The sequence below is a fragment of the Triplophysa dalaica genome, chromosome 2 (genome assembly GCF_015846415.1).
Source record: "Triplophysa dalaica isolate WHDGS20190420 chromosome 2, ASM1584641v1, whole genome shotgun sequence".
Classification (NCBI taxonomy): Eukaryota; Metazoa; Chordata; class Actinopteri; order Cypriniformes; family Nemacheilidae; genus Triplophysa; species Triplophysa dalaica.
In genome coordinates this window covers 24883772-25145080 of record NC_079543.1, presented here as the reverse complement: position 1 = coordinate 25145080, position 261309 = coordinate 24883772, and the positions used below count along the sequence as shown (strand labels likewise).

The 261309-nt window shown below is 37.6% G+C and overlaps 18 protein-coding genes and 3 non-coding genes across 35 annotated transcripts; 8 read left to right on the top strand and 13 right to left on the bottom strand.

Moving 5' to 3' along the window:
- Positions 1-18097: 18097 nt before the first annotated feature.
- Positions 18098-85446, bottom strand: grin2ab (glutamate receptor, ionotropic, N-methyl D-aspartate 2A, b). 3 transcript variants are annotated; one of them, XM_056740190.1, is made up of 15 exons: positions 84918-85446; positions 84181-84364; positions 80659-80838; positions 80443-80577; positions 38047-38642; positions 29111-29225; positions 27150-27352; positions 26688-26853; positions 25604-25757; positions 25379-25504; positions 24965-25194; positions 24080-24240; positions 22983-23170; positions 22313-22551; positions 18098-21898 (listed from the first exon to the last, which is right to left on the bottom strand). In XM_056740190.1, the coding sequence occupies exons 3-15, from the start codon at positions 80821-80823 to the stop codon at positions 20123-20125; spliced, it is 4254 nt and encodes a 1417-aa protein (XP_056596168.1). In that variant the 5' UTR covers positions 80824-80838; positions 84181-84364; positions 84918-85446; the 3' UTR covers positions 18098-20122. The 3 variants fall into 3 exon arrangements, with proteins under 3 accessions (XP_056596168.1, XP_056596152.1, XP_056596161.1); XM_056740174.1 differs by having other exon boundaries at positions 80443-80838; XM_056740183.1 differs by lacking the exon at positions 84918-85446 and having other exon boundaries at positions 80443-80838; positions 84181-84391.
- Positions 85447-101466: 16020 nt separating this feature from the next.
- socs1b (suppressor of cytokine signaling 1b) lies at positions 101467-104674 on the bottom strand. 2 transcript variants are annotated; one of them, XM_056734642.1, is made up of 2 exons: positions 104436-104674; positions 101467-102564 (listed from the first exon to the last, which is right to left on the bottom strand). In XM_056734642.1, the coding sequence occupies exons 1-2, from the start codon at positions 104473-104475 to the stop codon at positions 101927-101929; spliced, it is 678 nt and encodes a 225-aa protein (XP_056590620.1). In that variant the 5' UTR covers positions 104476-104674; the 3' UTR covers positions 101467-101926. The 2 variants fall into 2 exon arrangements, with proteins under 2 accessions (XP_056590620.1, XP_056590631.1); XM_056734653.1 differs by lacking the exon at positions 104436-104674 and adding an exon at positions 103343-103786.
- A 727-nt stretch (positions 104675-105401) lies between these two features.
- LOC130410159 (ATP synthase membrane subunit K, mitochondrial-like) lies at positions 105402-106452 on the bottom strand. Of its 3 annotated transcripts, none has more exons than XM_056734677.1 (4): positions 106359-106452; positions 106189-106265; positions 105809-105901; positions 105402-105572 (listed from the first exon to the last, which is right to left on the bottom strand). In XM_056734677.1, the coding sequence occupies exons 2-4, from the start codon at positions 106255-106257 to the stop codon at positions 105471-105473; spliced, it is 264 nt and encodes an 87-aa protein (XP_056590655.1). In that variant the 5' UTR covers positions 106258-106265; positions 106359-106452; the 3' UTR covers positions 105402-105470. The 3 variants fall into 3 exon arrangements, with proteins under 3 accessions (XP_056590655.1, XP_056590643.1, XP_056590663.1); XM_056734665.1 differs by having other exon boundaries at positions 106348-106447; XM_056734685.1 differs by having other exon boundaries at positions 106189-106286; positions 106359-106383.
- A 1341-nt stretch (positions 106453-107793) lies between these two features.
- On the top strand, positions 107794-111523 carry tlr2 (toll-like receptor 2). Its single transcript, XM_056734629.1, has 2 exons — positions 107794-107974; positions 108267-111523. The coding sequence occupies exon 2, from the start codon at positions 108268-108270 to the stop codon at positions 110641-110643; it is 2376 nt and encodes a 791-aa protein (XP_056590607.1). The 5' UTR covers positions 107794-107974; position 108267; the 3' UTR covers positions 110644-111523.
- A 2386-nt stretch (positions 111524-113909) lies between these two features.
- Positions 113910-136355, top strand: prkcba (protein kinase C, beta a). Its single transcript, XM_056771534.1, has 17 exons — positions 113910-114277; positions 114788-114819; positions 123601-123683; positions 124902-125013; positions 126768-126896; positions 129064-129220; positions 129297-129431; positions 129512-129608; positions 129685-129831; positions 129918-130091; positions 130180-130271; positions 130397-130459; positions 132037-132175; positions 132273-132353; positions 132658-132765; positions 132842-132982; positions 135070-136355. The coding sequence occupies exons 1-17, from the start codon at positions 114111-114113 to the stop codon at positions 135223-135225; spliced, it is 2013 nt and encodes a 670-aa protein (XP_056627512.1). The 5' UTR covers positions 113910-114110; the 3' UTR covers positions 135226-136355.
- A 5563-nt stretch (positions 136356-141918) lies between these two features.
- Positions 141919-144630, top strand: cacng3a (calcium channel, voltage-dependent, gamma subunit 3a). The gene is made up of 4 exons (XM_056734461.1): positions 141919-142129; positions 143002-143085; positions 143384-143524; positions 143873-144630. The coding sequence occupies exons 1-4, from the start codon at positions 141919-141921 to the stop codon at positions 144628-144630; spliced, it is 1194 nt and encodes a 397-aa protein (XP_056590439.1).
- Positions 144631-145393: 763 nt separating this feature from the next.
- si:ch211-14k19.8 (mucin-2) lies at positions 145394-154891 on the bottom strand. 2 transcript variants are annotated; one of them, XM_056734474.1, is made up of 12 exons: positions 154807-154891; positions 154012-154097; positions 151859-152185; positions 149270-151471; positions 148866-148936; positions 148717-148775; positions 148144-148295; positions 147726-147885; positions 147466-147657; positions 147006-147227; positions 146234-146390; positions 145394-146153 (listed from the first exon to the last, which is right to left on the bottom strand). In XM_056734474.1, exons 2-12 carry the CDS (start codon positions 154094-154096, stop codon positions 146079-146081), a joined length of 3702 nt encoding a protein of 1233 aa, XP_056590452.1. In that variant the 5' UTR covers position 154097; positions 154807-154891; the 3' UTR covers positions 145394-146078. The 2 variants fall into 2 exon arrangements, with proteins under 2 accessions (XP_056590452.1, XP_056590463.1); XM_056734485.1 differs by lacking the exons at positions 154012-154097; positions 154807-154891 and adding an exon at positions 152401-153007.
- On the bottom strand, positions 154131-156698 carry ndufab1a (NADH:ubiquinone oxidoreductase subunit AB1a). 3 transcript variants are annotated; one of them, XM_056734508.1, is made up of 5 exons: positions 156514-156698; positions 155868-155996; positions 155679-155766; positions 155268-155374; positions 154131-154143 (listed from the first exon to the last, which is right to left on the bottom strand). In XM_056734508.1, the coding sequence occupies exons 1-4, from the start codon at positions 156670-156672 to the stop codon at positions 155283-155285; spliced, it is 468 nt and encodes a 155-aa protein (XP_056590486.1). In that variant the 5' UTR covers positions 156673-156698; the 3' UTR covers positions 154131-154143; positions 155268-155282. The 3 variants fall into 3 exon arrangements, with proteins under 3 accessions (XP_056590486.1, XP_056590477.1, XP_056590472.1); XM_056734499.1 differs by lacking the exon at positions 154131-154143 and adding an exon at positions 154783-154920; XM_056734494.1 differs by lacking the exon at positions 154131-154143 and having other exon boundaries at positions 154946-155374.
- Positions 156699-156874: 176 nt separating this feature from the next.
- Positions 156875-163102, bottom strand: palb2 (partner and localizer of BRCA2). 2 transcript variants are annotated; one of them, XM_056763470.1, is made up of 13 exons: positions 163007-163102; positions 162820-162861; positions 162341-162400; positions 162064-162214; positions 160598-161866; positions 159097-160499; positions 158850-159005; positions 158674-158756; positions 158343-158504; positions 158135-158251; positions 157634-157721; positions 157414-157562; positions 156875-157321 (listed from the first exon to the last, which is right to left on the bottom strand). In XM_056763470.1, exons 2-13 carry the CDS (start codon positions 162847-162849, stop codon positions 157114-157116), a joined length of 3876 nt encoding a protein of 1291 aa, XP_056619448.1. In that variant the 5' UTR covers positions 162850-162861; positions 163007-163102; the 3' UTR covers positions 156875-157113. The 2 variants fall into 2 exon arrangements, with proteins under 2 accessions (XP_056619448.1, XP_056619458.1); XM_056763480.1 differs by having other exon boundaries at positions 162820-162935; positions 163007-163081.
- A 1557-nt stretch (positions 163103-164659) lies between these two features.
- Positions 164660-166487, top strand: rasd3 (RASD family member 3). The gene has a single exon (XM_056735218.1). The coding sequence runs from the start codon at positions 165691-165693 to the stop codon at positions 166324-166326; it is 636 nt and encodes a 211-aa protein (XP_056591196.1). The 5' UTR covers positions 164660-165690; the 3' UTR covers positions 166327-166487.
- A 2316-nt stretch (positions 166488-168803) lies between these two features.
- plk1 (polo-like kinase 1 (Drosophila)) lies at positions 168804-173460 on the top strand. The gene is made up of 11 exons (XM_056734062.1): positions 168804-169477; positions 170043-170211; positions 170319-170463; positions 170547-170640; positions 170944-171166; positions 171333-171399; positions 171620-171720; positions 171857-171934; positions 172068-172222; positions 172549-172731; positions 172855-173460. The coding sequence occupies exons 1-11, from the start codon at positions 169115-169117 to the stop codon at positions 173059-173061; spliced, it is 1785 nt and encodes a 594-aa protein (XP_056590040.1). The 5' UTR covers positions 168804-169114; the 3' UTR covers positions 173062-173460.
- Positions 173461-174571: 1111 nt separating this feature from the next.
- ern2 (endoplasmic reticulum to nucleus signaling 2) lies at positions 174572-185240 on the bottom strand. Its single transcript, XM_056734050.1, has 22 exons — positions 184901-185240; positions 183097-183214; positions 182969-183002; positions 182603-182675; positions 182447-182519; positions 182246-182368; positions 182046-182150; positions 181694-181961; positions 180842-180920; positions 180606-180759; positions 179830-179954; positions 179512-179640; positions 179180-179390; positions 178938-179028; positions 178566-178755; positions 178097-178196; positions 177735-177934; positions 177494-177641; positions 176348-176475; positions 176148-176271; positions 175910-175977; positions 174572-175583 (listed from the first exon to the last, which is right to left on the bottom strand). The coding sequence occupies exons 1-22, from the start codon at positions 184967-184969 to the stop codon at positions 175413-175415; spliced, it is 2781 nt and encodes a 926-aa protein (XP_056590028.1). The 5' UTR covers positions 184970-185240; the 3' UTR covers positions 174572-175412.
- Positions 185241-186257: 1017 nt separating this feature from the next.
- Positions 186258-186365, bottom strand: LOC130414649 (U6 spliceosomal RNA). The gene has a single exon (XR_008905637.1). It is a non-coding gene; the product is annotated as a U6 spliceosomal RNA (small nuclear RNA).
- A 923-nt stretch (positions 186366-187288) lies between these two features.
- chtf18 (CTF18, chromosome transmission fidelity factor 18 homolog (S. cerevisiae)) lies at positions 187289-198410 on the top strand. 2 transcript variants are annotated; one of them, XM_056762870.1, is made up of 23 exons: positions 187289-187305; positions 188300-188426; positions 188921-189100; positions 189266-189386; positions 189463-189670; positions 189766-189858; positions 189943-189995; positions 190591-190732; positions 190817-191029; positions 191195-191292; positions 191397-191520; positions 191604-191743; positions 191869-191962; positions 192060-192158; positions 192236-192366; positions 192507-192630; positions 194027-194251; positions 194746-194895; positions 195024-195154; positions 196919-197063; positions 197311-197421; positions 197788-197851; positions 198266-198410. In XM_056762870.1, exons 2-23 carry the CDS (start codon positions 188339-188341, stop codon positions 198394-198396), a joined length of 2865 nt encoding a protein of 954 aa, XP_056618848.1. In that variant the 5' UTR covers positions 187289-187305; positions 188300-188338; the 3' UTR covers positions 198397-198410. The 2 variants fall into 2 exon arrangements, with proteins under 2 accessions (XP_056618848.1, XP_056618854.1); XM_056762876.1 differs by lacking the exon at positions 187289-187305 and adding an exon at positions 188164-188180.
- On the bottom strand, positions 187599-187702 carry LOC130414709 (U6 spliceosomal RNA). Its single transcript, XR_008905651.1, has one exon. It is a non-coding gene; the product is annotated as a U6 spliceosomal RNA (small nuclear RNA).
- Positions 198411-198720: 310 nt separating the features above from the next.
- On the bottom strand, positions 198721-200046 carry gng13a (guanine nucleotide binding protein (G protein), gamma 13a). The gene is made up of 3 exons (XM_056762884.1): positions 199831-200046; positions 199442-199539; positions 198721-198860 (listed from the first exon to the last, which is right to left on the bottom strand). Exons 2-3 carry the CDS (start codon positions 199537-199539, stop codon positions 198755-198757), a joined length of 204 nt encoding a protein of 67 aa, XP_056618862.1. The 5' UTR covers positions 199831-200046; the 3' UTR covers positions 198721-198754.
- Positions 200047-201308: 1262 nt separating this feature from the next.
- On the top strand, positions 201309-201423 carry LOC130414701 (U5 spliceosomal RNA). The gene has a single exon (XR_008905650.1). It is a non-coding gene; the product is annotated as a U5 spliceosomal RNA (small nuclear RNA).
- Positions 201424-203132: 1709 nt separating this feature from the next.
- LOC130407280 (uncharacterized) lies at positions 203133-204262 on the bottom strand. Its single transcript, XM_056730058.1, has one exon. The coding sequence runs from the start codon at positions 204260-204262 to the stop codon at positions 203390-203392; it is 873 nt and encodes a 290-aa protein (XP_056586036.1). The 3' UTR covers positions 203133-203389.
- Positions 204263-205075: 813 nt separating this feature from the next.
- On the bottom strand, positions 205076-209742 carry zgc:136472 (uncharacterized protein LOC678514 homolog). Its single transcript, XM_056733951.1, has 11 exons — positions 209257-209742; positions 208471-208677; positions 207951-208084; positions 207637-207774; positions 207376-207480; positions 207158-207283; positions 206881-207078; positions 206473-206593; positions 206127-206308; positions 205396-205485; positions 205076-205308 (listed from the first exon to the last, which is right to left on the bottom strand). The coding sequence occupies exons 1-11, from the start codon at positions 209414-209416 to the stop codon at positions 205246-205248; spliced, it is 1524 nt and encodes a 507-aa protein (XP_056589929.1). The 5' UTR covers positions 209417-209742; the 3' UTR covers positions 205076-205245.
- A 1170-nt stretch (positions 209743-210912) lies between these two features.
- On the bottom strand, positions 210913-225328 carry ubn1 (ubinuclein 1). 4 transcript variants are annotated; one of them, XM_056772655.1, is made up of 18 exons: positions 218851-225328; positions 218648-218746; positions 218354-218452; positions 218117-218257; positions 217795-217907; positions 217227-217659; positions 217047-217117; positions 216836-216965; positions 215875-215993; positions 215583-215702; positions 215118-215261; positions 214961-215011; positions 214631-214657; positions 214493-214532; positions 213876-214385; positions 213526-213748; positions 212162-212260; positions 210913-211701 (listed from the first exon to the last, which is right to left on the bottom strand). In XM_056772655.1, the coding sequence occupies exons 1-18, from the start codon at positions 219220-219222 to the stop codon at positions 211649-211651; spliced, it is 2844 nt and encodes a 947-aa protein (XP_056628633.1). In that variant the 5' UTR covers positions 219223-225328; the 3' UTR covers positions 210913-211648. The 4 variants fall into 4 exon arrangements, with proteins under 4 accessions (XP_056628633.1, XP_056628640.1, XP_056628657.1 ...); XM_056772662.1 differs by having other exon boundaries at positions 217795-217889; XM_056772679.1 differs by lacking the exon at positions 212162-212260.
- A 136-nt stretch (positions 225329-225464) lies between these two features.
- On the top strand, positions 225465-231508 carry uncx4.1 (Unc4.1 homeobox (C. elegans)). Of its 2 annotated transcripts, none has more exons than XM_056772704.1 (3): positions 225465-227953; positions 228645-228820; positions 230206-231508. In XM_056772704.1, the coding sequence occupies exons 1-3, from the start codon at positions 227695-227697 to the stop codon at positions 231175-231177; spliced, it is 1407 nt and encodes a 468-aa protein (XP_056628682.1). In that variant the 5' UTR covers positions 225465-227694; the 3' UTR covers positions 231178-231508. The 2 variants fall into 2 exon arrangements, with proteins under 2 accessions (XP_056628682.1, XP_056628674.1); XM_056772696.1 differs by having other exon boundaries at positions 228630-228820.
- Positions 231509-261309: the final 29801 nt, after the last annotated feature.

Sequence of the window (261309 nt, the reverse complement as noted above, 5' to 3'; positions counted from 1 at the left end):
GTTTTGTTGGGGGGGCAAAAATCTTCGTACTTTTAAAATAGTTTTTTAAACAATACAAGCTAAGCATTCTTCTTTTGCCCAAGCTTCCTTTAGAGAGCTCCTAAACAACCTGTAAACAATAATAAGAACTTACATTTTTAAAGAGACATGAATCACCAAAAAAGACATAATGCACTTAATTATTGTAAATAATTCATTCACAAAAAATTGTGTATCTTATTCCTTATATAGGTCCTTATATCTGAAGGACACCATAGGTTTATTTTTTACCACCTATAGGTATCCCACATCTCCCCAGCCCCCCCTCAATTTGAGAACTGGATTTATGTAAACTGCAAGCAAACTTATGATCCAACATTGTCTAAAACTGTAAAAATTGACCTGCACAAAAGATAACCGGTATTCCTGATTAGATGCAACGTAATGCCCAAGTTATCTTTAAACCAATACCTACAGTAATAACATATTTATTGGAAGATTTACACATTTAATCATGTTAGATGCAAAACTTTTTGGCATTCAGTCATTACTTTTATTATTGACTGTTAAGTGAATTTTCAAAGCAACTTTACACTTTGAAATTAAAATTACTGCATGCTAATTCACAGAATTGGCCAGGAGAAAACAAAGATACAAATGTTTTTTTGTAAATCTGACGTTACATCCTAAATTTGCATTTAAGTCTTAACCTTTGCTGCCAATAAAAATATATGCATTGAGCATATATATTCCCATATCTGGGAAATTTGTCTTGGCCTCGGTCATACATGTACATTTAGGCATTTGGCAGACGCTTTAATCCAAAGCAATTTACATTGCTTTATCCTGTACATTTTACATAGGTATTTGCAATCCCCTGGGATCGAACCCACAACCTTGCTCTTACCACTGAGCTACAGGAAAGCACAGATTTGAAAGAAAAACTAGACATCACACACTTGCAGACTTTTTGAACGTTTGCATACAAAACCATACATGATAAAATCTGCAGACTTTCTGCAACAACTCCACACTAAAAATCTGAGCAAAAGTCTTGAAGTGTATTACAGCCATTACTAACACAATAAAACATAAAACGTGACAACATAACCAAAAATGTGACTTTATCTCATTTTGGAACCAAACTCTTCATATAAACAAACTATAAATAAAATATTTGTGTGGTTGGCATGAATACGTATAAGTTAAAATATTTGAAATAGAATCCTTATCTCATTTTTTATTTTAAAACAATCATTTTTTATTAACCATTTAACCGTTTCTCCTCCACAAAGGTCTTTACATTCAGTCTCACTGCGTACCGCAACCTGTTGTTTCATTGATAAAATAACACTTCAAGTTGGTCGTGGGGGCGCATCAGGGATGCAACAATCCACTATCACTATGGTAACAGCCCGCCGCTCCGTACAATGTCGTCGGCTCTGCATTCCTCTACACCGCTGTCTTCTGAATCATCTTAGTTTCGCCGCGTTTCTGTAAAGATGATCGTGAGCCCGTCACCATAGCAACACGTTACATATCCAGAAGTAATATTTATCCTTCCCAGCAAAGATAAGCCGAGGCCGTTCTTATCTATAACGCCACGCAATGTCCGTCACGCCCCGCTAGGGGGCGGCAGTTAACCACATAAAGAAGCGTGACGACAAAAGCGTGAAAAATCAAGTGCGTAAAAACCTAAATTGCCCTTGCAGATCCCGTCTCGACGACATAGGTTGTGTGTAAATGAGCAAACGGGATCTATGTTGTGCAGTATGTGTAAAAAGGTGAATTAGAGGTGATGTTTCCGTCTCTTTGAAGAGAAATGTGAAGGGTGGGCTTAAAGAGAGATACATTTCTGTAAAGAAGATGAGCTCACTGGTGCTTTGCTGAATGAGAAAAATCACAAACAAAGCTTTATGAGTGGGTAGAAGGAGAGAGAGGGAGAGAGTAAAGGTAGTAAAATGGCATGGAAAGAGAGTAAGGATAGGTAAGCCTATAATGCACACCACGAAATGTCAATTCCGCCATCATTTACTCATCCTGACTTTCTTTCTCGTGTAGAATACAAAATGAGATTATAGGCAGGATGTCCTGTGTGCAATGAAATCGATGGGGACTGAAGCTGTCGAACTCCACAAATGAGTTGAAAGCACCACAAAATGTGTCAAGACAAGATTGACACCCCACTATGGGTGCAGTGCGCCGTGTATCTACTTGTACCTGAACATGAATGACATTTGAGGGCTATGGGACAATGAAAAAATGAGCAAATCATTTCAATTCAGAATGTACGTCACGTTAAGGTATCGTATGACTTCTGAAGACATGAAATATAGTGCATGGATTGTCGTATGGACTATGTTTGTGGTTATTTGTATTCACTTTCATTGTATGGAAAATAGCAAGGTTTGTTATTTTTAGATTTTAGCGTTTGAAGAATGAAAAGGTCAGACAGGTTTGGAACGAAATGAAGATGATTGTGACCTCACCTCATCTCTCCTCTTAAACGTTTCTGGCTCCATCTTTCACTGGCACCCGGGGTTCTCTCATCCATCTTTGCTTGCGTCCAGCTGCAAACACACGTGTAAATGCTTTTGCTATTCTCATGTATTGAATGGTCTACAACACCAAGCCCCGGAGCGCCTCCAAAATATTATTACGTCTGTCTAAGGGCAACTCTGTCTCTGACACTATCTTTGCCATACACACAAAGCAAGGCCCTAAGGCTGCTTCTGTGAAATTACTTGCATCTCAGAAAAACACGAGTGAACATAAGCCTATTTTTATCAACATCATCTTTGTACGTCTACAGGAAGGACACATATTTGATGTGCCCACAAAAATAAGATTTTTTAAATCAAAATCTTTCTTTTATACCTTTCTTGGTTTTTCTGTGCACAATTCATCAGTCCAGGTTATTCCAGAATAAAACGTTTGTTTTGTCAAAAAATATAACTTGCTCTGAAATTGTCTTTTTGGGGGGTGATGTCATGTGGGCCATGCATGTTCATTAATAGCAAAATACCTTATTTTACGTTCAAGAAATGCATTTTGAAATACATTCATAAGTCTTGCAAATAATAAAACAGTTTTATTTTTTGGCATGTTTCATAGCACTAAAAACACATAAAATAAAGGGAAAAAATAATAGCGATTTAAAGCTGGTTCAACCTAATATAATAAAAATGACCGCATTAATAAAATAAATGTTACCATAATCTCAAGGGTGAACTTGACCTTCAGACTCTAGGTCCAAGTCTCCTGAAAAGTACATGACAGCTGTGTTGCAGGAGGGGGTAGATTGCCACAACCCTCTGCAAATTCACATTCTGTCTTTATACTAGGATGAAACGACCACTAATCACCATCTAATGAATTCCTGATGAATAAATTCATCCTTCAGTTTTAGTTCATTCTTGTATGCTTTAACTATACAGCAATCGATAAAAACTTCTGTATAGGATTTGTCTGTGGCACACTTTGTTCTTTCATTAACAGACTTCAATTGAGGCATCAGCCGTTTTGATAAGCGGCCCTTCATTGATAAAAATTTATATTATGTTTAAAATTTAAAGCGTACCGCTTCACTAACGCTGGATTCAGGCCATTCAGCAATGTTCTAACCGAGACGAACTTCAACTTCAATCTGGGTAAGCCCATGCACACCAGCTGGCCAGAACACAAACACACACATACAAAGAGTGAGAGAGAGAGATAGATAGATAGATAGATAGAGAGAAAGAGAGAGAGAGCACTTATCAGAATGGACAGGAAATATTCTAACTTTAGTTTGAGTTTTACATTCCCCAGATGCACTCTCTCTCTCTTTCTCTCGTTCTCTCTCTTTCTTTTACTCTATCTTTCTCCCGTTATCTCCCGCAGGGTGTGCTGTCTGGGATGAGAGCTCTCACAGCCAGAACATTCTCTCTCTCTCTCTCTCTCTCTCTCTCTCTCTCTCTCTCGGTCACACACATACACACACACACACATATTCGCAGGACTCAGCATGGACCTATGCACTATATTTTGAATAATATATGGTGACCAGAGGAGCAGCCCAAGATGATCATCCTGCGTTTAGCAGAGAGGAGAAATGAGCAAGTCTGACCTCATATTGCTGCGGGGGCCATTGTAGGCTGGATGTGGAGTTTCAGATGCCATTATATTTAACCCCCAAAACACAATCTTAAATAAAGTGTAATCTTATACAAAGGAATGCATAAATAAAAGCATTCTTGATCACAACTGAAGTAAAAGAATTGCTTACTTATTTTGTTCGTTTGTATATTAAAAGGGTGTTTGTATACCCTTGTCAAATAAAATGCCATTAGATTTATATAAAACTGACAATGCATTTATTTGACGTATTGGTAGCAATGTTAAATGTAATATTTATGTTTTGATTGACATTTACAGTATACTTTAAATAACATTTGCACAAGGGCACAATATTTTATGCTCACGGATCACACAGGTCGTTGTCGCCACATTTCTTTACGCACTCCCAAAATACATTAAAGTTCAGAAGGCTGCAACTGTATTTGTTTACTTGTGTAACAAATAATAATGTAAACAATGATCTGGATACTGTTAAAATGACACTGCATTTATTCATATTGATTTCATATGTATATACTGTATATATATATATATATATATATATATATGTGTGTGTGTTTATATATATATATATATATATATACGGTATATATATTCATACATATATACACACACACATACTGTATGTATATATTATAGGCACTGTATTTCTTCCTAGGAAAATTAAAGATTAGACTTTCTTTAAAGGCTTATGATCCTGATGAAACACACATGATTAAAATGTCATATGGATTTTGTAGATGAGGACTTTCATGAAGTACATTGAAAATCCAACAAGTTAAACATATTTTTAAGAAATAAAATCTTTTGGTCTTAAATCTCCCCATACCGTCATTTATTTCCTTTATTCCTTTACTTATATAGAGTCCACTTGATGGAATGAATAAAAAACATTGAATGTATATTGAACACACTTGTTTTTGCACTGCATTTTGGGATTGAATGATGTGTGCACTTGATAATGACCAATATTTCAGACATGGCTGTTCCCTCAGTAGTGCACACCGGTATAGGGGCCTATTTTTCTAGAACTTTTCCTAGAACTTTTCTTTATAGCAATATATCAAACAGGTTTTCATTTATAAGCTGTTATAGACTTTTTACTTTACTTGCAACTAATAATACATTCATGAAGAGCTTGTCTGCAAAGACAGATATTACATGGAATGCACAATGACAACATGGCTTTTGTTGTCTAGTTATCTGTTTTTGCAAATAAACACTTCAAATAAATGTAGTTTGGTGAAACATGCCTTTTCTATGTGTATATATATATACTGCAATATATATATATTTATATATATATATATATATATATATATATTTATTTATTTACATATATTATATATATATAGACATTGTATTTCTTCGTGTGAAAATTAAACACTAAATGTACTTTAAAGGATAATGATCCTGATGTACATGGTTCCTGATTCCAGTAAATGTTAAAAAAAGTGATCTGCATGTTAAATGGCAAAGCAGCTCAACAAAACAAGAAACGACAGGACTTATAAAAATGCCAATAGCTGACGGCTGCTCAGGGTTTTGTATAATGAATGCCCGTGTGCAAATTCAGGTTTTCTTATTGAAGCCGGAATTTCATAGATTACCAGAAACCTCAAAGGCATTGGCACACATCGAAAGCTGCGTCCTCCCCTGTGATTTCTGATCCGTTTAAATCAAATTCTAATCTAACCCATCAAACGTGTTAAAATGAGGAATTCTGGTTAAGAAATAATTACAGCAGGAAGAGAAGGACAGCTGGTGATCCTACAAGCTCACCCAGTTGTCTGCTCTGACTTTCGCCTATTAACATTTCCTGGTCGGCCAGATTGAAAAGTATCATTTGAAAGGCGGAACAACAAAAGATAATTTCCCATAATGTTCAGACAATAAACATTGAAATCTTTCAATGTTCAACATGTCCCCTTCAGTAAAACTGATGGCTACGCTTCTGCCAAATGCTACAATCTGGAGGAAGCAGGAAAAAAAACGTACATTTTCCTGCAAGTATTTTATGCTAGCTGGGTGCTACATGGTGCATCTTTCTGGCGTTTATACATCTCATTTGGTATGAATGGGACTGATTGGAATGTTTTTGTAAAGGGGACTGGGAAATTCAGCCAAACAGCTGGTCTTGGGGAGATGCCGGTGATTCTGCCCCAGTGTGAACCCGCAAGGAAGGAAGACAACTTTTCAAATTATACTTCACTGTTGGTGTCGTGGCATACTGGGTAGTGCATGTGCTCGAGGGGAAGCAGGTTCAAGTTCGGTCCTTTTCCTCTCTCTCTCAGCTCATCCGTCTTGTTAAACAAACACACATGATTAAAATGTCATATGGATTTTGTAGATGAGGACTTTCATGAAGAACATTGAAAATCCAACAAGTTAAAACATAGTTTTAAGATACAAGATTTTTGGGTGTCTTAAATCTCCCCACACCATCATAAATATCCTTTATTCCTTCACTAATATAAAGTCCACTTGATGGAATGAATAAAAACATTTAATGTAGATTGGTTGGACACATAATGCAGTGCATTATGGGATTGAATGATGTGTGCACTTGATTATGTCCTATATTTTAGGCACAACTATTTCAGACATGGATGTTCCCTCAGTTTCTAATTTTTTTATTCCAAAACTTTTAATTTTATATTTTATTCCAAAACTTTTCTTCAAACAGATTGTCGTTTATGATCTGTTATAGAGATTTTATTTAACTTGACACAAAAAATAAATACATGAAGAGTGTATTTACAACACCAGATATTACTTGGAATGCACAATGAAAACATGTTTCTTTTTATCGCAAATGAACACTTCATATATAAATGTTGTTTGGTGAAACATGGTTTTTTCCATCACTGACTAGATCGACAAATCTCATTAATACCCCACCACACATGACTGAACATGTACTTTGGTGAATTTATGAAATTTGAGCCTGCACATAAAGCCAGATAAGGTTTCTCACCAATAAAACAGGAAGATTTAATTAAATGTATTGCAACATATAAACCTACAACATGCTTATTAGACACCATACCAACTATATTATTAAAAGAGTAACTACCTGATGCAATTGAGCCCATTTATAACATTATTCATTTGTCAATTAATCTAGGCCATGTCCCAGGACCCTTTAAACTGGTCATCCAGCCTCTAATCAAGAAACAAAGCTTAGACCCCAATCTACTAGGAAACTTTAGAACGATTTCAAATCTTAAATACTAGAAAAGTAGTGTCCAGTCAGTTGTGTTCTTTCTTACTAAATAATGACATATACGTAAAATTTCAGTCAGGCTTTAGACTGCATCATAGCACTGAAACGGCGCTTGTTAAATTTCCAAACAACCTGCTTATAGCATCTGATAAAGGTTACATCTAACTCATAGTCCTGCTTGACCTTTGTGTTGCGTTCGATACTGTAGAGTCGACAATAAAACACTTTTAGATTGCTTACACAATTATAACGGTATTCAGGGACACGCAGTACAATGGTTCAGATTTTACTTATCATACAGATATTAATTTGTCCGTTTAATTGGGGTATCATCAAATCTAATGCAGGTAAATTATGGATTACCTCAGGGATCGGTTTCAGGACCCTTGCTATTCTCCATATGCATGCTTCCCCTTGGCAGAATTATTAGATCACAATGTGCTAAATAAATAAAAATTAATTTTATTGAATGGTCAAATGTATGCTCATAACAGTGAACATGTGAGGCATAAATTGTAAACCTTTTTATAAATACATTTATAAATTTAAATCCTATAAGGAGGCAAGTAGGTGTGGGAATATGTGTGTGTCTTTCATAAATAAATAATAATAATATGTCAAAGTCTCATGTATGTGCAGAAGCAGAGAGTCTCTCATAAATATGTGAACATATGTCTAAAATGAGTTATGAATAATATACTTAGAGGGTGTCCGTCTGAGTAAATATCATTCTGTTGCCAGTTCAGGACCAGTGTGTGTGTGCTTTTTAAAGCGATAATGGATCAAAGTTCCATAAGTCAAAAGAGTAGCTCATGACACAGGATAGCGCTCGGTTAAGTTAGTGTGTGCGTGAACATTTTGCACATAGCAAGTGACGATGAGAGACCTGCATGGCTTACAGTAGAGAGAGAGAAATTGATTTTTAAGATTATAAATTAGTTTTTAGTTTTATTGTATTTTTCATAATTTTTATTTTGATGTTCATTTTAGATCAATTTGAGCAATTATATTATATGCTTTTGTCAATTTATAATTTACAATTTATAATCAAGTGTTGACAAGATGTTATGCTCTCCTATGTTTACGTTTATTTATTCTGTTTTATATGACTATATTGTTTATTTTATTATTATATTTACTATAAATGTTTAATAATTTTTTTAACATTTAGTTTATATATTTTTTGTTAATTACTTAAGTGCCTCAACTTATTTTAGTTTATTGCTATAAGGCAATACTTATAGCAAGGCCTACTTACAGCTGTCTCTGCATCCCATGCCATATGGACAGGACAGAATTGTGTTTCCTCTCCTTTTTCCCCCCTTGCTAAACTAGAAGAAACAAATGAGACAATGTAGAGATTTAATTTGTGAAATTTCTTTATCACAGGAAACAAACAATATACTAAGCTAAGACAATCCCACTTTATCTCTCCTCAGTCTCAAAGTCCACAGTCAATAAAACTTTAAAACAGGGTTTTACCTTTAATAACACTTGTCGGGACTCAAAATCCAGCTTTAAACTTTACAGAGCATGGCATTGTTCATTCTTTGTGAGATATCCGGCTCCATCTCCAGTGACGGAAAAAGCCTGCTGGTCTCCACACCTTCTAACTGCCGTCAAGTTGCCTAGCTCTCCCACGCATTCCCTCGGTTCTTCCCAGCCAAATGTCTCAAAAACCCCACAGTCATCCCAAACCCTCTTAATATATGTTTAATGAGTTAGCAAGACTGAAAAAAAACTCTAACTTTAGTACAGTAATTGCCCACTGCCAATTAAAAGAGGACAGGCTCCCCAAGGGTCCGATTCCTCGCTTGGTTTCTGCTCGCCGCGTCTCTCAATGGGAATCAGTCCTCCCACAGGTCGCTTAAAGGTACCCTACAGCATTCTCTGAGGGTTTCTGGCCCAACGTTCTGTGAAGTTGCTCCCTGACATGATCCATCTGAAGATGCATCGCAGTTGGAAGAAATTTAATAATGCATGCAGTCGAATTGTTGGAAACATCAGTGTGAGCTCTTGTATAGGGCAAGACATCCGACCAAGGAGGTGAAAGATGTACATCGGAGTCGAAAACCTATGTTAACAGTATCGTTTGCGCAAATATGTTGCATTAAATACTGTTCTCTCTCTTTTATTTGTGAAACACAAAAAGAGAATTAGTGAAGGCTGTGGTACTTTTCATGAAATTCCAATGAGCACCATAAAAGTTTTAAATCATAAATCCATTTGGCTACATTCCTGAAGAGTGAGAAAAAGTCCATAAAAAAGTGCCCTTCGCATGTTTAGCAAATGCTTTTAATAAAAACACATTCAGGGTGAAAAAAGTGTATTCAGGATTCAGTACAGGGCCGGACTGGCCATCTGGCATACCGGGACTTTTTCTAGTGGTCCGCAAACGCATGGGCCGAAGCGCAAACATCACCACCACCGCCGCCGGCACCCCCTCCCCTGCCAAAAATGCCAGAGCTGATTTTAAGTTCAAGCCCAGCCATGGTTCAGCACGTGTGGTCTTTGGGAATCAAACCCACAAAATTGACACGGATTATAGCATTTTCTACCATTTGAGATATGGAAACGTAATACAAATCCCCTATTTGCATTTACCTCTGATTCATTTCCAATTATATGGGGGTGTAAGTGAGATAGATGGAGTAGCACTATTCGGCAAGTCACGTGATCTTAACATGACGACCCCCATGAGGCGATCCGCTCCCATTTATATCAAACTACTGATTTAACATGATTCTTCATTTCATGAGAGAGTGTGTGATTTAAACTTATTTAAAAAAAACGTTTTCATTTGTGGGCAATATTCCATTCGAAATGTTTTGATGTGACCGAATTCATGTGCCATTTTTGTGAAGCTGTTTATTTCTTTAGGGGCAACACTTTTTAACAAGGAAAAATAAAGTGCACATTAAAAAAACACACGTCAGGGTCGAAAACACCTGCTAAACTCGACACTCTGTGTTTTCATTTGAAACTTTTTGTCAAGTAAGCGTGTGTGTTTTTTGGGCTAATATTACAGACCAACTGGAAACTTTAGTCCATCTGTTTCTAAAACGTGTTCTCTCCACAATTAGGTCTAATAGAGACTCCCTGGAAGAGAACTTCTAAGTGCCGACCTCGTCTCTGCCCTATTAAAACCTTCTACAACACACACACACACACCGGCAGAAGTAATTAGCTGTGACCAGTGCTTCACACTAGTCAAATTACTGATGGACTTTTATTTCGTGTCCTTTGCCCCAGGACTGGATCCGCTCTCAGTTGGTAAGCCTGACTAAGTGAACTCAAAGTGAAAATCACTCAAGGGTTTGATATTCTGTCCTCTGGAGAGCAATTAGCGAGACTTAAATGGTATTTAAAGTGGAAATCATAGGGAGGGTATTTGAGAAGCAAGTTCTCAGGATCAAAAGTGAAGTACCTGTTTGAATATTTCCAAATTACAGTAACGTTCTGGGAAGTTAGACAGTCACTTTATTGATGGAGCCGCGGCACACTAGAGGCTCCGGTGGGGATTCAGGATTGAGTCTGTCATAAGAAAAATCGCAAATGAGTTCTCTATAGTATCTCAATTATAATAGATGAATGAGATTAAATGGAGAGCATATGAAAGCATTTTCTTGCGTGTCTTGCGTGTCAAATATTTCTCCCGTTTCAGAAGAGATCTCAACAATGTCACAAACTCAGCTCAGATTTACAAGTTCTGTATATCAAACTTGAAAATTATTAACATTTTAATATACTCAGACATTTCGCACGCAATTTACCCAGATTATTTATTTCACACCTCCAGATTTTTTATGCATAGCCTATGAAAAAATTAAGAGAATTTTCATTTAAGCAGCATTTCTAGATGAATTGTGGCCATTCTAGTCCAGTGTCTGTTGAATTTGAACTAAATCAAACCTCAGGAGAGACACTGTCATCCAACAGCAATGTGAAAGACTGACAGAATGACAAGACACATGAAAACTCAAGGGTATCTCATGAATAAATAATTGTTGAACTTTTTTTTTAAATACAATATCCCTGTTGCATTGCTTGAATATGAACATGTTTGAGGTCTGAAAAAAATATTGCCCATCTTTTCTTGTTATTTCAGCTGTTTCTCCAGTTTTCATTTTCTGAAAATGAATGCTAATAGAAACATTGGGAGAAATACTGTTAGTTGTTCACAGAATGAAGCAAAAATGTGTAAAAGCGATCATAATTTTTCCGCGTCTTTATTGCAACATTATTTTCATTTCTTCAAATCATTTTTTTGGAGAAACATCTGAGAATCAGCTGATTTACAACCGAGAATCTCCTGAGCTATAAAAGAACAACCTCTAAGCAATAACATTTTCCTCTGGGTTGGCCTATTTTGTGCTCTGAACCATTTCCCCCTCTCAAATTCCCTCAAAGAAAGGCTCCATTATCACATAAATATATAAATATGAAACGGTGAATCCATGGCAGCTTTGTCCATGTTTTTTTTCCGTGGCATGTTCCTGGCATGTGTTGTTTCTGAAGTTGGCCTGCGTTTGTCAGAATGTCAAGATGACATCATCGCTACAGCCCACACTCGAGTCAACGCTCTAGAGATGCATATTAAATGTTAGGATATCACATTAAAAAATAAATGTAACGCTCGGCATGAATTAAACATGTAGGGGGGCACCTGCAGACACTTTCACCGTCTCATCAAGCCAGTCCACATCCTTTTTTTATTTCTTAACATGGGTTTATAAGAGGAAAATTAGGCTTTGGCATCTACTGACGATGCATGAAAAGCTCGTTTTCGCACAGGAGAATTATTGCTTATTTATCCCCACAAGGCACAAGCGAAAAGCCATAACAAGTGAGAGTAATGAAGTGTGAGATGAATTCTTTATATTTGAACATTTATACAGTATAGCGGCAGGAGCTTAAGCTATTTTTCTTGATCCAATATAGTTGTCAGATCTTCAAATAGTTTCATATTGCACACTACTATTCAAGCACACGTCCGCTTGAGGCAGCTTGTGCCCATCTGACCACTCCGGTGTATTAGTCTTTCATTGTATTGAAATGAAATTTCATCACGTTCTGCGTGACGGTGCGTCTAATGGCGCTATATTTAATCTAAACATTTTGATTTCTGCCTCCAACAGAGAACTCACCTAAAATAACGCTAATTTACATGTGCATTTGCATAAACAGTTCCCATTTGGTATGTTTTTTGTACGCATAATTAGAGTCGTGACTTTGCTGTTTGCCTCCCTAGTGACTTTATGAATGAGCATATTCACATGGACCGACACTCTGGGAGCATAACAGTGCTCGAGGTCTACACACTGTGAAATTTAAAGTTTTAATTTGCCTATTTAAAAAACTTTGAGGTTTAGTGTGAAATAAGGTAACTTTGTACTTGAAGCCTTTCTATAATGCATTACAAAGTTAGCTTTCAAACAGTATAATACAACCATAATGTCTTATGATACTGCTTATGATCTGTTCATAATAGCACTAGGACACATTTATGTCTCGCATCTCTCCCAGTAACTGGTATGTTGACAAAGTTATGGATTTTCTATAGTATACATGTCAGACAATATAGCGTAGACCTGAGCTTTTATTATATTTTCTTAATATTTAGCCTACATAAACACAACGTTGCAATTACTGTTACGGGTTAAAGTACGCATTACCAATATCATGTGTTCATATTTTAATATTACACCCTTTGTGATAATAGGTATTTTGAAATATTTGATATTCTTACTGTTTTGCGAGTCGGTACAGCCAATGTACTTGAATTTTGTAATATATACTATGTACTTCATACACCTTTTTATTAATTATTTTGCCTGTGCTTTATCTTTATTTACTATAAAGCCACTCTGATACAATGAAATATCAATATTTTATAGAAATATAATGAAATTATAATGTACACTTTTATTCTAAACCCTAAAACAATATTAGTTTGCTGAAACAATACGAAAGTAGTTATTGCCTAATGGCTTGCATTATCAGATGGCATGTTCGAAGGGTCCTTTTGGAGATAAAAATAAATATTGAAAACAAATAAACCGCTTGCAATGCATTTTGTAAGGTGCTTTTATGCAATGTGATTTACAGTGCAATCTACACATTTTTATCTGGACGTGTGTTCCCTGGGGATCAAACACATGACCTCTGTGATGCTCATGTTTTTGTACATCAGATCCAATATCCTCTACCCTGATCTGCCTCTTAATGTGAAGTCGGATTTTGGTCACATCACATTTTGAGGACCGAATTGAAAGTTTACACACATTTACCTGAAACACACATGCACAAGATGACAAAAGAAGGTTGTGACTGAGTGTGAAGACTACAGAAACAGAAGCCTCGCTTTGTGCGCCACGTGTGCGATGCTCTTCCTTTCTCTCTTCCTCTTCTGCCTCCAACTATCTCCTTCTGTATTTTTAGTGTTGGAGAGTAGGCGTCGCGCCCTTATGAATTTTCATGGCTTCTTCTCTGTGTAGGCAGAGCGCGCTCTTCTGGCAAAAACTCAGAAATACTCGATCGCAAACGCGTGCGCGCAAACAGGCACTATTCGTTCGAAGCACAACGCAGATCACTCATCTCCTTTTGTTTGGCACCAACACACACATACACCCACGCGACTTACAGTACACACCTAAACGATACGTGAACGTTCATCGTCTCACAGTACGTTAAGCCAATGAGAAATGACTTATCTAAAAATGGCTAGATCTGGGTCTCTCGCGCTCCCGTGTGCCACACACACGCACTCAGTACAAAGAGAAAATAATCACTTCGTAAGCATAGTGGCGTGATTGTAATCGGGTTTCAATGCACACTTCTGAGATTCACTGACCTCTCGTGCACGTTTAAGATCAAACGCGCCGTGCACTCGCACGGTTGCAGACGAGTTGATGCGCGAGTCTAAACTTCCGTTGCACTACTTGAACGCGATCCAGCGTTTGTGTGCATAAATCTGTCATTGTTATTTTGCTTAGGGCCACAACATGTCCACGCATGAACTCGTGCGCGCAGTAGTTACGCAAATTCCACACAGTTCGCAGCTCAGTTTGAACCGAATTGCATTAGGAGCGCAAAGTTCGTGGGTTCGAATCCCATGGAACGCGCATTAAAATGCATAGCTTGAATGAAATGTAAGTCACTTTGGATGATCGTGCGTGTGTGATATTAATATCTACAGTTCCCCTCAGAAAGAGCATCAATGTAAATGAGTTTATAACGCGCGCGCGCATTATTACTGTATCAGTTGTTGTGCATATGGATTATGCCACAGTTTACATTAGTTTAGGATGATTTGACTGGGCATTCACGCCTTTTTAGCTGTGCACGTTTATTTAAGACAGTACAAATGATGCAAACTTACTTGATGGACAGTCTTCAGTGCACGCATTTTATTCTTCATTGCACCGCCTCGACCGAGTCTCTCCACAAGACATCTGAACCTTTTAGTGCCCAGTGATGAGTAAAAGTAATGCTTTCACTTAACTAAACGCGCTCTGACAAGCGCACGCAGAGACCGAAAGACAAGACTCCAGTTTTTCTGAGTGGGAATGTTTGTATGGAGGCGTTTGGTCCTCGATATACATTAAAACATAACAGAGATAAAACTGTCAAAACAAATAAATAAGGAGGGGGAATGGAAAGAGGACGAAGGGAAAGAGAGTATATTAAATGGACAGTTCACCCAATAATAAAAGTTCTGTCATCATTTACTCACTTTTCCTACAATGGTAGTCAATGGTGGAAAGGACTGTTTGGTTAAGCATTACTCCAAAAAAATATCTGTGTTCATCACATATACATATTTGAAACAAATTGAGGGTGAATATATGAAGGACAGATATTTATTTTTTGGGTGAACTGTTCCATTAGCCCCCCAAAATACACACACTTTAAATACACCGGGGCAGGTTGTCACACGCTGATATTTATCAGGGTAAATTCATTTCTGCAGAACCTTTTCCACTACAAGGGACCTTTTGTGCAATAAAACAGCTCTGTGGATGTTAATGGTACATTACTGAACCATATAAAGTCCAGCAAGGAATCCATTTTTTTAGGAGTGTTGTCAATTTCTGTATAGGCACACACAAAAGGTCTTGACTAGAATAAAGCCATTCAACGTTTACACTGTTATTATCTCCCCCCCAAAAGATACATCTTATACACCTTTTATGATAACTTGTCCTTAATATGTTGTGAACTCATATGGGGTTAAAACAATTGTCGATTTCAGAGTTTGAAAAAGATGACTCATAATAACGATCTATATAAAGAGTTAAGACTAAGGTGTTTAAAATAAAATATACAGCTATAGCAGAGACAAGAATTTGTGCGAAATAAACATGTGCCTAAAACACATTAATGACCGTGACAACATGCCCCAGTTTGACCAGATTTAAAACTGAGTTTTAATCCTTAATGTAATGTAATGCAACTTTATCTGAGTATACAATCGCAAATGTGAATACATTAAAGAATATATAACTTATTATATCTATTTATGCAGTTTATATCCATTATACAGTTAGGCCTACTCATTTTCCACGTTTCATTAAACCATCTTGTTTCGAATCATTAGTTATATGGAATAAAATCCTATCATCCTTCAAAATGACCTATAATGTGTCAAACGACAAACCAACAACCATTATAAAATCATCTGAATTACAGTATTTAAAACCAAACAATTCTGTAGTGCACTTACTGCCTCCCATAGAGGTACTTTCATGAAGTCAATTCTCTGCCATTAAAGTGCTCTCAAGAAATAGTAGGTCACGTCTTGTTGAATTCTGAAAAGCATGCAAAGCGATCTTTAAAGCATCCATTAAAACAGTGACGAAATAATACTACCAATTGTAACGCTGCTTTATTTAGCTTTCCAAAAGGTCTCGATAAATAAACAAACAAAAAAGATCTCATGCTTGAAGACATTATGAAGGAAAATATCAATATTTCAGAGATATTTCACTGTTCAGATCATAATCTGGCAGGATTCAGTCAAAGGCAACAGAATGTTTATCCCACCATTCAAAAATTTCTAAAAACAAGTTGCCTTTCCTAGAATTTAAATTCATAAATTTATAAAATAATTAATTCATAATTCATTTAATATAAAAGAAAATGTATTTCGTCATGAATTCAACACTATATCTTTACTCAAACTAATGAGAAAAAAAAAATTCATGCAGGAAACAATTTCATATTTACCCAAAAGCCACACACACTCACACACGGTGAACACGTACTAGTCTTAGACATCTGATTTTAGGAAGTTGAGGCACGTACACAGTGAACCACATAAACAGCATCTGTCTACTGCCAGTGTTCATATACACAGTACAGTCTCTATACTCTAAGACACTAACCTATACTTAACCAGTATATACACCTTGCACATACATGTTTTTGTGTTGTGTAGTATAACAAATGTAGACATCTTTATTGAAATGCCTTTAAAAATGGACACAACAAAAATGAACATGCATGAGATGTGGGAATGTTTTTTTATGATATCTTCATTTTTTCATGTTAAATGGGTTTAATGTTATTATTCACAATCCAAAAGTCTTAAAAGTGCTGATAAAGTCACTGTTAAGGACAGGAGTATTTGTGTTGGAATCAAAGCGCTGCTTACTTTTCTGAGCCAATTGTTGTGCCACGGGATGCCAGATTTGTCAGGGGCTTTTGGCAACCGCAAATTACAGAATAAATTTCAGCGCAACGTTGTTTTGAAAGATCTGCCAGACCCCATCGTGTAGCTGTTTTCAAAATGATTTTGTTTAATTTAAAATGAATGGGTTGTTTGGAATCGTAGCAACTATGTATCAACACGACTGGGCTGATGACAGGATCATACAGGGAAATGCGTCAGAGCTACAACATTGTTAGTTTAGTACAGCACAGTTGATCAACAGAAAATGTCTATAAGTTATCAGAATATACCTGTAGACTGTATCAAAGCTATTCGTGGGACATTTTTGCAGTACTCTGATTTTTTCAAATGTTCTAGTATAGTACAAATGAACTCCAGTGTGATGTGCATGATTATGTAAAGCTGTGGTTTTGACAACTGACCTGATTTACTTGCATAATTCGATTTTATCTTCAAAAGCAAAACATTTGGAAATCTTACAAGAACTTGAATGCACAGTTCACCCAAACAAAATGTTATTATTAACTCATCCTTGTGTCGCTCTTAACATTCTTTCCGAGGAAAATAATTACTGTTATTTTGTCTGTACAATGAAATGTAATGAAACCACTCACTCACAACATATTGTTACTGTTCACAAAATAAAGGCATGCAAGTTGGGTATTTTTATTTTGGGGTGCATTATCCCTTTTATCGAAATCCCTAATGCGTTCAATTCCACATTTAGTATTTTTAGGTGCTTTTAATAAACATTAAATTTTCATTTGTAAAAAAAAGCTTTTGATTTTGAGAAAAATGATAATTCAACATGGGGACAACTTAAAAAATACAAAGCAATATTTGTGAGGAATGAAATTAAACATTACCATAATTGAACGTGACTAATACACAATTTTTTAATAACCTGTTGGTGTGCTACCTGGGGTTCAAATTCGTATCATGAAAGTGACGTAAATGATGTAAAACAGATCAATGTGCAAATAGATTTATTCTGATGAAAGTCAAATCTACCTGTATATACAAATTCATACAGGTTGCATAAATCACAACCACCTAGACACAACCCATCTACTCTTGACTTAAAATGTTCTACAGTGTCTTGGATCTGAATGGTGTCTACATTCAAGCGAGATGTTAATATACATCACAAAATGAACAGGTCTACTTGGCCTACCGCATGGAGGCTGATGTATAAAATAAGAAACATGAATATGACCGCATTTCATTTGTATTAATTCAATTAGTAACAACTGACTTGGATATTTTTTTGGAAGTGTAAATGCTGCCTGGCTAGATACAAAAGCTGTTATGATCTGGTACAGACAAGGCCTGAGCGATAGACGGACTATTCTAAAAATGCTTCTTCCGTGTCCACAACGTATACTTCTTTATTTATATCAAGCCACGTTTGTGTCGCGAGGAGGACCACTTGAGTTATAAACCCAGTATATATCCTGATAGATAAACCTCACTCATCTGTAGACCCAGTTTACTGAAAAAACTGCGCCATCCGGTTGACATTTTTCCATAAGACAGTTTTATGTTTGTATTCAAATGAGAATCAAAATCACATCTGAGATGAATTCATATTTTCACATTCACTGTAAACATATACTCCCATTCACATCAAAAATCGAAAAGAACAATTCTAAAAGTTTGACCATAGAGAAGATTGACATGCTGTTATCTTTTTTTATATATACGCAATTAAATCACATTTATAAATTAATTCCACACGTATAACAATTCATAAATTAAAGGAACTAATAATAAAACATAGTAAAACTAGGAAATTTCATAGATAAATATAATATTGCAACCTGATATTGTGCATATCGCTGGAACGACCATTTATATTTCAAATCAACCCAAATATTCGTGAAGTATGACTGCGTGGTTGGATTCTACAGGAAGTGATGTGCTTGTGTGTTCGAGGCAAACAGGTAAGATTTTATATATTTCTGTGGTTCTGCATTGACATCATTAGTTGGTGTGGGGTTTTACTTTTTTTTTTACTCCGGCGACAAGTCCCTTCCAACCACAAAAATATCTCTCTCTCTTCCGCTCGCATCTTTCATTACTAACTATTTTTTTTAACTCTACAAATATGCTTTGCCCACCCTGTCAAATACTCGGCAGTGTATAAAAGGGTGTAAAAATTGACTATCACTTCATCAATATTCTAGACAGCTATAGAAATGCGCTCGATGTGAGAAATTTTGGATGAATTAACATCGACACTACTACACGGTTGTGCTGTGAGCGGAGGCGTGCCGTCCCGCATTCACGCGCATGTAAGGTCGGATATAGGGGAAGTGAGGGACAAAAATCTTTTCCTCCGTTGACGTCCTCAAACATATAAACAAGTCCAAGCAATCGCAGGTCTGGTGTGCACCATAATTCCTTCCTGTGAAATTCTCTAGCGCACTCGATTTCAGAGATTTAACCCGAGGCTAATCATTCAGGCAGTGCATTTTGTCACAGTTCAGGCTGGAATGAAAATCTAATCTTTTAACTCTACGTAGTCTTTGTGATTCGTGCCTCAGTGCAGCTTGTTCCCCGAAATGTATTCATAACAGACGTTCTTCTGCCTCTCCAAAAACGTAATCATTCATTTCAGAACACATGACTGTGTTTTTTTGGTTGAGGGATTCTATTTTTATAACTTACTTTGTTCTTTCACAGATCTGACTTCATTTGTGCCTCATGTATGTGTGTGTGTGTGTGTGTTTGCGTGTAAAAGTGCAGAATGTGGATATTTATTTCAATTTACTTTTTGGTTGCTCGTGTTGCGTGAAAAAAGGTAACTCTTTGGAGCTGCCCATGTACTTCCAAGCAGCTTCTGCTGCTCTTCCTCGGCTCTGAGGCGCGAGAGCGTCCTGCCCACCATTTCAGATGTTTTCTGGAAGACACAGAGCTTCCGCTCGACTAGAGGGGAGGACCTGATGTAAAAGTTGAACTCTGACTTTTGTTCAGACAGATAAGTCCGTGAAGGGAAACAAAACATATTCCAAACTTTTTTGCCCTGCAGTCATAAAGCTTAACAAGTTCCGCTTTCGAGTGGTATCCCGGTGGAAGTATCCATGCATGTCTTTTCAGAGTTTTTCACACACGCCGTCTCGCATTTAGACATCGGACTCGATGCTCGGCATCCTCTTGTAGACACGGCGAGCGCCCCCAGCGCTCAACGCTCTGGGGGCGGTGTATGTACCGACAGGGGGAGGGGCTACATAAGGCATGACGTGCTCGGGGTAATAGAGGTCAGGGGTCGGCATCCCCATGCCGAGCACGTTGCCGTCAGCCTGGACTAATGTGAGCGGTACCAGCTGCTTATAAATGTCTGTGGAGCTGCGGCCATGAGCCAGACGCTGATCGTCACGGAGCGTCTGGAGAAACGGATTTTCCGTAGGGCGGGCCGGATACATCGACTTGCTGCGACGGCCGATCCCGAGTCCGCTTACGCCCAACCCCGCCAGCGTGTGGTTTAGGTGCGCAGACGGATTTTTGTGGGGCTTGTCTGGGATCAGTGTCGAGGAGGGAATGTTGACATACGGCGTGCTGTCTTGCAGGCTGACGCGACGTGATGAACTCTTCTGGGGCAGGTTCTCATAAGAGTGCTGGCGGTGGATGATCACGCCCTCGTTCTGGTAGTGGCTAATAAGACCGTCGCCTTCCTGGTCGCTCTGGGGAAGATAGGCTGTGAAGGAAGCATCAGGCTGGGGAAGATAAGGAGAGAAGGCTCTGTCAACACTTCCAGAACCAATACCCCTTCCATCTGGACGGAGGAATTGATCTTCGCTGATGTCATAGAGGTTTGCGGAGTGCATGCAGGCATCGCAGCGATACTGAGGGGATCGTACGGTGTAAAGCCCGGAGTAACTGGACACCTTTGACAGGCAACTACGGCAGTGTGTCTGGCGTGGGTCCTGAACGGGGCCACCGGCGTTGGACCCCGCTCCCCCGGGCTTTCCGTACGTGTTGTATTTTTTGTCTTTTGCAATTGCAGTTTGCATTACATCTGGTTCGTGGGCCTGGGTAAGCAGACTGCTGTTGAGCTGGATGATTGGCTGTTGCTCAGAGGACGAGGTTGGGCGGTGCATGTTGTCACGGTGATCGCTGAAGATATCTGGGTAGTGTAGTCCGTGCTCCTGGTCTATGGAGTCAATGGTGTATATTTGACTCCCCTGGCTGCTTTGAGAGTAGATCTTGGCGCTGTGGTTGCTCTGCTGGCTTGCCTGACTCCTAAGCGTCGACAGCTCCACGTCGCTCGGGTCTCGCGGCAGGCGGTTACGTTTTCGAAGCGTCTCTTTTAACTTCTGTTGCTTTTGCAGGTCCACTCGGCCAGAGCAATCTGACACATCCGAACGGGCGGGTGCATCCTCGGGAAGGTATCTCTGGCTTTTCATAGGCAGGGTCTCGGAGGCCGGCGCAGCAGATGGAGGGGAATCATCCCCCGGGCCTTGTGTCTGTCGTAGCGTCTCGACCGATTTCTTCCAGAGAGCGCGTGGTTTGGAAGCAGGAGGTCGGGCAGACTCGCCTCCGCCTCCCGAGCCACCGTTTCCAGCAACACCTGGTTGAGCATCCGTTATGCTCAGGGCACGTTGCCCTGGCAACAATGTGTTGTTAAGTGGCTCTTTGAGACGGTTGCTGAGCATGGTGCTGGTGTTGCTATAGGGTGCGTTTTTCTGGGACAGGTTGTTACCTTTTCCTCCACCCATCAAATCCAGCAGGCCAGATGTATTAGGGAGGATACTCATGGGCTGTTTGGGTGAGGTAACTCCCAGGGTGGTGATCTCTTTCGCGGATTTCAGCAGGTGCAACATGTTGGCCTGAGGGCTGAAGCCCAACTCTGGTGGTTTTTTCATCTCAATATGGACGCCGTGAATGCAGCTCCAAATCCCCTGTAGGCAGAATGGAGGAGGAGAGGTTAAACAAACAGGCTCAGTACATAAGAGGAATTTAACAACAAAAAAGATATATTAGCGCAATATTTCTCAATATAGTCTTGCAACATTTTTTCCTTGATCTCATAAGCCGAGTTCTGAAACACTATAACCAGACGGAATAAAATTATATATCCTGCTGTGACAAACAACCATGCCCTCTAACTTTATTCTAGTGGCTGGTGCTTTATTTTCTGTTATATGAGCTTGGTCTTATTTCGCTGCGGAAAACGTGTTTGTTAGCGCATTAACAGCGATCCCTACACTGATCGTTGGCAAACAGGCACCGTGACATGATAATATGTCAAGATAACGCTCGCCTTCGGGAACGAAACTTTTTAGTTAATTTACCGTAAAGCTAACGTCACGTACCCTGCTGATAGTGAAGAGCATTCCTGGTCGACCGGAACACAGGCCAGTGAAACAGTACCGTAGCCTCCAGTAGAAGAGGTGCTCCCAGACAAAAGTAATTAGCGACAGAGCCATGGCTGCCGCCAGCATATAGAACACACCAGCCATATTATCCACATCCAGCTGACTGCTCATCACTTCATTCTTCTCATTATGACAGATACCGGTGAGCCACTGGGCCTCCAGCTCCTCCATCTCACCTAGCGCACAACAGAAAATCACAGTTAATGCTCATTCGCACACACACGGATAAACACTGAGTGACGTGTTGGCTGTGCTCCAAACTCCGGTGAGCTGCCTGCGTTCCAGGCATTATATGTGCGCTTTTGATTCTTTGGCCGTTTGAAAATATTCTAGACTTATATATCTATTTAAGCTAAGGGAATACTGCATGCATTTATGGTTTATAATGCAATCCCACAATGCATTGTGACTGTGAACATTCTCTGTGTAAAGATAAATGCAACTGGATGACGCTAAAAAAGAACTGTTTCAGCTGAATTAATTTCAAATCGGTTACTAGAAACGCTACCCTTGAAGATCCCTATATAGACAGCATGTCATTATGCTACAGTAATAATGCATAATACACAGTAAAACAGAAGCCAACATAACAGGAAAACACGTATACCGTCTCCAATAATCCCAAGGATAGCGAGATCGACGTGGCGTTTCCAGTAGGATCCCTTCTGCAGGGCGATTCCATATCCCGTCGTGGCAAAGATGTAGCCGCTGCCAATAGTGACCAGCTTACAACCATCATCACGTCCCGCCATATAGTTGAGCACAGCAGCATCGTATATAAAAGCATCCAGTTTTCTGTATAAATCAATGAGTTGTGTTACCACACCACAGATCATCAACATGCTTTGTGGCTAAAACTTCACTTACATACCATTTATTTGAAATGTACAGTAGTGGCCAACTTTGGAAAATCGACATCTTTGCCCTTTATACAAATACAGTAATGAAGTTTAAAGTTATAGTTCACCCTTAAATAAAAATGATGTCAGTATTTCCTTATCCTCCTCCCATTTCAAACCTCTATGACTTTCTTTCTTCTGCATAACACAAAAGAAGATCATTTGAAGAATTTTGGTAACCAAACAACGGCGGGACCCATTCACTTCTATTGGATGGAAACAAAATGGGTACCACTATTGTTCAGCTACCAAGACTCTTTGAAATATCTTCTGTTGTGTTCTGCAGAAGAAACAAAGTCATAAAGGTTTGAAATGACTAGTGGGTGAGTAAATGATGACAAAATGTTCATTTTGGGGAGAAATAACAAATTTCCTGCAAGCTTTTTAAGATGTTTTCTTAATAATATAGTACAAGGAGTATGTTGAAAGAGAAAAAAAAGAAAATTAAATTAAACTAAAGAGAAAAATGTAAGATTCTGCACTATTCCAGTCTAAATCTTTGTTCAGATTTGGTATAATTTCTTTGTGTTCACTGGATGTTCTTAGGAACATTCCCGAAATTATATTTGGATAAGAAGGAGAATCAGGTTTTGACTGGACTCATGATGCCAGCTTAAACATATGATGTCAATAAAGTGAAAAGAGAACTAAAATGTTCAATATGCAATGAAATTACAAAAATGTCAAACATTTGTACTTGTTGAATCCCTCTGTATATGTGGCATGATGGCATCGTAAACAAGATCAAAATAATGAATTAAAAACCAAATAATGCAAACAAACTGCATTAAAATCTCAGTCATACCCAGTTTTAAGGCTGACCAGTGCATCCAGAACTCCATTCTGATGGTATTTGACCATGTACTGGTGCATGTCAGGATAGTTCTTCCTGATGTTTCGCTCTGTGCTCCCATTAGGCACCGTCCCAAAGCGAAACGGTGGTGAGTAGGAATAAGGACTTTGAAACTACAAACAAGATTAAGAAAATGCATAAATCGACTGTAATGACAACATTAAGAGAGCCAAAAAAAGAAATCTCAAACACCAATATATATTTGAAGACGTAAACCTCGAAACCAGATCAGGCACTCCATGTTGTAAATATATAATGACGTAAGGGCCCTGGTGAGCTGCCAATCTAGACAGCAGTGTAAAAATTGTTTTGTCAGGTAGCCTAAAAACTGTGCTTCTTGTGGTAACATCTAAGTGAACTGGTTATATTCAAGTCAGAGAAATAATTTATTACAACTGAATCAACATGAATACATTAGGTTACACAAACGGAAGTAATTTGTAAGGGTCAGGTTGGGTAGAAGTTAAATTCTTCGTTTTTACAAACGCCTCAAGCCTCAATTTCTAGGAAAGGAAAATACCTCGTAAATTTTAGGATTTGGGCTAAAAATTAACACTAAAGTATCAACAAAAAAAAGCATTGTGTCATTTGATATTTGTGCTTTTTACAGGTAATAATACTAAAAAGTATTTATGAAAAATAAAATATAAGATACATGAAGTATTTAAAATATTTGTATAAAAGAATGATCTACATTGTCATAAAAATAATTGTTAAAAAAACAAGAATAATACAATCCACATTTTCACATAAACATTAACAGGTGTGGCAAAAGAGTAATTTTAAACCTTGTATTTTTGGCACTAGAGGACCTACTGTACCCATTCCAAAAATTACCTTTCTGTCACTGAGGCCTGTGACTTGGTCCACAAATTCTTCTTGAATCATAAAGGCGGCCAAGTTGGCAGTGTAGCTAGCCAAGAAGATCACAGCGAAAAAGGCCCACACGGAAACGATGAATTTACTAGTGGTGCCTTTCGGGTTCTGTACCGGGACAGAGTTGTTGAACACCAGACCCCACAGCAGCCAGACGGCCTTACCGATGGTGAAGGAGGGCCCGTGTGGGTCTTAAAAAGACAAAAAAGTTAATGAGAAGCGAGTAGGAAGTGTTAAGAGTGCTGTGGTTTTACAGATAGTCACAGTGCTTGTCTCTTAAACGTGTAAAGTACACATTTTACAATTTAAAATGGTAACCACACTCCGGTTATGATCAAATCAGAGATTGGTTGATTTTGTGGTTGCGTATCATACCTTTGCCCTGTGCCAGATTTCTATTGAAACCGAGAGGACTGATGAATTCAAAGAGGAAAACGGCGATTGCCGTGACGATGAGCAACATGACAAACATCATAACCCACACCGAAGCACTGAAGGGTTCTGAAGAAAGAAGAGAGAGCAAAGAAGATTCATGGGGGAAGGCAGAAATAGAAAACACAGAATCCAGAGGGAATTCAGACGCGTTATTTTATCTATTACCTAGAAATGCGGAGGGCGACACCGTTCCGTTGCTACGGGACACCATCACACTGATGCCGGTCTCGACGAATGGGACGGAGAAGTCTATGGCCTCTGAACGCTCTTCATTTATGGTCAATGAGCCGACGGCCATTATGGCCTTTTTATAGACTACCTACAGAGCAGAGCATTGAAAACAACAAGACAGAAATGAGTCAAAGACATTGTACAAAGAGGAGATGGACAGTTGTTAGATATGGGTGGAGGAATGGATAAATGATTGATAGACGCTTAGAAAAGGATAGATAAACTCTTAAGTAATAATGGGGATAGCTAAATATACAGGGAGGGAGGGCTATATAGCTATACATGTAGAAAGACAGACAAAATGAGCAAGACAGATAGCTATATAGATATAGATAGACACACAGACATATAGAAGATATAGAGATGGACAAAAACAAAGACAGACAGAGATGGACAGACAGACATACGGACGTAAGGATGGACAGACAGGCAGACAGACAGACACAATAAGAAATACAGATAGCTATATAGCTAAAGAGACAGACATACAGGGATGGACGGACAAATAGACAGATAGAAAGAAAGAAAGAGAAAGACAGATAACTACATAGCTATAGACAGACAGAAAGACAGAGAGATAGATAAACACATAGCTCTACTGGTAGACAGACAGTCAGAACGAGATGGACGAATAGACAAACAGACAGACAGAAAAAGAAAGACAGATAGCTATATAGCGACAGACAGACAGATAGAGATGGATGAATAGACAAACAGACAGACAGATAGCTTTAGATAGACAGAAAGAGAAAGACAGACGGCTATATAGCTATAGATAGACAGAGAGACAGAGTTGGATGAACAATTAGCAAAATACAAAGTCAGGAAAAGAAAGACAGATGGCTATATAGCTATAGATAGACAGAGAGACAGACAAATACTCTAGATAGAGAGACAAATAATCACACAGCTAGACAGATACACATGACAGGGAAACAGAAGGGAAACACACACATACAAAATAAAATATTACATAAAAATGAGGATTTACTTTTTAACTCTCTTAAAAGTGACTAACCTCTCCCACCATGCCGTTCCAAACGTTATTGATCTTTTTACCGTGTTTACCGTTATTGACCAGGTAAAGATCGTAGGTAAATTTGACATTCCTTGCAATCTTCTTCAGGATGTCTATACAGAAGCCCTTGCAGCACTTCTTGATGTAGGAACCCTCGGTGGTGTTACTGCAGCACATATAGACAGAGTTATTGAAGCACAGTTGATGCTGGGAAACTTTAAAGATAAACATTTATTGTGTTTGGAAACCCAATCTAATAAGTTCCTAGTATAACATCCAAAGAGCAGAGCATTAACCAGATTAGAGACAGCACAATAATTCCTGTATTTCCGAGGCAAAGAAAGCTCTCTGGCTAAAGGTTAACAAAGACAGAATGCATAATGCCTGGGGTACAAGCTTGTTTATTCAAAACTGGTTTTATTTTTCAAATTTCTCCTCTAAAGTTGCTGTAATAAAACTCACTCTTTAATGTGCTTCCTGCACGGTACCGAGTTACGCATGCAGGTACCAGTGAGAATGTCCACGTCATCCACTATGACAAAGGGTCTTTCCTCAAGAGTCACTATGCTCAAGTGGTTCTCATCGGCATCCTGGTCCCCGAACGAGTTGTAACGTGGCCAGACTGGAAACTTCAACCTCAACGTCTGATTCTCCCATCGTCCCATCTGAGGACACAAGTACACAAGCATTGGCTCACAAACACACTTGGGAGGAAACACTGTCTGTTTGATTATGTTTGAAAAGTTTTGGGAAAAATGTGGTATTCTCTGCTCATCAAAGCTTGAAGCTCATCCATCTTTTTTATGAATGGTTGCAAAATTCCTATCAGATGTATATACAGTCACAGACCATTCCAAACTTTCATTTAATCAGCATTTCTAGATGTATTGTGGCCATTCCAGTCCAGTGTCTGTTGAATTTCAACAAAATCAAACATCAGGAGTAACATCAAGTCATTCAACAGCAATGTGAAACAACGACAGCATGACAAGACACATGAAAGGTTTTAACATAAAACTTTTTTTTTAAACTGGGTGAAATATTACTGTTGTATTGCTTACAAGTGAATATGAACTTGTTTCTTTGCAGTATTTGAGGTTTGAAAAAATACTAAGCATCTTTTCTGTTATTTTGATCCTTTTCTCTAGTTTTCATTATCTTCAAATGAATGCAAATAGAAACAATAATTATTTAAAAAATTTGGGAGAGATATTGTTCACAGAACGAAACAAAAATGATCCTTTAACCAAAACACATACCTATAAATATTAAATTCTAATTTTGAAATGGTTTCCACGGCTGTATATTTTGCCGATCTTGTTTCATGTGTTAAGCTGGAAAATCACACAATATCACGTTCATTTAGCATTAAGTATCCATGCAGTTCATATTTACATAAAAAAATGTTGAATAGGCCTCAGTGAAATATGAAATGAAATGAAATGGAAAAACAAAAAATATTACAAAGATTTTATCTGTATTCAAAAATACACGTATACAACTATAAGACTTTCACAATACTTTTCTATGTCTTGTCAAATATGCCAAATTTTAGAGAATTAAAACATATCACACTGTAGAACAAACCCATAAGCGCACTACCTATGTGTCAGCACAACATCAAGTTAGCCAGGTATGTTTAGCACATGTAAAAATGAACTCATGTGGCGTACGTTGTGTTCGATAGTCGTGCCTTCTGTCATGTGACAGGATCGTCTATAAGCTTGCGTCTTTTTCTAGCCCCGCTGCAGTGAGAAATGATTAGTGTCACACATTTCACACAATTACCGCAGGGTTTTAATGTGTGCACGTGTGTGTCTCTTCACACACACTGCAGGGCATTGTCAAAACAAAACGCATCTAACGCACCTCAGAAAAAAAACAACTCATTAAAAGAACGGGTGAGTGAGCGAACGAATAAGAGAACGAGTGTGTGAAGCTCTGAGATAAAGTTGGAGAACATATAAAGCTAATTAAAAGAAAGAGAGCAGAGGAAAAGATCAGTGTAAAGAAAACACAAGGGAATTGTTTATGTTAACAGACAAAACAGAAACGCACATTTCAATATGACAGAGACGAACTGCTGTGCACTGTGCTCCGGTTTATTATCGGAAATTATTTTGTAATCTGTTATGAAACCATTTCCCTAATAAGGGACATTTGACCGTTTTTCACTAAGTAAACAATGATTGAAGTCATAATGCATACAAGAAAAAACCTCAGGGTGTGAAAAGAAAAGTCGAAATGAAATGCTCTTTTTCCTCTAGTGAAGGCCACTGCATTTTCACTGACAGCCACAAAAAGGCTTTGAGCTAGAAAACAGATTATTGATTGCTCGTGGTCTCCGAAGCCCCTTACAGGCAAAGGTAATGGAGGAAAATTAAGATTCGGGGGATATAAAGATTAAATGCTCTTTATCTTACCTTCTCCCATTCCCTCTGTGTGTTCAGAACAACGACAACCAGTTTGGGGTTCATCTGGTAACCATCGTCCATGAATGAATGATCTCTACCCCCTAGACGGACGCCCATCATATATCTGTAACATACAAATTCCACAACAGATCAATATCAGCAGGCTTTAAGGTTTATGTGTAATATGGTTTCTGTTAACTTAATGAGATCTATATGAGGGCAGGATTTGTTTCAGGTTTAAGGCATTTTGGTTATTTAAGGTAATTCCTTCTAAAATTGTTAAATTAGTAAATTCCCAGCATGCATTGAGTAGAAAAGGTGATTTGAAATAAACTTCATAATTTCATGCTCACTTCCTTCTTCAAAGCTGAATACAAAGATGTTCCCAGAAAGCACTGCAACAAGTGGCATTTGAGGAGATTTTAAAAATGAACATTTTATCAGAATTTTTGTTCACTTGCTTTTAAAAATGCTAAATTGAACACATTTCCAGAATGCACTGCAAGAAACTGTGTACAAAGATGAAGAAATGTGGATAATAATCAAACTTCGAGCACAGATTTATGTTCAAAACCGTATAAAATGCTTCAAATCAATAATTTCTTTAATTGCGCAGAAATAAATTGCAGATGATGAAATGGTTATTAAATAAACTTTACTTTGTCAGAATTTTGTTAGTGCTCTCAAACACTCACGATAAATCACACAGCGAATAAAAGTTTGTGTTTACATAATATATGTCGGTGTTCTGTGCAATTTTGTACTTATAAAACATGCATATATTTAAGAAAAAATTAAATAAACATTTATTCATAGTTTCAACTATTTGTAAACATAAATAAATACATGTAAATATGGTATACATAACTGTGTTTGTGCTTATAAATACAAAAATAATATGCACAGTACACAGACATTTACTCATTTAGCAGACGCTTTTATCCAAAAAGAAGGAGAGCATATAAACATTTTGTCAAGACATTATCGTTAGTTTACAAGGCCATGCTACTAGGAGGATTAAAGCATGAGTAAGCAAAGGAAAGAATTTTTTTTTTTTATTATATTTATAATACATATACAATACATATATTTGTGTAAACACAAACTTTTATTCTGGACGCGTTTATTCGCAATTAATCGTAAAAAAAATTATGTTTACTTCCTTTAAAAAATGGAAAAATTACAAAATGCTAAATTGTGTACAAGGATGAAATGGTGATAATAAATAAACATTCTATCATATTCCATGTTAATTTGAAAAGTTTTTATTTTAAAAAGAGTATCTCGCCCTCAGTTTAGAATCATTCTAATGGTAAACTCTTATTAAAATCAATAGAGTTTTTGGAACTGTTCTCACACACAGAGTCGTTCATTTTCTAGAAGTGCTTTCAAGCAGTTGTGGGCCTGCATAAAAGCCGTTTAATGAAATCCAAGTGAAAAAAGCTCTAAGTGAGGTAGACAACCATCCAACATCAACTAAATAACAACTGATTTAACCCCATTAGATGCAATATCTATTTTCCCCGTTTTTCCATTAAAATGCCTTGGTGAGCGAAAATGACTAACACAAATCTATCTATTACAGAATTACAAGTGTTTGTACCCATAACAGAAATCTTTAATGAGGCAGGGAAAACATACGCAGTGGCGCGCACAGTGTCTTACAAAAGCATTAAGACCCGCGATTAATTCATCTGAATGGACAAATTCTGCATAATTTTTGAGCTCGGCTATCAATCAAGGAGTAAAACTCCAAACTTTTTTCAAGAGGAAAGTATTCTGCAAGACATTAAAAAGAACTCGGATAAGCTATTCAGATGAATATTCCACATCTGCATATTTTGATTTTTGGTACAGACCCCTATCAGTGGCACATTTTTCTTGGGAAGGGGAACAGAAGCCGCTTACAAATACTCTTCAGGTGTTATTTTGGCCTGTTTTTTTTCAGGAAGAGGTGCTCCGGAATGATCAGGTTGATAGGATGACGTAGTTTGCCATTTCAGAACCGCTGATCCTCACACTTGTTTATTTCACTTTGTGTTGCGCGATCAAAGTGTTACCGAAAAATGAACCTTCCATTTTTTTGTGTGTATTTCCTAAAGTATAACAATGTTAACTAGCGGTCAAATGTTTGGTGACTTCTTCAGACACCTCGGTACAATCTGGACATCATTATAATCAACTTCATATGGTTTCCACCTGTTTTGACAATGAGTTCCCATGAATCCAAGTGGTACTTCTTATAAATACATTTTAATTCATTTAATTGTCTGCCATTTAACATCTGCTTTACCTTCTGTCTTACAGTACTCTGCTCTACCTTCTGTGCTGCTCTTTTCCACTATTAAACGGGTGCCATCGCAGTATAGCAATTGCTTTTATATGGTAAATTGCCTGTGATGTTCCTCATAAAAGCACCGGCTAAATAACTAATTGTAAATGTTAAGTGGAAACAGGACCAGACTCATTAAATTCCTTGTGATTATAGCCCTGGTGATGTAAGCCTTAGGTGGGACGATATAAATTTTAATATTAGAAATCATTTAAATTTTAACTATCCCTCTTTTCAGCATTTATCAGGCACATTTTCCCAAGAACGAACCTGAGAGGTACCATCCCGATGTCCTTAGACAGCGCTTTTTGAATAGTGCTTCTTTCCACCTAATTCTCCCATACGGTGCTATGTAAAGCTCTTTACAATGGCGTTTTTTTCACCTTATAACTTCCCGACTCTGTGTCTGTTCCAAAGTGATCACTGGACTCCTCTGTGGCTACGCTCACAAATCTGCTTGTTTGTGCACGGTATTGAGGGATGACCTTTTCTAGACGCCGTCTGGGGGGTTTGCAGTAGTTTCCACTTCCTAATAATTGAACCAACACCGCTGGGACTAGCCAAGACTCGAACAATGTTCTGTAACCTTTTCCTAAAGCATTTGTTTAACATTATCTCTGACATATATAGAATGCTCTTTATTCTTCACTGTCCCAGCTGTCCTCTAGATTAACAACTCTAATAATTATTCCTCTGTATGAGCGGAAGCAATGCATCTCTAAGCAACCATTATCTAAGATAACTCCGTGCCGACCCACATTTTTAATTCCCGTAACTAGTTTGTGATGATGATACGCACAGAAAGACGCACAGAAAGACGAATAGCAATCGTGGCTCAACGTGAAACTATTAACACCTAATATGCACTTAACTACATTTAATCTCGGAATAGCAATTAACTGTTAATTGGGATCACGCAAAAAGAGGCTCTGTCTACAAAAAGTCATTTGAATCGCCACTTATGACATTTTACACACCGTGAACTTAATGAAACACAATTAGTATTAAGCTTTCAATTAATTCCAGAAGGTCACCCTTCGCAGTCTCTACAGCAGTATATCCTGGACTCCCTCCGCTGAGATGAGATATGCAGAATGATGTTATTTAAGACAGCTGTGTGGAAAAAAAATCAATTTTCGTTCCGTGGAAATCTTTAATACGTGAATGACACACTTACATCTGAAGTTGTATCCGAGGAGCAGGTGTAGCTCCGACCCCATTCTCTGGATTTCTGCTTGGAGCTAAATCCCATTTTCTGGTTTTGTTTCTGTTTCTTAATTAAATCCCGACGAGAGTTTGTGTGTGTTTGTGCCATCTGAGTGGTGCACAGCTGAGCTAATCTTCAGCGACGGCAGAGATACAGTATTGTACGCATGTTATTCTGCTGTGTGGTTCATTTGGACAGTGCGCCTTGAAGTGATATCCAAATCGTAAAATGTTTACTTAACTACATCCAGACCATCTGTGATGCTTTGATTTTTAAGTAGAGGAACACAAAATTAAGTTGTATGCTTTATAAAAGTGATAAGAGCTGAAACGTAACAACCTTTTGAAAGTTTATAGAGACGAAAAATGGAGCAGAGCAATGATCAGCTTATCTACAATGATTCATGAATAAAAGCCAGAATATATCTAATAAAGTACTTTTTGTAACGTCTAGTCAAAAAATCATCATCTTCATTTTGGATTTCTCAGCAAATATGTATGCACTCACAATTATTTTTAATCGGCATATCAAGCAGTGAACTCGATCAAAATTACTTGGCAGCCCGAAAAATGAATTGTCCACTCAAGGATACAATTAGTATACAATTAGATTCCCACTGCGAATCATTATAACTTTTTCCTGATTAAAAAAAGAAAGAAAACGCTTTAAGGGATTAGGGATTTGAATGCATAACTCATGAGGCACTGTTTGTGCTGTGGACATGAATCATACCTCACGAGGCCATAATTCATGCAGTTTGCTAAGGACAAGTCGGATGTAATATAACGTTTCCAGGTGATTAGACTACACCTAAAAATTACTAATTCGTCTCTTCAATGGAGAGCAAAAAGAGACATTGAGAAGATTTTTGCTCTGTGTTCCATGTTATTAAAGTGAACTGTCACTGGAGCTGTCAATCACTAACATTACATTTTTCATCTTGTCTATGGAAAAAGTCACATGGGGCTGGAACATGACAGCTTTCATTTTAGGATGAACTACCCCTTCAACACTGAGAGAAGCCCCTGTGGCTTCCAAAGAAACGTAATATCATAGTGACTTGGGGGTGGTTATTTTTCATCAATAGAAAACATTATCTCGAAATGCCTTAGCAACCACATGGCAACATGTTTAGGTACAAAAAACATCTTAGCATCCAACCACCCGATAATATACGAAAAGGATTTGTATTTAAAAACAGCTCTGTATTTATGAGAAGAAAAGACAATCGATATTGACACTTAGAGACTCTGTCAGATCACAAATGACCTGTTGTTAACTGAGTAACAGGAACCTTTAAATGGCATTTTGATAACACAAGACTTATGTGAACACAAATCTTTTGCCAATAACACCCAGGCTGACATATCCAACTTGACCAATAAGAACTGCCCCTGCAGTTATTATGTTGTTCTGAGTGCTGAAAGACAATAAATAGGAGGTCAACAACAAGAGATGGCTACAACATAATGCTTCAGAATCGATTCGCGGCAATCTTGACATGCCTACAAGCGAGGCAAGTAAACAAGGCTACAATCAAAGGACATGTAGCGAGCAGAAAAACGTCTGATGGAGAACAGATTTGCGTTCCCACAACACGGTGCTCGCAACGCTGGGGTGTTTAATGTTTTAAAAGCATATCAAACGTGGAAAATACCCTCAGATGAAGTCCTCCTAGAATCTGCATCACACTGTACAGTAAGAAATGCAGTATTTAATTGATATGTTCCCGGCTGTTCATGTGAGCTCAACTGGTAGAGCGTTGTGTTAGAGGCGTAAAGGTCACGGGTTTCATTCCCAAGGAACAAACAGGGAAAAAGCATCTGCTAAATACATAAATGTATGTAAATATGGTATGAATATTTGTCCTTGTTAAATGCATAAATCTTAGTATAGTTGAGTTGCGTATCGAAGTGAGCATCGCTATTCCGTATTCACACCGAAGGGCAAAGCACTTACAGTGAATAATCTGAAAGGAGCAAGGAATTACCGTCTCGCACGCACGCACCTGAAAGGCTATACGAATAAATCAGAATGTTACCTTGATAACATTGTTGTGGCAAATAAACCTTTCTGTGCGTTTAATTCAGACCATGTGACGTTTGGTAAAATCAAACAAGGAAACAAAGGAACAGTTCCCACTGTTAGTCCTCGGGTGTATGAGAGCAAACTAAAAAGTGTATTAAATCTCAATATTTCAATATTTAAAGGCACCATCTCCATAAATTTCAAATTAGATTTGAAAATGAATCATGAGGGTGCGCCACCCGGGACCACATTATTAAATGGCAAAATGACACGGACCTTCTCAACTGCTCACTTTCACCCTATGAGTAGAATCTTCTTCCTCCATCGCCTTCAGGGTCACAAAAGCGGCATTTAAAATTTGCCCCGTCTGCGACTACATTAAACCTGAGTGAGACAATAACAAAACACAATAACAGTCTCTCTGATAATACGATCTCGACGCTATTAACAGTTAATGTGTCAGACTGTGAATAATTTCGACTGAAGGAGTCACCACAGCTCTGGCATAACAAAAGGAAGCCTTAGGCTGCGAAATCAGTCGGGCGCTTAAAACACGATACATGTCGATGGCATGGGAGCGTATTCCTTATAAAGGTGATAATGTTGCAGGAAAAGCTCATGAAAGGAGCTGGTATGTTTGTGCTCCAACAGATACGGAAACTCCGGCTTGGGCTTTTAACATACAGCGAAAGGTCTCAGATAAAAATAGGCGCTGGCAGAGCTTACAAAAGTCTTCAAATAACTAGTTAACCCATCACAACCATACATACACGGATGACTATATTATATGTTTTTATCTAAATGATCAACATCTGTCTAATATTTAAAGTAAACAAGGAATGTGTTTGTAACTTTTTTTGAGCTTAGTTTGTGTACACAGCATGTTTAATTTACCACGGCCATGAGCAGTGTACAAACACTCGTCAAGCGCAAAATGTTTGTAATGGGCTTTTCGCCAGTTTGCCAGCAGCTTCATAAGAAACATAATACATAATTGAATCAAACTGTTAAGGCTGATAATCTGAACTTTAAAGGCTGATAATATGACCTTTCTTGATCAGAGCAATACACATTAAAGACACAAAAAGTAAATCGTTTAACAATGTTGACAGAAAATTTAATCTGACCTTTCCTTATGTAAATTATTTTGCAACACAAATTAAAAAGACACATTTTTTATAGTTTAACAACATTGATCGGAAATTTTATCTGACCTTTACTTGTTTAGGTAAACCTTATTAAATTACATTATGCTCTGTTGGTTAAGAATAAAAAAAAATGGTGTCTAATAAACTGCAAACAAACTTTTTTAACCTAGTCATTGCAAATCCGTAAAACATTTATCATAAAAGCTCACTTACATTTTTTCTGAATCATTAGAAGTGAGATTCTGGTACCTTTGAAGCATCAAATTTAAAGGGAAAGTTTGTCAATTTATTTGTAAAGATTTGTTTATTTTAAAATCTAATTTTTTTTCATTTGTTCACCTTCATGTCTTTAAAGCCTGCCTATGACTCTTCTGCAATACACAAAAGAAGATATTTTGAGAAATGTCTCTAAGTGGTATAGTGTCGATACAATGGAAGTCTATGGGGCCCCAATGTTGTGTGGTTACCAACACTCTTCAAAATATCTACTTTGGTGTTCTGCAGACAAAAAAGTCATACAGGTTTGGGATGAGATGATGAAAGCATTTTTATTTTGAGGTGAACTGTCCCTTTAAGTACTTTCAAAGTCTTTGTGCAACCACCAGTGATCCAACTCCTATACTCCTCTATGCCAGGTGACAAAAAGACTGAACAGTGATGTTAACACATCTTTCCTACTGTTCATTGAACATAACAGTGACTAAATGTTTGCAGGCAGCTGTTCAGTATGTATACAAACGTGTGTCTATTGGGGGGGACTAACGGACTTAATTAAGCTAAGAAATACATTTGTCAGAAATTGGGTTTTGCCCCTGGGAGAACAGAAGGAAAGCGCTCAAATCTACACCTGCTCCTCATAAACAGTCTTTGGGTTTATCCATGTACTGTATATATCTGCATGATTGCCTTCAGATGTATATCAGATATATAGCCAACTGTATATATGAATATAATAATGCTGCTTACAATACTATATTTTTGTCATCTGCTTTAGTAGCACAAAGCACAACGTTTTCGTGCATCAATCTCAGAAGGCATTTAGAACTAGCTCTTTGGATGGTGGCGTCATGCAAAATGTTCTCACATTGAAGAGTCTGCAGTGTCCCAGATACAGACAGCCTTAGCAACGAGGGAGAGATCAAAAGGAACACCTACTCGGAGCAGACGGATACCAACGCAGCAAACAGCTACTGATGGTAACCCATGGCAACTCCTGATAACTGTGCTTTCTGAAAAAAGCCACAGCAAGTGCTTTTACAACCCAAACTAACAGTAGCTTTGTTTCCCACGACCGTGCTGATATGGACGTCTTCCGGGCCACGTAGACGTCGCAATGTTACCCTCGCGGCTCGGAACGGAACTCAATCCAATAACCGAGATATAAAAGGAATTGGGCAGGAAGAATTACATGGGACAAAAATAGAAATCTTTGTGTCTCTTTAAATATCCAGCACATCTCAAAATGAAACAAGCAATCTGTTGCCTGAAAGCGCTCCTTGTTTGTCAGTGGTTAGGGCATTGAGATGCAAAGAGATTTGCAGAGATGCCAAAAAAAAAAGAGGAAAATGTAACTTTCATGAGACAATTTTCATAACGTCACATAAAAGTCATACAAGCGCAAAGGTTGTGGGTTTGATAACCAGGGAACACGCATACTGTTAAAAAATTTATACATTGAATGCACAGTAAGGTGCTTCAGATGAAAGCATCCGTCAAATGCTAAATGTAAATGTTTATTGAACTGCATAGTCATCTCAATATAAAGGCCACCATGAAAGTGGCATTCCTTTACCCCTTTCAAGGAAACTGCACTTTCTAGATTACTCATGTGACGGGAATCCTCACCCCATTTTAAACACATTTGTCAAAAGTACTATTCTCTTTTCCTTAAGTACTACTCTCATTTGTAAGTGCACCTTCAAAACAATGCACTCTAGAAAGATGAACTTCTTTGCTTAACTGAGTAACAAGAGTTACTGTTAGCCTGTGAAAAAGACTTGTAAAATCGACCGCTTGCCCAGAGAAGTAGGTGGCCAAGCTGTAGTACAGCTCGCAAAGCCAAAAGACACAGCATGCAGGCCCTGTATAACTATGTTGTGATCACAGAATCTAAAAATGATTGTCGTTCATCACGTCAGCACCTGTTGAAATCGCTAGAAGAGTACAAACAGTCAATGCATGGCATGTATAAAGGCATTCAAAAAAATGTCAAGTGCACATGTCAGCTAACCTTCGCAGAGCGCTGGGCGGCACCTCTGGCTTCTCTGATTGGTTGGAGCAACTTGCTGTACCATCGGGTATCCGACCTTCCTCCCGAAACATGGCAGCGGCTGCAGAACTGATAATTCCCACAGCGTCCTGCACGCGCGTCTCCAAGGGATAATCCCACTCATCGTACGCCACTGATATCATACCCATTGGAAAGGCATCTGGGGTATGTTCGAGATTTCCTGTTGTGAGACTTGGAACAATCCACACAAAACCAGCCCCAGTGAGCCCCAACGAATGGGCTTCATCAAAGACCAAAGCCGCTTCGGCTTTGGAGCAATAGAGTAGTATGACGGGCGACTGGATGCGTTTCAGCTGCACGTGGGCCCGGTCCTCAGGTTCGCCGACGCCGTCCAGCGTTACCACGCCCTGAAGGTCCCAACGAATAAAGCTGTGGTCCACTGTCACACGTACGGTAGCTATGAACTCCTGGTAACCTGGGAACTTAGTGGTGACCACAGAAAAGATGTGCCAGTCGTACTCCTCCATTATGGCGAGCATCAACAGTGCCTCCTGCTGGAGGGAGGCTCCGAACTGGAAAAATGAAGAACTGGAATCCTGGAAACAAAAAGGAGAGAGAGAGAGTGAGAGAGATTGAAAAAGACAGGGCGAGTCAGAAGTAACAGGTGGGAAAAGAGACAAAGAGAAATGTAAATAATAAAATAATAAATTTTATTATAGATTTTTATTTTATTTAAAAAAAAATTACCAAATCATACATTAAAGCATGACGCCCTAAACGCCAAGCTCTAACGGAGATGAGAACGTTGTCTGCTTCTAAAAGCAGTTTTAAAGTCTAAAATTACTAACAAAATATTAAACACAGAAATACAAAGGGCTTCAAAAAACTTGATCGCTTACCAACCTTTAAATCAAGTCTTAATCTGTGCTCGCAAGGTTTTCTGCAGACACCGCTATTACTTTCACCCAAAGATTTTGATGTGCTGTCTTTTCTCAACAAAAACATTGTAAACCATGTATAAACATAAAGATCAGACCCACATAAGTGTTTTTGTAATCTTTGTTATGTGCAGGCTGCTTTATGAATAGCTTTTTTACATGTCTGCTCTGAAATGGTTATAAAATCTAAATGATACTCTAAATGAACTCACATTTTTATACATCATATTAGTGGAAAATGCCCAGAATAATAGTGCCCAGGGCACATGCCCAGGGGCCCATTCGTGCTTGGGGCCCAAGCAAGGGAGAGAAAATTTCACATAACAATGCGCAAATCCATCAGTGTATGACATTTAAGTACCGCGATAGCGATTCATGTGCTGATTGCTCGGTACGCATTTGAATCGCTTTCGCGGTACTTTAATGCGATATGCCAAACAATCTGCGCAGCCCAAAATTAAGTCGACTGCGTATGTTCTTAAAGATGCTGATTAGCTTATTATTAGCTTAGAATCACAATTAAGAATAATATATTATATAATATATGTGACCCTGGACAACAAAACTTAATTATCATGGGAACATTTTTAGTAATCGCCAAAAATACAGCGTATGGGTAAAAATTTCAGATTTTTCTTTTATGCTAAAAATCATTAGGATATTAAGTAAAGATAATGTTCCATGAAGATATTTTATAAATTTCCTACAGGAAATGTATAAAAACTTTATTTTTGTGAGTGGATGGCCTGCTACAGTGCCTTAGCTTAAGAACATTAAAGGCTTTTTTGCACCCTCTGATTCCAGCTTTGTAAACAATAGTTGTTCCGTCTGATATTGTTCTATCCTTATAAACCATAATTTACTGTAACATATTTTTAAACCAACTTAATTAATAGGTAGCGTGGAGGCAGTGTGTGCTTGCAAATACCAGTGAGTTACACTATGATGGGAAATATCTTGATATTTTTGTTGCTGGTCCAGGAAAGCATTGTTGCAATCATGTGGTGTAAAACCTGTATGATAGAGAATGTGTACAGGTGTTGATATTGTCCTTCAGGTTGTGATCATTGTTTGTAACTTACCTGATAGTGCCTTACAGTTGCCAAAACACCATTTTCGCAAAAGAATTCCGTTATAATTTATATTAAGACTCTGTAAATTTGCAACAAACATTTTACTTTTTTAATTTATTTTCATATGATCATTTATATTTATTTTATATTTAGTGTAAGCTAGCGTATAACCTACATTTTGCGCATCATTGCCGTTTGTTGATCTGCATTTACAAATACATATATATAAAAAAAACATTTGATTGCATAATAAAAAAAAAATAGAGCTTATGTATTCCTATTTGGTACTTAATACAGAAGGAAGGTGGTAGTAGCCAAACCGTGTTATTGAACTGCCTAAAAACACCACAAGAGAATATCCTTCACCATGACAGCACTACATTCACGGCTTAAAAATGCACATAACATTAGAGTTCATTAAAAGTCATGTGTATTTACAGGATATGTCTGAACGCATGCACAGATTCCAGAAAATCACTGGGAGTGTGAATGAACCAAAATCAAACGATCCCGTGACAAATTCCGGAACAAGTATCTATGTATTTTCCGGGATTTCTGTGTGGAAAGGGCTTAGAAGAGAAGGCAGAAAAAAAGAAATACAAGGTAATTCAGATACACAATAGGGTTTATATATAGCACAAAAAATTGGTAAAAAAATAATTACAAACAAATAAAACCAGAGCGGTGCTTCCTACAAACTCTTCTTTCATTTTTTTAGCAATATTAAGTTTTTTTACTGTTATTTTACATTTTTCAATTTAATATTCTATTAATATAATATAATATAATTTATTTTATTGCATGTAATTGACTATGACTGCATCATTTTTTAGTTCACTGCTTACATAACCACAAAATAATTAACACTCCTAAAAGGATGGAAACCAACAGAATTGAAATAAAAAGCTGGTTTTAAAGCTACAGTTTGTCATTTTAACAGGGTGGAATATTTGCTGAATCCCATCCATTCTTCCCATGTTTGTACTTCAATTTCCCCCAAAAAATGATATCACTGCCTAAAGGAGGATATCATTAAACCCCTGGCTTGTTGTATAAAAGAACAATACAAAAAGAAATAAGATTAAAAACAAATTATAACAATACTCACATGCAAGAAATCATGTATTTCTTTTAAAATACTGAAGCCTTATGGTAAACAACTGCTTAAAATTCACATCATTTCAGTGCTGACTACCAGGCGTGTGTTACCTCACCCAATTAATATGCATGAGCCAAGCTGAAGGTTTATAATGTGCCCTCCCAACTCCTGCTTAAATGTTTTCATGGGTGTAATTTTGGAAAAATGGGTGGCGGATCAAGAAAGGCAGAGAACCCCTAAAAATAGAGGAAACAAAAAGAGCAGGAGCAAGCGAGATAGAAGGCAAGACGTACCAGGATCCGACAGGGCGCAGTTGAATACAGAGGAGAGGCAGAAATTACTGCACACTGTCACCGAGCAGTCACTGAGTGAGTTAAGAATAATGTCTGCTTCCTCACGGGCTGACAGCTTGATATCTCTGAATACACAATCACATAAACGGACGACAATGCTGCTTATGAATATCATAGTTCACGCGCTGTGCAAACACACAAGCGCTGATCTGTCCACCACTGCGCCTTGACGGATTCAAAACACTCAGCAAACAGTGGTACTCAAGTAACCAGGTGAGAAGGAGGTGCTTGACAAGGATTATCATCGCGCTTCTGCGGCATAAAAAAACAGGCCAAACGCAATTTAATTAGCATGGGGAAAAACTACGCTCATCTAGTTCAGCTAAACTGTAACTGTAACCGAACCTACGGAGCAAATTTAATCTACGGCGTGTAACTGAGTCACAAGGCAATCCATCTACGCAGATCCAAAACTGAGCGTGCACCAAACTTCACGTAAAGCAATTATTTCACGTTCTAAAAATACCTTGCGCAAACAATTCAAGAGACGTTAAAACTGTGTCCCAGATACACTTAGAAGTTAATAAATCAATGCAGATACACCATAATGCACTTAACAGTTTTATTTATTTATTTTACTTAATTTGATAGTACTAATCGTACAGTGAATGTGGCACTTTAAGGTCCAGGATGCAACCGGATTAGTTTTAGCACATGCACACACGAACGCCCACAGAAATTCTTGATGTCTCAGGTGTAAACCCAGAGATGCAGGTGCATATATAGAAACACACACACAATCATATCTAATCAAAATACTTGCTCTAAGACCAGATGTGGAAACTTAATCATACAGTCGCAAATAAAAATAATTCTTGGTCCCTGAAGTGCGAAAAGGTTTTCCTGTTTGTTAAGAAGTTGATAAGCAGGTGAAGAGGGACGGGATTTAGCCGGAGAGCTGGAGGCATGCGGGTAGACACACAAAAGATGTGCACACCTGGAAATAGCTTTAATCAGAGCAGGTGTGCTGTCAAAGCTCTGGAATATTTTTCCATTAAAGTGCATCTTCAATCCGATCGCCTGTTAATCGACGCACTCTGACCTTCAAACAGTCATCTTCTTGGGATTTCTGCATACGCATATCGCTTAATGAAAACAATCTTCGAGCGCCAATATAAACCACACTGTCCCCCTAACCTGCAATTGACATTTTTGGCTTTTATTGTTTGTTTGTTTTCCAGCTCTGGAATGGCATGCAAATATAAAAGTAGAACCATTTGAAAAATCTTATCAATAATTCAACAACCTTGTGGATCTTTTGAAGTAGTCTCAAATGGCATGGAAAGAAACCAAAGTTTATATTCATGATCACAGAACAACACATTAGTAATTATGCACATGTACGTAAATATTTGAAAATCAATGTTTAGATAACAGGTTTCAAATTTGCACTTCTGATGTTGTTCGTGTGTACGAAGCTCTTGGCTGCAACGAAAAGCCACTTGGAGAGCGGCATCTTATAATTCTTTTAGACGTAAGGGGGTGTGACAGTTTCTCTTACTGAACTGGTTGCTTTCCCATCATTCTTATTTAACAACTGGTACGGCTTTTATCCCTATACATTTGTCTTTTGTCTCTTACATTACATATGAGGTGTACTTTTTATCAGTTTGTGCGTTACCTGGGAATTGAACCTGTGACCTTGATGTTGCTTGAACAATGGGTACCAATTGAGCTACAGTCATTCCCTTTTGCTATCTTCGTAATTTAATATCTTTGAAGGGGCAATTCTCCTCTCAACCACCTCTCAGATCTGATTAAGAAGGGCAGCTGGAATAGATCGGTTGATAACCGTCTACACTCTGGTGGCCCTTTGAGTCTTGAACTTCAACCTACCCTTGAATATAAAGAGATGCATTAGAACCTTGGGGTCCCTTTGACGGAAACCAACCCTGGAAAAGTCTAGGTATGGAACGGTACAAAAAGAAGCCTTAAGCATCAAGGGGGATGTAATATCTGCAGGGCCAATGCCTTACCGTGATCAAGGTTTACACATTCAAACACTTCTTAGGGAAAACCAGTGCTTTGTTTTTCCAGGATGTATGCCATTCTGTCAGATGTGGGCAGCACCATGGCTCCCTTTCGTTTTCCTTTCCATCTGTTCTTCTGAAACAAGGTAGGCTTTCATGCATGCTTTGCAGCACCATGAATGGAAGCGAAACAAAGGGAGAAGTTCAGCAATTGGAAAGAAAATCTGACAGAATTTATTTTGTGTGTCCAAGTCCAGAAAGCCAAAGAAGGCGCCTCCAACGTTTCTTTATCTTTGAGGTAAAAAACACCATAATTCTACCCATCTGAGCCACCTGGCATCCCTTAACCTTCCAACCTGTGCTACCGCCCAAATCCTGGAAGCTTGTCACTATACGTTTAGAATTCTCAGCACAACCGCTTTGCTGCTCCAAGAACTTCACACATGAGTGACAAGTTGGCACGATCTGTAACAACCTGCAGGCTAAAATCCCACCTTCCCTTCGCAACTGCACTCAATAAACATCCGCTCCATGACACACAAAAAGCAGCTCGCTTCCTGTTACGAATACAGTATCGCATCCTACTTTTTGTTGTTGCATCTTGCCTCTTACATTTGCATTCGTCTGAAGCATTTTGAATTAGAAATTCTCAACTCGAGGTCCACAGAGAGCATCTGAAGTGGCCGTGATATTAAATCGACCCAAGTACACCGACCCAGGTTCTGCTATTTGAATTAGAATGTTATTATCCTGCACTGCCGTTTTGCATAAGTTCATTAGACGGGGCAATTAATTTCTTCTTCAAGCTAAAATCTTCATGGTAAATGTTGTGACAGTAACTGTGTCAGCTGGGAATTGAAATGCCCCATCTGCATTCACATTCATATGCAGATTTACGCTGTTCTTTTTACCGCAGTACACAGAAAAACAAACTAATATGAGCCTTTCCATTTGGTGATGGCATCCATGGGTCTGTCTTACTGCATTCAGGATAAAACTAATAAATCACAATGTAATGCAATACTTGTTATATTGCGGAATATAAACAATACTGAGATGTGCATGGTATTTTGACCCAACAACGGAGATAATATCGTGTCTCGGGATTTATTCTGATTCTCGCCTCTAGAAGAAAGACTTTCAGGCTGATGGCAGCCATGGAGAATTTTTGCATTATAACATTACTCTTGCATTCACAGGGTACAGCACATGATGAAATCTCAGGAGTAAGAGATAATGATCAGATAAAAACAGGCGTGAGGTGACAGTGAGAAAGCAAATCCGTATCCAAGCCAAACAATTATATAGGAGAATAATGGTCCAAAGATCAATGGTATATGGGCAAAACCGGTTGTGTTCCATGCATCATTGTCGATGATTTAACTGTTTGCTCTTATTCACTCCAATGACTTTCCGTAGGAGACTTCATTAGATAGCACGACTAAAAACAACTCTGCTTAGGCACCTAACAAATTTTTTTGTTTGTTTAAATCAATCGTTTAATCTGCATCCAAAAGAGGGTGTTTGATATGAAAATGAAAGCAAAAAAAAAGAGCTACACGATGCAACTATGGTTGTGGCAGAGCATCACAAAAAAGGAAGTTCAGTGTTGTGTTGTCTGATTGAGGCCATGATTAAAGACTAAACTACTATAGTGACACGTTTGCTTTTCATCATACTATTCATCCAACTATGTTTGAAATGGTTCAGGATTACCGTGTTATCATTAACATTTTTCCCACATTTCATTCTTTACTATAAATGGATAGTTCAACCAAAAATGAAAATGTACTCACCCTCATGTTGTTCCAAGCATGTCTTCTAAATTATTTATCTTTTGGATCACAAAAAGAGATATTATGCAGAACGTTAGTGACTGACTGTTTGTAACAATATAAAGGTGAGTAAATGGTAGAGTAAAATCCCCTCATGGTAGTCAATGGTGACCAATCACTGTTTGGTTACAAGCATTCTTCCAAATATCTTTCTCTGTGTTCATCAGAACAAATACATTTAAACAGATTTTGAACAACTTGAGGGTGAGTAAATGAAGACAGAATTTTCATTTTTGGGTGAACTGTTCCTTTAAGATGCTCCAACTAAAAACAACGCATGATTTGCTTGTAATTTTCATTTAATCTTGAAACCTTTGAAAAGCCGCTTTGGGTTTGTTGGATTAGGGACGGAGCTAAACTTTAACAAGGCTTCAAAACTATACTTGAAGAATTCATGAATTTCATTTCATAAAACATCAAAATATCAATCCAGTCATCTTTCAACCAACCAGTCTCAAGGTCATTTTTAATGGTGTGCATGTTCGCTTCCCTCAAGTTCATACAAGTGTACAGTTGTAAATCTTCTTACATTGATTTTTGTGTCACTTTTGCATTGGTCGAAGTACTACACAAATTTGTTTCGATTTTGTGCTGCAGACTTGTTGCATTTCTGGATTTTTGCAAGAACAAAAGGCAGCTCTTGGGTTTCAACTCTCGGCTCGCCAGAGTTAAATCCTTAAAAAAATCCTTTAAACCCATGTTTTTGGTCCGGTGTTCTGTAACATGCACTAAAAGGATCTCGGAGAGGAGCTTTCAGTGCTTCTTTATTAAACTTCAAAAATAAAAATACAGAAAAACAGTGCACAACATCAAGAGATGAACTGAGACTCACAAAGCTAACAGCCTAACAAGACCTGACAAACAACTATGAAATGTGAAAGCTAATTATACAAACAGCATTGACAAACAAGAAAGGAAACAGATAACCCAGACATGACAAAACCTCAAAACATGTTGCGAGAGAAGAGCATAACTACAGGTGGATCATCACATTAACTATACACAATTTCCCAAAAGAATAATTCTCCAAAAATAGTGTCACAAAACATTTGGATTCATTTTCAACAATTTATCTATTGTACTGTTTTAAAATCGAATAATTTTTTTGTGAAAAGCTTTACTTGAAAAGTGCAGATGTGATATCTCTCCTTAAAATAAATGTAACTAGGTTTGATATTCTGCATTTAACAGAATTGTATCCGTTTTGCCTTTCTTTAATGCAGGGGTCTTTACTGCCGGTCCCTTTACCACCGGCTGTCATTGGAGCTTTATTCGTTGTTAGTGTTTTATCCATTCAGATTCATTGAAAAGTAACTTAAGGTCTTTGAAAGTGCTTCACTGTTTTGCTGTCACTTTTAAAAGAACTTTATTTCTTAGCTCCTCAAATCTATTAACCAAACAATCTCTTTTTTCTTGTCATTCCGCTATCAAAACATCTATCAGAAGGCTCTAGTCGCTCTCCATCTGAGCATCTCTGAGCATCTCATGAATTCCTTCCACTGTTCTTCACAAACATCCTTTCATCACAACACTGCACTTGTTTATTCCAATCATCCATCATCCACCTAACCATCAGCCACCAAAATGTTCCTCACTTCACGCGCACACCTCCACCCTGACATCTCTCCACTCTCAAAGCCCTTTATCATAACATCCACTCATCCATCAAATATCTCCAAAAGACGCACACACAGAAAGAGAAAGATGGGGTTTATATTTTGTCATACGTGACACGACATACTATGTGTGTCCTTTCTTTAACAAAAAAGAGAGATAGGCCCATATAATATAATTTAGGATTCTATGTGTATGTATGTATGTACATAAGCATTCATTGCCATGCTTCTCTTTTAGAGCGGAAACACATTATTGTTTCTGCTTGCAGAACAATGCCTTTTTAATGTCTCGATTATTCTCCCCCTTAGGCCATTCAAAGCCCCAAATACTGAAAATCCCAGAATTCATTAGAACTTCATTACAGTGGAAAACTCATAGTCCAATAAACTTGTAAGACTTTGAGCATCATGCGACTTAAGCAAGACTGAGTTTATGCTTTGAGGTGCCATTCAACCAAAGTAAGCATTTCTTCAGATCCCTTCCTTTATTAGATGAGGAGTAATGAGAGCGCAATGGAAAAATCTAATTCAAATCTCATATTAGATAGCAATACCTGGGCACAAACTAAATCTGCTGTTTTTCCTCATATTTTCTCTACTAATTGTTGGGGGGAAATCTGTGGAATCGCGTGGAATGGATTTAGTCGACATGAAACTGCATTTGCAACCCATTTTACTTCTGTTACCGTTCGTTTGAGATTCAAAACTGAGGATATTCATAATAAGAAAATGTAGGGTAATGCTTGACTTTGCACTCTAGGAATCAGTTAAAAAGTTGGAAAAATTGTGTATCAATAAATAAGACAATTTGATGACATCAGCTGAAAAATAAAATTGTTTCAGTGGTGCAAAGAAATTATTGCATGTAGACAGACAAAGAGTAGTTTTTTTAGAATAATGCGCAAGACACATTCTCACTATAATTTATAGCTATTTAGCGAGATGGATGATTCGTATAACTCCTTTTGATCTCATTCATACCTTTTAGTATAATCTGCTTTCGCGAGGCACGACAAATTTACATTTACATTTATGCATTTGGCAGACGCTTTTATCCAAAGTGACTTACATTGCATTAGCCTATACATTTATACTTAGGTATGTGCAATCCCCTGGGATCGAACCCACAACCTTGCATTGTTAACGCAATGCTCTTACCAATGAGCTGCAGGAAAGCTGTATGACAAAGGGGGCGCTATTTTCCTGAAAATTTAACAATTAACCTTGTACGAACTAGCCACCTCGTAAAATTGTTACAAATCCCTGCGAGATGAGGCTGAATAAACCACACTGAAGAAAAGAAACGTATACTACAGATGGGAATGGGGTTAATTTTAATTTCATGTTGAATTCACAATGCTAATCAAAACTGAGACTGCTAAAATGTACGTTCATTTACACAATGATTAAATCACTGGGGCTTGCAATCACTATTGGAGCTAGTAGACGTTTCCACTCGACTGCTCAATCAAACTCTATCCTCCTCCTTTGAAGTGTAAAAACTCGAGCCAGTGGGCCTGTAACCGGGATACTTTGGGAATAGTAAAGAGTTCTGGGAGGGAAACAGACAAAAATGCAGCTCTGTACAATTTCTGTGACTGCGGCTGCTCTTTGCAATTTCTGTGACAGCCGCTTCTATGCCAGTTTAAAGTGTTTTTTATATGGCTGGCTGGAGGGGTCCGGTCAAAATGTATTTGGCTATTGGCCGACTTGACTTACATGGCTGACTTGCCCATTGGCTTTACATGTCAAAGAGACGTTACATCAAACGGCTTAGTCATTGTAATTTTATTAAATTATAATTTAATTAAAGGTTACTAACATACATATGAATTCAGCTTAAAGGTGAGTAGAGTGCAAAGTTGGTTTGGCCAGATATTATGTCCAGGTCTACATCAATGACCAGACCTGTTTCTGCTTTTAACCCCAGCCTGCATTCTGAACACCTTTTCTGGCTGACTGCACATGTGCTGTTGCTCTTTTTTGCTTTCTGTCAGCAGAGCATTGACATGCAGGTGATGTTCTCAGACAGGTTATCTACATCCAGTTCATGCAACTGATCCAGAACGCCTAACGAAAGAAAACAACGCTTCCAATACTACGATGCCAAACATGTTTTGTTGAGTATAATTTTATTTTTAATTCATGTTTTAATACATTATCGACTGCAAAAAACTGAACCTGTGACTAAATGACTATGTCACTTGCAGAGTACTGTAGGGTGTCCGAGCAAACTCTACAAATACAAAACTACTCTTGAGTGCATTTAAGTGTATTTGAACGTTCCTTTGCCATGATTTGTTAATCTAATATTGAATGTTTGCTTGGTTTGGATGCAAATAACATTCAATGTTCCAGTGATTTATCAACGTTAAATACAATTACCCAGTTTGAAACTGAAATGTAGATATTTACTTTGTGTGAAAACAACAACTAAAACTGAACCAGTGGAGCTACTAATTCAACTCCCTTAAACTAAAATTAAGTTTATTCGAATTACAATAGTATGACATGTAGTTAAAACATTTTTTTTAAACAGAACGTAGTGGGATAGTTCACCCAAAAATATATATTCTGTCATGATTTACTCACCCTCAAGTTCTTCCAAATCTGTATAAAATTCTTTGTTCATATGAACACAAAGATATTTGGAAGAATGTTATTTGGTTAAGAGTTTGAGTAACTAATGACTGAATTTTCATTTTTGGGTGAATTATCCCTTTAAAAGATAACGTGATCCTGCCGTCACACTAGACTTGTCGTTTTGTTGACTTCCATGTATACGCATACAAAGGGGTTAGTCTGGAAACGCCAGCAGCTGCAAAATAATTTGACCGAAGGTCAAGTTTGTTGACCTGTGATATTTAGCATCCTGTGTCTATGTGTGACCAATACAAGATCTATATACCAAGGTGTGACCTTTTGAAAAGAAGGAATGCTAATAACAATATCACACTATCCAATTCTGTCCAATACAGCTTTAAAACAACAAAAACAACAATAACAGTGCAACAGTGTGTGTAAATGTCCATGATGTGTAAATAAAACATTTTTTTTCTGGTTGCTGCCTATACATGTGAACAAATTTCACATTCAGTGTGAACATGGCACAATACGCTAAATACAAGCAAAGATAAACACACTTCACCGCTACACCCAAAACGTATGCTAAAATCAAATCACATTAGTTTGAGCAGTTTCATGTTTGTTTACCTTACCCAGAGTAATGTTCTGTCAACGTTCTGTCTAGAGATGTGACAACAAATCCCCATCCAGTTCACACAATACACAAACACAAACACAGACACGTCAACACAGTGGATAAACAGACTGAATAAAAGACTCTGGTCTAATCAAAATCATATATATCCCCACGCACGTTTAGTTATGACACAATTAGCAAACCTTTCATCACCCCTCCACCACACACAGACAATACGAAAAACTCGGCAATTAATTAATTGCACTCTTGCACAATGAATAAAAATGACCAGATGCTGAAAGAAGTGAAAACAGCAACAGCCTATCGGATTCCTAAAACACCTGTCGCATTATGTGAAACAACTAAACGTAACTAGATTCTAATGAATCACAGCAAGTGCTGCTGGTGGGATCGGGCATTAGAGTCTGAGCCAACAGCCTGCTTCAGCAATGTAATCAAAAAAATGTATATTAGGATATTATGCTTTCCTGTAGCTCAGTGGATAGACCATGGCGCTAACAACGCTGAGGTCATGGGTTCTATCCCAGGGATGGCGCATACTAACAAATGTATAGTAAAAAGCAATGTAAGTTGCTTTGGATAAAAGCGTCTGCCAAATGCACAAATGTTAGTTTGATTAAAAAAAGCCTGTTAGGAACCACTTCCACAAAACATCCAGATCCAATAACTGAACCACTAATGAGGGTGTATTTCTTTTTTTGGAATATATATACAAAATGTATAGAGAAATACTACCAAATGTGGCTTTAACAGTTAGGCTGAACAAATGTAGATACATGTTAACACATTTGCCATCTTGTTTATTTTGTGAAAGCCCAAATTCAAGCCATTTTTCACATTAAAACATCTGCCAAATGTCGTCACTTTCTTTCCAGAACCTCGGATGTCCAAATTCGCTGTTTTAAAAAATAACATTAAATACTGTGTTGTCAAGGTTAATAATGATTTTTTAATACTCTTTATATTTGCAAAACCAAGTAACAAACATAAAGGGTGACTTATAATAATGATTAATTGGAAAAATTTAAAATCACGTAATATGGAGAGACAAGGTTTTAGTTCGACAGCAGCGTTGTGTAAATGGCTAGTTGATAGGCACACATGGTACACATGTGCACTTTACTCGTCAACTACCGACATGTAAATATAATATAGGTTTGGTACCACAGAGTAAATATAAATCATTTAAGATAAAGTGTTACTTAAAACGGCCCTGCAACGATGTTTCATGCATTCTGACTTCTTTACAATGTTAAACGCGCTTCTTCGTCCTCTCATGCTTAACATGGTCTACTTGTCAAAAAAACAAGTTGGCCGTATTACGTAGCATTTCTGTGCTCGGTACACTCCCCCAGCGATCATACAGGTTTCGGAAAGTTACCAATGTACCAAAATGGAACGTGTTTACACACAGATCACTGATTGGACAGAGAGAATCATTACGGAGACCCTTAACACAATGCTAATTGCAAGATTAGCTTACCCTCGTGTGCAGTCGAGCAAACCAAATGATCGTTGTCTGCTCTTTGCTTCAAGATTTCCCCGAACTCTCTGGTATTTTAGTAGTATTTAGTTTTGCTCCCATCCACCATGGATATGCTCCATTACTCCTGTGTTGTGCGTTTGTTTGAGTCGTGTTTATGATGATGCTAGGGCAGTAGAGGCAGCGCAATTATGAGGACAAATGTATCATCTAACTTTGAAGCCGTACTAAACTGCAGTGGAAAAGCAAACTGAGCCGAAGTGAAGCAAGCTGTACCGAGCTGAGTCGTACTAAACTTGACGGTACAATGCAGAGGCACCATGTGTGAATGATGAACATCTGAATTCTGTGCAAATCTAAAGACCCCCATGAACCTTTTAGTGAATGAACTGAGTCAAGGACTAGCTGAAACCCTCTTATAATAAGAATGATTATCATTAGCCTCAATGTTTGCCTGGCAAGAACTGGTGCAAGTGTCATATTTAAAGAGAGAAAATTTGACTCAAAAGACTGACTCCGCTTTAATGACTCAATCTTGTGGCCAGAGTACCGTCCTGGGGGCCAGCAAGCACCCTCCAAGTAAAAAAAAAGATTCGGTCAACAGTGCACCGGGACGACCAACGAAACCGCTCATCACCAGTAATGCTTCACACTAGCTGGAATGAAAGGAAGGTAACAAAGATTGAGCAATGGAGTAGACGACTACTGCGATGATGAACCAGCTGGCTCAGTTTAGGCTGAATAAACCCATTAGAGAAGCAGGTGCATGAAATCGATCATGCTGATGTTTTGGAAAAATCTAAAAGGCTCAAGGATGCATGTTAGGAATTGGTCTCAATGGCTGAGTGGTGAACGAGTCGTCCAATAATTGACTGGATTAGTGACATTGATAGGTTTATCTTGTTCTTGTGTGCTGTGAAATTGTAAGAATGAGCATTATGCACAAAGTCAAGTGTTATATAAATTTCATTGCATCTTGGTTGGCACTGAAACTGTCCTTGCACATAAGTAAATGTTAGAATATTAATGTGAAAGGTCCAAGGTGTCATTTTTTGGAGGATCAATTGACAGAAATGCAATATCATACACAACTTTGTTTTGAAGTGTTATGTTTTTATTACCTTGAGCTTCTTTTATCTACACTTATTATCAACAGACAAACTGCTCTACAGAGTGCGTTTCGAGAATATGTTATCTCCTTCGGCAAAGAAGTAAAAGCGTGACAACATCTTAGTCCTGTGTCAGCCACCGTGGTATTTCAAAAGGGAGGGAGGAACAGTGGAGTGAGCCATTGATTGCAATTCGCAACCTCACCTCTAGATGTCGCTAAATTTCATACACTTGATCTTTAAGAATCAAATGTTTTTAAAACAACCACTATGGGAAAATGAGAAGCATATGGCAAGATTGGGTTGAAAAAGGTTCTGGAGCATATGGTGGGTCCTGAAAAATGTAAAAGTTATGCAAGTAATCTGTGACAGACGCTGACCCTAGAGGACAAAGTTTATAAATAAGTCTAAATGTTCGAACTAAAACCTACAGTTATTTACAATGTATTTATAAAGGTGGTGTGCCAAAAAAAACATTGTATCATTATGAAAAGCAAGACTTTTTCTTACCTAAAACTAACATATGGAGAAAACTTTGCAAGTCTTATGGATAAGGTTTTCCTGCATCACTGCGTTAATATATGAAATATCCACGTGGAAGAAAATTTATCACAAACAGCTAATATGGCAAAATTTTTACATCTAAATCCCTCTGATGATAAAGCGTCAGCCTTTGTAATACTTCAACCAAATTATTCGGTTTGTGGTTTTGCTGAAAGTCTTTTATCACTTTACTGTGAGTAATTACAATGCAATGCGGATCATTTGACTTATATTCGCCGACATAAGCCAAGATGCAAGGGAGGAAATAAAATGGGGTGGCTGTCCATTTTCCTTTTAAAAAATTATATATTTATGGCTTAAAACAGCCGGAGGATGGAGCCCTTTTTCATGTGTCCCATCATCGTCTTGTACCTTTTCTGTTTTGACGTGACCTCACCGTCTCCCCCTCCATCGCCTGTCTGTCAAGATTTTTGTGCTTTCCTGTCACTAAGGGCTAATCTAATGTCCTGCAGGACAAAATCTATGAAATCTGCTCGGCTGACTCAGCCTATTTTACTCCCACTGTGAATATCTATTTCTCTCACAACACAACCAGAGCTGAAATTCAAGCTTTACTAGGTAAGAAACACTTAATGTTACCATTAAACATGCCTTTTTTAACTACTGTACCTTGAAGGACTGCAGCACTTGTAATTTACCTCCGTTACGATTGGTTGAGCTCTGGATACTGAAGTGGGCTTCGAGTCCTCCGCAAGTACATTTGAGTGTGTCTTCGTAGTATTAAAAACGTGTTTTTCATGACATGGGCTTTGATGTTAAAGTGAACGTGAAATGGCTCTCGCAATCTATTTTATGCCTGTGGTGTGATGTATTTCTGAGTGAAACAGAATATTCAATAAGGGGAAAAAAAACATTTTGCTTGCATACTTTTGGGAATTGATTTGATCGTGAAAAGTAGCTGAATGTGTAATCGGTCAATTGTGGAAAAGTAATTTTATGAAACACAACGTGTATGTGCTTGTGAGCTGGCTTTCTGACATGGATGTGAACCAAGCTGAAGGTCAAGTTTATCCTCAAAAGCTTATCCTATAACCGTAAACACTAATTTTTGCTATTTTGCTATTACTGATATGTGTATATATAAATACACACGTACATGTGCATATAAAGAGTTTATTTGCCAAAAAGATAACTTATTCAGTGTTTCCCTCATATTCATTTTGTCATGGCCAGGCGTGGATAAACTCTTGTTTTCATTTAGTGGGAAAATGTCGTCAATACTGCCCCGCTGTCGCAAGGTCTCCTTTTCCCGGCGCAGGTAATGCCTCTCTCGGCATCTACAGTGTGTAATGAGTGGCAGAGAGAAACAGCACATTCAGTTCAACGTACGGTGTCCGGCTTGTGGATGAAAGAGTATGTAAGAGATTGACTGTTTGGATATACAAGCACGAACACAGTATTTGTAACCATGTGCTTATTTACAGACGAATTCTGCTCTTTAAGGTGTGTGTGGTGATTTTATCAGCCAAATGTGTCTTGGTAATAAAACAAAACTGACAACAGAAACAGAAAATATGTAAATGATGATTGGGCAAAAGCATAGACTGTTTAAAAGATGGACAGCGCGACACCGATTCGTTCCATTGTAAAATTGATTGTAAAATGCATGAAGTGGATGGTGGTATCATGGCCCTGCCCATATTAGCATTTGAGGTCATCCAGCGCCAAAGTTTAACAAAATTGTAGTGGAAACACTGCTTGTTACTTATTGTGCATTCCAAGAAATCTATTTTTAAGTATAATTTATATTTTATATAAATATATATTCCTTTCATTTTATTAATATAAACATCCATTTTCGTGTATTTATTTTTCAATATAAAAATACACGCCACACACTCATATATAATACAAACAAACATGAATTTTTGACTCGATCAATCGTGATTAATCGATCCGACAACAATATCCTGAACTAATAAAAAAACATAACTTTTCAGATTATGTGGTGTCAGTAATCTGTTTTAGAGGCAAAGCAAGTTATTATATCTTTATTACGAAAACCAGTAAAAGCATTGACTGAGTAGTGCTGTTCAAATTTGCAATGACAAAAATATTGCATAGAAGTAAACAAGGTACAATTGACTGGACTATTTATGAATGAAAAACAATAATCAATAAAATCCTACTGTTAACACATATTTTTTATTTGTGCCCTGTAATGATCAATTGGATATCATACCATGCATGTTACTACACAAAAGATCTAAAGATTCCTCCATTCTGTGAAGTAACAAATGTAATGTCTGTGCGAGTGAACACGGGCACGTTATTCTTAGAGCTTCAAGACCCTGCTGATGGAGAGAAATAGCTGCTTCAGGGAACTCATGAATAAAACACCAAAGTTTCTCAAGAGCATATCTATTCACACACACATGCACACATAGCCAATCTAATGGAATCTACATGACTTAATGCTTTGACATACTTTTCACACATGTACGCCCACAGAGAGCGAAGAAACACAAACTTGATGAAGAACCACAATGGACCAAAGATGCTTTGAAGAACAAACAACCCCCCCAAAAAAATGTCAGCAACTACTGCTGTAGTATTCATCTGCCTCATGTTGAATGTAAACATGAATTTACTACAAAGCATGATCTTTTGCTCTTTCTTTCAAAATTTCCTCAAGCTCCCCACAACGTAATGTCTGTCTGCAAAGACATTTCTCACTAAGTGACCCCACAGTTAATAAATAATTCACTCTGGGGTGCGCAGAATTGTTTTTCCAACTTGCCTGACGCTATTGCAGCTTCAAAGACAAACTGACACACTTCATTGTGGTGCACACACAAACTTTGAAGGTCAAAATTTGTGGTCACTCACTTGGGTCGGGAGAGGCAATCGTACAGATGGCACATCAAGGGACAGAACGAAAATCGGAAATGACATTTATCAGATACGACCCACAGACTTGAATGTTTGGAGGATTCCATAGAAATGGGTCTTTGCTCTGAAAATTATTTAGTTTATTCAGATTATTCAGAGCTCTTCAAGGTGCTCCAGAAATCCCTCCCACTGGGTAAACTCCAAACCAGATTAGACATTAAATCCATTATTCTGCTGCCATAACATCATACAGCATTGGAAAATGTAATCACTGTCGAGTATAAAATTGCAGCCTCCCGAACACTGCTAATTTAAGAAATTTCCACACCATACTCAATACATTAACCTACCTTACTCCAAATAAGCCTGGAGTGGATCAAATGTTTATTTGGCGTGTTTACTCCGTGTAAGTCAATGTTACTGTATAATGAATAGGGGTGTAACGATACATTCAGCTTACGATTCGGTACATATCTCAATATTTTAAACAAAAATAAAAAATAAACTGAAATTCAAATAACATTTATTTTCAAAATATTAAAAATTTCAACTTTTTTTGTTGCACATACAACTTAATGAAGAATTTTAACATTTTAAGACTTAACTGAAAATAGAATTAAGATCCGTGTTAATTTTGACAGCAAATTTTGATTTGGTCGAGTCATAGTCTTTTGACTAAAATGCAATTTAGTTTAAGTCATCTTTTTAAGTCCGACTCTTTTGGCTTACTTAATGTTGCATTTCACATTATGCAGCAGCTCACGTTAGAGGAGTATAAATTAACATTAGCATATAAAAACGTTTGTGCTTGCCTTTGTCACGCTTCAAGTTTGCTGTGTTTTAACAGCAAATGTGAAGGAAAATAAGATGCTTTGTAAACCACGTGGAGACACAGATTGTGTCTTGTGCTTCCCCTTCTCCCAGAGACTTCTCTCTACCATATATGTGAGATAAGCACACGTGACGTGCTGGCGCAGAGTAGGTAGCGTCTTGACCGCTCAACGAATAGAATTAACAGTCATATCGTAAAATATCCCCATCTCTCTACGATGTGCATAGTAACATTTTTGCATCGCGAAATATCGTACTACGAAGTATCGTTACACCCCTCATAATGAATTAGGACTTCAATTTTAATGCGTTTTAAACCCTGCATATGCCTATATCAAGACTATATAAGATTTAGAATTATATTTGACGAATAATAAAAAATCACTTCCAACAATTTGAGTTTCCAGTCCGGATTAAATGTACCAAGAAATGAAGATAAACTTTGTCATCAACGTACATGTTGGGTTTTCTAAAACATAGAATAGGTAAAAATTATTTTGTGCCTATTCGTATTGTTGCCTTCTAGGATAAATGACTTTGATGTTTTCCTCACCTTTGAAAGTTGCTTTGAATAACAGCATCTGCAAAATTCAAATCTATTCAATGTACACAAATAAGCTCCAAAATATCAAATATGCATTAAAAAACACTGGCCAAATAAATCATGAATTCAATCTCATTCTAATGGAACAATCAACAAGTCATTTTTAGGTCATACAGAGATACATTTTGTCAACTGGATAAACTGTTGACCAAATTGTCTGTTGACGTTAGTTTGTTTAAAAACGTCTCGTATATCAAATCGTTCTTCCGCGGGCTCAAGAAATCTGTCACAGCAAACAGCCACTCGTAGTAATGCGCTCAAGTTGTGTGTAAACTTGTCAATTACGACCTGGATTGTGCACGTCTGCGGAAAACATCAGTGACGCGAGTGAGCTGCGCAGTTGACTATCACACACAGCCTGCACTGGTGGCGGGTCACGTTCTACTCGTCTTTCCACATGAAATACCAACTAGTCTAGGAGAAATTCAGGTCGCACATGCACGAGTACTTGTAAAAAAATGCTCCTGCTGTCTCGAAAACTGGTCGCACAATGTGACCATTTATTCGCAGAAAGGAGCTCTGGGTAAGCAGGTTCTGCTTTGCTTTCATCCAATGCTACTAATGGCCCTATAGCTTTCATCTCCCACCTAACGACATATTGAAATTGGTTTGTGACTGTGGCACAAGACCTAAGTTCCTAGCTGACCAGGCAATAGCAGCACAAGATAAAAGAAAAAGCAGAGACCTGACAAATTTCTTGAGAATTATGATTCCCTTTTAATTCTATCAGACCATCTCTCAAAGTACCCCGTTGTGCGTTGGATTTTGAAGCTTATTATCTTCATTCCTTAGAGGCTAAAACTTTTTTAGAGAAACTCTCTTGAGATGAATAATTTCAATCAAGTTTGAAAAACAAATGTGAGTCTATTCAGAACACAAGAAATTTCATAATAATCATAAAGCATCTCTGACCAATGCATTAACTAAACATAACACATAACATTAAGGGTCCAGTCCTCCAGCATCCCTATATAGGTACATATCAATAGTATATACAGTATAATATAACATGTAATCAATGTTTACCATCAATAAGAATATAGTTCACTTTTGAAAATGATTTCAGAAAATGATGCTCGAGAAGTACATAATATATATGCGGTCATATAGCATATAATATATTCCCCAAAACTTCTACTTGAACGTAATTCAAATACATTTTTCAACAATTCCACCAATATAAACTAGAGAGACTGCCTTTCATATGACCTTCACATTTTCTTGCCCAGCGATCTCAGTTTTAAGTATATACAAGGCTTATATAACACAGTTCATTAGTAATTATATTTATCCGCAGTAATGTATTGTTAATCAGTCCTAACCAATTTACGCTGCGTAATAAACAGTTTAATCAAATGCCTTTGGACGAGTACGACTGACACGGCTGTGTGTGTGTGAGACTGGGGCTGCTGTGATCAATATTTCATTGGATTTGTGCGGTGACAGTAAGCATATCGCTCCGGCACATGCTGTTGCCTTTCAATGTATTTGTACGGCATTGATAAGCACAGTACGAGACCAGCCATTAGAACAAAGCCCTGCTGGTTATAAAACACACACTCCATTTTTTTCTTTTACTCATTTCTGCTTTTTCCCCCTCTTGTTTAACTCTATGTCTCTCGCTTTCTCGCTCTCTCTCACTCACAGATACACACTCTCCCGTGCCATTACTGCACTGTTGGTTGCTATATTATGCCTAAACACACTCAGCGGTGAACCAAAGGATTATTCAAACACAGTTAGAATTATCGTTCATGTTCATTTTGTGCGCTATATTTGTTTAAAAGGGCAATGTGTGGAGTGTGAACATTTCGTGAGCTCTCTTAAAAATCTCTGGTTAGAGGCGGCGCGCAAAATATCCTTTTTAAATTCATGCTCCTACAGCAAGAAAAAGTATCAGATGGTTTCCCCATTCACCGGCTGATGCAGAGACATGGCTACTGACCGCAGCTGTCAGACGGCAATCAAAAAATGAGTTGTGTCACCCTTCAGTGATTTCGAGGGTTTGGAATCTAAATGAATGTGAATCCAAATCGCATCACGGCCCACACCTGAGTTGAACGTACAGAGCTCTTTTGGAATTGAAAAGAATAATGCGTCAGAATATAACAACGGAAAGGAGAGAAAATATAACGAAACGTAAACAGAATCTTCGAATTTCCAGGGATGCTGCCGTGACAAATTATTGTAAATATTTTTCGTCAGTCGGAAGACTGTAGATACAGTAGATCTATAAATGTGTGGAAGTAAATTGTAAAGGTGACCTATCCGGATAGTCCAAAAGATTCCCCTCTAAGCCGGTTATGTAATGTAAAGAGCACGCTCACGTCGGTATGGTGCACTGCGCAGTGGAAGGAAGAGCGATACCGTAGAAGAAGTTACCATGATGCCATGTGTATTTGGTTTGCACCCATGGGAGCTTCATTAAAAGATCAAACTATCCAAACCAACAAACTTCCCTCTCACATTCTCCTACCGCTACATATCTTTCGTAATTTCTCTCCCGTGCTTGTTTCCCCGCTCTGAAACAAAGACGTCCGTACGGTTTGTTCTCTTTTGCAGCATAATAACTATAAAGCAGTATGAACCATAAGGAAGAGTGCACATCCTTTTTTGCATGCATCGCCTTGACGCGCTACGTTTGCAAGAATTTTGATCTCTCGTTTCTGCTGCATACAAGCCATTTAAGAGTAACCGTGTGTTCAAACCGTGTGATTGCGAGTGAACGCGTGTTAGGATGTGTGTGCACACGTAATCTCTTTCCTGGGTAAAATACGTCCGCAATCTTCACAGCAACAGCTGGGGTTACCGTGACAACACCCCATTACTGTTGTGCTAACCCTTTCGGTAGCCTTGGCAACACCGTAGTGACACCATGGCAACAAAGCCGTTTGACCGAGATAAGAGAGGTGGTTAACGCCGAAGCATTTAAATTCATCACCTCTCTTCTCGCCTCTCCCCTCTCAGTTTCCCAAATTGGATTCAATTCATTGCGTCGCAAATCAAAATGCCCTACTGTTGAGCAATTTGATCAGCTGGAAACGTGGCATTTGAGAGTCAATCCAAATGAGGGGCGATGTTATGAAGATGATGACTCCGCCATGCTGCGTCTGTGTTTGGAGATCTCCTAATATTCGTCTTCATCTATAGATATTCATCTGCATCCCTGCATCTCTCGTGCGGAGGAGCGCCGAACAGTCAAGCTTAGTTTGTCAGCCTGTAATTAGCTTTCAGATTCGATGACACCTCCTTTTGTTTATTCATCTTTTGCTGTGTCTTTTCTTTCATTGAAGCGTGATTTGTAGGAGTAACATCCTTTATATCAGATGAGAAATAAAACTCTGTCTCATATTCTCAGAGCACTTCAGAATTCTCCCATTTTCCCTCACGTTATTCTTCTCAAAGACTTTATCTCTAACGGCACAGTCGTGTTTCCTTCCTTTCATTCTTATCCCGCTGTCCCTGTTGTCTTGTTCTCAAATTCCCTCTCTCCCTCCTTCCGTCCATGAGTTTGTTGTGCCTTTCTTCTAAACTCTCGCTCAGATATTCCCTCTCATTCGCTGTCTTTTTTCTGATACTAATGTGCGTCTGCCGTTTTTGGAACCTCCAAAAACGGAAGAGAATCTTCTCCGCATATAGGAAGCTCAAGGAAATAAAGCTAACAATATAAATAGTAACTTGAACTAAAGAGAAAACGGTCAGTACGCTAATGCTGCATGCGGTGCTAAAAACAGAAAAATCTCCATTTGCATTTGACATTCCAATATTTTTTTAAAGCATATGGAAAAAGATACTTATTCAGAACGTTTGTCTGACCTAATTCACATAGAACCCCAAGACACGACGTACACTTACTTATTCTTTGCTTCTGTCTTCCATTATACGGTATATCTATCAGATAACTTTTTATCCCATCCTCATGCTCATAAACAAGTTTATAGCTGCTCCTCAATAAAACTCATCTTACAACTCTCCATTACTGCTAAAGTTAAAACTTAAGTAAAGTGCCTATAAAGTATTTTTCTAACACATCATTTTAAAACTCTTGCTCTTTTGGCAATACTACCTACTAAAAACCCAGACGATGATGTCTGGTAACATCTAGCATTCACGATGCAACGAGATTTCCAAAGACGAGTAATTTATCTGTCCTCAATGAAGGTGAAATTACTGAGTGACACGACAAAATCACAGCCAATCAGAACATACTGTTATGTGAAGCATAATTAGGGCATTACCCGGTAAAGGAGACAAACTACACATATACAAATAAAATGGCATCAATCAAAATGACGGCTTTAGAAACAGAAGTCCCACTGTAACGTGAGGGTGCCCAAGACTGCAGAGAAGAGGTAGATTGCAAAACGTTTTTAATAGATCCAACAAAGAAATCCATTGAGTTAACACACAACATAATATTTTCAAAACCAGACACAGAACATAGGAAAAGATTGAGTATATATAGTCCATGGGTGATGAGGCTTATGATGGGCAGGTGTGGGGATTACAGACACGAAACAGGTGCGGGAGCTTGGGGGGAAAAGGGGAAACAAGGAAAGAGACAGAGGGAACGGTGACGGGGTGGGCGTCGTGGACACTCACTGGAAACATGGACACACTGGACAGGAAGCCTCCAGGACGGTGCTACCCGCACAAGGGTTCAGGAGGTCCATGGAGGTGATGGTAGCTTGTGCGGCCACAGAGGTGCCGGCATGTCGGGCGCCCATGGGGGTGCCACAACCACGCTACCGCCAAGGTCAAGACGGCCACCGCAGTGGAGTAGAGGGGGAACTCTGGAACAGCGGGCTCGAGGCACTCTGTAGCAGGCTTGCGATCAGTGACCACATGGTGTTGGCCGAAGGGGTCTAAGTCCATAAATAGCCAGTCCACCTGGAAGAGTTCAAGAGCAGAGTCCAGGGGAATCTCGGGGGCCTATACAGAGGGCACTGGAAGCTTGGCAGTGGGCTCTGGAGACTTCGCAAAAGTCGCAAAACTCCACGTTAGGTCCCCTTTATCATCCGACGGGTCCCCTTTAAAAAATAGCGGGTCGAACTCTAGGAGCAGGTGAACCTCCAAGGCGAGCTAAGGTGTGTAGACCTTGTGGGGCTCAGAGGCGGAGATGCAGGCGGGTTTGTGAAGCTCGGGATCGGAGAGGCTGTGGAGCTCGGAAGCGGAGATGCCGTGATGCTAGGGTACAAAGAGGCTACTAGACTAGGGAAAGCTACGGCCTGCAAGTCTTTGTGGAGAGCTGGGTGGTGGAAGTGTGAGGCATGGTCTCGGTGGGATTCTGAGCAATACCCTTGCTAACGACCGCTACTGGACACTCATCGCTCAAGTCCCCATCAGCCACCCCAATGGAGAATTCGGAGCCATCTGCTTGGAGGATTCGATTGACTAAGTCCTCCAGAAGATACTCATCCGCATCTGGAAGCATGAAGAGGACGAGCAGATCAACATCCAGACTGGTCAAAATTACGCGGTTCAGGATGGGATCGCTCCAACTCACCAGATGACACAACCTGACAAACTCCTCCAAATTACTCTCCAGAGGCTGGCCAGAGAAGATATAGCTGTCCATCTTTTCCAGCTCTGGTATTCTGTCAATTCAGGGTGCCGCAGACAAGAGGAAGATTCCTAAACCCTTTTAATAGATCCAACAACCAACGGCAAATCCAACAAGTTAACACACAACCTAACACTTTCAATACCAGACAAAGAACAGAGGAACAGATTGAGTATATATAGTCCATGGGTGATGAGGCTGATGACGGGCAGGTGTGGGGATTACAGACATGAAATATGTGCGGGAGTATGGAGTAGCGTGTGTAATGAAGTCCGAGGGGAAAACACGGAAAGAGACGTAGGGAACGTAATGTAAATTAGCCAGACCAACCTGAACAAAAATATATATACCATTTTTTGTAAAACCGAGATTTAAGATAAAACTCTCAGCTTGTATGGCTGATTTGAATTGAAATGTTATTGAAATAGTTATGACAAATGTAGACCTTGGTTTTCCCCGTTCCAGTGGACAGGAGCAGCACTTTCATTTCAATTACCTTAAAAAAATACAGTTGCCTTGGGGCATTATTAAGATGCCCGCTCAGTGAACTGACTTGCCTTAAAGGGACTTTTTAGACAAATGAGACACTTTGGGCGGCACTACCCAGAAATAGAAAATATCCTGTGGCACAAATGGAAGAGGTTTTATTGCTTATCGCTTACTTCATTCAACCTGCTAAGGATGTAATATAAAGTCTCTTGGCACACAAACCTGTGTTTGTACCTTACATATAGATATAATGATGTAATAAACTACAATATATACACATAAATACATATAGTGTCATGTACAGTGTGTCTTTGTGTGTGTCCTAGTTTGGCCATTTTAGTGAGGGCCAAATTGTCCACAGTGAACAGTCATTACAACCCACTTGTGATTACATTTTACTGGTCCTCAGTAAATAATAAGGCTCATAATTCGGTCAAATACTGTTTTGCACATGTCAAATCTAATGTCTTGCACATGTTTGTGTGATTGTAAGGTTTAGGGTTAGCGGATGGCATATATCATAAGCCTGATATGAAAATCAATGGAATCTATGTCATATCCCGACTAGTCTGGTAAAACAAACCTGTGTGTGTGTGTATGCGTGTGTATATAAAATGAAATGTATGAAATAAAGCATGATGTAATTTAATAAAATTAAATGTCTGATTATCATTTTACGATGCAATTGTATTTGTATGTATTTATGTGTACTAACAACAGAAACGAAAAGCACAGTTTTTCTGCACTATAAAATGTTTAACAGCAACATCATTTTGGGTGGGTGTCAGGATCCCACGCATGAGAAGACAAGCACTAGAGCAAGCAGGTTTCTACACTGCGACCATTTCAGTTGCATTTGTGACTGGAAATTAGTTTGTGCGACCGTGAAGAAATATATAGGCGCACTGATGTGACTGACCTCATCTAAACTCATAACCCATTTAAATTAAGAAAGAACTACTCCCAAATGTGTCTCCATGTATATTACATGATATTATGCACTTCGATCGGCAGTTTTTGATGATACTCAACTGAGCTGCGTTTCCCGTTATGAAAAAGGAAAACACTCTTAAGCGCCATTTAGTGTTTTTTTTTAACTTTCGGTTCGGAGGTGATGTTAGTCTGTGGCTGTGCGAGTGTGGGTGAGTATTTTTTATCAGGTGTCGTTTGGAGGGTTGTGTGTCTGGCATAACTGACACTTGTTGGACGCAGAATAAGTGTTTCTGTGTGGCATTGCTTTGAGGGATCGCAAAGTTTTCGACAGCTGAGCCCAACACACTTTCTTAAGTTATGATGTTGCTTTTGGTGCTAACAAATAAATGGTTGCATATGCATAATTTGCGAGTGGCACATGTCCCCACCACAAATGAACAAATGCTTGCGGAAGGTGTGTATTTTCTAGGGGAGATCAGCATCTAAAACTCTAAGCCACTTTCTCACCATCTCCCGTTGCTCACACTGGTATCATCCGCGCCCGCATCGCTTGCTTGTGCATCCAGTGTGTTCAAGTCATAGGAATAAACAATTTTTAAGTGTAATGCACCGCAACAGCCAAGTGGTCATCCCCAAAACGACAGTTTGGGAAACACATACTTCGAGAGCTGTAGTGGCAAAGCTGAGTAGGCAATGGATGGACCGTGCACATGGCGTGACATTAACGCTTGTCCGCTTGTCCAGAACAAGTGAACGCTTTGTAAGGGCAAGTGAGAGAGAATTTTTTTTCCAAGACAAGTGACTTAAAAAAAAAATAGTGCAACATATATATTTACAAACGAAGACTCGTCAAAATAAAGTCAAATTAAATTGAACAAACTGTAATGTACTTGAGTATTTGCTATTGAAAATTGTAGTGCCCTTGTAGTAAATTGATAAATAAATAGGGCAGGGCTATTTTCTGAAACAGACGCTACCTGTAAATGGGTGACGCAAATAAATTTGCTATGGGGCCCCCATGGGGCTGTGGTGGTGTCCCGTACACTTCTGCAGTTTGCATGCACAGAATAGGAAAGCGAGATAAACTTATAAGCTTATAAAATAAAGTTTATAAAAAAACTTTTATAATTTTATTTACTATAGTATACAGTCTTTATCAATTTACTACAAGGGCACTGCAATTTTCAATAGCAAATACTCAGCAGGCTTTGAAGAAAAAGTGACAGAAAAAGCAATGGGGGACTGTTCCATAGTAGAGCTTTGTGTCTAGCAAAACCATCGCATCATTATAACAACACCAAAGAGCGAGCTCTTGCATTCTGCTGCCAACTTTGAATAACGTTCACAGAAACGCGCCTCCATTTCACCAAAAACATGATCCAAAGCACTCATAGACGGCCTGTATGTATTTCCATCCACTAAAAATATACTTTTGAACAACAAATGCAAGTACTGCATGCAAGTACACTGTTGTCTGTTGAGTCTGTCATTTCTTTAATCTCAGTTCATGTTGCTTCTTTAATTATTATTCACCAAATTCATTTTCAATTTTTTTTTAAATGATTTCGTTCATCATCATTTCAAAAAGAGGGTGCACTGAAATGGCCGTTCTTTGCTCCCTTGGGCCCGCTCGTGGCGGAGACACTGCCAATATTAAATTATGTGTTCTGGGTCACACCATAAAAAATTGGGAATTAAGCACCAAACACAATTGGACTGATTTAAAATAAAAAAGTAAATAAAATATGTTATCAAAATCTTGAAAAAAGGCTCAAACGCTGGAGGCTGACCGCAGTTGGTGCTGAAGCCACATTTTTCCCACTAAAAATGATAACCGGCCTCTCTCAAAATCGCGACAGATAAATTATGAAACCTATATAATGTTAATAATAATAACATTAAATACAATTTATACAAGGATAATTTACTGCTTGCAAAACCAGATATGTAGGCTTAGGCTTTGCCATTGCAGCATGTCCTTGACGTGACATCACTGCTGGTGGGAGGGCCCCTAACTCGTGCATTGCGGATTTGCAGTACGCCACTGTCAACACAGTGTCAAATTAGTGTTTCTTTTTACAAAACGTAAATTGTCTGTGCTCCTAAATTTTGGACTGTGCTCCTACATTTTTAAATAAAGAAGCACAAGTGCCCTGGCGAGCCAGTGGTCTGCCATTAAAAAGCCTTAAATGGGTGCAGTCTCTTGCGTAAAAACGTGCAACAAGTCTTGTAAATGGACTGGGGATCACTCACTACAGAACTGTGTAATACTGTTAATTCACCCTTCCATGAAACATCTGAGATTTACAGTGAATTCGATCTTTTTTATATAGGAAAAGGTTCACTCGTATAAGGTAGCATACTTCTGGGGCACAACTGGCTATCTTAAAATACATCAGGGAATCCTTTGACCCCAACATTCTTGCAAAACGTTCTATAATAGTTCTACGGAGCAAATTGATTTTTATTTTTAATCTAGAACCAATTTCACAATCAATTAAAGATTATGCTCTTGATATTAAATTCTGGGTTTGTGGAACAAAACAGTAGTTATTGAGGTATATTACTGAATTTCTCGGTGTACTATATGTAGATACCAATATCTCTGTAGAACATTCTCCTACGGTAACAGCTTATAAAAGCCCTTTTGGTTCTAATTTAGTCAGCATCAAAGTGTTAAAAAAGAGGTCTGTTTATCTCACTTCCTCTCTCTCCCTCTCTCTCGCTCTCTCTCTCTGTGTACTGTACAGTACGTGTTCAGAGGAGATCATGTCAAACCTACTGGATGACTGTAGGAGTGAAGGCCGCGAGTTTTTCTGTGAGTCACACACTCTTATATAGAATCAATACTGATTCATAACATTAACATTTTTACATTTTTCATATTCATGTCTATGTGGATCTACAAAAATGACCTTTCTAGCGAAATGTAAGCCTCAACAAAACCCCTCGCCCTTGGCCCTAAAGCGCGAAGTACGGTCCGCGTGTAACAGGACAACAGAAAAAGTGCACTAGTCCAGTAGGTCTCAATACACACACAGAAAGTTTGCAGTGTCTCATTGTCGAAGAAGAATGATACAAAATCAACACGCTGAAACCACGAACAGTAAGCTAGAAGCATATTCTTCTCCATAGTGTTTGGTTGTTGTTCTTGTTGTCTTGTTGTGTGCTCGGTTTGTTTGCAATGGCGAAAACACTTCCTCAATCTTAATTTGCAATGGGTCTGTGAATGACGCGACTCAGCACTCCCCTCTGACGGTCTGGTAGAGCACATATTCTCATTTGTATTGCAGATGTGATAAAAATGGTTTTGTGTGCGAGACGGACAGAGAAGCGGAAAGTCAAGTATAACCGGGCCGTAAGTGTTAAACATCAGGCGTGAATGATACCATTCTAAGTGATCTGGGCGAGAAAACATATACCTCATATAAGAAAAGAGATAACTTTTGTCTTAGGGCATTTCTAAGGACTCAGTATGATGGAGACTTGGGTTCTTTCAACTCGGCCCTAGCAACCATCCAGAACACATTAGCAACCGCATACTGTAGCAACACCTTGTCAATCACTCATGTATAAATCAAATCAAGCTGTTTTTATCTTCTCTTTTGGTCCCTGTTTTGAACATGGAAACTGAAGATTACGCAGGCAGGAGAGAAACAATTTTCTTACCGTGGCTGTTAGTTAAAAGATATATGCAAGACGTGTAAAATCCTAAATATATCAATTTACTAAGCACAAACAAGTCCGCTTACATTTTCCTTGGAAAAGGTCCACATTTCATTTAAGTTTTTTAAAGTTAACTTTAGAAGAGAACATAAGAGGCTTTTTAACAAACATCGTCATTCATGAAAAATCACCAGGGAATGCTTTCATTTCTTTAATGACAAAAAGATTTTCTCCAATAAAATACACCTCAGTTAGTCTACCTTTTAACGTGTTCATAAGCGCTACACAAATCATAAGTTTCTGCCAATCTTTCATTAATAGCCATTTACAACGTTTTCCGACAAAAAAATATCTCAGCAGGAATGCTGGTAAAATGGCATCTAACACAAATAAATGAAGAATCTTCTTGTTATGAAATGGAACCCTGATTTGTGTGTGCGTGTGTGTGTGTTTGTGTGTGTTTGTGTGTGTGTGTGTTTGTGTGTGTGTGTGTGTGTGTGTGTGTGTGTGTGTGTGTGTGTGCATGTGTGTTTATACTGCACACTTCCCACGCACAGTGAGCCTATGACTTGCATAAGAGGACCTCACCTCTTTAGCGTTCCCTCTCTCTCTCTCTCTCTCTCTCTCTCTCTCTTTCTCCCTCACACACATACACACACACACACAGATCTATTTATTCACTTATTACTAAACCAGACTGATATTTCATTTAAACAGATTAAAAGGCAATTTTTCATGTAAAAATATGTTGGACAACTAATTGCTGACTTTTCTCAACTGCATACAAGTAGTAAAGAGATATCATAACCAAAACATCAGCAAAGAAAAGTTGATATTTCATGTAACTACAGTATACAAAAGTAATCTTAACATGGAACAACACAGGATATAAGCCAGTGTTGGTACTTTTCTAGAGGTAACAGAATTATTAGTAAACCAATACGTTCATAGAACTGCCAGTTTTGATGCCATCAAAGAGCAGAAATATTTAATAATATTTAAATGAATCTTACAGGAACAGTTCAACATTTTGTTGTCATTTACTCACCCTAAAGTTGTTACCAACCTGTATAATATTTGATATTTTGCATAACACAAAAGAAGATATTTTAAAGAATGTGGGATACTAAACAGTCGTAGATAGTAGATTTGTCCTACTTTAGTAGTCAATAGTGCCCCACAACTGTTTGGTTAAAAACATTCTTCCAAATATATATTTTGTGTTATTTGTGCAGAATAGCTTGAGGCAAGGGTGATTTTATGATGACAGAATTTCCATTGTCGGGTAAACTATCCCTTTTCATGATTAAGTAGTATTCATTTTATTAAAATTGATTCCTGGTCCACTTTTTTTCTGGATCCTATGATGCCTAAAAAAAAGTAAAGATTCAAAATCTGATCTGGTTTAGTACAGTTTAATGAAGAATGATTTTAATTCTTTTTAACACGTTTAACTTTTTAGTCAACTAAAATGGCTCTTACACTTCAATCCTCTTTAAAGAAACCAAACTGAGAGGTGTGACTCTTTAATAGTCTCACAAACAACTGCAAACCAGAGCAAACAAATACTGCCATACAGAGAGGCACGAAAAGGCCAATCCCCTTCTCTAGCACACAAAAGCTTGGAGCAATACTTACTTAGAGGTAGGGGTGGGCGGAATGACCAAAAATCTATTTAAGGAATGAGTCATTTTATTTCACGGTAACAATCTCCCATTATAATTCTATATCTTATACATAATTTTATTTATTTATTTAAAAAAAAAATTGTATTTATTAATTACAGTTCATTTGAATGCTTACCATAGTTATAATGTAGGCAAGTTAGGAAATGTGCTAAAGATATCAAACTAAGTTCTCTGATAATGAGATTTATTATTTATTTATCTTCTGGCTAGTATGAATAAATGCACAAACAATGAGAGTACAGTAAGTACACTTACTGTACACTTACTCTCAGGTGACTCCACCAGCGTCTCCCAAAACTGGGGTTTGCGGCGTGTCACGTCAAAGCTCTCACAATGTGAGCATCATCGCGCATTTTCGATGCAAGTTTCGCCTCAGCTCGCCTAAAGTAGAACTTTATTAAAACTATTAACACTTCACAAAACAATCTGACTTCTGAAATACATGAGAATTAACTTTTTTAATATGGAAGCGCAGATCCCTGCACCCCTGCACGGGCACTAAGGGTAAGAGAGAAGGCACCGGACTGCAGCGAATCATGAAACTACAGACTGAAATAAGGTCAAAAGAGTATTTTATTCGTCATTTCGCTCAGCCCTACTCAGAAGCCATCCACATGGAGGCTGTATACAGACATAAAGATTTTGTATATCGTGCCGGTGTTTCGTCCCGATGAATCCGGCGTTTTGGGAGCCTGAAAACTGTTTATTTTTCAAACCGGAGCAATTTTTGTGTACAGCTGATCCGTATATTTTCTAAAACGATGATGTCATCATCACAAGTTTATGCGCATTCTCCACACCGTCTGTTTTTAGTGTATCACTGCGGCAGAATACAGCGCCACACACTGATTTGGTATGCTACATCGTTTTTAGTTGGTTTGGTTCGATACGCAGATATTTCTTGAGACGACTCGCAAAAAGGAAAAAACATATTGGATAGGGAGAGCTATGGCTTCGAGTGGATATGGCCTTAGTCAATGAAAATAAAAAAAACACCTTTATCTAATTGCATGTACTTCTTATTATAAAATGTTTGGCTTACTTAACTCTGTTCTGCTTGTGCCCAATCCCTTTTTTACTGTGTTTTCCCTCCAAGCAACTCAGGCCATAGACCATCCCTGTTTTCCGCCATTTTTCATTACCTGACAGCCCAAACATTAGAGATTGACAGCCTGCAATGAGCCCTGGCTAATGTCATACATATGTCAATGATGTGACAGACAACAAGTCAACAGCGGTAACACGGTACACATCAAACCAGAAATCAACTTCCAATACAAAACTGTGTTTAGCACTCAAAATAAAGCTGCCAACTTTCTATACTGCTGTTAAAAAAAAATCTCAATGGATTCATAATGCAGTCTGACATTTTTTCTAAATGCAATAGAACATTTTACCATTTGAATCTATTTGGTGTTGTAAAATCTCCAATTGTCAATAAACCCTACAATCCTGCCCAAGGCATTGGTTTTCCTCATGCGCTTAGGCGTATTTATATACCACCGGGTTCGAATGGACAGATGTAGCTGTATAGCTAGATAATGTAGAGTACACTGTTTACTCAACTGGTTATAGATTAATCATCTACACCTGGACTACACGCATCTATTACCATTTATTAAGTGTAGAACAGAATTGAGCAATTACAGTGTATAAAAAATGTACTGCAAATGTGTTCATATATGCATGCATACATTTATGCATGGATCCTTTGATGTTCTTTACATCGTGCAAGCAACACGCTAATACCGATTACATAATTATCAATTAATACTTGTTGACACTACCATGCTGCAACACATCTCATCTCTTATTGCTGGTATAATTAATAAAAATTACCTCCTGTTAAAAACGCAGCGATCAATGATTATAATGACTTGTCGTATGCATGAAATGTGTATGAAACGTTCTGGGAATCTTTGGCAGACGCACACATACACGGATAGAGCAATGGGATGAGGGACAAGGTCAGCCAAACCACAGTGTGCCTGGAGCAGATGAGGCTCAAGTGCTTTGCTCAAGGGCACAATTGTGGAAGGTTGTACAGTGCAGGGTTTTTCAGATAATCTAAAAAAAATAAGGTTTTTCAATGCTTCTATGCGGCACCTTGGATCCAGTAAGCAACCTTGTGCTGATCAGGAATCATTTTTCACTTGACTGGGTTATTGAGTTGGCTGTATGATTTTCTGAAGATCGGTCGAAGTGGTGTTAACATTAAAGGTTCTTTAGATCAGGACATTGGTCTAATGAACTCTTCAAAACACCAGTGCATGGATGGTTTTGTAACAAACTCAAAATAAGACATTTATTAAGATGAAGTGTGTTATGTTGCTTCACTTTCATCACCAAAATAATAATGAATCTGTATTTAAAGGTGCTGTGTGTAATTTTTTGGAGGATCTATTAAAAGAATTGCAATATAATATACATATACTGTCTTCAGAGGTCTATAAAGACCTTACATAATGAAGCGTTATGTTCTTATTAGCTTAGAATGAGCTATTTTTATCTATATACACCGCGGGTCCCCTTGCATGGAATTCGCCATTTTCTTGCTACAGTAGCCCTATATGGACAAACTTCTCTAGTCTTTTTACGAGTATGTTTCGTAAATACATTATCTTCTTCGGCAAAGAAGCGAAAATTTAACATCTTAGTTCTCTGTCAGCCGCTGTAGTGCTTCGAAAGGGAGGGGTGGATTGAGCCGTTGAATGCAGTTTGCAACCTCAACGCTAGGTGCCGGTAAATACCATACTCTGGACCTTTAAACAAACCTTTTTATTAGCTGGCCAAACCCCTATCTCTTTATGCTTTTGTACCCGCTGGTGTGGTTAATAAAATCCTACTGAACCTCAGCACAGATGCCGCACATTCTTGAGATCTCACTTCAATCTCAACAGGAGACATTATAAAAACACAAAGGACTTATTTTTGTTTCTAACAGCATAAGATCTCAATGTTTCCACTGTAATAATGAAATCTAAAAACAAAATAAAGCACGCACTGATATGCAGTTGGGAAAGAGAAAGTGAGAAATGCGATCCTGCCTGAACAGACAAGAGTACAGAAGTGATTCACTGGAAGCGATCAGTCCCACACACAGCTACCATGGCCCAGCGCTTTGAACAGCTACACATTTCCACATCTAATCCTACGCCAGGCAGTCTTTGATCATGCGATGACTGCAAGACCATTATGACCAAATATGGACATTATCTAAATTTATCACTGGTCTTATTAAACTGTATCTAAATCAAAGGCAGACCTGCAGCTGTTAACAAAAGGTGCATTCTTAGGGATACACACATCTTCATAAAAGACCTGCTACTAAGATCACTTTCAAGAGTTATGGTTAAACATTAGGCGATAAAAGCAGAATGTTTTGTGGTCAAATCACTTTAAATTGCAAGTCAAGCATGCTTCTTATGTTTAACCATCAAGCCATTTAAATGTGGGTGAATGATCATTATTATGAGCCTGAAGACGTTTATTTTGCAATAATGCATTAAGATTCCTTCCAAACCTAATCAATAAAGGCATATCTTTACAGCCTTCGCATTCAAACACATTCTATAACACGCTGAGCATGTGGGCAATGTGCTTAAAACCAATGTTTCATTTCCTGATACCGTTGGCCCCATATCTTCCTACCGAGCCACAGTATCATCTATCTGTGCAAGACCAAAACACTGCTACGGTGGCATTTACCTTACTTCAGAGGATTCTGTCAAGCCTAGACAATCTTCAGGTGTTATAACCTGTTTAAATAACGCAGCGCGATAGCAACATGCAGAGGTATTTTTAGCTACAATGCCGAGTGAATTACTCGCCCTTCTATGACAGAACATAGAATATATCATGTAATGTAAAAAAAAGCATAGCGTAATAACGTATATCAGTCATCAATGGTGATATATGATCATGATAGGCAGAGAAATGTTCAATGATGTGTTTTCATAAAAACCAAAGAAATCCAAGGCTTTATATAATCTAATGGAAATGGTAAAACTAAATCAATGAGACATTGAGTCATTGGAGTCAGTTCTGTACTCTATACTATACTATGAATACTGTTGGCAATGGGGATGCACCAAATGTTCCGCAAGCCGAATTACTGAAATGGCCGAATAAATTTTACGAACATGACGTTTGATGTGATCAAGCAGCAACCAGCGCAAAGAAGGAGAAAGAGAGAGAGACACAGAGAGAGCAACTCGCGTGCTTTATAAATGCGGTAAACGTGTCGGCAGTATGTTGAGCATTTTAAAGTGTCAGAGAAAAGACTCTGCAGAGAACTTGCCATGCCAGAGTAAATTTCTGAATGAAAGCATCTTTACCACTACACTACTTGTCAAAGTATGTTCTGTGCATCCCGGCCACGAGTACACCGCAGTCAGCTTTTGTGGGCAGAGTTTGCAGGAGGGACATGAACTGAAATAGTTGTCAGTCAGAATTGCTTGCATGGATGTATTTTTTTTCGTTAAATCATTTTGCAGTGTAGCCTATAATAATCCAACAGTTTTCGTTTTTACATATTTTTAGCTTGTTGAATGACACTTTCTAATGAAGTGTTTTGTTGTAGGCTTACAGAGTACAGTACATTCTTACAGCAGTCAGTTATAAGCCGAATATAGGCTATTCAAGAAGGGAGAGGGCTCCGTTTTTGTTTTTAATTTAGCCTATTTGTTTTGATTGTTACAGTCCTCCTTGAAGCTAGCAAGAAAGTGTTAAAGGAGTAGTCCACACACAAACAAAAATTCTATCATCATTTACCCACTGTGTCGATATTTTAAATTTGTAAAACACAAAAGAAGATATTTTGAAGAATGTTGGTAACCAAAAACCGCTGGTCCCGTTGACTTCTAATGTATGGACACAAAACCAATCAGTCAATGGGGAGCAATGGTTTGTGTTTTTGACTACAAGGGATGCACCGAAATGAAAACTCTTGGGCGAATGCGGAAGACCGAACATGGCTTTCGTATTTCTTCTATTTACTTATTTCTATTTTTTATTTTAGAGTGAACTTTTTTAAGGTAATGCTATGTTTCAGACTGGTTCTGTATGAATAAAATGCTCATGACATGAATCTTAACACCGCTGCTGTGTAAAGTCATGAAAATGAATAAATGAATGAAGAAAATATTACGTTGTAATTCAAATGTAAACAAGCGAACAAAATAAGCCAGATCACAATTTAGTATGCAACTGTTTCAATGACCATCACAGTGACTTTGAATTCTGAGCATATCAATGTCAATTAAGCATGAATCCTAAATTGGCAAATTATAAAGCTTGTACAATAAACACTAAAGACAGATAGCATGCCTAAGGCAGAAAGGATCAAATCAATGGAGGCTATATGTTAAACGACTCAAGCAGCATTCATTTAAGATGTTTAATACTAACGGTTAAGGAATTAAATCGAATCCCCAACCAGAATACTGCCTTGCAAGAAATAATAGACAAATCAATTTCCCACTGCTCATCTACAATATTAGACAAATCCTCTGCAATATAAATAAAACTATATTAAACCAACAACTCCCTGCAGTGTTGGGACATTGATCAGACATATAAGCCTTACACACAGAAGATATTTATCAGGAAGATTTGTTCCAAATTTGATCCATATATCAGTTTACGGCTGTAACATGTTTTCCAAGGAAAACAAGCTGCATATAAATGATCAGATTCAGCTGTTAATTGCTTCATAATCCATATTGCTTCATTATCCATATTCCACACACAAATATTCAGCAGTGACTCTTTTCCTAAGAAAACAAGCTGCAGAAATATGATCAGATTTAGCAAATTTTCGCAATAGCTCACATTCTCATTGTCTATCTAAACAATTCATTTTTTCACTCTTGCAAACACATGCACAATGGAAGCCTCTGGCCCACGACAAATCCGAGAAAACTATATATTATGAGGTTAACCCTTCTCTGTAAACGAATTAGCCTGTGTGTCTCCTGGACTATGCAATATTCATAAAGTTAGTGTCGCACAAAACGCAGAAGACCGCAGAACAGTGAATATAAACATAGCTCTTAAAAGCTCATGCTTTCAAAGGTTTTTCAAGTATTTTCTCTCATTCCTCTCACAAATAGACCGTCATCTCCTGTGAAGGCAGAACTAAGAGGGAAAATGACCTCATTCGGTCCTGAATGCAGCCACCAATCTCCATGTTACCCAATTGTCCTCTACAACCCGCGGGAAAGAAGCAGCGAGAGGAACAGCAAGAAAAATAAGTAAGGACGTGTTGGTGGTCTGGCAGGTTAAGGGATCTTTTGTGTAGACCCTCTATTCTGATAAACCCCGAAGGAAGTCAGAAAGAAGAAAATAAAAGGGAACCAGAGAGAGAGATATGGAAGGGGGAATAAAGGTTCACATATAGAGGGATTGCAGAGATTAAAAGAAAAGACAAAAAACCTCTGAAAGCTTTATCTTCTAAGAAAAGACCTGTAAAACAGTTTCTGATCCTATAGTTCAAAGCGCCACACGTAAAATAGGCATTTTCCGGTAAACCCACCCAAAGTGACATCTAGTCTGCGAGGGATTTGATCTCCTAATGATTCATACACCAACCGAAATCACAATCTGAGTCAATCTAGCGGACCGCTGTCAGTCATTGCGATTTATGTCTGTGATCAAAGTTATATTGTCTGGACTAGAATAAAATGTATAATATATTAATAAACCATTCCAAAGTCTTTGTAACCTCTCAAACCGTGTTAAAACTTTATTATGCTGCCTACTTCTAGAGTAGTGATATGTCTCACGTAAACTATGTTTATTCATGCTCATCCCAAAATAAATGCGAACACCAGGTGGCTAAAAACAAAGCCTTCTCATTAGTGAAGTGACCAATTAGAACAGACAATAAAATGATGCCGTATTGTTTGCATCCATCCAAAACGCAGCAAGAATTGGCAAGCAAAGGGAGGCAAAATAGCATGTACCTCCTTTGGCATAAATACCCAACCGTTATCAGCGGTGACCTTTCAAGCCAATTAACTTTTAGTATCACTTAATAGTGCCATTAAGTCTACATCTACTTAACCCAACAGGTGAACAGGGACTTTTTAGCCAAAATAACGATAAAATCAAAAGGAACCTCAGTTTATTGCTAAATGTTTTAAATTGGCCGTAGTATGTAGATGCCACTATGTTATTTGTTCCGCTTGTTTATTTGATTGACAGGTGTCAGGCTGGTCCTTGGAAAGATTGCAACACGTTGTGATACATCCTGATAAACCCTTTCCTTAATATTCTAATGTTCCTAAAGTAAAAAATGCTAAAAGCCGAGTAAGTTTTAATGTGCTTCTGCAAATACAGACTGAGAGATTGGAATGAATGAGGATTTGTAGTTTAAAATACAGTTTAATTAAATCAGGTTACAATACTCCACAATTTATTTGTAGCACGTCTTTAGCACACACAATCTTTATGCGCTTACCCATTTTGAGAATTTATTTGATCACTTACATAAAATTGGACCGAAATCTATTTGGTATGAAGTGATGATGCTGCTTGCATGTTTCAAATGAGTCACTGGACACAGCTTAAGGCCTCTTGGACAAAAATGCTTGTGGGCAACAGCCTAATGCTTCATTTTTGCCAGAACAGAACATTTCTATTCTATTTATTTTTCACAAAAATAAATGTACGGTCTTCTAACCAAGAAAGAACCAATCAGTTTTGTGTAGAACAGATGCAATGTCAAACAAATTGACAAAATTGTCCATACAATTGAAAAACACAGAAGGTCCAACAAAACACTCCTTTTTTACTTTTCACATAAATAGAGAAACATTTCATAAAAAATAAACATTTTTGAGAGACCTTCTTAGGTCTGATTGTATGTTTTTTCCTGCTTGAAAACTCTAACACAGTATGTGAATTTCACAGATCCAATGCACTAAAAGATTTATTATGGTTGACATCATCAAATTCTTGCTACCATGACATCATCAAATTGTCTCATAAGCACATGTCTCATGGTTCCCCATCAACTGGGTTGTACGTGCGTGACTGTGTGTGTTCATAAGCTTTTATTTGGCACAGTTGGTGACATCTTATGATCTAATCTGCCAATGTGAAGCTCAGTCTATTGTTCAAAGAACAAAAAGAAAATTTGAGGGCGAGTGAGAGATAAATAAGCGAAAGAGATAGGGAATGTGTGTGCGCATGCCAGTGTGTGAGCGCATGTTACATATTTAATTTATGTCAGTCCCTCTATTTTACTCGGTTCTCCCATAATGCCCCTCTCCAATACATATGGGATAAAAGCAGCTTCAAAGGGGCAGAAAACAGCTTTAGTGTTTAACTGTGCAGGCTTGACTCTCTTACTCTCTCATCTTTTCCTCCCTCTCAGTCCCTTCATATGCATCCTAAACACATTTACACATTTTCCCAGACCTCATTCCAGAAGTCGAGCATGCAAACCACATAAAGAAGTTCATCGACTATTCCGTCCGGCCCCCTCAGTGTATGTTAGTGCACACGTGCGAATCCTCTCTGCCCTTTTCTTCCATATGGCAGGAGGAAACATGGTAAAAAGACATGTCCCTGCTTGTCTATTTTTTATCATGTGAAAAGAAAAAATCTGTCCATACAGCAGAACGAAGCATCCTCCAGGACCCTCACACACATTTCCAAAACACTCTCTCGTCCCTCAGAGCTTATAGAAAAACATCATGCGGTGGAACTTGAACAAAGCAGGAGGAAAAGCACAGAGGTACATTTCATGAGAGAGTAAAAGAAAGAAAGTTTTACCTTAGTTTTACCTTACCCTATTTTCATTTCCTGTGCAAAGCTTAGTTTTTGCTATACTAAGAATTGTATTTACATTAAAGGGACAGTTCACCCAAAAATAATAATTCTGTCACCCTCAAGTTGTTCCATATCTGTATAAATGTCTCTGTTCTGATGAACACAGAGAAAGATATTTGGAAGAATGCTTGTGACCAAACAGTTCATAGCCACCATTGACTACTATCATAGGAAAAATACAATGGTAGTCAAAAGTGCCTCATAACGGTTTGCTTTCATACATTCTTCAAGATATCTTCTTTTGTGTTTAACAGAACAAAGTAATTTATAAAGTAATTTTTACTACTACGGTTGTCAATGGTGGCATTGACATACTCTTTGGTTACAAGAATATCTTTCTCTGTGTTCATCAGAACAAAGGAATCTATACAGATTTGGAAAAACTGGAGGGTGAGTAAATTATGAAAGAATTGTTATTTTAAGGTGAACTGTTCCTTTAAGAAACTCTTTAAAAAACGAGTAAGACAGGGAAATCCATTGCGCCTGAAATAGTGCACTTCCAATGCCTGTATCAGCTTGAGCATCGAAAATAACTCCAGGAGATGATTTAAAGAAGGGATGAGATGTGTTATGGGAAGCAGATAGCAGGGGGCCTCTCAATGTTTGAGTTTCATTCAAATCAGCCCCGGCATCTGACTTCCATCCACAAGAGCCTCTTCAATTATTACCCTACAAGTTCTCCAGTAACGTGTCAAAATGGAGGATGTCACAAAACAAAACGATAATTTGACAATTATTTTGACTATGTTTACCATTACCAACAACTCTGAACACTAAAGCGAAACTAATAATCACACCAAATAAAACGCATTGCAAGAAATAAATGAACGAACGAAAAACGATTTGTGCTTTAAGCCTGTCCTCAAGATTCACTCCTAATGAAGTGCTTTGACAGAACAGCACGATCCACTTTGAGGTTATTTCAACACAGCTTAAAATGATCAAATCAGTATTTGGAAGGGTAGTTTGAAGTGAACAGCCAGATGATGCAACGGGATGACATGGTTGCTAGCGAGAGGTTTCTGCGGTTAAGGGGATGAACGCTTTTAGAAACAGCCTAATAGTTAAATGTAGCTATTTGTTAACATAATGAACATCAAGTACACATCAGCGGCTTCACGTCTGAAATAAAGACAGCGCTGATGAATCCACACGCAATCATAAACTTTGCTGGCTTCTACACTAAACTCTCAGCGACAGGTCTGTCACTAATCCAGCCACAGGTATTCTGTCACACCCCCACATCTGTGACTACACGCACAGCTCCCTGCCAACTTTTCACAAAACAAATAGGCGAGGGACAGTGACAGAAAGACTGGCTACCCGTCAGGCTGTGTCTGATGCAGATGGCATCAGTAATAAAGACAATCTGCCAGGTATCTGAATCGTGTTTCGTTTTAACGCCACATCGTAGGACAATCCCAAACGTGGCACTAAATGTTTGATATCAAATTTTCTCTCGGGGATCACATCAGATTCATATCAGATGTTATAAAATATTCTAATGTGGTTTGCTGAAATGCGCAAGCGGTTTGTTTGTTTGTTTGTTTGTTTATAACACTATATCAGCTTCTGTTTATTTTTATGGCAAAAAAATCCAGTTGAAAATACAATAATATGCAAGAATAAACCCAAAACCAATATTAGAGTTCAAAAAACGCACGCTGCAAAGAAATGATGCAGCCTTACCTTCTCCGCCATGGTCATCGCAGCGCCACCGTGAATTCCCAGTATGGGCATTGCCGTCTGAGACGAAACAAAGTCAAGCATCTGCGCCACGGATTCCTGATCAGAGCCGTCTCCGTAAACCAGCCCGTGCAGTCTCTGACGGGACATAAGATCACACAGGTGCGTAAGCATGCTTCCCGGGTCCGTCTGGTTCACCTGGACGCTGAGCACAGTCACCTCCAGCGGCGCGCCTACCCCGCGCACCGGACGCATGGCCGATTCGGATACAGCGGGGGTTTGGCCTAGAATCACAGCCACGCTTAAGGATGGAGGCTTCTCTGCAGCCTGCGACCAACCCAGGAAAGCCCATAAGATTGTGAACCGGACTACAGCTCCCATCATTCCTGGCTTCAGCCCCTGTGTGGATGAAACATTTGAGAATAAGCTACCTTTGTACAATCATAGTGCCTCACAAATACCAACTGTGGCCTAAAGCTTCGGCAAATCTGGCTCGGGGCCGTAAATTAGATCAAATCGAACAATGTAATGACATACGTTTCATCCACCCCATTACTTTGCTCGCAAAGATTCAATAAGTGGACTGAGAAGAAATGGGAAGCGAAAGCGCAGGACAAGCTTTTAAAGGTTACGATGGCATGCCTCTCCATTCATCTTTACTCAATCACTTAAAGTCAATACTTTTCAATTAGTCTAAATAGTTTCATGGAACAGCAGTTCACTTATTACCAATTAACTCTGATGTACTGTCTTACCATCTTAAAATATATCAATGTGGTCGTATTTCAATGGCCTGCCTAAACGATAGGACTCCTCAATAGTTTATTACAGTTCTGGGCTACGTTTGAAGCTTGGATGACTCCAGATGGCTACTGTGGCTGTCTCTTAAATTTTAGTAATAATTGATGAAACCATGCACTAACTGAAATGCATTATAACTTCATGAGTGAGGAACAGCTTACACGTGGTTTAATGCGCTGACAACGGCACACTTAAAGATGGTTCAATCTCAAGAGATTGAATGTAAAAGTCGACCTCTGTATGGATGTAGCTGTGTTTTAACTATAGTGCTTCTTAATCCTGGTCCCGGGGACCCACAACACTGGACGTTTTGTAGGTCTCCCATATTTAACACATGTGATTCAAATCATCAGCTCATTAGTGGAGAGATTCATGAATTGAGCAGGACGTGTCAGATAAGGGAGACTTTCCAAAGACCACACCTATGTCACTGCTCTTTCTGAGATAATATAAAAAAGGGCACAGAATTACTTGTAAAGCTTTGGAATATGCATGGAATAAAACGGAAAAGGGTGTAGGTAAAGTATAGGTATAATTTGACTACAAGCTTTGATACAGAGATCAAATTCGCTTTTTCACAACTTCTCACTATCAGAAATGTCACTGGACACATGTCCTTCATTCCTAGAGTTTAGTCATCAGTCATATCTGTACCTCCATTTCATTCACCGACAAGCAGAGTTCTGGCCCTTAGCCACCGATGACAGATGATAAAGTACTCCGAAGTCTTGGAAAACTATGCAAACTAAAATATGAAAGGTCAACACTTGGAAAGTTAACTATATTCCAATATCATGCTGCTTATATACGTATGCCAACTCTGTTACCAAGAACTAAAACATTCTCAACCACTGACAAAATCTCAAAGTATAAAATGATAGCGTAAATGTGTATTAGTATATAGCATCGGTTTCCCAGGGCATGTAATTTTTCAGAATTTATCATGACACGGAAATCAATAAAAATGAAATAAACCCCACAGGCTTGCTTGAGTTTGTATGGGGTCCTCAGCACTAAATGATGTGATACGAATGTGCTATCATCAGCTGCAGCGAGCACTACCATTTTATATCACCAGTCCTCAAAAAATTGAGCTCATCACAAAACCTCATAAATACCCATCCTAATACAAGCCAATCTTACCCTGGGGTTTTACACTGAATGTGCTACAAATCCATACATTTACATACATATAGATAGCCGAAAAATAACACGGACGTGAATTTGGTTTTCTAGCAGCAGAGATTTTTTCTAATTTATATAAGGAAAGGTATATTTTGCAAGTCAATTGGGGACCAATGGTTTTCTGTTACAAACATTTTTTAAATATCTTATTTTTAAATCATGCAGGTTTGAAATGACAAGCAGCCCTGCAGTGTAACAAATTTGACTTAAGTCTTTATTTACTGAAATCTCTTTCTTAATATATGTTCAACAACAGCAAATATGATAAAGAATTAGAAAAGTGATATTTATAATGGTACAACTGATGCGGTATACTGTAGCATGTCGAACATGATAATACCTCACAATACTTAAGAAAGAATCATGATGTTTGTGTAAAAGATGATGAATGCTTACTGACGGTTTATTGCATAATCCTCCTAAACTGGAATATTTGCATAAATGAAGCAAGGACTTGTTCAACACCAAAAATGAACTGATGCGCTGCCAATTGTTGGCAAACAATAACAACAGACACTAAACGGGTTATCTTTTGACAGTTAAAAGTAAACTTTCAGATGCATTGTGAGTGTGTACTAATTAGTACCAATCACCTAGTTACCCTAATTGCTTTCTTGATGGTTGCACTGGTTGTTTGTGAGGGTCGAAAAGCAGTACATGCCTCAATGACCACATTAGAGATTCAGTAGACAGACAGTGCTCTGTTGCCCTGTAACTTTCTCATTTAGTAAACTCGCTACCGTCAATAATTGGCATACTCGCTGAGCTATCCCACCAAAACAGCCAAACCCTTAAGCCCAACCTGGAGTGGCACTTAGCATTTGCAAATGCAAGGCATCACTCTGCATCTCCTCCACTTATTCTTCATGCGCTTATACGGTTTGTTAGACAACTGTCATGTTTTCAAGCACATTAGAGATCAACCTATACCCATAACCCATATAGTTGAAAGGCAGCCAAATGTCAGTTAACTTTCAGAAAAACATGGCTTTTTACGCACCGAAATTTTAGCAAAGCTGCCAGAAACGTCTTGCCAATGAGTGTTTTCAAGCAAGATTTGGACGTTGCATCTAAGTATGTGCCCAAAAGTATACCAACCACAGTCCTGATGGTCTGTCACAGTCTATCTTTCACGATTCAAAACCACACCGTAAAGTGCCAGTCACAGACCGGCCCCTCTGTTAGCAGAACATTACCGCTGAAATGACTTCGCAAGCGAGTGTGTAGGCTGTGGGTGGATTTCTGAGTTTGACCGTGTGGATGGGTGAGGGGGTCAACAGTTATGAGTATATTCTTCAATATACGCACCTGTACCTCCTAACCCCCACCTATCCGTTATTCTTGACCAACCGTTTGCTTACTCACTAATCTTATGTTAAAGATATTACAGGAGTTGACAGCAAATGTAAAAATCTAACGTTATACGTGTCTGTACCCAAATAAGGTCAATGTTTGATTTGTCTACTATATGTCTGTGTCTCAATATGTGTCTGTGTGCATAGAGGAGGGCAGCTCTTCAATCCTTCAGCTTCTAAAATGATATCCTAATATGTAGGAAAGACTATTTCAGGTCTGGTCCTATAAGCAAGAGGAAAACATCAAAAATGTGTTTGGACAACGTGACTGCACCCAAATCTGCAAGTCCCTCATTCCCCGTGTCGGCGGAACACGCGAAGCAACGGCGCCCCCTGTCGCATCTCCCCTCAAGTCGCTTCGCACCTATTACCAACCTTAAATATTTAAAACGTATCTTACCTTGCGTGTCACGAGGTGTCAGTGAAGGAAACTCGGCCAGGTAGAAATGTGCCATCTGTGAAACTGAGCGACGTTTTGTGAATTTTATCCACGAAGATTTCCTCACTGCGAAGAAGGCGCGTTCCCGTGCGCATTTTCAGACCTTCGGTGAGACACCTTGACAGGAGCTTAAGTGTTTGGTGTTCTGAAAGAAAGTCGAACAAAATACTTAAACTAGGCTAAGATATATGTGACAATTCAGTGTATCCTTTTCTAACTTCTCCATCGTGTTCAGTGGAAAAATGAAAGAAATGGCACAACGACGAGTGGGCTCTCGGGCAAACTGATCTGCGTGGACGCGTAACGGTTCCCCCGCACAAAACCAATTATTTCACAAGTAACCTCGTAGACGGACAGCAACACTAAATAACGGGTCTTAAATGATCAGTGTCAGTTAGCTTTGAGAAGACAGTATGTGATAAGCAGGTAAGCGAGACACCCGGCATGACGGACGGTGTGGTATTCCCCTCACGCGCGCTGGATTTGTCTCTATGTAGGGCGCTCGCTCGCGCAGCAGGTGTTGCGCATCAAGGCGGCTAAAATAATGTCAACCCTCACAGAAAAAGCAGACGCTTTCGTCAACGTTAAGCTCCAACGACGTCCCTTTGAACACGAGGGAGCGAACACTCATTTGGTAAGCAATATAAACCGGGGATATCACATTTATCAACATTTTAATTCAAGTCAAAATAACTCACCTGATATCCTGGCTATACATTTCCAAGTAAAGAATTACGCCATGTCCCCACTCTTCAGTTTATAACCTTGATCTTTCTTTATAAACAAATCCGTCAAGTTCCGCGCTCTCAGCGGTGTAATTCCATCGGTGCCCTTGTGTTTACCGTGACCATTCCTTAAAGCGGTTCGCCAAAAAAGGAAAGGGAACAATGTTCAATGGTACGGTCGAAATACAACGATCCAAATGGATTTTTCCCCTTTTATTTTTTTCTCTATTTTTGAGTCTCGAGCGCTTTCCGCAATGGGGCTGGTGGAACAGGTCCTCGCGCGTCCTCTCGATGGGTTTCCGTAAATATCACATCCTTTTGGAGAAAACAACAATCGCAGGTTTATTCGTCGATAACGGTGCTGGGGTCTATTTTGGAGAGAGATTCCTTTGCGACACCGTCGACTGAACTCGAGACATCAGCGCAGTCAAAACTGTGTCGAGCGCGTATTCGCTCCTTAACATCTCAGCCTGGAATTGAGACTGTGCTTGCCAATGCCTCCCACGCGCTCCGCGCCAAATACAACACAATTCGCTTACCGAACTGGCTCTAATTAAACGTACACGTGTGTTTTATAGGGCTATGGATATTGTGTCATGTCTCTTTCATTATGCTGTTGCCCTGTCAATTTGAAGAAATGTTAAAAAGCATTTGGTTATGCACTTGAGGCGCGTCCAAATATGCACGCAACTTTTCAGGACATTGGTTTCAGATGCACTCTCCACGAATCGAGTGCACGTTACATAGACTCCCTCAAACCTTTTTTCCGCCACAAACTCTCTCTCCCACTCACATCCTCTCACACATTGCGTGTCACATGCATACAGTCGTAAATGATAATGAGAACCATTAACAGTGCCTGCGCTCAAAACTATGGAAAATTCTCAATCACTAGACGCCTCAGTAAACAAGTCATTTTCCCGCTCCATGTTGCAAAACCACGTCCCATCCACCGTCGCCTCCACGTGCTAAAGAGAGCAAGACAATTCAACGAACCGACTCCTGTCTTTTTGAATGAAAACAGTGATTTTGGGGCTTGCTCTATTTGTCCCAAAATTGGTGGTTCGTTATGAGTCAGACGCTCCCAGCTGTGTAATTTCCCTGTATGAACTCGACAAGAGCCTTTGGTGATCCCCAGCGCATGCAATTAAATCAAATGATTTTATGGCTTTTACTGCTGTGATCATTCACTCAATCACAAGAAAACGGTTTGATGCGATGCTATTTAAAGTAATTCAGACTTCACAACACATTAGGTGCAATTGGTGGCAGAGTGCAACGATACTGGTATATTCCTACTGCAAAGTAAACACGGATATGTGTAGATACATTTTGGGCTATTGCAAATGCAAATGTTATTTTCATTAGGAATTTGGAAGCACTTTGCACAGCTTTCATTCTTGTCCCTATATCTTCTAACTGATCGCCAGAAAAGTAAAGCAACACACGTAACATTTTACAATCAGGTGATATATTGGTTAACAGTAGTAAATGCAGGAAACAATTTAGTTTTTCAGCATTTAATAATGCTTGCATTGCAAGTTCATGTCAATACAGTTATTCATGTTAGTTCATGCATTTACTAATGTTAACAGTGACAACATTAGATTTTAATAATGTATTACTAAATTAAAATGAACATGAATTAATATTAATAAATGATGTAGAAGTATTGTTCATTGTTAGCTAATGCATAAACTAAATGTTAACGAATAGCACCTTATTGTGTTACACCTGATAACATAGAACAAACATTTAACATGTTATCATGCCTTGTAAATATTTTTATGTTTGCACATTACATCCCTCTAACGAAGCCCATCCCGGCATGTAAATAAACTATACATGTTCACAACCCACAGTCCTAACATGTTTTTTAAAGATGCACCTGAAAATATTTTGCATATGTAAACCACTAGGCAGTATTTTGATTTTCAGACGAAATTGATAAGCTGGAAAAGTGCTTTTTTCTTTTTACAGTCTAGTGACAACATTTTTAATGAGTCCAATAAACTTGAATGTCTATACTGGGTGTATTGGCAATCCATGTGTGTGTGCTTAAGTTTGGAAAAACATGCCTATTATCTGCTTGCTTGAGCAGATAACAAATCTGTGACTGAAGGTAAGCTATGATTCCTTTTGGCATGGCGAGTTTCGCATTTCGCATTATAATTTATTGGTAACTGTTTTTTATTATAGTATGCTTTGCTCTTTGAAAACAGGCTTGATATTTTTATGATGACCAAATGCCATTTTTTACAATTTGCATATATATATATATATAAACTTCACCACACACTACAAAATGGCTTTGTTTTTTTTCAAACATGGGCTGCAAAAGTTGCATCTTTTGGGTGTTTTATCCATGATGTCACAGGATGTAAGTGAAGGGTTCTAATTTTTGTGTCACTGCTTATAGTAGACTATCATTAATTTTCTCACACAGTTTAAAGAACATTGTCATTACGTATTAAAGATCTGTGGCAGGGGGGACATCTGAACCAAGAAAAATCAGTTCTGTAGTTGATATGAGTTCATTAGATCATTAACAGTTCTATTCATGTACTCCTATCAATAAAATATCAATACAAATGTGATTTTAGCACATTAGGTTGACATTCCACATCACATGACATTCTGGCTTTAAATATGTAACAGAACAGAACATAAAATATGTAACAAACAGAACGCAATTCCTAAATAAAGAACAGAAACATTTTATTCAGTATTACTTTAAGAAATGTACTGTATTTATGGTCTACTGTACTGTGTGGGCATGGAAACCCTATAAAACCTTTAGAGTATTTGAAACACACTTAAATGAATAAAAATATTGTATATTTATACAAATAAATTATGTTTTATTTATTATGTCACTCAAAAATACATGTATTTTCAATGTATTAAATCAGCCTTTTTGCAATTTAAAAAGGCTCAATTTAGGAGTTGTTTACTTATTACATGAGAGCCGAGAACTGACTCGATGAAAATCACAGGTAATTTTCTAAAATGACAATAATAAAAAAATTTACCACTGAGAACGGCTGTTACATTGCAGAAAGGTTTTTTTCCTTGGCAACTGAAAGAAACTTCATCAGTTACCACAAACCATTTTCTTGGACCGTTTTAACACGCGTCATTATTTACCCGCATCCAAAAATGAACAAGCTTAATTGTTTAATGACATTAAACATGTTTAGATTTATCGTCATCATACGTTGTAGTTCAAACTCAAAAACAGAAATCAGAACTATATTATTGCTACAAAGAACCAAACACGTGCAGAAGTAAATGAAGACAAAATTAACAAGTGAATGAGTGAAGAAGAAATGCAAGAGAGGTTTGCATGAGTCTGTCATGCACACGAAAAAAGTGGGAAAATTCTGTCTCCATGGTAACCCAATTTTCAGTGTCACCACTTTTGTTACCAAACAGACCATGCTACATTACATAAAACACACATTAACACCCCCCTTCACACACAGACAAATGTGCCCTCTCACACACATGTAGACACACACAAACATACATTAAGTTAATAGGGAAGCTGTGATTTGCAATTGCATTTGCATTGATGGTTTTGTCCAGATGATGCATCGAAACACAACACAACGTTGTCGTCTAACTTAATTATTGTATATTCAAAGCACTTCAACTGTATCCCACAGAGGTTGGAGTGTGAGAAGAGCACAATTAAGAACAAGACACTAAGGCGATGTTTACTTTAATTATGCAATTATGCAAATTGGCTTTATTAGTAATAATTATTCCTAAACTCACTTCTACGACATCCTTCTTCGTCTATCTTTATACACAACAACACTGTACATAAGCCCTCATGTACATGCATGACCTCTCACAACATGCACATACTGTACACGTAAAGAATCTGTTATAGCCTTACGCTTGAGAATAAAGTCTTTGATGAACAAAGTAATTTATTTATAGAAATTTCAGACCCTACATTCATTAAGACATTAAATTCTTATGTGATATCAGTCGTTTGTAATTTGCCAGTTAACAGATTTATCTATAACGTTCTTTTCTCAATACCCTTAATCATGCAGTCTTAAAGGAACAGTTCCCCAAAAATGTAAATTCTGTCATCATTTACTCGCCCTCAAGTTGTTACAAATCTGCATAAATGTCTTTGTTCTAATGAACACAATGAAAGATATTGAGAAGGATGCTTGTAACCAAACTGTTACAGGCCATCATGGACTACCATAGTAGGTAAAATTGTTTTGTAAATTTCTTTGTTCTGTTAAACACAAAAGAAGATATTTTGAAGAATGTAGGAAAGCAAACATTTCTTGACCACCATTGACTACCATAGAACATACATTTATAAAGCAATTTTTTATTTTATGATAGTCAATGGGGTCAAGAAGTGTTGGCTTTCCTACATTCTTCAAAATATCTTCTTTTGTGTTCAACAGTTATGTTGAATGCATGATGTAACAATATTTTTTCCAAATATCTTTCTCTGTGTTCATCAGAACAAAGAAATGTATACAGATTTGGATCAACTTTAGGGCGAGTAAATTATGATTTTTTTTCATTTTGGGTGAACTGTCCCTTTAAGATGGCATTGTGGGAATTAAGAAACAATGTAATGGATTTTTTTGTGGGGGGTGAACTGTCCCTTATAGTGTGGTAATGATGTTGACTAAGGGCTGCAATAATTTTATATGGAGGTTACAGAAAGTAAATCAGCAAAACCCAATTGAAAATTTGCTGTTAAAAATAACAAAATTATAAATGATTGTCAGTGTTTTCAATTTTCAGCACATGGCTACATTGAACTCCAAAATCTCTCACTTGCACAATCCTCTTCGATTAAAAAAAATGAGCTAGGGTTTGTTTTTTTAGCAAAATGCACAAATGACAAAATTCTAACAGGGTGTACTTCACGTTTAAGGGGACTTGGCATCCTATTTTTTCGAGAACAGAGACCCTTTTTTGCATGTTCTGGTTTGTTTGCAATATGTACTGGGTTGTACAACATCTGCTGTTCTAAAATACTACTGTTCTGGCAAAATGTGACTACCAGTCACCACACTAATAGCATAATTTCCCTTATGAAGGTGGTCATTTACATCAGATGATTCAATTAATGAGATGAATGGGGAGAGAATTTGAGAGCGCCTCTGAATACAAATGATCAAGGGCAAGCGCAGGGTGCCATACAGAAACTCAGAGAACACGGCATAACATCTGAAGCTCAGCAGGCATCTTCTGATCGGACAATTTCTGCCCTGAGCAAAACAGAAAAAGAACTGTCCATCACAGATTTGTCTGAAGGCGGACAATGCATTTACTGACATCTCTCAACGTACCACAAACTGGCAAAAAATAGGCTATACATACTAAACATATCAATTAAGAAATCAATTTAGGGCCATCACTGGTGGCATTCTTCTTTTTGTTTCTACGGCATGCTGTCTCCATTTTATGCTAAGTAAACTGCAAAGAGATATCATAATATCTCACATTTAATTCAAAATATGGAATATTTATCATATTACGCATGGCATGTTCTTTTAAATAATATTTGACACTGATTTTGTCCTTTAAAGTACCTTGAACAGTTGCCAGGTTTCAGAATACAGTCGTCAGTTTGTTAGTCTCTTGGACAAAGATCTTGTTATTCCTGCACCTTGTCTGCACTCTGTCATGTAGTATGCACGCTGCTAAGACAATGACATGACAGATGACAAGAAAGATTATTGTGCAGTGTGAGCAGTTCAGCGATTCCGGTAGCCTGACAGTCGTGCGGTGCGACAACGGCCTTGGCTGATCCTCCTTGAAACATATCAGACTCCGACATAAACTGAGAATCCATTGAAAGAGGATTTACTATGCAAATCAGTAAAGCAGCAATCCAATAATTATACTAATAAGGCAGCCAGAGTCAAGAACAGTAATCAGTCCAATCACACTGATAAAACACAAACAAGGCAGAGATAATGATCTGAATTGCAAATCAATTTTGCGCAATAACTGTGAAACCCATGGAGGTCTTATACCTGAAGTGAGCTATTAAAGGGATAGTTCAGCCAAACATAAAGTTCATGTCATTCAAAACCTGTTTATGACTTGCTTGTGTGGAACACAAAAGAAGATATTCTGTGATGTTTTGATAAGTCTAATTGGTTTTATGCCAATAAATCAATGTGGACTAATGTTGTTTGGTTACCAGCGTTCTTCAAAATATCTTCTTTTATGTTCAGCAGAAAAAATAAAGTCATATAGGTTTGAAATGACACGAGGGTGAGTATACGATAAAGTAATTTTCATATTTGGGTGAACTATCACTTAAACATTTTCATTCATGTCAATAGATGCCTGAACGCTTTCATCTTAAGTTAATGGGCTGTCGATTATGGAGGCAATGTGTTTTCAGCCAATCACCTGTGCCCTGAATTTCATGTGACTAATCAATATAACTCAATGCAAGTCTATTTCAGACCCTACGTGTGCAAAAATGACCTTAAAGAGTTCACAGAAAAATCTATTCATCCTCTTGTCATTTCAGACCTGTGTGACTTTCTGCTGCAGAACACAAAATAAGATATTTTGAAGAATGTTGGTAACCGAACAACGGCGGTACCCATTCACTTCTATTGTATGGACACAAAACCAATACAAGTCAATGGGTACTGCCATTGTTCGGTATCATCCGAACAATCTCTATAAGATAAGTAACAATTGACAGTTTATGGACCCTGTTTTAACGATCTAAGTGCATGGTCTAAAGCGCATGGTGGCCGTTTCCGAATCCGTTTTTGCTATAATTTAACAGTGGAAAAATGGTCGGCATACCAGGCGCATGGTGCAAAAGGGTTTTACCCAGAGTCGTTGAAAAACAGAGTGGAAGCAGCTGTATTTGCAATAAATTTCACTAAATAACAACACAATCTATGCACTGATTACAATGCTGATTGCATTTATTATAACATTCTGTATGATGAGTGTTAGAGAGACAGTATTAATCCATTTTGTGTGTTTAATTTGACTAGAAAGGATGCTTAATGTGCAACACATTAACAGTCTGCATGCATTCATCGACACCCTTTTTTTAAAGCCCAAAACTTTGTTGTTCACTCACCTTCGGATTAACAACTTGGCAGACTGCTTACTTTCGCACACATTGCACAAAATGTAATTTTCATGATCTCACGTTATGCACTCTTTAAATAACCAAAAAATATTGCAAGTTTTCAGCTGCCTCAAAAAAGCAACACAACAGCAGTGCGCCTAAACACACCACGTTTTTAGACCAGCATGCTCATGGTCGCACAAATGAGCGCGAGTGCATTTGCTATTTTAACAATGTGATGCAGGATGTGAAAATGATAAATGAGTCGGGTTGAAACTAGCAAAATACACTCATGTGTCGGAAAACTTAGTTTTGAATCACTGTTAATGTAAAAAGATGTTCCGCCCACATAACGTTGTATTTGAGGTATTTTCGGTACTGGCAGGGGCTAAGTGGACCATGTTAACCAGCCAAACTCTGATCTCTTGGTTAAATCAGCCTTATCAAACAAACAGGCAGAAAATGAATACAAGCAGCAACTGCACCGTCTGATGTTACAAACGCTTTGTTTAGGTCTCCCACATGTTGCCCACAAGATTTGCACCTGAAGCACCCCACACAAACTCGTGATTCACAAACGTTGCCTTTCACAACCACACAAAATGTACGAAAATTTGCTGTTAAGTATTAAAGGCAATTTTAAATCGCATTTGCTTTGCTGTTACACTCTCTGTTACTTTCTCTCTGACTAAATCTACAGTCCAATAAAATCTCAACAGGAATCGGTTTGGCTCCTATCCAGCCTTCCCCTTAAACTTTCCTTCCGTCTTCTTTAAAGACTGTCATCAAGGTCGGAGCAAGTCAATAGAACATATTTTAGCATGCCACAACACAAAAGTGGGTTCTTTAAAGCTTAATCCCACTCCCTCCACGGGTGTATATCATTGAGGTGCTCGACGCCAACTTGAATGATTTACAATGGTGCAACCCTGGTGTCAAAGCTCTTTAGCCATTAGGCCAGAGGATGTGTAGAAAGACATTTGTAAAAGTCAGCTAGCCATTAAGCTGAGGGAGGAGACGCATTGTACTGTCTGATAATGATTTATTACGAAACGTGGGGATCTAATGGGGGGTTTGCGTGAGGGCTCATGTGTGTGTGTGTTTTCAGGTTCGATCCACTAGTTTGGGGTCGTGCGGTTGGCTTCGTGAAGCTGAGGGGCTCATTGTAGCGAGCATTTGGTACAGTTTGTGTTCTGACGGTTATGGAGCCAGTATCTGGAGCGAGCGTGGGCCTAACACATACTCTGACGCAACGAACACATGGTGTCCTGGATACGCCACAGCTCCGACAACAGCCAGGAACAACACATATACACATTCAGAGAGACAGGTTTTATTTCAATTTTCATATTTTGTTAGTTCTGATTTGTCCATAGAGTGTATTAAATTCGCATTTGTGTGTGAAACAACTTTTCTGCATATCTACAGTGGGGTCCAAGTCAATTTAAATTTGTATATTATGTTCTATTTTAATACCAGTTAAATGTCAGATTTAAATGTACAATCTGAGTGAATTGTCTTTCTTTTTCGCATAAATGAGAGCTTGCAAAAGAGCTGGCATTGAAGTTTGTGCAAAACCTGATGGTCAGTGACATCCCAGCATGAGCTGTGAACGTTCCAAAGAGCTCATGTGCTTCAATGGATTTGGCATTTGGTAGAAAGGATTTACTACAGTTACTGACATGCATTTGCAAACTTGCATTTGCTTATTGATCTACATAACCAAAATTTTTTTCCTTTGTATTAAATATGTTAAAAACCCTTTCTCTTTATTTCCAGGTTTAAATGACAAACCAATAAAGTCTGAGCTTTCTAATGCGTCCTCCAGCTGTATTTTTGTGTGATGGATTTCAGCAGAGCTCTTCTTTGTGTGTCTTGATTATACTTTATAACCTACTTTATATCTGTGGGACAGTTTTTCCCCAAAGTGCTCGGCTGTGGACTTATCCAGCTCAAATATCTCCTGCACAGTATATGCAAATGTTGTGTTATCCATCCGCTTCTGGTCTGCTATAACATGTATGGAATGTACCAAAAATACACACAGCTATAGGCACACAATTACATTTCAGCACATAAGCGCCCCACAGTAATGTAATCATCGTATTCCTTGTGAGAGTCTTAAGAAAAATGTCAAGAATTTATGGAAAAATAAACTTGGCCTTACAACTAAATTACAGGATTTGAATAAACAAATAAAGTTCTTCGAGGCCTTGAAATCTTAGTGTCAATGTTAACAAATTTCACAGTGTCTAAGAGACTTCTTTCAGGTTGTTGTGGGCCACCTACAGTAGTAACACATTTTTAAAGGCTACACCAATTAAATAATAACCATATTGCAAAAGCAGAATTAATTCATTACATGGTGTCAAAATATAAAATATAAAAAAAGGAACAAACCCAACAGGTGGGTTGCAAAATAACCGATGCTGGGTTGTTTTAGCCGCGTTTTATGCACGCTTTTGTGCCCCAAACTTACTTATGATACACATCCGAACAGAATAGAGTTTGTGTAGATTATTTCTGATAACATGTAAAAATGTAAGTAAATCAGTGGTTCTCAAACTCTTGGGGGGCCCCAAGATGGATCCAGGGAGGCCAAAGATTTTGTGACATTTTAGGAAATCTATAAACGTATCATAGATTTTGTGCGACCAAACATCAGAAAAATAAGACCACCAACCTAAAGTATTGATGTTTCAGCATTGTATAACTGAATGGAGTTATTATTAAACCAAAAACATAAGTTCAAGATTATACGCAAAGCGATGCACTCTACACAAAGGGGGTCTTACATCAAAACAGTTTGAGAACCAATGAAGTAAATTACATCAGCTATGAATCTTCATTCATATTAAAAAAAGATACATTTATGTAGTTTGTGATTCCTGCTGCAAAGTTTTTGTGAGCTGCAAATTGTAGCAAAGTAAATGTGCAGCCTGTAGAGCAATGACTCACTATAAGTCGTCAGCTAAAGTCTGAGTCAAGTTACACAGTGAGTAAATTTGCAGAGTTATTGCATATATAAAAAAAACTTTTTGGCTTCTGAAGTCACAAGTTTGAGCCTTGTAGATTTGGCCTGTGAGACACAACATGACAAATATTGCTGGTTAGCATGGGCCTGTTATCACCTGCTGGTAGTTGAAGTCGAAACAACGCCATTTCCTCTGTTGACCACCATTCAAAGTGTGCAATTTAACAAAATAAATATATATATTGTATAAATTCTTTTGGTGCAATCAGCCAGTTTGCATTGCTTGAAACTCCATAGAGATAAAGTAAATTACTTTCATTCATATGCATTCAAAGCCTCTCTCTCTCCTTCTCTATCTCTCATCAGAATGACTTATGACAACTATATCTGCCTATACTACAGACTCCATTTGAAACTGTTGGAACTGGAGGGAAGGCGAGTGATAATATAAATAATGTTAAAGAGTATGAGCTACATGATGTTGTGACATTATAGGTCTACAACCTTTAGGTTTGTGCTCCTAAAACCCAGAAGAGATTAGCATGAGTCGTGTTTTTCCTCAAGAATCTCTAATGGGTTTTTAGAAAAGCGGTTTGTGATTTATGAGTAAATTAAAGTGTGTGTTTTGCTTTACTTGAACAGACTTTGTTCTTTGTTCTACAACAGAAATTTAGTGTAATTCTCGATCAGGTTGTTAATGTTCACCCAGTGCACCCAGGTTTATCCGTATATTGTAAATTTATAGATCGGTCCATCCTGGATGCAGAACTCTCATGAATTAATGAAAACCAAATGATCCAAATGAACCCTCAACCAGTTTCTCAACCATCCACCAGAGGGCATTGGAGCAAAATGTATTTCATTTGAATAGGACATTTTCCAGAGTTTAAGGAATACAGAATTGTTTATAAGATGATTCATCTGGATTTGTCTCAACAAATAAATAAATTCTTAGTTTCATTCCTCTAGAATATACACTTTTAAAGAAGTTCAAATTAAGAATGTGTAGATGACAAATAAACCGTAAATGGATGTGAAAGGAAAGAAATCTAACAATAAAGATACTGTAAATCTCTCTTACGATATCTATAATGTTAATAATCTAAAATAACATATGCGACCCTGGACAACAAAACCAGTCTTATGGGTCAATTTTTCGAAATTGAGGTTTTAAACATAATCTGAAAGTTGAATAAATAAGCTTTCTATTGACGTATGAGTTGTTGGAAAAGGACAATATCTGGCTGGGATACAAGTGTTTAAAACTCACGAATCTGAGGCTGCAAAAAAAATCTAAATATTGAGAAAATTGCCTCTGAAGTTGTCAATCAGGGGCACAGTGGCAGGCCATCCACTCACAAAAATAAAGTTTTTGTATATTTAAGGTAGGAAATTTACAAAATATCTTCATGGAAGATTATCTTTACTTAATATCCTAATGATTTGGGGCATAAAAGAAAAATCTATAATTTTGACCCAATGTTTTTTTGGCTTTTACTAAAAATGTTCCCTTGCTACTTAAGACTGGTTTTAAGGTCCAGGGTCACATATTATTAACAGTTTGTTTTCAAAATGTTTGCTGTCGCAACATAGGACACATGAACAGTAAATTTGTCAACCACCCAATTATTTTTATAAAGAACTGAAACTTATTCATTTTATTTAGTAACAGCTATAGTCTCAAGATCCTTAAAAAGATAAATCCCTTCATTTCTAAAGATTTGTCACAAGTGTTTTGGTAACTGCATGAAAGTGAAACACGTTTTAATCAACAAATCACTTTTATTATCAGCTCTTGGAAAGAATATATAGAAAAATCTAACCTTTGATGAGGTTTGACACTTTGACCGGTCGAGTTTTGAGGGATTTGAGAAAGTATGGCTTAAAATATGCATTATTTATAGAGACAAATCTTGTGTGATATTCATGCAAATGTCATGATGTAACATTGTCTGCTTTGTAATCACAGGAACAAGATCCAACAAGAAACACACAAACATTTACACGTTTACATACTGCATACACACCCCAAACCGTTAGGACAACTGGGAATGGCAATTACACACCCAATAACACACCCAAATATATCTATGTTAACATCAAGTTACATTTTACATGCTTAGACTTAGATCAACATAAAGGACCATACGACAGAATTATTTATCAGCTTTTGTCATCATTGCTGTTTTTCTCCTAATATAACTTTAAAAGTATAATAGAGTCCAAAACAGTGTTGGTCATTCTTTATATTGTTAAAAACACAAAGTGATAATTGATTGTTTTGACATATACCGCACATACATTAGCGTAAACTGTAGAGTAAACTGACAAATCAATACAAGGGATTTACCTCATCGGTCCATACACTTATAAAGACAACCTGTTTAAACAGTGACAATCCGAAATTCATAGACACACAAGCCCTACCTGATTTTATATTAACATGACAATGTAGTGGTTTTGTCAGATTGACAGTATGTCTTTACTACCAAGGCTGTTTGGTCATAAGTTTATATTTATGAATAGCGTTGAATGCCATCACATGTGCCCTGTGGACTTGTAAACTCACACTCTCTTTCTATGTAGTAGTCTGTAAATTGCTTATCTCTGTCACCTCCAAAGAGTGGAAAATCTAGGTACATTTAACTCATCGGGTCAATAGTTTATTAGGATGCACGGCCCCTTGTGGCAAATGCCCCGACTAAAAACATTCCCAAATACTTCTTCTGCTATTTTACTAACTATGGCATGTTATTTTGGCTGAACAAAATGTATAAAAAATGATTTGCATTGCAGGCAGATTAAAAATATAATTACTTATCAGTTTATATTTGTCTGTGGCAACAGTTGTGAGAAATAAAAACAACATCATTAATGATAGACACTTGCTAAATATGTAACTTTAGAGAAACGAAAGTAACGCCTGATGAGACAGTTTCCAGATCACAGTTCTTTTAAACTGCACATTTCTATGCAGACTTACTTTCACTTTGGCAAATACATTCCAACTAATGTGACTTAAATGTAGCATTGAGTAATAAATAAAGAAGTCATCCAATACTTCTCTGAAAAACTTCTTCTCTGAAATCTGTAATATGGTACTTTTCTAGCTCAACTGGGAAAGAATGGTGCTGGCAATGCTAAGATCATGGGTTTAATTTTGAGGGGCTGTCAAACGATTAATCACGATTATAAATTGCATCCAGAATAAACGTTTGTGTTTACATAATACATGTCTATGTTCTGTCCATGATAGTTTTGTATTTATAAACACAAAAATAACATACAAGTATATATTTAGGAAAAATTTAGATGTGTTTATCAAAATTAAATATATCCTTTACGTATATTAACTTTAATTCTATATTGTTCTTAAATATATTCATGTATGTGTTTTTTTTCTAAATTCCAAATTAATATGCACAGTACACAGACGTCATGTATACTGTGTAAGCAAAAACTTTTATTCTGGACACGATTAATCGTTTGACAGCCCTAGTTCATTTACAAGAAGTTCTTTGTCATGTAAAATGTTAAAAGCATCCGGCAAATGCTCACGGACACTAAAGATTACATGTGTCCATGCTAAAATGATGATCCAAATTTAGATTCATAAAAAAATATGATTAAAGGATCTTATAATACAAACTAGGGATGCAACGATATGCTAATTTAGGCTGATAAGGATAACCCATAATTCTTTAACATTGAAAGCCGTTTACCGATATATTGGCCGAGATTGGTTATTAGCATGCTTCTTATTGGCATATTGGGTGTTTATTAGAACTTATAAAGCACCTTTTCCGCATTACCATATTCTCCATCCCTAATCCTACCCAATACCTAAACCTTTAAACTACTTTATTAACTATTAATAAGCAACAAACTAAGAGTTTATTGGGGGAAAGGTCGTAGTTAATGGCTTGTTAATAGCTAGAATTGCCCCATATACTGAAGTGTGACCAAATGCTTTTATGTTCCTGTACTGTAGCAGGTTATTTTCAGTCATTCACCTGTTATAAATGCCATATGACTTTTATATATTAATTAAAGGCCCAGGGTATGAAATGTAGCGGCATCTAGCGGTGAGGTTGCAAACTACAACAAACCGATTACTCCCCCCTTCCTTTCGAAGCACTGAGCTGGCTGACACAGCATTATGATCTTTTAACGTTTTTGATTCTTTGCAGAAGGAGATAACGCATTTACGAAACATGCTATGCAGAGGAGTTTGTCCGTTTAGGTCTACTGGATTGTAGAAACAACGTTGCGAATTTCATGCAAGTGGACCCGCGGTGTATGTCAATAGAAAAAGCTTGTTCTTAGGTAAGAAAAACAAAACACTTAATTATGTAATTGTAAGGTCTTTAAACAACTCTTAAGACATAGTTTTGTTTATTATATTACATTTCTGTCAATAGCTCCCACAATAATTACACACTGGAACTTTAAATATTTGCATTTTGCATAGTTAACTTGGGCCATAAGTCTCCTGGCATCTCTATTCTGAACAACAAAATAACCTTTTAACTAGAATTAAGCAGTCGCTCCGCCTTCAATGAACCAAGGTTCTTTTGTCTCACTTCACTAACTGTTGCCCACAATAACTCCAAGACACTGATGCCTAGAAACAAAATAGTCACTGCATCTGTACCCACGTATTTACACTTCTGCAAATATGTTCCTTCCAGGAATCATGAACCTTTATATTCACTGAACATTGAAAGTGGAATTATAAGACGTAAGACGAAACTCTTTTATTAGAAACTGACTCATACACATCAGGCAAAAGAAGTGCGTGACTGAAATAACAAGAATCCAACAAAAGTCTAGTGCTTGTGAATGCCTCAATAAAAACCTAACAAGCTCATGGTTTATGAATGTGTATAAAGTTGTTTACTCTAGGCCAAATAACATGTACTCCACAGTCCACCCAATTCTATAAATACTTAGTGTAATAGTGATGTGACGTTTGACCCTCAGGCTTCGATGTGCTTTTTAGTTGACCTTTTAAGATAGCATTCCACCAAACCAGACATCCGTCTAGACGTGTATCTGCTATGTAAAGATTCGACCATTTATCCAGATGTTTTGACCGATATTTGAGATGTGTGCAATGTTCCTTACAGAAATTATTTTATATTTAGAAATTATTATTGACATGGATGCGTCTGTGTCGTTGCTTACAACTGGAACCACTAATTTTTCATATATTATATAAATATATTTTATATAATTTTATACATTTAGGCAGAACTCATTTAAATCATGCTGTTAATAGTTTTCTTTTTATTTGCATGCTCTTGGTGTTGGCTAATATAGGCTACAATCGACAATCACTTTCATGTAGTGATATTTAGATTAGCCAATGATTACATTTGTGACCCTGGATCACAAAACCAGTCTTAAGTAGCATCTTAACATTTTTAGTAAAAGACAAAAAAATATTGGGTCAAAATGATTAATTTTTCTGTTATGCAAAAAATCATTGGGATATTGAGTAAAGATCAAGTACCATGAAGAAAGTTAAATTTCCTACCTTAAATATATAAAAACTTTATTTTTGTGAGTGGATGGCCTGCCAAAATGCTTCTGATTAACAACTTCAATTGCAGATTTCTGAGTTTTAAACGGTTGCATCTCAGCCATATATTGTCCTATTCTAACAACTCATACATCAATAGAAATTAATATTTATTCATCTTTCAGATTATGTAAAAATCTCAATTTCGAAAAATTGACCCATAAAACTGGTGTTGTTGTCCAGGGTCACATTTTAGTAAGAAACATACTGCAATACATTTAAGTGACCCTACCACATTGTTTGTTTTCGACTTTTTGTATTATCCTCTTTTCAAGAGGGTGATATTTCTTGAAGTTACTTGGTGCAGAACAACCAAGAGTTTGTTTTTTCTTGTTTAACAAATGCGTATTATACAAGCTTTGTTAAAAATAGGGAATCCAACAATGTGAATTGAGTACAACTTTATTTTTTTGGAGTTTTGTAAAAAGTAAATGTGAATCTGAAACCAGTAAATCTTGACTATATTGCTTAATAGTCAGCCTAAAGATTCACAAATTGAATTCCTCGTTTTAAACCTTTCGAGACCATTATGTTTGCACAGAATGTGAATGAATGGCATAAGAAAATGCATGATAAAAAACAATGTGCCTGAATGTAAAAAATAAAACATCAAACATAACGTGCATCACACAAATCTACGATCAACAGAAAGTTCACTTGGGAACACATCAGAAAAATCTGACTGCCTGATACGCTTCCAAAGTTCCATGTATTTCCACTAGATGGGGCTATTTCTTTCAATCAAGACCGCTTTCTAGTCTTCCTAGTTGGGTCAGATTTACAATCAACGCCTTAGTGGTTAATGCTAAGTGAAAGAAAACAGAGATAGAGATTACAGTACATTAAATCAACAGCAACTGGAAATCGTTAAACCAATGTAATAAATAAAGTTTATTGTACAACCACAAAATATCACTAATGTACACCAAACTAGTGAAATGTCTTATATGTCTGCATGGCAGACATTGCCATTAAATGCAAACTACCGATGACATAAACTACCTCATGTAAATGTACCAAAAGTTTCATACTGATATCGGATAGTCTTGTGTGTTAAATAGTCTACATTCACATATAAAGACATACAACACTTCGTAAAAGTAACAAATTTAGCAATGAACCAGTAACTGCCAATCAGGAGGTTTTCTAATGCCGCATTTCAAATCAAAACGTTTTGTAGTGCATGTAGTCCAAACTATCTTCACAGACATAAATACACTATGTTCATTTAGCCAAACTTCAGAATCCAATGAAATGAGAAAAAACACGTTTTCTTAAAGACAATGTCAACATCCCCAACATTTCAACAGCACAAAGCCTACTCATATACTAAAAGGGTACTGCCATAGAAATTCTTTATGATTCCTGCTTAAAGGAAGCTGTTGAATGCATTCTTTCCCACAACAACGCATCACGGCCCTTCTAGCCAGTTCTTGCAGTCTCTGTGGCACGTCTCCGCGATAAGGCCTACTCAAACTCTTTTTGGAGGATGCAATGTAGTAGGCTAAAAGGGCAAAAAGGCACAGGAACGTGTGTTTACTTCCTGCTAAACTGAATGCCCCATCCTTAAGGAGCACTCGCACGCTAGTCGGGCCTTCTGGGGCCTGATAGCTCAGAGTGAAAAACACATTCGTCTGCATGCTGTCCCGTAGCAGAAATGTCCCTAGGGGGAGTTTAGCCAGTTGTGCGTGTGCCTCATCCACTTCCAGAGGACCCCAGTAAAATCCACTTTGGGTCAAGTAATGCATGGTCTCGGTGATGAGGTCACAGTCCTGCTGGTGGCGAAAGGCGCGGAAGTGTGTCGGTACGACTGGGCCGGGCGCGGGGAGCTCGGCTGCTTTGGATGGGCCATGTGGCTCAGCTGTGAGGTCAGTGTCATTGTGCTGGACCATTCTGGACTGGCTCCCACTCATCACATTCCTCCATTGTCTTGACGCATAAAAGATTGATTCTGTGCAGCCTGTCGAAGAAAAGCCAAAGTCATGCTTAGGCACATTAGAGAAAGTCAACAACATAAAATGTGACCTTTTATATAAGGATGATCCTCAAGTCCCCAATAGCAAAGGCGGAAAAGAAAACGTTATGTTATTACAGTCCTTGTTATCTAAGATTTGTTTGTTTTAAGGCAGATGTGTTTAACTGCATGAGGGAAATTAAACAAAATGTTCTCCAAACGCGTAACTTGAACTAGGAAACAAAAGACTTTATACCTGACGTTAAACAAAGTTACGAAGTTCACCGTTAATACATTATTTTAGTTGCACATTTACACAGACCACGGAACGATTGTAGGTATTCATTTTAGACAAAAAGTCACTTGGAAAAAACTCCAGAAAAATGTTCCTCAAAGAATTCTCAGAAAAAAATCTATACAATTGAATGGAATATTTGCAGATGTAAAAAATTGTTATATGTTGTTAATAATGTATTATCATCGTGTTAAACGCGGACAAAAAAACTGAAGTCTTTTTTGGATCTTGGCAAACCAGATGGTAGAAAGATCTCTCATTACATGTTCTCGTAAGCTTGAAGCAAATGACCCCATTTGAGACGTTTATTGTCAACTGGCAGACTTTTCTCAGATCGGATTGTCACCTTTACGTTTTAAGAAAACCATTACAGGCATACTGGATTTCTCACAAAAACGATGGCTACACAAAACATCCCCCTCGGATGAAGAGTGGACGAAGCGCATTGACACCGGCAATAGATCAAAAAACGCCAGACTTGTAACTTACCGCAATAATATTGTAGTGTGATGTTGACTACCCCAACTTCTCCACAACTGTGTGAAAACCTTCTGCGATTCTCCTATGTCACTGCATTCTTACAAAAGGCAGACCAAAGTATAACCGAAACCGAAAGATTTGCAGCAAAATACGTCGCGCCTCTGACACATCAGTTACTAGAATATTCTTTCCATACATTGTGTCGTATCTCTAAACATCCCGTATATAATCAGGATGACAAATCCTGATTTGCAAAACTGAATTCGAGGTTTAAGATTTTTTTTATGCTGCATTGGAAATACTGAGTATTGCCCCCCTCTCTCTCCCCTTATGTCTCATCCAAAAATGGCCAAGATATTGGAAATACGGGAAAATACCTGAATGTTGCATACAAAAACGCATGTTATAAGTCTACAGTTTATGTTAACCATTGATTAAACAAGTATGTATGCAAATTTATTATAAAATTGATCTTTGGCCCATATAGTGCGCGCTATGCTTTCACTTTCACTTTGCAAGACTTATTTTAAATCACGTGATCATTGAATGATCTCTTCTTACAATTGGTTAATGATTGACGGCTTTGTGTTAGACATACTTGTTTTCATTGTTTTGTGCTGTAAAACATGCAATGTGAAGTAAATTTAACAGCTTTCCATACGTTTGAGTTATAAACAAAAGCTACAAAAATAAATAAAAAATGGGTTTAGAAAAATTCCATCAAAGTTGGTATTTTATAGGCTAACATTTATTTCGTGGTATTGTTAATAGCCACGGATGCAATTAATTTATTCTTATACATTTTTTTTCTAACCAGACACTAAGCAAATTCAAAAATGGTTGCATTCACTTGGAACTAAGTACATTTTTACATATCTTTAAGATCTCCTGACTCATCTGGTTTTAACTCAAAACATCTGCTATGCATTGCGGACAGTAAAATGCCTTTTGTAAAATAAATCATAAATTCATAGTATGCTTTTTCATGTCTTGGCACACACTCTCAAATTCAATCCCTGATACAAAATTATAATTAGTTTTGCTTGCAACATTGTTTTTGCATTAGACTGATTGTTTTGCAGATTGCAGGGGATAGAAATACCTTGCACGGTACTCCAGATAAATCCAAAGACGGACACCATGAGTTATTCCTCTCCGAGAAGAACCCCAAAAATACAAGAAAAAAAAATGTGCAAACTTCCCAGTAGATCAGCTGCTATGCTAATGTTATCAACCTTTCTTACATATCTCACTACCTTCACATTTACCTGACAGAGAATTGCTTCTACAGATGGGTGTAATGCCCTGACTTTTAGAGTCAAATGCTCACCACATCCCATCAAAGACTTGAATAAAGGTGCTCTTCCATTTCAGTTTCACTTTGGCATAATTATATGGGGACTGTGGATCTTTCACAACAAGCAAATATTACAAAGACGTTGCGTAAACTGTATTTTTTAAATTCGAGAGAAATAACGTTTAAACGAGGGAAACAATGAAATAATTGCATCAGTCCAAACTGTTAAAAGGTTGAGGAAGTTTTTATTCACATGCTGAATCTTATAACTATAAAAACGCAATGGAACTTGAATGACACTTCACTTTCAATATGACTCCAAATCAAGATTCAAACAATTAATCATTCTGAAACAAAAAATTAGAAATATTATGTTAGCGATGCCATTTCTAGATCCTAAACTTTAAAGCGCACTTTATCAAACCGGAAAAAGGTGTGTTAAAGTCTAGGTATAAAATAATAATATACCATCGAGCATGATAGAAGGTTATTTATAGTTTTCATTCAGTCTATCTTTACCCATCTGCACTAGCAGTATCACTTATCTACGAGCAACAGCTGTAAAACAAAACCCAGTTTGTCTTTGTAAGAAATAACAAAGTACAGCGCCTCTAAAACCCGCACTTTTAGGCTTACACTGCACTCTGCTGGCAAATCGCGAAAACATTGAACAAGGCAGAGATTAGGACACTCAAATAAGAAAGCTTAAATAAGTGTGTGTGATAAAGAAATGAAACTTAGTGGCCAGTGACAACATTACTCATTGTTCCCTCATTTGGCAATCATAAATAATTTATTGTACTTTTTAACCCACCAAATCCCCAAACTTTCCATTGTTGTTCATGTGGCTGCAATTGTTGTTTCATGTTCCTCCTTCTTGTGTCGCCTCAGTGTGTAGATACCAGCTGCAAGTGCAAGAACTCCATATGTGGCTAGAACAAACTAGAACAGAAAACAAACCAAAAAAATATGTCATGTAAATGGGAGACAACAATAAAGACAGTCTCTGAGCTAGGACAATAGGTCAGCTAGGACCCTGTTTTTATTGTACTAAATTACTGTCTCTTGACGTTCTTACAAAATTCAAAAAATGCTGCTGTTGTCTCTTTAACAAAAGCACATTGTGACATACTTAAGCCATATATCTGTTTAGTAAGTAAAAAAGACACGGAGCTTACATTTCTCCGTCCTTTTAATGTGTAGCTGTTGAAATATGTTCTCCATCCTGTCAGTTCAGTTTGGGGTGGTGCATCAATTTTAAAGAGCTGTCTCTGTTAAGACACATACAGTACATACAAAAAACACACAATTTAATGTTAAAAACCAAACAACATGTGACATATGAACACATGCCAAAATATTTACAGAAAAGCACTACGAAGGGATCATGATACAATGGATGTGCACACACACGTTATAGAATTCAATATTCATATGCTTATTTGCATTCCCCTATATATATAAAGTACACTTTATTACGTATCTTCGTCAATTATGATGATAGAAAATCAATTTTACTAAATGCAAATTTTAAGATATTAGGGATTATGACATCTACCTTGACCTCGGTTATGAGATGACCGAAGCTTGTCAGCGGAATACGAGTCTTCACGGGGGAGGTCGGCATGTTTAAGCCTAAACATTAAAACACGTAAACTGCAGCAAATTTAATACAAACAATGAGACAAATAATGTGAGAGAACGTGAAATGACATACGCCAAACATACGTTGCGGTTCAGGACTTAAGTTACTGTATTACATGAACATCCTTGTGTGCAAGGACACGCTTCAGGTGTTTACTTCCGGAAGTTTTAACATGACAGCACAGCATCCAATTAAAACTTCATGACGTAAATGCTGATCCAATAGTATGTGAGCTGGAGGCGGGACTTAAATGTCTTTCGAGAAGGGGACGTCGCATAAAATATCGCTGCAAATAAAGAGAAAATTACGTTGTTTTCATTGTTCATTTTCAAACGTGAATTTTAAACGGAAACATTAAGATATACAATTGCGTTTTTCCCTCTAGAGTTTACACATCAATCAGTTTAACTCTTCGAAGTGTGTAGGGCTTAGGGACTATCTCCTCGGAATGAAACGCAAACTTGACCGTCAGCAGTATCACGTTGGAAGTTTAGAGGAAGCTATAAAGGCTGAATACAAATTTGATTCGTTTCCTCCGAAAGTAATTTTAGCTAAAGCAGTAAGTGGACAAAAATGACAACAAAATAAAAAAACCTTACACTTTTAACTGTGTTTCTCTTATTTAATGTGTCTACTAACAGTCCAACAGTGGCCAAGCATGTCACAAAATATTTCTATCATTTTCCCAGTATCTAAATTTTACAACAATTTCAGCTCATCTGAAATTATGTACATGTAGTATAATACAGACATAATAAGCTCCATTTCAAAAAAGATAAATTATTTCCAAAAACGAAAAAAAATCTGTTAATTAAGCTAAATATAGTTTGTAGTGTGATTATACATATTTGATAAAAATACATATTCAAATATAAATTAAAAAGATATTTTCTAACATTTAAATGATATAAACATGTTTTCACATTCAAGAGTGAAGTAAAAAGTAGTATAAAGACTGGAGCATTTGAAATAAAAAATGAAGGCATGGCAAGACCTTATGTGACCTTCATAATACAAAAAGAAAATGTAAATATTTTATTACAACGATATTAAAGTTTACTGTAAATCTGCATTATGTAAAACAATTATATTAAAAAAATTAAGCAACGGGAGAACACAGAGAAAAAATAATTAAGTTAGGGTTTTAGGCAACAAATGGCAATCAATATTTACTATCTATATCTCTACATGACCTCTATAATAAAACTGCCTATGTTTTTAATCTTATCAGTACTTTGCATGTTATGAATTGAAGGAGAGTGCAACCACAGAAGAGCTGAAGTGCAGCTTTGGTGTGGCAGAGTTGCTCTTATGGCTTGTCTGACATGCCATCTAGTTCCTCTTTTCAAATCCCTAATTCTGAAGCAGAGTTTAGTGAAGCAGAAGAAAAAATATGTCTAAAATAGATTTACAAAAATGTATTTGCATAAAACTTATGCAACACCTTAAATGCATCCTTAAAGGCATCTCCAAACTACATGTACAGTGCAAAACATATACACAGGGGAAACGTATTCATCGTTCATCTTTCGTGACGGTTCCTTAAAATCTAGGAAGCATATAAAAGTCATGATTTAGTGAGTTTCCATCAGGCAGTTTCTCTTACAACTCACGCTATATTTGTGGGTTCATTCTGTTGTCTACCATCATTTCCAAACTGTTTGGGTACTGAAGGGAGAAGTACGATAACGCCTGCCAGGTAACCCAGTTTCGATCGTTCTGTCCTGGAATAAGCAATACTGTGATAATACTGTAGCATTTTACATAAGTTTGGTATATTTACATTAAATTTAAACAATAGTGAACATTAATAATTAGACACAGAATTGATAAATTGTATAAAAACACAAATCTATAAAATGTATTATTAAATCTAAAGTATTTTTCTGATTTAAAAGAATTTTTATTAATGACAAATCAATATTTTATCATGTGTAGCTTTGTCAGTAAGATGTTCAAACAAATGTGAAGTTGTTTTTCTCTCTTTGCAGGATGAGACTCTTAAGAGAAAAAGAGATCATAATTCTACTATTTGCATTGATTCTGGTTCACGGTTTTGAATACTCCGAGATGAAATGTAATGACTGTGATGAGCAACATTTTTGCAACTGTTCCTTCAAACATCTACAACACGTCCCTGAAATTCCATTGAATGCTCGGGGCCTCGATCTGTCTTTCAATCAAATCGAGTCGATCGGCATGACAGACCTCAGGCAATATACTGAGCTAAAAACACTCAACTTACACAAGAACAAGCTTGAGTTTATTCACCAGGAGGCGTTCAACTCTCAAGCGAAGTTAGAAGTCCTCGATCTGTCTTTTAACAAGCTGGAAAAACTATCTTCATGTTGGTTCCAAGAGCTAAAATCTCTTCAACATCTAAACCTTTTAGGAAACCCATATACCACTCTGGGACCTTCCCCTCTCTTTCGGTTTCTGGTTAACCTGAGGACATTGCGAATTGGAAGTCCATCACTGAAGGAGGTATACAAGAATGGCTTGGGTGAGCTCACTCATCTAGATGAGATGACAGTCGTTGGCAGTAGCCTGAAGTCATATGAGAACGGAAGCTTTCAAGCGGACCGACCCATCGGTTTAGTCTCCTTGAGCCTTCAAAATCTATTCGAGAAGGACCCAGAACTTGTCTATAAAATCCTTCAAGACGTCTCTCATTCTGAAACTGAGTTGATGATTAGAGATAGCAATATTCGAACCAATACTTCGATGGAACCCTTCAAAGCATCGAAAGAAGGGGGGATTAGACGTCTGAAGTTTTTAAACACCACCACGACAGATGAAGCCATCACCAATCTACTGATGAATTTGGACGGTTCCCCTCTGTCTTACCTCGGTTTGGAAGATGTGCAACTTATTGGTCACGGGTGGTGGCAGAAAGCTAATAACACACATTACGAAAACTTGCATACGATCTACGTACACAATCTTGACATCCAAGGGTTTTTTAAATTTAGCAGCATGAGTCCATTGGAATTTCTTCTGATGTATTTACACAAGGTCTCTATAATAAACAGCATGCTTTTTGTGATTCCTCGGCTAACTACTTTAGCCTTGCTACATATAGAATACCTTGACTTCAGCCAAAATCTTCTGACAGACATGACAATTCAGGAGACCTTGTTTACTGGATTGGGTCAACTTCAAAATCTTAACACACTCAACGTAAGTCAGAACTCTTTAAAATCTTTCGAGGTGTTGTCAGGTCTCGTGGCTAATCTTAAGAAACTTATTAATTTAGACGCAAGTCACAATAGTTTCGTTTCCATGCCAGAGAAATGTCGTTGGCCAGTGACTCTCAGGTTTTTAAACCTTTCGAATACAAAGCTTCTTCGGTTGACCCCTTGCCTGCCTTCGAGCTTAAACGTACTGGATCTGAGTGAAAATGATCTAAAATCGTTCCACCAACGGTTTCCTAATCTCACAACGCTTATACTGACGGGCAACAGATTTTTTAATCTACCACAGGGGGGATTTTTTCCAAATTTAGAGACGTTGCTCATTCAGAGGAACGCCTTGAGGATGTTCACCAAGAAAGACTTGAGTAGGTTCAGAAACTTGCAATACTTGGAGGCGGGCACAAACAACTTTTTGTGCTCCTGCGAGTTTGTGTTTTTCTTCAGAAATAACGTTGACGATCTTGTCACTCTAAGGGACGGTCGTCGAAACTATATGTGTGACACCCCGTTTTCTCTCAGGGGTGATGCTATTGACAGCGTAAGATTGTCAGTGTTCGAATGTCATATGATTCTGGCTGTTTCGACCCTTTGTGCTGCGATTATGTTTGTCCTTATAGGTATTGCTGTCACCTGTCATAAGCTTCACATCATCTGGTACCTGCAGATGACTAAAGCATGGATACAAGCGAAACGAAAGCCAACCGTTAGTCGGTCCCCTGGAGAACTTCGCTATGATGCTTTTGTGTCGTACAGTCAACATGATGCTGAGTGGGTTGAGGAGATCCTAGTTCCAAATCTAGAGAACGCTCAGCCACCTTTTGCTCTATGTCTGCACCAACGGGACTTCCGGCCGGGTCGTTGGATCGTGGATAACATCATTGACTCGATCGAAAAGAGCCACCGGACTCTGTTTGTTCTGTCTGAGCACTTTGTGACCAGTGAATGGTGCCGCTACGAACTGGACTTCTCACATTTTCGTTTAGTTGATGAATACAACGATTCTGCCGTCCTGATACTGCTGGAGCCAATCGAGAAAGAGACCATACCCAAGCGTTTCTGCAAACTGAGGAAGTTTATGAACTCAAGAACATATCTGGAGTGGCCTGAGGATGAAGAGAAACGATCAGAGTTCTGGAGCAATCTGAAAGCTGCACTGAGTAGAGATCAATGTTAAAGTTTTGGTTTCGGGCTGGGTTTTAGAAACCCTCAAGTCATTTTAAACCTGTTTGAACTCAGATATGTTGGAAAACTTTATTAACTGGCACCCATTCAATTGCATTGGTTTTGTGTCTATACAATATAACTGAATGGCTGTGACTAATATTTGGCGTACATGTCTGTGACTGTTATGTGATTAAGGTATTAACAGCACAACAAATATTGACATTCAGGTCACGTGTTATTGTCAGATTGTGCGTGATTGCAAGACCTAACACTAGGCCATTATACTATCCAAAATATTATTCAATGTTTAAAAGCTTTATTGAGTTATAAATGACTAGAATTGTTTCAAAATATAGAACTAAAAGTTAATTAAAATCGCGTAGGCTAAGTAGAATGAAAGCTTTGAACCAGTGTTTCAATGATTTTACACATATTTACTGCGTTTTATAAAGATCCATATGTGTGTTTAGATAGTGACTGCTTTTAACTTACAACAGGGTGAAGGTGAACTTTTAAGCTGAACAGTATTTTATGCACTTGGCGCCATCTACTGGATATTTTTTAACTTCTTAAAATGTATTTTTCAAATACCGTGAAACTATTAGAAATCCTTCTTTGTAAGTCTCTTTGGCTAAAATCTGCTATAAATGCACATTTTTAGTTTTTGATTTATTGTAAATGACTTAATGAAGTGCCTTATGACATTGGTGAAGGTACAGTTTTTACAGAACATATAGTTCATCACATCTGTGGGCTCTTATGTTCATTTGTTTCCTGATAGTATAATTTTTTTTATAGATTTCATGTACATTTTGACTGTGCTGCAAAATATATAAATTAGACTGCTCCAGTGAATATATTTCAGTGTATGTTTTTTTTTCGAAAGTCATTTTCTATGAAGGCACATTCAAGCACATAATTAAAACATGGCAACTGAAAACCTGTCCCAACCTGAAATGTATAAAAGATAACCTTATCTTTAGAGCACTGTCTCTAATATCTGCCTCTAGTTGAACCTTGCCTTAACATGTGTGGTTTCGTTAAATTCATGCTGTTTAACCAACCAAGCAATATTTTTTATACTTTAAAGTAGGAGTTATAAATCCTGAAGGACCCCTAATGCGCATTTTGTATCTCTTCCTCGTCTCATATACCTGACCCAACTCACCAGCTCATTGGTAGAGACTGCAAGTCTTGCATTTGAAGTGTCAGATAATGGGGGCATACAAAATATGCAGTAGGGGTTTTCAGGACAGGTTTGAAAACCCTTTCTTTGGAGAACAGAATTCACCCAAGTTTATATAATGTTATACCCCCAGTTTTGAACTGGTGGTCTAAAACTTGCATGCAACACCACTGCTAGAATACAAACATGTATAAAGTTGACATAAAAACTTATACTGTTTAAACTGGTATAAAACTGTGGAAAGATCCCTGGTCTGCCTGGGTATTTGCTGATTTAGGTCCATGTGTGCTTCTGTGTCTTTCTGACATTCTTTGTTTCACTCTTGTCTCTATTGGATTATTTGCTTATGTTGTTGCATTCATCCTTTGTCTGAGGCTTCAAATATGAACGTCTGCCAAATGACTAAATTAATGTCACTTAGTAAGAGAAGGAATTGCCACATGGGATGAACCATTTGTTAAGGTCAAAAATGTTCCTCATATGGCCATTCTTTAAACTCTGTGTGGAACAAAACACTGCAAATTTGTGGCACGCGTATATTTTTGGCATACCAAATGCACAACAATACTTACTGACTATTTTGATGAATGTGCCATTTCCTTTATCAACTCAAATCACTTTTATTGTCACATTAACACATGTGGTGAGTGAAAGTCTTGGGTGCGTACTTTATACAAAGTAGAATGCCGTTGGACAGACAACTGTGTGAAAAACAACTGTATGACTTTATAGACTTAAGTGACAGTGTGTATGTAGTGCAGACGAACAGTGCAAAGTATAAATAGACAGACTGCACAAAAAATACAATGTAAATTATACACATATGGACAATATATACACAATATTCACAAAATGTACACATGACATAGACATTACTTTTAATAACAGCTTACTGAAGAAAACCTGTAATAAAGAGAAAACCTTATTGATATATGTACCTCAGATATCAATAAGAAGATTTCCAAGGTACTTGCGGCAACATTTTCAAAATAAAGGTGTTTCGAAAATACACATTCAATTTTAAACACACTTAATCGTATCTTCAAAAAGCAAAATTAATATTTTAGTACTTACCAGTCTTAAACTCTGTCCACCATCACATTGCACAACGGCACATAGCATCTGGAAAGTGTACATTGTACGAAACAATACATTAAACCTGCAAATAACACATCTGCACATTCATTTAAACAACTAAAAGTGTATTTGTATATATTTTTCACCTTTTTTTATCATTATTTTCCATCTTAATGTACATTTGCAATATGTTTGAACCATGTGTACACTTTCTTCTGCATTAAGGTCCTGTCTCCAAGTCAATTTCCTTGTCTGTGTTAAAATATTATTATAAATAATATAATAAAGCTCCGCCTGATCACACGGAAGCATCTTCCATGAAAATAGAACTACATAACACTCTCTTTCTGATTTGCATGTAATGCCACACACAGCTTAGGGCTATTTGAATTACTGCGAACCCATATTACTGGTTTCAAAGCCAAGGTTATGCTAAACGATTATCAATACATCAATAAGAAGATATCTGAGGTGCTTGCTGCAACAGTGCAGAACAAAATCTTTTCAAAAGCAAACTGCTTCGAATACCAGAGCTGTGGGGTGAAACTAAGTGATAAAAGACACCCTTGAGACTGTCAACAGTTTCTTCAGTAACCTGTTATTTAAAGGCAAAATATATTTTGCAAACATATTTGTTAAAAACTAATTATTGAGAACATGCGCTGTAATAAAATGCATTGAATGTCATATTTGAAAGTTTTTCGGTATCTCAAAGTTGGTTTCCCATCTTATCTGACACTCAAAGGTAAAACTAGCCACCACACATAATTGCATTTTCTTTGTAAATTAAGTTTATTTATATAGAACAATACATACTATACAATACTTTGAATGAATGCATATTTTTACAAGCTAAGTCATCCGTCACTTAAGCATTTATTTGTTCAGCTCTATGTAAACATGCGTTAAGACAGGTTTCACATAAAAGACATTGAATCAAAATATGCTTCTCAACCACGATACTTACAAGCATACAGTTATGCAAATGTTAGTATGTGACAGGGGGCGTGGCCTCTGTGTCGCTGGAAGCGCCACTGCCGCGCGTCAGCTGTGGAGAGGCAGGCGTATGCTCGCGCGTGCCTACCAACCGGGAAGCGAAGTGCAAACCGAGCAAGACACTGTACAACGGCGCAAACTAGGAGTCGACAACGAAACACGGATTTTTTCCCTCAGAACCGTTCGACGCACGGATTTCTAACACTTCCGTCCTCACCATGGCCGACCCAGCGAGCAACGCTGCGGATGGCGAGGGGGTAGCGCGAGGTTTCGCCAGGCAGGGCGCGTTGAGGCAGAAAAACGTGCACGAAGTGAAGAACCACAAGTTCACCGCGCGCTTCTTCAAGCAACCGACCTTCTGCAGCCACTGCACCGACTTCATCTGGTGAGTCAGCGGGCGTTCGCGCGCTCGCGTTGTCGGGCATTAATGCGGTGCTTCGTTGCGTATATAAGACGCAGGTTAACGTTGCACTCTTGATGTTCGTGACAGGAAAAGCCCCCCTGTCACAAACACACCGAAGCGTTTGAACGCACTCAAACATCCGCAGTGGTGTCAAACGCTAAACAAAGACGCCGAGCGCAGACGGAAACAGAAAGAGGCTCGCGCGACCAGCTGCTGCCCTGCAGTTCGTATCTTTAAGCAAAACACACATTCTTGCACCCCTGTCCTTTGGGTAAACTCCCCTATTTGTTTGTACGCGTAAACGTAATGTGTCTATTATGAGAAATAAGACTAAACCATCATCCCCTGAGGAAAAGATTTGGCGATTTTAGCGGAATATGTCGCGCGCCTGCGCGTGTCTCAGTACTGTGCGCAGAGGAATGCGTCTAGATTTGGTGTCTGCGCTGTTGTTTTATCGCTGTCATCTTACACACTGTGTTGCCTCTTTTGCAGGGGTTTCGGCAAACAAGGCTTTCAGTGTCAAGGTAAGACTGCGCTCCTCTGTTTCCACACGGAAAAATCAAGCTGCGACTTTTCTTTGGGAGAAACTGCATTTCTTTGGTTACGTTGCAACTGTGTCTTGCACAACGAGGGATTTTTTTGAGGGGGAAAGAGAAAGAAGACTTTGTTTTTTTGGTGGTGGGTTGATTACATTTATGCTGACAGTTCTTCTTCTGTGGCTGCACACAGACCCTGGCCTTTCACTTTAGCGCACTTTATGAACTACAGTGCACTGGAGTTATCAGATGAATTAAATGTAACAGTCATGCATTGTAGCACTGTGCTATATATTAAAAAAATCTTATTTTGGTGGCTTTTGTCAGTTTTGTTACACCCTTCTGAGGTATCATGCAACACCTCTGTCACTCTTGCTCAGTCAAGTTACAGTACAGTTGAACTCTTTAAGCATGCTCTTTATATATGAGAACACATCACTGTGATGTTTGCAATTTGAAAGTCAGTTAAAATATCTGCAATTGCAGTTAAATAATAACTCGGACGACTCAATGACTCAAATGACTTGTCGTAAAGCTGTCAGAGCCTGAACTGTCATCATACAAGTGGTTTGGCTACATGATTGTGGATGCATTTCCTACCATCCACTCAGACCCTTAATGGGGATTTCAAAGCAAATCATCATCTGCAATGATTGCGTCACACAATCACTAACACTGTACAAACTGTGTGTAACTTCTGATAAAAAAAATCTGCACTGCAGTCTCATAAAACATGCATTTGCTGTAGGATTTTATCAGGCAATCCAGGTTATATGGTGGTTGCTCCCCCATTCACCACCCTTTTATCTATTATCAATAGTGTACAGCTTTAAAAAATTGAGAACGTATCATACGTTATTTTATTATACAATAAGTGATGAATGATATGTCAATATGGACGTCAAAAGGAATAACTGTACCATAAAATTGAGGTTCGGCTAAAATGTACTCTCTGTCATGTTGTTGCAAACCCATGTTACTTTCTTCCAAGAACTCAAAAGATATTTAAGGTTCCCATTTTCGTGATGTATTGAAAGTGAACTGGGACCGCCATGCTCCAAATTTACCGCTTACGTATAATGAAAGTGAGCCAGATGACTTGTGTGTTACATTTGAAGTCATATGACCCATGTGCTTTCTTCCAAGAGCTCAAAAGGGATTTTAGGTTCCCATTTTTGTGATATTATGAAAGTGAATGTGAACTGGGACCGCCATGTTCAAAAATGACCATAAACGTATAAAGAAAGTGAGCCAGATGACTTGTGTGTACATTTGAAGTTACATGACAGCTTTTTGTGAGGGACTATTTAATCGAGCCAGTCTTCATTTATTAATCAAACGTCATTGATTCTTTCTTTAACTCTCATGAAGACATCATGAGAGCAGGGGAGGACATTAATGTTTTTAACAAATTGCATTTCGGTCCGTTCCAAATAACAAAACTTTTGAAAGGCTTCAAATCACTCAGAATTGTACTTAAACAAATTGACACTCAAATTCTTAATTACTTTAAGCCATTCGAGTTGGAAACAGCATGAACATTTAGACCTTTGGCTTCATGTTTTTTGTATCTTTTTTGGTTTACACAACGATCATCAGATTGAAGTATTCATCTGTGATAAAAGAAGTACATGATGAGTTCTGGACAAAAAGACCTGCTTGGTTTGTGTGCGGAAACTGTATTTACTGCCTCAACAAAGTCTCCCACAAATCCTGAATTTCTGGAATCGATAAGAACATTTTATCACTGTTGTAAAAGCATCTCTCTACAGCGTTCTCTCTAATATTGTTCAAGGGATCACAAACTGGCTTCCTTTTTTATGACAGTTTTAAGGTCTGATAATTCATCCATGTGACATCATGCATATTAACATTTATGCATTTGACAGACGCTTTTATCCAAAGCGACTTAAATCAAATTGTGCTATACATTTGTTTCTGTGTATGTGTAATCCTGGGATCGAACCCGTGACCTTGCTCTAACCACTGAGCTAGCAGCATAGCTATGACATTTTCCCAGTGATAATTCTGAATTGTAGATTTCTCATTTATTTTAAGCAATGAATCACAACGACATACTTACAGCGTTTACATTTAAGTAGAGAAGCAGGGGGACATACTGTTTTTATGTGTTTACTGTATGTTGAAAAGGCAAGTCAAAACAATTGCAGATGCTACAGTGCTACCATTCAGTGTTAATCATTAACTCTGTGAGCAAACACACACACCCAATTGTTTGCTTTCAAGATACATAGATAAATTAAACAGTGTAATTGTAGACCTCAGTCTTGTTAATATTTGTTTTTTCTTAAATGTTTATTATTGTTATCCACCACGGATCTCGTCTTGCTTATCCTAGCGTACCCTTAAAAGTTGACAAAAAGAAAAAATGTACATCAAGAAGATCCTCTCGCTAATCGGTCTTGAATTAGCAAGTAGCAAATATTTGTTCATGGTTGTAAATAAAACTAAGGTTAGTGGCTATTTTATAAAAGGGAGGAGCATTTCCATATGTGCCTCATAGGTATGTCCAAATCTCACTGCACGATAATGTGTGTATGAGTTATAGAATGAGATTTGCCAAGTGACCAAAAAGTTTGCACCAGAAGGACCTTGTCAAAGGCAACAACTATTAATTTTTCTAACATTCTCTATGTGAGGCCCGGAAGACCTATCGTTTCATACAGTATTGTGGCCACAATAATATTAAGACAATTTTGCTGTGAAGTTAACACGATATCGATAATATTGTTACATCCCTAGTTCCTCATTAAAAAAACGCATCAACAATGTAAAGCAATTGAATAGGGTCTTTAAATCAACTTGATAAGACTCACAATGAAGATCAATAAATCTAATTTGTCCAACATATATCTATAGTCTTCATTTTGTCCATCTTTTACTCTTGCTTGTTTGTTTTGTGAAAGGGTTTAAGTAGAAAAAAGTAGAGAAGATCAGAGCACTGGCCTGGTTAAGGTAACAAAGGGGTGTGTTTTATAAAGGGACAATAGCTATTTTTACCATTTCATTTTACTGTCAAATACTCGTAGGCCGAGACAGAGGTGGTGGTGAAATGGAGAGGGAAAGATGCAAACAAGAGGTTGAGGTGGAAGCCACTGTTTATTCAGAAATACTAGCGAACATACACACGGAGAACAATTTTTGTGATTGACACAAAACAATTTACTATGACAGCCAATCATAAGGCTTTTTCATTATGCCATATGTTTAAGTTCATCGAGTCTTATACATGTCAAAACATGAAACATATTCATATGAAAACTGAAAACATGTTCATCATTTGGTAAAAAGTAAAGCGTGCGCCTAACTGACTGCTTTTTAAATAAATGAACGATGAGCAAAATTGAGTTTAATCTTAGCTGAATCATGGTCAGCTATAGCTATATATATTATTTACACTCATACACTTACTTGAATAGAACTGTTCCCTTTAAATGTGGCAATAAAGCAAATAGTAATAAATAACTATAATAAATTAAGTGCTGCTTGGCTGTGCAGAACTCAGCGCCAAGATGCTAGTAGGCTGTGAGTGGTTGCCAAGACATTACTATGCGGTTACCAGGGTGTTCTGAGCAATGTTCAGTGTATTTCTTTCTAGTTGCTTACTGGCCCAAAAGGAAAATAGCCCCTCTTTGATTTCCTAGTCCTTAAATGTTGCTTGGGTCCCTTTTTAAGGCTACAGGGTTTTTCCATCTTGAGAGATGCAAGTGTTTGAAAAAAACTCATTTATTATATATCTGCATACGTAACTTCTAACAGTCATAATATTCTATCTTCATTTACTCGCCCTTAATTTCTTTGAAGAATGTTGGAAACCAAACCGTTTTGGGCCACTTTTGACTACCACTGCAATTTTTCCTACTGTGATAGTCAATGGTGGCCAAGAACTGTTTGGTTACAAGCATTCGTCCAAATAACTGTTTAACCTAACATAGAAATTTATACAGATTTGGAAAAACTCGAAGGTGAATAAATGATGACAGAATTTTTGTGTGAACTGTCACTTTAAGCGTTTATTTAGTGTACAGTAAAAGTAAACTGCTCTGGTAGTTTAATTGGTTAGATTAAGTATTTGGTCATTTTATGAGGTGTTTCTATAGTTTGAATGAGGTAACAGTGTCTTGGGGATCAAAACCCATCAGCAAGCATTTCCAATTTGCTTAAACTGGTTGCCAAAAGCATAAATGTAAAAACATTGAGGCTTCTTTTAGAGTTTTAACAGGGCAAAGTTAAACATCAGGCATGAACCAGTCCTCTGCAAGAACTTTATAGTCACACGTCTGTAAAATGCATAGGGCTATAATTAAATGGAATTATGTCATTTATGAGAAACTTGACTCTAATTAAGATGCATGTAGTCGAGGAATCTCAGACATTTCATAATGAAATAATAGCTTAATTTCCCATACATTGTAATTGCTTTTATTAGCCTGCTTGCAAAGACAAGCATTACATTATTTGCTCATGTGTGAGTCTGCATAGGCTTTTTATGTAAAAACTGCCCAAACTAGTTCCATTTGTTGTTTATGAACTCTAAGCACAGGTTCGGTCATGTTCCTCGAAATCATGAAAATTGGCAGCTCGTTCTAGCAGTTATCAGTAGGGTAGTATATGATGTTCTAGATAATTCTCACGCCCACCGCAGCTTTTCAATCTACGCTTTTAAAAAACCACTATAGGGTTTCCTTAATCTTTTTAAGTTAAGTTTTGCGAACTTAATTTACTTAAATAAATCTCACTATTTGTTTTATACAATGTATGCTGGATCATATTTCGTACGCGAGAGGTTGAACTTGGAAACAAACAGGTTCGAACTTGCTAAATGATGGAAGATGATCTTCTATGGAAACAATAAACATGCTTGTATGTTAACTGTAATGTTGTCGAGAGTTAATCTGAAGCCGACTAGTAAATTGACATTTAGCATATAGAACCGTTCCGGCTCTTTAACCCTTAGGTCTTGTTGCTAGGCAACAACCCACAGATTACGGAGGGAATGTCCTGGAATGTTTCTTTGGAAAAGGGGCAGGCTGAGCCGAATGGAAATGACTGTTTAAACAGAAAGGGAGATCCTTTTGCCTCAGCGTGACTCCTGTAACTCGAGCGTCTGCCACCTTTCTGTGCATTCTTGTGGCTGAAAATTTGTATTGCAATGTTTGGCTGTGTACTTTACTGTATGGGTTTGTGTGTGGTTACCTCCCTAGCCTCTGCTCTTGTCATTGTGTGTACCTTGCCTGTCAAGTCCTACAAGGTATTCAGAAAAGCAGAAGTTAAATATGTATATGCGAGATTGATCGATAGAAACAGATACCTGGATAAGGATGTGATTGCTCAAAGGTAACTCTCATAGCTTAGAAGACGATTTCTTGGCTCTGCTTTATTAGAATCAACATTTTCGAAGATTCTCCTTAACCTCCCCAAAAATAAACAAATTTTATTATTATTAATATGCAGTAAGAAAACAATGCAACCAAAATATTGTGAATTGTGCATCACAGATAATCTCGGAAGAATCAAACGGGAAATAATTGATCATGAAAATCATTAACTTTCGACCGTAGACTTGGCAAATCTGAGCACAATGTGAGACACTGTATTATTTCTCGAAAAGAAAAGAGTGAGAAGCTGGAGTATAGTCTCTGTTTGCTGTATATTTCTGTCTAGGATATTCTCCATTCTCATCTGCGATTTTTCTCCTCTTTGAATAGATACATAGAGCGCGTTCGAGTTGACATTAAACAGGCGTGCAGTAAAATCACAGATCGCATCAGTTGCCATCGAGTTGTCAACCTCATCAATAATTTGTCAAACAATGCATAATTAATAATCTGGTTAATAATGAATGTTTGAGAGCTCCTGTGATTAAAGTCTAAAGGTCTGTCATGTCTTGTACTGTATTGTGTGGATGTGTTTGGATTAGGCATGTGTGCTAAATTTGAAACGTTTCGTAACCGTGTTGTCGTCTAGTCTTAAACTAAGAATTGCCCAGAATGCGGTCCAAAAACTTTGCCTAGGGCCTATGTAATGCATTTTAGATGTAATACAAGACTAAAGAATGTAATCTATTAATCAAACTGTTCATATCCAATATCTAATGTAGCTAAAACAGGCATAGGTGTTCTCACTATCTCCCTTTATGCTGATTTGTCTAACATATATCAGACCTTGATAATAAATAAATCGCTCAAAAAACAATGTTTTTGTAATGTTCGTTTTCCCTATTTTAACATCTCCCAGTAAACCATGCAACTTTTGTTTTTGGTAAATAAAATGAATGCCTGTGAGAAAACAAGCTGAATAAATGAATGAATGGCTATGGCAGCAGTGCGCCTGGAAAAAGGTTTCCCCTTTTTCCGTACTCTGTCCCCATTTTGTGAAATGGGCGTATCGGCACAAAGGAAACCCATGCTAGATCCGCCCTAAAATTAAAACATTTTGTTCCTGTTATACTTTTAAAGAATATAATTTTTTCAAACATATTGTTTTAGTCCGTAATTTGAAAGGTTCCTAAATGAAACATTAAAATGGACGTCATTCAAATTATAACATTTTGTATCATTTTTTTCATGTAATCGACTGTGGTTTTCAATGTCGACTAGTAAGAGCTTACCGTTTAAACGACAAGTCGATAAGTCTAGTACACTGTTACATTTTGGACTTACTCTGTCGTCGAGGAGAATTCAAGTGGGACTTAAATATGCCTTGGAGTGATATATATAAACGATTTTAAAATAAATATGGTGGATTACAAATTTAATTTGGAAGGGAGGGTTTACAGATCACAATGCAAGCAAGAGAAGCATCCTGTTATGGTCCACACGATCAAGACAACATTTAGAATCAACTGTTCATGTACCGCAGGGTAAAATTGAATGAATTTACATATAACCAGTTTAATATGAAATGTAGACCTTCGTTTATGGCCTATAATGCACATTCTGTGAAAACAGGTAGCTATTAAGGTTTGTGTTAGAACGGTCTGACTTACTAACTTAAATGATACTTTACTACCAAATCAAAATTTCCACATGTTTTACTCTCCCTCAAGGCATTCTAACCGAGTATGTTTTTCTTCTTTAAGAAAAATGTCTTTTATCATTTACTCATCCTCTTGTCATTTCCAACCTATATGACTTTATTTCCTCTGCAAAACCCAACTCAACATTTTTTATACAGACAAGCATGCACACATACACACACACAGACAATCACGCACACAAAATAAGATATTTTGAAAAAATTGGTATATGAACTATGGCATTACCCATTTACTTGCTTTGGTTTTGTGTCTACAGTAGAAGTGAATGGATCACAAAATCAGGAAGTGTCAAGAGATAAAGTGCACCGAAACAATGTCGTTGTCACATTCACTAAAATGTGTTTAAGATCTTTTTTTGATCAACCTATGGGATTGTCTGTATGTCTGTCAAAGTGTCTCTTTAAATATATGGGTGTTGACATGTTTCCATTCACTTAAACACCACGGTACATGTCTTTGGTGAAAAAAAGTACTTTGGGGCATGATGACGGACTATGAGTAAACGAGTTTTGTAGTGTTTTCTGGAAGTTGAAAGCATGACCATGGGATTGTTGGTGCCATCAGTTCAGCTACAGGAACTACAGGGTGGCCGAGGGGAAGTGTAGTCCAATTTAGAAAAGTTCCACACAACTTAACATGTGTTTTTTAAAGCAAAAGGCAATTTGGGCATCTGGGCAATGAAGCAATACAGGACGGAAAAAAATCTATTTTTATCACTGGTAAACCACACTATAAAACATACATGCAATGATTTTAAAGTTTAGACATGTAAAAGATTGCATCTGAGTATTTATGACAGTATGGAGAGTTTTATGTTCCATGCAAAGCTTTTACAGAGTTCAACTGGTCAAAAACTGTTTGCTTGAGCTACACTTCAAAATGTCATGTTTGTAGTTTCTCATGTTTTTTATTACCGCATAATCTAACATAGTTGATTAAACTCATTAGTAAAAGACTAAATGGGTGCGTGAGATAAAGCACATATCTTAAGTGCAGCAAAAGGTCCATATTTGAACCTTAGAAATACATTTTATTGCATAGAAACAAAATATGAAACCAAGTGTCACCTTTAAACAAATGATGCGCATGCTTTATTCAGAAGTAACTTCACTTTTCCGAGCCATTTATTGACCTATTTTTAACCACCTGGCCCAGGGTGATATCTAGTGATGTATGATGTCAGTTCCTCTCCAGTTCTTGCAGGTGTTATAGCAGCAGGGTTGCCAGATCTGCATAATAAAACTAGCCCAATGACACAAATACCCAAATTCTAAATGTCACTCCATACCTCAAATACATATTTCAGTAAATCATTGAAATATGTTTGTTAATCATAAACACACTCACCTTTCATTTATAACTTCCTTTAAAGCTTAAGACTAGTCCAAGACTAAAATGAATGTCTCGCCTGTCTTAACTGAAAATAACTTGCCATGACATATTTTAAAGTAGATCAGTGCCAATGTTTTGGCTAAAAAAACTCCATGGAGAAACCACAGATCTGGCAACCCTGTAAAGCAGAAAAACCACAGACTGTATTTATATTTTATTTATAATTTAGTATCTCTTTACTGTTTTTGAAAATTGCTTCATTTCTTTACAATAAGCCAACTACTTTCTTCATTAATGTGGAAACTTTTGTGTTGAAATTGGTGAAATGGCCTCTTGTCTCTAACAGTTCTCTTAATGTCTTTCTCTTTCTCACCCAGTGTGTGCTTTTGTCGTCCACAAACGCTGCCATGAGTTTGTTACGTTCTCCTGCCCAGGGGCGGACAAAGGCCCTGCATCAGATGTAAGTAAACAATGCAAACTTGCCCGAAGACAAGCAAACATCTGCCACGTCCCTGTCTCACCCCGCCTCTCTCCTGCACTCTTGCGCCATCTTTTCCGATAGTGAAACACACTTCCTTTGACTTGATAAATCTTCCTGTGACTAAGCAGTACACACACTCACTCGTGCACAATTTTGCTTGGCGAGCAGTTTAAATATTTATTCTGTGGTAACCTATTGAGTAGCCTTTTAGTAAAGCTTGACATTAATCTTGTTCATTTACATGTCGTCCACCCAACATGCATGCAGTGATGTCGATTTTCTAATCTCTATTTTTAAAAGCGCGCTTCCTCCTAATATGTGTAAGAGCAGGCGCACACATGCACTTCCTGTGTGGCGCTTTATCTCTGCATTGCAGCCAATTATATTTCGCTTCAGTAAATTATTCACCAGGGGATCGGTTTAAAAGGTCAATCGGTTTAGATGAAAAGTTCACTTAATGGATTATGCATGTTATTGTAAAACCAAAGTAGCTTTAACAGTAATAACTGCTTTAATGGCGGTGTAGGGTACTGTAATGCTGAAGTAACAAGCTCTTACTCGACCCTTACGTTGGGTCAATTGCGTGAGGAAATCATTTTAAACAGTGCTAAAACAATACGGGAAGTGCAAATGAAAAGCAATATACTTTCGTTACACCTTGGCTATTGCTTAAGTCTAAAGTAACAACCCCTAGTGTCAGAAATGAAGATGATATTTCTGGCATTCCTTTATGCTACATCATATTATCAATGTCTTATTGTATTTAAGCCATGGTTCCTGTAGTGAGGCCACGATACATTTGTGGTTACTTAGGTTTTACTACCAATAAAAAACTACAGTTCAACCATAGCTTAGTTTTATAAGGGAAGTTCAGTAATTGGAAATATGAATCAATATTATTACTAAAATCTATCCCTATATACTCTAAAATGTTGTGGGGAACTCCGGCTGTAAATGTTTTGGATGTCTGCCTAGTCAAACACACTTGATGAATAAACACTTTGTAGAAGTGTCCAACACCTAAAATAGGCGTGTCAGATAAGAAGAGCAATGTTTTAGCTATAGCGTGCTTGCATTATATATGCTTTTGCTTTGTAGTTCTTAGGGCAAGCGATATTCAATATCATGTCCCTCCTGTAACTGACGTACAGTATCTGAAGGTGCCCTGGTAAGAAAGTGTTGTGTTTTGTGTCACAGGACCCCCGTAGTAAACATAAGTTTAAGGTACACACGTATTCCAGCCCCACGTTCTGTGACCACTGTGGATCTCTGCTGTACGGACTCTTACACCAAGGGATGAAATGTGACAGTAAGTATATAAACAGTCGTGTTTATACAGCATACCCCAGAGCTTTTGCATCCTACATTCTTACCTTTGTGGTCCGGTGTATGAAATCTAGCGGCTTCTAGCTGTATATAAATGAAAAGAGTTTTTATTTTTAGTAGTGGTGGGCCGTTAACGCCGTTAACGCAGTGAGACTATTATCGCGCGTTAAAAAAAATGTCGCCGTTAATCTATTCTCAAAGTTGGGTTGGCAGCTGGGTCTATACTACGCAAGCTATGATGACTTTCACCTTGATATTTTAGCGCGGATGTATACCAGCTTAACTGCACTGTACGCGGCGAGAACGATATTTTTCAACACGCGTCATCATCTCATAACCAGGGCTTCATTCGCGCGATTCGCGCAGCAAGTAGGTCTATCGCCTCTTTGCATTAACATATAAATCACTCGCGCTTGACACGCCATTCGCGTTTGGTCTGAACACAACATAACGTTACTGTGAAATTACCGCATCAAACGTGACGTGCAAACATGGATGCAGCTATGAAGCCGCCGGGTTTGCTTCAGGGAATATTAATTTTTAAGAATCTTCCCAATAGAAACATCGACAAGACTAAGGTTGTTTGCACCTTATGCAATGCGGAATTGGTTTAAAAAAAACACTTTCTCTCAACAGGTACTGGTCTAGCTTTAGTTGAAACCAGTAACTTTGTATTGAGATCTAATGTATTATGGCTCCTGTATGACATATCGCTTGTTGCTCCCTCACTCTTTGTAAGTCGCTTTGGATAAAAGCGTCTGCTAAATGACTAAATGTAAATGTACTGTAGGAGCTCTTCCAGTCTCAAGTACCACCTAAACGGAAATCATCCCTTAGCTAATGCGGAAGTAAACACAAGTTCATCTTATTGAACATAATTTAATTTTCATCACCAATTATCATAGTAGAACAGCTTTCTCAAGCAGTTCGTGATGCATTTTGGAAACAGGAGATGAGCCCCTGGTCTAATGCGCCACCTGGCTTGAGAAACCCGTTCTCAAAGACTTACATTTAGTCATTATTTGGGTAGCACACATATTCGGAATGCCTTCGGCAGAATTCAAATGAGCCATTTTAATCTAGATTAATCTAGATTAATTTTGGAATTAATCTAGATTAATCTAGATTAAAAAAAATAATCTATGCCCACCACTAATTTTTAGTGAACTATCCCTTTAAGAACGTCTTCATATACAGGTTTTAATTTTGGCACCAAAGTGAATTATAGCGGAGTAAACCCACACACACACACACACAAACACAGATCCAAAAGTGTAACTGCACAAGGCAAGCTCTCCTGCGATGCCCTCTACTGGTTATGTTGATGCATTACACAGTCTAACCCATGAAAAAGATGCATTTTTATTTCAAAATGATGTAATTGCAGCTTAAACCACAGAGTTGTGCAACAATACCTGTTGAAATTTCTTCTAGTAGCTAGTTAGAAAAACATATATAGATATATTGAAATAAATATCAGTTTATGTGTGTTATTAAATCATTCGATTGCATAAAATAATTTTTGTGTCTTATACATAAAGCTACTATAAACGCATCTATTTATTGTTCCAAGTGTGTTGTACATGGTTTGGCAAGTGTGGGTGTGTTTGTGTGTATGTAACACATTTATGTGTCTGTGGTGTTTGCGTCGGCGTGTCCTTGTACGACAGCAGAGAGCGCAAAGCAAACGCTGCATGTGTGATGCTGTCAATCTAACGCCGTGTGGTTATTCTGCAGACTGCATGATGAATATTCATAAGCGATGTGTGGAGAATGTTCCCAGTCTGTGTGGAACGGACCATACAGAGAGGAGAGGCCGTCTGCATCTCACTGCCATCATCAAAGATCTCGTACTCACCGTGACCAGTGAGTTCACACACAAACACCTACACATATTTTTTTTTCTGGTGAACTATCCCCTTATTTACCTAAAGTGAGTTTGCTGAAAGCAGAAACTAGCAACACTAGCGTTCGATTTCCAGAGACCGCAGGTACTGATAAATGCAAAGCCTCAATGCACTTTCAGACGGTTTGTATAAAAGCCTCAGACAAATGTAAACGTAACCCTGCAAATGAAGTTAAATCGTCTTCACGCTAGCGCTTTTAGTAGTGCGATTTAAAAAACAAACTGTTCTAAACGGGTCTGCTTTTCTCAGCTCTGTTTTGCCTCGGGCTGAAACAGCATCCTCTGGAAAGATGAGATCAATCCGCCAACGATCGGCCCACATCCCATTCGCGCACACGCGCTCGCCCATCAATCAGCTGTCCAGAGCCGCGTGTGGAGGCGCTGTGTGTAATGATAGTGGAAATGTTGTACACGTAACAGTTCATTTACAACATGACAGATTCTTTAGTGTGAAAATGAGCGCTGTAGATATCCATCAGCTTTTAACCAAAGCGCATTCAGTGTATACATTTCATCAGTATCTGCGTGAACCTTCAAACCATTTTGCTTTGTGCTGCTTTACCAAGTGAGATAAAGGAACAAAATGATGTAAGATCACCTAGCAACCACCCCCAAATTAGCTTAGTAGAGACTTGGCAACCACAAAGAAGGTCAGAAAAAACATAGATATAATAAATACCTACATACGGCTGCTGCGATACGTCAACAATGCCGAAATATTAGGGAGGGCAACAGTGCACTAAAAGGAACCCGTTGGGAGAGCTGCACTTTTTCGCCATTAAAAGCACAATCACGTTTACATTTCTAAACATATTCCAATGGTTTACGATGTACGGGGAGTACATCTTCAGTTGCATCATATCTTGATAGTTATAGCATACTTTAAAGTTCATAATGAAATGTGAAATACATTATTTGTACCTGTTATTCGTTAGAATCCACTAGATGGCATCATGTTCAGTGATATGTTATAGACAAGTCAAGCAACAGAATAAATAACCACGTTGCAGTTTTCGAGAATAAAACACAGACACCTAGAGATTGTTTCTGAGATTAATTTAAAGCATCGAACAAAACACCCGAGGTAAAATATAGTTTAATTTACGTATTATAAAAACTAATGTTTTTCATTAGTAAAATTTGTAATTTTTACATTTTCAAAGATAAAAGATGTTCTTTTATTAGTCTGGTAAAACCGTTACGGCGGAAAATTATGTGACACTGCCGTGCGTTATACGTGTGAAATAGCAGTATATAGTCATAAAGTAAAGACGCATTGTTTTGAAGTGAACGAGCTGTTCTGATCATGTGCATTTAATCTACATTTAATTATTTCACATTAGCGATGTGCAAACAATTAAGCCTTAATGATTGCTTCACAAGCCTGAGTTTTAACAGTTCCGTATGACAATAAATACATTTTCAAGTCTAACCATCATAACTGGAGCCAACACGTTTCTGTAGTCCATGTAAAAAGAAAAGTATTGAAATCAGTTGAGAAATGAAAATGATGTTGGGTTTTTATCCAGAAAACTGCAGGTCCACCATTCACTCGTATGTCTTTATAGTCGGCTTTTGCCCTTACCAATATAGCGGCGTCGACGTACGATCCAGCGGACAATGAGCTGTCTAGTTAATATATACATGGCTATGAGAAAAACACAGACAAAACCTTGGACATGGCTATTATGACCCTTGACAACCCGGCTAACAACGCAGAACACCTTGGCAATGCCCTCGTCCTAGCAAACGCCTAGCAACTACCCAGAATGCTTTGCGTAACTTGCGTTCAAACACGTCAAATATAAACATTATAAATTTTGTAACGTTTCGAAATAATCCACAATGTTGTACCAGAATGCTTTGCGTAACTTGCGTTCAAACACGTTAAATATAAACATTGCAAATTTTGTACCCGGCTAACAACCCAGAACACCTTGGCAATGCCCTCGTCCTAGCAAACGCCTAGCAACTACCCAGAATGCTTTGCGTAACTTGCATTCAAACACGTTAAATATAAACATTACAAATTTTGTAACGTTTCGAAATAATCCACAATGTTGTACCACGTACAAATACAGCAAAGTTTTAAACGTGTCACGTTTATGATTCTGTTTCTATTTACAGTCTCGGAGGCTCGTAATTTGGTCCCGATGGATCCCAATGGCCTGTCAGATCCATATGTGAAGCTCAAATTAATTCCAGACCCAAAGAATGAAAGTAAACAAAAGACCAAAACCATCAAGTGCTCCCTAAATCCCACATGGAACGAGAACTTTAGCTTGTAAGTATTCAAATCTGCAGTCAAATGAATACGTTGCATTTATGAGGTGGTGTAATAAATGCGTTTTCATTGTCAGTAAACTTAAAGAGACTGACGTAGACCGGCGTCTGTCGGTGGAAATCTGGGATTGGGATTTGACCAGCAGGAATGACTTCATGGGTTCCATGTCTTTCGGCATCTCTGAGCTGCAGAAGCAAGGTGCCATCGGATGGTAAGAGCTACTGTGAAGATATACGGCTTTGGACAAAACGCATGCACATTTTGAGCTCTGTGCACGGGTTTGGATTGTAGGTTTAAGATGCTGGGTCAAGAGGAAGGGGAATATTTTAATGTCCCAGTTCCACCAGAGGGAGAAGAAGGCAATGAAGAACTGAGGCAGAAGTTTGAGGTGCCATCTCATTTACCCTTTCTTACAGCTACATATTAGCATTTTATGACTGAAACGTGAGTATTTGTCACCTTAGAGAGCCAAGATCGGTCCGGGCACTAAGAACACAGACGGATCGTCGAAGAACGACATCTCGAAATATGATTCCAATGGCAACCAGGACCGCATGAAACTCTGCGACTTCAACTTCATCATGGTCCTGGGCAAAGGCAGCTTTGGCAAGGTAGCCCACACCATCTGTTCACTTTCTGAAACACATGCTGAGTTGTGTTTATTTGTATATTTATTTACTCCTCTTTTTCTATTCAGGTCATGCTGGCTGAACGTAAAGGCTCAGATGAGCTGTACGCTGTGAAGATATTAAAGAAGGATGTTGTGATTCAGGATGATGATGTCGAGTGCACTATGGTGGAGAAGAGAGTCCTGGCTCTCTCCGGCAAACCGCTCTTCCTCACTCAACTGCACTCCTGCTTCCAAACCCTGGTATGAATCACATTCGCACTCCGTAAAACGGATTCAAGAAACCCTTAAACCACCAGCTCTTATGTTGTGATGGTGCTTGTCTTTGTAGGACCGTCTTTACTTTGTGATGGAGTATATCAATGGTGGAGATTTGATGTATCAAATACAACAAGTTGGAAAATTCAAAGAGCCCCATGCAGTGTATGTATTGAATCGCTTAAATCTAAAAAGTGATGTTTGCAATTTTATATCTAGCTTTTAAGTATCGGTTTGTATAATAAAGTAAGCGACCGTTGCAGTGTTTTAACTCTTGTGTTTATCATCAGGTTTTATGCGGCGGAGATCGCCATTGGTCTGTTCTTCCTCCATTTGAAAGGCATTATTTACAGGTGAGCTGTTGGATTGTATTGTGGTATTCTCTGTACCGTTGTGTGTAAATAAACCCTGGGCTTCAGAGATTAAAGTTGTGTGAATGTAATTTAGTAATGCGTTGATTGCAATATTTGGTTTCAAAATATAGAACACAGCATCCGTTTATTTTGTCATCCTTTGTCTAGCGTTGAACTATATCATGTAAAGGCCTTTAAACCATTTAATCGTATACAGTATAGATAGACAGCTTCTAGCTGTGGGATGCAGCGCAACGCTAGAGAATGTCAGACAGCCCACCAGTATTAACTTCTCTTTCGTGCTTGAATGAACAAAAAACACACAAGATTATGCCAGAAAGCATGTTTTGTCTAGCATTTTCGTAAACACAGATTTCAATGTGTTAAATAAAATCCGAAATGAATGCAAGTGTGCATGAGTTGTGAAAATGGGAAAGGTCATAAGATCTGCGTAGAGACACAGCTCTTAAAGGGGCCGCGTTCTTAAACCTTCTGCTGTGACTCCTGTCACGAATGTTAATCAAAGAACAAAAGAGGAATTCAATGTGTTTTGTAGCTTTAATTTTGTATTTAATTTATAATTTTTCATAAAATACTGTAAGGTTTTTCAGAACTTCATTCAATTTTTTATATTTACTACCTGTTAGACATTAAAGCTCTCAATTATACTGTACTTCAATGATGAACGGCTATTATTAATGTTAAAATAAATAAAAAATAAAAAAATTAATGAAGACATCAGTTGCAGTGCTTATTTTAGAATGTTGGCTTTCATTCATGAAATGATGTTGCTAAAGAAATCTGTCGTTTCTACATTCATTTGGAGATTAAATGTGAAGTTATTAGAGTGAAAAAGTATAATATACTTTAACATATAATCACAATTAATCGCACATAAAATTATAAAAACATTAATGTCGTGTGCGATTAATCGTGATTATTCACCGATTGACAACACTAATTTTAATCTAAATTGTATTTAGATTAAAATGCTGTTTTATATATAAAGAATTTAGAACCTGGTTATAGTTCATTTTAGGGCTGTTCAACGATTAATCGCGATTAATCACGACGTTTTCATAATTTACGTGCATACTTTATGCATTTATAAACACATACACGTACATATACATGTATTTATTCAGGAAATATTTACATTTATATATTAATATTTAAATATAACTACAACTATTTATACATCATTTATTTTTCTAAAATATAGACATATATTATGTTAATACAAACTTTTAGTCTGGATTCGATTAATTGCGTTTAATTGTTGAACATCGATAGTTTATTTATTATCAAGATTCAATAACAGTGAACATTGTTCCTCATTTTTTTTCTAGCATATTACTTTTTTTTAATTATGAAGCATATCATAAATAATCTGTATAAAATAAAATAATCATTTTTCGATTAAATTGATGTTTATATAATGTTTAGATTTGTACTGTATCAATAAATATGCAATTATTTAATCTCATCGTCATTGAACCAGATGGTTATCTAAGCATAATGTTTACCAAAAATAATTTACATACATAACATGTTAAACATATTTTCTATTTCTGCAGAGATCTGAAGCTAGATAATGTGATGTTGGATGCTGAGGGCCACATAAAAATCGCAGATTTCGGCATGTGCAAAGAGAACATGTTTGATGGTTCCACAACTAAAACCTTCTGTGGCACTCCGGACTACATTGCGCCTGAGGTTGGTTTGCGTGTTGTGTGGATTTGTTTTTACTGTACAGGTCTACATGATTGGTGGACAATTCACACATGTCAAAAACTTTGGTCCCTTGTTACAGATCATTGCTTATCAACCGTATGGGAAGTCTGTGGATTGGTGGGCCTACGGAGTTCTCCTATATGAAATGCTCGCAGGGCAGGTAAGCTATAGAGCTACACTATACATTTATTTATAAAAAATATTAATTAAAGACAATTGTTCATTTAGTTTTGAGCAGTAAGCAGCTCGCATGTGTACCACTATTTTTAACCTTTGTTCTTGTAAGAACCTAACTTAAAACAACTGTAATGGTTATTACTTTTTAACACATAATTGAAAAGTAGCACAAACTCAGAATCATTGGACTGCACATGTGACCAGTTCAGGTTGATTGAAGTGTACTGATTTTAATGTGATTGTGATTAGATACAGTAGTGTCGACACATTTGCTTCTGTATCTTTAGCCGCCTTTTGATGGTGAGGACGAAGATGAGCTTTTCCAATCCATCATGGAGCATCACGTATCATACCCGAAATCCATGTCCAAAGAAGCAGTGGCCATATGCAAGGGGGTAGGTACATGTACACACAAACACCCCATACGTCCTATGTTTGTATACACTAACCGGCCCCGTTATGCACTTCTAGCTGATGACCAAACATCCTGGGAAACGCCTGGGCTGCGGACCAGAGGGAGAGAGAGATATCAAGGAGCATGCGTTCTTCCGCTACATGGATTGGGAAAAGTTGCAAAACAAGGAAGTTCAACCCCCATTCAAACCCAAAGCAGTAAGTAATGCAATAACAGAATGTGTGTTTCTTTTTACCGATGGCTGTATGTAAGTACGACAGTTTTCTTTCGTACGCTTCCTTTCTCCTGGGACGCTATGTCTTTTTTCACAATGCTGAAAGCTGCCTGTTAGAGAACTGAATGAGCTCGTGAGTGGAGCATTAGGGCTTAGTCTCCATTTATTTAAGTGCCTTGTGGTGATTTTCTGAGAACAAGGCTGATTTTGTGAATGCGGTTGAGTTACTGAGGCTCAAGTGTGTGTTCTACAGAGTCTTTAATTTCTGCTGTAAAGCCAGAAGGTTGGTGAAAATATCATGTGAGGTGAGGCATTGAGGGTTTGATCTTAAATGTGTAACTGAATTAGAAATTAAGAGTTGCGGTGGGGGAAAAGAATGGCGATTTCGAGCACTTTTACTATGTAGATTTTGCAATTTGCAGTTTTTTTAATGAATGAACCTCCATATAAAACACATACATAGTTTTTTTTGCAAGATAATCACATTTCAGGTTTCACATCATTGTTTTAACCTAATGTTTAAACTTTTATGACCAAACTGGCAAAGTGTCTGACGTTTAGTTCAATTTTTTATGTTATCTTGTATAAATGTATTCATGGCAAGAAGAAGTTTAAAACTGTCAGATTGCCAGAAGATGATTTTTATCATATATTTTAAAGTATGTTTATGTTTTAATATGTCTCCTAAACTCTCTCTGTTTTGTTTTGCATTAAAACAGCAAAGCAAAAAATAGTGACTTTACAAGGGTTGCATTTTCACATTTTCTATTTGTATTGACAGTATTATGTAATTTATAGTTTGTTTTGTATTCACACAAAAAACACAACAGTACAGGAAGCTTAAAAAACTAGGGTTTTGAATACTGTGTGATGTTGCATCATGCGTATAGATGCCATTGACCGCAAAATAGTCCTACCCAAGTCAAGTTACGGTTAGTTTGTCCTTTTGTTGTTGCTTGTTGGCCTAATTGGCCAGGGTCAGTAAGCCCCGCCCCCTGTATTATGTGTCACTGTAAGCTTAAATTGTAATGATTTCACCCATTTCCAGGTAAGTTTTTTGGATGTATATAATCCCTGTTATTTTCTCACAGTCGCTCCATTTCAATTTTTATTTCTCAATGCTGCACTTTAATCGCCTGATGTCCAAATGCTTCCCTAACATTTTGTAAAAATGTTTTATTTTAACATAAAATGCAGCATTGAAAAAATGTGCATGAAACACATCCCTCAAACCCTCAGATGGAAGCAGGATGTTTGTGATATTTGCTTACAAAGTACACCTTGTATATAGGCCTAATGTAGTTTCATATATTCTAGATTATGCAATGAAAATATGTTTATTGTTTTCTGTCGTTACACAATCATAATGTTTTGTTACTGTACAGCAATTGTACGCAGTTAAATTGCTAAAAAAGAAGCAGATAATTCATATTGATGAGTGGTTTGTAGGCTTTATGATTATGTACCTGAAAAATATTAAAGGAATGTTTTAGGTTCAATATACTAGGTATTGTTATATTTCACAGATAATATGGATCGAAAACTAGTCAAAATTGCATTTATTGTAATGAATGTGCAGTGGAGATATGACAAGCACTGAAACTAAAACTGAAATTTGAATCACATTTTTTTCAAAACCTATAGAAAAACCCGATGAAATAAATGTAACATGCTGCACGTATTGCAACAAAATCCAACCACACATTGTAAAAGCACCCTTAACATGCCTTTTTCCAAAGGTTTTAATAATAATGCAAGTGTATATTTTGTCCTGTTACGACTGACTTAATTTTAAATGTAATTCATTAGGATCTTTGGAGAATACCTAGAAAAATGAACCTTAAAATAGTTTTTTTATTTTCACCTCAAAAACAGTTTGACATATATAAAAACGTCAATTGAATCTGGAACATTTCTTTAATTTCTTTGAGATGACCCTTTATTCGATTCTTTATTATTCGTATTTATTTTGTACAATATTTTTTCACATTTAATTCATTTTTCTTTGTTTGCTCATTTCACATCACCATTTTCCCATCCCACACCTCTCTTCTCTCGTCTTCTCCACAGTGCGGTCGAGACGCAGAGAACTTTGATCGTTTTTTCACCCGTCATCCTCCTGTCCTGACCCCACCTGACCAGGAAGTGATTGAAAACCTGGACCAAGAAGAATTTCACGGGTTCTCTTTCATTAATACTCGCTTCTCATCTGTAAGATCCAAGTAGCCCAACTTAGCCAAGCACGTTGTAGGGACCAATCAGATTGCAGATACACCGAGGCCGGTGAAGCCAATGAGAGCAATCAGCCAGTTTAGTGAAAGAGGTCTTTCTATAAATATTGTTCCTTATACTTTCAATTCATTATGCCTAAACCGTCTTTTTTCGGGAAGTATGGAGGGAAATGATTTACTTCACTTTTTTAATGAGTTTATTAAAAGAGATAGCTTTGAGATATTTTACTATTCTCTAATGCTTGTTTATCTTAATGTTCTATAATCTTACACAATTAAATAACAAAAGTATCATGGTGGATTTCGCAAAATATGAACCAGTCCAAGTCACATTTCACCCCAAAAGTAAAAGAAAGAACGTAAATTATGTAGAAAATAAAATCTAATTCCATAAACAATCCTGAGAAAGAAAACACAGTATAATAGAATTTACACTTTGAAGTATTTAAGCATTACATTAAGTATTTGTTGTACTGTTATTTTTGTATGACAATATTTTACTGTATCACAGTAATTATAATAGAATATAATTCACTATTTAGGCTAATGGAAATTACAAATAATCTACAAAAGCATGCACATATTTCCCAATTTTTGGAGTGAAATATGAATTGAATACGTTCGTCGAGGTTTTGTGAGCCTCACTCATTTAAAAAACATATCCCTAAAATATAGCTGCCAAACCTGTTAGTGTCCCCAAACACAAACCACGCAGTTCAGCCAAAGCATTTAGCGCTCATTGATCGGGACGTTTTAGTGGGTCACCCCATTTTTAGTGCTTTTCAGATGGGTGTTTGTACACGTGTTTGTGTAAAACTGTGCCAAGTCCGAGATTCAAGTTTAGAAACTGATTATACGGTACAACTTGAAAGATGAAACAACTGGAAATATGATATATACAGAAACAACATTGCGACTTCATTACAGACATTTTATTGTTGTAACTACTTACTGAAGATAAAACATATCTTGTTGTTATCTTTTGTCATTATCCTGCCAAATGTGTGATGTATGATTCTTTTTGACTTGTTACCTGTGCCTGGCAGTGTTTGGATAAAATTACTGTGAAACTGTAGTTGGACTGTTTCTATAGAGGGAAATATATAAATATGTATTTGGAATATATTAATGGTCTCTGTCTGTATATTTTCCTAAATATTTTCCAGGCAAAGCGCCTTGAATGTTACACATTAGCAGTGGTATTTCGCACTTTTTGCAATGCTAAAAAAAAAAAAGGATTTATCCCAAACCATGTGCATGCTGGCTTGTTATACTGGAGAGAATGATTATACTGTATATTTGGAAAGTAATTTATGACTTCTCAAAAAAATTAATAATGCCTATTTTAAAAATAAAAAGACATACAAAACATAAGAAATGCAAAAATAATGTACTTGGACATCTTGGTTTGGTGTGGACATGATGATGCAGTTGATGAGTAGGTAACAGAGACCAGGCCCTCAAGAGGTACTGTACTTCTCTCCAAGGGCCCTTAGAGCTGGGCTGGGCCCCCGGCAGAAGGTGAGAACTTGTCTTGATCGTCCTCTGAAGGACATTTGGTAGCCACTTTTGTCTCTCCGTTCCTGGTTTTGTGTTTATCAGACCTTCGTAAACTGTTTTGTCCTTGTTGTTGGAGGTTGGACTTAATGTCCAAATGTGTGTCTCATGGGTGCGTTTCTGGTCCAGTCTGCTTTCTTATCTACTGTCCTTGAGTTCTTGATTCTGACGTTTCTTCCAGCTGTGGGTCTTCATCCATTCTTCTCTGCTCTCTTTTTTGTGCTTCGTCTGACTTCTAGCATCTGTATTTGTGTGGAAACTTTCTGACTTTCTCTATGATGTTTTATTTGTGGTGTCGTCCCCTCGATATGTACATATAATGTATGAATAGTACATTTAAAGTCAACATTAAATATTCTTGAAATGAAGTGCATGACTTTAGGACATTATTTCAGGAGACGAAAAAAACTGTTGTTAAGTTTTGCATCAAAATGTAAAAACTTTTAGTTTTCTGGTAATGTCACCTTAGTTAAATTTGGCTATTGAGGCATTTATTTAGAGAATGTGCAATTTCAAAAATAATTATGAATAAATTATAAAGTATTGTAATTGTAAATATTGATCTTCTTGGTTGAATACCGTGTTTTTCTGCCATATGTCATTTCATGTTGACTTTAAAACCAGATTTAAATTGCATTTGTGATTTTTTTTTGTATGGAAATTTTAATTAATCCTGGATTTTTATTGCCATGACTTGCATTGTCCTCTCCTTCTTTGTTGTAAAACTTTCATCTGTAATTACATTACAATAAGAATAATTGAAATATATTTGATATTTTCACCGAAATTTATGCACATAACAATGAATATACCCTCAACTCTGTTCTCTCTCTCCTTGTAGAAAAATCGTCGCGACACTGGGAATTTCGACAAGGAATTCACCAAGATGGCGGTTGAGCTGACCCCAACAGATAAACTATTCATAATGAATTTGGACCAAAACGAATTCCAAGGCTTCTCCTACACCAACCCCGAGTTTGTCATTCAAGTTTGACCCCAAACTCTGATTGACTGCTCTAAGTGATAACACGTGTGAGAGAATACCTTTTTGCCCAGAATGCATTGTTTTGTCCTTGTGCATCTTGATTGTCCTCTCTCTTCATTTTACAAAGGCCCAGACCCTGCAGGATCATACAGAACCAATCCAGGACTACACAGTCCAAACCAAGAGCTCAGAAACTCAGAATCCAAGTGAGCGGTCATAAAAGAGTGTATTCATAGTCTCCATGAGAATACCACGTGTTTTCCATCTCCATGAGAATTAACCTACCTCTTTTCTTTATACATTTTTCTTGTCCCTATAATTCGGCTTTTCCGCAAGCCGCAAACCTTCAATAGACATCATGGCTAAATCAGTCTTTTGGTTTAAAATGACTACGTTTTAGTAAAAATTCAAAGCCCAAAGATTTAGTCCTTTATCAAATTATAAATATATTATTAACAAATGTCCGTTAACTTGAACCATGCATATACAAACTTTGTTTATACAATCACTGGAAATGTCATTCCCGCCTGTCTGAGATTTCCAGCATAAGCACATTAATGAAGTCAAATAATGGCATCTACATGGTCTTTAGCTTCCTACAAGCCTCACTGCAATGGTTCATGAGATGATCATTCAATTTTAATATTTATGTGATGATATCTTGTGGAATTCCAGCCTTTAAAGATACATAAAATGCAAAAGTACATAAACGAAGCTTTAAAAAAGTTAAACAAAATTGTTTTAAAAGTGTCAAAGATCTGTTTGTTGACACAGCAATTTTACAAAAATTTGTGTCAAGGTCTGTCGCTCAACAGAACACTGATACGCACATCCATTTATAAGCAAATTATTTGTTTTGAGGCAAAGTGCAATAACCAATTTTATGTCATATTCTCTGATAAATTTATAATTTTATATTTATGCCATATAATAATATATTTATTAAAAATTGTATTTACTTAATGACCATTTCAGATATCAGGAAAATCTGAATTGGGACAAACCAAATTATTACAGTTACAGTACATGTAGAGAAACAGCCGCAAAAAATTAAGAGATCATTCACATGTTTTTATTTCAAAACAGCATTTCTAGATGTATTGTTTCCAGTTCAGTGTCTGTTGAATTTCAACAAAATCAAACCTCAGGAGTGACATAAAGTCATCCAACAGCAATGTGGAAAAACTGAGAGCGTGACAAGACACATGAAAACTGGTAAATCAGGTTATTACATAAAAAAGACATTTTGAAATGTTCCTAAATACCTGTACAAATACTACTGGTGTAAAGCTTAAAAGTGAATATGAACTTGTTTTCTTTGCAGCATTTGAGGTCTGAAAAATACAGAGCATCCTTTCTGTTATTTTGAACGGTTTCTCCAGGTTTCATTTTCTGCCAACAAACCCAATTAGAAACAATATTATAATTGGAAATTTGGGAGAAATATTTTTAGTCGTGCTCATAACGAAACACAAATGATCATTTTACCTAAACACAAACCTATAAATAGTAAATTCAGAAAAATTGAAAATGATCTCTTCATTTTTCGTGGCTGTATGTAACATTATTGCGTAGACAATACATTTCCAATCACAAAACCCCACAGAACTGAAAATCTGCACATTTAACCTTCATTGTGTTTTAGAAAATATTTAAGATTCAACATAAGATACATGCATATGATGAGAATGTGATGCTGAACAAAACTATATCCTGACTGAAACCCTAATGTGCCATATCTGTGTGTGGGTATCTATGCCGTTTCCGGGGAACTCGTTGTGTCGTGTCTGTGTTAAACAGACTCCATAAGGAGTTTTAGTCTACCCCATGCATGCCTGGTAAAGCCCTTGCTCTTTAACTCTGTGTTTACATATTAACCATATGTGTCGCTAATGGGTGGATCTGTGGTAGTATAGATCCTTGTAAGGGTCATGGTGTGTGACATTTATGTTTGTTTTCTTTTGTAATTAGATATGATTTAGAAATATAGGTATTCTAGTCTTCCAAATGATTATGTGTACAGTGATTATATAAGGACATTCTGCTTTTCTTGGTGTCGTGACAGGAAAAAGTGTGGATATGCTGTATAATATTTGTTGTATAGAATAAATTGAAGGATAGATGTCTGGGAACCGACGAACAATGAGTGATATTTAGCCTGAACTGTAATAACTGTGCGAAAGGGTTGAAGTTGTAATCTAGTAAAGAATCAAAAAGTACAACACGAGTAGCTGACAGCCTATCGTTTTGTCCGGAACTATTAAACCTCTCCAGCACGCGCACAACTGTAAATGGATCATTTGGACTTTACACTCACTGAAAACAACATGCACATTTTAACGTTTGTATCTTGTGGCCCTGTGTTAGTATGGAGTTGATATTTTAGTTTTTCAATCATGTTTTAATGATGAAAGCTTCAAAGGGCTTCCTGTTCAAGAATCAACCACCCCAAACCAGATTTTATACTATGCAAGACATGTGCATGTCAACAATAACACATTGACATTAACAGACAGCAGCTGTGTTTGGTTATACAGTGGAATGATATTGCTGGTATTTGTTGAGATGTTTTGCATGTTATTTACTCATGTTATGTGGCCATTAAAACTGAAATTTTCAAATGGCAATCTGGGTGTTTGTATTGATCGTCCACAGTGAAAGGGGTCTAGATTTGAGTATCGTTCCTTGACCAGTAAATTGTGCATGAAAATATTTAGATGACGATTTGTAGAGTTTGTTTCCAAAATGAAATAACTCAGTTTTTTTACATTTTCAAAAAGATGTATTCTTTTAGTTATTACGGCTTAATCAAAACAAACCAACTGCAGTTTGATTGATTTTAATTTGAATGCACAAAAAAAAAACATAATTTTTGGAAATTTTTAAAAACGGGGTTATCTCACTTTGAAACCAAACTATTCATATATGTTTTACTTCTTTAAAAAAATACTTAAAAAATGTGATGGGGACATAGGGGAATTTACTGTTGTAAATTAATGGATATACACAGGGCACTTTCTTCAAATGAGAATGTTATAAAAACCATCAATTGCAGAACATGTGGCCACAGTTGGCATTCATGATCACGTTTCAATTTTTCTGCAGAACACAAAAGAGGAGTTGAAAAGCACGTTGGTAACCAAACATCATTGCGCCCCATTGACTTCCATTGTATGGACACAAAACCACGGAGACATTTCTCAAAATATCTTCTTTTGTGCTGAACAGAAGAAAGAGTCTCACACAGTTTTTAATTAGAATTAGGGTACTTTTAGGTGAAGTGATGCCTTAAGTAACTTTGGGAGAAGAGCGTCTTACAATAAATGTAAGACATTTATTTATTGTTTAAAAAATACTTTTTTAACGATTGGTGTAGCTCCTTACTATTGGTTTTCACATATTTCCATCTAATAAGTGACATTTATAAAGTAAAAGTAAAAATATCAAAAAGCAAAAAATACCATTAGTTGCTATAAATGATTGTCAGGGAGCCTACTTTAACGCTCAAGTGTTGCTCTAAAAACTTTTTAAAGGTTTTTGCCGATGAAACCAAAAATGACAAAAAGCTCTCGTTAATTTATTTATATATATTTATAGCTATTCTGTTGCATTGCGTAACTTGGTAACATGGACTTTCTGTCTCCTGTCTACTATCGAGCGCAAAAGAAGAGGCGGTGCTTTATAGCCACAGCATGATGTGTAGAGGTCTAACAAAAGACACAACCAAAAGAGTGACCAGTCATGGAAGAACTGGTTTTAACTCAAGAAACACGGAGAGGAACTTTTATCATCACAATGACTTTTGAAGGAAGGTTTTCTTGGACCTGGACAAAGCAAGACATGTTTTGATGTGTCAGGTAAACTAATGAAGAATTGGAGCATTGGAATGAGGATTTATTTGAATTCAGATTGAATAGATGGAATTAACCCCAGTTATCTATTTTGAAGAACTCGTTCAACGTTGCGCGTAAAAGTCTGGAGCGCACGGCACGAGGGACCCGTGCCAAAACCTCACGGGAAAAAAAATATGATTTTATGGTCATTTTTAGGTGAAAGCTAAAAAAACACAAATAAATCTTCATGTGGATAAACTTCTTTTGGTCACTGGTGTTCACGAATGACACACACCCTGCTCTCGAGCGAAGGATGAAGGTGTGTAACCGTGGAGCGCAGATGCTCGTCACCACGGCCGGGGCTTTCGCAGCCTTCAGTCTGATGACCATCGCCGTGGGTACGGACTACTGGTTATACTCGCGTGGGGTTTGCAGGACCAAGAGCGCGAGTGACAATGACACGAACCGAAAGAATGAAGAGGTACTCACGCATTCAGGACTTTGGCGACAGTGCTGCATGGAAGGTAACGAATGTGTGTATGACTAAAGTGGTAAAATATCCGTGCCAAATAATAAGTATTTATGGATTTATTTATTTTTACTTGTGAAATGGTTCTGTAGTTTCGAACCATCTCTCCCACTCTCTGACCTATATTAGTTCAACGTCGATACATTGAATGGAACGTGTAATGAAGCGTGCGCGCTGTTAAAAGGACATCAAATCGACAGCATTCACGTTACGCGTTAAAATGTACACGAAAAACAAATAGTTTATGTTATAAGAAGACAAGAAAACATGATAGATGGTTTCCTCAAACACTCTCCCGACTATGTACTCTAAGAAGGAAACACATCAAGATGTCAAAGAGGTCTACGTTTGATTTACGCGGCAACTTTACGCACACATATGAGCATGCGGCAATATAATCTGCATCACGATAAAAGTAAAAAGATCCTTGTGTTTTGTTTTTAGACCTTTAGGTAAGATTAGATTCAACTTTATTGTCATTGTGCAGAGTACAAGCACAGAGCCATGAAATAAAATTCCCAGAGGTGGAAATAGAAATGCGTACACAATAAAAATAAAAGCTCAGCTCAAATGACAACGAATATAAATAGATGCGAATATACTGAAATTGTTCATATGGCTTGTAATAACTACTTAACCACTTAGTGCTAGAGAGAAACAAATAGTCATAGTTTAAAGGTTGCCCAGTTTCAATCCAAATTGAAAGGCAGTCCGTGTGTAATTAAATGTGAGTATATTGATACTGTTAATGATTTGATAGCATTAGTCCAACCATGTGGAAAATGGCATTGGCCGTTAACTGACCATATGTTAATTGACCATATGTGTGACTGGGAACATTCCTGGAAGTCTGTGTGTCTCCTACAGGCGTATTCCAAGGGGTTTGTAAGAACATTGATCATTTCCCAGAGGATGCGGATTATGAACAAGATGCTGCTGAATATCTATTGCGTAAGTATCTGTAGACATTCTACCAAGGCACACACAAACATTCACATTGCCATCATAAATATCACACACTTTACTACACACCATACCTGTCCAAATTGTGGGAAAATATATTTTTTAAAGACATATACTGAAGGAACACGCCTATATAATCTGTATTTGTCGAAACACTATAAAACAGGTTAAAGTAAATTATTTTTTTTTAAATGAAGAAAGTTTTCTTTTAGGGTTGGGTTGGAGAACCACTTTGAATTCTGTGGAATGTCCTCATTTGTAAACGTGAGTGTGCGTGCGTTTTCAGGTGCTGTGCGCGCCTCAAGTCTTTTCCCTATCTTGAGTGTTGGACTGCTGTTCATTGGTGGAGTTTGTGTAGCTGCAAGTGAATTCTACAAGAGCCGACACAACGTCATCCTGAGCGCGGGCATCTTTTTCGTCTCGGCTGGTTTGTACACACACTTACACACGTTTTAACACCATATATAAATCAAATGTGTTCTTTCAGTGAATCCTGAATAGCCTTGAGCGAGCTCGTGCTCACACGAGTTGTCAGTGGTATGACCCACATTGGGGGTAGTCGAATCGATAATGAAAAAGACTTACTATTATAAACTAGTCGTGTAGTTGTATAGGTGTTTTTCAGTTTGATACTTTTAACCAATAGGTGGCACTTTAACCAAATATATGTATTATTCTTATGACGAGTTGCGTTTCTGTTGCTGTTTGTGTCACAAACACGCATTAACTACATTTATTTGCATTCATAGAACAATATATCTGTTTTTGTTTCTAGGTCTAAGTAACATAATTGGCATTATCGTGTACATTTCGTCCAACGCCGGCGACCCCAACCAGAGCGATTCTAAGCGCAGCCACTGGTACGGCTGGAGCTTCTACTGCGGCGCGCTTTCCTTCATCATAGCGGAGACAGTTGGCGTCCTCACCGTGCACCTGTTCATCGATACGCACCGCGTACTGAGAGCGCGATCACATCGCTCTCTCCATCCCGGCACACACCTCTTGCACCCTCGGCGCAGCACAAGCTACAGGTCTCGTTACCGCTGGAGACAGGGTCAAAATCGCTCATCCGACTCCCGATCGCGCGAGCCTTCTCCCGCTCGCCTGGGGAACGACCCCGGACTCTACGCGCTGGGACGCGGGCTACCACCAACAGTGACCCAAGCACTAGACCACAGTTTAATTAGTACCAGTCGCGGGTTTGCGCATTTCCACAACTCTGCCATCGCCAACAATACTTTTGTGAAGCCTCATATTTTGTCCGCGCAAAGCTCTGCGAAATCAGAAACAGGAGTTTCAATACAAAACTCTTTGAGCTCAGAAAAGGGGTTTGGGTATTTAAATGCACACGGACAAAATTCAGCCAAGTCAGAAAACGGAGTAACACTGTCACAGAACTATAAACAAGGCTGCGCAAATCGCAGTACAACCGCGGTCCGCGCACAGATTATCGGGAATAATATCGCGCACACACAAAGCGCTGTGAAGGAGGCCTCGTATGGCACTGCAACAAGGAGAACTACTCCAGTATAAAAACAAAAAAATGCTTAAAATCTCTGCTGCTATATGAATATGCAACATAATGCAATTTTTAATTTATTCAATATTATTACCGGAATAATGAAGTGGATTGACACTGGTGCTGTTTACTGTACCTTCTGCTATTATCTCTATATATAGATGCAGAAGAGAATACTTAAATTCTTAGTGAATAGATAACACATGAGGACCACAAAAAGGAAAACTGTATTAATCTTTCATTTAAAAATTCATGTGGATAATGAAATCAGGAATTTATATTTTGATATTTCATCAGTATGATGTCAGATAACCTAATGTACGATGCACACATTAAATGTGTATTACCTTTTTGTGGTCGACAGTCTAACTTAATGTAATGGTGTGATTTAAAACTGAACAGTATATTCCTGACTTATTGTCGTTCTTATTGTGTAATAACTGAAGATATAAATTGAGTAAAGGCATTTGAATTTTAACTTAATATGCACTTATATGTTTTTGTAATTTACCATTTAGCAGGCAATTTTACTGATAGAACTGATACAATCATTGATAAAACTGATTTCCCGGGAGTAAGCCTGGGGTTAAGTGTATTGATTTTGGACACAATGAGAACAGAGCATGATAGTGACATTAGTGACTCTCCAGTGTCTGGGTCACTATTTCCTATACAGATCATGAAGCTTTGTGTTGGCAGTCTCCTTCATTGAAAGCATTTCATTAAATGAAGAGTTTGTCAAAAATGAGATAACATTTTCAAAAATCATCTTTTTTTATTGTGCATTCCAAATAATATCAATCAAACCGCCGTTGGTTTGTTTTGACTTAAGCCATAAGAAAACACAGTACAAACATGTTAACATAATAAAAAACATGATTTTTGACAATTTTTAAAAGCAGAGTTCTCTCATTTTGGAACCAAACTCTTCAAAAATCCTGATTACCTGACAGATAACACAGAAACACGTTTCTCCTAAAATCACATTTTGTCCAGCTAAAAAAAGAGCTGTTTAAGATTTCGCTATTTTATTATGAAAAACAAGTATTATCTCTTTTAGAACAATCACCATATTTTATTTGTGACTGCTCTAGAATAAGCAAATGCCAATAGTAAACAAGCATGAATTATTTTAAAATCAAGGGCCTCGTACTTTTTTGTCTTACAGCTGCCCATGATGTCCTTTTGTTGTTAGTTTGTGTGGTACCAACAACCAGCAGAAAAAATACAGTTATGATGACTGACCATTACGCAGATATTCCAGTTATCCAACTCCATGAGCATTGTGCAGAATTGCCCGAGGACGCTGAGAGCAGATCCCAATAAAAGTATTTTATCATTACATGAGATTTTATGAGAGTTTCTCTGCATGAATTGTCAATATGGCAAATACATCCAAAAATTCCCCCAAACACATGATGATTGGCTAGGGCTTATTGCGGGGTCATTTTGAGAGTCTTCGTTAGGATGTCCAACTCTTCTCCAAATCCACCAGCTCCATGCCTTCACAGTAAGAGCGAGGACGAGATACTTTCCCCTGGAGATAAACAACAGTTCTTTGTCTTTACCTGTAATTAAATCAATATAGATGTATATGTGTGTTTGTGTTTCACTTACAGGTGTAGTATTTCTATTGAGCTGCTGTAATAATGGAAATGGTGTCCACTGAATGGGTTCAATCGGCCAGCTACAGACTGACAGGTCGCTAGCCTTCCCAGAATCCACCACACCGTCTGCTAAACTGCAATTGCTGAGATCCCAGCCATACTGAGAGCTGCCAGATATACACAGAAGTTTATTAAAGTTAACTTAATAATAATTATACTGTGATTTCATAACATAGAGAACTAATCAATCCTTAAAGACTTAAATAAAAAGCCAGTTAACTCAAATTTTGTTTAGGGGAAGAACTGATATGATAGATTTAATATTTTTTTTTATTATAGTATATAAATATAGTTGACTAAAACTGTTAAAATAATTAAAAAATTCAATCAATTAAAATTTTACCCTTAATATTACTTGAAAAACTCAATTTAACTTCATCAAAATAAAAATAAATAAAATAAAAATAAACGAAGCACATTAAACTAAAATTAACATGACAACATACAAATAAAAGCTCATTAAAAATATTAATAAAGCTGTGATAAAACAGAAAATAAGTTCTGGTTTACAATTGAATAAACTTTCAATTACATTTAGCATCAAAACATATATATAACAACACTCAGAAGATTTTTCTTAAAAGTCTTTTCATTTTAGTTTTTAGATGATCTTATGGCATTTTAAGCGATTCTGATATAAAATGGATCCATAAATACACAAACCAATAAAACATAAATGCGTTTTATTTACCCATGGTAGCACATAAATACTCTTATAGTACCTGTGAGGATATATAGTGTTGAGGTGTGTTCCACTTCCATGGTATGTGGAGACAACAGAAAGCGTGTCGTCATGGTAACAGCAGGTACGATCGAGGGCTCTTAGGTGTAATACTTCATCAGAACGGGTGAAGGCAGGGTTATCCAAAGAATCATCTGAGCCCGGCCAGGACCTTCCCCAAAACCGAGCCGAGAGCTCATCAAAATGATTAAATCTCCGATAACTGAACACACACGCGTAAAAGAATGAATGAAAATGAATCAAAGTGTTTATGTGGTCTTATTCAGCACACCTGATGCTTTGTCTCTTTAAAAAGCGCTATCCAAACCCATGGTTTGTTTTGATTGGCCGGCAACTTCCTGCAAGCTATTTCCATTAACACAATCTGAGCTACAAGCTAATAAATGACTGCATGGGTGTGTGTTTAGACAGAGATTGTTTTGATTCTGTGTGCATGATACCTGCTACGTGTTTGTTCCACTTTGGCCTGCATAAGCATGCTTTTAAAACGCCGCACTGCAAGATAGGATAGGAGGGCCATGACTGCTGCAATAGCGATCAGCACCCCAAAGCAGACGCCCACCAACCGGGGCCGGGTCATCCGGAGGTCACAGCGCTGACCCATGAACCAATAATCCTCTCCGACGGGACACCTTCAAAATGTGCATTCATTAAACATATATCGAAACACGAATGTATGTGATATGCAAATGTAACTTACTGGCAGAGAGGCTGCTGATCGGGGCGATGCACACAGATGCCCTGATGTTTACAGTAGTCAAAGTGGCACACAGATGTGCAGCTGGCATTGATGTTTGAAAAGACACACTGAAAGCCAGATGGGCATTCAAACAGCCAATCACAAACATCGGTCTGCAAACCTTAAAGGAAGACGACAAAGTTTTAGTACGGATAATGATTATGTAGCATGATATGTTGACATACAAATGAATGTTATCCAAGACAGATATAATCAGTTAAAAAATCATTATATTATTTAGTGATTTTAAATCTAATATTGTATTTTTTTTGTAAACATGCTTTCCTGTGCATTAATACACAATGATGGATATGTTAAAAATAACGTCCAGCAACTACATAAGATTTGTCATTTGTTTAACATCTCAACAGTCACTCACTTCCAACTGTAATGTTTTTCACTCTAACTCCACCCACAAATAGCCTTGGCAATGGATTTAATCCCGCCTCCTGTAACAGAGACTCCGCCCTCCCCAGCCAGTGGACTGCCTTTTCTGTCTGGAACTTGACCACCGTTTGCAGGACTGGACCACTGGTGACCAAACAAATAAAAATGTATAAAATAAAACCAAGACACACATTTTTAGACCAATAGTTTTTTTTTGAGCTAAATCCCTTTTTATAATGACCTGCATAATGTTGAAGTGGTATTTTATCAGTGTTTCAACTTAAAGTAATACATTTATAATAGCGCCACTGTTTTTTTTGTATAACTTAAAATTGATAATATATCAAACAAAATGTAATGAAATCCCTGCAAATCTTTTGAGAATTTCTGGGACTTTACAAACTTGGGGTTCAGAGTCAGAAAAAGTCATGCAATTATATCAAAACGTCTTAAATACTGTTAAAAGAAAATCTGTAACGCAAAAAGTAAGTCAATCTACCATATCTGTTTCATGTTTAATGGCTTTCATTTATGTATTTAAGCAGATTGTAACAAACATTTTTACCTGCGCCAGGTGAAATGTTGACTGTGGTACCCTGGGACTCTCTGCAGAAATGGTTCCATCTGTAGGATTGAATGAGCGCCAAACATTGTAATGCTAATATACATATAACAACGACTGATAATGTATAAAGTAAAAGGCAAATATTTTACCTCAAGCAGCTTTATGCTGGTGTGAAAGTCTTCTTCCAATGTGATTTGTAAGAGTACTTGAAATGTCTCCTCTGGAAAACAGCAGATTTTTTATGGAAAAAATGTGATCCAATTGTGGAAAATTGTGAATCAGTCTAAATTGGAAGTCTGACATAAGTTAATTATCTAATTTAGCAGAATCGTGAATCATCTCAGTTTTTCCAAACTTCACTTAGCTTAAACCACTCTAGGACAGCAGACAGCGTGAATTGCCGTGCCGCTCCAGGCTGGTTAGGTTCTGGTCTAGATGGTGAAAGTTGGTTGACCAATTTTTGGTGGGGGGGAACTATCCTTCAAGCTTATTAAAATGAATCAATAGAGACACCTGCATCCATCATGTTAGTAAACAATCATATGTTACTCACCCTTGATGATTGCCGGCTGGTCTTCCAAAATGAAATAATGCCTTGTGTGCGTCCACTTTCTGTCAGAGTTGGATGGAGTAGACTGGATCAGAGATGTCTGAGTGACTGCGTGTGTAGATATTGTGTGTTCATTGGTCCGAGTAGCATGAACGCTCTTGGTCGTATGTTTTGGAGGTATGATGGTGCTGGGCTGTGTCACTGGAAAATGTGAATGGATTTGAACTGAAGGATTTTCTGTGGATGCAGCATGCGGAATCATCTTGGACTGTTCGGTAGTTTGTGTTGGAGGATAAACAGCACTTGAAGTGGTTCTGCTGACAGGCGTACTGAGCTCGGAGGTTTGCGTAGATTTGATGTCAACAGATGATGGGCTCAGTTTGGACGCCGCAATGGGAGTTGTGATGCCTTTCGTATTCTCTATTGATCCAGTATGAACGTCATTGCCATGTGTCGTCTTGAAATTAGTTGTCAGACTTCTCCAAGTTGGACTGTTTGTGTGGGTCATAACGGAAAAGTCAACATTAGTCTGTGTGGTTTCTAAAGGCGAAGGAGGCCAATACTGAGGGGTGGATGTGTATACAGAGACTTTTGGTGTATTTGAAAGCTCGGTTTGCGGAGAATCTGTGCGTGTGTTGGTATTCTGGACCTGTGAGGGGGAAATATCAAGTTCCTTTAAATCTGTGCGGCTCTCAGATCTCACTGTAGTGATGCGTTCAACAGTGAGGTCAGAGGTCACGTAAGGATTCATCCGAGGACTGACAGAACCCGATGAAGGGATTGATGGAGGAGTTGTGCTTTCCTCATTCCCCAGTCTTCCTTCATTTTGTTGGACAGTAGACGGTACGTACGGGGTGCACGTGAGGTTGCGACAATCACTTTCATAAGGAAGTGGTTTTGTGCCCCCCTTTGACGTACTAGAACCAGCAGGGGTCATTTCTGGAGATGTAGGTGATGTGAAGGAGATACTGCTTTCATCATTGTGTGATGTTAAGTCAGAGATTTCGGTTTCAGAGATGGATGAGGATGCTGAGCTGGTTTGTTGGGTGCTTGTATCGTCATGACTTTGGATGGTGTGTGAAGTGTGGATGGTTGACTCTTTAGAAGACGTTAAAGGCTGCATGGTTTGTGATCTTTGCAACGGATGCCTCGTAGAAAACACGCTTAAGCTTAAGGTTGTGGGCTTATTCTCAGTTGTAGAAAGGAAGGAAACGTTCATCTGAGGTACAGTCATTCTACTTGTAGAATCGAGAGACTCTGCGTGGGTGGTGTGGCTTTGAGGGAACAACAATGGGTTGCTTTGATTGACATCTGGAAACTTTGAAACCACAGGCGTTGTGGCAACAGTTATTGAATCGTTGTATGTTGCTGTATATAAATTAGTAATATTGACATTTGGATGAGAAATCATCGGAAAGCGATTTGTTCGGTCCGTCTCTGATCTTATAACTCGGTTTTCATGTGTGATCGCTGAAGCCTCCGAATCGAATTGACTCGTTCCAATACTTTCTGAAAATGGAAGCACGGCTTTATTAGGATGCGTCGATGTGGTTGCTTCAGCTTTGGTGGTAGGAAATGCTTGTTTAGATTTTTTATTGAACAGACTTGTTGGTCTAACATGTGTAATAACCGAAAGGAAGCTGTGTGTCGGAAACATTGCATCACCTCGCTTGGCGGGTGTATTCGACAGACTTTCTGTGTCCATGCGCTGTGAACTTTCTGTATATTGTGTCACAGAATTTGTGTCCAAACGTGACAGTGTGCTTGTTTTAACATCACTAGACTCTTTGGGTGTAGTGCGTGAAGGCAGCAACGATGAGTGGACAGCGGTGGGAGACCAGGCTATAAAAGGTTCATGAGTGTTAGAGGCAGAGGTTGAGTCTGTCCCGCTGTGTGTATCAGAATAAGAATTTGTGCCAACGAGGGAGAGGTCAGAGATCCGTTTTCCAGCTGTTTCCTGGTCATTGTTCGTGTTTTCCTGCGGAAAAAGAGGTCTGCTCTTATCGGCCAGGTCAGACACGCCTCGCCTCTGCTGTACACTCTCACCTCTGGGAGTGTTTGTTTTGGGAATGTGTGTTCTCTGTGGAATGTCTGGGGTATAGGTTACCCCGTTTGATCCACTCGGAGAGGGAGATACAGGGTTGGCATCAGAATATGTGTAAGGAATCAAAGCGGGATCGTGACTGGTGTCTGACGTATTCCATCCTGTGAAACACACACACGCAAACACACAAATGAATGGAAACAGGAATTGCTAGACTATTCAAGACACAGAATTCCAACACTAAAGGAAATAGGCTACCCTTCACACATTGACCTTCACACTTTCCATCATAACTTTCATGTAATACTTCACTGACCTTGAATACATACAAAATTATATACAGTATATTTAACTTATTCCCCTGTAGTATTTTCAAACTGTAGTAAATTGTGTATTATTATGCAGTACTATATACAGTATGTGTGTAAAGTTGTATAATAGTATGCTAAATATTCTAAGAATGGAATCACATGTATGCAAATGTTAAGATCTCTTTACAATAGTCGAACTATGTTGTTTTTATAAGTGACAGAAGTTAATACACTTACTCAGATATAATGCAGCTGAAGTTTCGACAGTCCTCCATTGAACTATGGTTCTTCCAGACCCGGAGAAGAGCGCGCTCTCATCTCTTTCGTAGGTCTGTTCAACCTCGTTTCCAAATTTAATCCCAAGAGAACCATTACCAAGAGAAATGACCTCTATCCGAACTGACTGATTAACACAAGAATCAATAATCCAAGTGCAAGTGCTGTTATCGGTACTTTCTTTAAATACAGAGCTATCTGGATGTGAAGGATACCGGATAGAGCCGCTCTTGTCCCGACAAACATTGACTTTACCTCCACACTCTATGATCTTTAAGAGCGCATTACCTGCAGAGAAACATCAAAATCACTCAGCAAATGTGTTTTTCAACAATGAAAGCCTATTATGTAACTCATAAAAAACTGGTAACATCCCCATAGTTGCAAAACTAAAGAAAATGACAAAATGTCGAATTCAAGTCATTTCTTGTAAGTAGCCTATATTATAACATGGTGCCATACAACTTCATTATAATTGTACTGTAGTAGCCTAACAGTCTTACCTTGCGCGAAAACAAATAGAAAAAGAAACACAAAACGACGCATGTTGCAAGACGAAACATCCCAGGAAGGAATCCGTCCTCACGGTTAATTCCATAAAGAATATTTAACACAACTAAAATAAAGTGTATTCTGATCTCACGCTGGTCAAAAGGTCCCCCACGACTATTAATCGACAGTTTGGAAGAAGAGTGAAGTTCATCCCTGTTGACCAGCTGACTACAGGCTTGTTAAATGAAAAGCGCGTGAGCGTGCGCGCTCACTGGGGTGTAGACAGAACGGTCAACATATGAATGCGATTAGGCATCTTCTCAAGAGGAAAAAAACAGAAACGGAAGCTGTTAACGGGACAGAGGGAGTTTTGAGGTTAGGTTTATTAGCCAGGTTGTATATGTATGTGTACTGAAGTTGAATTATTAGGGTAAATCTAATAGAACCATCATGGGGACATCCTGGGGAAATGTTAATTGTATTACATTTTTAAAATGCAAAACCTTTCTTTGAAATTTACAGGGTTTGTTTATATTATAAAATGTGCATATATATAAAGTGCAGCTGAACCCTGCTAGAAAGAATACAATAGAAACCATTAGTTACAATGGTTTTAACAGTTTTTATGGAAACAGTTCTACTGGTATGTGATGGAGTTTATTGGTGGGATGTCAAATCCCACGGGAATAATGCTCAAAACACACTATACAAAGAGTAATGATGTTTTAATGGAAAAAGCTAATGGATTGTAAGAGTTTTCTAATGGAAACCATTTGAATTTCTGTAATGGTTTTTATTGGGTTTCTTTAGTTTTCAGCAAGGAACTGAAACCTGCACAGAAATTGTAATGGATTTAATGGTTATAATTGGAATCGTACTGGTTTTAATGGAAACAATAATGACCTTTGTGGGTCTTGGCTGGAAATGTGTTGCGTTCTATTGGTGGGGTGCTATGTGGCAGATGGGAACCAGTATAAATCCTATAATAAGGGTACAAAAACACACTACATAAAATAACCCTAATGAAAAAAACTATAGAAACCCAATAGACTCAATAGAAACATCAAGGTTTCCATTCGAATACCATTACAACAGTAGCTTTTCCCAGCAAAACCATTACAAAATTCCTTTTTGTATTGTGTTTGTGGCATTAATCAAGTAGGATGTTACATCCCACCAATAGAATTCATTACATACCAGTAGACACCATTACAGCTTCCATTACAGCTTCCACAAACTTCCAAATTCCTTTAAAACCATCAAAACGATTACAACTTCTTTAACGGTTTCTATTGTTTTTTTCAGCAGGGAATTTTAGAATGTTTAATACTGACAACCATTAGAATTCATAGTACAGTACGGTTTGGCATGCCCTCATTTAGATGATTAAAAGTAAACATGTTTAAGAATGAAAACAGTGCACCCTGACAAGCGTGTGCTCCCAATTTAAACTCAAAAACAGATTAACATGCAGGACTCAGGAATCATTATTTACACAGTTGACGTGTACCTAGACTGCTGAGGTTGGGTTTTGATGCCTGGGTTAATACCCTGTATATAAACTTCTTAAAATAATGAGGGTATTTACATGTTCATATGCACATAAATGCCCCAACACTCACGGACTGAAGAGGAAATGCCTGGAGCGTCCGGCCCTGGCTTCTCATCATCACAGTGAGAGGTACATTCAGAGACATCCACTGACATACTAACACACACATAAACACAGAGGGAGGTACAGGGATTTATGACACCTAAAGGGAAACACAGGCTTACTTAAGTCATAGAGAAAGCGAAGCGAAGATATGCTGGTAAATCTAACTTGTGGTAAACTTAAACATCAACCCAAGATTTTAGTTCACAGATTTCCTCAATGTCTCTTGTGTGTTTTAACAATTCATCTGTTATTTGACATCAAAATTTCCATAGTCTACAATACATATTGGCATAAATGTCAAAGGGATAGTTCAATTATAAATAATAAAAAGTTATCATGTTATTCAATACCTGTATGTGACTTCACATATAATGGTAGTCAATTGGAATATATTTTGTTTCTTCAAAATATCTTCTTTTATGTTCTAAATAATGTTATTCATGTTTGGAATAACAAAAAAATAAAAGCGTTAATTTTCCTTTAATTAAAATACAAAGATTTAGATTAATGCATAAAACCTTTAAATGTATACCAAAATGTGCACTTGGCATTTCGGGAATATGTTTATGTGGAACGTGTGAATGTGGGATTTTTAAATCCATTACACGGGAATGTAGAAGTATCATTAACTTCAGCCACATGACAATAATTGTTGATCTATGGTGAGTGAAATTTGTAGTGGGAGATTTTACTAGCTTTATAAGTGTTAAGTTTAGGGGGTAAAGATTAGGTACTGAACAAAAAATGTTTTGGCACCAACTCTGGAAAAAGCTCATCTAAAAGCCTGGCTAGTATCTCCAGTAGGTGGTGCTATATCCTGGCATATGCAGTAACATGCCAAGTGTGACTGACGTTTCCAAATGCATTGTGGTTCCTAAAAACAGAAATAAATGAGGCCCTTTAAAAGAGATTTGAACTCTTTATTATTGTAGTTTTCATATGATTTATTCACATTATTTGCACACTCTTATTGGATGAATGAGAAACTTGTGCATGTAGAACAGAATCAGAATCAGAATAAAACAGCCCAAAACAAAATCTTCTAACAAAGATTTAAACATTTATCTAAATAAAAAAAAAGGCATAAACAGTTTGTGACAAACATTTATGTTCTTCGACATTTGACGAACGTTTCTTAAATGTGGATGAAAAACAATGTTCACGTTCAACACAAAATATTTTCATTTGGGTTTTAAACATTTGAATTGTCACCAAACTTACAGTGAATATTTATGCTTATTCATAGACATCCTTCTTGTCTGCGATGAACTGAACAATCTCTTGGGGTGTCATCAACTTCTCTGCTTCGGCATCAGGAATCTCAAAACCTGAACACATGGTATCAATTGCATAAATACTGACAAGTCTTTGTTTTTAAAGAATACTGTTTTGTGCAATCATCTATAGGCTACACGTTTTTTGTGTATAATGGTGTATTCGATTTTTTTCCAAAATAGAGCTGATTTTGTTTTATTTATAACCCCATAAGTAAGGATACAATATTTACAAATTACAGCTGAAGTGAATAATCTTTGGATATTACAGTCACATTATAGTTTGTACAAGAAAACGACACATCTGTGAAATAAATCATTATAAACTACATTTTAAACATATTATATAGGTACAAACCAAATTCATCTTCCATGGCCATGATAATTTCCACCTGGTCTAAACTGTCCAGTCCCAAATCTTTCATGAAGTGAGACGTAGCCTGAAGCTGTAAAATAAAATGAAACAAGGCTTATTGAACATTGGGTCTACCTAGTACTACAGGGTACAAGTTCAAAATATTGAGGACTGTATTGATGGAGTATCTACCTTCTCAGGGTTGATCTTGTCATAAAGCTTCAGGACGTAGAGGACACGGTCATGAATCGTTTCTAGTGTTAACGGAGGCAAATCACCGTACTGCCTCCACTGACAGACTTGAGGCAAACTGCCAGAGATCTACAAAAAGAAGATACAGGACACATTAAAACAATTTAACACTATATGATGTGCATGTGTGTATGCCATTGTCATTTTTTTAAGAAAAGATATACCTTGAGGGAACTACTCAACCCATCACAAGAATTGCAATGGAATTAATGGCTATAATGGGAATTGTATTGGTTTTAATGGAATCTATGCTAGATGATTTCTGACAAACGGGAATCAATAAAACCATCAAATCCACCTGAAATAATGCCTAAAAGACACTGCATAAAGGCATTTTTTAATAGTTTTAATGTTAAACAGCTTCATACTGTTAACCATAAGAATAGCAGGGGAACTACATGTCAACACGTAACTTGGATTGCACTGTACGGCAGGTAATATAATTCACATTTATTCTATTTGTGTAAAACAGAAACTGAAATAAAGTCACTCTTATGAAATAAGGTTCTTCGCTAATGATAAAAGTGGTGTTAAGTAAAGACACGGGTAGGTCATTGGATGTCATCGGTCATTTCCTCTCACTTACCTGCGCTAGTGAAGACTTGTGGCCGTTACTCAGATGTGAAAATGCTCGTCCGTGAGAGAACGGTGCTGCTGTTAATGTAACGGCAGTATTTAAACGGTTAATATACAATGAACGATAGTTCAGCGATCGGACACACCGGGCAACGATGGACGCCGCCATGTTTCACACTCCGCTCCCACAATGCACGGGACGCGCATGCGCAACTCGCTCGTACAAAATATTTTTTTTCGGTCATATATAATAATGTTACGGTTATTATATTATGTACTTCTATCTTTTTCTCTCAGCATTTCATACAATTATAAGCGCTTAAACCAGTTTCACAGAAATACATTTATTTTGTAAAATTTTAAACGTCATATCCAAACAGTTCTGTAAATATGTTATATTTCCTCAAGTAACAATCATATCAAGTATAAACAACAAAGAGCTTGTGTAGGACTGTGCCAGTAAACTGAGGTGTTAGAAAGGCAATATCTGTATCTCAAATATTTTTAAATTTTAAACAATGTTATTACTGAACGACAATTTAGCGATATTATTGAATTGGGAACATCATGTCAAAATAAAGTATGTTAATACACATCATTTGATGCTTATTTATACAGTGTTGTATTGAAACACGCTAACATCCCCATTCAGATAGCCAGTCAGCAGTGTGTCTGGCCCCGCCCACCGAGCCAGTCTGCACAACTCATCAAGCACCCCGATCACTTTCGCCACCCTTCCTCTGAGATCCCAAACAGCAATATGACCAGACTGGAAAACGCCAACAAGCCCAGATCCGAAGACATCACCATCTATCAGCCTAAGAGAGAGAGACGTTTATGAGATCAACAAAATCGAAATTATGTGTGCTTATTTCACATTAATCATTTCACAGAACATGTGATGTCTTACTGTTGTATGTGTTGAGCGGGGCTGCTGATGGAGGTTAGTGTGATGTGTTTGCCAGTGAGGGGATTCGTAGCAATCAGAGCAAAAAGGGTTGTGTTACTCTTTTCCTCACATACATTTCCAGTATTCTGAAGTAATAAACAAAGCACACCCTACAGAAAAGGAAACACGGTTATACAATAACACATACTTAGACTTGCACGAAGGAAATACTCTTACTTACCCTGTATGAGTATCCCCTCATGCAGTTTGTCATTGGCAAAGTCTTTTCCAGGTATATAGTCTGAAGCAGATGGCCTGATTTCATACTCCTGAAAAACAAAAAGTTGAGATTTATATGAAGAAAAACATATTTTATTCAATTTCTGCAGGCATAAAAATGTATCGTATTCAAATAACTTCTAGAAAGGGTATAACCTAAGTTAAAGAGGTATAAAATATTTCAAGTATAAAATGTATTTTTAGAGAGATGCGTAAAATATTGTGATTTTCAAAAGTAAATGCATTACTTAAAGGACTTGTTCACCTTCAAAATGAAAATTCGCTCATCATTTACTGTATGACTTTATTGCTTAAGCAGAACACAAAAGAAGATATTTAGAAAAATGGTTAGGGTTAGGAAGAAAGAAAGAAAGTCATACAGGTTTGAAATGACAAGAGCTTGAGTAAATGATAACAGAACTTTCAATTTGAAGGTGAACTACTCCTTTAATCCGATCCTCACCATATGAGGAGGGTTTTACATTCTGTCCAACCAATCAAAGCATCTTTTTCCCCTTCTATGGTTGCCAGTGTCCGAATGTTCTGTTTTGCAGGGACCAGGGAAAGAGTTTTCACTACCCTGAAATGAAAAAGATGAGTAAGGAAATATACAGTTCATTTTCTATCCTTATTAACTTCTATACATAACTATCGCCAGACAGACAGGTTACCTTCCCTCCTTGGATAACGTTATGACAGTGACTTTCTGCTGTTCTCCAGGGGTAGAGCAGCACACAAGTCGACAGTCAGACACGCCCTCCAATGCTTGTAGTGCATCTTGGCACACAACATTCTGAGTGAACGGCCCATCCATACTTGGACAACAAAGAACTCTGTTACAAAAACAGATAATTTGCTTTTACTGTACATTTTAAAGCATTTTAATTGGTGTGAGAATACAGTGTATACAACTGCCTATGATTATATGGTTTTGTAGCACTCGTTAAGTTCCATTAGTAGTAAGAGAAATAAGAATTTTTCTTATATTGTATATTTTATTACCGTGCTTCTGTGATTTCTAAGTCACCCAGTGTTACACAAAGCAAACCTGAGGAGTCTGGAATCGCTTGCAAGGACATGACAGACTACAAAACAAACACAGAGTCAATTTAGAGACAGCGCTTTGTAAACTTTAAAACTTTTGCATATATGCTGTTAAATGCAACAGTTTGATTCACCTGTGCAAATGTCCAGGTGTGTATAAGACTCCAAAGCTGAACTCCCTTCTTTTGAGTCCAAAGGCACACACTCCATTCACCCGCCACACATATGCACAAGTCCTCCGCCGTCCATCGTACGAAACACAAATCCAAGACGCATCCACCCTCAAGGGCCTAACAAAGAGAACAAATGTATGTATCCTTTGATTATGAAGCTGATAAATGATGTCCATAAATATATATAAAATGCTGTCATTTTCTGTACCTTGAAAGTGTGCATCTCCCGAAGCAATGAGGAACAATGTCCTGCCTTGGGAAGGATTATAGTAGGTACAGGAGATAAATGGATAAAATCACTGCCATGTTCCTTCGCTTCATCGGCGTTCGTGGTGCACACCATCTTTTCTTCCGTTTGCTGATTGGTGGAGGTATCAAATGAGATCGCCTCATCATGACCTGCACAGCCAGATGCATCTACACACTGAGACTGATTCATAACCATCCCTTTGTGAGTTTCAGTCTTGAGGTCAGTGTGTTTACGGTCAGTATGTTGAGCTGCAGATTCAGAAAGATTGTGAGGTTGAACTTCAATCTCAGATGTGCAATTAATTTTACTTTTACATTCTGGATTGTTTTCTGCATCAAAACTGCATTTCTGTTCACGTTCCATGATGCATAAAGCCTTCATTTCAGTTTCTGGCACGATTGAGTTTTCATATCCTGTTGCACTGTGGTTTGCATTATTTTGAGCTCCCATAATAATTTCATGACGGACTTCAGTTTGATTCTGTGTCTCAGTATCTCCCTCTACTTTGGTTGGATCCGAACTCTTCATAGAGGTGTTGGCCTTGACATTTCCACATGTTTTGCGTGAGACAAAATCTGGAGACACACAACCTGTAGGCATGTTCGAAGAGGGAGACCTACGGCTGTCAGCAGGAGAGAAGAGAAGACGTTGAAGATCTGTGGGTGAACCTTGACTTAAAAAATGTGGGGTCAATCCCAAAGACGGCAGGGAATGGTCTTGACCTCTCTGAGTGTGTGACGTCAATAAAGGACTAAAATCTAGTAACGCTGGACACAGCCGGCTGTTTTCAGAGAGGGTTTGCGAATCCGTTTGCTTGTGCATCTGCAATTCCACTTCAGGATCTACTTTAAGCACATTTTCGTTTCCTGAGGTTTGCGTCTTTACAGTGTGTTCGTCATTTGCCGTCTTCTCTGTTTTGATTATTGTGCTAGTTTGTTCCTCTCCACTGTCTATCCGATCTGAGGATCTGCTGTTTGGTTTGTTTACATGGTCAGCGTGTTTTTCCGATTGGTCAGTGTTTTGTATCTCAATCTGTGATTGTTCAACAGGGTCTGACTGACAAAGAGGTAAACTATCTTCAAGGGTGAAGCTAGTTGGAGGTTCTGGAGTAAATAGTTCTCCACCGTTATCCTTTCTGCCCCACGCTGTCTGGTACCTGTTGCTCCGTCGTGTGTTGTATACACGATGGACAAATGGTTCCACTAGTGAAGAGGACATACGCAGTTTCTCCAACTTCAGTTGACCAAAATCCTCATCTGGTAAGTGGAAATCCTGGATGTCAACAGATGCCAGCAGTCCAATTTTGGTGTCTGGTAGACCTTGAATGAGTGAAGATAATGATGGCGGGAGAGGTGAGTGATCTAAAAACGCAAAACACATTCACAAACATGCGTTACCAAGACCGCATCAAACAATAATCATAGAGGTGAAAATAATTTGCTCTGATATGAAATCTTACCATCTTTACTCATACATGTCTGGGGCTGAGATGAGTATTCTCCAATCTGGAGGCCTCGCCCCCTCCGGAATATAGGATACAAATTTGAATCCGTGAGGAGCTTAGACTCAAAATAAAGCTGAGAATCTGGGAGGTGCTTAAAATCTTTTGTGAAATCGTCCTCTTTACTTGGATTCAAATTTGCTGTAGGCACAGACAACTGGATTGGCTGAGAATCTCCTTGTGGCCTTTCCTCCAATTCTGACTGAGCAGTAGATTGAGGGGTTGATTTTAAGTCTATACCAAACGGACTCTCCAATTGTGAATCACTTGCAGGAAGTGATATTGTACAATCTGAAGCAGCTTTGGAACAAGGACTCCTAACTATAGTCGTTCTACGACGCCCTCTTCTCCTCTGACCTTTTCCTCTACCTCCGGTCTGGTTGGTTGACCTGCGTACTGATTCTGGACGTTCTGAGCTCACGTGACCTCTACCACGCATTTCCGATTGGCTGGGCTTGCGTCTGCCCCGTCCCCCAGTGAGCTGGCTCAGAATGACAGCCTCGAGATTGACAGAACTTTGAGATGCAGCCATGCGACGTGTTGTTCTAATATAATATTCCACAGGAAAAGTTAAACCTTCGACCAGCGTACAAGAGTCTAGAGCTCCAGACATAACTGAAGAGTTAATATTTTTATTTGAATCCGAAGGAAGCATCCCGTATGATTTGTCAGTATGTACTGACTCAGATGATGGAGGTAAAGAGGAGGTCTGGATGGGGTCCAAATACGCAGCTGTTCTTGACTGTAACTCTTTAGAACTACCGAGAGGAGGCAACTGTTTCTGGCAAATGTTGAGAGTATGAAAGGCCATATTATTCTCATCACTTGAAACCAGTGTTTTGTCTGCACAGTTCACTTCAGTTTTTTCACTCCTTTGTAGCTTCCGTGTTTCCTTTGCAATTGTATCATCTTTTTTTCCCTTTTTTGGTAACTCCTTGTTCTTCTCCACTTTACATGGTAAAATCTCAATATCTCTTTCTTTTTTCAGTTTAGCCTTTTCCTCCATGCAACCACTTTGTTTTCCTTGAATGAGACTTTCTTTCTCTTGGCTGTAGTCAGTGTCTGACTCTCGCTCTTTGTTCTGCAGTCGCAGCCGGCTGCGCTTAGAACGCAGACGGTGGGTGGGGCTTCGCATGCTTGCAGGGGATGTGGACGCAATCTCGGCAAGTTGAAATTGAATTGCAGGGATTTTCTCAACGGTTGAAAACAGAGAGCTTCTTTTATCAACTGAAACAACAAGAATCACTTTTTTAATATCCTGTTTAAATAAACCTTAATATTATTGTGGATAAAATGATTCAAGTTTTGAATAGTGGCAATTTGAAATATCCAGAAGAATTCGAGAAGCATAAAAATATTACTTTTACACAGGAAATATGGTTATTGTGAACGATAAAGCAATGAAACTGGACTTTAATACTTACTAGTTCGTAACTGTTCAGCATCTTGGTTGTCAGAAAGTTCTGAAGCCAGCACAGAGGAAGATGTACAGAATAGTGATGATTCATTGAGTGTAAATCTGTTCTGATGTGATACGCTGCCCTGTCTGCGAACTGCATCCCGGTGTTCTGCCTTCTGAAAGAAAAAAATACAAACAATGACTAACAGCTTTGTACATGATGGAATAATATGACTATTATAGTTCAATTACAAATCATTGTTTTCTGTGAACTTGTAGACTCACAGATACATAAAGTTTACCTGCAATCTTCGTGCTGTCATCTCATACTCCTGCTTCAGTACTTCCAGTCTCCTTCTCAACTGTAAAATATTAATTTAACCACAAATAAGTCAGACACTGTTCTTTGTGATATACACAAATAAGCAGAATTTTAATGCCTCACATAGTACTAAATAAACAAACTTTAACCTTAAAAACATCCACAAGGATGGTTTAGCTGGAATACATTTATATACTATAAATAATAACTATGGAGGTAAAACCATAGAGATAATATCTAAGGTTCATTCAGAAATATTTATACAGACATCTATATGACACAGATACTCAAGGATGCTTTAGATGATTTTACCATTGTAACGTTACATGTCATTTTGTATCTTTTTATCAGATTGCATGTCAAGTTGTTTTCTCTGCATGCTAATCCTCTGCATGTTCAAATTTAACATGTTCAAAACAACATGGATGAGTTGTCCTAATAGAAAAGTGTATAACTTACTGTTTCTTTGTCATCGTTATCTTCCTCCATGTCGTAACGTTACTGTAAAGTAATTTGTGATCTATATTTACAGTACTGTATCATACATTATTAATAGTGCCATCATCCGTAAAGAACTGTCAAACACAAATTAATTTAGATACAAATAAAACAAACAACAATTATTTCATTTACTTGACATTTATACCTTAAAGAGAAGTGCTGCCTCCAAGGGTAGTTTTGTTTACGGACTCTCAAGAGCCATTCTTGCTCAATTCTCCCGCGACTTCCGACTTCAGACAGAACTGATCGATCACAGATCGTCGGATCCTCTGCGCTCTGACGCTGATACAGTTAACTTTCTTGTTACTTGGTGACATTAAGCTCATAGACATATTTAATGTAAACAATATAAATTACATTACATCCTGTAGAGAATAATATAAATGTATCTGTAAGTGAACGATGATTCTTACTTCTTTTAGTAATGTCTACTACCATTTGCACATGGCAGCGGATCCACACATGTGTATCTGGTGTGTTGTTTACATCGAATTACTTTCATATTGCAACTGCAATGTGCACCGTGTAAATTATACAATTACTAGTGGGAGAATATAAACTTTTTTGACGAATGATTTAGTTGAAATGGCAATTGTCAATATGCGTAATAATTTATTTTGACCATAACATCAATCAACCAAACAAACTACGAAATTGAAAGAGGAGCTTCTGTGAAGAAAAATAATTTTTGATATACAGTGTCTTGATATAACTGTTTTCAGAAGATTGAACAGCAATACATGATAGTCTAGTATGAAGCATTACTCACAAACATGCTTTTGTAACATGGCAAAATATTGGTTTTATAGGTGAGTATTAAACTTGTTTATTAACTCATTAGTAGGTCCAGGTCATGATGTTCTTGAAATTCCTAATTCCTCTTCTTTTAATTCAAATTCCATATCCTGTGAAATGTTCATTTCATTCCCTGCAAGGAAGCTAGTTTTTGCCCAACCCTGAGAGGACACACGTTCTCCGGAAGGATGGTGGACTGTGTGACATTTCCGTGTGGGATGTAGGAGGCCATTGGAACTCCAAAGCCATGTTTCCAGTGAGGTGATAGTGTTATAAGAGTTTGTGTCTGCTTGTGCAGTGAATGTAGACCTGCCCACCAAAATGTTAATCCATGGGATTACAAAGGAAAGGTCAACTCCTCTGCTCTCTGACATTTCCTGTATGATGACGAAAAGTGAGTCACATGGTTTTGGTAAAGACCCACGTCGAAAGACTACTCTAATAAATATACTCATAAATTCAAATTGGACCATAATATGCTGAAAAGCAAGTCCTGAAAGCATAACTAATCTACTGGATGGAAAGATTGATGGATAGATTAAATATGTTAAATATAAATACGAAGTGAGCCTTCAGGTTTAACTAAACGCACCATGTTATTTGTTTGAAAAATATCGGTTCTCCTAGGTTTCTGTCTATTGCCATGCCTACCGTCAGATACCAGATACCAAATTGATATTCATCAGATGGAAACCCCAACGTGAGACAGTTGTGTGACGTACAATTGACCTCAGGGGATTCTGACCTGAATTCTGTCCAAAGTGGAGATGTGGTCATTATTATATTACACGTTATCACCAAACAAGGTACAAATTAGTGCTCTAATTCCTGGATTACAGTCACATTGTGGAATTAGAGATTCAAATAATATTGATTGATTTACATTTTTAATTAAGTTTTCCAAGAGAGTAGCTGGTGCTGCACAAATCTTGTTTTTTATCTGGAGACATGACTTGTCCTTTGCTTTAGGTCTGTGAAGAAAGGAGTAATTAAAAATCATAAAAAATGGAAACATCTTTCAAAGGTCAGATAATACATAAACATTCTGCTTTATTAAAAGTTAGTGCTCAGATAATAGGCTTGTTGACACACTAGTTTAATCATTAACCCAGTGTTATATAGACGTAGCTAACCAGGCTAGTGTCAGGAAAAACACAGAATTAGTTTCATTCTGCGTTCATTTACTCACCATTATCTGTATGAATTTCTATGGTTAGATGAACACAGAGAAAGATATTCGGAAGAATGCTTGTAACCAAGAGTGGTAGTCAAAAATTCATTATAGCTTATAAAGCCATTTTCCTACTATGGTTGTCAGTGGTGGCCAAGATATGTTCGGTTTCAAGCATTCTTCAAAATATGGGTGCATCAAAATAAAGAAATTTATACAGATCGTAGCAAAATAACTATTCAGTCAAAGGTTCTGAGAAAGAATCATTTCTTTCTTTCGTTTCATATTGTAACAAAACGCTTCCGCGGCAAAGACTGATTTTTTTGTAAACCAGAAAAGCTTGAATGTTTAAGATTCTATGGAATCATACAGCCAAAAATGGTTCTTCTGTGACATTGTGTTGCACCTTTCTTTAAGACGTTATGATTGGCCTACTACTTTTACAATGCAGTCAAATGTTTTAAAAGGGCATAATGCATTAAATAATGAAGTAAAGACCAAGACTGCCTATCTCTTTTTGTAACAGGCAATATCTACCTGAAGTAGCCTGTTCCATCCTAAATAGCAGTTGTTTTTCTGTAAAAGGCTGCAGCACCCACACGTCCTATCACTCCTTTTTCATTGGCTACAGGTAATACGTAGGCGCTCAGCCAGGTAATATAAATTAGACAGTCTTGTCAATGCTTGCCCTATGTCCATGCGACAAGTGCCCTCAGGGAACAAATTAACGGCTTTGTATTCCCTTCATCGAGAAATTATCTACAAATTATAACGCAGGCGCTTTAACTTGTTCAAGTGCATTGTATAGGCCTATATAAATAAACGACTTTTATTAGAAGCTTATAGGCTATCAGATTTGGAGGATGTCTCTGTCTGTGCGTGAGAACCGCACCGTGCGCTTCGTGTTTCTTGGCGCTGCCGGGGTCGGGAAAACCGCCCTGATCACCCGTTTCTTGCACGATCGTTTCGACTCAAAATACACTCGCACCGTGGAGGAGTTGCATGCACTCGAGTACGACACAGACGATGCCAGAGTGCGCATTGAGATTTTGGATACGAGCGGCAGTTACGCCTTTCCAGCGATGCGCGCTCTGTGTATGCGCACTGGAGACGCGTTTGCGCTCGTGTATGCAGCCGACGAGCCTGGCTCCCTTGAGGAGGTGCAACGACTCCGTGAGGAAATTCTGGAGGTGAAAGGAGGAAATTTCACGGACATGACTGTGATCGAGAACAAGGGGGATCTGGGCTGTCGGAGTCGACAGGCTACCGCTGAAGTGATGCGCACCGTGGAGAAGGACTGGAGCGCGGGGTTCGTAGAAACTTCCGCGCGTACCGGAGAGAATGTCATTGGGCTGTTTCGGGACTTGTTGCAACAGGTGAAGCTGCCGAGCCGTGTCAGTCCGGCACTTCGCAGACGGACACAGACCATGACAATAGAAGCCCCAGGAACGCAGAAAATGCCCACCATGAAGAAAAACAACAGCTGTATCCTGTCTTAATGGACATGTCACTACGTGGTAGATACGCATCATACTGATGCTGGACGGACTTGGATTAATATGGACAATTGTAGGCTGCTCTGTTGCTTTATGGCAGAGTATTGTCTAGGCAACACAAAGGTCCTGGGTTCTATTTCCGATGAACTGATCAAATGTATACTGTTGGTCGCTTTGGTTAAAAAGCGTTTGAAAAATGCATAAATTCAAATGTACTGTATGAATGAACTGTTCTCAATTGCTCTAAAAGGAAGCAAGAAAAAGTATTTGATGAATCTTCTGCATTACTGTTAAAATTGTGATTTTTTCAAAGACTGAATAAATGCAGATTATGTTTACTAACCAAAATGTGTTTCAACAAACCAATTTCTTGCATGCAATAGCAACAATTATTATAATTAGATTGCCAGGTTTTATGTTTTATAATCTACCAAATACTCAGTATACAACATAATAAACAACAATATGTGGACGTGAAGTATACATTACAAGTACATATACACATACAACTAATGTATAAGCCCAACGTAAATACAATACACGTGAGGGGTGTGTAAAGGGTGTGGGAGGAGAAAACAAACAAAGTTAGCAGATTAGCAGAATTATCTTTTATAAACATTAAATTCAGTAAGTTTCATCCAAAGTGCATGTTTGTATGTTTTACTGATAACTTCAAATACTAAGGATTGTTCCACTATTTCACAAAATGTTAACCATTAAAAATATATTAAAATGAAACAAATAACAATTTCATGTCCACCATAACGAACACAAAATATTCCCTTATAACTATTTGTGAAATAGAGTTTTTTGACTTGAGCCTATACATTTAAAAACAATATAAAAGCAGCTGTTACATTGTTCTTTATACATGTTTATATTAATGTTAGTGCCAGCATCAACAGATTGGATTTTTTGGAACTGTTTTAGTATACATGATTAATTCATTCAGCTTTCTAGAAGCCTTTTACATGTTTTATGCAAAAATTAAGTACTTCCTTTCTCACTGAGACCAATCAGCCCACTCTTTATGTATGCTAAAATTATCTAACTGCCATGACAACCTATTATAAAGACAAATGGTGCTTTATTGAGGAAACAGTGAGTACGTGCATTTGTGAATGATGAGAAAGAAGAAAATCGTGAGTACGGGAGTGGGAAGGCTATTTTCAAAATCAGTAAACATTCTGTGAATCGTGTGAAGTGTTTCCAAATAAGGCTAAGTGTATATTCTCAAAAACACATTTACATGCACAGCTACTACACAAAGTCAGGTCCGCTATGAAATTTATGGTGTCTCAGGAATAGATAAATGTCACTGATGTTCCAAAAATGTCAAATTTTAAATGTTTGTTGTTTATTCCTTCCCACTGGCCTTGTAACATTGTTTTGGTTTTGGGACACAAGGGCAGCCTTCCTCTTTATCTCACTTTTTCTTAACACCCATACACTTGTACAAACATCAGAATGTGTGTCCAGATTGGCAACGTGGTGCCTGGTGCTATTTTTTCCACCCACAAACACTTATACCCCCATTTGACCACCCGCACACACCTACACTCTCATGCAAACATGTAAGATAATACAACTTAAGTGTGACGTTGAAATGTACTTTCTAAGATCAGTTAGAAAACAGACTCTAAGCACACATGAGAGAATGAATGTGGGTGTGCATACAACACACCCAAAAAGCACATGTTGCTTAACAATCTGCACAATGGACCAAAATATAGTGAATATTTTTATAAGTTACTGTGGTACTGGGGGAGTTTTCATTAATATTAGGGACTATATTAATGTAATGAACTATACATTTGAACTAAACTGTCTCCAAGATATATGTATGATTGCAATTCGATTGCAAATATTTATATTTTTTTCCCCATACATTAGTGTAACAACATGCCCCACTGTAATGTGTTAACCTAACTGTAATTTTTCAGTAATATTACAAATAGCTCAAAAATAGTTAAAAATAAACCTGAATTGATAAATATTCACATAATGTTTCTTCTATAGCTTCTATATTCTGTTCTATAAATTAACTTCAAAAATAAAACTGACTTGATACATTTTTGCTGGATTCAATAAATAAACATGTTGTTTTCTTTCATAGATTCTATATTATTTTATACAGAATGAACTTAATGCTGCCCGGTACCCAATATTAATGTAAACAAAGATGAATATTCATATCTGTTGTTTATAATTAGCAATGCCATACTCTCTACATTCCTAAATGTATAATAATTTGATCAACATGTCTTATACATTAACAAAAATATACAACGTATATCAAATCGCCTATGAAATGGGAAAAACTGTTCCGGGCATTTAAAATACGCTGTACACATAAAGTTTTTCGAAGCATCACGTGACGAGTCCCATGATGCTTCGCTGTGTTTGGTCAGAATTTAAATCGCGTCAGCCAATCAGAAAGTGGGATAACGAACCGAGCACAATTCAAAACGTAGCAGCGATTCACTTCATTCACGTCGTAGGAGCAGGTCACTTACTTCATTCATGCCCGTTTAAATTCCGTTTTATCAGCGAAATTCGACCGATGCATTGTTCAGGACGGCTAATCTACTGCATTCAGAGAATATTTTAAGTATATTGTGTTTTCTAGCGTGTTGAAATTATTATTTGAATGTAGTTTTCGTGCGGATGGTCGGCGAGCTTCGTGGACTTTCAGGATAGGGCAACAGTGGTGTTTTAAACTTCGCCTCGTTTATTTATTTCTAAAAGTTTAGCGTGATTTGTATTTGAGTCGTTTGCAAAGTTTGCAAGGATGAGCGCTGGAATCGCAAAGGTGGCGAAGCCATCGACTCATGTCGATCCCAAATCTGCTCCTCTTAAAGAGATCCCTGATATTTTGGTGGATCCCAGAACCATGAAACGATACATGCGAGGTCGCTTTCTCGGAAAAGGAGGATTTGCAAAATGTTACGAAATTACTGATATGGACACGAAGGAGGTTTTCGCAGGGAAAGTCGTGCCCAAGTCGATGCTACTGAAGCCGCACCAGAAAGAGAAGATGAGCACAGAAATCGCCATTCACAAAAGTCTCGATAACCAACACGTTGTGGGATTTCACGGCTTTTTCGAGGATGATGATTTCGTGTATGTGGTTTTGGAGATCTGTCGGAGACGGGTAAGAACAAAACAGCTCAACACAGGGAAATCGTTTTGAAAACCGACCGTCAACGGTCGGTATTCCTGTCAATACCATAGACGCTTAATTCGTTTCCTTATTTACTTTAAGATACGTATAAACACTTTGCTGTACACAACATTGTTTACTCGTTTAATGTCACGAAATGTTGTCTGTTATATCTGGAATTTAAACCGGTCATGATTTTTCACTCGACGCTACTAGTGGATTTTAAATGGGAGGAAGTGACGTCAGTTGACTTTGTTTCCCAGAGACGTTGCAAAGAGCTTTTAAATTGATTTATTTTCATGTAATGTTAGTTATTGTGCTTTTATAATCAAAAATAAATAAAATATAGCAAAGAACAAATTCAGTCAAGCACAATGTAAAAGTTTGTAAAACACATTTTGATTCAAAGTCATTGTGTAAAGTTCCATTATCCCAACTTGATAGGATAAATAAAAATGACATTATGTATTGTTAGATCCTTGTATAAAATAGACTTGTACTTTCCATTGCTTTATATATTAAAATCCCACTGGTCCCTTTATTTCTTCCCTTTAAGTCTCTCCTGGAGTTGCACAAGCGGAGAAAGGCTGTAACGGAGCCTGAGGCCAGATACTTCATGCGCCATACTATCCAGGGTTGCCAGTACTTGCACAACAACAGAGTCATCCATCGTGATCTCAAATTGGGGAATCTGTTCCTCAGCGATGACATGGAGGTGAAGATCGGTAAGCAAATCATTAAGGTTCCTTGCTTATCAGTTATACTTAGACAAGCCTGTATTTTTCATCCAAATTGGGATGATACTCACGGATCTATTTTCTTCTCTATCTAGGCGACTTTGGTTTGGCTACAAAGATCGAGTTTGATGGTGAACGGAAGAAGACCCTGTGTGGCACTCCAAACTACATTGCACCTGAGGTGCTCTGCAAGAAGGGCCACAGTTTTGAGGTGGATGTTTGGTCACTGGGATGCATTCTGTAAGTCAGCACTGTGACCTTGACCCAGCATTTTGCATGTTATAAATGTGGCCTTACATTAACTTGGTTATTACGTCTATCAGGTACACATTGCTGGTTGGAAAGCCTCCATTTGAGACGTCCTGTCTGAAGGAGACCTACATCAGAATCAAGAAGAATGAGTACTCCGTACCTAGAGTAAGTACCCTACTATTAGTCTATATTAAGGTGAACTTGAGCTTTGACACATTCTGTATTTTATTGCCACCCAAGATAAAATTTACTCTGGGATATCATAGTTTTAGGTGATCTCCTTTTTAATGGGTCGATAGTTGACCCCCTCAAGGACTCATTAGTCATCACAAAATAATGCCATGGCAACTATTCACAACAATATAAAAGCCAGCTGGTGTCAGGTTTTTTATAGAGAAGCTTTCTCTACGAAGTCTGTTTCTAAGTTCTTATTAGTTAAGCTAAATGTGTGTCTTTGGCTTTATTTAGCATATTAATCCAGTTGCTGCTGCTCTGATTCGTCGTATGCTGCACGCTGACCCCACACTCAGACCTTCGATGTCCGACCTGTTGGCGGATGAGTTTTTCACCTCCGGTTACGCTCCCGTGCGCCTGCCCACTTCCTGTCTCACTGTACCTCCCAGATTCTCCATCGCACCCTCCAGCCTGGATCCTGCACTCCTCCGTAAACCCCTCTCATGCCTTAATAAAGGTAAAGATGAACAAAGTAGTGACATCAAAACTCTTTAGTCTTGATACAGGCTTCTGTGCTTTCTCACAGAATATTGTTGTTCCCTTGGAAATATTATGCATTACTAAAGTAGATTGCAAATGCTTTTTAATGTTTTCTTTATCTTTTGTCTGTCTTTGTTTTACAGGAACAGACAGTCCGATAGAGAAAATGGGCAAAATGGAGAAGCCACAACGGGAAGATCTCCAGCAAAGGTCAGTGTGGTGCTTGCTTTAAATATATTGAGATCTTGAAAAGTTATCTCTGACAAGTTATTGAAATATATAAGGTGAATTTAGTCCCAAAGGAGTTAGTTTTAGGCCATTTATTCATAACTTGAGATTACGACAACACTGTAGTGTCAGTTTGATGTACTGATGCCGATGAAACATTGTCAATGTATGCTTGAATTGATCTGTATTGTACTGTTTGCAGAGATGGACCTGAACAACCTGACTCCCATTTGATTGACCTGTTGGAGCAGCTGACCAGCGTTAATGCAGCAAGGCCGTCTGAAAGAGACTTTGTTAGACAAGGTAAGCGAATGGTTCGCCAAACCATGCTGTACTGTTAAAGTGTAGTGTTTGTTTATTAGACAAGTATATTTCAAATATGCAGAGATAATTGCAAATGCTAAAGCATTACTAAACTCATCCGTTTCCCCCAATACAGAGGAAGCTGATGATCCTGCTTGTATTCCTGTCTTCTGGATTAGTAAATGGGTTGACTACTCTGACAAATACGGCCTCGGTAAGATGCCACACTGATATTTATATACATTTGTTTCGGTCTTTGCTCGCATGTTAAATGTAGTTGCATTTAATAAAACATGTAAACATTCATAATTTTAACCTTCTCTTAATGTAACATATTCCTTTCTTAGGTTATCAGCTGTGTGATAACAGTGTTGGAGTTCTGTTCAATGATTCCACGCGTTTGATCATGTACACCGACGGTGACAGTCTGCAGTACATTGACCGCAACACTGCAGAATCCTACCTCAGCGTGCGCTCCTACCCCTCAGCGCTCTCCAAAAAAGTGAGTTTTAGCTGCGTTCGCATACTATGAAATTAAAATGTTGTTCTTAAAGCTGCAATTTATAAGCATTTCTAGTCAAATTGCATTCAGCTGACATTTCCCCCAAAAATTACACATCAACTCAAATTAAAAAATATTATAGGCCCATTGTTGAAAACTGCAGTAAGGAGACCTGAACGCTTTTATTCATGTAGATGTTTCAACCAAAAACTTACAGATTGCAGTTTTAAATGCATATAGAGTACAGTCCTGTTATTATTGTCCATATACCACATCTTTAGCTGCTTGGGTTTCCTGTTATTAAAAATCTCTTCATGTCTCCTTAGATTACCCTCCTCAAGTATTTCAGGAATTACATGAGCGAGCACTTGCTGAAGGCTGGAGCAAACATCACTCCCCGGGACGGAGATGAGCTCACCCGACTGCCCTACCTTCGTCACTGGTTCCGCACAAAGAGCGCCATCGTGTTGCACCTTAGCAACGGAACTGTCCAGATCAACTTTTTCCAGGTGAGAAACAGATAAAAATTTGCCATTAAAATTATAGTGTTGTGGCTCGCTACTTCAACCAGTCCAAAATGGATTGTTATTGCATTTCTCTTACCCTTAACATTTTCTCTTTGTGCTTTGCAGGACCACACTAAGCTTATCGTGTGTCCTCTAATGGGAGCAGTTACGTACATCAATGAGAAGCGTGAGTTCTGCACCTATAAAATGAGCCTGATCGAAGAGTTCGGCTGCTGTAAAGAGCTGGCCAGTCGCATGCGATACGCGCGCAACATGGTGGAAAAGCTTATGACCTGCAAAAGCACTGCTGCAGCCACTACCTCCACCCACTGATCTTGTGACATCATAACGGAGGGCTAAAGGGTATGAGGTCGCAATTGACCTGCACATGATCTCCCTCACCTGAGTCTGAGGGGCCCTTAAATGTTTTTGATGCAAAACGTTATGTGGGTTCTACACTATCATTTCTTCCTTTGGATCTGTTGTTTACTCTTGTTTTCGGGGTTGGAAGTTTAACACCTTGCAAGCTGTCTGTATCATGTGAATGCTCTTTGTACATGTTTTAATGTTTTAGAACTTGTCTGTCTTTTTGACTGTTTTTTTTTTGTATAAAAGCTTCTGGAAATTAATCTTAATGTGTATTTGAAATGACTTATTCCGGATGAATAAAGGTCTGCTTTTAGAGAAATTAAGATATACCTAATGTTAAATAAATGTTAAAATGTTTTGAAATCCTGCATTCTTACTTTAACCAGACGTTGTTCTTTTTAGTCATATTGATTCTATATTCAGGAACCCATTTTATATTGCACTGGAAGTTCAGTGAATTATCATGTGTTTGGAGAAGAGATTAAAAACAAGGGATGCCAAATTGATAGTAGAATAATGGAAAAGCTAGTTACTATATTTCGATAAACGAAAAGCAAATGTACTTTGTTTATAATGTGAACAGTCAGGCAAGTAATAAAGTGCCATAACTTTTCTTGAAAGGTGACGTCAAACTTTCAGAGTCTTCGTCAAACCAAAATATAAGACCTAATATAAAAAGAATAAAAATGATACAAAAGGGCTTTTTAAAATCTAGTAATTGTGTAATAATTAGCTAAATAAATACTATACACAATTTTATCTTTTTGTATTGTCTCTCTTCTTCAGCGCAAAAACCATGCGTATGTTAACACCACGTGCTTATATTAGTCTTCTCAGCTAGCCCAGCAACAAGCAATTTTGCTAGCCCAAACGGCATTTTAAATGTCCTATCGTGTAGAAATTAACATTGTCACAGTGGATAAGCAAATATTTTAGTAACGTTTTGGAAGACAAGCTGCTCCGACAACAAAGCAGCAAACATACAAGTCTTGCTTTGTGTTTGTCTTGTCAGTTACCAAGACCAAATGGCGCTTCCTTGTTCGCGCTCTGGGACGTGGCGGTGTTCTGTGGTTATTAGGTTGTTTCTTGAGTTGACGATGGTTGTAAGCTTCAAAACATTAAATGCTCATTTCAAAATCGATCACTTTCTTAAATATAGTTTGGGACTCCTTTCAATGGACATATGTCGGTGAAAACCTTGGTTCATGTCAGTGGCCCTAGAGAATAGAGGGGCCTTCTTGCATTACCTTTTCGAAAGAAAAAATCCCACACTAATAGCATAAAATAAGTTATATAGCAAAATAATAACTTTGACAGCCTAATAGACGGCCAGTTTAGGTTTGGGTGTGCAAGGCTACAGGTGAAATGCAAATAAATCTAAAACAATGCACCAAGTAATTCCTGATTTTTTGTGTGAAAATAATCATGTATTTCTGTACTGTTCATTTGGTAGAAAAAACAAAGGCACTATTTTCCAAATTTGTATTTTCCAGTGTCCCCAACAATTCATTTATAAAAAGATACAAAAACATGCAGTATAAAATTACTGAGTGGTGTTAAAATGTGCAATACAATTTTCCTTGTGTACAGCAGGATTTATGGGAATACTCAGTGGGAAATGTATAGTTGTGTAACACCATATCTCTGTCTGTTCTTATAATATGTAGCACTTGAAGATCAAGATGAGGGATGCGATGTTCTGTGCATAATATAACATAGTTTATCAGATTCAAACGTACTGTGTACACTTGGTGTACGATATGATCAAGACAACGAAATCGAATCATTATAAATGATTTTAAAGAATCAATGAAATAACAATTTATCAATAGATGTTGCCCTGGCTTTTATAATTCTTGAAGATTCTTATCGCCTCAAAATAAAAATATTTATAAAAAGTACCACATGGAATTCTACCAATTATGAATAAAGGTAGCCTGCAGTCAGTAACCGTTTCTAAGCCTATAGTCACTTAGTACATTCCTTTTGGTTTTCCCCATTGGTCATACATGTTTAATAACACGAGGATGCATATATGACACGATTTTGGGTGAGCTAACACACTCAGTAGCCTCTAAAAAATGACCTAAGATTTGTCCTTGGTAAAAGCACAAACATAATATTTTCTCAACAAGTCCAGTGGGAACCTGGTTGTAAAAGAGTCCCATATTTCAAAGATTTTCTTTGTAAAACCAAACATTGTAAGTAGCGTTCATCGAAGCGTTCACAGCTCTGAAATCAAGTATTATAGATTTTTCTTCATTTCTTCTCTCTCTAATCTACTATAAGAACAAACAAGAGTCTGTGGAGAATGTTTAGTGATGGTAGTACGGATGAAACAGTCTCTCTGGGGCACAGATGCTCAGAGCCGAGTGTGTGTGAAGCAGTAACCGCGGGAAACGGGAGGTAAAATACACCACAAAGCCATCGGGGACTTCGCCGAGGGCTGACTGAACCTCAGGTGGGAGTTCATGATAATGATGTTTCTGTTGGAAAATACACAGGAGAGCAAAGATCAGGTGTGCTTCAGGATATTCATTATTAGAAATAGGGCTTATTTTAACCTAGGGGGTTGCTATGTGATGTGTATGATATTTTGGTCCCTATATATAACTGGGAGTCATCCTTCAATGCAAGTCGAATATATCATCAGAGAAGCTATAGCACACCCCTCCTTAAAAACTATAAATCATGTCTGTAACAGTGTTTTATTTCCTAAAATGTTAAACTGAAGAGTTAGTGGCTTAAACATCTTTATTTTTGGATGCCTGCCCTGGGATTCATACTGCATCTGTGAACTTGAAATACTTACTTTATTTCTCATTGCCCTGAGTAGATCTCTCACAGAATTCCCTTTATATGTGCGGAATTTTCTAAGATCTGTCAGAAGGGAACGAGTCTACATTAGGTACACAGAATTATAGACCTACAGGTCATACATTACACTATAATACACCGTTATTTCGGTACATGAAAATCCACATTTCATCAAACAAACCAAAAATATTTTACAAAAAATAGTAATTTCATTTGTAAATGAAAGTCCATACCAGCTTGAAGTGGTGCTGATATGTGCATCCTCCAGTTAGTTCTTACTACAGATCTGCCAGAGTTCTCCAGACGCACCACTATGGCACTTTCTGACGGCTCTTTCTCTATTCTATCACTGACATCCTACAGACAAAGAACTGATGTCACACCGCATTCAATTGCCCTCGAGCACTGCATGCTGCCAAGTTCACACACAGACCTGAAAGAACTGCAGCTGTTTCTCTGGACTCCAGAAGAAGGGATGTTTGAGAACGGATGCTGCTGAAGGGCGTATATCTGGTTCTGCACTGATCATCCGTTCAATCAGATCACGTCCAATCACGTGCTCTACAAACACAAACATTCACAGGTTTTTAACAAATTGTGTTTTTTCTTGGTCTGTATTTTGTTTTCTTTATATATATCAAATCAGATTTAGATTTTTGACGTAGTTTCTAGTTTTAATACGATCTCAAATTAGCTTTTTTTTGTAATTTTTTTGTTTTTATGTTAATTTTAAATAAAGTTTTAGCAATTTTGATAAACGCTATTGTCATTTTATAATTTATTTCTTATTTTTAATGTTGCTGTATAAGATACATTTTTATTTAGTTCTTCATTATAATAATTTTAGTTAATTTTTAAGGCAAGATTAAAATTTTTGATTTAGTTTAAGATTTTTGTTTTTATTTAATTTAAACAAACAGAAACATTTTCAAAGTTGTAATTTTACTAAACTGAATCAGCCTTGTATGAAATGACTCAACATCTATAAAAAAATAATTACATTTACTTGATAATCAAAATACAGATATATATATTTATTATTTTTTAATTGTTATTAATAATAATAAATATTACAAATAATATTTTTTTATACAACAAATTTAATACAATATTTTTTATATTTATTTTATTAAGTTTACTTGTTGTAATTTTGTATTTTTTGGGTAATCCATAACTTTTGCCTCTATCTCTGTTTGCGTAAAACATAAAATTTTAGATTAATACTGAAAGTATTAACTTAACATGGGTTGAAGTCATATGATGTCAAACTGACATTTCTCGCAAAACATGACCCAGCAGCATAACTTTTAAATCATTATTATAAGTTTGCCTTAGTGAATTTGAGTAAGATAAGAATCCCCTCAGTTTTTATACTCAAATTTTTTTGTAGTTGCTCAATAACTGATATTTGTTTTTAACCTATAAGTTACACATTGCAGATTCAACCATAAGTCTAAGCATATATAGTAAGGTTTTGTTTAAAACATGAAATTAAAACTATTTGCAAGTGAGTTCACTTACATTATATTTGTCTAAACAAAAATAGTTTTTCTGACACAGAAAACAATCACACACACACCGTGTAAATTCTCCATAAAGTGGTCGAGGTTATAGACTCCGGAGAGGATATTGGCTTGACGTCGTAGCGAATCACTGAATGGATGCTGTCCTTTGGACGTCACATAATAAAACACACATCCAGCCGAGAAGATATCCACAGCACTGGTCTACGGCAAAAAAACAAAAACAAATTTAGCATTTAGGTTTCATTTAAACTATTCAATGACGTGTTTATATGCATCTGTTTTTTATGGTCGTACAGGGTTTCCTTTTGGAGCATTTATAAGCAATTCTGGTGCAATCCAGCCTTCAGTCCCTGGTATTCCAGAGCGTAGGCTAAAACTGTGGTGTCCATCGGGGAGCTTCTTACACAAGCCGAAATCAGAGATCACTGCCCGGACTCGACCCAGCACACCGGGGAGAGAGAGCAAAATGTTGCGTGGCTTTAAATCCCTGTGAACTGATCGAGAGAGGATTGTGTAATTAGTATTAACAATGAGTCTGTTCACCTGCATAGCTCAATAGCAGTATATTAACATATATTCAATGCAATGTTAGCGTGTGCAACTGTGACTATATTGTAATTAACCATCTGCACCGTTGCCATGGCAACATAACTAACCGATGTTAAGAGAGTGCAGGTGATTGAGGCCACACATGGTCTGCTCCAGGAGTGACACTGGGTTCAGGTTCGAGTAAGGGCAGCTTGGGTCCTCCACACACTGCACACAAACAATGAATAAAGCAAAAAGTGTAGCACCATTTGAGGAGACAGTTCACCTGAAATCGAAAATTCTTTAATCAATCACTCACCCTCATGTCATTCCATACCTGTTTGACTTTCTTACTTGTGCACAACACAAACGAAGATATTTTGAAGAATGTTGATAACCAAAAACATTGGTACCCTATGACTTTGATTGTATGGACACAAAACCACTAAGACATTTATCAAAATATCTTCTTTTGTGTTCCACAGAAAAAAGGAGTCTCATACAGGTTAAAAAAAAATGAGGGTGAAATGATGACACAGTTTTTATTTTTGGGTGAACTACGCCTTTAATTTCAGTGTGATCTTTGCATTTACGAACCTGTTGAAGCGTAGCGGCACACAGTTCTATGGCGATGTACGTGAACTGTCTGTCCCTTTCCGTGCAAAAATAACGGATGACGTTGGGATGTTCGTCTGATTCCCGGAGGAGTTGAACTTCTCTCTCCGCGAACTCCACACACTCGGGCAGGATGCGCTTTACCGCCACGCGCCGGCCGTCAAAATGTCCCCTGTATGCACACACCAGCATACACATGAATAGTTAGCACACCTATTTATTTCATGAGGCCTATGAACAATACAAATAGTTTGCGTGCATTAGTAATGTCACTTTAAGTATCGACACTACCCATCATATTAGACAACGAAAGAATGTAAAAGCAAACTCTTTTTCCGGTTTACAAAAACACACCGGAAAACAAACGTGCCCTCGGTTCCATGGCCCAGCACCTCAGCAGGACTGAAGGAGATTTTACCAACTTCCACTACTTCTGGGTGTCCATCTGAAACAAGCGACAAACACCAGATATAGGACACAATAAGTTAATACACACAAATGACGAGTCTTCCGAAATGTTATATGACGGTTTGTAAATAAAATCAGTTGCGTATTTTGGAAACAAAAAGATTGTCGATTCAGAAGGGTGTACGCACTCTGCAACTGGGCGGCTGTCGTTACAGGAGCGGAGTCTTTACTTGAGAATGGCAGGGTTTGATTAGAGTCAAACTCCATCTTCCCTGAATGATTGTTATTGATGTAGGATGATGATGATGAGGGTGGAGTGCTGGGTTCTGTTGAAGCATTCTGACTTGTCAGATGGTTGGAGACCATTGGCACCTCAGAATTCTGGGAATTTTTGACCGGCTGATAAAAAGTAGGTCAATATGAAGTTTTGTTGCATTATTTTTAAATATATATTTAACACACAATTTATGTAAATACACTGAAATCAGGTTATATTTAAACACACATCACTCTCACTCACCCTTTTGTGTAGCAGCAGGAAAGCAATCCACGCTCCCAACAGCAGTGTCACCACCAGCACAGTCCTGGGGTCAGAGGTCAAAGAATAAGGGAAGACGGGGGAAGAGCTGCCCTGTGTTACCGGTGGCATCTGTTGACAAATCAAAACAAGTTTGTGAATGCAATTTTGGGGATTCTTGCAATTCAAAGGCCGATATGCGACTATCTAGATCACTTTTTTTAAACAAGTGGAAAAGCTTTTGCATTCCACAAAAAAAATATGATAAAAAATGTTGTACGTCCATTCAGGTGTGTGTTTGAAAGTGTACATTGGACTCACTGGGTGAGAAACACGACGGTAAGAAGAACTAGAACCAGTTGGGATGACATCACCAGTGTGCCGCAGGTTCTCTGGGAAATCTCTCAACATAGTGGTGTGAACCAAAGGAGGAACCTCATGGTGACCTATCCAAGCATATGAAAGCAAATAAAACAAACTTTCTAGAAACATTAATAAACATTAGAAATTGGAAAACAAATAATAAATACAATAAAAATAATTATTTAATATTGATTTAATTTATTAGAATAAAATTGATACATCACATTAACTATATAATAAAATATTATAATAAATTGAATCTATTATTTCTGATTATGACAATATATAGAATTAATTAACAAATATTATGTATTAACATAATATCAATCATATTATATAAAATCAATATAATTGTATATGCTGACAAATAGTTCTTAAATAGTTCTTTGTGCTTTGGTACACTTTTCAAGGCACAATACAAAACTATCAATTGTTGTTTTATGTACAGTTTGGGATTTTTGTCCAGTGATAGTTGCCCACTGCTCCGGGTGTACGTGTGTTCACAACTTGCTGTGCGTGTGTTCACCGCTCTCTAGATGGTTTAAACGCATTTCGGGTATAGGTCACCATCCCTGACAAATAGGTCACTTTCACTTTTTCACTTAAAATAAAGTTATTTGGTAACTACACTTTTTATATCATACAAAGAAAAAACACAACTGAATAGTAAGAAATCAAGAAGTATGTTGTATGATGCGAGTATAGAAGAGTGCAAGTGTGTGAAAGGGTCATACCAATCAGCAGCCAGTTATTCTGCAGAGAGCTGGAGCTCCCTGGTGGATACTTCACATCAGTGCTGGGCGTTATCTCACACTCGGGCCGCCCGTTTCCCATTGTGACGCCAGCTGTGACCGGCCCCTCAATACGTGCAAGAGTAAGACCTTGTGGCTGCCACGGCAACAGGAGAAGGTTAATAAAAGGTAGGTGGAAATCAGTACTGGTGATTATAAAAAGGGGCAGAAGAACTAACCACTATTGCCACTCCCTGGTGCACAAGAGAGGAAGAAGCATAGAGATGAGAATCCGTCTTGCCAACATAGAGCGTGGGACTATTAAGACACACATAAAGAAACAAAATGTAATTACAAAGTATATATTTGATTTAGCTTGTGATTATGTTCCTTAATCTGTCAAATAAATTAATAAAAACGTGTGTGTTCCATTTGTTAATACTGTATACTATAATATATTACATAATAGATTATTATTATATTAATTGCTTTGTTTTTAAATATTTAAATTAGTTATATAAATAAAATAAATGTTTTTTTATATAATTAATAACACCATTTTTCTTATTATATCATTTATTTATTTTACTTATGACTGTAATGCAACTATGAGCTTTGGAGCAATTTTATTTGATTTTTTTAATATTTTTATTTAGCAATGGGATTTTTATCACTAACACTATGCAATTCCCCCAAGAAACTCTAGGGGTTGTGCACCTTCAACTGGACCACCTGCTTTAAAGGAGTAGTTCTGACATCATTTACTCTTGTCAATACAAACCTCTATGACTTTCTTTCAACCGCAGAAGCCACAAGAAGATATTTTGAAGAATGTTGTGAACAGCCCCCCATTCACTTGCATTGGTTACAACAGAAGTGAACGGGGAGCTGTGCATTTTCTGTTAAAACATTTTTCTAAATATCTTCCTTTGTGTTCTGCAGAAGAAAGAAGTCATACAGGTTTAAAAAGAAAAGAGGTCGTGTAAATGCGGCAGAATTTTTATTTTGTAGATGAACTACTCCTTTAAATAGGCGAGTTTAGGAAAAACTCTGCTTTTGAGTTTAAAAGTGTGTTCCTGTTTGTATCTTACACTAGCTGCGTCTTAGCGCTATGTTTCTCCTTTGTGAACTGGTAGGTCCACTTCATGGTGTGGGACTGTGTGTTTTCTGCAGTAAAGGTGAGATAACGGAGCGTTTCCGTGGCGACCGTCAGGTGTGGCGCTCTCCGCAGGCTGTCCTGACTCCAGAGGTAGAACCCAGCCACTGGAGAATCGAACTTCTGCATCCACAGGACCTCGCCAGAGTCCCGATCCACTGTGACCACCAGACCGTCTCCACTGGATGCAAAATGGGACATCTCTGTATGAAACAAACAACAACATCCTCATACACTTCAAGTCTGAAACAAATTTAATATACAAGCGTGTAAAATGCAGATCTTACTGTATTCATATTTTGTGTCATCATACATAGGGGCGGAGTAGTCGTTGTAGGTAGCGTTCCACCGAAGCTCCTGAGTCTTTGTATCATACATGGTGATCATGTATTCTGCATGCATACACATGAAAACATAATATGGAGACTTTATAACTATTAAGAATAATAGTTATCATAAAAATATGGTTCTCTTTTAAAGTGTGTACCTGTGCGACCAATGTACAACAGAGGGGCTGATGGGCATATAGAATCCGAGGATGAGGTGCTCAGACTAGTCTGTTTTACACCCGTCTGAGGATCCACCACAAACCAAGTGTCCTGCTTTTTACCTGAGAAAATACATAACACAAAAGGTCAAAAATACCTTTTTTTATATTCAACAATAAAACATGCATGTTTATTGTTACCCGTGTAGAGCACTCCATCTGAACTCCTGCATGGAGACGACTGAACCAGCTCTGGAATAGTAAATGGGAGTTTCTGTGTATAGAAGGAATCACATCAGTTACACAAATTCTCACTCGTCTTTGAAAAACACGTTCAATCCTACCAACGATACTCACCATAAGACCCTCTTTATGTTTGCCGCCTAAGACATACAGACTGCCATCATTTGGATCTGGTAGAAAGCCTGGCCTGCAAGTAAAAGTAGACAACTTAAACACAAAACATACATAAAATATCAATACTGCACATATAAAGCAGCCGAAAAAGTCCATTCCAAACTTTCATTTAAGCACTATTTCTAGATGTATTGTGGTCATTTCAATCATATTTGGGAGAAAATGTTTTAGTACTTCAATGAATGAAAAAAATTATCCTTTTACCTACACACATATCTTTAAATAGTCAATTCAGACTGAAAATAATTTTCCGTGTCTCTCGCTATAAAGTATATACATCTAGGGTTTGAAGTTATAAAGACTTACTCTTGAAAATAGACAGGAACCTGTATGATGGGATCTAGAAAAGAGGTATTATAATATATATTAATAATATAGCTATACTAATCATACAAATAACTGAAATTGGTTTGAAGAGATAGACATATACACACCTTCCTTTAGTGTCCATTTGATGTCTCCTGTTTGTTTACTAACAGCATGTAAACTTCCGTCCAGTGTTGAAACGAAAAGCAGAGATTCTGGAAGAGAAACTGAACTTCCACCATCACACTGTGAAAGAGCCAGTAAAACATCAAATCCGAAATTTGTATAAGCACCATGACAAGTTTATTCACTATAACACCGTGTCTACACCGGACGCGACAGGCCGCATCCAGTGTGGACAACATTTTTAATTATAACGGGTTCTAATGCGTTTCTAATGTCTCCGTCGCCCCGGTCATTTCAGAAGTAAGACAAATATACACCAACACAGCACACTGTAGTGATATTACTATTTTAAAGTAATTGATACCTGATATGTTGCCTGAAATATTATGTGTGTGTTCAGTTAACAGAAAATGCTTATTAACCAGGATATCCTGCTTCACAGTCATGAACACCACTCCTATATTTACCAAACCACCTGACATTATTGAGAGAGTGTTTGTGAGTGTGTTAAGTAAACTATGGGACAATATCACACAAGTGTCTCATGCAACATTTTTACATTTAGTTTCAGAGTTCTTCCGGCCCTGCCTCTGAGGAACTTATTTTTAACTTTCTGAAACTTCCCTGTTCAATTCTTTATATTTTTCCACTTTAGACTTACTTGCACGTCTAGGGCTGGTTATAAATGATTTCAGAACGACATTTATTTAAAAAATATATTTTGCATTTGCTCCTAACATTACACCATAAATATTAAATATGTATTGCAATGATAAACAAAAGTGCATATCAGAGCATTAGTATTAGATGTTCAAAACAGCCTCACTGAGTGCACTGCAAATATAACCTAAAATGTCTAATAAAGTTGACTGGGCAGGACTTGAGGAATTTTTGTTCCATTGAAATAAAACTAAACAAAACATATCACATTCCCTTGGAGGAGGACCAGGTAATTATACCTCTTACCATGAAGACAACCAACAAACATAACTAAAAGGATTCTACAGATTGTTTTATAATGTGCAATAAATAAAACTTTAAGAATATGATAAAAATAATACTGGAGAACTGTACATTTTCAGCCGTAAGTTAGTCATAAATACTTTTTTCTTTTAGAAGAATGATTTTTGCTTTCCACAACAGCGCTATATACTATTTTTATTCAAAATCACATTGTAGCACATTGCGAAGAATTTGATACCTTTATTATTTCAAATTAGATTTACTGTAATTTTAATAATTCACTCTTGGGGCACAAAATACGTTTACTTATGTTGACCGCTAATTCACTCCGAAACTCTGGAGTCATTGAAACTGTGGGACTCGGGTCGCTCCCTTGACAAACACTTGAACGCACAAAAACTTATTTCCAATTATTTCCAGCTAAAACCTCTTACCCCACCTTCCTGAACCATGAAAGGTAAAAATGGCTGTCATATAGCAACAAATAACTTTTGCATCCTTTGCAGTAATCCACATGTGCACTTTATAAACAATGCATCAAGTCTTGTGCCCACATTCGGGTGAGGTCAAAGGTCATGCATGGCACTATTTATCAATCATTTTGTATGCATTTTCATGAAAATCAAACAATCCCCGCATAAATAAGACTTTTTTAACCTCTCTCTGACTTTCTCATTTTCCTCTTATCTCTCTCACACACATTCACTCTCAATCTTGTTATGCACCCCAGGTCACCCCGCCTCCGAATAGCCCAAAATAACCCATCACATATCACTGTCTTCATGAACTCCCTATGATGACCACCAACACGAAGTAAACAAACATCAAGTGCCCTCACTTTACCTGTGATACGACCCCAATGAGGCAAAGCAAAGACAGCGACAGTTGTCTCCGGTGGACGATTCTCTCCATGATCTTGACAGATCTGTCAGCGGTTGAAGTTGTGCGTGTCAATAAATACAAACTAAGGTCGAACGGACTCTAAAGTCCTCCATGATCACGAACAGTCGGAGAAAAGATCACGACGTCATGCTTAGACACTAACAGCACTGCCACGGTTCAGCAGATGTCTGTTGCACGCCGGACGAGTGATCCTATAATTTAAAAACAAATATTGAACATTTCCGCGTTGGGACGGAACTGGTGATGTCACTCGAACCAAATATCCAACAGTAGAAACCGAGAAGGCTCGGCCATGTCTGTTTGAGTGACAGCGCGTTTGACCAATGGCGTCTCGCTGTGTTCGTCAAAAGGCGGAGATTCGAGAAACTGGTTGTCATTTCACAACACGTGGAACAATAATGAGCGGCTCTGACAATTGATGACAACACGGCATGTTCTCTCCTTTTTGAACACAGAATGTTCTCTCTGCTTATTAGGAGGTCAATATAAAGGATCGGTTGCTTTATTTTCGCAATGTTAATGAGTCAATATTTAGCCTAAAGTAAACGTCGATGAATGAAAATAACACATTAAATAGATGTCTGGAACTTGTAGTTTCCCCCCCCCCCGTCATTTTCTCTATGTTAAGTATACAGGATGATGCAGATGTATTCAATTATGACTTATATTGGTACCGGGAAAAAAAGAAAAATAGCGTGGTGAACGGTTCAGTTGTTTTGTTTGGGCAGTTTGGTGTTTTGTCACACATTGTGTTATAATAGTGCTGGGCAACGATACATTTTTTTAATCCTATTAATCACATTTTATTTCTGTGTTTAATCTCGATGCGTAAATTCAAAAGTAGTGTATTGTGCGATTTTAATTAAGTATATGAACAAAAGTGCAAGAAGATTGTTTTACGAACACAAATAATATGCTTTTAACAACAGTGTTTCCTTCACATAGTAGCATTAACAATTTTAACTTAAATATTTCTTGTAAATCTCCACTTAAACGTTAATGTAATCAAATTAAATATAAAACCAATATTGTCTGTAACGTTTTATCTAGTTTGATATAGAAGAACACGTAATAATATTTTTTTGCTTATACATAAACTCTCTTTCAATACTCTTTCAACACAAAGTGTAGGCTACTGTATTTAAAGCATATACGTACTGCCATCTAGTGGAGAAGAACATGCACATAACTATGTTATAACTTTACGCATGAGACAGTTCAAATCTATTAATACATATTTGAACGTGGTTATTCTCATTACTCTATAAAGGTGAAGAACATACACTTTCATAAACCAAAAATTTGGATCCGCTTCACGATTATGCGTGTCATCTTTGCGCAAATGACCATGCTAATCTTCTCTGTATCGATCCAATTTTATCATATGTGCTATCATTGACTGCACACTTAAACTAGATACGATCAAGATATTAAATAGCCCGGATGTTGCCTGTCACTCACTACAACGGTAATACAAAAATCGACAATTAATATTCCCTATATTATAATACTACTGAAATTAACGCTCATTGTGAAGGGTACATTATGTATGTGTTTAGTTGAAACATTAAGCACAATTAGAGTGAAAATTAGTTCCTGTGGTCAGGTTAGGTGATGAACTATGGGAATATGCAAAATATGTCGTAAATAATTAATATTGAAGATGTGCGGATGTGATTGGTCGCCTTCATTCTTCACGTAGCCGGAGCATTAACGTTTTATCTAGTTTGATATAGAACACGTAATAATGATTTTTTCTTATACATAAACTCTCTTTCAACACAAATTGTAAAGTGTACTGTATTTAAAGCACATCTTTTAACAACTAAATTATTGTATACTACTTTTTAAAAAAACGGACTATTTGTACAATATGGGAATTGTGACGTAATTTTGTGTTTATCTGTCCGTTTCAGAGTAAGAAGACGTGAGAGAGAACTCAGTTTAGTAGATTGCGCTTCACACTGTTGTGTAACACAATTCATTACCGATGCTGTTTTGTATCTCAGTCGGGAAAATGTTTGCATTCTACAGGTTATTGACTTCCTTCCGCTTGATAATTAATAGCATGTAATAAGACTCTTACACCCGTGCGTATTACGTATTTGTTGGGCGAGGGCACTGATAGATAAGCGCATGGCTGTAGGAGGGGAGACGAACTGCGGTGTTTTGATCAATCAGCTCCGTCGTACATTTCTACTCAGTTCTGGTCTTTCTGGTTCATGTGCGCGCTTAAGGGGTCTAGGTTTACCCCAAATGCTCTCATTGGTTGAGACAAGTAGTGACGCCATTCCCCAGCCAGGACCGATCAACATCCCACCCCTTCTGTGACCCATGGTTTGTATGTACGTTTAAGAGCGAGTTAGCAACGACCTTTCGAAATAAACTAATAGTTAAAAAACTGCGTTAATGCACAATAAAATAACAGTCGATGTAAATGAATGAATGCGTTGACACGATAATAACGCGTTAACTTTACGTATGCTGCGTGTAGTTCTGCTGCCATCTAGTGGGGAAGAACATGCATATAACGATGTGACAACTTTACGCATGATACAGTTCAAAACTATTAATACATATTTGATGGAGAACATTCTCATTACTCTATAAAGGTGAAGAACATTCACTTTCACAAGCCAAAATTTGGATCCGCTCCACGATTATGCGTGTCATCTTTGCGCAAGTGACCATGCTAATCTTCTCTGTATCGATCCAATTTTATCATATGTGCTGTAATTGCACAATAGGTTCATAATGATCAAGATATTAAATAGCCCGGATGTTGCCTGTCACTCACTACAACGGTAATACAAAAATCGACAATTAATATTCCCTATATTATAATACATCTGAAATTAACGCTCATTGTGAAGGGTACATTATGTATGTGTTTAGTTGAAACATTAAGCACAATTAGAGTGAAAATAACATTTGTTCCTGTGGTCAAATAGGTGAGGAACTATGGGTATATGCAAAATACTAATGTCGTAAATAATTAATATTGAAGATGTGCGGATGTGATTGGTCGCCTTCATTCTTCACGTAGCGCGTCCTTACGGCGTGTACATATCGTAATGGCAACACGTTTGCCAATTTAACGTTAAATTAAAAACTGTCCTATTTCAGGTTTTAAAACAATCACGGAGTTAATTTTATTCAGTATTCAATTTAAAGGCTTTTAACTCCGAAGAGCCGATTTAGGACTTTTATCGAGCAGGATGTACGTCTTTAAAACAACCGGAAGTACATTTACATACACAAAAAGTTTGCGCGAAATTTTCTCTTGCTTTCTTGTGTTTGTTCCGCTAACGTTACTTGTTTATTCATATGACGAAATAGTTATCGCGTCTGACTGTCAGCCGAAAAACAACCGCAAATATGGACGAATACGACGAAATGTACGGGATTGAAGACGACTTTGAGCAACAGTTTGCGGATGAGTTAGAAATGATGGCTGAAATGGACCGTAAGTGAGACAGATGCTTAAATGTACATTCAATTATAAAACTATGACACTCTTTTAAAGTGATTGTAAGTAGTTAAGTGTGCTTTTATGTTTCATTTCCTTCCATTTTACTTGCTGCTACAATTCTTAAAGAGAATTGGAGACTAACGTTACTGTAAATATAATGAATGAATATGTAATAATTTAGAGACATGACGTGACACATCATACCCATGATATTACAACTATCTAGGGTCTTAAACATGCGTCATCTAAATATTGTTTCAAATAAAAAAATGCTAATTAAAAACAAAATTAAGCAAAAATCAATTTATTGTTAGGTACACAAGTTTCTATGTATAAATAATTGTATTCCATAAAATGAATCATAAAAGAGCAAGACATCGTTTGATCTCTTTCTTGCTGTTATACAGATATTGTACTTTTATATAAATGTATGCTAGTACTTTATATTAAATCAAATTATCATTATGAATTATTTTTAATGTGTTTAGCGGAGCCTCCACCACACGGGAAAGTATCTGAGTTCCGCAACAAAAAGCCGATCTCGCAGACGTTTGACGAGGCAATTGCATCAGGTGATGTCGTATCAAGTAAAACTGTTAAAAACCAGCATCCTCTGAGCACCACAGCAAGCATTTCGCCCTCGGCACGGGTTGAGGAGGAATCATTGAGTGAGTGCACCACATTATGTTTACCACCACACAAAACAATTTGTTATTATCATGTTGGCCAGTGGCCTCTGAAGGGACGGTGTGACACTCTTGTAAAGCTAATGCTTACATGAAGCATATATAAAGTGGTATGCAATGGCTGATTGGGTTTATGTTTCTTCTTAGCACCTAAACCCAAGAAACGCAGACAAGATGTGGTAAAAAAGCTCCAGTTTGGTGTTGATACTGGTGATGACATCACACCTCCATCTTCCCCAGAGGTTTACGATGGAACAGCGAGAGATGGGTTAGTTAATCTCATTACAGAGCATTTAAAGCCTAAGTATTATTATATTATATAAACCCTTTTTCAATATATACAGGGCTGGTCCTGACAGAACATCGACCACCAAGATTACAACTGATATGCTGGATATGAGTGGACTGACGACATTACAGGATTCACCAAGAAGACTCACAGTAGCAAAACGTTTTGCACAGAAACGCCCCCCAGCCATCGGGGAATACATCACGGTCACAGACTCCACAGGCAACAGAGTCTACCTCAACAAGAAAGAGGATGAGAATAAGGTTTCTGCCCTTTTATAACAACTAGCAACTTTTGTTTCATCTTCTAGGTGCTTTGTGTAAACGGATTTATTGTCCTTCCTTTTTTATTACCTCAGGCTCCGGACCCCAGAGCCTTCCGTAACTCACAAAACGGTCTCGGGCTGCTTACAGTTCCCATAGAAGTCATGAAAGAACAAATCGCAGAAAGAGTAAGAATTCGTGATCTCGCAGACAAACAAACCTAAATATATTTTAGGAGGAAATCTGTCTGATCGGTTGCTTTTTCATCCCAGCGTCATCGACAAGTGATCGAAGAATCCCAAAGACTGACAGAACTTTTGAACAGGTTTGTGATGTTTTATGAGTTTTTATGAGCAAACACATGTTTTTCTGTGTCTGTGGTGTGTTGCCCATGCATGTATTTGACACGTAAAATTGCAAAAATTAAAGTGTCGGAGCAAATGAGGCATTCTATCTAAAAGCGAATGCTCACCCAGACCTGCCTGAAATGCCTCGTCTAACCACACCTCCACAAAACCACGTCACTTCGTGGTATGAGTTGACTAAGACCGCACAAATGTATACGCAACTCATTACTGTCTGTACAATTGCTTTGAAACCTGATGTTCCAAATATGGTAAGAGGCTTTACATTTCCGTCAGACGCTTGCAGTATTCGACCAATCACTACGGACTGGTTAACTGCTCAATCATAGCATACCTCGCTTTTCAGAGCGATGAGCTTTGTTAAAATTTTCGCATGTTTCAGAGAGGCAGGGGAAAAGTGGAGATACAAACCATAATATGCAATTGAGATTGCATTACATCTCAAACAAACCATAATATTCGTTGTAGCCGTGTCATATGACCCCTTTAAGCCTTATTATTATTGCCATGATCATTGGGAAACATTTATTGTATTCATGTGATTTTTTTTTTTAGTGGTTTAAACCCGGAGCTTCTTGCAGAAGGTCAGACAGACTCCGGTGTGGATGGTGATAGTGGAGAAGATCGAGGTTCTTCCTCTCGACTCTGGGTGGATCAGTTCTCGCCGCGGCACTACACTGAACTTCTGAGCGATGACGTGAGGGATTAACATACTTGACATTCAAGTGTTTGTCGATGCACGTTGCTTCATAATTATGTACATTGTCTTTTTCCTCCACAGTTCACAAACCGCTGTCTGCTCAAGTGGCTGAAGCTATGGGACACTGTGGTCTTCGGTAGAGAAAGGAAAACCCGTCCGACCCACACAGACGTTAGATCGAATTTTCCGAATGCCCAGAATCAAAACCAGTTCCAGCGTTTTAAAACCAAGAGTCAAATCACGGAAGAAATACTGGAGGGTGAACTAGACCAGTACAAAAGACCTAAATTTAAGGTGACACTTAAATTTGCAACTTAAATTTTTATACTTTCATTTAGATGAAAGTTTGGTTAATTTTCACTACAAATATTGTTGGCTGTTTACAAATTGCTTGTAAGTAAATTGCTGTATTTTACATTTTGGTCTCAAATGATGAACTGTGTTTATCGCATTACACAGGTGGCACTGTTGTCAGGACCTCCTGGACTGGGGAAAACAACGTTAGCACACATTATTGCCAAGCACGCTGGATACAACGTGGTAGAAATCAATGCTAGGTAACACGATGCAAGCTAGAATGATGTTTACTTTTCATCATTCTTTAAAACTACGTACACAAATACAGACACACAAACTTATGGTGTTGTATATCTCTCGTCAGTGACGATCGAAGTGCTGAGCTCTTCCAGAAACGGATCGATACCGCCACACAGATGAAGTCAGTCTTGGGAGCCAATGAGAAGCCCAACTGCCTGATTATAGATGAAATTGATGGAGCTCCTGCAGTAAGAAATTATTTCAGTCGCCCAATCTGATTGGTTTTTGGAATCGAGCATCTGTCTCTGATTCTGTTTTCTGATTGGCTCAGGCTGCCATCAACATCCTGTTGGCCACCATAAACAAGAAGGACAGCAGAGAGGGTGAAGAGACGGGGGTTAATGCTTTGAAAAAGAAAAAGAAGAAACAGTCTGTGCTTCTTCGGCCAATCATTTGCATCTGCAATGACCTGTAAGCCGCACCTCCTGTTCCACAGTTTACTTGAAAGTTTATATACTAGCATTAGGTTTAAAGGGACGGTTCACCCAAAAAAAGTTTTTGCTAGTTTTCCTAATTGTCGGCTGTTTTTATGTCAGCTATGTTCCAGCTCTCAGGCCGCTGAGACAGCAAGCGTTCCTGTTAACCTTTCCACAGACGCTACCCTCCCGCTTAACTCAAAGACTGGCAGAGGTGAGGAATATTTATTCTATACACTATATATAAATTAAATAATGTAAAGATGAGCATTAAGATGACTTTGCTTTCATACAAACTTTGGTATGTGTAGATCACACGTTGTCAGGGTATGAAGGCAGATACAGGCACGCTAATGGCCCTGTGTGAGAAAACAGACAATGACATCCGTTCATGTATCAATACATTACAGGTGAGATATACAGACTCATCCAGAGTGATCTGAACGCTTGTCTGAAACATTTTTAACATGGCTTTGCTTGTGTGAAGTTTTTACATGGCCGCGGTCAGAAGCACTTGGATCAGCGCAGCGTTAGCTCCATGTGTGTTGGATTAAAAGACCAAAACAAAGGACTGTTCTCAGTCTGGCAGGAAATCTTTCAGCTTCCCCGAGTGAAACGGTACACAAAAACATATCTAAAACAAGGAATATAAAAAAAACTATTTCAAAATGTTTTTTGTGGACTGCTTTATCGTTTTGGTTCAATCTCTATTGCATTTTTACAATTTCTGTGATTGGTTGGTTGGTGTTGTCTTTAAGGAAGCGGATTGGTGGAGATCCTTTCGGGGGTTTGGATGAGGCAGGGCCAAAAGATGGTGGACAAAGACTTCAGAACATCTTACACCTGGTCTCATCTAATGGAGAGCACGAGAAACTTACTCAGGTAACTGAAGAAACTGTAAATATTGCTTCATTTAAAGGTGTTGTGTGTAGTTTTTGAAAGATCTATTGACAGAAATGCAATCAAATAAATATTAATATGTCTTTAGAGGTGTATGTTTTTATTACCTTAGAATGAGCTATTTCTATCTACATACACCACAGGTTCCCTTTCATGGAATTCGCCATGTTGTTTCTACAGTAGCCCTAAACGGACAAACTTTACAAAACTCTACAGAGCGCGTTTCATTAATACGTTATCTCCTTCAGCAAAGAAGTAAAAACGTGAGGACATCTTAGTTAGGCTAGGGTGTAGCAAAAAAACGATAAATCTTTCTTTAATTCAATATCGATTCTCAAAGACTGTGAATCGTTTTTTTTTTCTTTCATATTTACACAAGCCCTGAACATTCATCAACGTTAATGTTATTGCTACCACTGTCCACTAGTCACTTTTCTTTTTACAACAGTTTGATGTAACAAACGGGAGCACATCCTTCATTCATTGCTTAATTAATCACCTACATGTATTTACAGCTAATTTTGGGAAATTTCGCTTGTTACACTGTATCTTAAATATAAAATTACTGTTCTGTTTCAATATACCCAATTGTGTTTAATATACTGGTTTGTGGCTCTTCAGTTCATTTTTTTATTCACCATTGCGATGTGATATTTACTGGTCTTTTTTAGAAATATCTATAGGATTTGTTATTTGTATTAAATCTATACCCAGATAGCAAGCAACAATTGAATCAATGTTCAAAAAAGGGTTAATTTGTCAATTGCATTGAATTAATATCAGTTATGCACCTGCAATTAATGTTTTGCACCTGCCATTAAAAGTCAACTTTTCAAAACATCTAAACATCTCTTTTTCTATCAATGTATACCTATTCTTATTAAAGCACTACTGTAAACATTGAAAGTGATAAAAGAGTTGCCTGATTACAATAATGATGATTTGTTGAAATGTCTAAAAAAATTCTACATTAAATGCAGGTGCCAAAGTGATATTAATTCAATGCAATCAACTTTGACAAATCAACAATTTTTTAACATTGATTCAATGGTTCCTTGCTCTTTGGGTAATCATTGACTCAAATCAAGGGCTTGTGAATCGGAATCGAATCGGAACATTAGAATCAATACCCAGCCCTAATCTTAGTCCGGTGTCATCCACCATAGTGCCTTGAAGGGAGGGGTGGAGTTAGCCATTGGTTGCAATTCACAACCTCGCCACTAGATGCTACCAAATTTAATGCACTGGACATTTAAAGTAGTCGTAATATATTTACGATGTTTGTGCGTATATTAAGACATTTCTTTATGTGATGAATTTGATATTTTTAAAAGGAGTGTTGATTGTAAGTGAAGATTTCTGTCTCGTTTTGTTTCAGGGTCTTTATGATAATTTCCTTAGCATGAAGCTGAAAGATCCCGGGATGTTGGGTGTGTGCTCGGGGCTTGACTGGTTAAGTTTCACAGATCTTTTGAACGAGTGTATCTTACACGGACAAAACTACTCGCTCATGCGCTACTTACCTTTCCTGCCCGCCGCTTTCCACTTTCTCTACGCTGCAAACTCCGTCCCCCGCATCAACTACCCACACAGCAACTACGAGGTGAGAAAGAGATTGAAAGCCCATGCACTGATCTTTAATACCATAATATCCTGCTGTTCTCTTCTCACATCTAATCTAATGAAATCTCTCTGGCCCGGTACATTTTTGGTCTCTATACAATATGATTGGATTTCTGGAAAGCAGCATCTGTTTAATTGTTACAATAAGTAATTTATATTGACATTAATATGAGACAATATTTAATTCTAATGAGAGCTTTCCTTATCTCAACTAGTAGAGTGTGGCACTTCCAATGGGGTTGACCCATCATGGGTTTAATTTCCAGTGAATGTCTGCAAAAAAAGTGCATAACCTATCAATCTTGAATGCACTGCTTGGGATTAAAGCCCGAATTTATTTTATAGGTGGTTGGTGTACAACTCTAATATACATTACACAATTTGGTAAACATTGCTTTTAGAGCTACAGACTATAACAATATATATCATTCCATACCAAAAATATGAATCAAAAGTCTTAAAAAAATGTTCTAGGCTCTAACTAAAACCCAGCACACTAAGAACGCACTGCTGGCCATGTTGAATGATATCCCTCCGGCGGTACAGAGCCGGATTTGCGTAAGCACTCTCTGCTTGGACATCATCACCCTTTTGATGGAGCTCATCTCGCCTAAACTGCGACCAGTAAGTGATCCTTTTCAATACTCTGAAATATTAGCATATACAATTTTTTCCATGAGTTTGATCAAAGTAATGTCTGAATGCACTGCGTATATCAATTTACTAGTGTGTTTCATGGATGTGTTTTTCAGGTCAACCCTCAGCTTTACAGCACCAGAGAAAAGCAGCAGCTCTGTGATTTGATCGACACCATGATCAACTACAACCTGACCTACAGACAGGACCGAACACCTGAGGGACAGTACACTTATGTGTTGGAGCCGTGAGTCCATACAAACCCTGCATAACATCAACTTGATCTAATGATATTATATTCAGTATATAATATTAGTTGTAAATCCAAAAACAGATTATGCAACACATGCTTTAGAACACACACACACTCACATTTTCAAGGGATATTAGTTCACCTGTTCATCACAGTCCATGAGAGATTACGCTGTTGCTCAGGATTATTATTTTCCCCCCTTTGTTTTAATTTGGCGATTCCGTCACGTGACAGCTCGGGTGTTTGCTCATCTTTAAAGCGTGTGCATGGATACACATTGAGATCACAGAGACCCAAAGTCCTCTGTGTGTTGTAAATTCTTGGATCGATGCCGTTGAAGCTGAAAACTTTGGCAACCAAAAATCTGACGATCTAAGAGGAGAACCAGCAGCTAAAGTTTGAAAATACTTACCTGATAGAACCAAAGGAGAATTAACACCAAGAATGAGAAGATAATAGAGAAACATTCAAGATCTTGGATTGATTCAAGCTGGAACTGCAGAAGAGCATTTCTATACAGCCTGTATGTTTATTCTTTAATCAGGGAGCATTTATTTGTATTTTATTTATATTCATGCATAGAATTTTATGTTTGTATTATAGAGTTACTATAGACCATTTTGTAAGGTGTGAACACTGGTCCAGGAGCACTTAAATGGAAGTTTTTGTGTCTTATATATATAATAAAATCTTGAAGACATTCATTTAACGTTTTAATTACGTTATAAATAATCTATTTGTTCAAACATTTGTGTAGTGTTAAAAAAACTGAAACAGGAAGTTATTCTGGACCATTGTTGGACCAGCTTTGTTTTCGTCTTCTGAGGTGGTATATAGAAATGAAACACAAATTTTGTTATTAAAACCAGCAACATTTTTAGTTGCGTCTCTGAGTTTATTTACGAAATTAATGTCTTTGTGATTGGTGAGGAAAAATAATGCATCAGTCATTCCTGCAAGCCCGATGTGAAGAGACGCTGGTCACTTCAGATTGGGGGTTTCCGCTGCTGGTCGCCCTTATGCTTCTTCTGCTTGTATACGCCTTCCTGTATCTCCCAGCCATCTCTTATCGAGCCCTGTTGCAAGAAGCACTGAGCAACCACACAGAAGGATCTTACGTCCCAGGCAAATAATGAAATGGACTGAGGATAGTAGGATACTGAAAGGACCGTTTCCATGGCAACCATTGGATGAAATGGTCAAACTCGAAACTTTCGTTTCCATTTCGTCGCACATTGCCCATGAGTAGGGCACATAACTTGTCAAAACCGGAACTTCCATATCAATATGAATTTCAGGTTTGAAATAAATTTGAAGGTCTTCACTGCCTTCGTAGTCTTTGGACAGTAAGAGTCCATTTTTAAACAGATTTTAATTCCAACATGTGAACTGAATTTTTATCAGAACGTCCTCCAGATGTTCAAAAGAGATTGTTCTGTGTACAGGGCCATAAATACCCTGCAGTGCTAAACCTTGTTTTTTCTATTTGTTTGAAGTTTTATCTGCTTGTGTGTATTAGATATTTTTTGGAACAGTGTCCCTCCAAGTAAGAGGGATTATTAAACTCATCTCTCTCTACTCTTTAAAACATCACATCTTCATACCGCTCTTCATGTGAATCCATTGTTTAGATTATCAATGGATTCGTCATTCCTAAAGTTATCTGAAACCTTATGTTATTATTATTATATTATCCTGTTTTTACTTTTTGGGTTGCGCATGCAGCAATTTTGTGACATTGTGTACCTGTTGCCATAGCAACATAGAAGATGTGGTGCGGTTTCCGGGCTTGCCCCCTCGGAGGCAGTTGACCTATCAGGTGAAGCAGCTGATCGCCAGGGAGACAGAGTTGGAGAAGATGAGGAGGATGGAGAGGGCCCAGCAGAAACGAAACCCACAAAACGTAAGATTAATTAACTGACTTTAATAACGAACTGTAAAAAAACTGTGTTTACTTATATTTGTAACTTTGGTATAAAGGTGTAAATTAAAAAACAGAAGTGATTTTTTCATTTTTTTTATCCATTTAGTGATCTAATTTTGTAAAGTGCATTTTGCGGATCGCTGTATAGCGCTGTACAATGTACAATTTACACAACTATACCTTAACATATCTCGGAGGCTTCATAGTCATTTTCTTTTCTCTTTAGACGGAGACTGTGAATAAGAGTCAAGCTCAGAAGAAGGTGGAGGTGAAGAAACATGCGAACCATCAACAGAGACTCGAGAACATTGTGAAACAGACAGTGGTGGAAAGCAGGGTAAAGTGTTAATATGATTTGACTTTGCATTGTCCTTAATGACCTCAGCAGTACATTACTAAAAATAAAATTTTACTGTCTTCAATTTTACTATCTCCTCAAAACTACTGACTGAATTTAACAGCCAGTGATAGGAAGGCATTGGATAACAAATTTGTTACTTTTAATCTTAATATTCACTATAATGCTAGCTTAACATCGTTTTCACAATATGTACACATAAATGTTACGACTGCCTTTTTAAATCCACAGTGTTGTACTTTAGATATTGTTGACTTGGGTCTGATTATAATCTGAGATTAATCAGGTTAACAGTGGATCACAGAAAAATGGTCATGCATGTTTTTTCTTCTCCCGCATTTACAGCCTGAATTGGATTTCTTTGGACGAGCCCTGGTACCCAAGGAGAAGCCTGTTGTCACCACTACAGGTTTGTTTTCTCGGATCTTACTGTAAATATTGCACTTCTTACATATTAGACATGCACAATATTTGCCTCCGCACAAATAAACTGTGCTGCAAAACCTCTAGTGGAAAGAATATGACACTGCAGGCACACAAAGTATTTCAGCTGCTGTATAATATTTAAAACCAAAAACATCATTGTTTGATTTGTGACTTGCTAACATCTTGACTTTATTGGAATTAGTTGTTGAATGGACTCTTGCTTGTACTTTCATTTCAGTTTGGAGGCAACCGACTATCTACTATAGTTGCTATTTACTATCTATACAGAAAGCTACTATCCATATGCAAGAAAGAACAAATATTGTACATGCTTGTTTGTGATGGAGAAAGATAAACATCACTAATCAATTTATATCACTCTCGGGTTTCTCTTCAGGTGAAGATGGGAAAGGGGGCGGAGCCGTGCAGATCGGTAAAGCTGTGGGTAACAGTGACGTTTGGTTCCGCTTCAACGAGGGCGTGTCCAATGCCGTGCGCAGAAACGTATACATTCGAGAGTTGCTTTAAAAGGACAAGTGAGAATATGAGGCCATGTTTATTTACAACTACTTTATTAAACAACAAATGTTCTGAATTTTGTACTGTGTAATTACATAAATTTAAATATTTCTAAAAAAAAATGTTACAGTTGAGTTGTGTTCATTTTTATTGTATTTTAAAGTTGTCTGACACTTTTATAAATACATATTTTCACTAGTTAACAAATGTTTTTTGTCTTTCATTGCCTAATAAAGGCAAACAACAAGCCAGATTAACAAACAACCAATTCATTTGCAACTGCATTTATCCTAGTCAAAGTTAGGGTGTGTAACCGTCGCAGTGGGTGGAGCCATGTGTGTAGACTTGCAATGATTAAAGGTTGATGCTAAAGCACAACACATTTGCTTGTCTCCACCCAAGGGTTCTCCTTCAACACGTCAGGATTTAGAAATGCATCTTCGGTCATTTTCTCCTCAATCCATTTGACCAGCCTGAAAAAAAATAAGATGATAAAAAGATGTGAAGTTGAGACTTTGATGTCATTTTTTCCATCATAACAACTGAATTAGCTTGACTTAAAATGTACATTTATAGCTTGTATTTCTAGACAGTTTCAAAGCAACAGCTTAAACAAACGTTACTGCGCTTTCATGGACTGCCCTTAACTTCTGGTACACATTCGCAAATAATTGGCTGCCTCCGAAATGTCATACTGTGACAGTACGTACTGAAGTTGAAGTCCCTATCGGCCGTTAAAACAGTTCTATATAGTCTGAGTGGCAGTATTACTCAAAAATATATCTAACTTACATAATTATAACATGAAAACATAATAAAAACTTTTAGATTTTTTTTTTCAACGGAATTATCTCATTTTGGAAACAAACTCTTCCTATATTCTATACAGAATCTAACGCTTATTGTAAACTTTTTTACCATATTGTGTTGCTATTTATTTTATTGCTGTATATTATTTCTATATTTTGCATTTTATTTATTTAATTTTACAATCCCAGTCCCCTGTAGTTTATTTAGGAGACCCGGCTAATCCATTCAGGTGTGTAGGACTTACTCTGGAATAGAGACGGATGTCTTCTCTCTGTTATACTGTAGCTGCTGCTTCAGACTTTCTACATGATTGTTTAACTGAGTCTCATCCAGCTCATCCATCTGAAACAGCATCCAGCATGAGGAACTTTTAAGTTTTAATGACACTTGGAACAATTAACTCAATCATTTTTTTAAGATCGACATCACATACGTGAATGAATGTGGTACTACTTTGCACGCAAGTGATTATCTGTTAAATATGTTGTTAATTTATATTGCAGATATCATACACATAATGTTATCCGTTTAATAAAAAAAGAAACAAAGTACGTATGCAAATATTTGTTTCTCACTTATTTAAAAAAAACATGTAATATTTAATTATTTATGACACAAAACAGTTGAACCTACCGTGATGAAGTTAAAATAATGTTAATTTAGAGGTGATAAATTATTTTCTCGTTCACAATCCTGGTTGAGAAAGCTTAGTTCCTCGACAGCTTGAGGGATCTTCTGTTCTGATTTCTTTGGCGAATCTGTGGGGCGCGTTCTAGATTCATCCACACCTCCCACTGAGGTTGTGGAGCATTCAGAGTAGTTTGTTACTCAAATTTTCTCTCTGTGTCCTGAGTGACATTCAGCTCATTGGCCTTTGTAAAATCTATGTAAAGCACATGCAAAATCCGACCCATATATCTCTTTCTGCTTTATTGTGATTTGTTGTTAGGAATCAAGTCAACTTAAATTAGGAAATTTACTGCTTACCGCTTGTATTGTATAGCAGTAACATCTTTAAGTTTATTTAATTTAAATGAAGATTAATATGTGTGTAACAGCCTTTGTATGTTTGACACTAAAGATTACAGTGGACCCTTACAAAATATGGACCATTACAAAATAAAAACGATAAGGTTGGCCATCTTTAGGGATCAAGCACCTTTTTATATAAAGTATATAGTTTCTTTCTTTAATTAACGTTCAAATGAAATCAAAGATCTGAACATAAACGTTTTTCCCGTCATTTTTATTTTGCCTTTGTATTCCTGTAGGGGGCTGAACCTACAGCAGACCAAGGGATATTCATTTCTTTATCACGGATTAATGAATATGATAGGAATACATATTCTTTGGCATTAAGATCAGTACAGTAAACATAAAATGTCATATACAAATCTAATTTGCGTGTTTAATCGTGTGTCAGAATTAACACGCAACATATACATGTGAACATTCTGGCCAATGAGAACAAAACGTGTCGTCATCAAGGCTTTCGCACGCAGCCAATAAGGCTTGTACAACGGCGCAGTAAGATCCGACAGGCGGATGACATCAAAGTATCGCGAGAGCGATTCGAAATCAAACTTTTTATGGTTTTTATAATCGCTCTCGCGCTACTTTGATGTCATAATCCTGTCGGATCTTTCTGCGCCGCATCAAGCCTAGATTTTGAACAACTGCAGCGCCTGACCTAGGTGCCTGGTCTCGTTTTGATCTCGCGGTACTTTAAAGAAACTTTAATGGTAATTAGGCGATCAAAGTCGGACAAATTATCCATCCAGAGTGCATTGCTGTCGCAGCCGCATGATGTCGAACAAGCCTACTGTCTCAAAATAAACGGGAGGGGGTTATAAACACCACGTGACTACCGATGACGTGCAGTTTTGAGCTCCCAGGATGCATTGCACGCTGAACTTAACTATCATCAATATTATATAGTGCTTTATTTGTATTATTCAAATATAAATGCCAATTATTTTAACGTTACAGGCATGTTGTAGCCTATTGTGCTGGTTTAGTTAACTTAATTTGAGAACGGACTTGTTAGTTACCGTCATTGGAGTTTGTGTCTGTGTTGGTCTGGTAGTCACTCTGCCCCGCTATTCTTCAGTACACTCATGTTTCGCCTCATATCGCATAAATCTTTCGCCTTTTACTAAAGATTTCCGTGGGGAGGAACACTATGAGTATTAAGTAATTTTTCGTAGCCCCATCTCATGATGGGGTTCCTACTGTGGTCAAAAATAGAATAAAGCTTTCAAAAGTTCTATAATATAAAGGACGTGATAACGCAACATCACGTGGTACGTATCACTAACGCCGATTAAACATTACGTTTATCTGATTAATGCTATTCTGTACATTCAATATATAGGTCCTTCTTTATTTCCATTTGAATATGGTGCTGTAGATTAAAAAATATTGTTAAAAATTGCTGAAGTGTTTTACGAAGTCACGTTCGGTTCAAAGGTAGGCGAGAAAATGCATGTAGGCGTATTCACTATATTGTTGACTACAGAGCAATCGATAGCATTTTATTAATAAAGATTATCTGGGTGTTTTATGGCTTGTTTTTCTTACATGTTAAATCAAGGTTTGTATTTATTTATTCACATTTACGCTTATATCCAAAGCAACTTACATAGAGTTCAGGGAGCAATATGCAATTTGCCATACAGTAGCAATAATACAATAGGTGCTAATTCAATGTTACTAGTTTCAACAAAAGCCAGACCAATACCTGTTGAAAGAAAGAGAGAGGATTAGTTTTTTGTTCTCCCCCCCCCTCATTTGTCTGTCAAGTTTTCTAAGAAGAGATGGGTTTAAGTAGTTTTATGAATGTGAGATGTGGTTGACCGGAAGAATTTTTCACCCGGAAGGAGTCGTGAAGGAGAATGGCGGGAGGCGAATTAACTGCCCTTTTGAAAAGCCGATCGAAGGGTTCTTGATGAGGTGTAGGAGGGTGTGAAAGTATGCCGATGATAGTGCTGTAGGCAAGCATTAGTGACTTGATCTGATACGGGCTTCAACCTGTAGCAAGTGGAGGGAGATAAAAAGGGGAGTCACATGAGCCATTTTAGGCTGTTGGAAGACGAGGCGTGCTGCTGCGTCCTGAGACAAGCTGGGGTGGTTTGATAGCCTTTGCAGGGAGACAAGCAAGGAGAGCTTTGGCAGGGCCTTCAAACAATATAAACAGTCAAAACTCAATGGCTTCAAAGTTTTGCATAAATCCTCAACTGGAAAAGCACAGATATGCAAAGTGTTTGGATCTCACCATACTTAAGCTTTTTACCTGCAGTCTTTTTTTCACAACTGCATGGTTGTAAGATAAAGATTATCAGAGAAGGTAAAGAATGTAGGACAAAGGTGAGCACAGATTCATTTGGCAAATAAAATACATTAACACACATAAGTAGACAGTAAATGAACACACTCTGTTTTCCTAACATATAATAGTTACTGTAACAATGGTAAATGATGAAAGTGTCAGATGTAAAAAAAAACATATAACATCTATCAAAATCTTGTCATGGTAAATTGGTGTAGGATTTAATCCAGCTGTTTTTCTTTAGTGGTCCTTTTTATGTTTTGTTCGATCCACTCATCATCCAAAAGGCAAAAATACATATTTCTTTAGTTTGTACTTGTATGCCTGTAATATACCGGGCAAGCATGACATTGCATTTTACATTGTGATTAAAATCACAAGGTGAACAGCTGTGGGTAGAAGGGATACAGCTACGGCCGGAAGTGATGCAAAATCTCACCATAAAATTACAATTAATAACAATAGCTAATGCCTTCCTACTCCAAACCTAAACCTTACAATAAAAGAAAAAATTAAAGTATGACAAAAATGATGTGGTATTGAAGTGCGCATGCCCAGTAGAGGTAGCTGTATCCCTTCTAATCAAAATGGTGAAGTCAACCCCTAAATCGTTACTATATGTCATTCAAAGATGTATTCTCTGATGTAATTGTAGGTAAGAAACTTGTAAAATGAATGAAAATCAAAAGGACAAGGATATTTAACTTAAGTATATTTAAAAAGAATATAACTCAAAATATTATACTTACACTAATGTTTTCCAATCTGTTGTAACAAAATTCAAAGCCTTGACACAATTGGTCCAGCAATTATTGTAATATGAAAGCTGATATCATCATTTATACCTCCAAACACAGGCTTGTTTCAGAACATGGGGCGGTAGACAGTCTTCTGGCTAATTTTGTCCCCCCTTCCCAGCGTTGTTGCTCCCGCAGCATTCTCCACCCCACGCAGCCATTCAGAACATTTCAACAGTGTGTTCTGATCCACACGCTGTTCCACCTCTTCCTCATATTCCACATCATCGTATCTGTGACGATCATTCAGGAGAGAGATCTTCATGATAGGGATGTTGGATCGAGAAGCTGACTTGTCAAAGGGGTCTTTGCGTTGATGTGCGGTGCCACTGCGGACGGCACGGAGCTGCTTTTCACGGCTGGGTTTCTGAAGGAGCAAGGTGGCCTCGGTCAGGCTGACTGAGTTCATAGCTTCACTGTTATTCGGTCCACTGCCTGATCCTGAACATCTTGAAGAGACCTGTGGATGATTTTGGTTTGCCGGAAACGTTTGTTTGCTGGAGGAGGCCGTTGCATCTTTAGAGTTGGTTGGAGAGACGCTAATGCCTGAACTACTTATATAGGACATGGCGGTCGAAGGATCAGCAGGTCTCGGAGACGTAATGCAGACGCTCTTACCTTCCAACCTCAAGCCGGCAGTGGCTCGACTGGTGGGCAGTTTGCTTTTGTGCGGCGCGGCTTTCTTGTTCAACTTCTTTAGGCGTTCCCTTATGTAACTCTTCTCCTCCACAGTCTTGACCTGAAGAACGGATGATGGCTTCTCTTTTTCAGAGCTGGGAAGAGCCTGCGGTCGGGTTACAGGTGGGAAAGGCATCTTCACGAGGTAAAGCAGGACATAGGTCAAGAAGTCCGTCTTTGAGCTGTAGCGTGAGAGAAATGAAAGGGGACTCGATTGGACTTTCGCATGATCAGGAGGACTTGCTTCTGAAGGTTCCAACATCCACTTGTTACTTCACAGACAGCCAATGTGGAAGCAGTACACGGCAATAGTTGTGCTTTATATAGGGTGACGGTCAAGATATGGGTATCCTCTGGAGTGGGTAAGCCTAACACGTGCGGCTTAGAGAGCTTTGGTTGCGTAACAGATCAAGATGTAAACATTGGTTTTACTCTCACAGACAAAATAAGAGTTTGCAATTGTCGGATTGAAATGGTTTGTGATGCATACACGCATGAGTTTGATGGTGTACACGCCTTTTCACAAACACTTAATAATGCAACTGCATTATTAAATGATAGCATTTCTTCACGTTATAGTTCTATTTTTTGCGAAATAAATGATTGTAGAAACGTTAATGCCTGTATTCTGCTTAAGATATACAAAGCCTTGCTTGCTGTTCAGGAGAAAGCTCTTAAAGAAGAATCATTATTTCTGAAAATAACTCACCAGGTGTTAGTTGTAAGCCTATCTGCACGTGTCTAAGAGGTTTACATTAAAGGATACAGAATTTACAAAGTTAAGTTAATCTTGTTTAGAGGTCACCTGATCTGGGTAAAAGACAGCGCTGTGGAACAGGAGCTCCCTCTAGTGGAACTAAAAGGTTTGTGACGATTGTTTGATGTGTGTCAATAATGTGCAAGCACATTGATGTTTCTATGCATGCTACGTATATTGCAAATAGCTGTAAGTGTTACATAGATTTTTTTATTGTGCTCATAACGTGGGCCATAAAGAAATAGCTTGACTAACAGCGTTAAAAACATGCATGTACTTCTTGAATACCATACATACAAGCCAAGAATACCTTACATGTTACGTGATGTACGGTCAGTATTTTATTTTCAACGTAATTACTTACAGTCTTTAAAAAACTGAACTGATGTGTCAGTCTTCCCGATGTGTCCATAACCAGTCAAAAGTACAGAGCACATTAGCCATGTAATTTTATTTGAAACAACATCTACATTTAGACAATATGTGATTTAGAGCTCCTCTTTCTCTGCCGCCTTATGATGGTTAATATATTGCTTCCTCAATTCCTCCTCCTGCGGAAATATACGTATACGCGACATGAATATTATAAGATCTACAAGAAAACAAGAGAATAATGTTTCAGAGAAAGTTTATCTTACCTCAGCTCTGTCCCTTTTGGCTTTTTTTATTTCTTTTTCCATAAATTTAACTATATCCTTCAACTTCCGTTTGCCAGAATATGGCACCACCTGGCACATATTAAATATGAAAATAAGAAAACAGAAAGAGTACTATTAAACACTTTAAACACTTATCCTCAGTTTCACAGACAAGACTAGTCCCAGACTAAAAATAATGATCAAAATAGTTTGTCCCAACTGAAAATAACTCGCCCTGACATTTATTAAAATATGTGTCATTGTTTTGTCTCAAGATGCACATCAGTAATGTTTTCTTTTCAATGCAATTTTAATAAAAGCGACTTAAATAGCCTAGATTAACTAAGGCATAGTCCTTGCGTAAACCTTGTCTATGAAACAAGGCCTTAAAGCACAGTTGCATTATTAAGCAGATAAAAAGCACATACAAGAGTGAAAAGTATGGTGCCTGGCTAAAACCACCATATACATTTTACTGGTTTAATGGTTATAAAGGGAATTGATTTGTTTTTAATGGAGACTATAATATCCTTTATGGGTCTCTACTAAAGTATTGTTTTGGGTTCTAGTAGTGGGATGATGTTTCTCTGGTGAATAGTAACCATTAATAACATCTTTAAATCCTATTGGAATAAGGCCCGAATTACACTACATAAATAGATTTTTCAATGGTCTTTGGAATGAAAAAGCGTAATGTAAACATTTATGTTGAGATTATATCTAGTTCTTACCCTCTCTGCATAAACTGCAGGAAACAATTTGATTGATGGATATTTTTCCCCCAGATGAACGTTTATATCATTTGCGGAGACGTCAATTTCAGCGACTACAATATCTTCATTTTCACTGAAGTGTTGGGCAAGCTCCTCCCACAATGGAAACAAAACACGACTCTCTCTGCTCCAAGGTGCGTCTGTCAACAGGTTCAAACACTTTATATCTTCAAAATGTTTGTATGTTTAGGCACAGATTTGAACTTTGATCAGGCTAATAAAGCAAAATAACAATAAACTAGAAATGACACGATTCAGACTTGTCCTGAAAGACACTGGAGCGTAAATCTGTTGGGGTACTTACAGAAAAGTATAATGACATTTTTGTCATAGTTGAAGGCCACTTTTTCAAAGTTCATCCCAACCAGTTCCTTCACTGGCTGTTTGTCCCAGTTTTCGGGAATTGGCTCACTTTGGAGTTTTGGCTACAAAAATGCAATCAATAATATATACACAAATGAATTATAATGAACAGAATTATCATATAAACCACATATGGCTTTATAATTTATATAGTAAATTATTTTAATAAGATAGAATAATTTATACAAATTGTTATTGTTATACAAATTATCGATGTATTTAGAACTTAAGACTCATTATATAAAATGACAGCAACACACAGTAAAATACATGACATATAATAAATATAGAAAATGAAAGTGTAGCAGCGTACAAATACACTTTTTATAAATGAATTATGTACACTTACCTTGGCTTTTCCCTCCAGGTAATTCAAACAGAATTCTGAAAGACTGTCTTTATCAAACTTATCCGAGGCCAGCTGGAACTGTACATTATTTGATAAATTAACCATACGGACCACAGGTGCATCTTCCACCCTCACACGAAAATACTCCATTATACGTCCATTTCTTGTCTCGTTCACATTGACCATCACAAATAGAACCTAGAATAAACCAAATTTTGTAATGTGCATATATTGTGATTTAATATGTCCAATGTGTGTGTATATGATGAACACTAACCTTTCCTCTGAATTTTTCAGCTGTGGTCTCAAAAGTGCGGTTTATGTCTTTAAAGCCTTCATCAGCCTTATTGATAAACAGAAGCAAGTGATTCCGCACTACAGAGTTCAGGATCTTAGATGCTGTCTGGAGAGAAGGAGACCGAAAGTGTACGTTATTATATATAATGTGTGTGTATAATAGTATTGTAGCTTATATAAAAGTGTATATAAAGTTACCATTCCATTGTACTCAGTCACAAGTTTCATCTCATGCAGTCTGATAAACTCAACAAGATCTTCCTTTGTGCTTTTATCCATTTCAAACTGCTCATCTGGTTTATGCTAAAGACATTTACATAAATAAGACAAAAATGTGCATCATGCTTAAAAACAACCAAGAACCAGTTTATTAATATCTTGTGCTCTGTTTGTCTTTTGTCTGTATTTGAGAAAGGGCAGGAAATGCTGATTTAAACTGTTATTTTGACAGATTCTCACCTTCCTGATGAGGAGAACAGTATCCGTGCTAATGTCATACTTGCTGAAGATCTCAAGACTTCCTGTTACTCCGAACGGCAGGTCAGCAACGTCAATGGCTACTTCATAAAACACTTTCACAACGTCACCTTCAAGATCCTGCAATGCACAACAGATTCTTAAACTGGTAATGATTGGGTTAAACCAACTATGTATTTCTTATGTAAACTAGAACACGATAAATTATATCTAAAGAATATAGCATTTTATAATTGAAAATAAGTATCACAGTAAACTGATTTCCTAAAGAAAAATACATTTCTTAGACTAGTCACCTTAAATAATCCAAGAACCACAAGCTCATCTTCATCCATAAATGTTTCCAGATCGGTGAAATTACTAATGATGTCAGCACTCGGCCCATCTCTTCTTTTAAGCCACGTCAGGATGGAGGAGGAGCTCTTTAGAACTGGGGGCGGAGCCACACAAGAAACATTTTTGACATCATATATAACCATAATTATCTCAGTCTGAGGGAAAGATGCTGTAAACAATATTAGTATTAGTCATTTTGCAGACTTCTGAATTAGAGACCCCATCCCTTTAGCCACTCCCCTCTTTCTATCAGCCAATCCAATGTCAGCAAAGCTAACCATTCATTGTGATATTAAGAAAAATTGCTAATTTGACTAGTTTTGCCATACATTTACGAATGATTTAAAATACATCCAGGCTTTTGTCATTATCAGTGCATGCATTCCTTGAAAACCGAACCCATGATCTTGGTGTTTAGCTGCATAGTTGAGTTATTGAAAAGCATATATAGGCGACATAAGACTGAAATTTGAGCTTTACCAGGACAGTACACCGGGTTGTGTTTGTCTCCAGACAGGTACAGTAGTAGTGACGGCACTGATGTGACATTCAGCGACGCAGCCAGCTGTTTTTCCTTATTGACGTCTACTCCTCCCAACCGCACAGCAGATTCTGCATCCTTCAGCGCACTCGCTACCTTTCTGAACTCCAGAATAGTGCCAAGAGACTGACTAGAGAGAGGAGCATCTACAACAGGTACAAGACAATGATTTTTCCTTTTGCAAATGTGAACAGTCATTTTCTTAAGTAAACAAGAGCAATTCTGTGCTAGTCCCAGATGTGCAAAGTAATTTGGCTTGCACTTGCAATGCGTAATTCTGTTAGAAACACTGTAGACTTATGTATCTTCATTAGTGAATAAAAAGTCAGTTAGCGGACACTTTTCTCCGATGCAACTTCATATACGATAATTACAAGGACCATTCCCGTGGAGCGACCTGAGGATAGGTGCCCTGCTTGGAAGGCACGATCGTGACAGCACATAACTCATTACACATAGGGATCGAAACAGGAACTTTCCAGTTACCAGCCATGAGTTTTACACAAGCATAACCAGTCCTATTAATTTGGCGAAGGCTTATTTCAGAGGAGTCTTCGTATTATTCATATTATTTATATTCCTAATAAAATGTGCAGGAAAGTCCCCCGCAGGCCCGCAAGCATTACATTAAAACAGTCTGCGTTACAGCAGCTTTAAGTCTCTTAATGTTGTTGGAAGTCAATAAAAAGGCACACCCAGATATTCAGGTATATATATATACTCACAGAAGTGCACCAATAGCCGGTCATGCTGTTTAAGTGCTCGTCTGAAGTTGTTTTTCGTCAGCGTTAGAATGTTGTTTTCCTCTGGGATTGATTCTTTTTCGTCCAGAGCTCCAATTAAATACACGCACACGCTCAAACACAGCACAACGTTTGTCTTCATGGCGACTTCACCACCTCTGAGACCCACTAACCTTTGAGTCTGTGAGAATGTGTGAAAAGCTCTAAGGTAAAAGGCGTGTGCAGGCACCTTTGTTGTTTGGTGTTATCAGTGTGTACTTTGATAATGGACACTTTCGAGCCAATAGCAGAAGAGAAGCAGTGGATCAAGTCGTGCAAGTCTCAAGGGTGCGAGAAAAGAATGGATTTCTTCTGTAGATACCGCCGAACAATACCTTTTAATTTAAATCATCTGTGCGATGTTAAGCTTTTCCACAGTAAAACTGAAAGAAAGCACAATATTAACATCAGTGGTTGCATATTAAGTCATTGTGCAGACTGATCAAATTCTGTGCTGAGAGAAGTTATTTGTGTTAAAATAAGCAAAATCGCTGTTTGTGTGGACTCTAAAACATACCACCCCTTTGTTTTTTTAAAAACAGAAATGATTTGATGTTAAAAATTAATAATGTTGCGAGTTTTGAATAGTGCTGCCGTCATGCGTTTCATGTTAACCTCCAAATACTCCATTAGTGATTGCTGGTGATTCTAAATCCTTTATAGTTTTTTGCATTGCTGCATGTTTTGACTTTTTTAAAGAATAACTCTCAATTAGATGTTCTGTTTGTTTGTAGTTTATTTCATATGGAATATATGTCTTATGCTTAGTGTATTATGAGCGAGTTCCTTATCTTATTCAGAGCGGCTCCCTTCATCAGAGGTCACACCCAATTCTACTTTAGATTCTTTAGGACAATAGCCAGTATTTCACACCGAGCGTGAACAATAATGTTCTGGCCCGGTTGCAAGACTCCCCTTAGTTATCAAACTGTTACAATTAGAACTAAGGGGTTTCCTGCAACCGGGCCATGAACGGTAGCTTTAAAAGAAAGCATGGCAGCAAGAGTTCTACATATACCTTAACTTTTACAGGTCAACAAAGAAAGAACCTAAAACCGCTACAGGTTTTTCTGATGTATTTTTGGGGGGTTGTAGTTGGTGTTCATAGGGCATTATGTGGTGCCTGAGAATAACTAATGACAAACGTTCAGCGTTTCCAGATGAAAACAAACTTGCACAGCAACATCTAATTATAATAATATCTGAACTAAGCTTTTCTTGGATCTTTAAGCTGCGAACCGTAATTTTTGAATCTGCATTGGCATCTAAATTTACAAAAATTGCAGGTTACACACATTTTTTTGGTTGTCAAATGATGCAACACTGACTTTTTCCACAAAGGCTCATCAGACGAATTATGAAACATTATTGAAGCTTAGCATTGTGAATTAGTCGATTCTCGTTTATTTAACAATAAAAGTTTGCGATTGCAGCTTTAGGGACTTAACATAAGTAAGCTAGACCAATCTAATGTAAACTTTATTGTTGATATTTTCGTCTTTGTTATTTTAAGCAATTATTTGACCCTTCCAATCAAAAGAGGGTAAATAAACTGACACAATTTTCCTAAGACACATGGAATGCTGCTGAAACAATATCAATATTTTAGGAAACTTTATTTTTCCATAATACCCTTTCAAATAATTATTTTCAAAAGTCACATTTTAGCATGTCCAAAAACAAAAGCAAGTGCGTGTTCTCGTACATATTTTGCAGCATTTCTCCGTGGGAACCCAGTCATAACACCTAAACAGCCCTGAGATGATCACAGAGGCATAAATACTATTTCCCAGTCCAGTAAAAATAAACAAAGCCATCTTTGCCATCCATTAGCACGAACAATGCATTCACAGTTCATTTAGAGTACACAACAACACATACATATATAAAGTTAATCCTTAAGGATTGTGGCCCACGCCACCTGTCATAACTATTGTTCCAGACATTTTATAAATAGAATTGGATTATGGATGTTTACTGTATCGCCTTTAGGAGAGAGAAACTGGGATTCAAAAGCATCATGAATGGGAATAGAGAATTCAGTCGAGTAAGTGCATTTCAATAAGTGCAAAGGCCTGAACTGAGGCCACATGGCTGATCATATCAAATTATATCTTAAACAAAAGTCATAACACCACCATTCACAATTCTTGATCAGTGTATTTTGCTAACTGCAAATAAACATTCACCTCGAAGGAGTTTAGATTCTTACATTTCCGAACACAAGGTCTATTTCGGATGTTGAGTAGTCGGCTCTCTCTATCTGTTCAAGCTCACAACAACCTGTCTGGTTTCATTTGGTCTTTTGGTCACTTGGTCTTCCATTTCACTGTAATTAATGTAGTTTTCGGCGTGCGTTAAGCCCATCTGCGTGGATCTGATTTCCATCTGCGTAATATAAACATTTAATAATAAACATTTAATATTTAATATTATCTCTCAGAATAAACACTGATGTAATAGTTTATCAAGACATCATTACAATGAAGATTTAAATCAACGTGTAAAAACGTACGAAAGCAAAATATATTATAACCATTTCTATTATTAAATTTTTACGATTAGCGTTTTAAAATTTATCTAACCAAATTACATTACAAAATGACAATGTAGTGTAGTTTAAGAATAGCAATCTGCAGCCCTATTCTAAACCAATTTACTTTCAATATAAATAGGCTAGGCTAGAGATAAAGGCTTGGCATGCATTACTTTCATCAAACTTCAAAGTTAAACATTGAAATACAGAAAAGCATGCCAAGAGACAAATGCAATGCAAACATTAAGCTGCGCACAATGAATTATGTAGGCGTCTTTCTGTGGGTTTTCCAAAGGTGTGCAGTTACAGTACCTAAACCAAAGAGCCATGGTGTAATAGAATGAAGAGGAGCAGGAGAAGAAACAGGGACAGACAGAAGATGAAGAGTGCTAGAGCACAGCATGGAGTTACCTGAAACAGGAAAGAAATAAAGAAAACACCACATGACACTGGGGCCCATTCACTATAAGTCCGAATGCACGTACGTGGATAAAATCCCTGTGCAATTGTTTCAGAGCTTTATATTTATGTAGTACATTTTCATAAACTACTAAGGGATCTTACCATGTGTGCATAGGAGCACAATATTTATTTAAAGCCGAGTAAGAAACTATAGTAATAAACTATAACTATTAAAACATGCCTGTTTATTGAAATAAAAAATCTTGGCCTAAATATTATTTTAAAAACCTAAAATAAGACTAAAATAGAAATATTGACTCAAAAAACTAGATATGTTTAAGTTGACGCGCCAAAACTATTAACTGAATATAAATAAAAACTAAAAGAAAATAAATTTTTTATATCAACATAAAAAAACAAATTTTATAAATTGACAAAGCCTTTTTTATAAAAAATAAAAAAGCTTTTCTCCTTAATTTAAAAAATGTAACAATATACTATAACTAAACATATAAAAAGTTCATTAACAATAATTAAATTGATATTTAATTATATTTTAATAAAATATTACATTTCACATTAAATATTAATAAAATAACAATTACACCGTGTTCTTGTTCCAATGGGATTATTATTGCCGCATCAATTTTTAATTAAAATTGGTTCTAATGCGTTCCATTGTCCATTGCACCCCGCCCGGTGTAACACTGAACATCTTCATTCCAGGGTTATAGTTTTGTTTTCAAACTTATCTGCAGAGGACCTGTGGTAAACCTGGTGGATAATTTGTGCAATAACTTTTCCAAGCAAACTTTCAAAATATTATTAGTGAATGCGACCCATTGTTGCAGTACAGAAACGAAGGAAAGTGCTCTAAACGACATATTAGTGCTTACAGCAGTTTATTTACAACAGTGTATGAATATATTATGAACCTGTAAGGTGAAAGAGTTAATAAGTATAACTTATACACACAACAAACAATTGGGCAACATTTGTTTGTTAGAAAAGTTATACACCAACCTCTGGCTCAACCAATGATGGGAGACTAGGCCAGGGTCACCCACAGTAATCTGTTTTAAGAATGAATTGTCCATGTTTAGAATGCTAACTAACTTGTTATTGAATACGGTGCAGTATGTTAAAACTGCCTGCGTACTATAAATGTAGGGAAACCTGTTTTTAACCATTGGGTGCAGCTAGTACAGCAGATCATACACACAGGGTGATACTTTGGCCAAGTGTCCATTTATTAAGGATGATTATATGCTCACCATGTGTGAGACCATGCTGGAAGTTTCCCGGTGCTGGACCTTTGCAGCCTAGTGGTTGTCCGGGGAGCTTTGTGCCAGGGCTCAACCCAGGGAATGGGAGAGCATGCAGGGGGGCAAAGCTTGGTAAGATGCCTGGCTGTGCGGTGGTGGGGTAGGTGGATGGAAGTAGAGACATTGAAGGGGTGGGAAGAGCCGGATTCCCACATGAGATCTCACCGGCCGCCTGAAATACAGGAAAAATTAAGGAGATTCACATGCATGACACAATTTAGATATACTGTATCTTGAAAGGATAACTCATCCAAATTTCTGTCAACAATCAGTCCAAAAAGAAACTGCCTCCTACTCACTGCTGCCATGGATACAGGTGCATCTCCCATTGATGTGGTAGTGAGCAGTCTGGCGACGCCCTGCACCACTGATGGGCAGTGGCCCTGAGGACCATCGGGGGGCGCCACCAGCGTCAGCTTTGGAGTGGCCTTCTCCCCGCTCTGGAGTCGCTTTAGATCCGACTCCATACCAGTCCTGTTCCACATCATCTGACCTAATCCTTTTTCTGTAGAGACCGCTGTACCCTGTACCACACACTCCACACTCATTTGACTTCTCTGAGTGGCGGGATGGTGGTTCTCCAGCTGACTGCCACCTAGCGAGGGACGAACCACCCCTTCCATGTGATTGGCAGGATGGATAGAGAAGGTGGTAGATGTTTGTGTGTTTGAAGGAGTTTTGGCAGTGGTGCTCAGTGTGGCTCCAACTTCAGGCTGCATGCTCACAGGGACACTCAGACGCTTGCGTTTTATTGCTGGCGGGCCTTGAATGTCCAGAATGTTCTTATTGTCCTCAGGGTCAGCGCTGGCCTGTACAGGTAACATTGAGAAGATGGTTTAAATCCAGTGGCGTAACTTTATTTTTCCACAGATGAGTACACCATTATGCTAACGCTTAATAGGTTAATATATTGCACCTTTTTTAGTTTCGATGTGCCCATTGGTTTCTTTCTTGCCCTGTAAAAGATAGAAATGTCAATTTAGTTACAAACTCTGATGTTTTAGTTGAAGCTTTTAAGAATAATTCGCTAAATGTTAAAGCTGCAGTTCATTACTTCATAACTGCCTCTATATCACCTTTTCTGTTTGGAATAGAAACAGAAACAAACAAAAAAAGTAATTTGATGTTTTTAGCAGATTATTTTGCGTACTTTATGTGGGTTTAAGTCAAATTATGTCAAATTGGCAATTCTTGTAAAATTGTACCAGCTCGGATTAAAAACCATTATACACTTTTCATTGTGACTCTGTAAGGTAAGGGGATAGTTTTCAATATGGATTTTTAATTTTTGTAACTAATTTATATTAATTTTCAACAAAGTAAAGTCACATATCGTTTTAAACAACATGGTGGACCTTTAGAAATATGTCTTAGTCATACTTACACAACACCAGTAATGTGACCGTGTGCTTTTCGAGTTTCTATAAGCAGTATCCTGTTGAGAAAATGCTTTAATTATGTAACGGTTCTACACCTAGAACAAAGAAATATTGCGACAGATTACTTGTAAAATTAAAAACGTATTCCTCATTTTTGTTAACCTGGATTGCATCCATCCTTTAGGCCAAAGAGGTTTAACCTCAGCCTCCAAGAACACTTTGAGATACTCCTCCAAACTAGAACATGAAGGTGACTCCAAGTCATAGATGGTCATCTTCAAATTTACAATCTCACAGATTAACTCCCTGAAAGAGATGAGGTGAGATTTTATAAAATGTTTAAAGTTGCAATCATAACATTTTTTGATAAAAAAACAGTTTAGCAAGTATATTAAAATCATTCCTCAAAATGTTCTCCTTACCGTAACACAATTTGCAATAGTGATAATTTGAGATTTGAGTATGATTTTGTGGAAATATTAGTCTGAAATCATGTCATGTTCAAACAGAGATGGCGATAGAGAGACAACATAACATATTGATGCCTCAGATTTTTACCATCAGGTGTCAACATTTACTTTTGTCAAATAGATAGATTTATTCATGTAATATTTAAGCAAACCCAACCTGATTTCTTCGTTCCATCTAAATCTCTTCCGAGGTCCGAACACCCGTTTTCCACTCCTCTCCTCTTCTTCCTCATCAGAGCCATCGGCCACCCGTTGCTCCTTCTTGTCAGCCTCAAGCCTTAAAACACCCAAACAAACCATTTTCTTATATTTTATAGGAATGAGACAAATAAAAGTTGCATCCATAACAGACATATTACAATTTGTTATCCAGACGGTCCTTTTAAATGAAGTTTAGTGAAACATGGATCACAACAGTTTCTATAAAATCACTAAACGTGGCTCATTACTTTGCAGCTCGAGCTTCAGAATGAGCTTGGCAGTGGCTCTGGAAACGGATGATTTGTTCTGGCATTGATCTGGCAACCGCATTCTCTAGCTTCTGCAGGAGCTCTTTCAACCTCCCATCCTGGCCAGAAACACGACAAGCACATTAGATTTGTAAAGACGGTATTTGAAGAGATGTTTCCAAAATGAGATAACTCCTGTTTTAAAAAAAAAAAATCAAAGGCATTTCTTTGTTATTTTATCATGTTTTTATATGCTTTATTGTGTTAGTTAGCTGTATTTTTATAGTTAATATGTCTTAAATCAAAACAAACCAACTGGAGTTTGATTGATATTAATTGGAATGCACTTTTAAAACGGAGTTATCATTTTGGAAATAAACTCTTCATTTACTTACTGTGCTATTTCACTAAATAATAAGTAAATAAGTAATAATAGTAGATAAAAGGAAGGGGAAAAATAAATGATAATAAAAAATAAAAAAGTAAGTAAATCAGCTTTAAATTATGTAAAGAATGCGTTTCCCGGACAGGGATTAATACTAGTCCTAGACTAAAATAAATATTAGACTAGAGCTGTCCAAACTGAAAACAACTTGCACTGACATGCAAAAGTCAATGACAATGGCACTGATGTATTTTTATGCAAGACATAATGTCTACATAAATGTCCTAATTCAATCCGGACCTAGTCCTGGTTTAAAATAATCCCTGTCTGGGACACCACCCCATTTTGTGGTATTTCTTGAAGATATAGGTGGTTTTATGAGTGTTGCTAGGTGGTTGCCAAATCAGGGGAGGAATCCCCAAATCTTTGATATTCTGGTTGCCAGATTGCAAAAATTTCTTCAAGTCTCAATAAATGATTATTTGTTAAGGGAGGAGTATGGTTACCGAAGACGTAAAAAAAAATTAAGGGATTTTCTGCAATATATCTGTGTGGTGCATTTGTGAGGTCACAGACCTGCTGTAGATTGTGAAGCTTTTTGGCTCTTTTAACCAGAGTTCCTTTGCTGCAAGACAGCTGGGATGCCAAGTAGGAGAAGATCCTGGAGCGTACTTTGCCACTCAGCTTTTTAGAGCTCACTTCCACTCTGAATATAAAACAAGAGGAGAATTTGTAGAAATGTATGTCTGTTTCTAAAAAAGTGGGGAGAAGGATAGGGTAAACTCACTCTAGTAAAACATTGCTGAGCTCAGAAGACAAAACCTCCATCTTATTTTGTCCTTCAACTTTCTTGACGGCCTAAAGAAAATAATTAGGACCAGAATAAATGAACACATTTAATCCTCCGATATATATTTATGTATTTTTATCCAAAGCTTGCATGCATTAAAAGTATACATCACTGTACCTGAGTGAGTTCTTGAATGCGTTGCTCTAGCATAGGAGGAAGACCCTCAGGAAGCGAAGCAGGGGGCTTCGTGATGACCTGCTCTATCAGAACCTCCCCATTTTCCTCCTGGCTTGGAGAGCAGATGTTCTGCGGTTCCCCCAAGAGCCCGTCCAAGTCAAAGTCTAGCTCAGCTGCCTTCACCGCCTGAAGGAGATCATCAGCACTGGCAGAACCAATGAGTGTGAGAAGAGGGTCAGCAGATATGGGCGGATCTTGACCCTCCGCTTGCATGATGGCACAGCTGTGATTGAGAGCTTGATCTCTCTCTCTAGCATTAAACATTTGCAGCTGTTGAAGTTTTTCCTTATGGAACTTCTTCAGCATCTTATCGATGCTCAGAGGCTTTTTGCTTTTCTTCTTCATCTGTTCTGGTGGCTCGTCTTGCTGGTCGCTGGAAAGAGGAGAATGAAAGGAAACAATGACACAACTCATTCAACTGCAAATATACAAAGTAAATAATATGTCTTTCTACAGTAAACTGTAGATCTCCGTAATAGTATAATTGTTAGAAAGAAAGAAAACAAACCTCTTTTTGACCACCTCGTCTTCATTCTGTTCCAGCATGTCATCTTTCTTCTTCTTACCCATCTTCTGGTCTTTTCCCTGCTTAATCTTACGTTTCTGTGAGGAGATTTGAATCTAATGAGACAATAATGCATGTTTTCCATGAATGAACAGTTTTGGACATATTACAGTGTGATATTGCCATAAACATTTAACCTCACACAAATTGCAACTGTACATTAGAATCTTACTCATATTTGATATGGCAGCCCATGTGAATTAGTTCAGTGTTGGTCTGAACCATCAAGCTTCGATTAAATTGTCTTGAATTATTATTTACGCACCTTGGGTTTGAAATTGTCGTCAAAATCACTTGTCTCGTTCTTCTGACCCCCTTCAGATGCTGGCCGGAACTGCAGAGTTCCTGAGTTGATGTAGAAGCCGCCATATTTGGTGGTAAGGGAAGCTGGAACCAGCTCATCATACTGTCGCGAAGCAGGTGGATAAATAATTTGAGCGCAACATTCACGTGAAATGGAAAATAATCGAAACCAGATGTTTTCTGTGAGCAAAGGACTCACAGCTTCAGAATTATCAATGAATGAATCCGATTCATCGTAACCAAATCCTATATCCACCAGATCCTGGACTCTGTCTTTTTTCTTTTTGCAATATCCACCCTAAAAAACAAAGATGTATATTCAAAGTAAAGGCAGTTGAAATATCCTGATTTCTGATCTCTTTGTCCATCTTTAGAGTTAAAAACTGTCATTTCATATCACTTGTGCATCTGCATTTACAATTGGACTTTTTTACACATTTTTTTACTTTAGACCAACAATTTAATACTCAACTTGAAGTATTTGGGTACTTACATATTTCCCTTCAAACTTTCTCGCAAGTGCCTCCAATTCATTTCTCTCTCTGTCTTCGGCAACTTCATCTGCCTTCTGCAATTTCTTCTCAGGAGTTTGCTTCAAAAACATTCAAACAAGACCCACTTTTTCATGACAAATACTTATTTAAACCCTTCATTTACAGTAAACAACGTATGAAACAGACGCACACTAATCTCTACCTTTGAGCAGATGAGATCTGGGTAGTTGAACTCCGGGCAGCGTTGCTCGTCCGGCTCGAATAGTGTGAGTTCCAGTCTCTTTTCTGCTGGGGGAGATGTAAATTCAGACTCTGTCGTTGTTGCCAGTAAATCCAAATCGACTGGTTGGTCATTGGTCTCGGAGACGGGAGGTATGGTGGGAAGAGGGAAGTGTGCGTTGCTGGACAGTGCGGTCAGTTGAATTCGTCTCGATGCGGCCATTGCGCAGGACGCACGCTTGCCACCAGTCTTCCCAACACAGGTGCGATTAATTATAATCCTCCAATAGAGATCAGTGTCATTTCCCTCGCGTGAAAAGGAAGTCGGCGTTTTTGCGGGTATTGCAATGGGCATTCGTGCGTTTCGGAGAACACAATAGCAACACGGTAAAAAAGCAATGTAGCGCCGATTGATATTTATCTACCCATCTCATGTAACGGCGGTGTGCTGTGTTTTACGGCTCTTCGCGAACGCCGAACGGGTTTATTCTATCTCTGCGGCCCATTGAAGAGTCGTAAAGCCGAGGTCACGCCGACAGTCAACATTCGCCATGAAGACATCGATTTATCATCGCTGTCTGATATTATTGTTGTGAAATCCAGGGTACAATTGGGATGTAGTCCGTTTAGATGCATCCAGTACGGGTTTGTAGGTGGTCAGTACGCGTTATCTAGCCTTGACTGTCAGCTATTTTACTTGCGATACATTTTAACCAGAGATTCAGATTTTATCACTGAAATGGACACCCCACAACGATATCTATGCCCACAACTATTTCCAAAATCACAAATGGGTGCTCTCATTGGACAGACCGCTGTCTAGTCAGTTCGGTCGTCATCATTCTGCGCCTGATTTACTTTAGTGTAGCTGTAGAAACAAAACACAAAATATTTACCTTTAAAATATCAATTTTAAAGGTAGCTTAAATAGTTCATATCTATTCGACTGGAGCGTTGTTGGTACGAACGTATAAGCCATTACTGTCTTGGTCTACGTTTATGCATGGCTTTATAGCGTAGTTGAAGAGAATCATATAAATTATACTGACTTAACTATTATTTATTATTATTTACTTAGAATACAGTTTTTACTGTCTAAAGTGCTTGCATACCAAAATAATTGCATGGTGCTGTCCGTGGTCCTGAATCGCTTGCCTATGGACATGTAATTTATACACTTTATTTGACAAATATGTATCTCTTGATACTGTTATTCTAATAGCTAAAGTCTGTTAATCAAATATATTTACACTTCGAATGTGAGAATATCAGTAAGGTTTAGCCTCTTATTTGTATGTATTATCATCAGTTGTGCTGTGCGACATTGACAAACATGCTCGGCCTATATGCGATATGATAATGCTTAAGGTCTGTAAAATGAGTTTAAACTATATCAAAATATATTTAAAAACTGGAAATTTTCAGCCAACATACATGGTTCACATTCTTTTCAGTTATTGATTATCTTCCACACATCAGGCACAGCAGCTCTGCTATATGCATCAACTTGAAACTTTGATACTTTTTTATATCACTAAGTATAGCGACACGCATATCGCGATATGCACGTTCAGAATTTTCCGATAAATTAAAACATATATATTGTGCAGCCCTTATTATCAGTGTTTCAGTGTGGTGCCCAAGCAATTTTCACTTACGCACACTTTCCACCAAAATTGTAGTAAAACTTGTTAAAAAATAAATTAACCAAATTAAAAGACCCAAAAAAAGAAGACACCTACATAATACATAATGCCTGGATAGGGGCTTCCATGACATGAAGCAAAAAGTTAGTATCATTTAGATCGAGTCAAGGAAAGAATAATTTTGACTTGGGATAAATATCTCTTGGGAACACCTTAACGAGACAATTCTTTGTTCTGTGCTAACACAGGTGACCAATAGATGGCGGCAGAATTCCTAAAACTGAACTAATTTGTTGGCTCGACCTACAAAAATAAGGTGTGGGTGTCAGACCACAGTATAGATGAAGTCTGTCCTAATGACACGCAGGCTTTAGATGGTATTGTTTTGCATGTTGTTTACATTTACGGATTTGGCAGACGCTTTTATCCAAAGTGACTTACATTGCATTTTATAATATTTTATTTCTGGCTATGTGCAATGCCCTGTAATCGAACACATGTCCTTGGCGTTGCTAGAGCCATAATCTTACCACCGAGCCACAGGAAAGTAACTATGTAAAGCTCTTGTAAAAATACAGTGCAGAATGACTAACATTGGAGGGAGTGAAATAGTTTTGCAGTTAGTTAGTAATATATCCTGAATGTATTATATATTTATATATCTATAAAAGAATTATTGTACTTCATATGATGTGTTACCAGTCTCCGTTGCACTTGTCTTTCGTTTAATATAGTTTTTTATTTCGTAGAAAAAAAGCACATCCATTTCAATCAACGGCCTTTTTTATTTTTATTATTACTGTAATTAATAATAATCAACAAAGACATGTTCAGATAATTTTTATTTAAAATGAAATAGAATCCAGTCGAAGTCAATAGATATTATTAAATATATTCATATTAAAACCTACGGAATTTTGTTTGAAAGTGAGGAAGAAATAATAGGCCTGTTTAATAGAACCCGGTGTTGATTGATTTAGTCAATCATAATTTGGCTCTCACTGTTTGATTGCATGCGTATTGCAAATATTGCGAGAGAGAGAGAAAGAGAGAGAGAGCAGGATCGTGGGTATCTGCCAGATGGTTGCACACCTGCTACATCATCACCAGTGTCTGTATCTCTAATAGGCCAATCTAATATGACTGACATAAAGATCACCTTAAAGGGTCTGGCGATTAAGGATCAACCACCTACCCACCCTTCAGTGTCTCCTCATTTCAGTGTTTATTTTGTTCTCCAAGTCCTTGACACGTGTGTCGTCAGAAAAACTCCTGTTTGGCCATTTCTGTATTTTCCCGACTCTCTTATTGCCTTTTAATATAGTTTTTTTTATTCCGTAGAAAAAAGCACACCATGCACATTTCGATTAACGGCCTTATTTTGACATTTTCTTCTATTGAAAATATCAAAGTCTTTCTTTGGCTGCATTAAGATTCACCTCAGCTTCTGTACTACCGGCGCTCACCGAGGTACGAGCCTCTTATGAATCGAATTTGACAGTCACAAAGGCGTCATAATTGCCGTCTGTCGCATTCCATTCCATGTTAACATATCACAAACTTATTCAAACGTAATTCGGGACGCATATGTTTTCTCTCTCTCTATTTCTCTCTCTCTATCTCTCTCTCGGTTTTCTTTCTCTCTAGCAATTATAAATGAATTTCACGCTGTAGGCTTTTAATGCTAATAAGATCCCCCTCCCTGCTGGCTCGCGAACGCACAGGCCAGTCTCTCTGACAAACAGGGCGCGAAAACCCGTGGTGTGCGAGAGGGACGTGTATGGCTTTTTGAGAGAGAGAGAGAGAGAGAGAGTACGGAGGATCAGATTGCATCCTTTTTGTTTAACCAGACTCCTGTTTCAATGAGCTAATGGAGCGGAAGAGATTGGCGCCCCGCGGCTAGAGAAGGCCGACAGAAGCGCCGAATTAAAAAAGGTGTCAATAAATGTGCGAAAGACAATGGGCTAAAATACACAAGCTTTATATGGGGGACAAAGGGGGACAGATGGAGGGTGGGGAGGGGTTCCGACACTGACAGGACCCCTCAGCGTTTCATCAGAGCGGAGAGAGAGTTACAATATTGTCCCGGGATGATTTAAAGCGCTCTGGGACGCAGGTCCCCAAAGTGAATAATTTAGTCCTTTATTAACTTGAGCAAACATGAACTGTTTTTAATTAACTAGTTAGACCAGAGTAAGGCTGGCCCATTTATTCATCAGCGGGTATAGTTAAAGAAAAACTGCTCAAATTTAGTGAAACATCCTTTTGACTTGGGTGCATTATTTGCAATAATAGACAAGGAATAGTTCACAATCGCTGGGTTTATTTCCCCGAACAAGGAAAAGTTTAATATTGTAAAACTGTCAAAAAGAAGTTCATGTCTTTTTTATCGGGCATCTTTGAATGGTTTGTTGTTTAGTAAGTTCATTTTTACCTAACTTAAGTAGCCATATCGATGAAGCAATGACTTTAATTACCACTAGGGTGCGTTTTGACATCTAGGCCTACATATTCGTCCATTGAGTGGCTTAATAAAGACTTTGTATTTACAGTTATGTGTACAATTATGTATCTAGTCTTTATTAGATTTCCACTTTTATTCTTATTGTGTTAAACTTACCATGTCCTAATAAATATTCGTGCATAACATAATAACGTGTATATATTTACACCACCAATATTTATAGAAATGCTTGTTTGTGTAAGATATACAACTTTTAAGAGGAATGCACCTTCAAATTGACATTTGTGAGGAACTGTGAAAAATTGGATAAGTTTGAGATATTGAAGATCGATGTCTGGATAATACGTGACTATATCAAATAGAAGTCGATTACAGCGTTGTTTACAGTGGGTGGGACAAGATATCTATTTTGGACAATAAGGGAAGGGCAATGAAGGCAATTCATTAAGAAGCTGAGTTAACCTGCCTCGTCTTAATTAAAACATCTTCGCTAGTTTACAGTGTGTTTGCTGGCGCGTCTCTTGGGTGTTGGGTTTCCTGCGAGCAGCAGATGGCCGCGCTGGCCGAAATAATAGTTGACGCACCCCCTCCCATGCTTCATTGTACCAGATCTGAACAACGTGAGACCGCAAATCACCGGGGGATTAGAACAGCGTGGATAACAAAGAGACATTAACTATTCAAGGCCCTCACCAACCACCGCAGTCAGTGCATCAGGACCGTGATTGATATCCTCGAGAACGACAAGAGTCATATTATGTCTATAATATGTAGGCCTATTTGTTGGGATTGGACGAGAGAGAGAGAGAGAGAGAGAGAGAGAGAGAGAGAGAGATGCGTAATTCTAAATTGAATGACAAACTTCCATCTGCCAAATCTCCCTGCGATCTGTCACCACCGATAACCAACCTGACAGCTGAAAACACATTGTTATAAGAGAAAGTTCATTTCTGACATGTATTGAAACACATAATTCTTACGATATTTCTGCAAATAGCTGTTTTTACAATTTTACATTTAATAGTTCCAAAGGTTAGCCCGAGGCTAAAAGTAACACCTTTTACCCCATACATATTTCTTTTTTTACAGTTATTGCATTGCTGACCCATTCCTTAGGCCAGTGTACTTTTATTGTGTCCACTTGCTATTACAAAAAGACACTTATGATCCATAGGCGTTTGATACAAAACCAATAAACTGTCGACTAAAAAAACGAATCAAATTTCCGACTGTGATCTCAGACTGTTTTACAAGTTGAAATCATCAAATATTATAAACATCTGACAGCATACTGTACACAGTTTACAAAATCACACACGTACAAGACTTCATCGCTGGGTGGCGATAAAGCAATGCTTTCTTTTTCACGTGTCAGTTTACTTGTAGTTCAAGTTTGTTGTGTCCGCTGATACCTGCTGCTTCACCTTCTTCATTGTAGTCGAATGCAAGTTTGCATAGTTTACAGGTTTATTTAGCTCATCCCCGATTTGTTTTAGGAGTGAATACGCCCTCACCCCATGCACTTGCCAACACTTACACACTAATGTGCACCTCTTATATATGATTAACCGATGAAAATTGTGGGCTTTTAAAATATGCAAATAACTCTCACGAAGGCTCGGAAGTAAAACCGGCGTCACCATTCCTCAAATGATATCATTACTATATTTTAAAAATGTTAATCTGTTCAATGGATTTCCCGCGGGAGGCAAGTAAATTACTTCTATTTCCGTGCGTGCCAGCGCGAGGCACAGGGAAGCGACAAGCACCTTCGATTCGATTATTACAAATTAACAATCCCTGCTCAGGTCAGTCACGCGTTGCACATTTCTGGCATATTAAGCACGTTTTAACAAAGGGCGATAAATCAGTTTTAATTGAAATGTATTATTATTATTATTATTAATAATAATAAATGCAGATCAGGCTATAATTCTGTAGCATAATTTGTGGGGCGTGTTTTTTTACTTTAAATTGGAAATGAAGTGATTTAAAACTCTCAATCAATCGCTTTCACTTTTTTGCAGACAGCTCAACAATTGCAGATAATTATTGCAAAGAAAAGTTTTAATTGCGTGATTAGCTGAGCGGGATTAGAGGGAAATGTGCCCGGTGGGATAGCCTACTTCCCACTAAAACACCCGACTCTACTTGAGTGAAACAAAAACACAGAATGCAAAATCGTTTTACACTTTAATTGCTTCCGTTTGTGGATCAAATGACTTTCAACAATTAATTTACGTTTCACACTCTAATTATCGGTACATCGAATAATGTGCAGCTCCGTTTTGATAGCTACAGATGAACTCATATAAAGTTAATTTAGTAATTAAACCCTTCAAAACTTTATTGATTTTTATTTAAACCTCTTATTCTGAGATAATTGGTTTTATAATTATTTAACCTTTTTAAAGCATTTTACAAGCTGGGAATCAGAAGTGTTGCACTGTTTTCCAGAATATCATTTTTTTAATTTCTCTACATATATATTAATCCAAAAAAATATTTTTTACAAACTTGCACACAAATTTTATGTTTTTATGGCTGTACAGATTAAGTAGTGAAAGTGTGATACGAGTGAGCAAAAACTCGCACAACCCTTCACTCGCGTGCGTCCTGTTATCAAGTTAATTAAAGATTGCGCATTTACTCTGTCACACGGCCGGATTATACACAACTGGCGCCTTGTACAGCTTCATAGGGCCGCGTGTCAAGGGCTGTCTGGGCAGGAGCCGCGTGCGTCTAGCGGCTCCATCATGCTCAAACGTGGAGGGGTGCCCTTTCAGGGACCGGCTTACAAAAAGCAAACGACAAGAAGCCAATTATGGGACTTAAATGTGGGGGAGGGACATATTGTAACGATTTCCATAATTCTGTATGCGAGATGATAAAATGTTTAGGAATAAGAAGTGGAGGAGAGAGATACAAGCATCAAACAATCTCTCACGCAGGAAACACGCGCTTTGAAAACGAGAGAGGCCCCTTTTTGAAAGTGCTGAACACATTGAAATGCAGAGAGGCGGCCAGCCAACAGACTGCAGGGTCAAGTGACGAACGGATTATATGCTTCTTCTTAATAATATTAATTAAACAATTTGCATGCTAATAAGGTAACAATTATCGTGCCTCTCTGTTGAAAGATTTAGGTTATTACTACACGCCATGCGGGTGCCACTGAGGGTCAGCGCGAGCGAGCGAGTGGTGAGAAATTTCAACTCAAATTAACATTCTGGCAGCTGGAGAAATTGGATAAATAAAGTGGAATTAATTCCCGGTAATGGAGAAGGAGAGCAGGGAGAAGGAAAGGCTCGTGTCCTTTACAGAACTGATTACCATCCTGTATTCAGAACCATGCCTCTGTTTCACACGTGTACACACACACGCATACACACATTTTCCAAAGAATAAACAGACATGTAACTCCGTAGACACACTAAGAACGTAAATAATTTTTTTAGTCACATTACTTTGATACATACTTGTTATTCAAAATGATCGTTAACTTATTATTTTTCGAAAATACCCAACATTATAGGCCTATCACGTGCCTATTATCTATATATAGTCTGTAAACGAATCTTTAGATAGGCCTACAAAACCTGCTATACTGATTTAAAAAAGCCTTCATATTTGCTTTCACGACCACAGAAAATGATAATAACCTGCTTTACTCGATCTATAAAAAAGATCATGTCCCCGTGTTGATAATGCCAATGATATATTTATTTTACGTCTCATAATCTTTGCACAATGGATTAATAAATCCTCCTACAGCCAACTCCCATCTGTGAATATGATCAGTAAAAGCATAATTGATTACATACACAGAATGGCTTAAATGTGACAGTGATGAATAGCAGAGGTGAACGATGTTAACACAGTTTTCTGAACTCTGCACGCCAATAATCAAACAACTGCAAAAAAGTTAAAACATTTTCTAGTATTTTCTTTATCAAACATTTTTATTACTGTCAGACTTGCTTGTCTTTTCAACTTTGTGGAGTTACGGGAATTACTTAAAATGAGTTTATATTCTCTATGAGAAGCAAAGATGAGCTTGTAGTTTTAAATACATCTTGACAGCTCGCAACAGGGTGGGCGATAATGCTTCGTGCGTTAGGATCGCTCTATTCGGCCACGATGCCGTTGCGTAATAGTAGGGCATCATTTTACGCATTCACAGAGAGCCTGACATTCATTGAACAAGATCAAATAGGCGACTCTGACAACAACGCGTCCCAACAACCAAACGTCCAAAGCGCAAATGTGGTCATATGATCAAAATAAGCCATTGAAACAGCACTGTGTGTTTGTGTAGAATTTGGTCAGGAATCAATCAATCTGCCGGTTTCGCCTCCTCCCTCCAGTTGTGATGTCTCGTGTCGTGTTGTGACAGCGCCGGTATTGTTTATTGAGGTAGATGTCAGGTATAATTAGCAATCGATATGGAAAACGTTTTGTGTCGTGTGCCTGACGTCACCGACGAGCGACGTTCCCCATTGGTGGCGAATTCCCCAGCGCGAGAGCTGGTTATTTGGACAAGGGGAGAGTTGATGTTTACAAAGTAGGAGAGAGCAAAAAACCTATACGCCTCACTCGGTCTCTTTACTTCTCGTTCGGGAGCGCAAAGCATGTGCACTCTCACCGCTCCACGGCTGCCGCGTGCGCTCTGAGTTGGAGCTTGTTGCCAGACGCGCTTCCCTGATCCGGAGATACAATGATGGACAGTCGGATCCTCGAGCATCCTCATGCCCAGTTTGGAGGCTCTTTGGGAGGCATGGTTGGAATGGGTTTTCCTTACCACCTCGCCCATCACCATGTTTACGATCTTTCCGGACACCAGCTACAGGCGGCCGCTATGCCCTTTTCCATAGACGGATTACTTAACGGATCGTGCTCGGCGTCTGTTGCAAACTCAAACCCGTTGCTCGGATCTGGTTGTCGCGTTAACGGGGATAGTCAATATAAACTCAGCGGTAAGATGATTATTATATATTCGTTATCTAGCTTGAATATAGTAAAAGTAACAGTTGCGTATTTTGCATTGTACACAGTTTGCTGGTAAATATAAAAAAATTAGGCCTGTCTCGGAAAGAATATGAAACTTATTTCTTCCCTTGACATTACGCTGTCGAATTAAAAATTATGATTTCTTAGATTTATTATATGCAGATAAACTTTAAGGATCGATTATTAAAATAAAATGTCGTGATTATTGTGCTTTGGTTCTAACACTTTGTATATTTTGTTATTGTGGTAAAATCCTTGGGAGTTTGCGTGTTAATCTAGATTTTAAGTCAAATCTATAAATTAGTAAAAAGGGCACACATTATTATAACACCTTATATAAACAGTGTTAATCATTTATAAAAGAAACAAAAAGCCCTTGCTCCTTGTTTTATTTTAGCAAGCTATCTTTTAAGCATCCAAGTTATCACAAGATTTATACTTTACAGTTAGCTGCCAAAAACATTCAGCTAACTGCATTCATGTGAAATATTTCATGATATCATTTTATTTTCCCACAATTATGATATTATTAATGTCTCCAATCTATGCAATGTTTATGAGTTGTTTCTATCTACAAATAGACATGTAGGCTAGACATTTCCAAGCAGAACTGCAAGTGTGCATATGTGCATGTCCTCACAGACTCTGTGGTCCTAGATGCCGGAGACCCCGACAAGGAAAGCCCTGGTTGTAAAAGAAGGCGAACGCGTACAAATTTTACGGGCTGGCAGCTGGAGGAACTAGAGAAAGCGTTCAACGAAAGCCATTATCCGGACGTGTTCATGCGCGAGGCTCTCGCGCTACGTCTAGACCTTGTTGAGTCACGTGTTCAGGTAAATTATGTTTTTATGGTTGTTTATCTTTATGATGATGGCTATTCATTATTAAACAGATATTAAAAATAATTTGCAGCTATTAAAGCTATTCCACTGTTAATGCACTTATTTTAATACTTGCTGAAGATGATGGGAACTACGATTTTAAATGCATAGCTTGAAGTCTTATTTACCTTATGGCAGCAGGAAAAACAGGTGTTGTTTAATAATGCTAATGTTTCAATAATAATTATTGGACCACAATAAACAATTAATTAATCACAATTAAAACTGTTTGTATAAAATAATGCTGCACATTTGAACGTATTTGTATAGTCTACTTTAAATAAGCAGATTATTATAACACAGTTTGGTCATTTTCTTTGATTTATATAAATATAATATTATAAATATTAGCAATCTCTTACAAAATAAATATAGGTCAGTGGGTTGATAACCTAACTGTAATCTTTCGATATGCCGCCTTTGTCTGCATTTTCCTTTTTGTAGAAACTCGACACTGGATGTCAAACAGTCTTCTTTGGGAAGCCGAAGGCTTAGCTTTGTATTATTCGTATTCCTTTAGGAAGATTAGGGCGCTTTATCGTGAGGTTTGTGTACCCACAGATTTTCGCGACATTAACATTTAATGTGTATACACGGCTATTGTCCTGTACAGCCTCCATGGCTGTATGTTAGTGTGCTAGTGGATGTAAACTCTGGTGTTATCAGCGCTGAACAGACGGCAGTCGCCATGTGAGGGGCCTGAGTGTGAGGTGCGAGCCTGCTGCTCTCTGCCTCTCGCGGGCCAAATTTGTCCTGGCGCTTATATGCGCCCAAATGAACTTCGGGGGAACAGGCCCAAATTAGCCAAGCAAGATGCAAGCTAAATTGAGAGAGGGAGCCATTACATTGAATCAATTGACAATTAGGGCAAGTGCATGAGCTCCAGTCTATAGAAAATGATGACAGCGTTTCCAAGTCGTAGCCAATCTCATGTCAATAGAAGAAAAATGCAGGTTAGAGAAACTAATAATTCCATTCCATTCCATTTTCTACCGCTTATCCGAACTACCTCGGGTCACGGGGACTAATAATTTTGTTAGAAAATATTAATTGCTGTCTAAATATTTGTTTTGTTCCAATAGTCAACTTATGCATATTTCTGTTGTTTTTAAAATATAAACAGAATCGAATAAATACAAGTGCTTCACTATATATTAATTACATGATATGTTGTGATTAATAGACACTGTATTGACAAAACAATATCGTGAGAATATTACACAATATATAATAAGGATTTAGATGTTGATTTCAGGTGTTTGCCAGATTCATTTTGTATTAATTTTATTCGGTTTGTTTCTATGCTCACAGCTTATTAAAAATGATTTGCTTCATAGGTGTGGTTCCAAAACCGACGAGCAAAATGGCGCAAAAAGGAGAACACCAAAAAAGGCCCCGGTCGACCAGCGCACAACTCTCAACCGACCACATGCAGCGGCGAACCGATGGACCCAGAGGAAATTGCACGACGGGAGTTGGAGCGCTTGGATAAGAAGAGGCGCAAACAGGAACGCAAACTGCTCAAGTCCCAGAACAAGCTTTTAGCAGGTGAGCTCTTTCATACGCCCGGATCTGACAGCGATAGCGGAGTATCGCAGAGCACAGACAGCGAATCAACTCAGTTCTGCGGAACCCAGGCCAGCGCGCACCGACAGCCAACAGAACATACCTGTGACCAAATACGGCACCAAAGATCCCCCGGTCCAGAGTCAGCTGAGCCTATAGACTCCACACGGAACTCTGCCCTGTGTCGTTCCAGTGGCAACACACGGGCCTCCACGCTTCAGAAACTCAGCCCGTTTAGTGTGGAAAGTTTACTAGCCGACTCCAGTCCCCGGAGGAAAACCCTTCTGGATTTTTCTCAGTTGCCGCCGCAGCGATCGCTGATCGGTAAAGGCCATTTCCTTCTGTATCCTATTACTCAACCGTTGGGTTTCATCGTACCACAGACAGCGATGAAAACGAATCAGGAATCAGGAAACAACTGTTCTACCATAGACATCTCAAACCTAGACCAGCACGGGTCTGGACAAGTTATAAAAGACAACAATCACCTGCGTAAAGACGCAAGTGGGGAGGGGCTCACAGACGGCGAGTTGCAAAGAGAAAGTCAAAACTCTCCAATGCAAACGACTTGTTTAGCTGTGTCGAATTCACCCCAAAAGGAGTTTGCAAACGAATCCGAATCCACTGTCACGAACTGTGCCCAGAAAGAAAGCACCTCGCCCGATCTGTCCGAAAGTTCGGACGCCAAAACGTGCAGTTCCGCGGACACAAAAACCGACGGAGAGGACGTTGACATGGACTGACATTTAACAAGTGGAGCCAAGTTGACCTGTCACAAACCCAAAGCTGATCATGACACGTTTTTGTACACAACACTGTTTGAATTAGTTTTTATACTTTTCAGAAATGGATATTCTTTATTCAAGTCGACTTTTTTATTTTGGCTTTAATGTCTGTTTCCAATTCAGCAACAATGCTTACTTGATGGAACAAGTTGGCCCATGAGCAGGATACAAAAACAACACAAATCCTCAAACGCTGTATAAATGATAAAGTATCGAAGATATTTATATATGTAACATTTTGATAAGTAATAATAATAAAAAAAAACATTGTGAAAGAAAGATCTTTTATTGCCACCTCGGTGCTCGCCTGTCTGTTTTGTTTATCGTTTTAAGTGGGGGACAGTTCTGCAGGCTCGTGTTTATTGCTTTAACAAATTCATTCATTCAAAACCTCCAGTTGAAATGAGGTCTCACGCCGCGGGCGGTAGGACCCGGTCAGCTCCTGTGGAGTTTTGATATGAAAGTAATTATTTTCCCGGTGGCGGCTGGGAGGATACGTTTTTTTTCTGTTAGCCTGAAGGGTTATTATACATTACCGATTCCAGCGATATGAAATCACATAAACTTCCAACAATAATAGAATTAGCATGAAAGGCTGGCGAGTCAGATTGAAATGGGGAAATAATAGCCCAAGCAGCTGCGCGCGTACGCGTGAGCTTGGATGCGTGTGTGCGCATCTCGAGCGCATTGTGTGGAGAGGCCGGGTGATTCGTGGGGCGGAATTTTCATGAGGCGGGCCTGTCAGGGCACGCGTGGGCGCAATATTAAGATAGATGTGAGATGATACCCCTCATTGTTCTGTCGCGTACATTGATGTTCCTGCCTTATCGGCCTATTGATCATGTGTCGCTCTGTAATAGAACAGTCCCTCGCTCTCTCTCTCTCTCTCTCTCTCTCCCCACACATACACACGGACCAATTTACTCTAATAGCGTTATCTAGGGTCAAAAACTCACTGAGCATCTGCACTGGAAAATATTAGAGTGACATAAGTGAATTCATGAACGCATTGAGATGAAGCAATGTCCATGTCAAGGAGTTAGCACGCGGGTAAATTTAGAGTCTAAACGCTTTTCCTCATTTTGCTTAACACACAGAGTCTGCACAAATGGACGGTATTTTACAAACGTGGCACCACCGCCAAGACCCCTCCGGTCATCGAGCCCCTTTGCAGATAAATTAAAAGTAAACGGAGAGGCCCGAGCCTTACCCTTTGAATGACATCTATACCGGCCTTAATAACATTTACATAATTTCTTATTTCGGTGACTGCTGTTTGCTCTGCACGAGGCCGAGTTTATAGGAAAAGTAATGAGACAGGCAGAATCGTCTCCAGGGGGGAGTGTGCTGCTACTTCAGCGAGGAGAAACATGAATGTTTTAGTGTACTTATGAGTGTGGAAGAGATGAGTGTAAAGGAAATATGGGCTATATTTCACAGTGGCACAGGCCTATGTGAGCTGAATGTCTGAACCATTATCTAATGCACAAGCTCACTAGGGATCCAGCAAGCACGAGTGGGCATAATTTACTCAGACAAACAATGAATTGATTCATACTAAATGAATTGATGATACTACTACAGCCTCACGTCTGGTCAGTCTTCCAGTGCGATTGCCTGTTCCTGCACGCATTATGACCCTGTTTATAGATTTAGGAAGTAGAAAGTTTTCATTTCGTGCCTCGAGACTCATTATAAATGAAGAAGGGAGGAGTGCAAATTGTTTTTACGCTATTATCTGTCCGCGCGCAGCAATTTCTCCTGCTAATTACGAAGGTGTTGCTTCTCATTGACAGCCGGCTGCTGATTTTCAATTTAACTGATCATCATACATTCATTTCTCCGCGTGATAAACCTACAAGGCCGCCATGCCCCGGGTGGAGAGCGGAGGAGATGCAGAGAGAGGGGGGTAGTGGAGAGTGCGCCTGTCAGGACGAGTTAATGGGGGAAGTGTATGCGCCAATGAGTGCGGATCAGGCAGCTAATTTACCACCTCCCGTAGCCCTATATCTCCGTATCTCATTTCCTCTTCTCTCCCGGGAGAGATTGCCACCCTGGAGCCGCGCGCGCAGACACCGGGCCAAGGGGTTGTCTTCTTGCAACACACCCAAGCTTTAACGCCAATGAAGTCGGAAATACTCAACAATAATAAAAGATTAATTTATGCTAATTGAGTTAAGTTTAATTACATCTCCTGTTTTCATTTAATAGAAACAACACGATATGCACAATTCATTATTACGTCAATCGGATAAGCGCATTCGGTTCCAAGTTGCAAGATGCTTTTAAACAAAGGTTATTAAAAGGTTTTAAACATTGTAAACATTTACACCCTTAGGAAAATTTACTATGGTTTAATTAAAGCAACAGGGGAGTAACCAGGTTTTGGCATATTGATTACCTAATTAGATTGATTTCTGTTTCTGTAGTTAGACAATGGTGCAGTTTTGGTTACTATGGTTTTCCGACAAATAATACCAAAAACAATAAAGCTGAAGCAATGTTCATTTTAGGAAGAAAGGTCAGAATCTTTCTTTTGCACGAATGATCTTGGAAAAATGCTCTTCAGACTATAAAATGGCTCTTTCGAGAACTTTTCTCTGAAAGGTTCTTTGTGGAACCAAAAGAACCTTTAAAGCACCGTTACATAATTTACCCAACCAATCTCTCCTCGCTTTCATATTTGACCTCTATGTTTTATCGAGCGATTACGTGCTTCTGCTGAGCATATGTCTGTCTGTCTGTCGTGCTCATATATAGGGATGCTTTTTATGAGTTGCGCTGCTCAAGGGGTTTGCGCAATTTCCTCGGTCGTGTCTTCAGGCCTTGGTAATTTGATAGATAAATCAAGTGCGTTTTGGGCTCAGGTTTAGCCGTTCAAGGCCGGTGATTGATTCGGGACCCGAGGTATACAGGGTCACTGACAGTCTGGATAAATTAGACCAGTTCTAATGAGACCAGATTATTTCAACAGCCTGCGACCGGCGTGAAAAATAAGATCTACCACATCCTGAGGTGTCAAATCGATTCAAGATCAACGCGCAAACACGTATGGTCTCATATATTTGTCCACGAATGGGCTCATTGTTTAATTGGACTTAAAATCGGACTATCATATTAAACTGTCACAATTAATCTAGTCAGAGCAGATGGTAATTGAAGAATGTTTTCATTTTTAGATGTGGCATTAGGTCTATGTATGAATGTGGACTTAGATAGTTGAATCAGCCTAACATTGTGAGCATTGTCAGTGCTCACAAGTAGCTCATTTGTGTGTAAGATTTTATAAATATTCTGATGAGGCGCTTTATAAATCTGCCATGTTGGGTAAGGTTAAAAACTCTCCGTGTGAAGGGAGGAATAGAGTGGAAAATATGGTTATTCAAATAGACTGTTGGATGCCTTCAAACTTTCCCCTTTCTAAACAAAACGTTCATTATAACGCTGAAAAAATCAAGACGTACGCGCAAAATATTAATATTACGCACGCGCTGTATATTCCTATTTAATAGGCTACTTTTGTACCGTGACACTTTATTTATTCAATAAACGACAAGAAATAATTTTTGTGTGTCGAACAATAATGGAAAAGGCATGACTGTTAAATCGTAAAAATTGAATTAAGGCGCTGAATTGGATGCACAGCAAACATGTATTAAAAGTTGGCATAAATTGAAATGTTCAGCATTGTAATTTTGTTTTAAAATCGATTTCACGGATTCTCGTTATTATAAAAGTTCATCCAAAACGAGTCTGTTTTCGCACCTCCCAATACAACCCGACCTGAATAGAATCCCTTCTATATCCTTCAGAAAATCAGTTTTTAATAAAGCCAAACGTTAAAAAACGAAAGTCGCTTTTATTTACTGTAAAGCAGAACTATTTCTTTAAATTGACCCCGCCTCTGTGTGGGACATGTTAGTGTTGGTAACAACCTCACACCAGCCACTCAGATTCTCCAGCCTTGTTCTGTTATTATCACCTGACCAAAAGTGTTTCATTATAAGCTTCTCCAATTACCCAATAGATGATCACTGGCGGGTGAGCCTGCACACACAGTGGGGTTAACCCTGTGTATACCATATTCACTTGAAATAATTTAAATGCTATATGAACTGACCATTGGAATCCAAACATGGATTTGAAAAATCTCATGCAAGGTGTTAGAGCAGTCATCTGTAAACTGGTTGAGGTGTTTGCATATAACCCATGTGGAGAAGTAGCAGATTGGCACACTCTGAGGCTCGGCTATCTTTATTTTGTGCCAGGGGAGTGCCAGGGCAGGGTATAGCAAAGCAGCTGGGCTAGATCTTCCACACACACATGCCCTCATATACCCCTGGCCTGGCAACTATCAGCAGGGGACCATGCTGGTAATGACCTGGGCAAAGGGAATCGAAGGAAATGGGTCAAGAGTTAGATCGAGATGAAAAATGTGAAAACAGAACAGGGCAAAAAGGATAAAAATTATGCACTGTTGAAAAAGAAAAACAGTCAGACGAAAAACCTGTTGGTCAATGGTTAGGATGAGAAATCAAATGCACATTTGGCATCACTGCTTTTACAAGTAACTCAAAAACAACATAAATCCCAAAACAACATGAGGAACATCTGTATAAAACAAAATATGTATTTGTCATAAGATACTAATAAAATAAAAACACATGTTAGCATTGCAGTTGGTGAAAACGCTTTGCAAATATAAAGGCATCTTTCATGATTTACAAAGTATTGTAATTTTTTTATATATTTTTAATGATAGTTATTTCCATATTTTCTGTCTTTGCTATCTATCCTCTCAATTCTACTTATTATCCGTTTTGTCTTAAAAAAAGTACAATCACATAATTAAATGCTTTTTGTTTACAGGAAAGCAAAACTATTAAAATAAGATATATTTTACAGTAAAAAATATAGAAGGTGTTGTCAATTTGATTAGGCCTTAAAATTAGCACAGTCAGGTCTGCTTGTTAAATGGGCATTCCCAATACAGCAAAAACAACAATGATTAAAAAAAATTACATTAAACCCAATTAATTAGTTTTAATTTCATTCTAAATGCACTGAAGTGCTTGTTAAACGGAGGATGAGGCGTACTAAAAATGCCAACCTCCGCACACACGCTCGCATACACACACACTCGTGAGGAATGGTAAATAAACAGCTTAAGCTTGCTTTCCGGTGGAATGGGCAACAGACTCCCTTGGTGGCACCCGGCAACCATAATCTGGCGTAAATAATGACATCTCTCTTCACGGCCGCGAGCTTCAGCCAAATTAAGACACGCACACACGCGCACACGTGGACGTACACACATATACACAGACAAAGAGCTCTAGCCAGTATCACTAATTATTTACTTTGGGTTGGACTACGCTGACCCCCTGGCCACACCGAGGCCTGCCAGCACCAGCAGGGAGAGATGAGTTGAGCATCTGCTGAGAGAGAGAGAGAGAGAGAGAGAGAGAGCTTTAGTCTGTTGTTTAGTGTTCTTGAATGAGATATCAGACCGACCCACAGGTGTGTGTAATTGATGATAAAAAGTGACTTGAGTTTTTTTTTTATAATTTGCAGTTGTAAGTACAGTGCAAATATTTGAGCAAATGCATTTGAGTCCCAAAACACATACAAATTTTTGACTCGTTTCTCCTGGAAACTGCAAAAATTTGGATGTTGAGGTACTTAATGAGACAAATTCTGTGATCATTTACTCACCCTCGTGCCATTCCAAACCTGTGGAACTAACATGGTAGGAAATGGTGCCCCAGAACTCTTTGGTTTCCCACATTCTTCAAAATATCTTCTTTTCCATTTAACAGAACAAAGAAATTCATACAGGTTTGGTACAACTTGAGGGGGAGTAATGAAGGAAATTAGATTTTGGGGTGAATTATCCCTTTCATTTTATGAACACTAGTTTTAAAGTGAATCAATGACTTGATCAAAAATAATCTCTCTTGTATATGTAACCGGAACGAACCACACCTGCACTAGGCGGGCTTTGAACCGGGTCGTTTCGGCATGGGAGTCGGGCGCTCTAGTGAGGAGGCTAAAGACCACAGTCTCTAGCGTCTGTCGCTAGAGAGTCCTTGAGGTCGGGAAGTGAGGTTTACATACTGCACAGCTCTACACTAGCTTGCCTCCGTTACATATAGAAATTATAAACGTTTGAAAATGAGTGCACACATGGATGCGTCACATGGGCTTTAGGCCAGCGTTGCTCATACAGTATGCACAATTCAATAGCGTCTAACGTTTCACAGTTTTATTTGAAAAATCGTATTTCTGTATTAATTTTCTCTGGTGCGGGTCAGTAGGCACAGTGTGTCCTACAATTAAAAAGAGGTTGATGTGAGGCTCTTTACCTCAAGCTCTTTCCTTCTCTCTCTCTCTCTTTCTCTCTTTTAACCTCTATCTGTTAGGGATAACATGGACAAAAGAGATAGATACACTTATCTATTACTATTTTCTAAATATTCCCTTATCACTGTCTTCAAAGAACTTTGGTAGATACATTCAAAAAAATGCACTGGGTCAAATGAGGACTAACCCTGCTATTGGCATAAAATAACCCAGAAAAGTGTTTGTATTTAACTCAACAATGGGTTTAAACATCCCAGCATTTGGGTTGAAACAACCCAGCATAGGTTATTTTCCAACCCACTAGCTGGATTCTCCTCATTTCACCTGACGCTGGATTGAAAATAAACCAGCATTGTTTAGTGTAGAATCCATAAGTGCATTAAAGGGAATACTTCACCCAAAAATTTACATTTATTCCCTCACCCTCAGATTGTTCCAAACTTGTATACATTGCGTTGTTTTGCTAAACACACAGGAGGATATTTAGAAGAATGGCAGATCTCGCCCTCCATTTTCTCCCATAGTTTTTTTTCCCCTATGCGGGGTGAAATTTTTCCAAATTTCTTCCTATGTGTTCAGCAAAACAAAGAAATTCATGCAGGTTTGGAACAATCTGAGGGTGAGTATCCCTTTAATGTACACAGAAACCACAATTGAAATGGTTTATCCACAACATGAGACATATACAGTAAACAATAGATAGACAGACATTTAGACATAGACAGAATGCTGTACTGACAAACAAGCAAGTCATCAATAAATACATTTTCATTCAAGATACTCAGAACTACAACGCAAGATAGTAAAAATCAGCAGAATTATCTTGTGCCAAGCCACCGTTACTTCAGAAGTACCATCACGTTTTTCATAAAGTTCATGTAACAATCAAGACATAATAAACAATGTTTATGATATTGTTGCACATTGGTGATGTGAGACTGAACAGTATATTTCAGCATTGCTTGTTCAGTTGAACTCAGCTGCTAAATATGGCATCTAAATACCAATAACCATCATGACAATGTTGAGTTTATAGGTCAAAATTCTTCTCAAAATGATGTTCTACACACAAAGTTCACCTGCCGCTTGATAAATGAATGATTCACTCACTACAATCATTAAATTAATGACTACTGTGTTAATTCATAACTTCCAGTCTAATTGAGTCATTAGTATTAATAACTTGAGTAAAAAACAAATGAATAAACCTGTAGTCATTAATAAACTTCTCATGATAAATGCACAATATGATTCCATCTCTCTCTCTCTCTCTCTCTCTCTCTCTCTCTCTCTCTCTCACACACACACACACACACACAAACGCTTGTGTTTACATGGGCGTCATTCCATAGACGCAATGTTTTCTTTAACTGTACTAACTGCATATCATTTTCCCTACCCCTAAACCTAACACAAAACTTTCTGCTCTTTTAGATTTTCAAAAAAGTTAATTCTGTATGATTTATAACCTTATTTCTTCATGGGGACCAAAAAATGTCCAAGGATTTTGGATATTGCCATCTTTGTGGGGACATTTTGTCCCCATACCGTAAGCTTTACCCTACCCCCACACACACACACACACATTTTCCCATGTTTTATTGAGACATTCCATAGACTTCCATTGATCTTACATCAAGCTTATGATACATGCTATCCTCTAACCCTACATTTGGGTCACATATGTCCAAACAGCTGCTGGTGAAATCATGTCAATCATTTTCATCTACATCAGTGCTATTGCTAAGGCAAAGCGGCAAAATGTATAAAAATGTTGGAGGCAGTCGTGGCCTAATGGTTAGAGGGTTGGACTCGTGACCAGAAGGTTGCCAGGTTCGATTCTCAGGTCAGGCGGGTAACGATTGAGGTGTCCTTGAGCAAGGCACCTAACCCCTACTTGCTCCCAGGGCGCTGCAGCGATAGCTGCCCACTGCTCTGGGTGTATGTGTGTTCACCACTTGCTGTGCGTGTGTTAACTACTCTCTGGATGGGTAAAAGCAGAGGTATATCTCCGATATGGGTCACCATAACTGACAAAATCGGTCACTTTCACTTTTCTTTTTTTTCAAAAGTAAGGCCACATACAGTACACACACAATGTAAAAAACCTTTACCTGAAATGGACCAAACATTTTACCACAAGGTAGGGTTTACTAGGACCGCACATATACATATAAGATCACTAAAGGTGGGATTTTGGGAATGCTGGTGTACAGTACCACCGAGAACAAGTTTTTAAAGCCAGACAAGTGCACAAAACCATACAGTCACCCTTTCTATAGCACAGCTCTCAATGTACAAGTAGTACTTATCATTCAGCGCTATTGGCCTTCTAGGCAAAGCAGTACATCGGCTTCCAGAATTAGGCGTGACTAATGTTAGGCTGAACTCTGCCCAGGCAGCTAGGTTGAGCAGACACAGTAATAACAGCCATAGCTCATTTACTGCGCAACCTACCAAAGACATCACACCGCTTCGCTTCTACACATACACCAGCACACGTATGTCCTCACACATTTTATATGCGTTATCTTTGTGAGTTGTGTTTGGTCCCTAAAGGCTTCCAGGTTTGAATGTTATTTCCCTAAACGCTCAAGTGCTAAATGGGAGTTGATGCATCTTCCAGAGACTGTGAACGAGCTACGTGAATATTTAACACTAAACAACAAAGAGTGCGAGAGAAAGAGAGACAAAGATAGAGATAAACAGGTGGAGCGAGAGAGAGAGAGAGAGAGAGAGAGAGAGAGATGGCATATTTAGAATCACCTGGAAACCTTTTGATGTTTTGTCCACAGATTTTGTCACAAACACCAAGAAGCAAATGTCACCAATCCGACACATACACGCTCAAACACACACAGATATTGAAAGTATAAAGCCACCGAATCCATTTCCTCTTACCACACTATTTCTCCTACCTGTTAAATCAAAATGATCCCAAGTTAGGTCACACACACACAACCGCACACACTCAAAACCAACACAATAATTGAAATATTTTCAACCTGATTAAACCCAAGGCCCCGGGCTATGCCAGTTGCTATGGCTCTGTGCCTTGGTTGCTAGGGGGAGTAAATCATGGTGCATTATTTGATTTTTGTAATAGATATGAAAGCTCGATTCGGCCGATTAAATGTCTTCCCGTCTAGCACCTACAAGACCCGAGGCGGCGAGCGAGAGAGTGGAAAACGGAAAAGAAATGGAGACTCGATACGGCTTCGAAATTGCAATAAAATGTTAATGGTTAATGGGAAATAATGTATAAAATGAAAATATCTCAATGCCTTTTAGTGCTACTGTTACCTATGACTATTTAGTAGAAATGCATTTATTACTTTATATACTGATTCACAGTGTGATAAAACAATCTATACTTTATCATGAAAACATTTATTTATGATTAAATATGAACGACTGTTAAGAGGAACTATGCTCCTTCAATGCAACTTTATCAGATTAAAAAATACTTCGTATTGCCAGTTAAAAACACATTTTATTGGTTTCTATTAAAAGATCCTCAGATTACATTGTGGTTTTCATTTTTATTTTCCTGAGCTCTTTTACATATAATTGCATATTACTGTACTGTACGTATACTTAAATATTATGTTTTTCTCCATTTTGTTTCCATTCTATATTATCGTTTAATTTAAATAATAACAGACTTTAGTACCAGCCCAGATGTTTAAAAAACTGGTATTTGTCCATTTTGATGATCTAACTGGTCAATTATGCAAAAACATAATACTATACAATTATGTTTACATTAATTATTATTATCCTTAACAACAATAAAAATTGTACCGTTGTTATTATAATTTTTTTTATTAAAATAATAATAATTTTTGTCTTGTCAGTTGCAATCGTATTCTACCAAGAGGCAAATTTTGACTGATTATATAAGCCCAAATATTGTGGGACTTTCTCAATTTACAACATTTCAGAAAATTTTAGATTTAGCAACAAAAAATACCTTTTTGCACAGAAAGCAACATATTTAGTTTTATCTTACAAAACAAACCTAAATGTTTGAGCACCTTTATTTTGCCATATTTTACAATTCTTTAATCCAATCTGACTTCTGTGTACTTGTTTATATTTTCAAAACTGTGAATAATGACGTACCCAAGTGAACGTTCCTGCTTCATGGATGAAGTGCAGTAGGACATCAGTAGCATCCAGAAAAGATGCTACAGGATCTGCTGAAGCTGTAAATGATGACAGGAACATGTGATTGGCAGCTATATAATTGCATTTTCAGTGTTGATGTGGATAAATGTGTATTGATGAATACCTGTCTTGAGTGTGTGAATATATGTTTGTACGTGAACTAATTAAAGCCTGACATCTAGCTTTGTTCATCCACTAAGATTGTAATTAGCAATGAGCTACGCTCTCAAAAGACAGTTCTAAAATACGCTACACAAATCACTATAATACTGCTGTTGACATGAGAGGCAGAGAACAGGGAGAGAGAGGGAAAAATGTGGGAGAGAGAAAAAGGAATGGTGTGAAAGCAGGCTTTGAGAGATTAGAAATTTACATATCTTAATAGACAACCACATACTCACATTCTTTCATCGGGAAAGTCCCCATGCAGCAGCGGAATTGTGGGTAGTGGACTGGCAAGGCGCTGAAACTGATTGTCTAATAGGACGCGCACACATACATACTCGAACACAATGCTACAACGTACAAGAATAGACCAACTCTGGCCTGACGGAACATTTCGCATTTTTGGAGCTAAGCAGAGTGCGCGTTATCCATAAAATGAAAAAGCATGTAAAAATAAAGTTGTGATTATTTGTATTTGAACGAGTTTTAACGAGTCTCGAGCAACAGAACAAAAAACGTGAATCTAGATGAATTAGCCAGTTTCATTTACATGTACACATATGCCAGCAATATATGAGGCACACTTATTACCAGGCTCTCATGTAAATGTAAGAAAAACACTTCTGACTGGTCAGTCATGACGTTCTGCAGTCAAATATAACTGTTTAATGCTTTTTAAGTATACTGAAGCGTAATTAACCATTGTAACTCGCAATTTTCAACATAATCGCACTGCAATTTTTAACTAATTTATGACGTGGCCTAATGTACAATTTGCATCGTACGAAATCGTAAATATAGTTACGAATTCCCATGAGATCTGGCTGCTGATTTCCCAAAACACATAATTGTACTAACTAACTTAGTCTTATAGCAAGTTTTACAATATAATTTGTACATTTTAGTATGATCTGTGTTCATTCCAGGGCTTCATTCTAATAATCACATGTTTCGGATCACAACGTACGAAAACATACAAAATCACAACCTATTACAGTTACGAATTCCCAAGCAAACAGGCTGTTGACTTCGTCCAGTACATAATTGTGCTAATAACCTCAATCTGATCGTAAATTGTACCTATTTTACGATGTGGCAAATTCCTTTGAATCATACAATATCATTGTACGTTTTATGGTCTGCTTTCATCCAACAGACCTAAGTTTAGGGATGTTGCTTCATTCTTTCTTCATTCTAATAAATTTCGAATCACATTGTACGAATTCATACGAAAGTACCAACTCGTAAAATAGTTACTTCTTACAGTTCATAATTGTGCTAACTAACTTGATCTCATAGAAAATTGTAGCTATTTTACTAAGTAAATTTTGCTAATTTATTTGAATTTGTATGGAATATATTTGAATGTGTACGAAATTTAAATTTGTATTCAATTAATATTTTAATTTGTATTAAATTAAATTTGCAAGATTTCCTTTTTTCCATTCATCCCAGGGACATACGATTTAGAGGCCACTCTTGCTCTATTCTAAAAATTGCAAGCTTTGGTTCACATCGTACAGAATAGGTTAGAAATCGACTAGTTATGTTTTCTGTGAAATCAGGCATGACATTAGCAAACTCAGCAAATTCTAATGTAATAACATAATACGCCTAAATATCATACAAATACTGCTATGACATTCATTTTAATGGTAGACATTTAATAACAAAAACTAATTTATTGTCTTTACAATAAATAATAGCTTTTAAGGCCTTACTTTAAAATGTGCTTAACCACCACATAATTTCCAAAATGTATTTCGCCCTACTGTAAATTGTTCTGGCAGGAAAGCCTGTTTCAACGTTAATGTAAAAAAGGAATAAATAAATTTATGCAGGCACATAGGATCTGTTTGGAATTATTAGCTATCTTAGTTGTGTGCATGTGTGCAAGTCTAGCAGTGTCTGACACTTTCCTCTCCCCTTGAGAATATGACCTCTTCCCCAGTCTCACTTGGTAATTGGCTAACTAATGTGTAAAGATGGAGGCGCGGGTGAAAAGATACTCAACCGAAAAAATACCACGATTGTGCAAGAGTAAGGGTAATGCAACTAGTGGGTTTATTCAATTTCAAATCGCTGCTTTGCCTTCATTTCCGTTTGTAAATTCTTCCTTGTTAACCCCGCTTATCTTATTGAAAGGTTGTCGATACCAACGGAAACAAATGACAACGTTTATGTTCGCGCGTGTCCTCTCTCGTCTCTCGGGCAGAGTGTGCGATTGCTCTCAGAACGGGCGCTCTAAACTGTCTTGGCAGGTGTTGATTGGAGGTCATTGGTATTGGCGTAGTCTGGATGCTTGGATCAATAAAACACTCCAATGTCTTTATCTACCACCTAACAGCTATTAGGATGTGAAGAAAGAGAATGAGACCGACACCTGAGGGCGTGCAAGTGACTGTATGCGTTTTGGTCACTTTCTATAATATGATTCTATTGTAACTTGAGTTGAAAGGATGTAAAGTACTGCGGAGGAAAGCGTCTTACCGTAAACCAGAATGTACAACATGGGCTGTGTATGTGTGTTCAGATGAATGAATGAGTTGATGCGGATGGTTGCACATGCACATTTCCTCCGTTAAGCGTTGGTCCCATGAGCAGATCAGGTAAAATCCAATCAGCAGTAAATGATTGAGATATTACAGCTGCTGTTCTTTTGCTCAAACTTATTAGTAGCCATTAAACAAGACTGGCAGCTTAGATTACACTAAACCTGCTCTTAATTCGATGTGTGGTAGTGAAGAAGAGAATGTGAAGTGGGGGAAGAATCAAATTAGGAGGTGAGAGATACAGATTAGACGGATTAGAGCTAAAGTAACTGCCGGACATCATGTTTCCTTTTAAGTCGACTTGTGTCCATTGTTCAGCTGTGTTCTTGTTAAAGCAAACTGGGTTAGCAAACAACGATGGCTATAAACGACTCTGTTACTCAGGAGGTAACAGAGTGGAAAACATGTTCTAGGAACGAGACGAACTGCCTTGCATAAACACATACAAAGAGAAAGGTTTGTTTCAGTATAATAGAGAGGACATCTGGTAGTATACCATTGTTTTTATACAAGGCTGGGGAGATGTTCTATTCACTAACCTCAGCTTGGTTGGTTTGTCTTATATGAGCTTTTTACTAGTGAGGAACACCTTATGAATTTGCTCATGAAATCATTTTTGACATATTTGACATTATAGTAGTGATCGTACAGTATATTTCCTTAAGTCACCATGAAATCTTATTTTCTTTATGGAATGCTCTAGTGCTTATTATAAATGATTTATCCAGGGGGTCATTTATCGTTTTTTTATTTCATGTAACACAGTTTTATTTTATAAAAAATCCATTTGACAAAATCCCACCCTCATGTGATTCAAACCTTAAGAAGATTTCAAAGTGACAACATAAACAGACGCTACTGCACATGCACGCGTTCGTGGACTGCCCTTAACTTCCGGTAGACATTCACAAACAATGGAGTGCCTGTAGATTATTTCTGATAACAAGCAATAGAAACCGATGAGAATCATTTCTTAGCTAGACTTGTCTTTCCAATATTTTGAATTTAAACCCAAAGCCATTTTCTTTAAAGATGGGTCAACACACGCAGCTTCTTCAAATCTCAAATTAATCTTGAGTACCTATACAGTAGTATTGGATACATCACGTCTTCGAAGAGTATTTAGTGTGATAAAATCTATAAAAGAGAGATACAGCTACGATTGTTTCCGGAAAAAGACGAGATACCAGAGGCAGCACACAATACCTCATCGCATTATCCCTTCGTGTTGTTTACATTATGCACGTTGGGACCTCACCATCTATCAGTTTCAAAAAATCTCCAAATCCAGCATTATATCCACCGTTTATATAACATTCATCACCGAAATGCAGTGAGCAAACATACACAGCTAAACTGTTTCAGCCGTGTGAAGTGGCATTGATGGGCGTGCTCTTTCTCTCACGCTAGCGTGTGGGCATGATCTTTCGCTTGGTGGATGACGCGTGGGCGTGCTTTTCTGAGAGAATGGCCAAAAAAAGGAATAGGATCCCAATTACGAAACAGGGATCCAGACTTATAAAAAACTTTCCGAAACAAATTGGAGTGCTGGGGGAGTCTATTGAGCAAACAAATACTACATCATACATCCAACTCATTTTTTAACAAGGATGAGAAGCAAGCACGTTTAACATTGTAAAGAAGTCAGAATGCATGAAATAGTATGTAACCCCATCTTTAAATGTGACCAAACTACAGGACCCATTCGCCAAATTGTTTATTTAATTGAACATACAACATAATTCAACAATTATTATACAATAAAATAATAATATAAATGAATATTAACATAAATTAAATAAAATATAAATGTTATATTGTTAGCTAGTCAAACACAGACCAGAAGTTGACTTCAGTCTCGGCGCGCGTGTCCGATGAAACGGTTTATATGACTTATATGATTTTCATTTTTTTCTGTCACATGTTTACAGAATCTGCCAATCTCTTCCAAAAATACCAATGAATACCGAGTGCCTTTCCAAATACAAAAACACACAAATGGAAAAAAAACTTTTATACAATTCAAACACAAATCATTATCTTGTAATCAATAACAATTGCTTTGTTAGCCTCTGTGTGGGTGGAGCTTCATGTATGACTACACAAAAGATTTAAAACGTTCTGTCTGCAATATTTTGATATGCACGGTAAAATGTGGCTGTATGGATATTTGAATCCTGGTCACATTAATAAGGTAATCCGAGGACTACATCCTATCATCTCAAGACAACCCGGGCCCCTGCGACTCAAACCAATTTAATCTGCATTTTCACATTAAACATGATCTGTGAAACCTCTGAGCCGATGAAAACAATGGAAATTCACGCTTTGATTGCTAAGTGTTAGCTATGAACAATAAAATAATATAAAAATCTGAAGAACTTAATGCAATTCTAAATATGATCATTTCTGACAAAATATTTAGAATTCAGCTGAAATGATGAATATTTATTTCATAACATTTATCTGTTTATTTTAACCATTTTCATGATACGTTTGAAACTGATCTTTTTCAAAAATCTAGATTTTGGTATTTGTAGCGATGAGAATGGAAGGAAGTGGGAATACTTAAGTTGTTTAAGGCTATGCAAGTGAAGCACTAAGGGCTAAAGCAGTTTTTTGATGTGTAAAAATTGCACCTCTTTGATGTTCCTGCTGCTTTTTGAATCCCGTTTGATAAGCTTGTCAGTCACCTCATCTACAGTAATTACCGTCTCTTCTCGTATCCCTGTAGATGAATAGACTAGACAGCCTCTGCCATGCTGATGTCACTTGCGAAAAGAACGTCATTACGTTTATCAACGAATCAATTAATCCCTCGGTTAATTTATAAAACACATTTTCTAATGTTATTTCCCCTTAGAATCAAACTGGGTACTTGGTTTTCCACAAGCTTTGATTTGACTGGCAGGCATCTGGATTACAAAAGGAAACCTTGCTTGCACCCTGAACCAGACAAACTGATTTAGATGATGACCAAGAAATTAAAAGGTTGTCATTATGCAATTTTTAATGTGTATGAAGTTTTCAGCTTTTCTTCCTACAGCAATATTTCGTAGTGACCATGGTCATGCTCCCAAAAGGATTATTAAAGTAGTATCATACAAAGTAGTTCAAGACGTAAAGGGATAGTATACCCCAAAATAAGCATTTAATCATTATTTACCACATTGGCACAACTGATAAGAACTGTTGCAGCGTTGTAAGGTGGCACTCTGAATTCAGTTTGCATTGTATCCTGTTTATCCAGAGATGTTTTATGTTGCCATAGGAACATTTTACACAAAGTGTCTATATGCATTCAAAACAAGTATTATTGTTTTGACATATTCATCTTACTCTCAGATCGGATGATGATTATTTAGATCAAAAGTACTCTCATGTTTGCCTTTACCAGATTAATAAAACGTATTCCTAAAAAGCATATTAGGTCAATTACATGCAGTCATAATCGCGCTAAACGTTCTATCCATTAGCCTGAAAGACCTCATATCTCTTTAAAGCACAAACTGACTACGCTAATGGTGTTTAAAATGCAAATGTTCAAATTCACTATCATTTGAGGTACTGCAATTATCACTTGGCATCATGATGAGTAAAGCTTCAGTTTATTAGAGATGTCAGTTATGATTTAATAACATTAAAATATGCATCTCTGGTATTCAGTAGTTAAACATATAAAACATGACAGCACGACTATGCAGGGGAATTAGCAATATACTATAATATATTATAATATTATCACATGAGGAGAAAATAGAGCAAAATATTCCATAATTCTCATTTTTAATGGCTCTCACCCAATAGAGTGGGTAAGGACAGACACTTATATAATCATTGTACACACAAAAAAACATCATATAGACAGTTTTAGCGGCAATGAAAAAATATACTGTAATATACAAATATTACTGTATGTGAAACTACCGGTAGACCTCCACAAAAAACAACAACAGTTCAGTAGTTTTCGTTTATTTTAATACAATTAATATGAAATAAAGTATATAAATTAAACATAAAACAAAATGTTATATTATAACCAAACACAGACAAGAATTAAAGTTCGGGCCAGGCGTCGCATCTGAGATAAACCGTCTATACAAAAACTGATTATGCAACTCTTAGATAAAATTAGCAATATTTTTTAATAAATACTGTCATTTTAACAGCTCGAGACGATGTGTCTGTGTTGACATCTGTTACTCAAAAAGCAATGAATAAAAACGTGTGTGTGGCTTTCATGTCATCTCTTCTCAACCCATCATATTTGACCCTGTCAATCAATCGTCGTGAGTGACAGCTGTCCACTGGTTCCCTGCATTCAGCCCATCACCGTGTTTAAAGTTTAGTGCCGGATAAAAAACTGAAAGAAATAGTAAATCAAACAGCACCATCTCCTCTAATCTCCGTTTTAATGTGTCTTTACAATCAGTTGACCTTGACTTCGTTTTCTTTTCCTTTCTATTTCAGTCTCTCTCTTTAAAGTGGAAAGAGATTGCTTGGGCTCCCAGTATCCAGGTCAATCAGCAGGGGGCTAAACACCACTGTGCCCTCGGAAAAATTCCCGTTTAGCTTCCGTTTACAGTGATTCTCGCGTTATTCGAAAAGACTCTGTACTCCGGAAAGCCAAAACGCCAGCCTGGATAAATGCCCATTATCCTGCAGTCCCGCTCCAGCAGCTCAGCCAATAAAACCCCAATCTTTCGCTAAACATTGGATATGTTAGTGTGTGCGGGTCCTGCTATAGGCTTTGCATTCTAATTCTCGGTTTGTCTGGGGTATGTTGTCTTTGGGTATTATAACATAATTGATGTGAGAGAATTGCTTGTGTGATCTATGGATAGCGGATGGGCGATACAAATGCAAAATGGTCTCTGCCTTTTCTTGACTGCTGTGCTAAATAATACAGTCATAGTGGCATGCTAGCCTTGGGTAAAATGGAACTCATAAGTGATCATTTCCTTGTGTTGTCCCCCCTTTTTGCTATAAAAACAATTAACCATCACAATTGAACTTTCTTACTCTATAATATCATCTATCGTCCAACAGACTGCTGACATTTATATAAATAGATGAGAGTAAATGAACAGATAAAAAAGGACATATTAAAAATGCAAATACTGAAGAAGGTGTACTTACTAATACTTACTAAAAAAGTGATCTAGTTTAAACATGTTTGGACTGTTTAAAGTCACAGTCATTCTTTTTAGCAAAAAACAACAACAAAATAAATAAATATATGGATGTCAGTGGGGGCCAATGTGATCCAGTTTAGTGTGGCCAGATGTATGAAGTCAATCTTTTTCAGCAAATAAATTTACAGATCTAAAATAAAACCCATTGAACAGAGAAATCCTGTGTTGATATACAAGAATACGGTGTGTGCCAAGTTGATAAATGACTTTGCAGTGTGTTTTCTTTGTCACACATAATCATTGAGGACGACGCAATAGAAACTAATGCTGTCTAATTATTACCTCCCATCTGTTGCATCACAGCATGTTTGGAGCGGGTGTGAGATAAGAGCATGCTGGGAAGCCATAGCCAACCTAATCATGTGTTTATTATATATTGCTTATGTATTCATAAGTCCTCTTTAATACTGTCCTATTTCTCAGTCTATAACATTTTTTCTTTACCACTATCAGTAAAATGTGCAATAAATTCTGGCATTTCCGGGATACACAATATCCAGTGTCCATGACTCCCATACAACACAAAAGTATGGGATTGGTCATCACATAATAGGCCAGTGAATAACAGAATTACTGTTATCAAACCAGCCTTGTTTTCTGCCCTGTTATAAAGACCATTTGTTAAATGGGTCCTGTGGTTTGGTTGAATAAAAAAAAACGTACGGTCCACTGATATCTAGCGGTTGAGCTTGGTATCGCGGTCTAAATTCAAAATATTGAAGACACAAGTTTAGACAAGTAAGGGTTCTTCTTGTTTTTTTGCTTGTTATCAGAAATAATCTACTGGCAGTATATTGTTTGTGAATGTATATGGGAAGTTAAGGGCAGTCCACGAATGCGCAGAGTGAGAGAGAGAGAGAGAGAGAGAGAGAGAGAGAGCATTTGTTCATTTGTTCGCTATGTCAAGGTGTTTGTTTCTTCACTGAATTTGGGTGATGAATGTTCTAAGAACGGTGAATATAAGGCTGGATTTGGAGATCGTTTGAAACTGATACTCAGCCTACCCATCCCCTCCGCACGCGCCGTATGATTTCGGAAGTAATCGTACAGATGTATCTATCTTTTGAAAATGTGATCAAACTAAATACTCTTCGAAGATACGACGTATGCAATACTACTTTATCGGTACTCAAAATTAATATGAGATTAGCAGAAACCCTGTGTGTTACGCCTGCTTTAAGGCATTGTTAGAGAGAAGTTCACCACAGCACTACATGACAATATAAAGAAAAACATAAATGGCCCTTAAACTAATTTTACACATAGTCATAAGAAAGTGATGCAGAAAGTACAGTTAGCAGGTGAACTGGCAAATTTACATTACATTTGATTAAGTTTGATTACATTGATGGACATGACCGACATTTTTACCCAAAGCAACCCAAATGTTCAGTGGGGATTCACACATTAAATCATTGTGACACTAGTTTTAAACGAACCATCTGAAACACACATGTTCATATATGAAGACAAGTTGCACATGTTCGGAGCAAAGAACATCAATTTCCCCTATCTGCAAGAGGTGAGAGTTCATCCAAATTGATCATCTTGACCTTGAAATTACTACCCTTTTCAGTGTACCCTTTGAATACATTTTTTTTAATTCTTAAAATTGATTTGACATCATTCTGGCCACCATAGTGAGGTTCATACAGCTGACATTTAAACTAACATAGAGTATATCAACCATTTCCTTGACTTAAAAATCTCTATGTATAAGGTTCTTTGTATAAAGTTTTCTGTCAAATTCATACAATTTAAGTGAAATTTTTAACAGAAAATTAGAGATCTGTGATATAACAATATGAGATTTTTGGCAGAGGGTTTGTCTATCTATTCAATATATAAACCATTTTCAATGTGATCAATGTTGAGATACAGAAACGCTTGTAATTTTTTAAAATTGCATTCTTCCAAAGTAAGAAACTGTGCTTCAGTAAATGAAGTATTCTGTTGGACAGAAGTAATTATAGGAGAAGAACAGACAAAATGTGCATATCTCGGCCAGTTTAACTGTTGAAATGCATGACATCATCCTTTCATTAACATCTTCATATTGCTAAAACATCTTTAAATGAGTTGCACACATCTTTTATGTAACAACATAATTTTCCCTTTATAATGGTAATAGGAAAATAAATGAAACAGGCTTTTTATCAGAAAAATGTCATTTTCAGAGAACAGTCCTATTAACAGAGCATATTGGGAGTGAGATAAAAGTCCAGGATAATACAGTGGAGCCCTGGACCTGACAACACTGTTGGAAACTTGATTTTTCATTTTCTGAATAAAATATAAGTACTCTTACAGTGCTAATTTGGTTGCCAGGGCATTGCTAAGCAGATGCTTAGAAGAATACTCACTATACTTTAGAAAGAGAGTTACAATAGGTAGCTCTAAATTTGGCTTGGGTTCTTCTGTAAAGTCTAAAGAGTTGTGTTTAAAAGAGCAGACAATAGAACTAGAAATGATACAAATATTATTGATAGCAAAAAATGATATATATATATATATACATGATGCGCCTGCACTCCCATTACGAACAATGGAGAGGAACGCAATGGTCAATATGGCCGCTCTAGAGAAGAAAACCCAGCCTTCCAGAGGAACGATCCAGTCGTCAATCGATAAAGATTGGCGATTCTCTGGGGCGGGGCTTATGTGAGGCCCTTGCCAGCCCATGCGCATGAGCAGGTGATCTCGTAAAAGCAAACCAAAGTTACGGTACAGTCTATATCAGGTTTAATTATCGGTCGGAAATATGTTACTTAATTGTGTTTTTTTGGCTGTGATTTTATAAATATCGGCCTTCCACCAATCAATTAGATAGAACTGTTGACTTGCTATGACGTAAATACCTGCCCAGAGGCGTTGCAAACAAGGCCGCCGAGGGGCACGACTTCCATAAACGTACGTTGGTAATAGTTAGAAAGCACTGGTGAACACATCACAGGTAGCAGAGCATGGTGCTAGCTACACAAAAGTCATGAGTTTAAATCCAAGGGACTGCATGCGTAATGCAATAAAATATAATGTAATGCACCGAAAGTTGCTTTGGATTAAATCGCTTCCCAAATGCATATAAAAGTTAAATTCACTTACTGTACTAAACAGGGACCAAATACTTGACAAAAACTTTTATGGTGAAAAATCATGGTCTTTGGTCATGACATTACACAAGATAATAGAATCATCTACTTAATTAACCATCTGTCACAACGTGTCTATGTAACTTTTAGAAAAAAGTTAATATACGGTAAAATGGTAAAAAATAAAATTTTCTCAGCGTGTAAAACTGCTCACACCTACCAAAACACAAAACCTAAAAAATTGAGGAACAAAACTTGTTCCTTAAGTTCAGACATAAACTTCCTTGTCTTGAATGAAACGTTCATCTGAGGTGTTTGTCAGAAATACACGCAGAAAAACAGCTAAATGATTATCTTAAACAACAAAAATTAAAAGAAGTTTAATCAAAGTAGTGAAAAAAGTTTCAGAGCCAGAAAACTCTCTAAATCACCCATTCTAAAAGGTCACCATGCAAAGAAAACAATTTTAAGTGATAAACTTTTTTAACACTACTTTACATAAATGTTACAACCAACATAACATTTTGAATTGAATCAATATGTCAAGCAAACATAATTAATACTAAATTATATGTGTAAAATAAAAATACATGAAATTTCTTGATCAGCGTTGTTTACATCTTGCACAATGGACTATCGCATTTGATCAAATTTTACGAACATCTAGAAACATGGTCGGCATTCAAGCAGACGCACACTCACCTAGTGGGACTTTCCCACGCCTCTAAAAGGGGGAAGATGGTGTATCTGTGACTAATTGATCTTCGGCCCTGTCCAACGATTCCAGCAATGATCACCTGAAAACAGGAAACAGGTGGCATCAAGGGTTATGTCTCTGTTCTCGTTCACACCCTCCTGGTGAGGATCACTTTAACACACACACTTACACTCACACACACAAACACGTTCTTTGCCAGGCTTCATGCCGATTTTTACGAGGGGCCCTGGGGTTCGAGGTAAACACATGGTGACAAAAGCAAACACATGCTCTCCCAATCAGTCACATGGAAGACAGAACAACAATAAACAGCAACAAGTTGGGGTGAAATCTGGTGCTATTGCTTTTATAGCCACCGTATAAAGTACTTCATGAGACACGAGTACTTTGTATAACCAGAAGCAAGAGTTATATTAAGTGAAAAGAATTTCATCTTGTAAACTCTTGTCTGGTCAGGGAAAAATATCTGTTAGTTTTGAAATATATTTTCAAATTTAATATGTAAATTGGCTTTAGAGCTGTGGGCCAGAGTTATTATTTTCAGAGTTTTACAGTTTAATATTGACATTATTTTGTACTTTTGTCATAATATCATTTATTAGTTTATTTTGATATAGCTATATCAGTTTATTTTAATTTCTAGTTTTGTTCTGTTTATTAAGTTATGTTTTGTTTCAAATAATATGTTATGTTTTATTTGTTTTATTGTGTTAGTTAGCTGTATTAGATCCGTCTAAATTGAACAACCCAAACAGTTTAATTAATATTGGTTGGAATGCACCGAATTTGTTTTTTTTGCTAATGAACTTTTTAAATGTAGTGCCTCAATTTAAACTTTTGTTGGTTTATTGTTGATGCAACATTTCACATTTTGTTTAGTTTAAGTTTTCCCAAATAATATTTAGGCCAACATTTGGATCTCCTTTCACGTAAATGTTTTAAAAGATTTAGTTTAAGTAATCTTATAACCCTCTAAAATATTGAGCTTTAGTGCTCATGTGGAGTTTTTTGGGTTCAAATCCAGGCCACGTTTTCAATCCCAATTTAAAATGCATAACAGTGCATTCAAAGTTACAATATGTACATTATCAGTATATGTGTCTTCTGGGATTCAAACCCATGACCTTTTACGCTACTAAAGCAATGCTTCACCATTTGAACCACAGGAACACTATACAGGTAAAGGATTGTGATGTTCAATATGTTTTACTCAATCATTTCCCGGCCACATGAAGCCACAGAGAATTGCTCACAGGGAACACTGTGGGTACTCTCATTTAAGCATTAAGTCCATAGGGTGCACTGAAAAAGTGAATTAAAGTAGGTGCAGGTGATGTAGCCTGAGGTTTTGTAGCAGCTAGGAACCGTGGACAAAGATTGGATAAGCAACACATTCATGCTGAAGTGTGTGATTCTAAAGTGTCATATATGATTTCCATAGATTAGATTGTTTACCTTAAAACATTTTATATCAATCAAAATACCCCGACAAAACAAAGATAATAAATATAAATGCCTTTTCATCTCAAACAGACTTTGTGAACCTGTTTTGTTTGTCCTTTCAGAACTGTAAGTTAAATTATTTTGATTGCACAGAACAACACTCTTGGACTGTAAATAGATGTTTAGAATCCTATACATTCAGTAATATACACAAAAACAATAATACAGAGAATGACAGCGAATATAAACTAACATCCCCGTTGGGGTTCTGACCACACATCTTATATAAGATCAAATCTGTGTAGTGAATGCGTGTATTATTATCTTTAAAGAGCCTGTAAAAGAAACCATAAAACCGTTTGCTGTCTCAAAAGATTACAGTCAAAGAAAGCACTAGATAGGTAACACCAATAATGTCATCTAGTAAGCATTCAAAGCATGAAGAGAGAGCATGGCGAACCAATTACGCTGGCCCTGAAGAGTATGTGACAGATAATGCACTGAAGCGTGACGTAATCAATTATAGTTAGCATAGATACGCAGATATAAACCAGATCGTGAGGGGAGATATATTTGTCATGCGTGACACATTTGCAGTGAATCTTTAGACACGGTGTGTAACTTGCATAAGCGGTTCATGACAGGATCCGACGTATTACATGTACTGTGGAATCAGAGCGATATTGGTAGTCTTCAAAAGATGAATCGCGAAGATGTCTATGATAAATGTGGACCATAATGGATTAAATCATCATTACTGAAAGTTTCAGTTATGATACACATAATAAAAATGCTGGGACATTTTCAACCCAGCGTTGGGTGAAAATGGGACAAATTTAGCTGTTGGGTTGAATTAACACAGAAAATGTTTACTTTGACCCAATGATTAGTTAAAACATCCCAGCTTTTGGGGTTGTAGCTACCCGGCATAGGTTATTTAAAACCTAGCGGCTCTTCGTCCCTTCTTGAGTCAGGTTGAAAATAACCCAACATTTTTAAAGAGTATTATAAGATTAAGTTCATTACCGTTATAAAAACAACCCCCCAATATTTTTGAGTAAATACAATTTTTTTATACATAAACAACTCGTATTCTATAAATTAATTACAAATTTTACATTATGAACACTATGTACACTATGCAACAGTGTTGTATGAATAGACTTGAGAATGCTCTTTAAACCATCATTCGCTTCCAGAATTTAAATTGAACTTACATTTTTGTAGAAACCGAAGGAATTTAAATCTGAATTTAAGGAATAAAAGGATTAAATTGAATTAATTTAATACAAATAAATCATTAACATGTTATCATACATTATATTGAAATCTACATTAAAATCCGATTACAGCATTTGAAAAGCCACAAATTTTTTCACATTTTAAATTCCTTTTTAAACACTATGGAAGACTTAATTTTGAAGATGCCCATTGCAATGAAGACATATTATTTTATAATAATATATTAATTTTAAAACATTATTGTGAAAAACTATATTTCCCCGAATGCTCTAATTTACGCAATAAGTTGATCAAATCAGACCCTAAAATGTTCTGAATGAGGTCTGTTGGGTTTGGGGTGTGTGAGGTCTTCGGTGGTTGGGTGGGGGGGTGTGTTCAGGCTTGGCTGGTAAAACACAGTAGCAGGTGAGCTGGGACAGTGTGGCGAGGCCGCCCCTGGGCTGAGTGATATCCCAGAGTGCACTGTAAATCTCCGCCTGCCGTTTTACAGCTGCACCGGGCCGGCTCGCCGCTAAATCACCGGCTATGGAGCGATGACGGCAAGAATGACTGTTTTCATAACCTCGCTCGGCCGTCAGTGATGCGAACACACACTCATACCGTGTACACACATTTCCACCTTTCTCTCTTTTTGCTCTAAACACTTTTCCTCTCAAGACCAAAGAACTTGTAACAGACAACGAGGCAATAAACGGTAGCTTTCTTTTACAGTCAACATGCACATACTATGTACTTTGTGTGTAACTGTGTACCATATAAGTACCAGCCCTTATAGAGCATACACTTATGTAAAGTATACTTTTATAAAGTGCATACATTTTAAAATAAAGTGAAAAAAAGTTAACAACCTCATACCAATGAAAAAATACCACAAATGCCTATGTGGCAATCATTCAGGACGTGGTATATATAAAAGTGCCATAATATCATCTGATACCGGCACGTTACCATGGTACCGCCACAGTACATTTCTGTAAATTTCTGTCTGTTGTCAAACGTTAAATCTGTCAGGTGATGCAGAAGGTGGTCTGCTGTGGATATTTTGTACACCTCAGAATGGAACATGATACCAGGCTCTTTCATGGGAACGTGGGAGTATAAATCTTAAGATTCGAGCCTGTCACCGTTAAAACAGTTCTTTAACCTTGACTTTCCAAAAGGGCTCATTTTTTTACATAAAAAATAAATATGTTTTGAAACCATGTTAGGCTGAATTGGCATGTTTAAAGGGTAAACAAATACTATATAATAACATATGTTATTATTATATGATACCATATGATAATTTAGAAGATGCTTTCCTCCAAAAATCCAGTGTTTTAAAAAGACACCCCCGCACTTACAAGATCCTAAAGATATCATTAAATATAGAGAAAACCATTGTGGTTTATTCTGCAAAAGGATGGTTCCTCAACGTGGTGGCTGCCATATTGCGATGGCACATGGTCAGCCAAATTTGATTTAATCTCACTCATACAAAAAGCTAAAATAACCAACCAAAAATATGCCTGTGAACAGGATATTAATTCTACCCCTGCTTAAAGACCAGCTCAAACCAGCATGAACCAGCGCACACCAGCATGTACCAATTAAATTAACCAGTAGCTCAATTAGAGTATTGAGTAAGCAGCAGAAAGGTCTTGGGTTCGATTCCAAGAGAACACACATACCGATGAAATAGTTTAAAGGTCCAGTGTGTATTTTTTTGGAAGTTCTATTGACAGAAATGCAATATAATAAACATAACTATGTCTTCAGAGGTGTATAAAGACCTTACATAAACAAGCATTATATTTTATTAACTTAGAATGAGCTTTTTCTATTTACATACACTTGGAATTCGCCATGTTGTTTCTACAGTAACCATAAACGGACAAACTGCTCTACATAGCGCATTTCATAATTTCGTTATCTCCTTCGTCAAAGAAATGAAACATGACAACATCTTAGTTCTGTGTCAGCCATAATACTGCTTCGAATGGAAGGGGGGAGGGGTGGATTTGCAGTCGGTTGCAGTTCGCTACCTCACCTCTAGATGCCGCTAAATTACATACATTGGAGCTTTAAAAGAACTATAATTCTTTCTGCATTAAAGCGTATGACAAATGCAAAAATTTAGGCTAGTTTACGCTGCTTAAATGCTGGAACAAGTCCCAGTGACATAAATCAGAAAAAAAAATATTATACTTTGTGCATCGTATAGTTAAAGAACAGGGCATGTTTTGGTTTCATAAAATTTTGTAATATATTATCCGTTTAATCTTGCAACCCTCTTTTCTCTTTTCTGGTCACCTGGAAATGCTCTCCTGATCCGCTGTTTGCTGGAGCAGCAGGAATGACCATTATCCACCACGGATCACAAAGAAAGGCTTGCAAACTCCGGAAACCGTCAGAGAGAGTTCGAAAAAAAAGAGGAGAGAGAAAAAGGGGGTCACACTTCTCTGACAAGCATTCATCCGATGGGTCGTTTCAACCCTGAAAAACAAAAACACCCGAAAAAATAAAATAAAATCACAACTGGAAACCTGCAGGAAAGAAACCAATAATCCAACCAGAGGGGATAGAACAATTTAACCTCTCTCTCTCTCTCTCTCTCACACACACACACACACAAACACACACACATGCATTGACTTGATAGATATCACATGAAACTCAAGTGATCTCTCCTTAATTCTCTCTCTTTCTCCTTCTCGCTCTAAACTACGTGATAAATGTTTAATTAGGAGACTAATTGTGTGTATAATTAACACTCATCAATCTCATAACATCAGAGAATAATCATCAGCTACTGCTATCTGATGTACTGGCGCACACACACGCTTACAAAAGCGCACATGCTAATGATATGCTTTACACATTTTAAGTTATTTAAATACTTATTAACAATACATTATTGCACTTTACATGGAATAAAACACTTCTAAACCACATTTTTACATGTTTAATGATAATGTGACTGATGTTCGTTCAAGCGAATCTTGACACCAGGGTGATACTAGTATTTGTTGTTCAGATTGTTTTTTAAAAAGGTTGGTTTGCAGTTACTAGGATGTTCTAAATCGTTGCTTATTGGTCTAGTCAAAAAGAGAATACACCTTGCAGATGGCCAAATGGGCTGTCGACATGCAAAAACGCTTCGGACGATCCAAGTTCGAGTCCCGGCTCAATGTTCTTTAAATGTTCCCTTTCTTTCCAGACTCATGTTCCCTTCTTCAGGATTTCCTGTCCTATCTTTAGTACCCCATCTATAAAGATATAAAGACGAATAACGCTGGTCCAGAAGATCTTCCTGTTTCAGGTCTCTAACACTATACAAACATTGGAACAAAATACAACCGATAAAATGGAAATTCATTATTTAAAAATCATACAATGTGAATTTCTGGATTTTCTTACGTGTACCTACGATGAAAATTACAGATCTCTCCATTCTTTGTAAGTGGGAAACTTAAAATCAGCAAGGAAAAAAAGGAAAGAAAGGAAAAATCAGCAGTGTATCAAATACTTATTTGACCCACTGTAAGTGCCTTTGCGACCACCGCACATCATTTGCTTTCGTTTGCCATTTGAGCGAAACTGACAATATTACCAGTGTTAAAGCACGCATCACAAAACCGAGTGTAATTCTAACTAGACTAACTTCGTACATCCCACTGTTCCGTTTCTGGTCTCATATTAACAAACGCATAGCTATAATTGCAAACTCCACTAGGCGAAATCATCAAGGCAATGTTATGTTGTACAACTTTTCAGCATAATTGCCTCCAAGATAAACGCTATAAATAAATCTTTTAAAAGCTTCATCACAGACACGATTTTAAAACACCTCATTTTTAAAGCGTTCATTTCCCTCACTTGACAGGGATGTTTTCTTGATGCGTGCGAGCGCTATTTTTCTCAAAACGAGGATCACACAGGCTCTGAATTTTGCACTTAGATCTCACTACCAGCTGTCCAAAATTTACACGTCTTATACTGTCAAATACGCTAGGAGAGTGACATCCTTAAATTATACCCTAGAAATCACAGCAGTGTGTGTCTGATGAAAGAACAAAATATACAGTATTAAGGTATGACAGCATTATGGAAGTTTAGAGATTATGAAGTTTTTGTCAGATTATGTTCTGGTTGTGAGTGTGTGTGTCCTCTACTGTGCAACTGTATTATGTGCATCTACATACACATAGCCATGTAAAACATCAGACACCCTGTGATACCAGATGCTTGTGAATGTTAGATAGTATTGTTATGAACTCCCTCGTGGATCTATAAACCTTTATTTGTGCATCTAGGAGTGACACGAGGCCACTGCGGGTAATGTTACGCTTACGTATTTGTAAGCATAAATGTGTGATGACAAACTGAATTAACCATCCAATTTTTTTTTATATAGAATAGGAAATTATTTTTAATGCTTCCAAACACAGCTTTAAAATAAACTCCATTTATGATCTGAATACTAGGGATGTAGTAACACAGTTAACCCACGGTTCAATCGGTACCTTGGTTTTTACCCACGGTTTTCGGTTCGGTTTCTGTTCTGATGGCTTGGCACATTAAAGTGTTTTTTGATTATTCTATATGTGAAAGTAATAAATTAAGAAGAAACATTTTTTAATGCAATTTTCTTTATATGTGACCATGGACAACAAAACCAGTCTTATGGGTCAATTTTTCCAAATTGAGATTTGTACATAATCTGAAAGATGAATAAATAAGCTTTCTGATGATGTATGTGTTGTTAGAATAGGATATATCTAGGTTAGATATATGAAGTTGTTAATCAGAGGCACTGTGACAGGACATCCACTCACAAAAATAAAGTTTTTATTGTAAGGTAGGAAATAAAATATCTTCATGGAACATGATCTTTAATTAATATCTTAATGATTTTTGGCATAAAAGAAAAATCTATTATTTTGACCCATAACATTTATTTTTGTCTTTTACTAAAAATGTTCCCGTGCTACTTAAGACTGCTTTTGTGATCCAGGGTCAAATCTAACTTCACTTATTTTATTCTAATTAAGCAAAACTCATCTTGCACAAATATCTGGTGTATAAATAATATAAAATAAAGATATATATAAAAGATTTCCCAGGCAGGTTACGGCACTTCTTTGTTCACTATTCATCAACATGCTAGTACA

What these genes read in the sequence shown, in the direction of transcription:
- grin2ab (XM_056740174.1), bottom strand. Translation starts at nt 80,823, where the DNA reads ATGATGGGAGCTGTAGTCCGGTTCACAATCTTATGGGCTTTCCTGGGT. An exon ending in CGATGACCATGGCGGAGAAG is followed by an intron (nt 38,643 to 80,442) that starts GTAAGGCTGCAT and finishes TTTTGTTTCCAG; the next exon opens with GATTCCAGTTCTTCATTTTT. An exon ending in GGAACGGCATGGTGGGAGAG is followed by an intron (nt 25,758 to 26,687) that starts GTTAGTCACTTT and finishes TCTGCTCTGTAG; the next exon opens with GTAGTCTATAAAAAGGCCAT.
- socs1b (XM_056734642.1), bottom strand. Translation starts at nt 104,475, where the DNA reads ATGGTGTCCGTCTTTGGATTTATCTGGAGTACCGTGCAAG. An exon ending in TATCTGGAGTACCGTGCAAG is followed by an intron (nt 102,565 to 104,435) that starts GTATTTCTATCC and finishes TTTCTTCGACAG; the next exon opens with GCTGCACAGAATCAATCTTT.
- LOC130410159 (XM_056734677.1), bottom strand. Translation starts at nt 106,257, where the DNA reads ATGCCGACCTCCCCCGTGAAGACTCGTATTCCGCTGACAAGCTTCGGT. An exon ending in ATCTCATAACCGAGGTCAAG is followed by an intron (nt 105,902 to 106,188) that starts GTAGATGTCATA and finishes GTGTCTTAACAG; the next exon opens with AGACAGCTCTTTAAAATTGA. An exon ending in CATTAAAAGGACGGAGAAAT is followed by an intron (nt 105,573 to 105,808) that starts GTAAGCTCCGTG and finishes TTTCTGTTCTAG; the next exon opens with TTTGTTCTAGCCACATATGG.
- tlr2 (XM_056734629.1), top strand. Translation starts at nt 108,268, where the DNA reads ATGAGACTCTTAAGAGAAAAAGAGATCATAATTCTACTATTTGCATTG.
- prkcba (XM_056771534.1), top strand. Translation starts at nt 114,111, where the DNA reads ATGGCCGACCCAGCGAGCAACGCTGCGGATGGCGAGGGGGTAGCGCGA. An exon ending in TTCAAAGAGCCCCATGCAGT is followed by an intron (nt 130,272 to 130,396) that starts GTATGTATTGAA and finishes GTTTATCATCAG; the next exon opens with GTTTTATGCGGCGGAGATCG. An exon ending in CCCCATTCAAACCCAAAGCA is followed by an intron (nt 132,983 to 135,069) that starts GTAAGTAATGCA and finishes TCTTCTCCACAG; the next exon opens with TGCGGTCGAGACGCAGAGAA.
- cacng3a (XM_056734461.1), top strand. Translation starts at nt 141,919, where the DNA reads ATGAAGGTGTGTAACCGTGGAGCGCAGATGCTCGTCACCACGGCCGGG. An exon ending in GCGACAGTGCTGCATGGAAG is followed by an intron (nt 142,130 to 143,001) that starts GTAACGAATGTG and finishes TGTCTCCTACAG; the next exon opens with GCGTATTCCAAGGGGTTTGT. An exon ending in TGCTGCTGAATATCTATTGC is followed by an intron (nt 143,086 to 143,383) that starts GTAAGTATCTGT and finishes GTGCGTTTTCAG; the next exon opens with GTGCTGTGCGCGCCTCAAGT.
- si:ch211-14k19.8 (XM_056734474.1), bottom strand. Translation starts at nt 154,096, where the DNA reads ATGTCAGTGGATGTCTCTGAATGTACCTCTCACTGTGATGATGAGAAG. An exon ending in AGGCATTTCCTCTTCAGTCC is followed by an intron (nt 152,186 to 154,011) that starts GTGAGTGTTGGG and finishes GTTTCTCTGCAG; the next exon opens with GTAATGCGCTCTTAAAGATC. An exon ending in AACACTATATATCCTCACAG is followed by an intron (nt 146,391 to 147,005) that starts GTACTATAAGAG and finishes TATATCTGGCAG; the next exon opens with CTCTCAGTATGGCTGGGATC.
- ndufab1a (XM_056734508.1), bottom strand. Translation starts at nt 156,672, where the DNA reads ATGGCGGCGTCCATCGTTGCCCGGTGTGTCCGATCGCTGAACTATCGT. An exon ending in ACAAGTCTTCACTAGCGCAG is followed by an intron (nt 155,997 to 156,513) that starts GTAAGTGAGAGG and finishes TTCTTTTTGTAG; the next exon opens with ATCTCTGGCAGTTTGCCTCA. An exon ending in GGCCATGGAAGATGAATTTG is followed by an intron (nt 155,375 to 155,678) that starts GTTTGTACCTAT and finishes CCATGTGTTCAG; the next exon opens with GTTTTGAGATTCCTGATGCC.
- palb2 (XM_056763470.1), bottom strand. Translation starts at nt 162,849, where the DNA reads ATGGAGGAAGATAACGATGACAAAGAAACA. An exon ending in GGGAGATGCACACTTTCAAG is followed by an intron (nt 159,006 to 159,096) that starts GTACAGAAAATG and finishes TCTCTTTGTTAG; the next exon opens with GCCCTTGAGGGTGGATGCGT. An exon ending in ACACCTGGACATTTGCACAG is followed by an intron (nt 158,757 to 158,849) that starts GTGAATCAAACT and finishes TTTGTTTTGTAG; the next exon opens with TCTGTCATGTCCTTGCAAGC.
- rasd3 (XM_056735218.1), top strand. Translation starts at nt 165,691, where the DNA reads ATGTCTCTGTCTGTGCGTGAGAACCGCACCGTGCGCTTCGTGTTTCTT.
- plk1 (XM_056734062.1), top strand. Translation starts at nt 169,115, where the DNA reads ATGAGCGCTGGAATCGCAAAGGTGGCGAAGCCATCGACTCATGTCGAT. An exon ending in TGGAGATCTGTCGGAGACGG is followed by an intron (nt 169,478 to 170,042) that starts GTAAGAACAAAA and finishes CTTCCCTTTAAG; the next exon opens with TCTCTCCTGGAGTTGCACAA. An exon ending in CGGGAAGATCTCCAGCAAAG is followed by an intron (nt 171,400 to 171,619) that starts GTCAGTGTGGTG and finishes TACTGTTTGCAG; the next exon opens with AGATGGACCTGAACAACCTG.
- ern2 (XM_056734050.1), bottom strand. Translation starts at nt 184,969, where the DNA reads ATGGAGAGAATCGTCCACCGGAGACAACTGTCGCTGTCTTTGCTTTGC. An exon ending in GTTGTACATTGGTCGCACAG is followed by an intron (nt 182,151 to 182,245) that starts GTACACACTTTA and finishes GTATGCATGCAG; the next exon opens with AATACATGATCACCATGTAT. An exon ending in TGACACAAAATATGAATACA is followed by an intron (nt 181,962 to 182,045) that starts GTAAGATCTGCA and finishes TGTTTCATACAG; the next exon opens with AGATGTCCCATTTTGCATCC.
- chtf18 (XM_056762870.1), top strand. Translation starts at nt 188,339, where the DNA reads ATGGACGAATACGACGAAATGTACGGGATTGAAGACGACTTTGAGCAA. An exon ending in TCTCGCCTAAACTGCGACCA is followed by an intron (nt 194,896 to 195,023) that starts GTAAGTGATCCT and finishes TGTGTTTTTCAG; the next exon opens with GTCAACCCTCAGCTTTACAG. An exon ending in TACACTTATGTGTTGGAGCC is followed by an intron (nt 195,155 to 196,918) that starts GTGAGTCCATAC and finishes CTGTTGCCATAG; the next exon opens with CAACATAGAAGATGTGGTGC.
- gng13a (XM_056762884.1), bottom strand. Translation starts at nt 199,539, where the DNA reads ATGGATGAGCTGGATGAGACTCAGTTAAACAATCATGTAGAAAGTCTG. An exon ending in ACATCCGTCTCTATTCCAGA is followed by an intron (nt 198,861 to 199,441) that starts GTAAGTCCTACA and finishes ATTTTTTTTCAG; the next exon opens with GCTGGTCAAATGGATTGAGG.
- LOC130407280 (XM_056730058.1), bottom strand. Translation starts at nt 204,262, where the DNA reads ATGTTGGAACCTTCAGAAGCAAGTCCTCCTGATCATGCGAAAGTCCAA.
- zgc:136472 (XM_056733951.1), bottom strand. Translation starts at nt 209,416, where the DNA reads ATGAAGACAAACGTTGTGCTGTGTTTGAGCGTGTGCGTGTATTTAATT. An exon ending in CAACCCGGTGTACTGTCCTG is followed by an intron (nt 208,085 to 208,470) that starts GTAAAGCTCAAA and finishes CTCCGCCCCCAG; the next exon opens with TTCTAAAGAGCTCCTCCTCC. An exon ending in CCAAAAGGGACAGAGCTGAG is followed by an intron (nt 205,309 to 205,395) that starts GTAAGATAAACT and finishes ATATTTCCGCAG; the next exon opens with GAGGAGGAATTGAGGAAGCA.
- ubn1 (XM_056772655.1), bottom strand. Translation starts at nt 219,222, where the DNA reads ATGCCCATTGCAATACCCGCAAAAACGCCGACTTCCTTTTCACGCGAG. An exon ending in GACGAGGTGGTCAAAAAGAG is followed by an intron (nt 217,660 to 217,794) that starts GTTTGTTTTCTT and finishes TCCTCTTTCCAG; the next exon opens with CGACCAGCAAGACGAGCCAC. An exon ending in AGATGGAACGAAGAAATCAG is followed by an intron (nt 215,262 to 215,582) that starts GTTGGGTTTGCT and finishes CATCTCTTTCAG; the next exon opens with GGAGTTAATCTGTGAGATTG.
- uncx4.1 (XM_056772696.1), top strand. Translation starts at nt 227,695, where the DNA reads ATGATGGACAGTCGGATCCTCGAGCATCCTCATGCCCAGTTTGGAGGC. An exon ending in TAGTCAATATAAACTCAGCG is followed by an intron (nt 227,954 to 228,629) that starts GTAAGATGATTA and finishes ATGTCCTCACAG; the next exon opens with ACTCTGTGGTCCTAGATGCC. An exon ending in TTGTTGAGTCACGTGTTCAG is followed by an intron (nt 228,821 to 230,205) that starts GTAAATTATGTT and finishes TTTGCTTCATAG; the next exon opens with GTGTGGTTCCAAAACCGACG.